We start from the raw sequence: 288,358 nt of genomic DNA on the forward strand, positions 1-288,358 counted from the left end.
TTTTTTCTTTGGTTGAACCTTAACGAGAGAAATTGTCTACTCGTTGAAACCGTTCTGACAACTGTTAAGTATAATTTCAAATAGTTTACGTGTGCTAAATTTTTGGGTATCTACTAACGCCTGATGTTCAAGGTTGCAGAATTGAGTCGTCCGAGGAATATGATAAATAACGTCAAATAATTAAATGAGGGTTTTGGCGTGATGACACCCCGTTAAGCATACAGACGCAAGGCATACGGACGCGAGGCATAGTACGCTAGGCATAATGGACGGCAGGCATACGGACACGAGGCATATGGACACGAGGCATATGGACGCGAGGCCGAATGGACGCGAGACCGAATGGACGCGAGGCCGCATGGACGCGAGGCCGAATGGATGCAAGGCCGAATGGACGCGAGGCCGAATGGACGCGAGGCCGAATGGTCGCAAGGCCGAATGGATACAAGGCCGAAAGGACACAAGGCCAAAGGGAAGTGATGCGGAATATGTTATTATCGTCATCATTATCACAGCCCTCTTTCAATAACAACATGTATTTCGCTTCAAAGTGTCATTTGGAAAGCAATACACTCGCGGCCTTCGGCCGACTCGCTGTTCGAGCGAATGCTGTTCTTATTCGCTACCGCTCGTTCGGACTTAACTAAGGGAAGAAAACTCTGTTTGAGTAGACCTAGCAAATCAGTAGATCAGTCGTTTGGGTGCGACAGGCCGCCGCTTCCGACGGCGGGTCGGCGGCCGGCTCGGACTGAGGAAATCACGGCGGCCGCCTCGTTTCCTTGCCCTCGATTATGCGTCTTCGCCGCATGATTTCAAGAAAAGTATTATACTCAATTTAAACTTTTTAGGCATATATTAACACCTGAACTACATAATTGGATCTCATGCGATCGTACAACATCGCATTCGGCCTCGCGTCCATTCGGCCTTGCGTCCATTCGGCCTTGCGTCCATTCGGCCTTGCATCCATTCGGCCTCGCGTCCATTCGGCCTCGCGTCCATTCGGCCTCGTGTCCGTTATGCCTTATGGCAGTGTGCCTCGCATCCATTATGCCTCACATCCATTATGCCTCGCGTCTGTATGCCTAGCATACTATGTCTAACATCCATATGCCTAGCGTCCATATGCCTCGTGTCCCGTCCCCTTTTGGCGTATGGTGTAATGCAAATCTCAGATTACGTGTTTTATTTATTGATATCTCAAGCTAAGATCAAATTTGTGCCGGAAAAAAAGTTGTCCTGATTTTTAACTTCGACCAAATGGTAACCCTAGTTTCACTAGGTCTTTTATGACGTTATTAAAATGACCATAACAAACGGGACATATGTTTCACAGAGCACGAGTTTTGACAATAAATTTCTACGATTTAGAAACTTTCGTTCGTAAAGCTTACCATAACAAAATGGCATTTTATAACAAATATTTTTGACATTTGGATGCCATAACATACCAATTAGGTATATACAGGTGGGGAAGAAAAAGACATTGTCTGTAATAGTAGCAAAAAAGAAGCAAAAAGAACATGCTTTTGGGTTGTGACGTAGATCTCGGTCTAGGAGCAAATTGTTCAATGGCACAGAGGGGCATTTTCAATTTAAAACTTTCAAAACTTGTGCAAAAATCTTGATAAACTCTATCGAACAGTGTTTTTTTCCACAATGTTCTTGGAGTTCTACGTCATCACTGTTAAGAACAAAGAGCCCTTTAAACCTGAGATTCAAACCATTTAGTACTTTTGCATACTCCATTGGTTACATACCCAGTGCTGCAACATGAAAAAAGGTCGTAAATATCACCTTCTATTTTACATCAATTTACATTCAGGAATAAGGCGACTCATTATTAACGGTAAATGTTCACTGTTGAACATTGAGCCAAACATCTCAATTGAAACAATATTGAAGACCCTAACTTTTTTATATGATTATTCTGCGGTTCAACCATAAGTTCTTAAAAAAAGTCGGAAGCTTATTCGAGGTTATGAGTGGTAAAATTATTTTCCAAAATTTTGATTAGAACAATTCGATTACAATGACAATACTAAGGCGACATCCATAAAGTACGTCACGCATATAGGGGGGAGAGGGGGTTAAAAAAATCGTGACGATTTGTGACATAGGGGAGAGGGGGGCATAACGTTGTGTGACGTCACATCAAAAATATTTTAAAATAAAAAAAAACTGGAAATTTGTTTAGTTTACCTCCTTTTTATTCACAACCTATTGATTATTAATTAATATCAAAACTAATTAGACAAAAACAATAACAGCAAAAAAAATTCTCCCGAAACTGGTTACTTCAAGGCATCAACAGAGAGTTATCTGTTTCATAAATTCACAGATCATCGTTTATTAATCAGGTAGTTGGTGCATTTTTGTATAGAAAACTCCAAAAACATACATACTAGGGTGGGGAATCGTTATATGGAAAAAACGGAACTTGATAGCAGAAAGCCAGAACCAAGTTTTTTGTTCTATTTGGGGCCCCAAACAATCCTGAATTTATTGGAAGTCGATTGGTTGCAAAACAGTAGGTTTTCCCATATAAATTTTCATACAAATTTGAAATGCAATGCGCCAAGCGGAGACAAAACCAATCGACTTCAGGTAAGTTTGGGCTTGTTTGGGACCCCAAAAGGAACCAAAAAAACTTGGTTCTGGAAAATCGATCATTTTTTCCCACCCTAATACATACATAAAACATTACTCTACTCATTAATTTATGGATTGTCAAGTATCAAAGTTTAACTAGCCTATAGTACAAGGTCTAAGCTTTAAAAAAGTATTTGATAACTCTAACTTAGTATAGAACGATTGTAGCAACATGCTGTCTTTGAAAGAAACCTGTATTTTATTGTTGGTCATATTATTTTGTCTATAACATTATGTTCATAAAAAAATTATTTCAAAAGTTATGCTAGAAAAACTAAATTTGAGGGGGTTGACAGAGAAAATGCTTCGTATCTCAATAAATAGACGTCATAGATATTTAATATCTTCTGCAAAGTTTCGTATTTTGAAAAGTTCTACAACTATGCTGAAGAAACTATTCATGTATTTTCGCTGTATCAAAAGTTAAATTTTTGCCTTTCTCCTAGAAAGGTATAGCAATCACTTGCAAAACCGAAAGTATATATATCACTCGACTCAGCTCGACAAGCTGAGCATTTTCTGTATGTATGTGTGTGTGTATATGTGTGTGTGTGTGTATGTGCAGATTTTTATCCTCACTCACTTTTCCCAGAGATGGCTGGACCGATTTTCATGCAATTGAAAATGAATTCTATTGTAATCGGATTTTTAGTTTAGAGGCTATGTATCAAAATGTAAAAATCATGAAACATCATTATCTCGAAAACTACACAACCGATTTGAACTAAATTGATTTCAAATAAACTGGCCACCTTAAAAACCCTTAACTTTTGAATTTTATAAAGATTGAACTTCGGGTTCAGAAGTTATGAAAAGAAACGTGTTCTGAAGACTGTTTAATCTCACTCATGTTGACCCGATTTTCATAAAATCAGTGTCAAATGGAAGGTCTAGTTGCCCCATAAGTCCCTATTGATTTGTTTTGCAATCGGACCCTTAGTTTGCCTGTTATGTTTAAAAATGTAAAATCCAGCTATGAAAAGTAACATATTCCGAAGACTACTTGGACTCACCCACTTTTCTCAGAGATGGCTGTCCCGATTTCCACAAAATTAGTGTCAATTAATAAGTCTAGCTACCTCATAACACCCTATTGAATTTTACTGTAATCGAACTGTAACTTCGTCTGTAATGTACCGAAATGTGAAAATCACGAAACTTCATTATCTCAGAAACTACACAACCAATTTGATCAATATTATTAAAGGGTGAGTGGGCTAGTTAAGGGCTAACTGATGAATTATGATTAAACACGTGGTTTCAAAGTTTGCCTGCCCTATACGTTCCCATTTCATTTGATTATAATCGAACTTAAGCAACCGTTATGTATTAAATTGTTAATAAAACAACGGAAGTCTATTATCTCAAAGATTACATGACTTATTTGAACATAGCCAGGGTCATACGAACGAGTCATATCTCAAACTTACAAATAACAAACTTCATAACAATTTGATATGTGGCTCAAAAGTTATGGAAAAAAATAAATTCAAAGACTATTTAAAACTATACTTGCTTTGATCGATATATGTGGCCTTAACATAATTTAAATGTGGTATCGTACTATTTGAACGTTCCAAACTCATTGATTCCTTGCGATGTGTTTAAAGTCTGCAAATGCACGACGAATCGGCCAAAGGATATGATCAAAGTCAAATAACAAATCGTTTAAAATGATTGGTTTTATCGAAATGACAACATCCTCGACTTTTGGCTTCTGTACATCGCCTTAATTCTGAATATATTTATATTGGGTGGTATTCGGCCATTTTCAGCAGATTTTCTGGCATCAATCTCGGAAATACCCATATTGGGAGTTATTTAGTTATTTTGGTTGTTTTCCAGAAACTAAAAGTGATCGTCTTTAAATTCAAAATGGTGTCCAGGGTCAATGTTATTATTATTGTTATTATTATATTGGGTGAAAATCGGCCATTTTTGGCTGTTTTCCAGAAACCGGAAGTTGCCATCTTACAATCCAAAATGTTGCCTGAGGTCGATTATGGAACATATTTGTTACCACTAAAAACAATCACCTGCCAAATATGGTTCCATTTAGTTGATAAGTTCGTAAGATGTGTTGAAATTCGTGTAGAAACATGTGCTTCCAGAAGAGGGAGGGGCGTCGAACCATTATGGACATATTTGTTACCTCTAAAAACATTCACATACCAAATTTGGTTGTATTTTCTTGATTGGTTCATGAGCTGTGCTAAATTTGTGTTTCATTTGTATGGGACCCCTCCCTTTCAAAAGAGAGAGGGGTGTTTAAACATTATGGACATATTTTTTACCACTAAAACCATTCCCCTGCCAAATTTGATTCCATTTGTATGGAACCCCTCCTTTTCAGAAAAGGGAGGGGCGTCCAACTATAAGGGACATATTAGTTACCCCTTAGAACATCCACATGCCAAATTCGGTTTCATTTACTTGGCTTGTTCTTGAGTTGTGCAAAAATTTATGTTTCATTTGTATGGGACCCCTCTCTTCCAGAAGAGAGAGGGGTCTCAAACTATCATACGAACCTTTATCGACACCAAAAACCCCTACATTTTTCACGTCGATCGGTTCGGTAGTTTTCGAGCCTATATGGATCAGACAGACAGAGCGGAATCAATTTTTATATGTATAGATTACAACATCAATGTTTAGAACCTAAAGAGTGAATATACATTTATTGGATTGAAGCATTCATGTAAATCTATTTTTACAAATAAAATAGTGAATGAGAAAGGCTGGGTCTGACCGCTAGTTGGATTAATTTAGGTTTTTATTTTTATGATAGCAGGCCATGCTAAAAAAATTTCTTATCAACATTTCCGTAATATTTTTGTGAACAATTCTTTTTAACATGGTCTTTGGCATACATCAACCGTTTACGCACAAATGAATTTAGTTCGTCAAATTTCCTTTTCCGACCACTGTGTACTGGCACTAACAGTTTCTCTCGAGCCGGGATTCCAACTTACAATGACTGACTTGTTAGGTCGGTATCGAACCTTGAGACCTACCGGCAGGCACTATGGGCAGGACATCCACGGTTCAATTTTTTAAATAGGGGAGGGTAGTTGCTGTGACGTGACGTACTCCTCCGGGGGGGTTATCAATGTGTGACAAAATATGACAAGGGGGGATGGGGAGTAAAATTTGATCAAAATTTGATCAAAATTTGCGAAACGTACTTAATGGATGTCGCCTAATCAGAATATGAAATATGGAAAAAAATGTCTAGTTTTATTTTATCTATGTTTTAATTTTTTTTGTTAGGTAAGCTAGTATGAACAAAAGTATCCTTGTGGTTGAAAATATATTCAAAAATGTCAACGAAATCAAAATAGACTTTAGTTATGAGGATAATAGTTTGTTTAGAATTAAAACCCTGAGACACAGACGATTTGACACAGAATTTTTAAATTGCGCATGTCTGTTACTTGACTGGTCAATGAAACTATTGATTAAATACAATTAAATCCTAACAGTACTGTTTGAAACTAAAGATGAACTCCGGTTGTTATAGGTGAGCAAGGAGAAACAGAAAACCGAAAGCGAATTAGAATGTTAATTGCAAAAGAGAATTGAAAACCGAAAGCTTACCTTCAACATGACTCGAATTATTTCATTATATGCTCTATTTTTAGCTGAGCATGCACTCCAATGTCGCAATTGAAGTGCGATGCTCATCACATTACGATTCGCTCGAATAGTTCTCGTGAATCTGCAAATAACGTGCGGTCCTGCCATTGAAAACCTTGTCCAACGGAACGATCATTACGTTTTGGAAGCCAATGAGCAACGCTGGAAATGAACCTTACAAGGTCTAACTTACCATTCAGCATTCACTTGAAAGGAAGAAATTGAAGAAAGTTACCTAATAATGTGGTATTGAAATATAAGCGAACATACTTTTACATATTTTTAAGATATATTTTAAATCATTTTACAATTTTTTTATCATTTTTATTTTTTGAGTTCAAATTTGATCTCCTTACCGAAGAACAATAAACAGCAACACATGTTAGCAGATCAATAGTTGGGTAACGGCAAACAATTGCAATCTTTTTTGACGTAGGACTACGTCTTTGTTTTCAATACTAGATTACACTTTGTGAAAATGAAAATGAAACTGGCAAATGTTGCGTCAGATTTCAAACGGTTATAGCAAGCGAACGACTTAATGCATCTTAGTCATTTATATGTCGGTGGATAGATAAAATGTGTAACAATTTTTTAATATTATGTTCAACATTGTTGCTTTACTGCTTAATGGTGGAAAAAGGTGAAAAGTTCCAAGGTCAAGCTTTCCCATACATTTCCTTTGTTCTTGGCTTGCTTCTCAAGCACAGATAACAATAACATGGACGAAATAAATTCCACTGCCTACATATTTTGACTCAACAAAGTGTTTTGGTTTGTTTGTCTTTGTCTAAGCTGCGTGGCCACGCCTTAATGGTAAAAATCTACGCTGAACTCGATACAAAAGACTGCGTGTGGAAAATTCAGCTTCAGTTTAGTTTGTTCCACAATAGCGAGTGCGGTGCAGCTGTTAAAGCTTTGCGACATTGAGAAACGAGAGCTGCATACGAGTCAACTTCCAGGCACCGCGGAGCATGTTACCTGTATTCTGCACACGGCAGCAACAGTTACCATCGTACGCTGCAGAATATTTTGCTAGCACAGCTGCTGGAGGGCACAGCGGAGAGTAAATTTTATACGCGGCCAACAAAATAATCGATGCTACCGGTGGTGGTGTGATTATCAGCATTCTGTAGCATACATTTCGAGCTGAAGATTATCGAATCGGTTCTTTTTAGAACTATAAATGCTTGAAGATAGAGTTACGAGAATTTTCACAACTACTCCTAGTGTGAAACGCCATCTATTTCTCAATGATCATTTTTACAATAACGACCAGGGCGCACCAAAGATAAACGGTAGTGTTGCCTATGAATAGTTTATCACAACAAGACACAACCCTCATTTCAAGAATTTTCACTGCTAAAGTGATTTTCCGGTTCAATTGTTTGTTTGTGTTCACTCGAACACCGTTATCAGTCAAATATCAGCAACGAAAATTAGTTAATCTAAGAACCAGAGTGATTTTCGCATCGGGAAAGCAAAAACTTTCTTTTGATGCTTATGAAAATCACTCAGTAGTATTGAAGATGTATTGGTTTGTTTCTCTTTCTTTCTATAAGCTACGTAGCCACGCCTTAATGGTAAAATCTACGCTTAACTCGATACAAAAGACTGCGTGTGGAAAATTCAGCTTCAGTTTAGTTTGTTCCACAATAGCGAGTGCGGTGCAGCTGTTAAAGCTTTGCGACATTGAGAAACGAGAGCTGCATACGAGTCAACTTCCAGGCACCGTGGAACCATCGTACGATGCAGGATATTTTGCTAGCACAGCTACTGGAGGGCACAGCGGAGAGCAAATTTTATGCGCGGCCAACAAAATATTCATGGTGCGATTATCAGCGTTCTGTAGCACGAGTTTCTAACTGAATATTATGGAATCGGTTCTTTTCAGAACTATAAATGCTTGAAGATAAGAGTTATGAGAATTTTCGCAACTACTACTAGTGTAAAATTTTCATGTATTCATGCATCGTTAGTTTTAAAATAACGACTATCAAAAATAAACGGTAGTGTTACCTATGAACAGTTTAGCGCAGCATATAATAATATTTAGTTTAGCATATATTATATATTTAGTCCTACGTCACCATTTCATACAACCCCTAGGGCTGTATACCTTGTAGTATTTTTCTTCCTCTGTTACTTCTCGATCTGCTCGTTTAGATGATAAAGCCATGCTAAGAGCAAGCGCACCGGTGAGTTGCCATTTGAGTTGCTATTTTCACAACGCTGGCCGTTGCTATTTTGGATAGCAACCGATTTTCGCACCGGTCGTTGCTAATGGGGATTACCAATTCCACTATTTCTTTTTCAAACCGGCAGTTGCCAGATTCTGGAGACCATCACTAGCCAGCGTTGGCAAAATGTTTGTTTGTGATGTATTTCGCATATTTTTTTCGAATTTAGTAATAACCAACTTATCCGTCAGTCAATCGTTTCCGGAATGAGCTACGTTCTTCCTACTTCATAAAATGTTCCCTCCATTTCACGAAGCTTTGTTTTAACTTTGTTTCCGTTTTCCCAAGTTATCGATAACATAATTCTTTTGCAGGTTTTGTTTACTTGTGCGTACATGGATTTTTTTCATCCTTATATGTTTATTTATTTGTAATTCCGTAAAACTGGGCACGTCCCGCAAGGAGAAAATGGTTTTTTATAAAACGACCGAATGAAACGAGAAAATAGTTGGTAATACTCCCGAGCAGATTTGCTCAAACCTTCCAGGTTTATTGAATAATATTGGCCAATCTTGTGAGAATTTGAGCTTTCCGCATCGTGTAGGTTGCAGACCAAAATGCCAACCAAAATGGTCATCTCAATAAAAAACCTATACAAAATGTTTACCTGCCCGAAAAAACAACCTGTCCAAAATTTCAGGTCAATCGGAAATAAAATTGAGTAGTGGTTCCACATCCCTGTCACGAACGTCATCCCCATACATTTCGCTTGAAGCCGTTTTTCTCTGGCTCTCTGGCTCGATTATACGTCAAAAGGCTGTCAGTGCTTGCGAAACAGCCGATTAAGCACCGTTCATACGAGATCAACTGTTGCTGCAAGTGTAGTAAAGAAATGCAGAAAGCTAAAAACGATTGTTTTGTTTTGAACGCTTCATGGATTTTGTGCAGGACATAAATGGTCACGTTCAAACATGTTTTAACACGTTCCGGATAGCCCTACATTCAATATAGTTAGAAGCACGCAAAAAATCCGTACAGTAACACATGCGGCACAATGAACGGAGCTTATGACCATATTTCCAAAAGTAGCGCGATCATCATCGGCGGCGGCTTCAGGAAACTGTTGCCATGACAACGGTCCGAGTGGTTCACGCCGACACTTGCGTCCTACGACGTGTTTAACAAGCGAGGCAAAACGCTTCGTCTTCCGAGGCCGACCAATTGAGTCCGCATTCGAAACACTCATCATCTTCGTAATATTATTACGAACATTCACTATCGAGCACAAAAAAAAACAACAGTTTGACATTTCATCAAAAAGCAACGATTCGGCTCGTTGCTATCGCGTTGCCAAATTTAATACCTCGCTACTATCCGAGGTGAGGATTGTTATTTCCCAAACCAACATAGCAACGCCCGGTGCGGTTGCCGCGTTATGGTGGGAGTTGCCAAACTAGCTTTAGAAACTTCAATTTAGTCACTGGTGGGCTTGCTCTAAATAATGGTTTGACTCATTTGGTTTTGCTCTCTTTGGAAGTGAAAGTATCGTAATGCTTTTGAATTAACACTTGAATTTATAAATTTAAAAATTAGAACTTTTATCCTGTTATCACATTCACAACCATTTGAGCACTTTCCGACCAAAGTTATTGACCTGCTTAGGTTATTAGCAAAAGCGAAAATGTCTTTGATGTTCGATGACATTTTTAATGAACTATGTAAACTATGGGGACTTTGAAAAGTTCAGTGTTAATGTACACGATCGTAATCTGCAGCTCATACTTTTGTTAGTTTTTCTAACGATTAATGTACACGACAAAACCTGTCATTCATTTTCAAGGTTTAGCATAAGGTTTTTTAAAAGTAATGGATAAAAATTATTCCAAATACAGTTAAAATAAGGTTTGTGGGTTGTTCACGTCAAATATCAAATTACAGTAAATAAGCGCTAGCTCTTAAACTACATGGCAGCAAGACTCCCATCACTGCTATCAAAGTCTAAATAGCAAATTAGTTTACAGTCTGATGTTATGGTGGTTTTCTGAATATCATGACATTCAAAGGATCATTTCAGATGGTCTAGTTCGATCGAAAACTAGCCCGGCTAACTAATGTTGCAGTAGCATCTGTTTCATATTACACAAAAATTAACAGTTTCATTTCACACCCGTAACTTCGCAAGTACTCAAATTTACTATAGTTTCAGTAAGTGTTACGAGATCTTTCGATTGATTGTTTATATTAAAATCTAAACATATGAAAATGGAGTACTATTTGTCTGATCCTTATAGAGATGGAAATTACGAATTACTGAATCGATCGAAGTGAAAATTTGTTTGTAGAGGTTTTATGGACCGGGAGAGTCGATTATGATAATTCAAGACTCCTCCCGTTCCAGGAAGGGAGGACCATCATACAAATGAAATACATTGTTCCGCATAACTCGAAAACTAATCAAGCAAATGGGACCAAATTTGGCATATCGATATTTTTGAGGGCAAGAAATGGTTTTATGGTTGGTTCAAAACTCATTTCTTCTCTGAAAAGGAAAGCAGATACGCCGGTTCCCCGGCTATATGTACTTCTCAGGTCCTGGTCTGAGATGCCAAACATTTTAGCAGATTTCGTTTAGGCATAACTATCTGCATACACATAAGTATATTACGAGAACAATAATCTGACGTGACGTTATGTCACTACCATGTTACTTATTACTCACACACACACACACACACACACACACACACACACACACACACACACACACACACAAACACACGGTCTGTTTGAGTATACCTCGTATTGATTTTGAAGACTTAATTAACACTTGCGTACCCGATCCCTCCGGAGCCGAAAAAATGAAACTTTCTTTACCTGCCATCCCGCAAGATCTGAACCGATTTTAATCGAACCTTTTTCAAAAGATCACAAATTTATCATAGTTTTTGGGACAGTAGGGAACATTTTCGAAATAATTCCGTGGTTCCGGATTTATCGAGGGGAACCGTGGGGTAAGTACCCTTCCAGAGACACAGGCTAGATTAAATACTACAAGGTATACAGCCCTAGGGTTGTATGAAATGGTGACGTGGGACTAAACACTGTAATTAGGGGATTTTTTGTTACAAAATTACAATTTTTTTTTAACAACAAAAACAGAGTCTGCAGACGGAATCAATGTGTTTGTTTAGCGACTGTACGTATTTTTGTTTTCAGCCTTCCCTGGAAATCATTTTTTGAAATATATTCAACAACACTCGAAAGAATATTGTTTATATCAGACGATATTATGCCTGCAGTATTTTTTTGTGCATACAACATGTATTTGACAGGGCATAAGCATATCGTGTTTGTTCAAGAAGCACCAAGAATTTCTCGTTATGCGTCAAAGTCAGAATTAACTCTATATCCTCAAAAACCAAATCCAATAATACTTACGTTATCATAATGAATGGTTTTGTCTCATTTAACTCTGATTAAATCAATCTTACTTTCAAAATAAAATGAAAGCCCTTACAATTACAATTAATTGGCAAACATAAGAAGATATTTTAAACAAAATTATTAACAAGTTCCAGTAAAAAATCGTAGCAATCCAAAATTACCTTTTTGTTTTTTTGCTTGACAATTATTTCATTTGCCTACAACTACATTCGCTGTATTACGAAAATATACGTTTATTATGATATACGTTTATTATGATAAATAAATGTTAAAGGAGATTCTGAATGAATCTTAGTATATAAACCAAAAATTAACAAACGCTCGCAGGCTCTTACTTTTCTTCAAATGTGTATATGTGGAATTTACTCTTTTGATACTATTTGGTCACGATTATTTACTGGATATCAAAGATAAAATAAAATAAGTACCCGTTGCAAAAATTCACAATTCCTGTTGAGTAATTTATGGTTATCATATTTATGACATAAACTTTCAATCACCATCAACAGCAGCATTGCAGTTATTCTTCGATTGCACACGAATAGAAATGTACGAACAAAAGTGTACAACTACAATACGAATATTACCGCTGCAGTACGAATAGAAGTGTACCGCTGCACTGCCGTGATATAACATTATGACGTACATCTATTTGATCAGTTTTGCAATACAGTCCAAAAACGAACGGGTTATTTGTCACTTTTGAATTGAAATGGTGCATACGTCATTTTGTTTTCTTGATTTTATGCAACGTACGAATAAGTAACAACTAAAAGAATGATACCAAAAGATGGGTCTTTGAATGACGAACAAATTGGCATAAGAACCCCATATTTGAAAAAAGGCGCTTACGTCAGTCTACGAGATTACGGCAGTGCAGTCATAGACGACGGGAGACCTGTGGTTCTTTACTCCACTGGTACTGTTGCTTTTAACGGCATGTTTTCTTTCAAGACTTCAGTTTTTTTAGGTTCTTAAAGCAGGTTTAGAAATTGTTCAAGAATTGGGATTCTTTCAAACTTTTTGGAATACTTTTACCTTCGAGACATCAAATTGGTCTAAGCTCATGGAAGCAAATAGGGTTGTCGATATTAAAAATATAATATCGATATCTGCTTTATCGATATTAAAAGCGGCATCGATATTAAAATCGATATTGCGTGCCGTTATCGATATTTTTCTTTATGCACTAAGGTCGCTTTTTACGCGGATTCCGGAATTTACGCGTTTTTTACGCGGATTCCGGAATTTACGCGGCTTTTTACGCGGATTCCGGAATTCACGCGGTTTTCTTTACGCGGATTCCGGAATTTACGCGGATTCCGGAATTTACGCGGTTTTTTTACGTGGCACGTAACCCCCGCGTAAAAAGCGACTTTAGTGTATATTTTTTGTTTGGCTTTCAGCATCGGCCTTGTTTCTGCCGTGAAAGACAGTGACGCTTATCTCATTTATGTTTTTGAAGGTTGTTCACACAGCAGTGTTGCACAGAGTTATGCGCTTGAATCAATTTAATTATTTAAAAAAAGCTTAGCTTAGCTTTGTAAATGTTTAAAAGTGGCGCTGATATGCTATCTAATTTACACGTACGTTGAAATGTTATTCCTTAAATCATCGCGCGATGTCAGCTGCCTGCAAGAAACACCGCCGTTCGCAATCGGCAAGAATAAACGTTGTGTGCATTCTAAAATAATGGAACGCATTTTTTTGTTTCATCAAGCGGAGCACTCGACGTTTCGTGCAATAAATACATCACCCGAAAACAATACAAAAGCACACTGCCACTGAACACCGATACTGTATGAACACTGCTTTTTTTCGTGTTTCGATGAATCAGCTGTGAAATTACATGTAAAACTTATCCAGTGATCCAGCTAATGCTGGCTTCACTCATGTTGAACGTAAACGTCAGTGATGCCACCGGGTTGGCTTTCTGTTAGGCCTGAAACAAGCTGAACGCCAACGTGAGCGATCGGGCGAGATTCTTGCCGAAGGTTAATAAACAGCCGTGAGTAGAGTTGTTCATTCACCTACGGCAAGAATCTCACCCGATCGGTCGCGTTGGCGTTCAACATGTTTCATGCAGACCGATGTCATGGCAACTGTTTCCTGAAGCCGCCGCCGATGATGATCGCGCTACTTTTGGAAATATGATCATAAGCTCCGTTCATTGTGCCGCATGTGTTACTGTACAGATTTTTTTCGTGCTTCTAACTATATTGAATTTAGGGCTATCCAGAACGTGTTGAAACATGTTTGAACATCACCATTTGTTTTCCGCACAAAATCCATAGAACGTTCAAAGCAAAACAGTCGTTCTTCGCTTTTTGCATTCCTACACACCACTTGCAGCAACAGTTGATCTCGCATGGACGGAGCTTATTCGGCTGTTTCGCAAGCACTGACAGCCTTTTGACGGATAATCGAGCCAGAGAGCCAGAGAAAAACGGCTTTAAGCAAAATGTATGGGGATGACGTTCGTGACAGGGATGTGGTTTCATGCCTTAGTATTGAATATTCCGGTGAAGTGTTTGATATTTCATCTCGTCCGTTACGACAGCGGGCCGATTGCTGATCGCTTTACGCAAGGTGCATTTTCCAATCTGATTAAACCGACGTTTCGTGAGCCGCGTCTCCTAATCGTCACTGATCCATTGACTAATCACCAGCCAGTTACTGAAGCATCCTACCTGAACATTCATGTTATCGCTTATGTAACACCGATTCTTTACTGAAATTCATCGATTCTGCCATCCCAATGCAACACCAAGGCATCGCATTTGATCGGTTTAATGTGATGGTTATTGCCCCGAGAAGTTCCACACCCAAATTTCTGGAAATTCGCTCTAAGCATGCTGTCAATGAAAATAGAGATATGGCAACCATATTTCTGTCGAACTGCTTACATTTTCCATCTATCACTTATTGATTCTAGTACCAACAATTCTGGTACCTATACTTTTCAGTTGATTTGCCCTAAAATAGCTGAAATAGAGTAAACGTCCTTTTTTGTAGTGGAACTAGACTACTGCGTCCATTATTTAGAACTATTGTAGTATATCCCCATTACTATACGTACCATGTAGAAAACCAGACACCCACCATTGATCGAGTGAATGGCCGGTTGCCTCGGCGCGCTCCCAGTCAGGTAGAATGTGCTTAATAAAGCCAACTACTTTACCAGGATTGGCAGACCAGATCTCACCCGGTTGCAAGCAGCCCTTGCTAAGAAATTTGATTCTGCTAATGTATAATGCACCGCAGCTGCATAGTAGATGTTCCGAGGTTTCGCTTTCCATATTACAGAAGCGACAAGTGTCATCCTGAACTAGACCAATGTTCTTTAAATGATACTTACTCGGGCAGTGCCCAGTTTTTAGTCCTGTGTAGGTAGAAAGAGCCCACTTGTTGAGCTCTAGGAGCTTTTTAGTAATTTTCCCGTTTGGCGTAATTACCCTTTTCGACTGGTGACACCCTCTGACAGCCCTCCAGTTGCCTGTCACCCGTTGCTCTTCCCAGTATTTAAGTTCCATTTTTATAGTGCAATTTGAGATACCGCGAAAAGGTTCCGGACCAACAAATTGCGAGTTGGAGCCCTGTTTGGCCAGTTCGTCTGCTTTTTCATTGCCGTCTATGCCGCTGTGCCCGGGAACCCAGTACAAATTGACAGAGTTCATACGACACAGCCTCCGCAGTGAGAGAACGCACTCCCACACTATTTTTGACGTACACTTGTGTGCACAAAGAGCCTTTAGTGCCGCTCGACTATCAGAGAAAATGAGAATATTCGCATGTTTGTAGTTTCTCTTCAGACAAACGTTGACACATTCGATTATAGCGTAAATCTCCGCTTGGAATTCAGTATGCCAGTTGCCCATTGCCACTGATATCTGTACACCAGGACCGAAGATTCCCGCTCCAGTTTTCGAACCGATTTTTGAGCCGTCCGTGAAGAATATCGTTGACCCCTGACGGACCATGTTAACTCCGCACTCTCAGTCGGAGCGCGATGTTTCACGCACCTTGTAGGGAATGTCGTAGTTGTCCAAAGGTTTCATCCAGTCTCCGCACATACTCAACAAAGGCCCTCTTTTAAAGTGTTGCAAAATACTTAGATGACCAACCAGATCACCAGGTAAGATCTCTTTAAGACGTTTGAGCCGCAAGGCGCACCTTTCCGCTTCTAACTGCACAAATTCATGCAGAGGCAGAAGGTGAAGAAATGCATCCAGCGCTTTCGATGGAGTGCTGCGCATTGCTCCAGTTATGGCAATACAGGCCAGTCTCCGAAGCTTTGCTAGCTTTGTTCTTTCAGTAGCCTCTTTTTTTTTAGGCCACCACACTAAAGAAGCGTATGTTATTTTCGGTAGTATGATGAATGTGTAGATCCATCTGACAATTTTTGGTCTTAGGCCCCATTTCTTACCAACCGTTTTTGAACATAACCAGAACGCACTGGCCGCTTTGCTTACTGCAATGTCGAGATGGGCGTTCCAGGCAAGTTTCGCATCTAGAGTTAATCCTAAAAATTCAACCCTTTCGCTAAACTGGATAGAACTTTCCTCAAGCTTAAGAGGCATTAGGTTAAGTTTCCTCTTTTTAGTGAAAGGTACTATTGTTACTTTTGCCGGGTTGATGTTCAGACCCTCTTTTTTACACCAGAGATAAGTTACGTTTAAAGCAAGTTGCATTCTTTCCTAGACAACATTGTCAAACTTTCCTCACACCATAATGACAATGTCGTCTGCGAAGCCTTCAACTTCAAAACCTTTATCTTCTAAGCTGCAGAGAAGGTCATCCACAACTAGAGACCACAGGAGTGGTGAAAGTACTCCACCTGAGGGCATCCTTTCGTGGCTCTTACAGTTATAGATGTCCCCCCAGCTCCGAAGAGATTATTCTTTGTGCAAGCATGGTATGATCCTATCCTCTACTTCATCGCTTTTGCCATGGAAGAGTAGGTCGTTGCATGTTTGTTGCATATAGATATTCCTTTAGTACTTTTTCCATTGTCTTCAGCAGGATCGAAGACAAGCTTATGGGTCTAAAAGATTTGGGGTTATTTCTATCTCTATTTCCCGTTTTTGGTATAAAGATAACCCGTACTGCCCTCCATTTCGATGGAATGTAGTTAAATCTTAAACTGGCTTTAAAAATCTTGGTTAATAACGGTATCAGAGTTGCCTCACCTTTTTGAAGTAACGCTGGAAACACTCCGTCAACACCTGCAGATTTAAAAGGCTGGAAAGATCTAACAGCATTTTCCACACTGGTCGACGAGAAAATTTCGTCAAGTAAGTTAGAAGTTGAGACATTTCCTCTTTCAGATTCCGACAGAGTAAGCATTTTAAATTTAATTTTGATGCCATGATGAATTTATGATTGGTAGGCAAAATTTCCACGGCAGCACTCCCCTGATGGCAACCGAGAATATCGGACAGCAATATCGAGCCCCAATATCGAAATATCGATAATATCAAATGCTCCAATATCGTTCAAAAATATCAATATCGTGAAAGGCAAATATCGGTAATATCAAATATCGATAAAATATCAGCAACCCTAGAAGCAAAAACAAATTGACCAATTGGGACGGGGAGACTCTGTCAATTTTTATTTCGATATTGATACAGAGAATATCACAGGGAACGGGTGGTGTCCATTCACTTCGTCTGTGCTAGGAATGCTCGCATGTAATTGGTTCATTTTTCGCGTAAATTTGTTATTGCAAATTTTTATCAATTTTACCGCTTAGCAATGAAATTAGAGTGATAACTAGCATATTACAAAATTGTTATACATTTTATCCAACAACATATTGGTTATTGTTATCCATCATGTGGTTATGTTGTTATTAACGTTTGAAATCTGACGCAACATTTGCCAGTTTCGTTCCAATTTTACAGAATGCATCCCAGTATAGTAAACAAAGACGTAGTCCCACGTCAAAAATGGTATCGAAACCTTGCTTGCGACATATCAAACTTTGAATTTTGCAAAACAACACCATTGGCGATCGGTATTTGGCCACTTTTCCGAAGTAAAATACTGTCAACAGTGCTTCACGTAGTTTTGAAATTTAGGAATTTCTGCTACTCTAATGTATTACAATAAATGCTACTAAAACCATTACTTGCAACTTTCACCTCGGGAGAGACTGTTAGTGTCAGTAGGATCGTAGCGCTAACCCCGCAATCGTCCTGTACACCAAACAGTTGGCTGTGAAGTCTATGTATAAATAAACAGAAGGTCGAGTTCCAAATCGGAATGTAGCACCAAGGCTTTGCTTTGTAGCTACATCACTGCGTGCGTTTGTCCGAGAGGTCGGTGCAACCGGCTAAATAGTTAAAAAATACCCGATGAACATGGACATACATGTCAGGAAGCAGCAGTCCCGTCCACTAGTCTCAGGACTGCAGGCAATGACGCAGCGACAGCGCCTGATTAAGATGGTCAAGTCGATTTTCCCGGCGAGTTACGACGTGGCGGTGGTGAAGGTGATGAAACCTATCGCACGCAGGGTACTTCGTTCCCACGAAGGAAGTGAGCACCGAGGTGAAGTTTATTTCACTAACCAAGTTCCCCAAGAAGGAGCTGCTGTGGCTGACAAACAGCGAGAAGAGGATGTCAAACCAAAGCTGCTCTTTCGCACCGGACTCCGGGTATATTCATATTGGGTGGTATTCGGCCATTTTCATCAGATTTTCTGGCATCAATATGACACCGGAAATACCCATATTGGGAGGTATTTAGTTATTTTGGTTGTTTTCCAGAAACAAAAAGTGGTCGTCTTTAAATTCAAAATAGCGTCCAGGGTCAATGTTTGGTTTCTGTGCATCATCTCGATAACGGAAAAATCCATATTAAGTATTATTCGGTCATTTCCGACTATTTCCTGAGAGTTGCCATTTAGCAATTCAAAATGGTGCCTGAGGTCAATTGTTTGCTCATTGCATCATTCTGGTTCCAGAGATACTCATATTGGATGGTATTTGGTTATTTTAAGGCTGTTTTTCACAAACCGGAAGTCACCATCTTGGATTTCAAAATGGTATTTAAGATAATTTCTGGCCTCTGAGCGTCATTCTGGTTGAAGAAACACCCATATTGGGTGTTATTCGATCATTTTCGGCTGTTTCCCAGGAACCGGAAGTCGCCAACCTAGAATCTAAAATGGGGTCTGTGGTCGATTGCAGCTGCTGTGTATCATTCTAGATCCGGAGGTACTCATGTTAGACGGATATCGGCCATTTTTGGCTGTTTTCCAGAAACCGGATGTTGCCATCTTACAATCCAAAATGTTGCCTGAGGTCGATTATGGAACATATTTGTTACCACTAAAAACATTCACCTGCCAAATATGGTTCCATTTAGTTGATTAGTTCGCGAGATGTGCAGAAATTTGTGCAGAAACATGTGCTTACAGAGGAGGGAGGGATGTCAAACCATTATGGACATATTTGTTACCTCTATAAACATTCACCTGCCAAATTTGGTTCCATTTAGTTGGTTAGCTCTCGAGATGTGCAGAAATTTGTGTTTCATTTGTTTGACACTCCTCTCTTCCAGAAAAGGAGGGGTGTCGAACCATTATGGACATATTTGTTACCCCTAAAAACATTCACCTGCCAAATTCGGTTTCATTTTCTTGGATTGTTCTTGAGTTGTGCAGAAATTTATGTTTCATTTGTATGGCACCAATCCCTTCCATAAGAGGGAGGGGTTTCAAACTATCATAGGAACCTTTATCGGCACCAAACCCCTACATACAAATTTTCACGTCGATCAGTTCGGTAGTTTTCGGACATTTATGCATCAGACAGACAGGCAGACAGACCGGACTGCAATTTTATATGTATAGATTACAACATCAATATTTTAGAACCTAAAGAGTGAATATACATTTATTGGATTGGAGCGTTCATGTAAATCTATTGTTACAAATAAAAATTTGAATGAGAAGGGCTTGGTCTGACCGCTAGGTGGATTAATTCAGGTTTTCAGATCAATTTTTAATATCATGGGCCTTTGAGGGTTCAACGAATGCGAATCAAGCGCTCCATTGCAGCAGATTTTCATCAAATAATACATTGATAAATACCCGTGCAGTTGTGAGATAAAATACATGTAACATAAAATTTAGTCTATTTATCACATCATCTTACGATTTCTTTATAAAAGTGCCTATACCTGATTTATAACAAAAAAATTAAGTAGAATGCCACTCGCAACCATTTCAATAAACGTTTGAAGCTAATGAAGAAAGAAGTTATTTCCCATCATTTGCAGTTATACTTTTTTACAAAAAATTAAATTTATTGATCCGAAACATAAAATTAAATTTTTTCAACATTAAGCGCCTTCAATGCATTTCGCGGTGTATGCACATCGCACAAAAGACCCATTTCAGACTGGAAAAAAGGACATACCTACGTCGTTTTTTTTTTGATAATGTTGGATGAGTCGTAAAGTTAAACATGTCGGAAATTCCATAATTTCTGACGAGTTGCGAATTGGGTCGGAGTCTTCTACGACCGTTAACTGGTAAAAAACTTGAGCGACATAAATTATAATAATAACACGATTCTCATCCGATCAAAATTAAAAAGACCACGGTACCCTCAGCAGATATTGCGCAAGCCATTTTTCCGGGTTACCTTGCCCGATAGCTTCACATTGCTTAATATTTGATTTCCTCGCACAGATTCTCACAAAACAGCTCATAAATTTTCATGATAACTTATTAACCACCAAAAGTTGAGAGATGCAATGCAAGAGGAAAATAGGGGGCATAAAAAGAGCATTGATTGCACTATGTTGAACGAGGGAAATACAGTAAGCTCTCCTATTTTGACAAAAGCTGGATTTCGGTTTAACTGTTTGTGTATTTTTACCATTCCGATTTTTGTTGTACAACAAAATTCACACTTTTAAAAATGTTATATTTTTAAATACTTAATTCGAGCAATCCGGCGTGTTGGGGTTAAATGGGTGCCTGTACCATGGTTTGTTCTGAAGACTTTACGTGGCTTATTCCGCTTGTAGCTATACGATAGATTAAAGTAGCGCTTTCGAGCAAGATCTTTTTTGGTAGCAGATTTCAAGTAGTGAGCAACAACAATCACGAACTGTACCTAGCCATTACTTATTTTAGATCTGCAGTGTTATCGTTGGTTATGCAAGGTTTTAATTTTTATTTCAAACACGTAAGCAACAAACTGCAAATAAAGATGATTTGAGTTTGATTTCGTGGGTCCTAATCTAAATCTTTTGTGTTTTATTCTGTCGTGAATTTTCACTGATTTACGGTATAATGTGTACAACTTGCAGGTCGTTACACGGAAAAGGAAAGTGTCCACGTGGACACAATTTTTTCTTCAATAAAAAAATGGATTTCTGCCAAAAAATACACTAGCTTATAAAAGAAATTCTACAGTTATTCTGGTTGTTTGGATCGTTATTAGCTATATTTAAGATAAATTCGGAATAGTTTCATTGTGGCTTCTTCGTTTTTTGGAAAGGACCCTTAAGGACCAAGGGAAGCGGGCTTCCCAAATTACTTCAATGTTTTGTGTAATTTTTATATAAAATGTCAAAATACAACGTGTGTCGAACACAATTGAGTCATAAGGAAAGATGACAAAACATAATTGAACTGTCTGATAATTGTGAAAAAAGGACGCCCAATAAATGTGCTATATACAACGTACATTTTTGCTGTATACTGCCTATAATCGCATACCAGTCCCATATGGATTTTCATCGTTTTTGAGTTAAATATCAGATTCTATCTATTTCTTGCTCTACTATCGATTAAGGAAACAAAAAAGTATGTTTTATTTGGAAAAGTTAGAAAAAAATGTAAGGTCAATTTGACCCATCTTAATAATAATCGCATATCAGTCCCACTAAATGTTTATCCTGAGTATGGCCATATTTTTTTCTTCAACCTATATAATAAATACTTGGTGGTGTTTTTCAAGTTTTTTACTGTTAAAAAATCATCAAATAAATAATAAATGCAAAGGTTATATCGAATAAATTCCACACAAAAGTTAATTTTCAGTAGACACTGAAACTGCAACTTTTTCTGAAAGTTCGTTCCCGAAATGATACTGGTTTCGTCAATCAGAGGAATAAGAGCCTTGAGCAAAGCTGCTTTCTGTAAGGGGTAATTTCCTGTGGATGATCTCACTTCAAATGATCATTCAAGTTGAAATTGTCAGAACTCAGAAGAAATCGTTTTTAGTTGCTTAGCTAAAAACAGTTTGTACCTCTTTTCATCGCCGTCGTCTCCCGTCAAGTCACTGTTGTGATGATTGGAAACTTCCCTTTATCAATACCACTTTTCCAATATGCTAAATGCACGGGCTAATGTGGAATAATTTTATTAGCACGTATTGCGAAACACTGAAGACGTAAGAAAGGAAACTATTCAGTAGCATATCCAAGACTTCAACCTTTTTTTTTGATTTCTCAACGACGACCTTAAGGTCGGGGTAAGTAATGGGTGGACGTCTCCGACATTCTCCATGCAGCATATTTAGAAGCTGTCTGCGGCCATAAACGTCTGCCCATATTCAAAATACTTGAGAAAAATATGACTACTCCTAAACCGAGCGGTTGAAAGTGAGACTGGTATGCGATTATTTTGCTACTCGATGGCCTAAATAATCGCATATCAGTCTTTTCCTTATTTTTCATCGTAATTTTCATGAAAAAGGCAATTCTTTAATGAAGAAGTTATGATTGAGGTCTATTTCATTACGTTATGACGAAATAATTAAAATAACTCACCTCAAACAGGTGAAATACACAAAACTAGAAAAATATATTCAAGCGCTGTTTTCTCAACTCGATGATTTTCCAGATGGGACTGATATGCTATTATAGGCAGTATAGCCAGTAGAAATGGCTCCACAAAATAACTTAATATTTTTTTGTTTATTCGTTTGTTTGTTAACATTAGGGTCTCCCAAAAAAATCTATGTTGAAAAAGTCAAGGTGCTCAACCCTAAATTGAAATGTTATTTATAGTATTTTTGCAGTACATTTCGACTTTGTAATAAATCGTTTTTAGGTTGCCCAAACGTGACTTATGAAAAAATGACTTTTTTATTTTTGCAGGTTATTTTTGAATTTTTCAAATGGTTTGGTTCAGCATCGCATTCAGTTATTCGACTCACAGTGCCAATTAAGCATCGCAAAAAAGTGAATATTTCCCATAATTTTTAGATGAAACTCTTTAAAATGCATACGAATGAAATTTTCAGTCTCAAACAGAAATTTTTACTGCAAAGCGGGAGGCTGAGATATTGCCATTTTTATATGTGATGGAAATCTAAGCAATTTTACAAATATTTCAAATAACTTCGTCATTTTGGGACATAAAAATTAGCAATTTTCAGAAAGCATGCATTTTTGGGTGGCTAAATTCGGAAATTTGGATTTTTTTTTGTTTAGAAGAGGATCGAGGAAAATTTTCAGTTCCTTTGATTTGGCGATTTTTCTTACCTTCGATGCGTTTTTAGCTTGTTTGTTTTTTTTCCCTGACGTGTTTTTAGTCACCTATAGTTATATTCATGTTGACTTCTTCTGGATTTTGGGGATGTTTTGCCGCAAAATCTTTCGTGTGCTTTCTTTCTACCTTTAAGAGACGTTAAAAATTTTTTGATACATTTTTGATAGTAATTCTCGGCCTTTTCCTTAAGCTCTATTTTTGGGATTTTCTTGTTTTTCTGAGAACATATTGAACTGCAACTGAAACATTTGGGCTAAGTATCTATTATACTTTTACTGACTTTTTTATGTTTAATCACTAAATAAACCATAGAAACAAAGGTTTTCATTTTTTTGCAAGAAAATATTAACGTGAACAAAAAATGGGGGAGCGGTTTTGTCAATGTCCCTAGTTGTCCACAAGGTAGATGGGGGAGTCAAAAACGACGATTTTCCTGTCCACGTGAAATATGGACGACCCCTGAGCAGTATAGGACTGGATGTTGGTTATCACGGTGCCCAACTTCACAACTTGGTCGCCACATCAAGAACCGATATCCTTTTTTGCTTCGGGAAAGCGTTTTTGATGTTGGCATCCGATTAGGACTCACGTCCACTTCGCTGCATATTCTAGGCTGAAAATAAAAATACGTACAGTCGCTGAGCAAACACATTGATTCTGTCAGCAAACTCTTAATATTTTGTAACAAAAAATCCTCAATTACAGTGTTTAGTCCCACGTCACCATTCCATACAACCCTAGGGCTGTATACCTTGTAGTATTATTAAAAATTGTTTGTCGCTAACATAAAGGTAACGGATGTTTAAAGGTTTAAAGGGCTTTTTCCTAAATTCAATCTTTTAATACTGTGCTAACAAAGGTTGAGGTTTTAAAAGCTTGTTTGCCTTTTGAGTGCTTTTAATGAACTGTCATAAATGGTTGATAGATTTTGTGCTTCTTCAGTGGTTTCTGCATCAAAGCACCAGGATCAATCCGGGATTTTCTGATTATGTTAATGATAAGTTTATCCGAGAAAACTCAATCCGCACTCAAAACTCTTTTCATGTTTATTTTTCAATAGAAACATAAACTACCGAATAATCGGTTAGATAAGCAAGACTTAGTCAGTTTTTCCTGGTTAGTTGAAACACGAAATACTCGATGATTACCGGTTTGGAGAAACGATGATCGCTAGTCTGGAACCGTCGCTTTTCCAATACCTATCCCAATGGAAAATATTCATTTCCGTAACTATGCGCAAACGACTATCGTCCGTATGTTTATCTAGCTAGCGATCATACCATATAGAAAACTCATCTTATAACTCGTTTTCCCGCGTCTTTGCCTCTCGTTGACATTTGCTCAAGTTTAAAAAGAGAAAAAAAACTATTGCGTTGGAAGGCTGGATGACCTCGCGATGCCCTCCTCCACCAAACATTCAGCGGTTACAGAGGTACATTCGGCAGCCTCACACTATTCGCAACAACGTTAAATATGGTGATTCTCTTCTATGTGGTATTCATCGTTGTTTTTGCCATTTCCTTCGGTAACAATCCATGAGCTGCAGTAAGAGGTAGCAGGGTTTATTCATCTGTTTCCCATGAGGCCCATCTGCGCTATTCGACGGATCTTCGGGCGCATGGTGATTGTACTATTAGTTGCAGCATCACCACCAGGCCGCTCGTAATTGTAAGAGCGGTTCGTGTTGGTCTACTTGGGCTTCTTTCGCTTTTGTTGCGATTTTGTTGGATAGTCGTCTAGTTGGATGGATTTTGGACACATAACTATCTTTCTTTACTGTAATCCGTTAATTAAGTATGATTGACTTGCTGAACATTTCATCAGCAAAAAAAAATCGAATAAAATTATTCTCAGAATCGGTTTTGGCAATTAAAGTGATAAGGTTATATAGTGAATTGAAAGACTTCATATCTGTTTCATACTTCAAAGGTTTTGAGCTATTGATGTGTGAACCAAATGATTGTAAAAACTATTTATTATTTATTTTTGTCGGTAAGCTGATATATCCACCACATACTATTTCGAACTATTTAGACGTATATTGCAGTCATTTTTCATTGAATTTGAATGGTCTTAATCAGAATCAGATATTTATAAGATAAAATAAATGCCAATTTTCGTAAAATTGAAATGTTTGAAATTGAATCAGAATGGTGTTATTGCTCCAAGTTATGCCAATCTAACTTTCGTTTGATATTCAAAGTTTCGTTTTGCTGTGGAATGATTTCTGTTCCTGTCAAATGAAGATTTTATATTTATTGGCTCAAGTGTAGGTTTCCAAACTTCAGCAGATCCGGATGCACGAATCATTTACCAACAATCTAATTGAATGTATTTTGAGATCCAACAAAATAATTGCAAATAACTTAGTATTGCGGCATATTCTAATATTCAAGGTTCTGATTCGAAAACTCTACAAACGTGGTCTTATGTTAACCATGCGGACGCGCCTTCGCAAATAATAATAGCACATTGAAAAATATATTTTTTCCTTCCAAGAATTTTGATCTATTTTGGCATAAAATCTACCATCTTCTATTATGAATTTATTTAGCGAAGTGTTTAAGAAGCACACCGAAACGAAATTTAAGAATTGACGAAGATTTCTTTAAGAAAAATAGACAGAATGAAGAGGAAAACTTATATTTTCGCGAAAATAACAATTTCATGCAGAAGAAAAGAGTCTAAATTAAGTAATGTTATCTGAAATGCACTTCAGCTTAGAGAAAACCATTATTTTACTAAAAACTAAATACTAAATTTTACTAAATATAAACTGAAAGCGAAAAAATCGTGAACTAGGATTCGCAGAAACCTTTAAAGTTACAACAAAAAACCCAAATTTAAGAAATCTGTACTTTGAATACAATCGTAAATAGGTATAACGGAAATTCGTAACTTTTGACCACCACAAAATAGTAAGCAGCAAAGTTTTTTTTGAATCGGCCAGCAAATTTTTTTTGTCTGCAAAAAATTTCATGTTCAAAGATTTTGCGTGACGTAACCACTTTTTTATAATGAACGTTATAACACTGTCTTTCTAAATTTTGGGTTACAGATTTTCTACAAGGGTGTTTTCTCTAATAAAACCTTTTGAATAGTTGAATCTCTACAAATCTCAAATAAAACTAATACTTTTAATTAGGAAGAAAAAACAGAACACTTGAGTTCAAGAATATGAAATATAATAATAATATAACACTCCGAAAACATTGTACATCTTATTTGTTTTCATACCCTTTTGCTCATTGTGCTGATCTTCATTTCACCCTGTATCATTGCGTGTAGAAAAATTTCAGCGAAGCCGCATTTCAATAGATGAGTATATACTGGCAAAGTTTTGCGCCTTTTCCCATTTTAAAACGGTGTCTGTCACAAGTTCTTTACGTTCCTAACAAACTTGTCGGAGCAAGCGCGAAACTGTGGCTCACTAGTAGTAAATGGAAAACAGCATTACATGGAGCTCTGATGCATCTTTTGCATTCGCTCTGTAGGTCTTGGAGCTGCTTTACAACATCCTCAACAATATCTAGAAGCGGCCGTACTTGTGAAAGGTGAATGAATGGAGCGAATGAATGAATAGCCCAATCCATGGCTATACTGAGAGCGAAAAACTGAGAGAATCATAGATGAGAAACATAATTTGTCTGGCTAAAACTTTATAGTTTACGATGCACGGGGCAGTTGTTTTGAAACAGCTATCCAGTGTAATTTTTCAAACGAAACATTCTGATGTTGGTTGCGACAGTGTGCAGACGTTCCTCTCCATCGTTTTATCCGTATCTTTTCGAATGTGTAGAATTGTTCGTTGGCCGCCAAGATTTGCTGGTGATTTTCTTTAGTTGGTGCTATAAGGGGATACAGTGGAGAAAAGTGAATTCCAACTTGCACGGATTATTCAATAATTTTCTACTCCATTGAAAAAGTAGCTGGAAAATCTGTTACAGTGAATATAGCATTTAATGTGATACACATGTAAAGCAAAAAGTAACGCATGATCTTTACAGTAACCACAGAGTGAAAAGTGTTTTCTACGTGAAAATCTGTCATCGCAATATTTCAACCGCTCCTTCGATATATCCGATATATATTGAGTACTGCTTCTGTTAGAATTTTTGGATGCAGTAAAAGTTTTTAAGTTCAACAGGAAGTAGTTGATTCCCTGCATTTGGAAACAAACATCTGGATTGTAAAAAAATAACATATGGTATAGCGGATTATTGCAGTGTCCACTGATTGGGTAGGTTAAATTTATTTATTTTTTACTTTATCTATTTTTTATGCCCTGTACTCGAATATCAATTATTGATTCTTCTCACATAAAAATAGTGTCACATCCTAGTCACTGAATGTAAGAAACCTTCGAACAATTAGATCCATTCGTTTTTCATAGATTGTAGAAATATAATACACTGAAACCATTTGTTACGCAGTTTTTTTATGTGGCTTTTCCGAGCCGATTTTGAAATTTACGCGGTTTTTATGATTAAAACGTGACTCCAGTGAAATATTATTATATCTTTCTAGCATACGTTTATTTAGCACAAAATGATATAAAAATAACTTTATTATGAAAAATGTTGCGAATTTTTTTTATGCTAACCCTTTTGATAAATTGATAGAAACTGGATCTATAGAACAATCAAACGTATAGATAAAAAAGACGTGGTATTGCACACTACTGGTCTAAAGAATACTACTAATCTAGTGAACAAATTGATACATTTTCAAACTTTTCGGTTGAGGTCGCGGTATAAGTAATAATCAGGCCGGATTTTTTTTATTTTACTGCATCGTTCCAGGTTAATATTTTTGCAAATGAATAATTAAAAGAATAAGTAATTTTTTGGTGCGATATTAAGTTGGCTCGATTTTAGTGGTCTTGATTTGTTTTTTTTATGTATTTTGAAAATGTTTTTGTTTTGCCATATTCAGTCTGTTTCAATGACATTAGAAAATGGGGTTAGAACTAAGATTTTTATAGCTTTAGTTAAAGAAACTCTGTTTTTTATATACAATATCAGTTTGGTTTTCCATAGCAAAAAGTATTTTAACAGTTAACGAGCAAAATCGCCCCAAATGACTTGGAAATACGCAAAAATTTCACCGACCATTTTTTATTTGAATGGAGCTATGCTTAGCAAACTGAGCATTTTTCATAAATAGAGATGTTTTCACACCCATGAGTTAGTTTCTAAAAGAGTGTATGCATTTTGGCATATTTTTTGTTCAAAGCATTGAAGCTCAGAAACCGTTGGCTGCATAGAAAAACTGTCTGAGAATGAGTTTAACAAAAATAAAAAAGATCACTAAATTTCAATTTAAAAAAGAGTTGATTCTTTTTATTTTTTTTAAGGAAACTTGAAGTTATTACAGGACTTTGAAAATAAGTCCAGGGTGGAGAAATCAAAATCAAATTTAATTTATTATCAAAGATTAATTTTTCGAAACAAATGCAACATTTTTCAAATTATTTGTCTTCTAATGATTTTTAAAGATTTAGACTAAGATTTAAGTATTTTTTTAGACTGTAGATCATCAATTCAGTTTCTTATAATAATAAAACCCGAAAATTATTATTTGATTATTATATGAAGATATCATTTAAAACATTTTAACCCTTTTCTTGAGAACCGTTCGTCCAACCGTCTTGTTGTTAAAAAATGAATTGCATAATAATGATCATACATTGCAATGAACTTATGGTTTTTTCTTGAGAACCAAGGGCAAATTAAGGAAAACGTTCATTTTTCTAATAGTAAAAAAATTTCGAACTAAATTTCAAAATAACAAAAACCGATACATTTATGTAGAATGTTAACTACCAAGACCTTTTAGATTTAAAATGACTGTCTAATTTTTTTTTTAAATCATTAGATTACAAATATTTTGAAAAATGTTGAAATTATAATTTATTTAAAAAATTATCTTCCATAAACAATTTGATTTTATCTCTCCGTCCTGGACTTCTTTTAAAAGTTCCTTTACAAAAATTCAACTCTTTTTTATAGTGTTTTTTTCAATTTTGGTTTTAGTCAGAATAATTTTTTTTGTTGTGTATTTTTTTATGAGGCATTATTAATTCCCTACAACTCATTCTCAGGCAGTTTTTCTGAACAACTAACGCACAGTGGTTTGAAAGCAGAAACTCGTGAACTTAATTATTTTCCGACGTTGAAATACATTGAAACCTTTTTTTTTATTTTTATTTTTCATCTTCTGGAATATTCGCCATTTTGTTTTTAAGATAAAAGTGTATTTCATAAAAATAACTTTTTCATTTCAACCGATTGAGAAAGTATGTGTTCTACAATATTGTAGTACTTGAAATTTCAATTAAGTATGCCTAAGACCTCAAGTTACCATGACTTCAATTTACTGAGATATGAGATGTCCTTTGACAGCAGTACTTTAAAATTATTAATTTGTATTCGAGCTGTTGATAGAATCTTTACACTTTACATTACAGTTTTAATCTATTTCACTTTCTAATTCTATCACTTTTCTATCAGTGATAGAAATAAAAAGTGAAGTAGATTGAAAGTGTAATGTAAAAACCTTAAATTAGTTTTTTGGACTTTTCTATACTTTACCCACATTATATTACTAGGGTATGTTCAGCAATGTTTGAAAAAATAGTAAAACAAACAGTGCTATAGACCCTAAAGCGCGTACATTTCATCTATAGGAGATACAATGATTGTTAAGTTGAATCAACCCCTTTTTCAGAATGTTATTACTAAGCAATCTACAAACCTCTGCACTTGCAACAAATTCCATCTGGAAGCCGAAAGTTTGCTCTTTAATAATTTGTGGAGATTCAGAGTATCCGTTAGTAGCCCGAAATTTGCGGTGGATTTTAGTATCTTTCGATTGTTGATTCCTTAAATTAGTTTCTTAAATTTATCTATATTTTATCCATCTTATATGACTTAGGCATGCTTAGCAAAGTTTTAGATAGCAGTGAAATGAACAACCTTTGTTGAATATACCAAAATGCATGGTGCAATACAACGTGAGATATTATCAGCGAACTCTCCTGATCTGTTAATATAGTACGCTGTATAAGCATCTTGGCTCATTTTATTGACCTTATTTGAGTTATATATGTAAATACGTATGAAAAGTTTCATTTAAATAAGAAATGGTCGATATTCGACCAGAAGTCAGTTGATGCGATTTTACTCTAATAATCGTTTTAAGCAGATCGACAACATTTTATTTTCTAATAAGACTTGCAGATAGTAATCGAATACGTATCTGTAAAAAGAGAATAAAATTTTTAAGGTAGAATTGACTGCATTTTTTATCGCAAACGCTAAGTCAAGTAGTGGTCGAATAAAGCTAATTAATAATTGAAACGCTCTGGTGTTCAAATTCGCTAGAAGCATTAGTCATTAGATTATTTCACCATTTTGATCACGTTATTTATTGAACCTCTAGAATGCTTTTTAAACTAACTTTTTCAATAAGTTACATGATGCTCGTTAAAACTTGGTTGAAAGTTAAGCGGTCTTACTTTATATAAATTATAGCCATTTGTTGTTCATCTGTTCAAAAACCTTTCACACTGCTAGTGTTAGTTGCAATTCGTTTGCTCTATTTTCTTTTCCAGTAGAAAACACTAAACTATTGTTTTGGGTATTCGCGTTTCTAAGTTTAATAGCATTCTGTGTCAGTGGCATATTTGGCCTTAAGTTTGCACAAACTAGCAGAGTTCCTTTGATTTTTCTATTGGTGGACCATCGGTATGTTTTCATTTTAAAACCGAAAATTTGCAAAAAATGTTTCAGACTTAAAAAAAAAGTTAAAATAAACAGTCCAACAGACAAAATGAGAGTGCGCTATAATTTTTTTTTCCTTTGTTTTCTACACAGTAAGAAAACTTTATGTCGAATCGCATGTAAAAGATTGCCTCCATCGCCTCGGATGAAAAATTTCTCAACATTCTACGTAAATTTAAATGATATTGCACGTAACTTTCAAACAAATAATGTCCATGGTCCATACAAAATATTTAAAATTTATATGGGCAGTTGTCCACGGAGGGGGGGGGTCAAAATCGTCAAAAATCTGTGGAACGTGGATGGCCCCTAAACTACAAAAGGTTACGTAGTTTTCAACAACAAAAAAAAGAATTACTGAATTTGAGCTTTTCTAGATAATTATTTATTTTTTCTTTTAACTTTCACCTTCAAAAAAAAATTTTTTTTTCTAGTGTATATTATTTTCAGACTTCCAATTCATTTAATATATTTATATAAAAAAATTTGACCCGTATTTAATAGCATGTTATATTTATTGACTGAAGGAGTGCCATATAGAGTTCTCCAAGTGAAAACACACGAACACTACGACACGGCCTGCTTTAAACTGTATATTGAAATTTGTGAGAGTGTGAATCAAACTCGGTAATTTTTTATTTTCTCTTTTAGATGACAGTTCTCACAGGTGACAAAAAATTCTTACAGCTAACAAATAAAAATCGAATACATCGCACTAATACAAACGCGCCTGGAGAACTCTATATTAAAATGAATAATACTTACCATGTATACGTACTAAAATATAACCTATGTGTGTACCAAAATATTACCTTAAATTCGATGACAAATTGATAAACTTGTAATAAATAATGTGTCAACCGATAACCTCCGCAATTGGGCCTAGTGTGGTTGGTAACGTCTCCGCCAACCACGCTCGACGCCTGGGTTCGAATCCCACCGCCGACATAGGTGTCGATGGTTGTGAGGTGGCGTGATCCACTCACAACCAACCCAGCTGGTCTAGATTCAATCCTAGCCGACACCGGGAGATTTTCTGAGGCGAAAAATCTCTGGGATCACGCCTTCCATCGCATGAGGAAGTAAAGCCGTTGGCGCCGGTCCGTTAATAAACGGGTCCGCCAACCACGCTCGACGCCTGGGTTCGAATCCCACCGCCGACATAGGTGTCAATGGTTGTGAGGTGGCGTGATCCACTCACAACCAACCCAGCTGGTCTAGATTCAATCCTAGCCGACACCGGGAGATTTTCTGAGGCGAAAAATCTCTGGGATCACGCCTTCCATCGCATGAGGAAGTAAAGCCGTTGGCGCCGGTCCGTTAATAAACGGGTCGTGAGTTAGGGTCCTGGGTGTGGAGTCGCCTCCCTGGGCGTCGGTGATTGGCCACAACAGTGGCGGAACTAGACCGACGGAAAATAAGCGAGAATAAAAATAAAAAAAACCTCCGCAATTGTAACACTTGGAAAATAAACTAAAAATATTAACGATAAACTAAAAAATGAGCCGTTGCGGAACAGAGTGGTCTAAAGACCATTTTTTCAAAAATGAGTTTTTTACTTAAACCGCAACACTCAAGAAGCTGAAGTTTGGAAACTAGAAAAATTTCGAATTACCGAACTTCAAAGCTGATTTATACCATGTTGAAATTTCATCTGGAACAGAATGGCCATTCTGTTTAGGAACAGAGTGGTCTATGTACATAAATCGAGGTAATACCATCATGTAACATGTGACATGTAACATATTATATGTGATATGTAACTTGTCACTTGGCCTGTAACATGTTACACGTGATTTGTAGCATGTTACACGTAATGTAACACGAAAAATGTGACATGTCAAATATCATGTAATATGTAACATGTTGTGTTACATGCAATGTTACACGTCACATGTTACATGTGGCATGCCATGTACATCATATAACATGTGATACTAGCCATTTTGTACGAGTTAAGGTCATTTTTATTTATGTTTTTGTACATAGACCACTCTGTTCCGAAAGATTCCAGGAAATATATATTAAGTCAGAGTGGTATATGTACATTGGTATCACTCTATTTCGCCAAAAAAAAGGTAATTTTATGTATTCACGTGTTAAACCACTTCAAAACTTTTATATTAGAACATTTTGTTTGAAAGAATCCGTTGAACAGAATTTTATTCAGAGATTTTTCGAAAATTGCTTCTCCTGACAAATTTGCTCGATGGCACATAGACCACTCTGTCCCGCAACGGCTCAAATATAAGCAAAAAAGAAAACAGTCATTTATTTGTAAAGGATTTGCTCCATTTACGGTGGAAATAGCAGCACTATCTGTCCACTCGGACATGTACACAAGCTTTCATGCAAGCCTTCATGTGGGAAGCAAATGACGCTCCTTTTGATTGTTACTTTCTATGCATTAAATGCAATTTTGGAAATAACAAAAAGATCACTTCAAACTTCCTCCCGCTTGTGTACTATACTTATCATTGGCAGCATCGTTTTAGTGTTCACTTTAACTATCACACTTGATTCTGTAGTCCCGATTACACCACTAAAATTAGTTTTTTTTTAAGAGCCGATGCAGGATTGACTCTGCTCTTATAAATCAGTGTTGCCCCCCACCAATCAAATAAACTGTTTTGGCTCTAAAAATATTTGTAATCATCAATCCTTCCCAACATACCATTTTTGAAAAGCTTCTTGAAAATGAATCGTACTTCAAAAAGTAAAACCAAAATGGCATTTTTGCCCATAGAAACGTCTATGCAAAGTTTCTGTCATTTCAAAAATGGTTCGTTTTTCTGTGAAATTCCACAACTGGTAGTCGAATATAAAAATTAAAATTCTCAAATAAAATCAATGCTTTACAAACTATCGTTTAACAATAATAATAAAAGCGGGGGCCTAGTGTGGTTGGTAACGTCTCCGCCAACCACGCTTGACGCCTGGGTTCGAATCCCACCGCCGACATAGGTGTCGATGGTTGTGAGGTGGCGTGATCCACTCACAACCAACCCAACTGGTCTAGATTCAATCCTAGCCGACACCGGGAGATTTTCTGAGGCGAAAAATCTCTGGGATCACGCCTTCCATCGCATGAGGAAGTAAAGCCGTTGGCGCCGGTCCGTTAATAAACGGGTCGTGAGTTAGGGTCCTGGGTGTGGAGTCGCCTCCCTGGGCGTCGGTAATTGGCCACAACAGTGGCGGAACTAGACCGACGGAAAATAAGCGAGAATAAAAAAAAAAAAATAATAATAAAAAACCTAAATTAATCCACCTTGCAGTCAGACCCGGCCTTTCTCATTCACACATTTATTTGTAAAAATAGATTTATATGAACGCTTCAATCCAATAAATGTATATTCACCCTTAAGGTTCTAAAATATTGATATTGTAATCTATATATATCAAAATGCAGTCCGGTCTGTCTGTCCGTCTGTCTGATCCAGGTAGGCTCGAAAACTACCGAACCAATCGACGTGAAAATTTGTATGTAGGGGTTTTTGGTGCCGATAAAGGTTTCTATAATAGTTTGAGATCCTCCCTCTTCTGAAGGGAGGGGTGCCATACAAATGAAACATAAATTTCTGCACATCTCGAGAACTAATCAACTAAATGGAACCAAATCTGGCAGGTAAATATCTTTAGTGGTAAAAATATGTCCATATTGTTTTGACAATCTTCCTTCTTATGGAAGGGAGGGGTTCCATACAAATGAAATACAAATTTCGCACAGCTCAAGAACCAATCAAGAAAATACAACCAAATTTGGTATGTGAATGTTTCTAGAGGTAACAAATATGTCCATAATGGTTCGACGCCCTTCCCTCTTCTGGAAGCACATGGTTCTGCACAAATTTCTGCACATCTCGCGAACTAATCAACTAAATGGAACCATATTTGGTAGGTGAATGTTTTGGTGGTAACAAATATGTTCCATGAAATCCAACATGGCGGCTTCCGATTAAGGAAAAACAGCGGCAAATGACCAAATACCACCCAATATGGGTATTTCCGGAACCATAATGATGCACTGGAGCCACAAATCGCCTTCCGACAACATTTTGAATCGTACGATGGCAACTTACGGTTTCTGGAAAACAGTCTGAAGTGGACGATTCCCATTAAATATCAGTATCTCCGGAACCAGAAAGATGCACAGAAGCTAACAATCAATAACAATAACAAAACAATGTGATCAGACACAATCTTAAATTTTAAGATGGTGATTTCCGGTGTCTCCCAAACAGCCGGAAATGACCAAATACCAATCAATATTAATGTTTTCGAAACCAGAATTACGCCCAGATGACAAAAAGTGACCAAATACCACCCAACATGAGTATCTCCGGAGCCAGGATGTTGCAAGAAGCTAAAAATTGACCTCAGACACCATTATGAATTGAAGGATGGCAAATTCTGGTTTCTGGAAAACAGCCAAAAATGGCCGATTTCCGTCTAACATGAGTATTTCCGGATCTAGAATGATACACAGCAGCTGAAATCGACCACAGACCTCATTTTAGATTCTGCGATGAGCTAACAAGAGTCCTCAGGCACCATTTTGAATTGCTAAATGGCAACTTCTAAGAAACAGTCGAAAATGACCGAATAATACTCAATATGGATATATATGGATTTTCTGTTATCGAGATGATGCACAGAAACCAAACATTGACCCTGGACACCGTTTCGAATTTAAAGACGACCCCTTTTAGTTTCTGGAAAACAACCAAAATAACTGAATACCTCCCAATATGGGTATTTCCGGTGTCAGTTTGATGCAAGAAAATCTGCTGAAAATGACCGAATACCACCCAATTTGAATGTATTCAGAATTAAGACGATGTACAGAAGCCAAAAGTCGAGGATGTTGTCATTTCGATAAAACCAATCATTTTAAACGATGTTATTTGACTTTGATCATATCCTATGGCCGATTCGTCCTGCATTTGCAGACTTCAAACACATCGCAAAGAATCAATGAATTTGGAACCAATTTTAAAACCAATTTTGTTCAAATCGGTTGTGTAGTTTCTGAGATAATGATGTTTCATGATAATTTCGTTTTGATTCATAACCTCCAAACTAGAAAATCGATTACAATAAAATTGAATAGGGTCTTCTGGGACAGACCTTTTATTTGCGATTAATTTCATGAAAACCGGTCCAGCCATCTCTGAGAAAAGTGAGTGAGAATAAAAATCTGAACATACACACACACACACATACAGAAAGTTTTCAGCTCGTCGAGCTGAGTCGAGTGATATATGCCATTAGGCCTTTTGGAGCACTTTTATACTTTCGTTTTTGTAAGTGATTGCTATTCCTTTCTAGGAGAAATGCAAAAATAAATAAATAAATCATTTACACTGTTACGAATATACGAATATACGTCATTTACCCGTAGACCTGCATTGGGATTTCCAACCCAATTTTTTGTGGGGATCGTTATTTTCAGAACCGGTTATGATATTTGCCTGAAACTTCTTTGATTGAACATTAACGCAACTAAAAAAACTCTCTTCAGATAGTTTGTACTGGATGGTAGTAGTAATATTTGTACTTGAGGCTTTTCGGTTAGACTGGGTCGTTTCCTACCCGTCATATTGCAGTGCGATTTTCATGAATATGACATTCCATAGTTCATTGTAATTTTGCTGTTTACACTTGTAGAATGATTATTAATTAAATTATTTCGAACGAGGAAAAAAATATTTCCTTGAAATGTCGAGTCGGTTGAAAAACAAATATCCAATGAAGAAATTAGTCGTATCTCAGAAAAATTGAGTGATGAAGACTTTTTAGCTGGTAGTAATAACGAATGTGTTTCCGAAGTCGCAATAGAAAATAAAGAATCTGTGAAGTTTGCAGGAGAAAACGATTCGAAAAATATGTATTTCCGATATTGCATCAATTCCTCCATGGGTTACCATTCAAAATACTCTTGGGTCGAAAACGACCCGCCAACGTAGGACTAACTGTTTTTTTTAGCGCAGGTCTACGGTTCAATTTGAACTCATTTTGGAGAAGAGAGACAACTTATTCCGCACAATTTATTGCTCTCTTTAGAGCAATTTCATAAGATAAACACAAATGTTTTTAAAGCCAGAACGATTTGTTCGATCGGTGTAATATCTTCGAATAAGTTGTGGATAATAATTTTGTTTTTTCTAAACAAATATGCACGATAGAAAAATATTAAAAAAATAATGTATTTTTTTTGAAAATTCTCAACTTTTCAATTTTTTATTTCTCTAAGTTGAAACAACTTTTTAAAGAAAAAAAGAACTAACAATTAACTCATTTTACCACCTTACCGAAGACGTCAAACCGATCAAACAAACCGTTCTGACGTTGTGTAACCATCAATCTACATAAGGGGCCGTCCACATTTCACGTGGACACGAAAATTATCATTAAAGAACTCCCGTCCCCCCTTGTGGACAAGTGTGGACATTTACCAATCCCCCCCCCCTCTTTGTCCATGCAAACCTTTGTTTGCACCGGAAAGTCGAGAAAAGTTAATTTGTGTGATTTAATTTAGTGATTAAACATAAAAATGTTAGCAAAAGAACAATAAAAATAATTTCAAAAATCTGCCCAAAACCACCATTAAAGCCATAAATGAAAAGCATCCCGTCAAAATTCAGCCAGAGAGCGGCGAGATATGCACTCAATAAACAGAGAGGGGCTAAGCAAACAGCTCCATAATTCAGAAGAAACAAAAAAAATATAATCACAAATTATGCCCCCATCACAGAAGACGAAGCGAGCGGCGAGTTGCTTGTCTGACAACTTTTGGTATTGCAGATGGTGAGTCGACCAGGGGGGATCTATCTGTCAAACATCGTGTAACCAACATGTTCGGCAACATGGCGTTTGTTTTGGTTTTTGTTCCTTTTGGTCATGAAAATGATCGATGTGAAATATTATAGAATTGAAACGTTTTTTTATCAAAACTCGAGAAACCGCAGAAAACTTTCATGAATGTGTTGTGTAGTGATTTTTCCCCCATTATTGTTCATAGTTACAAACATCACGGACCAACAAACGTCATGGACCAGAGTTGATCTGCGATAACGCACACGTATATGAAATTTGACAGCAGTGAATCCCCTCTGGAGTCGACTGCATTTTGGACGAGTAGCTCGTATGTCACTCAGCTGTCACCAGCCAAGTTTTGATCGCGTTCCCCAATACAACATTTTGCCAGCCTTGTTTTTGCAATAGGGCCCTGTTGTTTGAATGATTGAAAACACTTTTTAACGCCAAAAAACTATACGATAGATTTAAAAAGGAAGGTTTTTGGAAAAATTTGAAACAACATTTGTATTTAATTCACAATTATAGAAGGAAGCAAAAGAGTCTAGACGAGGGCTTCAGATTATGCTTCACTTGTGCAAATGCTCCGAGGCGATGGCAAAACTAATCTAGAATAAGAAGGTTTTCTCATTGACTCGGAAAAGTGCTCCGCCGTGCAAAAGAATTTGATTCTGTTTGTTCGAAGGTTCCGGATCGCGGTGTAACGACATGAAATAACAGAACATATATAACATAATGATAAAAGCATCTACTACGTATATGTTTCCAGTTTGCATTGGCGTAACTATAGGGGGGCTATAGCCCCCTTCTGTAGCCCTTCCTAGAGTTGATCATACCATTACTAATTTTGCTGCTCAAAACTGTACAGTTGGCACTAGAGGACTTCTTTCATTAATAATTTCAATTTCTAAATAATAATAATTGCTTTCATCGACGACACCAAAACAGTTGGGAATCTAATTCAACAAGGCAATAATTTAATAGAAATAATAACGTGATTGAATACGCATTTACTCATTTTGCCCTACCTCTTTATTTCTTTCTCTGCCTTCATTGACGCGCGTTTCGATTCCATCAACAAACAGCTGTCAAAATCCAAAAGCGGACATTTTCCCGAATCGTTTACAATTTTGTTCTCCTGATTGCAATTAAAGAAATCGTCGATTCCGGTGAGTGATTTCAACTATGGACTTCGGTTCATATCACCACAAATCAAATATTTCCCAGAAACGAAACAGAATGAAAACAGAATGAGAATGAGTCGGCTTCTTCCAGCTACTGCAGCAGTGCCGAAATCGGATCCCACAAGAAAGCATCACTATGCAACAGCGAGTAACTTTTTCGTGTTTGTTGATATATCCTCACTAACTTGGTAATTGAATACTAAAAATTCAGGTATTTTAAGTTGAGAATTGTTTCTTAAATTAATGAATATTGGTAGCAAGGTATGTATCATTGCCATATTTATAATTTAAATGCATCCAAACGATATCTTATGAGATGCGATAATTTTTATGCCCTAGTTGCTTATAAACAAACCTACTCGCTGGCAATTTTTTTCCAATATGGCCGATTGTGCTTTTGACATATCGTTACACCATGTCTTTATACATCATGGTTACGCCAATGCCAGTTTGAACAATCTGAAAATTCTTGTAATATGTGATTGTCATTCAGATCATAATTAGACACAATCTCGCCTGACGGTCTTCTACGTTTTTTTATTGGGTAAAAAATGAACAAATTGGTCGAATAGTACACTCAAATACTTGTTTATTTGATTTTCAATCGAGGTTCACAAAACCTGACGGAACAACGCTAGCTATTTTAAAAAGGGGTTTTTGCTCACGTTGTCCAGACACGAAATTAAATAATTGTAAAATATGTTTTCAAATTTATTTAATGGTCAAAAATTATCATGTTTTGGTTATTTTACATACTATTGAGGATTTTAGAAAAACATGTTACGTTCCGCAAGCAGAAATAATAATCACTTTTCAATAAAGAAATGTCGATAATTACTACAAAACTCGTGTATATGCACACCAAAAACCGATTTATTGTACCTCTAAAATGAAAAATGTATTTAAACATAGAAGTTTGGTAAATTATTCCGACACAGACGCAACATTTAGGATTAAATAAACGATAAAAGAATTGATTGTTTTCATGATAGAAAGTTAACGCATTTGCAATTGTGGTGCAGTACTGGATTGTATATAGCGATATTAGCTAGCGATTGTAACTAGCGTAAAAGTAAAAGAAAAGGATATGAATCGTCTGTATTGCCTTTCTTACTAAAACTAAACTCACTCTCAGATGCGTTTTTTTCTCGTTTGTTCACGTTTGTGATATGGATTACAAAATGGAATTTACATGTGTTTTATAAGGTAGACCTTTTCTGTCGAAAGAGACAATTTGAATCAAAGCTTAACACATGGGATAGAACAACTCAAAGAGCATGGTGTGCATTTAGTCAGGTGCACGCGCAGACACATACATACATACACTCAAACACGCAAATATGTAATCATAATCAAAATGTGCTTGTGACATGTGTTCCAATAATTCTCCGTGCCAAAAAAAATAGTTGAAGACTTTTAAATATTGTTTGTATATATTTTAGGCAGCGTCTATTGATTACGTAACGCAAATTTATGAGTTTTCAAACTAACCATTCTTTGTAGGTTTTAGCGTATTTTTTAGGGCGGTAAGTTTTGTTATATCGCCAAGGCATACTTCGTCTTTCTCCTAGGAACTTAGCGTAATTTGCCTGTTTTCAATCAATAAAAAATACCAACATTTTCGTGACGGGAAAACGCAAATTTTACCTCGTAACTTTGATCCTACTAAACCAAACGACTTCATTCAAAGTGTTTTGAATACGTATTTTGAATACCAAGAAAATCCAAAGTTTCGCTTTTTCGGTTTGTTAGTTTTTTGTTGAACTGAAAAAATATGCCTTTTTCGTGAAGAGACACTTGATTTTGATGAAAGTTAACCCCCTAGATTTGGTGACAAAATTTCAAAAAATCGTTGAGTAATCATAAATCTGCATTATATCCCACTAAAAACTAGTGTAAAGGTTTTGAATATTCATTCACTTATGTCATGTAGGCAATGTCGGAAATATATAGTTTTAATAAACAACTTTTTCCATTTATTTTTGATATTAACTCAAAACCGTCAGTCACACTTCTATTTATTGGTTACAGAAATGGCTTTATCATTCTTTGATAGTTCCTGGTGTAAAGTATTATAAAAAAATAAATATACAATTGAAAAAACAACTTTATAAAACGACCTCATAGTGTAGAACCACTGAGAATGTGTCATTAACTTTTATACCCATATGTTAGTTGATCTGACGAAAATGGACATTAGGGTTTTGAATTGACTCAACTAAAAATGATATTCAATTGAGCATGTTCGAGATACAGCACCTGGTTTGAACCATTTGACGATAATTGATTTAAAATTAATTTCATGCGAAATGTCTTCACACTAGACATAAATTTTAATAGACGTCAACACAAACGAGTGAACGGAAATATCGAGAAACTCAAACCACAATAATAATTTGAATGTTCGGCAGTTTTAGTTGGTTATCTTTTTTAGACTGATATCTCATATAAGGCCGATTCAAATATTATTTTTTTTTGTATCTCGAGTATGAATAAATAACATTGAGTATAAAAACGGACATTTTCAATGAAAATATGTATGTATGCAAATGGATGTTGGAATATAACACGACAAGTGCATTGTGAAACGAGCAAAAATGTACACTTTATGCAGCATGTGTTGCTAAATTGAGCATATAAATTGTCGAAAAACTAGTAATAATAGCGGCTTGAAATGTTCTTTCTTCCCTTTCAATTTCCAACATTTCTGAAGGTGGCAATGACATAAAATAAAAATAGAATTTTTGACGGCCTTATTATTTATATCAACTATCAATAAAAAGGATCTTAAAGTTAACTGGAAAATTAAGGAAGGGCCAAATGACCAAATTAGTCTTCATCTGCAACTCAAATCGCTCTTCGTCTGATACTAGTCTTTCTTATAGATTCCATCAAGAATTTTCAAAAGCTGGTTAATACTTAAAACTCATGGTGTACTTTTGATTGCAATAAGGCAATCCACGAGACAGCTGCGATCTCTTTTTTCAACTTTTGACAGCTTTATGTACCTATGTACGATCGGTCGCAACTTGGATGCAATTTGGATCCAGAAGCGTGAAAAACAATAATGATATCCGATCGGTAGCTCTAGTATCGCGAGAGCCAATCCTAAATACAACAATAACAAATCACTTTTGATATTATTGTCGACATAGAAAGATTTCGGTTTTGGTCGTGCAACAATAACGAACGTACAAGCGAAGAAACGTCACCCGTGAATTGCCTTATTCAACGCCCCTTTAGGTAGGTATATTTTTTTATCGGGTACTACTCTTCGGAAGTGTCAATTTTACTCGTGAAATATAGTTTTTGCTCAATGTAATTTGCAAGATACACTATTTCAATAGTTCCGTGTACGAATCGTTCAGTATTTAGCGGGCCCATTGTAAAGTATAAGTTTTTTTTTAGCGCTAAACTTGAGTTTGTTGCAAGATGTGCTATAGATGATGTGAAATGGGGTGGGAAAAACTATGCATGTAACACGTAATAATTCATAGGTCTCTCTGCCGCTGTTTTTCTCATGCTTTGTGCTGCGAACGCGTAGACTTTTGCTTGGCTTGGTTTTGAAGAAATCTCTTGATGAACTAAATGCTAATAGCTCTTTAACAGCCCAATCATTGAATAAGTTTCAATTTCGTTAAGATTGGCGAGTCACTTCTGCATTGATGCATTAACTTGATTTTAAGCATCTATTCAACAAAGTTACACAACGCTTGCTTCACATGTCACATAGCAACGTATCATCAAATTTAATTGCAAAATCTTCACAGATTGCTTATAAAATGTAAGTACTTCTTTCTATACAATCATGCTATTCGCATTTGACTATTTATAAGAACACAACAGGGATATATTTATGACTTGTTATTGAGCGTTTTAGTAGAATAGAACTAAATACTGAAAATAGTCAAGGTTTCCCTTCAGTCTACTATAAAAAAGTGGTAGAATGAAGGGGAAATCTTGCCTTTTTCAATATTTGATGAAAATATGCCTTGCAAATTCCAAGATATACCGGCCAACACTTTACCGGTTGATTGTTGCGTTTTTGGGTTCTTAAAACTACTTTCATTAGGCACACGTAACTCTGCCGACTACTAATTAGACTGAGGTAGATACATATTTTGTTTCATTCTATTCTAAATTTCATTCTATTGCGGGTAAATAATGCAAGATTTCCCTCGTTGACACGTTAGTCTTTTGGGTTATTAAGAATCGCGCAAATAGCTCTTCATGTGTAAACATTAACGAAAAATATAACCAACGCGTTCCTTTGAGATGCCCAAGGTCTTAACTAGTTCGCTCGATTTCGCTTTGAAGTTATTTAGCAGGATTTTACGATTTTGTTTATATTTTCCGGAGTAACTGCCTCTTTTGGCGTACCTTGAGCAAATCAATACATTACAGTTGAATTAGCTGTTTGTTTGCTTTAACAGTACTTTCTCTTAAAAAAAATCATGCTTAATACAAACTCGGAATTAATATTTTCTATGGTAATCAAAAGCGAAGAAATAGCGTCACTTTAAGAATAATAAATTCATAACGAGTTGATAACATGTCATGTAATGTTGACAGCATTCTAGTTACTGCTGGTACAATCGGAATTGCATTGTGTTTTTTTTTTCAAGTGAAAATGGGTATTTTTTTTAAGATGAAACTGATTGAAATGACTATCAAGAATGAAAGCCTGTTAAACTTTGCAATTTTAAGTTGCGAATACGATATACTGAACGAAAGGATGTTGATTTTTGATTATATATTTGATAAGGCGTCGTACACAAATAACGTAACGCATAAAGAGGAGGAGGGGGTTACGTCTGCGTTACTTATTGTTACATCGGTGAGAAGGAGGAGGGGAAGTGTCGTGAAGACAGTTACGTAACTGGGATGTTTGCTAAAATTTGAAAATTTGGAGGGCACGGGTTGTTCACCGTTACATTCGAGACCAGCTGGGAGATAACAAAAACACGTATGGCAGATAAGGGACCATTCATTAATAATGTCACGCTTTTATGGGGGGGAGGGGGTTTTAATTATTGTGACATTTTGTGACATATGGGGAAGGGGGGGTTAGCTTGAGTGTGACATCACATTTAAACTCAAAAAAAAAATAATAAATAAAAAAGTCACATACCTAACCACAGAGTTCAACTCAGAACTATTTATGATATTTGCATCATTCATTTATAGTTCTACGGTCCCTTTTTTTGCTTAAGATTTGCTTGAGATAAAATAAATGACAATTTTTTTCTCGCTAAAAAGCATAATGTTCGTTAATTCTGTTTTACCGTGCATGTTCATTTATGATGGACAGCGCAATTTCATTAATTTTTAGTGTCTCTCAATCTAATCAATACAAAAATTGTGACAAAATGTAAATAAAAATGCTTGGCTATTGTAACATGTGGAGAAGATTTGGATTGCGAATTGATTGAAGAAGAGGAACTAAATATTGATGGTCTTTCAAAAATTATCCATGATGCTGGAGTTACTGTCTCGAATTTCTATGTCGTCGATATGCGACTCCATCAGCAGCATCCTTGGACTAAGAATTAAATGCCTTTTATAGTTATCTTCTATAATCTTCTTTTCCTTTTAGTTTCAGTTTTTCTTTCAGTAAAATCGTTCTTATTAGGAAAAAAAGCATTCCTAACAAATTTCTCGATTTTCAATCAGTTATTACCAAAGAAGAGGGAGGGGATATAAAAACGTGACGTAATTAAGGGGGGGTCAAGGAAGTTGTGACAGTTTGTGACAAGGGGGAGGGGGGGAGTTATTTTTTCCAAATTTTGCGTGACATCATTAATGGGTCGTCCCTAAATAATGCAACCCGACCTTAAGAACTCTCTTCAATCGACGCTAAACTAAAAGTCGTTGTAACGTAAAGGGTTAGATACACATTAGCGTAGGTCAAGGTACTCGATTTTCCAGAACCAAAATACATCACAATTATACCAGAAGTCGACTGCTTTTGTCTCCGCTTGGTGCATTGTATTTCAAATTAGCATGAAGATTTGTATGGAAAGCCCTACCATATGATCTGGTTCAAATTCTAAGAATAGCACACGGTATTATGTAAAAAAATGATTTTTATTCACTTAACCTTCTAGTGCCGCCTTTAGATACACTTTAGTTGAACCTCTTAAAAGCTTCAATAAATACAGTGATCACCCGATTATATCTCACCCTGATGATTTTTGGCGTGATAAAATAGGGAAAGTGATAAAATCGGGAAATTTTTACAATTTTATTATTTTTATTGAAGATGTTTAATCAATAATTAAATACGTAAAATCAGCGATTTCAATTTTTTTTTGAAAATTTATCTATACAAACATATGAAAAAAAGCTGAATGAATTTGAGAAAACTTTTATAAAACTTTTATGAAAAATATTTAAAAAATTCGATTTGAGATCCTGTACTGAAAAAAAAAATCAAAACAAAAAGTGACTATAAAAAATCGATCATCACTATTTTTTTAAAACATTTTTTTAGATAGATAATTCAGTTGCCTAAAACTTTTCTGAACAAACCTAAAAAAATAAAACAACAAAAAAATCGATATAAAGTTGCAAATTACAATTATGTTTTTTATTCGTTCATGGTTTTGTTTGAATTGGTAGAAAGAATTACTTGCTTTTTTGTAGCGCAGTGCCATAAGCAAAATATTAGATGTTCTCACAACACTAAACTTTGCCGAAGACAGCATGCTGATATCTCTCACATATTGCAACCAGAATAATCTTAAAATGTAAATAACGATTTTTAATGCCTTCTCATAGAAAACTTTATGTTGCTTGCAATATGTAAGAGATAGAAACATGATGTCTTTTGTAAAGTTTCTTGTTTTGGGATCACCTGATACTTTGCCTAAGACACCAAGCGTCTATCTTTATCTAATGAAAAAGTAAATATTCCATCTCACTTTTAGGAGGATTGATCACCCAGCTTTCTACATCAAAAGATGCGTTTTCAAATATTTTGAAACATCTCCGAACATATTATACGGTTATAATAAACATTTGCATCACTATTCAGCTCATTTCAAGATGGCTTGACAAAGTATTTTTTTTTAATTCTTTTAGCACCAATATTTAGTGGTTAATTTGTGGTTTCGAAATCCAATTTGTGGTAATTTGTGGTTGAGTAATTTCTGCAAAATTTTCAGAAAACTGAGTCAAGCCATCTCTGAAAATGATTTCGCTTCAAATGAATCGGACAACGATGATATATACATCAATCGAAAGCTCTTAATTTGTGGTTCACGAAAATGTAGTTTTTGTAGGCATACTTCATATTAAAATAATTAAAAAACTATTATTTTTATTTTTGAACATTGTTTACCTCTTGTTGTCAACACCGACCGTACGCGGCGTTGGATGAGTATAGTACTGGCACCTGCCGATGTTAGTGCTAGTGGGTTATCTAGAACATATCGACAGTCGTTCATATATACGACATACAGTTGTCGCTGCCGTTGAAAGCTTTTTTGTTTTATTATTCAGGGGGTAATTGTAGTAACATATTTATGAGACGAGAAAATATCGAATTTTAATTCTAGTCAGGACTCACACCTTTGGGCATTTACCATGCATTTCAACCATTCCCGGCAGTTCTAAGGCCCATTCCCGACCTTCAGGCATCATTCCGGTTTCTAAAATACCCAACAGTCGAATACAGTTGCGTAGTTGGTTACCAAAATATTATTATATTTATCGAAACAAAAAATTGTTCTTTATTATTATCAGGCTGTAATTTATTCCAGAGTTAAAACGTATGTGCTAATAGATTTTAACATATAATAGATTTTGTATGAGAAAGACCAGATCACACCCCTAGGTGTAATAATCTAGGTTTTTTTTTTTTTTCAAACAATCGGTAAACGGCAAAACTACATTTCCGGAAATGATTCGACCGAAGATCGAGAAAATTACGCTCGCATGTCTACGTAAAACTTCACTTATTTGAGGAAATTTACGTAAAACACACGAAGGCTTGTCAACTACAAATATCTGCTAATTGATCAACATTTGCATTTCGCAGCAAATCTGCACATATAGTATCCCTGCTGTTTACATACTGTTTCACCTAGTAATACTCAGAGGAAGAGATTCGCGGTGAAAAAAATCGCCAATTCGGCAACTGGGTTTCATATGTCAGAGGTGCCAGATCTCTTCTCAAAGCGCAATGTCGACTAACATTCGACTTGTATAATCGGTGGTGATGGTGAAAGTCCTTAAGAATAGTGAAATGCTTCGCAAAAACTGTTAAGGTGATATATTTTATGGTTATGTTTAATTTTATACACCTTCACTTATTTTGTTTGTTGAACTCCGGGTAAAAATCACTCACAGCATTCTTAATTCATTCATTGGCAATAGAACAAAAAATCGTATAGGAATAAACACGTTCTTTTTTGTACCTGATTGCAATACCTCTCAATGTGGTGTTACCTTTCTTGTTTGTTTGGCTCCAATTTTGACGGTTCGTTTGGCTCACCGCATATCTCTCCCTCTGAGTATCTCTAGTTTCACCACACTCAACGCTACACGAAAGCTTTCTGAGAAAAAATCATCTGTTTTACGTTACTCCAACAATACGCACTACACTGTGGACTGTCCACATAAGCACTGATGATGGTTGCATGTAGCAGCCGAAATACGTATCTGCGGACGGTATTCGATTAGAGGGTATTCGATTTTTTGTAGTAGAATTAAATGGAAACATAACCTATTCTCAATATTCAATTCCATTCTACTAAGACGCTCAAAAAGAAATTTATTTGATTACAATAGCTAATTGTATTTCGGACGTCTTCGTAGTCGAAACTCTTTTATTTTTAGGTTGGAGTTTGCTCGAAACTATAAATTTTTTAATTTATTGATTTTAAAGGGGGGAAAAGGTATGATTGCATATGACTTACAATTTTAGTCCACTTTAGTTTTGTAATAGATCCGAATATGTAAATAATTTTATAAATGTTCAAGTAATTTTAGAAATTATTAAAGACTCCATTAATCCACGCGCTGCTCGCTGCTTAGTTTTAATTCGTCGTCTTACTTGTGATCGTCTTCATCTTCAACAGGATGTTGGTACTGTCAGATCAGTAAGCAAAGGATAAGCCCGATATGGATTGTCAAATGATAAGGCAGTTTCGGACAGGGACAGTTCGATTTTGTCACTCTTGCACTATGGGAACACAAAGCTTTACCGGTTTTCTATATGCTCTAGATCTCTTAGCTCTTGATGGTCTACCAGCGCCGCGTACGGTCGGTGTTGACAACAAGAGGTAAACAATGTTCAAAAATTTAAATAATAGTTTTTTAGTTATTTTATTATGAACTATGCCTACAAAAACTACATTTTCGTGAACCACAAATTAAGAGCTTTCGATTGATGTATATATCATCGTTGTCCGATTCATTTGAAGCGAAATCATTTTCAGAGATTGCTTGACTCAGTTTTTTGAAAATTTCTCAGAAATTACTCAACCACAAATTACCACAAATTGGATTTCGAAACCACAAATTAACCACTAAATATTGGTGCTAAAAGAATTTAAAAAAAATACTTTGTCAAGCCATCTTGAAATGAGCCACTATTCAATTATTCGCATGATAACAGCAAAATGTAACATTGTGCATCGGTTGAACTTTTCATGTAAAATGCATCCAGATTGATACACAAAATTATGAAAAATATCTTAAATATTGATTATAATATTTTTTAATGAAATGTTTTATGATGATAAAATCGGGTGAAAAATGTGATAAAATCGGGGGCAGATAAAATCGGATACAGATATAATCGGGTGATTACTGTACTATTAATAAATATTCATAGTGATTTTATCGAGGTCCGTCCGAAAAATAACTCGGTCACTAGAGGGTTAAACAATATTATATCGAGAACCACAACGTTTATAAATCAGCTGTTGATAACTATTTAAAACAATATGTTGAAGAATAATGTTCTGGGGCGCTGAAAAATTTGAGCAAAAAATCATAGATATTCTTTTCTGAAAGAGCTTCTACAAGGTATGTTAACTTAGTTTGATAGAAATTATTTGTAACCGCAGAGTGGTCAGAATATGCTCAGTTTGTTACCGAACTTGTTGATGAAGACTATTCTTTATGCCAACAACAGCTGGCAAGTCTACCTACACACTTTACTGAAACACACTACTATGAAAAATTTAGTTAGGGAACAAATACACAGAACGCACTTCAAGGTTAAGTTTCAAAGATTTTTTTCAATTGCAACATTTTTGAGAATAATAAGCTCTTGACAACTGACTTTGTACATGCATTTGCTTTGAGATATTTCAATGGAAAGTTTGAAAAATTCTATTTTTCATAAAAATACGCTTTATTGTGTTATTAATATAACACAAAGCATTCTTTGACATCAAAGAGATTGGAACAGAAATCCAAAATTTATGGTTATGTTCACATTCACGGAGATTGATTTCCATGGGTTGATGTACTGTACTGACTTTGTACATGCATTTGCTTTGAGATATTTTAATGGAAAGTTTGAAAAATTCTATTTTTCATAAAAATACGCTTTATTGAGTTATTTTTGGTTTATATTATTAATATAACACAAAGCATTCTTTGACATCAAAGAGATTGGAACAGAAATCCAAAATTTATGGTTATGTTCACATTCACGGAGATTGATTTCCATGGGTTGAATAATTCAAAGGATGAAAATACCTTCTAAATTGAATCAAACGCTCGATCTCTCCAACATATAATTTTTTATATTCGGGAAAGTAATTACGATTCGAATCACGAAATTATATCATAAAATGAAATCTTTATCAAAACAAAATAAAACAACTGTTGCAGTTTTCTTCATTTCGCTTTTCTGCGTCGGTTGAATGCCGCCACTTTTGTGTGTCAATTCCAAGGCCATGCTATAAACGTTAAATCCTATACAGTCAGGTTTTTTTACGCGGGTTTTTTACACGCGGTTTTTTTTACGAGTTTTATTTACGCGGATTTTTGAATTAACGCGGTTTTTTTACGTGGATTTTTGGAATCACGCGGTTTTTTTTACGCGGATTTTTGAATTTACGCGGTTTTTTTTACGGGATACCGCGCTAATTAAAAAAAATTTTCACGAATTTCCGAATTAACGTGGGTTGCAACCAGAAACGTTTAAGTGTTTATCTAGTAAAAGACTTAGTCCAAAAAATACTCTCCGCCCACCGAAAGATCCGGAATAACCGTCAAAGAGGACAATTTTAAATACTGGTTCTAGAGCGTCTAGGGTTTTTTCTAAAGCCCTTCTTGCTGGACTACTTTACGCGGATTTTAAAAAAAAACGTGTTTTTTTTACGCGGATTTTTGAATTAACGCGGTTTTTTTTACGCAGATTTTTGAATAAACGCGGTTTTTTTTACGCGGATTTTTGAATTAACGCGGTTTTTTTTATGAGGTGCGTATCCCCCGCGTAAAAAAAAACCTGACTGTAGAACAGTCGCGTTACCAAATTTTATAGCGATACCACCAGCATCGTGGTACCACTGACACTGCAAGTCACGACGAGCAGTGCCAGTAATGACCATTATAATTGTAATAATTTTGGTAATACTATTTACACGGTAACACATCTTCATGTAAGTACTGCACTGTTAGTCAAGTGGTCGCGAAAAATAACGGTTTTAAATTGTTTAGTGAACAAATGACGCCATATTGCATTAAAATATTGGATATCGGATATTGAATCAACGTCATACCCCTGGTCAATTCACCAACGCGGGGATGACGACTTTTGCTTATCTGAACGACCCGTTGACTACAGGCCGGCACTACCGTTCTTTGCTTTCTCCAGTGATGAAATCTCTCGGCCTTGGCAAAATTAAACCACTCCACAACAACCATCGTCATCGGTTCTAACTCAGACCACCTATAAGTTGGCAGAAACGTTATCAACTACATTAAGGTGATGCCTTGACAGTATCTGTGTTGAGAAGTTGTAACTTTGCTATTGTTGTTTCAATGTTCACAAATCTTATCGAGCTAAGTTATTGCTCGTTATAAACTCCCAGGCTTTTTATTGTTTTTTTTTTTTGAAGGACATCCGCCGTATAAAAGTTTTTAACTTTGAAGCTTACTTTGGTGACACTAACAAAACAATTAGGTTTAAAACATGAAGCAAAAGTATGAAAAGGGGGTCATAAACAAATACCTAATTGTATATATTCATGATGAACCGCGCGTAGGATTTGTTGATTAATTGCAACAGGAAACAAGAGGTCTGTCCATAATTGTTAGAATATAGTTGACTAAACCATTGTATGGTTTATTCTACACTGACCCGATTTAATTCTCACAGTACACTGTGTGACACAGTGGAGGATTCACCATTTATCTCAAACGGTATCAGGGTGATATCAATTTTCCAAGAGCAGATGATTGAAAAGAGCCGGTTAGTCCTCGGAATTCTCTTAAATTATGCCTTCGAACTTATACTCGCTGTATGCTTCGACGCTAAACGTATCGATAGTGCTACGTGGGTTTATTTACTTTTAATAAGAGTAAAACACAAGAGCTAGAATTTGTGCTTGGAATATATTTCAAGATAGGGGTTTCAGTTGATTACATGTGTATTATTTTGTGAGTTATTACTAAAGCTAACGATAAATTCATAAATGGTCCGAAAAAATACTTAGTAACAATAAAATATCACATGATTGTGCATATTATAACTTAAACATTAAAAATTAAAATGGAAGAAACAGTTATTCAACAGTCATGAGTTAAACATAAAAGTCAATTGATAAATTTCATATTTCCTAATTATTGTTGCTTTCTTTCTCAACTATCACGATTCTTCAAAATCAAGACTCTAAATCTAGACTTGATTCAAGAGTAATGTAGTTTCAGTTGGAAACAGTATTCCACAGGGCGGCGAGTAATTGATTCCGCACGCGGTGCGGGGTGAAAAGCGTCAAGAGAAACAATAGTTTCCGGTGCTTCAGAAACGCCATTTATTATATAGAATCATGAAATGATGATTTTCGTAGAATATTATCCATTTCTACACTGTAAAAAAATCACGTCGAAATGAAGTGATTTGCTGTTGAATTCGCACTACTTGCCTACCATTTTAAAGTGAAAAGAAAATCCTTCGAAACACATTGATGCGAGGAACGATGAAATCAACAGCAAATCACTTGATTTTCTGTTGTTATGTTCATCTTTTTTGATATGCTTATGTTTAAGATACGGTCATTTGGATATAATCAGCTAATTACAATAAATTAAAAAGATTTCTGTTATTTAAGACTTTTCAATTTTATTTCATTTTAGATTTTCAATTTGATTACAAAATGATCTCTGTCACAGTGTCGGTGCATTCGATTTCAGGATCTGAAAAGAGTTGTTTTATTGTTATTTTGATATCAAAAATTCAATAACTTATTTACAAACAAATTGTTAATCTCTGGAGAAAATGTGCTGCTTGCGCCTTTCGCCACCTTCACTATTGTTGTTTCGTTTTATGTTTTTGACGTTTGTCATTGGAATTGCAGCTGAAATTCAATTGATTTATACAGTGGTGCAAATACAAGAGATATTAATTATAACTTGATGGTGATTTCCATTAAACAGTTTCCAACGCAAGATCATTTCATTGGAAAGTGTTAATCATTTTGAAATCAACACTAAATCACTTCAATTTGCAGTACGATGTGACGAATTGAGTCAAGTGCAAAAACACTTCAAGTAATCGTGCCATTTATATATAGTGTAGATTAAGGGTTGAAAAGCATGTTTGAATACACTGGGGTCGCTTTTTACGCGGGTTGTTTTTATGCGTTTTTTTGAACGTGATATTTTTAGAATAACGCGGATTGTTTCTACTCGATTCGGAAGATTGTTTGTACGCGGTATCAAATAAGTTTAGTATGAATATTTTTTTTTCTAAGGGGGGGATTTGTTAGTAGCTTAAGAATTTATGATAAATAGCAGTAAGTAATGAGTATGTGTGTCCAATCACAAATGGTGACTTCTCAACACTGTTAGAAATTTGTAATTTTAACTGTTAGGATTTGCTTGCTTTCGCAATTAGGACTTATCATTCGTAGGGATTTAAACCTACTTGTCAGAAAAGGGGAAGTAAACTTACAACCAACTTAATTGCTAACTTATTGGCTATAAAGAGAGCTTATCGTAGCAATTGAGGATTGCAACGATTTTTGTCGAAAATTGTTAATAATTTTATTTGACATAGCTTCTAATGGTTCAACACCAGTAATTCTATGTAATTCGAGTGTACCAAACCAAGGCGAACGCTTCAAAATCATTTTCAGAATTTCATTCTGAATCCTTTGGAGCGTTTTCTTCCTTGTTGAACAGCAACTTGACCAGATCGGTACAGCATGAAGCATAGCTGGTCTAGAAAATTTGTTTGTAAATCAAAAGTTTGTTCTTTAAACAAAGTTTAGAATTCCTGTTAATGAGAGGATATAAACATCTCGTATATTTGATGCACTTGGCTTGTATACTCTCAATGTGCTCTTTGAAAATAAGTTTTTTATCATAAATTAGTCCCAAGTACTTAACCTTGTCAGACCAACTTAAAATAGCCCCATTCATCTTGACAACGTGATTATTGTTTGGCTTGAGGAAAGAAGCCCTAGGCGTATGCGGAAAAATTATCATTTGAGTTTTAGAAGCACTGGGAGAGATTTTCCACTTTTGCAAGTAGGAAGAAAAAATATCTAAACTTTTTTGCAATCGACTGCATATGACACGAAGGCTTTTTCCTTTTACGGAAATGCTTGTGTCATCGCAGAACAATGACTTTGTGCATCCTGGAGGCAAATCAGGAAGATCTGGAGTGAATATGTTGTACAGGACTGGACCCAAGACTGAACCTTGAGGTACACCTGCTCTGACAGGAAATCTATCAGATTTTGAATTCTGATAGACAACCTGCAGAGTTCGATCAGTAAGATAATTTTTTAAAATTTTGATTAGGAAAATTGGAAAATTAAAAGTTTGCAATTTCGCAATCAAACCTTCATGCCAAACACTGTCGAATGCTTTTTCTATGTCTAAAAGAGCAGCTCCAGTGGAATAACCTTCAGATTTGTTAGCTCGTATCATATTAGTAACTCTGAGCAATTGATGAGTTGTGGAACGCCCATGGCGAAATCCAAACTGTTCATTTGCAAAAATTGAATTTTCGTTGATGTGTGACATCATTCTGTTAAGAATAATTCTCTCAAACAGTTTACTTATTGAAGAAAGCAAACTGATTGGTCGCTAACTTGAAACTTCAGCTGGGTTCTTATCCGGTTTTAAGATTGGAGTAATTTTTGCATTTTTCCATAATTTCGGAATATATGCAATTTTGAAGCAGCAATTGAAAATTTTCACTAAAAATTCCATTGTGCTCTCAGGGAGATGTTTGATTAGTATATTAAAGATTCCATCGTCACCAGGTGCTTTCATATTTTTGAAATTTTTAATAATTGATTTAATCTCATTCAAGTTAGTTTCAATTATTTCTGCAGGTAAAAAATTCTGGGAAGAAATTAAATCAAATTGACGTGTGACTTCATTTTCAATGGACTCACAAAATTCAAATTTGAGTTATGAACACTCTCAAACTGCTGAGCAAGTCTTTGAGCCTTTTGTTCATTGGATACAAAAAAACGTTCACCATCTTTTAAAACTGGAACAGGCTTTGAAGGTTTCTTAAGAATCTTCGACAGCTTCCAAAAAGGTTTTGAATATGGTTTCGATTTTTCAACTTTAGTCTCAAAATTTTGATTTCTCAGAAGAGTAAATCTATGTTTAATCTCTTTCTGTAAATCTTTATAAATAGTTTTGAAAACAGGGTCACGAGAACGTTGATATTGACGTCTGCGGACATTTTTCAAACGAATTAGAAGTTGAAGATTTTCGTCAATTATTGGTGAATCAAATTTCACTTGAGCCTTTGGAACAGAATAATTCCTGGCATCAACAATTGCACATTTTAATGTTTCCAAAGCGGAATCAATTTTCCCTTCGTTTTGTAAATCAAGCTCATTATTGAAATTTCTCTCAATATGTGTTTTGTATCTTTCCCAATTAGCCTTGTTATAATTAAAAACAGAGCTCACAGGGTTTAAAACTGATTCATGTGATAAAGAAAAAGTTATTGGAAGATGGTCAGAATCAAAGTCAACATGTGTGATCAAATCACTACATACATGACTTTGATCTGTTAGCACCAAATCAATTGTTGAAGAGTTTCTTACAGAAGAAAAGCATGTAGGACTATTCGGAGACAAAATAGAATAGTATCCTGAACAACAATCATTGAATAAAATTTTGCCATTGGAATTACTTTGATAATTATTCCATGAACGATGTTTAGCGTTAAAATCGCCGATTATTGAAAATTTCGAACGATTTCTGGTGAGTATATGTAAATCACCTTTAAAATAATTTTTGTGCTCGCGTGTACATTGAAATATATATGAATATTTATAATCTAATCTTTTAAATGCGGTACAACCAACCGCGTGAAAAGCGACCCCAGTGTAATTTCAAGGCGACGAATAAGTTACCTAAACGCCATCCCAATGAGTTTTCTATTTTATTTTTATTTAATTCCCCATAAATTATGTTTATATACGGTTTACTATTACACAACATCTAGATATCATTTATCCGGGAATCTTTTATGTGTTTTACACATTAATTTCGTGTTATACATAAAAATAAGAGACAGATGTAGATTAGGATGGGGAATCGTTGTATGGGGAAACCGAAACTTGATAGCAGAAAGCCAGAACCAAGTTTTTTTGTTCTATTTGGAGCCCCAAACAATCCTTAATTTATCGGAAGTCGATTGGTTTAGTCTCCGCTTGGCGCATTGCAGTTCAAATTTATATGGAGATTTGTATGGAAAAACCAACGTTTTTGCATTTTCCATTCTAAAGAGCTCAAAGTGGCTCAAATCATATGTTTCATGACTTCAAATGGTAGGTTTTTTGATGCCTGACAACTTGACCGAAGACATCAAAGAGCTAGGGTGTCTTAAAAATACTAGAGCTGTTTTAAGTTGAGTATGTCGAAATTTATGTTAGAAATCATTTTTTCTGCCAACACTGCCGGTGTACCGGCGTTAGTCAGATTCCCATCAGAAGTAACCTCTGAAACACGTTGTAGATTCCACCTACGCCTAGAATGTTGACCTGAATTTGTTTGTTTGATCCAACTGAGTGGATAAACTCGTTACGACAGGTTATTTCTGATGGAAGTCCTACTGGCGCCGGTACATTGGTAATGTTGACAGAAAAAAAGATTTTCTGCATTCAAATTGACATACTAAACTTTGAACAGCTCCAGTTTTTTTTGGGACATCCTAGCTCTTCAGTGTCTTCTGCAAAGTTGTTAGGCATCTAAAATACTATACTTTTACATAATGTAGTGCATTATTAGATCATTATTGGGTTCTCACATGCCCACATGTGCACGCCGTGTAAAAATCCTACGTTTTTGTTGAACGAGCGCGCGATTTCCATCGCAGTTCACCGTTTCCTACTAACATGCCCGAATATGAGATATACATAAACATGTTGAGATGACATGCGTTCTGAACACGATGTTCGAAAATTTGTGCACATAGGTTTTAAAATTTGTTAAACAGAACGGTGCCTGTCGGTGCTAAATTGGCAGGTGCTTTTTTCGTTGCATCGTACTTCTCGCCTGGTATGAAGCCATCGGACTGTAAGGAAATCACAGTGTACTATGTCTTCACTGTTTTGACACACGTGATACGTTGCATCGACAAAAACCGCCAAAAATATCCTTTGCGTTGAAGACAAAGAACGATGGTTGGTGATTTTGAGATGATCGGCGTGCGACCAGACCGAACCAAGCGCCATTTTTATCACATATCCATATGTAGTAGTATTCGGTTTTTTTAAAGGGGGAGGGATTTGTTAGTAGCTTAAGTATTTATGATAAATATTACTAAATAATGAGTATGTGTGTCCAATAGGGTGGGGAATCGTTATATGGAAAAAACGAAACTTGATAGCAGAAAGCCAGAACCAAGTTTTTTTGTTCTTTTTGGAGCCCCAAACAATCCTTAATTTATCGGAAGTCGATTGGTTTAGTCTCCGCTTGGCGCATTGCAGTTCAAATTTATATGGAGATTTGTATGGAAAAACCAACGTTTTTGCATTTTCCATTCTAAAGAGCTCAAAGTGGTTCAAACCATAGGTTTCATGACTTCAAATGGTAGGTTTTTCGATGCCTAACAACTTGGCCGAAGACATCAAAGAGCTAGGGAGTCTAGGGTGTTGAGTATGTCGAAATTTATGTCGCAAATCATTTTTTCTGCCAACACTGCCAGTGTATTTCCATCAGAAGTAACCTCTGAAACACGTTGTAGATTCTACCTACGTCTAGAATATTGACCTAAATTTGTTTGCATGGTCCAGCTGAGTGTATAAAGTCGTTAGGGGCCATCCACATACCACGTGGACAGCTTGGGGGGGGGGGGGGGGGTTGTGTAATGTCCACGGTCCCTACAAAAAAAAAAAAGAATTTGTATGGACAGTTGTCCACGGAGGGGAAGGGGGGGGGTCAAAATCGTTTAAAATCTGTCCACGTGGTATGTGGATGGCCCCTTACGATAGGTTACTTCTGATGGGAATCCTACTGACGCCGGTACATTGGTAATGTTGGCAGAAAACAAGATTTTCTACATTTAAACAAACTCAACTTTGAATAGCTATAGCTCTTCTTAGGGACATGCAAGCTCTTCAGTGCTTTTTGCAAAGTTGTTAGGCATCTAAAATACTATACTTTTACATAATGTAGTGCATTATTAGATCATTATTGAGCTCTCTAGAAAGGTAAATACAAAAAAGTAGGTTTTCCAATATAAATTTTCATCCAAGTTTATAGTGCAATGCGCCAAGCGGAGACAAAACCAATCGACTTCCGTTGAGTTTAGGTTGTTTGGGGCCCAAAAAGGAACGAAAAAAACTTGGTTTTGGAAAATTGATCACATTTCCCCACCCTAGTGTCCAATCACAAATGGTGACTTCTCAACACTGTTAGAAATTTGTAATTTCAATTATTAGGATTTGATTGCTTTCGCAATTAGAATTTATCATTCGTAGGGATTTAAACCAACCTGTCAAAAAAGGGGAAGTAAACTTACAACTAACTTAATTGCTAACTTATTGGCTATGAAGAGAGTTTATCGTAGCAATTGAGGATTGCAACGATTTTTGTCGAAAATTGGTAATAATTTTATTCGACATAGCTTCTAATGTTTCAACACCAGTAAGTCTATGTAATTTGAGTGTACCAAACCAAGGAGGACGCTTCAAAATCATTTTCAGAATATTGTTCTAAATTCTTTGGAGCGTTTTATTCCTTGTTGAGCAGCAACTTGACCAGATCGGTACAGCATAAAGAATTGCTGGTCTTAGTAGTATTCGGTTATTTTCGGCTGTTTCCCAAAAGTTGCCATTTTATAATTCAAAATGTTGTTTTCGGTCAATTTATAGCTCCTTGCAACATTCTGGTTCCGGAGATACTCATATTGGGTGGTATTTGGTCACTTTAGGCTATTTTTCAGAAACCGTAAATCTTAGATTTTAAAATGGCATTTGTAGACAAATTCTGGCGCCTGAGCGTCGTTCTGGTTTAAGAATCATCCATATTGGGTGTAATTTGGTCATTTTCGGCTGTTTTCCAGAAACCTTATGTCACCATCTTAGAATTCAAAAAGGGTGTCTGTGGTCGATTCTAGTTCCTGTGTATGATTCTGGTTCTGAAGATACTCATATTGTATGGAAATCGGCCTTTTTTGGCCGTTTTTTAGAAACCGGAAGTTGCCATCTTACAATTCGTAATGGTTTCTGAGACAATTTTCAGCTCCTTACATCATTCTGGTTCCGGAGATACTCATACTGGGTGGTATTTGGTCACATTAAGCTGTTTTTCAGAAACCGAAAGTCGTCATCTTGGATCTCAAAATGGCATGCGAAATTAATTTATGACCTACGGGTGTCATTCTGGCTCCGGAAACATTCATATTAAAGGGTATTTGGTCATTTTCGGCTGTTTGCCAGCCACCGGAAGTCGCCTTCTTTGAATTCAAAACAGTGTCAGTGATCGATTTTTAGCTTCTGTGCATCATTCTGGTTGCGGAGATACTCATATTGGATGGAAATCGGTCGTTTTTGGCTGTTTTCCAGACACCGGAAGTTGCCATCTTACAATTCAAAATGTTGTCTGAGGTCGATTTGTGACTTCAGTGCATCATAACGATTTCGAAAATGTACATATTGGGTGGTATTCGGTCATTTTCCGCTGTTCTTCAGAAACCGGAAGTCGCCGAAGCGAAGCATTTTCCATCAAAATCTCTTTTAACCAATCTAACTACATCAGGCTCATCGCACAAACATTCTTTAGCCATCGAACGAACACTTTCAACGGTAACGTCAGGATGAAATCTGGATAAGTAAATCTAAAAGTTTTTTCCGCGTTCCAGTTAGGACTGGGCTGGTCTTCTCGGTGACGTTTCTGAAATGGACGGTAAATTGGCTAGTTGTTACCGAAATTCGAGAGGGGTGATCTCATTCTGTTTGTTGAGTGTAGCTTCTTTGCGTAGTTTTCCATCCCATATAAAAGTGGAAATATCTCAACCCGCCGATAAGATATCAAGAATCTTTTTTTTTGAAATTTTTCGTCATGAATCTCGCTTTCCAGTAAAAATTTCAGTTTCTGACTGAAAATTTATTTAGTTTGTGTTTTAAAGGGTTCTTTTTTAAGTAGAATACTTCTCTCAGGAAGTTCGGTTACATACACACTTAGATTTTATTGCCGAGAACTCAACAGCTGATAAATTCAGCGAACTGTTTTACAAATTTTTGGTAGAATTTTCATAAACTTCGGCAGGCGAGATGTCATTACTTGCTGGTTCACGGTAAATCGATATATTTGCTGAATGTTCGTCGAAATATATTGCTGATATTTGTTGAAAAGTTCGCCGAGCTCGATCAGCTGTTGGGAAGTTTGCCGAGATGAATTAAGTGTGTAGGGATGTGAAATGAAAATCTAAAACCGAAGAAAGTGAAAAATATGTCCAATTTCAAGTGCAAATAAATCGTTTAGTATTCGATGGATTTCCTTCGTTCTTGCAGCAATAGATTGGTAAATCTTCTAAGATTCTTCCCAAAAGAAGATAATTGTAATTTTATTATTCACACTATTGTACTATTGAAAATAGTCAAGCCTTGTCAAAACGAAAAAATCCACCTCTGATTGGTCGTTATATGATTGCTTCCCAAGTCGACAGAATCATATACCTTGCAATTTAAAACATGCTATTTGGCCTATATGAGAGCCTGTTTCAGCCTAAGCCGCTCATAATAGTTCTAGACAGCGACAACAGCAGTCGTCCTCCCTTAGCAGCAGCACTAGCAGTGCAGTGGATACCAGCGATGGCGGAAAGCGGCCACAGCTGTGGCGTAGCAATGGATAGCGCACTAGTTGCAGCGGATTCCAGCAACGATAGCAGCTGGGCCAGCTGATGCAGGGACAGTCGATACCAATGGCAGCGTATAGCGGCCATAACTGTGGCATGGCTACGGATAGCGAACGAGTTGCAGCGAATCTCAGCATCGATAGCGGATGATGCAGTGAGGCACTTTAGTGAAATGCAGTCTCTGTGCGATAGTGGGCACTAGTAAATGCATTCAATAAAAAGTTGACTCATTTTGACAACACGTGAGCCGTCTAGTTTTGAGTGTTATATCAGCATTTCATTGTTTACTTTATCACAAGGAATACTTTATTCGCCCTGTCAGTGATAACGCAAAGATGTGATCGGCATCTTATCCGATACTAAAATGAACAACAAATTGTCCTTTTCAGGATAAAATAAAAACTTGATTGAAGAGTTAATATTTTCTAATGAGTTCACATTTTTAAATTTGTAAAAGTTATAAATTTTACTTCATCTCCGTGTCTCAAAACGTACTGAATTATCTTTTCCTTCAGTCATGAGCACGACATCCGAAAAAATTTCATCTCAAAATTTAAAAATTGTAAAGCCCCAACCATGACAAGCAATTTACTATATTATTGAAAATGGTCAATCCTTGTTGAAGCGCAAAATTCGATTGTTCTGATTAGTCAACGTTTATTTACTAGAAAAAATGACTGACACGCAAGCAACCGGGTTATCTTTCTTGTAAAAGTACTCTACTTTAACCTTGCGGTCGCGGCTTTGCACACAACCCTCCTGTTTTTTTTTTGACGTAAAACTACGTCTCTCAGGAAGATCGACTACATAGGGATGTAAAATGAAAATCTAAAACCGGAAAAAGTGAAAAATATGTCAAATTTTAAATGCTAATAAATCGTTTAATTTGCGATAGATTTCCTTCGATCTTGCAGCAATCGATTGAAAAATCTCCTGAGGAACCCCACAAATGCAGAATTAATTAATGTAATTTTATTGTTCGAAATAATTCAAAATTGTCAAGCCTTGCCAAAACGCAAAATTCGACCTCTGATTGGTCGTTATATGACTGCTTTCCCTAACATGGCCGACAGAATTCTAGACCTAGTAATTCGGAATGTACTATTTGAGCCTGTTTCAGCCGGAACTGCTCATATTAGTCCTACACGCAAAAGTTGGACTGTGCGTAACCACATCAATATCGCGTCTTTCTAAAGCAGTTTTTGCACTGTTTCGGAACCAGTACAACGAATGTGTGTTGTTAATAATGCATTTGGTGCTCTAGCGAATGTTCAATGTATTGGACGGCTCAAAATCAAAACACTTTTGAAGTATTAACCGGTGCTAGTATTGCCATGATGATTCGTACTGGTATTGACAAAAACATCATCGAATCAATAACAATTAAAAAGACATTGGATTTGCTTAAAACATTTTGCATTTAACGACGTGTCCCTCGATTGGTAACTTTAATTGATTATTGAAGTCTCCCGAAACATCACGATTTTGTGTATATTATGCATAGGGTAAGGAACGGCTTAAGGAGTAGCGCCTATTTTAATCAGTCGAAGAAAACAGGCCTCAAACTCCTGAATTTTGATCAATATCGACAATTTCAATGATGGAAACGAAAACTTTGATTTTCTAGCTGTCTTACGAATATAAGAAATACCGTTAATCACAAAGCAATCTGAGAACAATCACCATTTGAAACAAGTCTACCTATATCGCAGCCATTCAGGAGCCACTTCGGGTGCTGAAATAAATCGTCTGCAAAACATATGGAAACTGCTGAAAATAGGTTCGGGGTGATTGGAATAGTGTCCCTCGATTGGTAACTTTAATTGATTATTGAAGTCTCCCGAAGCATCACGATTTTGTGTATATTATGCATAGGGTAAGGAACGGCTTAAGGAGTAGCGCCTATTTTAATCAGTCGAAGAAAACAGACCTCAAACTCCTGAATTTTGATCAATATCGACAATTTCAATGATTGAAACGAAAACTTTGATTTTCTAGCTGTCTTACGAATATAAGAAATACCGTTAATCACAAAGCAATCTGAGAACAATCACCATTTGAAACAAGTCTACCTATATTGCAGCCATTCAGGAGCCACTTCGGGTGCTAAAATAAAACGTCTGCAAAACATATGTAAACTGCTAAAAATAGGTTCGGGGTGATTGTAATAGTGTCCCTCGATTGGTAACTTTAATTGATGAAAACAAGTTTTAACAGAGAAAAAGATAGAGAACAGATTGACATACTTCTGTTTGAATTTCACCCAACATATTTAGAGTATTTCGTTTCAATACACAGGCGGTTCCTAAAGCTGCTTAGAATATGTTCCCTACCCTATTCTGATTTCAAACTCTGTCAATGTATTTATTACGCAACTGTTGCGTTATCCTTTTGACACATATGTTGTGCCAAACCAGAGCATTTAATGTGAGTTTCGAGAGGACACATCGGATGCTGTAAGTTGGAACTTTTGCGTGTAGACAGTGACAACAATAATCCTTACTTAACAGCAGCGGTAGCAGCTGTGGCAGCGGATAGCATCCGCAGCAACAATGGTATCATCAGCGATATCGGCAGGACCAGCCGTTGCAGTGGCAGTTCAGTGATGTATGTGCAAACTGAAATTCGGTAGCACTTTAACTCATATTTCGCACAACATTTTATACATATTCAATACAAGTAATGTTACAAACCACCTTATGTAGATCTATGTCAACTTGCGGTCGTGGCTTTGCATATAACCTTTGTGATTTTGTTTCTAAAAATTAGTCGAAAAATCATTTTTTTGCGATGTTTTATGGGCTCTGTGAGTCAAATAACTGAATGCGATGCTGAACCAAACCATGTAAAATATTCGAAACAGCCCTGCAAAAATAAAAAATATATGGAAAAATGTATCGATTCCCATAGAATTGCAAAAAGTGCAAAGAGTGTCTTTGTAGCTTAAAAAAGTCATCTTTCCATAAATCACGTTTGGGAAAGCTGAAAGTATTTTTTAGAAAGTAGAAATGTTTTACAGAAATACTAAAAATAACATTCTCTTTCAATTTAGGGTTGAGCACCTTGACTTTTGCAACACTGCGTCTAACACCCTAGTACATAACCTATTTCAAGCAGCTCGTGCAGCCTCCTGTGTATTGAAACGAAATTCTCGTAATGTGTAAGATGAAATGCAAACATAAATATAACAATTTGTTAGCTATCATTTTCTCTGTCAGCACTTGTTTTCAGATTGTGAACCTGATTTAGCAAGCTTTATAAACAAATTAAAGATCCAAATCGAGGGACACTATTTCAATTACCCCGAACCTATTTAAGGCGGTTCTGTTTTGTAGGGGGTATTTTCAGCACTCGAAGGGCGCTTGAATGGCTACAATTTTGGTTACTCTTTTGATAGATGTTTATTCAAAGATTTTTCTGTGTTGAACGGTATTTTTTATATATTCGTAAGACAGCTAGTTTTTCGACTGATTAAAATAGGTGCTATGGAAAAAAAGTTAAAAACATGAGCTTCTTGAGATTGCTTTTAAAGGGCTAGGAGGATTAGGGGCGACCATTAGGACATAATGAGCACCCATAATAATGTGATTTTTATTCTGAAGTTTTCGAGTTTGAGTCAAAACGGTATTTAATATATTAAAAAGATTTTCTTGTATAAAAAACAATCGTTCAACGACCGGGGAAATGAATAACGAACATTTAAAAAAAGATGAAGGTACGCGTTTGAAGAAAAAGAAAAAGGAATAGTACGGACTATATTCAAGCATTTATATATTTTAACACATGAATTTGAGAGACGTACTCATAAAATTTCACACTTTAACGGTTTTTACAAAATTTTCACTGTATTTTTCCTCTGGTTTTCATCGGTATTCCTTGACATTCCTGCAATCTTCTGAAAGCTTTGTTAGCACATAAACAATCAATTGCATTTCCAAACGCACAATCCGTTTTTAAAAACAAAAATCGTTATTCCCGCGTGCTTTTTAGTAAAGAAAATTTATTTTTAAAGAAAACTATTGGATAGTCGTTTGTTTTCAAAGCTGGTATGCGTAATGATTTTTTTGGCGGATTCGTGAATAAATCTGTGTTTTCTACAGACGTCATCGTACCAGAAGACAAATCCAGTAAAGCAGAAGATATCATTTCAGTGCGAGTGATGCTTTAACAATTGAATGGGTGATAAATGAATTGAATTTGCCGCGGTTTTATAAAAGTTAAAGCTTGTATTTTTTTTCTTAGTAGGGCGGGGAAAGGGGAGTAAATCTAATACTACGTTTTTTAGGGAGGGGAGTTGAGATTTTGTGACCAAATGCTACAAGGGGACAGGGAGATCATTCAAGTATGCTCCCTTACAGAAGGTACGAAGAATCTCGTTTTCGTTATTGGAAATACCAAATCAAAAACTGATTGCAGAAGAATATACTCGCCAATTTCACCACTAGAAAAAACTATGTGTAAAACAAAGCAATTATCAATTAAAATAGCTACAATTGTCATTTCTCAATTGTTGGAGTATCAATAGCATAACGCGGCTGGTAGGTATAAAATACAACTTTTCGCTAGGTTTATACCGACCATGGTCGAGGATGAACACGAAAAATCGATAGAAAGAACGGCACGAATGGACGCCGTCGGGAATCGTTTTCCGTTACAACAGACGTAGAGTTTGTAACGAGTTTGTTGAGCCAATTCTACTGCGATCAAGATTTCAGGTCATCGATGTAAAAGAATAGGCAATCTTGAGCGTAGTTTCAAGGCAGACAATTGTATAGCTAGCATTGATAGCATTAGGCAACGAAAAAAAAAACAGTTCCCATCGTTCAGTGGCAATAGTGAATTCTATTGCACTATGTCCCCATTTATATTGCTTTCAGTCTGAAGCTGGCAATTAAGGTAGTAGTGCGCATTTTGATAAAATAAGTTTGTATATACCTGTTAAATAGGTATATGAATAGTTTTATTTTATTCACTTTTTTCATGGTTAGACATAATCATAATTTGTAAGCCCGATGTTTATACTATTTTTTGCAAGTGAAATAAATTATACTAGCAATACCAAAACACCAATTCTGGATTTGAATCAATAAAAAAGTTATTGTGCTTCGGATGCCAAACAGTATATCGGTTAGACGCAACTATTTTGAATTTGAATAACATTTCGTTGGGCACTATGTAATGTTGCATTTTGCAATGAAAACTATAAAACTATAAAACAAGATTTTTTTCCGGTTTTGATGTTACTTTCAAGAGAGGTTATTTCCAAAATATGGTGTGCTATTCCAGCACTGAGCCCAGATAAGAACACGGACATTATGAGTTAGTCCGTGTTTTTTTTTATTTTTTAAACTCTAATATTTATTTAGGCCCAACCGCGAGGTATAACGGGGCCGAATGTCCTTTTGGAGTTAGGAAAAGCCAGCTTGAGTAGAGCCTGTATCCCGACGATTCCTTCTCAAACAGGCACAAAAACCCTCTAATCTTTTCACTTTAAAAATAAAATTTGCGTTTGTTTGCTGTATTCCGCATAATATTTGCTGTGTGCCTTCTTTATTCGCAATAGCGCTATCAATATAGGATGGCATACTACTTTTTTATCCATGTGATTTTCATCTGTCTTTGTAAAATACTGTTATACTCTGTTGCGTTCCTCTAACTAATGATTTGGAGGTAAATAATTTTGTTCATAGATTTTTTTAACACTAATAATAATAATTCAAATGAAAGGTGTACACATAATTCACATTCACATAATTGGTAAAAATTCACAATCACATAATTGACACATACCTAATTGATTGGTTGAAACTATAGAAAAGTTGTAGCAATATCGCACGCTTAGCCTTGGGGCTAATAGCGGTCTTGATCAACTAGATTAGTTGAGAGAATTCGTTATCGATATTGTTTTTGGGACATTTTGCATGTGTAGGATAAGTACAACGTTACACCGTGGCCCAGTGCTGAGTCGAAAAAACTTCCAGCTCGAAAAGAGTTTATCGTATATTTGTCCCCATTTGCTTATTAGTTTATTAGGTATGAAAAATATTTAAATAGTTCAATCATCCAAAATACAATTTTTACTACTTTACTCGTTATAGTCAACATCAAAATGATAAATTTGGGTAAATTTTCCATTTTCAAACTTTCGGTTGATAATCTCTAAGCTCATACTTTCAGTACATATTGCGCTGACCTTTTTAATTCAAACAGCAGACATGAAACTATGACGCAGGGACACCAGGTTATTGTCTTTCTTCTAGAAAGGTATAGCAATCACTTGCAAAACCGAAAGTATAAAAGTGCTCCAAAGGGCCGAATGGTATATATCACTCGACTTAGCTCGACGAGCTGAGCATCTTCTGTATGTGTGTGTGTGTATGTGTGTGTGTGTGTGTGTGTGTATGTGCAGATTTTTTTTCTCACTCACTTTTCTCAAAGAAGGCTGGACCGATTTTCATGAAATTAATTGCAAATGAAAGGTCTTGTGGTCCCATAAGACCCTATTTAATTTTATTGTAATCGGATTTTTAGTTTAGAGGTTATGTATCAAAATGTAAAAATCATGAAACATCATTATCTCAAAAACTACACAACCAATTTGAACAAAATTAATTTCAAATGAACGGGCTACGTGAAATACCCTTAACGTTTGAATTTTATGAAGATTGAACTTGTGGTTCAAAAGTTATGAAAAGAAACGTGTTCTGAAGACTGTTTAATCTCACTCATGTTTCTCAGAGATGGCTGACCCGATTTTCATAAAATCAGTGTCAAATGGAAGGTCTAGTTGCTCCATAAGACCCTATTGATTTGTTTTGCAATCGGACTATTACTTTGCCTGTTATCTTTAAAAATGTGAAATCCAGCTATGAAGAGGAACGTATTCCGAAGACTACTTGGACTCACTCACTTTTCTCAGAGATGGCTGACCCGATTTCCACTAAATTAGTGTCAAATGAGAGGTCTAGCTGCCTCATAACACCCTATTGAATTTAACTATAATCGGACTGTAACTTTGTCTGTAATGTGTCGAAATGTGAAAATCACGAAACATCATTATCTCAGAAACTACACAACCGATTTGATCAATATTATCAATATTATTATCAGATGAGCAGGCTTAGGGTTAACTGATGAAATATGATTGAACACGTGGTTTCAAAGTTTGGCTGCCCTATACGTTCCCAATTCATTTGATTATAATCGAACTTAAGCAACCGTTATGTATTAAATTGTTAATAAAACAACTAAAGTTTATTATCTCAGAGACTACATGACTTATTTGAACATAACTAGTGTCATATGAACGAGTCATCTTTCGAACTTACAAATAACAAACTTCATAACAATTTGATATGTGGCTCAAAAGTCATGGAAAGAAAAGAATTTCAAAGACTATTTAAAACTAAACCTGCTTTGATCGATATATGTGGCCTCAACATAATTTTAATGTGGTATCGTACTATTTGAATGTTCCAAATTTATTGATTCCTTGCGATGTGTTAAAAGTCTGCAAATGCACGACGAATCGGCCATAGGATATGATCAAAGTCAAACAACAAATCGTTTGAAATGATTGAGTTTATCGAAATGACAATATCCTCAACTTTTGGCTTCTGTACATTGCCTTAATTCTAAATATATTCATATTGGGTGGTATTCGGTCATTTTCAACAGACTTTCTGGCATCAATCTGACGCTAGAAATACCCATATTGGGAGGTATTTAGTTATTTTGGTTGTTTTCCAGAAACTAAAAGTGGTCGTCTTTAAATTCAAAATGGTTTCCAGGGTCAATGTTTGGTTTCTATGCATCATCTCGATCACGGAAATATTCATATTGAGTATTATTCGGTCATTTTCGACTGTTTCCTAAAAGTTGCCATTTAGCAATTCAAAACGGTGCCTGGGGTCAATTGTTAGCTCATTGCATCATTCTAGTTCCAGAGTTACTCATATTGGATGGTATTTGGTTATTTAGGCTATTTTTCACAAACCGGAAGTCGCCATCTTGGATTTCAAAATGGCATTTGGGAACGATTTCTGGCCTCCGTGCGTCAATCTGGTCAAAGAAACGCTCATATTGGGTGGTATTTGGTCATTTTCGGCTGTTTTCCAGACACCAGAAGTTGCCATCTTACAATTAAAAATGTTGTCTGAGGTCGATTTGTGGCTTCAGTACGTCATAACAATTCCTGAAATACCCATATTGGATGGTATCTGGTTATCTTAGGCTGTTTTTCACAAACCGGAAGTCGCCATCTTGGATTTCAAAATGGTATTTAAGATAATTTCTAGCCTCTGAGCGTCATTCTGGTTGAAGAAACACCCATATTGGGCGTTATTCGATCATTTTCGGCTGTTTCCCAGGAACCGGAAGTCGCCAACATAGAATCCAAAATGGGGTCTGTGGTCGATTTCAGCTGCTGTGTATCATTCTAGATCCGGAGATACTCATGTCAGACGAAAATCGGCCAATTTGGCTGTTTCCCAGAAACCAGAAGTTGCCATCCTATAATTCATAGTGGTGTTCTTGCAACATTCTGGCTCCGGACATACTCATATTGGGTGGTATTTGGTCACTTTGGGCTGTTTTTCAGAAACCGAAAGTCGTCATTTTTAACTTTAAAATTGCCTGTGAAATCAATTTCTGTCATCTGGGCGTAATTCTGGTTCCGAAAACATTCATATTGAATGGTACTTGGTCATTTCCGGCTGTTTGCCAGACACCGGAAGTCAGCATCTTAAAATTCAAGGTTGTGTCTGTGATCAATTTTTAGCTTCTGTGCATCTTTCTGGTTCCGGAGCTACTCATATTTAATGGGAATCGTCCATTTCAGGCTGATTTCCAGAAACCGGAAGTTGCCATCTTACAATCCAAAATGTTGCCTGAGGTCGATTATGGAACATATTTGTTACCACTAAAACATTCACCTGCCAAATTTGGTTCCATTTAGTTGGTTAGCTCTCGAGATGTGCAGAAATTTGTGTTTAATTTGTATGGCATCCCTCCCTTCTAAAAGAAGGAGGGGTGTCAAAATATTATGGACATAATTTTTATCCCTTAAAACATCTACATGCCAAATTCGGTTTCATTTGCTTGGTTTGTTCTTGAGTTGTGCAGAAATTTATGTTTAATTTGTATGAGACCCCTCCCTTCCAGAAGAGGGAGGGGTCTCAAACTATCATAAGAACCTTTATAGGTACCAAAAACCCCTACATACAAATTTTCACGCCGATCGGTTCGGTAATTTTCGAGCCTATATGGATCAGACAGACAGACAGACCGGATTGCATTTTTACATGTATAGATTACAACATCAATATTTTTTAAGAGTGAATATACATTTATTGGATTGAAGCGTTCATGTAAATCTATATTTTTACAAATAAAAGTTTGAATGAGAAAGGCTGGGTCTAGGTGGATTAATTTAGATCTTTTTAAAATATCTTCACACTCCACGAAAAAATGTCTTCACACATAATAAATCTGTAAGCCCGTCTTTATTCCCAGTAAACACAGTAAATCGGAAGCGGTTCATCAACCAATTATGAGGCTTTCACGTCTTCACACGTGTTCTAATGTGTTCGAAATGAAGACATGTCTTCACATCTAACATCCCTATCATGACACATGAATCTGGATTATGTTTCCTACAGGTCAGTAAGCTTTCATTCTAGAGAAATGCCTTTTGTGCAAATTTATAAATCAGAGAAAAATCGTAGAGATCTTAGTATAAGAAAAAGCGTTTATTTTTAAAATTCAAAACTCCTATAGGGTAATGAATGTTTTCTTAGGAATTTTGTTTTTTTTTTTTTCAATAATTTAATAAATTCGTGAAAGTCGAACGAAAAATAGAGAACACTAGTTGGCTAGATATTCTATGGATAAAAGATGCTTTTTTGTGCCATTGTTGTTGTTTTTTTTTTAAATCAAAACTCATTTTTGAGGAGACAAATAAATATGCTAAATTAAAAGTTAATTATCTGAAAACCCTCATTTAAAAAAATCTTACTTTTTTTTCATGAGAACTGCAGAAGATTAGCTAAACATTGGTTGCCGAATCATGGAGAAATGCGAAACCAGAAAAAAATTAAAGCCAGAACGATTAGTTTGATTGATATGTGTTCATTCGATTTTCGTGGTGGTTCGACATCCCACCCTCTTCTGGAAAGGAGGAGTACCATACAAATGAAACACAAGTTTAGCACAACTCGAGAACTAATCAAGCAAACGAAATTAAATTTGGCTTGTGAAGATTTGTGGATGCATGAAACCTTTCCATGGTGATTCGATACCCTTTCATCCTCAGGAGAAGAGGACTTCCATACAAATGAAACACAAATATCTGTAGAACTCAAGAATTGATCAAGCAAATGAAATCAAATTCGGCATGTGGACGTTTTTGGCAACAAGAAATGTGTTCATGGTGGTTCGACACACCTTCCCCTTTTGGAAGGTAGGGCTCCGACACAAAAGAATAACAAATGTCTTTACAACTAAAGCGCCACCTAAACAAGTAGAACCAAATTTGGCGGGCGGTTTTTGCGGGCAAGAAATGTTTCAATAATGGTTTGACACCGACATGATTTTATTATGAAGGTTTAATAGATAATCGGCGCGGTAGACAATCCCAGAACTGGGACATCAAGTTTGATTTTGGATTTGGTGCTAACATGAATAAAAACCTAAATTAATCCACCTAGCGATCAGACCCAGCATTTCTCATTCAAACTTTTATTTGTAAAAATAGATTTACATGAACGTTTCAATCCAAACACCTAAATTAATCCTCCCAGCGGTCAGACAAAGTCTTTCTCATTCAAAACTTTATTTGTGAAAATAGATTTACATGAACGCTTGAATCTAATAAAAGTAAATTCACTCTTTTAGGTTCTAAAATATTGCAGTTTTTATCTATACATATAAAATTGCCGTCCGGTATGTCTGATCCATATAGGCTCGAAAACTACCGAACCGATCGACGTGAAAATTTGTATGTAGGGGTTTTTACTGCCGATAAAGGTTCCTATGATAGTTTGAGACCCCTCCCTCTTCTTGAAGGGAGGGTCCCATACAAATGAAACATAAATTTCTGCACAACTCAAGAACAAACCAAGCAAATGAAACCGAATTTGGCATGTGGATGTTTTAAGGAATAACAAATATGTTCATAATAGTTGGACGCCCCTCCCTTTTCTGGAAAGAAGGGGTTCCATACAAATGAAACACAAATTTCTGAACATCTCGAGAACTAATCAACTAAATGGAACCAAATTTGGCTGGTAAATGTTTTTAGTGGTAAAAAATATGTCCATAATGTTTTGACAACCCTCCTTCTTGCTGAAGCACATCTCGAGAACGAACCGAGTAAATGGAACCAAATTTGGCAGGTGAATGTTTTTTTTTTTTGAGTTAACAAATATGTTCCATAATCGACCTCAGGCAACATTTTGGATTGTAAGATGGCAACTTCCGGTTTCTGGAAAACAGCCAAAAATGGCCGATTTCCACCCAATATAATAATATCCGGATCTAGAATGATACACAGGAGCTATAATCGACCACAGATACCATTTTGAATTCTAAGATGGCAACTTCTGGTATTGGGTGTTATTCGATTATTTTCGGCAGTTTCCCAGGAACATGTGCTTCCAGAAGAGAGAGGGGCGTTGAACCATTATAGACTTTTTTGTAACCTCTAAAACATTCAACCAGAATGACGCTCAGAGGCCAGAAATTATTTTAAATACCATTTTGAAATCCAAGATGGCGACTTCCGGTTTGTGAAAAACAGCCCAAAATAACCAAATACCATCTAATATGAGTATCTCTGAAACCAGAATGATGCAATGAGCTAAATATGACCTCAGGCACCATTTTGAATTGCTAAATGGCAACTTCTAGGAAACAGTCGAAAATGACCGAACAATGATTCAATATGGATATTTCCGTAATCGAGATGATGCATAGAAACCAAATATTGACCCTGGACACCATTTTGAATTTAAAGACGACCACTTTTAGTTTCTGGAAAACAACCCGAATAACTAAATATTCCCCAATATGGGTATTTCCGGTGTCAGATTGATGCCAGAAAATCTGACCGAATACCACCCAATATGAATGTATTCAGAATTAAGGCGATGTACAAAAGCCAAGAGTCGAGGATATTGTCATTTCGATAAAACCTATCATTTCAAACGATTTGTTAGTTGACCTTGATCTTATCCTATGGCCGGTTCGTCGTGCATTTGCAGACTTTAAACACATCGCAAGGAATCAATGAATTTGGAAAGTTCAAAAAGTACGATACCACATTTAAATTATGTTAAGGCCACATATATCGATCAAAGCAGGTATAGTTTTAAATAGTCTTTGAATTTCTTTTCTTTCCATAATTCTGAGCCACATATCAAATTGTTATGAAGTTTGTTATTTGTAAGTTCGAGAGATGATTCGTTCGTATGACATTAGTTATGTTTCAATAAGTCATGTAATCTTTGAGATAATAAACTTTCGTCGTTTTATTAACAATTTAGTACATAACTGTTGCATAAGTTCGATTATAATCAAATAAAATGGGAACGTATAAGGCAACCACACTTTGAAACCACGTGTTCAATCATAATTCGTCAGTTATTCCTTAACTAACCCACTCATCTGATAATAATATTGATCAAATCGGTTTTGTAGTTTCTGAGATAATGAAGTTTCGTGATTTTCACATTTCGGTACATTACAGACGAAGTTACAGTTCGATTACAGTAAAATTCAATAGGGTGTTATGAGGCAGCTAGACTTATTAATTGACATTAATTTAGTGGAAATCGGGTCAGCCATCTCTGAGAAAAGTGAGTGAGTTTAAGTAGTCTTCAGAATATGTTTTTTTTCATAGCTGGATTTCAGATTTTTGAACATAACAGGTAAACTAAGAGTCCGATTGCAAAACAAATCAATAGGGTCTTATGGGACAACTAGACCTTCCATTTGACACTAATTTTATGAAAATCGGTCCAGCCATCTCTGAGAAACATGAGTGAGATTAAACAGTCTTCAGAACACGTTTCTTTTCATAACTTTTGAACCACAAGTTTAATCTTTATAAAATCCATAGGTAAGGGTTTTTAAGGTAGCCAGTTCATTTGAAACCAAATTTGTTCAAATAGGTTGTGTGGTTTTCGAGATAATGATGTTTCATGATTTTTACATTTTGATACATACCCTCTAAACTAAAAATGCGATCACAATGAAATTTAATAGGGTTCTATGGGACAACAAGACCTTTCATTTGCAATTAATTTCATGAAAATCGGTCCAGCCATCTCTGAGAAAAGCGAGTGAGAATAAAAATATGCACATACACACACACACACACGCACACACACACACACACACACACACACACACACACATACAGAAAATGCTCAGCTCGTCGTGCTGAGTCGAGTGATATATGCCATTCGGCCCTTTGGAGCACTTTTATACTTTCGGTTTTGCAAGTGATTGCTATACCTTTCTAGGAGAAAGGCAAAAATGTATATCCACTAGGGTGTCCCAAAGAAATCGATGTTGAAAAAGTCAAGGTGCTCAGCCCTAAATTGAAAGATAATGTTATTCAAAGCATTTTTGTAGAACATTTCGACTTTCTAAAAAATTGTTTTCAGGTTTCTCAAACGTGATTAATGAAAAAATGCCTTTTGTAAGCTAAAAACCCACTCTTTTGCACTTTTTTCAATTCTGTTCGATTCCTACATTTTTCCATATATTTTTTTTTATTTTTGTGGGGTTGTTTTTGAATATTTTGCATGGTTTGGTTCAGCATTGCATTTAGTTTTTTGACTCCCAGAGCCCATTAAACATCACAGAAAAATCAATTTACTAATAATTTTTAGATAAAACACAAATAAAAAAAAATTTTGATCAAAAACTAAAATTTTCATTTTAGAGCGGGATTTACGACAAAAATTTACATGGAAAAAGATACTCGATATCTTATCGGGGAGCTGAGATATTGGCATTTTTATATATGATGGAAAACTATGCATTTCAACAAATATGTTTAATAACTGTTTTATTTTGGGAGATAAAAAATAACAATGTTCAGAAAACAAATGTGTTTTAGGATGGCTGATAACTTAGTAGAAGGTTTGAAAATTCGGAAAAATTTGCAAAAAAAGTTAGAACGAAAATTATGATTTTTCGTGCCTTCTAATAGAAAACTCAATGTTGCTCGTAATATGTAAGAGATAGAAACATGATGTCTTCGGTAAAGTTTCTTGTTTTGAGATAACCTAAAACTTTGTCGTGGACACCTTGCGTCTATCTCATTCTGGTTAAAAAGTAAATTTTTTATCTCACTCATAGGTGGATTGATCACCCATCTTTCTACATTCATAGATGCATTTTTGAATATCCTGAAACTTCTCCGAACATATCTTATGGCTATAATCAACATTTGAGTCACGATTCAGGAAGTTATACGCAAATACGGTAAAATAAAACACTGTGCAATGGAGATATTGAGCTTTAGTGACATTTTTAACAAAATGCATAGTTCTCCATCACAAGTATAAACGCCAATATCTCAGTCCCCCGATAAGATATCAAGGATCTTTTTTCATGTAAATTTTCGTCTTGAATCCCGCTTAGCAGTAAAATCTTGATAAAAAAATTGTTTATATATGTTTTGAAGGGTTTTATCTAAAAATTATGAGAAAACAATCACTTTTTTGAGATGTTCAATGGGCTCTGTGAGTCAAATAATTGAATGCGATGCTGAACCAAACCATGCAAAATATTCAAAAACAACCCCACAAAAATAAAAAAATATATGGAAAAATGTAGGAATCGAACAGATTTGGAAATAGTGCAAAGGGTGGATTTGTAGCTCGAAAATGTCATTTTTTCATAAATCACGTTTGGGCAACCTGAAAACGATTTTTTAGAATATCGAAATGTTCTACAAAAATGCTATGAATAACATTATCTTCCAATTTAGGGCTGAGCACCTTGACTTTTTCAACATCGATTTTTTGGGACACCCTAATATTCACTCTTTAGGTTCTAAAATATTGATGTTGTAATCTGTACATATGAAAATGCGGGGACGGGACACGTGGCATGAGGACGCTAGGCATACGGATGTTAGGCATAGTATGCTAGGCATATAGACGCGAGGCATAATAGATGTGAGGCATAATGGATACGAGGCATACTGCCACAAGGCATTACGGACGGGAGGCCGAATGGATGCGAGGCCGAATGAACGCCAGGCCGAATGGACGCGAGGCCGAATGGACGCAAGGCCGAATGACCGCGAGGCCGAATACGATGATGTATGATCCCATAAGATCCAATTATCGTGACTATGTGTTCTGGATTTGCAATATCCATATGGCATCAGAATGTCTATTGGAAAATATGTTGCACGTTTGCTAATTGACAAAAAGGGGTTTTCAATGTACACGCAAAAGTTGGACTGTGCGTAACCACATCAGTATTGCTTCTTCCTAGAGCATTTTTTGTACTGTTTCGGAACCAGTACAACGAATGTGTGATGTTCATAACGCATTTGGTGCTCTAGCGAATGTTCAATGTATTAGGCGGTTCAAAATCAAACCACTTTTGAAGTATCAACCGATGCTAGTATTGGCATGAGGATTCGTACTGGTATTGGTAATATTTTCCAGAATGCTGCTATCGTTAAAGCAGTGCAAGCAGTAATCAATACTGATGATTTTGGTACTAACTAGTTTAACGCAAATATGAACTGATCGATTCACTATCATGAATCCGGTCATTCAAAAATATTATCGAATCAATACCAATTAAAAGACATTGGATGTGTTTAAAACATTTTGCATTTGACGACGAATCTGGTTTTATTCATATGCATTCGGTTCCGCGTTACTGTCACCAGTGTCAGTACAACAAGGCTCGCTATTGACTGTTTCGGTTGCTGACGGTGATTAAGGATGCACGAGCTTTTGATACGTAACGACTCGCGAAAGTAACCAGCGGTTTTTTGAGCGCCCCAAAACTGATCGTTTGCCCAAAACCGAAGTCTACCGAAATACCAAGATTTTGTGTATATTATACATAATCTGATTTCGATCTCTGTAAATGTATTCATTACGCAACTGTTGCGTTATCCTTTTGATACATTTTTTGTGCATAGCCAGAGCATTTAATGTGCGTTTTGAGAGCACACATCGGATGATGTGAGCTTGAACTTTTGCGTGTTTTAATATACAGATTTTTTTTACTCTACGTATGTAGTAGTTCAAATGTAAATATATTGCCATAATATTTTTTATAATATTTTTTATTAAATCATTCGGCGCAGACGCATAATCGAGGATAAGGAAACGAGGCGGCACTAGATTGTTTTCCAATTGACACTCTGAAGCAACATACATGTTATTGAAAGAGTGCTGTGATGATGATGACGATAGTACCGTATTCCGCCTCACTTCCCCTTGGCCTTGTGTCCATTCGGCCTCGCGTCCATTCGGCCTCGCGTCCATTCGGCCTCGCGTCCATTCGGCCTTCTGTACCAATGTCTGCACCAATTCTGCACCAATGTCAACAACCACGGGGGGGGGGGAAAGCTTCGTCTCTTACTCCATGAGAAACACGCTCGGAGACAAATGAGAGTATGTATTAGGGTGGGGAAAAATAATCGGTTTTCCAGAACCAAGTTTTTTTGGTTCCTTTTGGGGCCCCACACAACCCTAAACTAACCGGGAGTCGATTGGTTTTGTCTCCGCTTGGCGCATTGCATTTCAAATTTGTATGAAAATTTATATGGGGAAACCCACTTTTTAGCATTTACCTTTCTAGAAAGCTCAGTAATGCTCTAATAATGCACTGCATTATGTAAAAGTATAGTATTTTAGATGCCGAACAACTTTGCAGAAGACACTGGAGAGCTAGAATGTCCCTAAAAAGAGCTATAGCTGTTCAAAGTTGAGTATGTCGATTTGAATGCAGAAAATCTTGTTTTCTGCCAACATTACCAATGCACCGGTGTCAGTAGGATTCCCATCGGAAGTAACCTGTCGTAACGAGTTTATACGCTCAGCTGGACCAAGCAAACATATTAAGGTCAATATTCTAGGCGTAAATAGAATCTACAACGTGTTTCAGAGGTTACTTCAGATGGAAATCTGACTGACTCCGGTACACTGGCAGTGTTGGCAGAAAAAAGGATTTGCAAGATAAATTTCGACATAATCAACTTTGAACAGCTCTAGTATTTTTTTGGGACACCCTAGCTCTTTAGTGTCTTCGGCCAAGTCAAGTTTGGGTCATTTTGAGCTCTTTAGAATGGAAAATGCAAAAAAGTTTGTTTTTCCATACAAATCTCCATATAAATTTGAAATGCAATGCGCCAAGCGAAGACAAAACCAATCGACTTCCGATAAATTTAGGATTGTTTGGGGCCCCGAATAGAACAAAAAAAAAACTTGGTTCTGGCTTTCTGCTATTAAGTTTCGTTTTTTTCATATAACGATTCCCCACCCTAGTATGTATATTTAAGCTCTCCCTTTTTTCTTTACACCAGTTTTTTTGTTTTGTTTAATGCATGCCCAGTTCTGTTTTAAATGACGTCGAAACAAAAAGCAATCTGCAAGCGCGCTGTACAGTTCTAACTGAACTGTACAACTATTTTGGCAAAAATATAACGGTAAACCATTTCGAAAGCTGAAATCTTTTAGTTTCGACTGTGTATAATTTCCTGCAAACCTAAACAATAATCCGCCAGAAAAGGAGTGGAAGACCGGCCAGAGTAGTGAACAGAAAAGGACTTTTTCCTTCTCATCTGGATCATATAAGATGTATATCAGATGTATATCAGAAAATTTAATTCCATTTCCTCCAAAACACTATACCGATGACGGGTATGTGTTTTTGCAAGCTCAAATATCATCACATTACGTCAAAAAACGCAAACGTTTTTTAATAACCACGCGACTTCATTTGTACCCCAAACACGCAACCCAAGGAATGTACGTCAGTGTCGTCCAATCGAATATTTCTTTGTGATTTTAAGTTTCTTCGGTGCAAAAATAACTGGAGTCAATGAACAAACAAAAGCAAGAGTTGCATTCGAAAAGGCGACGTAAAGGCCATACAACGCTCATAAGAAAGCTTCGTCGAAAGGCTGGTAAAGGACCCTTTTCAAATGTTCAGCTGTTTTCATTCATAATGAATGTATCTTCATGCGAAATAAGTCAATTCTTCTTTAAATTCATCAGCTTTTTTTTACAGTAGTAGGAAAAAATTCCAAATTAGTAGTTGTTACCCGTTATACCTTTCTACATGAAAAAAATGAGTAAAGTTGGAAATTATGGCTTTTTACACGATTTTTGAAGTAGAATACTTCTCTCAGGAAGTTCGGCTACATAGGGATGTGAAATGAAAATCTAAAACAAAAAAAATTAAAAATATGTCCAATTTCAAATGCTAATAAATCGGTTAGCATTCGATGGATTTTCTTCGTTCTTGCAGCAATAGATTGGAAAATCTTCTAAGATTCTTCCCAAAAGAAGATAATTGTAATTTTATTATTCACACTATTGTACTATTGAAAATAGTCAAGCCTTGTCAAAACGAAAAATTCGACCTCTGATTGGTCGTTATATGATTGCTTCCCAAGCACGGTCGACAGAATCATATACCTTGCAATTGAAAACATGCTGTGTGGCCTATATAAGAGCCTGTTTCAGCCGAAGCCGCTCAAAATAGTTCTAGACAGCGACAACAGCACTGCCCATAATCGCATATTTGTAACATTTGCAAAATTGGTTGTTCGAGCAATTCGCACTTTTATATTTTGACCTTAAATGCATTGTTACTAATATATTCTCGCAAATAGACACTTTAACTAAACTCAGTATCATGAAGAAAGCACTACTTCACACTATGTATACATTGAATATTACTTTTGAAGTCAAATTGGTTGACATTTTTGCAATGATACATTTATGCCGTCACTTTCAAGATACTTTTGGAATATATCACATGGAAAAAGAAGTTTTTCATGTATTCAACAAGCATGAGCTGAGCATCAGAAACGGATCACCGGTGGTTGGTTACCGGACCAGAATAACTTCCGAGTTCCAAAGGATGCAGATGTGGATTTGGATGGAAACTTTTTTGACAAAAAAAGTTGAAAAAGTTAAGTAGTGTGACAATTATGCGGTTATTTACGCTATGTGACAAAACAACTTGGTATTTTTTACGACTTTTTTCACACAAACATAAGCATATTTTTCCAGATGTAAAAAGTACATACTATTCTGAGCATTTCCCAATAAAAAGCACGAAATCCATAAAATGTCGAATGTTACAATTATGCGATCACAGGCAGAGCAGTCGTCCTTCCTTAGCAGCAGCACTAGCCCTGTGGTTAGTCACCACGTCTCAGGAGCAGCGCGGTTCTTCTTAGCATGTGTCGCCAGACTGCCATTATTCCCCCCGTGTTGGGGCAACATGAAGATTGCCATTAGGAAATCAAATTTTGAACATCAAAATGCCTTTTTCAAGGCAAATAAACAAGTAATTGAAGGTTAATAATTTTCTGGCATCAACAAAAGCAGACATTCAGGAGAATATTACTGTCGGTAATATTACAGAGATGCGATTGCATTATATCCGATATGAAATTGAACAAATGTTCTTTTGAGGACAAATAAAACACCTAATTTGAAGAGTTAATAGCTTTGGGTACCAGTAGCATATGGTAACAGCCTCAGCGGTAGGTGCAGCCGTATATTACAAAAGTTCACATCAATGGACAACGTAATTCTAATTCCCTAACAAAAAAAAAAAAAAATAAAGGTGCAGCCGTACAGAGAAGGTGCAGAAGTACCTTCCATGAGGCCGATGTTATAAGGAAGTAAATGGAAGCGGCACTGCGAAACAGTTCGGGTGGGCTTAAACGCGCGTCAGTTTTCGTTGTTGATATTATTCCCCACATGAAACGACGCGCTTTCGTACGATAGCGGCGGTATTAGCGGTGTATGCATTTGCCAATACTTGCTCCAGTAAAGCCGTGTCTAGTTTTCAATGTGAAAACACCTTTCTATTGTGTTGGCCTTGCGCATTAGGCCTCTGCCAGGCTAAACGCGAAAAGCGGCGCGAACCGATTCGCCCGGCCGTACGTTAATTAACAGCCGTAAGTGGAGCTGTACATTAACCTACGGCCGGGTGAATAGAATAGAATCCCTAACTACGATGCCGTTCCTGAATGCGAAACCACTATTTTCCTGCTATCGGAGCATCCTTGCCGGTTGAGGGTTTCGGCCTTCCTCCGGTGAAGCTCTGCCTTATTTTGGCAACTACACAAGCATTCTGGATTTTAGCAATCAAAACTTCTGCTGGCTGTCTGATTTTCAGTGTGAAAACAGCCTTTAACTTTGTTATCAGAGTGCCTGACTACGATTTGGTAATATTGTTTGAATTAAATGTTTATAAAATTTTACAACATTCCTCTTTCTCTCATTCAATAAAACAAGTAATACGATGCCTTCGTCATACGCAAGTTCACCATAACTCCCGCTATCGGCGTAACACAAAGATGCAATCAGCGTCATATCCGATTTTTTTTTTCAACAACAAACTCCCCTTTTTAGGACAACCAAACAAATGAATTGAAGATTTAAAATTTTCTCGTTATGAGCTTTAACCAAAAGTTAATTATCCTAATTTGAATTCGCATGTACATATACTCTGACTGTTGAAACTTGTTTGCGCCGCAAAGAGTTTATACTTTTCCTGTTCAGTGAGGTCGTATTTATATGTGCAAACTGAAATTGAGTAGTACTTCAACTTCATTTGCACAGAATTTCCAATACTGCCAATGAGCGGTCAACATTTATTTACTAGGAAAAATGACTGACACGCAAGCAGCCGGGTTAACTCTCTTGTAAAAGTATGCTACTTCAATCTTGCAGTCGTGGCTTTGCACACAACCCTCCTGTGATTTTTTGCAGACACTTGCGGTGTTAACGATAGAGACAACAGAAATTACGTCCTTTGAAATGATGTGATGATCCTGCTTGTGCGTTTGGATTGCATTCGCGTCGCCAGTACACACACTAGCATGCTTCAGTTCCTTCTTTATTCAGAAGACTGCGCTGCCAAAACTGTTGCTCGATTTCAGGCAGAGTTCCCTGTATCCTTGATATGATGTTTTTGCTAACAGTCTATCTACCGACCCGTTACCGTTACTCCCAAGGGAATGGCACGGTAGCTTTCTGGCTTAACGAACATCTATTTCTGTACCATTCATCAGAAAACCATTTTATCTGTCGCCAAAATTTGCTTCACTTCATTTTGGAATAAATTGAATGTACTAACTGTCGCGAAGAACATCAAATAATACACATAACATTGTGGAAATTGCTTAAAATTAACAAAATTGCAAGCAATAATTACAGACAAAATTTTGTTGTTTTGTCCGATTCAAAACAAGAAAAGGGTAAACCGTTCATTTTCGGGTACCAGTGCCAGTGATGTTGGTAACGCGCAGCGATGCCAGATTGGAAGACATGTCTTCGAATTGAAGACATTTATCCTGCGGTGAAGACATCCTTGTTTGTGAAGCCAAATGGAAGGCATTGAAAAATACGTGAAGACATTGGGAAATATATGATACTTCTGAGTGTATTTATAGACTGAAAATCATTGGTTAATACGTCATTTTGTTTACGCCTTTTAATATCTTTGAAAATCAGTATCGAGTAGCATAGCATATTTCTTCAAAATTCACTTACATCGAGTACGAAATGATTTAAGCGAATGTGGAGCAATTTATTCTCTGTACCACCCTTAACAATGTGATGAAAGCATTTCTGAGATGTATAAATTTCGTGACTTACACCGATTTGTAAAATTAAGCGAGATTTGCTAAAAAGCAAATTGTAGTAATAAATTAAAATTGTTATTGTACCGTAAACAATTTGGTAAACAGTAAAGGCCTAGAGTTAAAGTTCCATCACAAGCCATCGAGAAATTCAGTTTCATGTTCTGACACTGAATCAAATCAGACAACAGCTTTTGATTTTTGCATATTTTCGCACAAAGTGTTTTCGCGATACATCCTATTTGACGTTGTCAAGTTCACGTAGATAGTACGTGATAAACCTTGGCATACGTATGATTTTCAGGTAGATGGTATGTTTGTCACATAAATCATGTAAAATAACAGAAAATGAAAAAGTATAATAACTTTCACGTAACAATAACGTGAACAATATTTTGAGTGTACTCATGAAGTCTGGGTCAGACCCGTTCGCATGTGATTGGTACATTATTCGTGGAAATTCGACCTTTAAACTTTTCATCAATTTTCACTATTTAACAATGAGGTGATAATGATAACTGAAGCATCACTAAATTGTCCATTATTTTATCAATCCAACGACATATTGATTATTTTAATCCATCATGTGGTTACATCAGCATTATCGTTTGAAATTTTTCATTCTAACGTTACACCTTGGTTTTTGGTTTACATAGAAAGTATCACGATATAGATATAGTCGTATGTCAAAAAAATCTTTGGGATCTTTCTTAAGGCCAAACTTCAATTGCATTAAGCAGAAATTTTGCACAGAATGTTTTTTCGGGCATGTGAACATTTTGTAAAGGATTTCTTAAAATTTCTAATCTTCACATAAAGGCTACGTCCATGTTAAATTATATTTCAATGTTTCCAAATTATATAGTTGCATAGATTGACTTAAAATTTATGTTATGTTTACTTCACTAGTTGACAGCATAACCAAAATAGCTTGAGCTCAGTAGTTGAAAAGATATCGTAACGAAATGCTCATCGTAATAATTAAAAACAAAAGTGCAACAAATTCCTGAGTAGCGTTCAACCCACCGTTCTCACGGTTACTGCATCACTAACGCTATTCATGGTATTGTGCGTCGGTTCACACCAAGAGCTAATTAAGTACACCGCTGATTATGTAAAAAATCATGATAATTTACAGAGCTGAATATTTAAGATTTGAACTCTTCTCTGTACTCATTTCTGTTGCATTAAGCAGTTTAGCTGCTGTATGTTGTTTGTTTAATTCGTTTTGGATATCACAAATCATTGCAAACAATGGAATGATTCATCGCCTACAACCTTCATTATTTGACGACAATGAATGTGAATTTCATGTTTATTAACCATGTTTTTGACAAAACTGATCCAGTAAAATCATAGAGAGTTGTCTGCTGCATTGCAATCGAAACATTTTACCGTTACTTAAAGTCGAGAAATTAAAGCTAGCTCAATGTTTCTTTGCCATACTAGTAATCACGCTGCTGGTTATTCGAACTATTATATATTTTTCACATACACATTGATTTGACATGACACAAAACTATCATACTATTTTAGCATGCTGCGATATTATACCATGATATATTTTTCAAGCTTAGTAATCAGCCTTTATCAATTTTCTCTTTAACCCTGAAAAGTTGATCATATTTTGATATGCGTGAAAGGGGGACGGGACACGAGGCATATGGACGCTAGGCATATGGATGTTAGGCATAGTATGCTAGGCATACAGACGCGAGGCATAATGGATGTGAGGCATAATGGATACGAGGCATACTGCCACAAGGCATAACGGACGCGAGGCCGAATGGACGCGAGGCCGAATGAACGCCAGGCCGATTGGACGCGAGGCCGAATGGACGCGAGGCCGAATGGACGCGAGGCCGAATGGACGCGAGGCCGAATGGACGCGAGGCCAAATGGACGCAAGGCCGAATGGACGCGAGGCCGATTGCGATGTTGTACGATCGCATGAGATCCAATTATGTAGTTCAGGTGTTATTATATTCCTAAAGAGTTTAAGTTGGGTATAATACCTTTCTTGAAATCATGCGGCGAAGACGCATAATCGAGGGCAAGGAAACGAGGCGGCACTAAGCCGCCGTGGTTTCCGCAGTCCGAGCCGGCCGCCGACCCGCCGTCGGAAGCGGCGGCCTCTCGCACCCAAACGACTGATCTACTGGTTTGCTAGGTCTACTCAAACAGAGTTTTCTTCCCTTAGTTAAGTCCGAACGAGCGGTAGCGAGTAAGGACAGCATTCGCTTGGACAGCGAGTCGGCCGAAGGCCGCGAGTGTATTGCTTTTCAAATGACACTTTGAAGCGAAATACATGTTATCGAATGCTGTGTTGATGATGACGATAATAACACATTCCATATCACTTCCCCTTGGCCTTGTGTCCTTTCGGCCTCGCGTCCATTCGGCCTCGCGTCCATTCGGCCTCGCGTCCATTCGGCCTCGCGTCCATTCGGCCTCGCGTCCATTCGGCCTCGCGTCCATATGCCTCGTGTCCGTATGCCTGCCGTCCATTATGCCTAGCGTACTATGCCTCGCGTCCGTATGCCTCGCGTCTGTATGCTTAACGGGGTGTCATCCGTGAAAGGATGATCATGCGTCAAAATAACTCCCGGCTTTACGGTGTTAACACATCCTTAAATAACAAAAACCAGAATTTAGGTTTTAATAATTCTTAAAGAAAAAACTAGAAAAAACTGACGCACTGTTAAACTAAAAGAGCGCAACGTTGCTAAAAGCGAGGAGTCGAATTGACGCAGACTATCTTTCCAGGGTTAAATATCTCTAATATGCATGAGGTTCTCAGAAGGCGTTGCTGAAGAAATTTGTATAATTTAAACGAAACCCAAACCCAAAATAGATACAAATTTCATATTTTCAAAACAATGTTTTTTTTCTGGTTTTCGTAGTAATGCTGCTTGGATATGCTATTGTATTGGGAATCTTCGTTTTCAGTTTTCATGCATAACTAGAACTACATATTTTTGCTACGCATGGTGTACCTATCACTCAAAATTTATACAGTTGTAAGAAATACATTTTTTTAAAAACGATATTTTATTAGCGTAAGGTGATGCGTAATACGATGTAGCATCATCGCGCAAACGATAGAGATCGGTGTGTGAGGTCCTGGTATACGTGTTGTTTGAAGTATAGTGCTGCTACAAAATCAAATTGAAGTTACATATAGTCAATACGCCAAATAATCGCGCTAAAGGTAAATACAAAAGTTCAATCACTCCTATATCGTTCTAGGAACTGGAGATGTAAAGGTTAGTGACAATCGCAATTCAAGGATAACTTGATCTGTTGCTATTTTTGCGGTTATATTCCAGTGGCATTTAGCATTCACCTTAACCTTTAAAACGATATACGTAAACTGGATCGCAAACAAGGCCAATTATATCAAAAGGCTGCATTAAGCGCAGTGTTTTCTTCAGTACGACAAAGCGTGCGTGGAAGGCATATGGGTATATCACATCGGCTGCTCTGATTTGGTGATGTTTACTTGGAGCACGGTTAGTATAGCTCGAAGCTCGCAGTTCGTGTGTTCAAATTAATCCTTTAATCTTCGACACACGAGCGATTTAGAAGTAACAGAGCCAATTATCATTTTTTATTTTGGGTTATATTTTCGATTACGTGACAAGTCGAGGCAACAGCGAGCAAAGAAACAATAAGAAATAACTTTGCAGTAATATTTTATAGAAAATGTTATTCTCGAGCGAATTGTAGTTAAAATAGAATGTAAATAATTTTCAATAAACAATTTGATTCCATGATTTCTACAATGTCTTTCATAAAAATTATTGTTAAAATGCATAGTTTTCTATCACATGTAAAAATTCCAATATCTCAGCCCCAGATACGATATCAAGGATCTTTTTTCATGTAAATTTTCGTCAGAAATCCCGCTTTGTAATAGAAATTTCAGGTCTTGATCGAATTTTTTTTTTATATGCGCTTTGAAGGGTTTTATCTAAAAACTAGGGGAAAAAATATTTTTTCTGTGATGTTTAATCAAATCAAATAACTGAATGCAATGTTGTACTGAACCATGCAAAATATTCAAAAACAACCCCACAAAAATAAAATAATATGTGGAAAAATTTAGGAATCGAACAAAATTGGAAAAAGTGCAAAACAGTGGGTTTGTAGCCCAAAAAAGTCATTTTTTCATACATTACGTTTGGGCAACCTGAGAACATTTTTTAGAAAGTCGAAATGTTCTACAGGAATAACATTATCTTTCAATTTAGGACTGAGCACCTTGACTTTTTCAATATCGATTTTTTTTGGGACATCCTCTGCAGTAATAGTTTATAGAAAATATTATTGCCGAGTAAATTGTAGTTAAAATAAAATGTGAATAATTTTAGTAAACAATTTGATTCCACGATTTCTATTATTTATATATATATATATATATATATATATATATATATATATATATATATATATATATATATATATATATATATATATATATATATATATATATATATATATATATATATATATATATATATATATATATATATATATATATATATATATATATATATATATATATATATATATATATATATATATATATATATATATATATATATATATATATATAGAGAGAGAGAGAGAGAGAGAGAGAGAGAGAGAGAGAAAGAGAGATTTATATATAGAGAATAAAATAAACATGTTGTATTCTAAACGAAATTAACACAGAAACAAGCGTGAAATAATCAGAAAGATTACTATTTTTTTAATCGCCTTGTAGAAATTTTAAAACAATACAGCTTAAAATAAAAATTTTCGACGCTCACTCTTATCGATATTAAGGATATACACGGTTCCGAAGGTTACCGAAAAACATCCCGATCAAACGTTTATAACAAACGGGTTGGCTCCGTAAAACATCAATTTGTATTGTGCCGTGTCAAATAAATGTTGTGTGAACAAAAAAAAATAGCAAACGGGTAACACAAATATATCTGAATTTGATAGAAATAATATTCTTGATATGCCAATTCTAATATTCTTGATATGCCATAATGATAAAAAGTACAGAATTATATCCAATTCTGTTATCATACACTTGAATGTTCAAAAGTGAGTTTTTTTTACGTAGAACTACGTTTTACTTTAGCATACCACACAGGGATGCAAACTGAAAAACTGGGACGAAATTTGTCCCTTTTCAAATGCTTATAGGTCGGTTGGTTTTCAACCGATTTTCTTCATTCTTGCAGCAATCGATTGGAAAATTATACACGCATCTGCTCAAATGCAGAAAAATGTTGTTTAAATCTAAGAACTATTGCACTATTGAAAATTGTCGATATTGAAATAAAAATAACGTCCTCTGATTGGTCGCTTGCTTGCTGTGTGTGTATGATATGGTATGATGTGTGTATGATATGGTGTGATGTGTGTATGATACGGTATGATGTTTGTATGGTATGATGATATGGTATGATGTGTGTGTGTCTATGATATGGTATGATTTGTGTGTGTGTGTGGGTGCTGTGTATGGTTTTTATCTCGGCACGATCTGCTAACTGCTGAATCCGGTTCACGAAATTCACAACGCTTCATTAGTAGACATTATAACTCATTAACCAAGTAAAAATATTGGTTTTATCAAAGTTTTATAGCGCTCAATACAGCCAAAAAAGCACTATAAAACTTTGATAAAACCAGTTGTGTTACTAGGGTAATGAAACACTCAATGCATTTGTTAATTGTGTACGTAGTTCTACGTCATTTATGCGGTCGTGTCTTGGATACAAGCTCCTACTTTTTTATTTTAATTTATAATAAAATTTGTTATTCAACTGACAAAATATTGTACATTCTAACTAATTCTGATCTTTTTCTGCCAAAAACCTTTCAAAACTTGCCATAATTTATAATAATCAGTGAGTAATTTTGGTAGGAATTTTGATATTTTAACTATTAACGAGACCAACTTTAGAACACAAGTGGATACAGAAAGTTCGTAACAAAATATCATGATTTGTTATATATTTGTTATCCTGATATTTTTGACTGATCGGGATGTTTGTACAATAATGTTTAGCCAAACAGAACAGATTGAGCTTATAGTTCAATAACAGGTTTGTATTTTTTTAACTTGATCGTGAAGTTAACATAAATTTCAAGCGATGCTTATCAAAACATGTCACTAGGTTTTTTGATCCCTTGTAGAAATCTTAAAACAATACAATTTAAAATGAAAATTTTTGACGTTTACTCTATTCGATATTTAGGATATACACTGTTTCGAAAGTTACCGATAAAACATGTGTATACAATAGTGTCCAGCCAAACAAAACAGATTGATATTATGGTTTAATAGCAGGTTTGTATTTTTTTAACTTGATCGTGAAGTTAACATAAATTTCAGGCGATGCTTATGAGAACATGTCATTAAACACTTACATTACAAATATATTCGGGAGAGGAACTGCACACTTAAAACTTATTGCCGGGTCTCGGTAATTTGTTGCCGAGAACGGCACCACTGAGTGCTCGGTTGAAAAAATAATGACAGCTGTCACATTTTTTCATCGCGGTTCACCAAATTGAAATTTCGGCACAAATTATCAAAAATCCGAGATTTCAGTTTAGTTGAACCGAAATGAAATAACTAGAAAAACTAATGACAAAATACAGTAGAGGTTTATTTAGGATGTATAATAAATACAGGTTGGTGCCAAATTGACAATCAATTCTACTCGGTTTTCAAGTTGAAGCTTTTTGCCTAAACAACGCTAGCCGAATTGGAATAAACCAAGTTCAATGCATAATAAAAGTCCTTTTTGTTAATTTTAGGTTGTGTAAAGCAAATTTTTACCATAATATAGTTTTCATATATTTGAAGTAATTATCATATTTAATACATGAGGGGCTAGTTGGTCACATACTAGCGAGGCTGGCTGGTCCTATACACATCATCAATAAATTCAAGTAACCAAGTATATGCAATTCCACGTGCGGGACATTTCGTGATGCAAACTAAAACCAAGCGAAAACAGCATGTCCTCTGCTTAGCAAACCCATTCATTTTAAACGATAAACAATTTGGTAAAAGTTATCTCCATTTCATCGTCATTGTTATGAGTGTTTTGTTAGGAATGCATTTTTTCTTAATAAGAACGATTTCACAGAAAGAAAAACTGAAAAAAAGGAAAAGAAGATCATAGAATATAACTAGATAAGGCGTTTACTTCTTAGTCCAAGGATGCTGTTGATGGAGTCGCATATCGACGACATAGAAAGCCGAGACAGTAACTGCAGCATCATTGCTGATTTTTGAAAGATCATCAATATTTAGTTCCACTTCTTCAATCATTTCGCAATCCGAATCTTCTCCACATGTTACAATAGTCAAGCATTCTTATTTACGTTTTGTCACAATTTTTGTATTGATTGGATTGAGAGACACTTAACATTAATGAAATTGCGCTGTCATTCATAAACGAACATGCACGGTAAAACAGAATTAGCGAACATTATGCGTTTTTAACGAGAAAAGAAAATGTCATTTATTTTATCTCAAGCAAAAAAGGGATCGTAGAGCTGTATCGGAAAATAACGACACTTTTTATAGCGAAAAATCTCGCTATAGCGACATTCTCAGCAGTCCCTTCTGTTTTATACTAAAATTCTTCGTTTTATTGCGACATTTCGCTATAACGACCTTCCTCTATAACGGCATACCAAAACTAATACTTGTCATTCTTTATTGCGACAATAGTACAGTCGAATCTCTCTATAACGACATTGCTAAATCTATAACGACATTCTCAACGGTACCTTCTGTTTTACATATGCAATAATTCTTCGTATTATTGCGACATTTCGCTATAACAACAGTCCCTTGCGATGTCGTTATAAAGGGATTCGACTGTATCATAAATAGTTCTGAGTTGAACTCTGTAGTTAGGTATGTGACTTTTTTATTTATTTTTGTTTTTTTGAGTTGAAATGTGAAATGTGTCACACTCAAGCTAACTCCCCCCACCCCCATATGTCACAAAATGTCACAATAATCCAAACCCCCTCCCCTTCTAAACGCGTGACATAATACGATTTTTTTCATGCAATTATAAGTTACTCTTTCCATGGTTTAGGATTTCGGAAAGCAAACTATTATGAGTAGTTCATATTTTTTCTAGAAACTTCAAACTTAACGCAAGATTTTCATATAATGAGTTTTTGCAATAATATTCCCTACAAATAGTTATTATAATATTTTGACCAAAAATGACCAACTAGCCCCGCTCTACCCTACCAATAATATAGTAATTTTTTATACGATTTTTTTTTTTTGCTTTAACAACTGCTATTTTCACAGAAAATAGCAAGAGCATATTTGTAGTAGGATTGGTTATGCTTTGTATATTCTGCCTTGTTTCTTTTCAAGGACGTGCGACGTAAAAAAAGTTTTTAACTTGATCTAAGTTTATTTGTATATAGCAATTTACGTTCAAATATTTACGTTCGTATTTTTGCAGTTTTGCCTGAAACAAAAAGCATATACTCATATTTTTCAATGAAAAAAAAGTTTTTCTAAATAACAAATATACTTTGTGCATACAATAATATTTTTTCTATAATTCTTCTTCTTAGATCGCCAATCGAAGATGTATTTTGGATATATTGTGATAATTCAATCATGTAAGTATATACTTATCGCCACTTATTACTAACCTTTCATGTTAATTTCACACTGTTTTTTTGACTGTTGGTGAAAATGTGCTGTTCATCATTCTATTTATACTCTGAACCATGTTTCAATTAAATATTGTTGTTGAAGTCAGGTTAACAATCGTGAACACAGACGGAACACGACGAGTGATCAGACAAGACACTTATTGCTCTTACAGATATAAAAGCATAATTTAACAATTACCTTTCGTCTGCCGGTTCCGGGCTACATATTGCCAATCGACAGAACAAGATCCCATGTCCAACTGGTTGAAATACTCGTACGTTGTCGCACGAGTCGAAGAGAGTGAGCTGGAGATTACTTTCTCCCCGTTGTCATGTTGAAGAGAATTAAGTTGATCGGCGCATCGTCATCGTTCATCAATGGTTGTTTTGACGTCGCAATGTACATTGGCTCCCAAGCATTGAGGAGACCAATTTTACTGATGCTTTTGATCAGACACACCTCATCCCAATCGATCTCGTGTTGTTTACTCACTGTATGTGTTGCTACACTGGATTCACAAGTTTTGTTCATTTCTACTGCTCTTTTATGCTCTTTGAGCCGCACTTTAACTTTTCTTCGTTTTTGCCCGATACATACCGCGTCGCAGTCTTTGCACGGTATTTTATAAATTCTACAGATGGTGTTATAAACAGATACGCAAAGAGTGAGGTCGAAAACTCCAAGTGAACCGTTAAATCGAGGCGCCAAGTGTGCAAATTAAACAAACTCAGGAGTGTTACTTTTCGTACAGAATGTGTGTTGCAATCAGTATAAATGTTGTGAATCAGGTTCAATTATGGTTTGAACGGAAAATGTGTTCGTTATGCTCGTACTATGAGTGATGCATTGAAAATTAAAAAAATGTATAAACAAGCTTTGAGACTCAGTAATATATCCTTACAATGTTTAGGAATTTCATTACACTTTCTAGTGCGTATGAAAAGTCATGTGAAACTAAATGTGGGTGCAAGAATTGTTTGGAATAGAATATTTGCAAATAGATGCCATATTTACTGCTATTCTCTTTGCGTATCTGTTTATAACACAGTTTTTATTTTTCTTATTTTTAATGACTATAATGCAAGTCAAGCTATTTTTATTTCTATTTCAAGCAGTAAATGTGGAGCTGACGATTGAAAAATTTACTAACTGGAGAAATAGTTAATTAGAAATTTACGAAAAATATAGTACAGCAGGTGGGACTCGAACCCACAACTTCTAATCTCCGGTCAGATGCGTTTCCGATTACACCATCGCAGAATGTATAAGTCGGCCTCGCTAAATAGCTATTTTGTATCTATATGTACGAAATGTGATTTGGTGGGCAGTAGAGGGGTGCTACTTTAGGATTCGGAACATGTAGTTTTCTATCTAACTTCTCCTCTCCCATCAGGTGTGCTACTTTTCGCATTATAATGTTTGCCTGTTCTACCATAGTGTTTAGTGGATCTCTTGGTTTTCCGTTTTATACTTACATTCCTCGTACGGACCCGAATTTATCATGTTATGAAGACACGTGAATCGTAGTCTGTGTTGTCCATGATTGTTTTGGCCTTCAGCGCGAAATGCATTTTTCTACGTCAAGGCGAACCGCGGATTGTATCGAGTGATCCTGGTACTGAATGGCACTCTCAATATTGTTCACTACATCGGCTATTGGCGCACTAACGGGTAGTGTTCGACATCGGAACGAAAACGTTGGGTCCGCGTTCCGGTCTGGTCCGGCAAAAAATCGGAACCAGCTCGTTCCGGTCCGATTTGGGTCCGGTCCGATTGGCTTCGTTACGGTTCCGGTCCGGAGTCCGGTCCGAAGCCCGGGAACAAAAGTTGCCAGTTTTTTCGAGAGCGTTATTTTAGTTAAAAATTTATCATGAAGACTTTTATGCGTGTTGGAAAGTGTTTGACTAAATCAGAACAATACAAACTAAATTTTGCAATTTGCTTTTAAATTTTTTTATTATATTTTTTTTTCTAATTGAAAAATTTGGAGTGTAGTAACAAAAAAGGCTGGTTCTACAATTTTCCTAGTTTTGTAACATTTGAACCAGTTGATCGATTTTAAATCCTTTTAGATCAAATTAAAGGTAGTTCTAGTTATAAGAAAATATACCAAAAAAAATAAATCTGCGTGATTTTGCGAGGCATAAATATATAGAATTATTGACACTTTTGGCAGGTTTATACATTTTAACATTGTAGAACAAGTTTTTCTTCTATCTACAAAGATGAAAAAGTTAGATACTTGATTGCATCGAAAATTTTGGTCACCCTAATTTTTGATAATTTTTCAGCAAGTGCTTTATCATATGTAACATTTTTGTAGAAAAAATTTTTCTCTAAAATATTGCCATAGAGCTCTGAACCCAATTTTCCCTCTAAATTTGGTTTCTGGATCATTGTGCACCAGGGTGTCAATCATCGTATGAAGAAATAGTGACCAGTAAATTAAAAAAAAACTATACAAAATGTTCACCTGCCCGAAAAAACACCCTGTGCAAAATTTCAGCTCAATCGAACTCTAAATGGGTGGCGCAAAGCATTTGAAGTTTGGTCATTTTAAAATCCAAATTTTAAAATTTTTTATCTTTTGAAATTGATCGCTAGTCTCTCGAAACAACCTGTAGAATGATATACACTATGACTTACTACGAATACATTATGTTTCATTAGGGTGGTTCATTTTTTCAACATAGGGTGGTTCATAATATTGTGAGTCATATATGAAAAAAAAAATATTGTGAGAACATGAGGAATAAATGAAAAAATCACTTTTCACTGAATACAACCAGGAAAGTTCCTGAAAATGTAATATTTGTTATAACATTGTCTTTGGCAATATATGGCAATATATTCCAAAACAAAATTTTTATTATTATTATTATTATTATTTATTGAATTTCGTCATCCGACTACACGTCTTAATGATATTTGATATTTGGACTGGGAAAAGCCACCTTGAGCAAACTTGTGTCTTCACTCAAAGCGGCATAAAAACCCAGTATCTTTTAGTACAACACAATCACAAGATAAAACTATTAGATTATAACAATACAGAATACTTAACAAGTGAACAAATACAGTTAAAAGACTAAACTAATATCACGTCGGTTATATTCTAAAGCCATCTGCTGAATTGGCTCATGCAGTCCGTAGTTGGTGCGATGTGACCTAACCCGTAGTAGCTGATTGTTCCGTTGCGGTCGGAGTGGGCAATGTAACTGAAGAAGCGACAGAACGGTAGGGCAGTCATAAACGCCCAATAGTATTCTATGGGCGGTGTTTGCTAAAATATCCTTGCGACGTTGTTCGAGCGGCGCTAAGCCAATCAGTAGACACAGTTGTTCATAGGGCGGTCGAGCGTCAGGGTTTCTCCATGGTAGCATACAACAAATTTTCCGAATAAAACATTTTTGTATTCGCTCCAAACGGTTAGTCCAGAACTCATAGTGTGGATTCCAAACTACACAGCTAGCTTCGAGGATAGAGCGTACTAAAGAGCAATAGAGAGCACGTTTTAATTTTTTGAAACACGACTCATATTGAGAAGCTGTTGTAAAATGCTAATTTGGGAAAGTATTGATGATTACAAATATTGTTAAAGCCAAAAAGGTTTGTTTGATCGGTGTGACGTCTTCGGCGTAGTTGTAGATAATAATTTTGTCTTTCAAAAAAAAAACAGTCTTTAAAAATTATTCATTTGTTGAAAATAAAAAAATATTTATTTAAAAAAAGCTAGAAATAATTTAGAAATATTATTTAAAAAAGTTCATTTTTTCAAATCTGATTTTTTTTTTATAAAAACTACAAATAATTTCCTCAACAATGAAGCCGGGGAGATCATAGAGAACATATTTTTTAATTTTAAATTTTTATGAAAGGACAAAATTATTATCTACAACTTCCTGTCCAGTCCCTTCCAGTTTGAGTGCTGAAGTATGTTTTTTTCTGGAAAGTGACGTCATTAACTAGAAATTTTAAGTTTTTTTCTCTTCCAAGTATTTTTCAACAAAACAGATATCTTCCATCTTTAGCTGAAAAACCATTTGAAAAATGAATTTCTATGAAATACGAGACAGAATTCTTTATTGCAACGACGAAATTTCATTTGTGAAGCAATTCCACAAAAAATGGGTAACCAATTGAATCGACAATTTTTGATATGGCTGAAACTTTGCATAGACGTTAAGTCATTTGGCATCAAAAAAATAATTGTCGAAAACCAAAATTTCACGTACTCCCCCCGTGGGTGATTTTTCGGATTTCAAAAAGGCCAAACTTTAATCGCGTTGCGCCACCCCATTTCAAGTCCGATTGAGCTGAAATTTTGCACAAAGTGTTTTTTCGGGCAGTTGAACATTTTGTATAGGGTTTTTTGAAATTCTAGATGATCATTTTTGCTGGCACCCTATTGTGCACTGATAGCAGAGATTACAAACGCCGAACTGAAGACTGCCGCCCTGATATCAGAAAAACGTCGATCGTCAGGCATCGGTGGTCTGCCGAGTGCCGATAGAGTTCTATCGAAAAAAATTCGATGCTATCTACCGGTAACTCTATTTCTCAATGTGTAATTCTCAAGCTGATTGAGCATGTATGCCGATGGCATTTAATTAAGCACAAACTCAGAAGAAGTTGTGCGATTCTATCAGTTGTTCGCTAGTGCCGAAGTGATATATAGTAGGAGCAAAATTGAAATAGCAACAAATATGTAACAATCAATGTCTTTCTAATTTTTTAAGAACCATGTGATCAATTAAAGCATATATTACAGGTTAAAAGGCGAGCTAGGCTATATGCGTTGACTTTTAATAAAAGCAGCGAAGAAAATCTAAAAGAACAACTTGCTGCGTTCTATGACCTAATTGAATAATTTTTTTTTTCACCGAAAATGTCCGGGGTCCGGAAAGCATTACCCGGTCCGTTCCGAAGTCCGGATGGCTCCGTTCCGGTCCGGTCCGGAAAATAATCGGACTTTGAAAGTTCCGGTCCGATCGGACTTCGGACCGGACCGGACCGGACTTTTACTGGACCCTACCCGGTCCGATGTCGAACACTACTAACGGGTAATATTGCGAAATTATCCTTGTAAAGTGAAGGCAGGTTTTTTGAGATATATAATTTATAATGAACTTTTTGAAATTTTTTCTTATTTTTCAATGTCTTTTATTTCTCGTTTCTCTATGAATGGACAGCGATCATTGTTTAGCTAACGTTTCCTAATTTTCTTTAAAAAAAGTTTTCAGATAATAAATTGATAACATTCGTTTTCATCGTGTACCTTGGAACGGGGTGAAATTGATCAATTTTTATATAATTTTCCAATTAATTAGCTTCATGTACATTTTTCCCGAAATAGTATATATTTAAAAAAAAGTACTTGTATGTGCTCTAGAAAACCACTATGGCTATTAACGAAATTTCTATCGTCTACTTCATGAAATAATTTCGAGAATTCTATAAGGTGTTATGAGATAAATCGGGGTGAAATTGGTCAACCTTGAAATCCATACATTATGTGCTTTATTTCGACAAGTTCATGATAAATGATGATTTCTGAACTGAAAAATATCAATCACAGCTGGTTTGGAAACGAAAATATCGATATTTCAGGTTAAAATCTATTCACTTGGTTCACGAACTGCAGTTTGCTAAATCTCATTTGATCATCGTTAGATCGATTTCAATTCGGTTTGTTGCAAAAGCTCAAAAACTAGCTCTGAAATTAAAATCTTTGTGGTTTCCTGCAAATTCATCAGTATTACTTTAATGGTATGGAATAATCATTGTTGAAAATTATATTTTTTAAGCTTTTATCAAACTTTACTCACTTCTCCAAATTTAACGTAATTAACCCCTAGTTAAGATTATTTTAAGTTAATTCAATAGTTTTTTTTGTTATTTGGAAACTTGTTTAATCAAATTTGATTGAGTCTTGACTGAGTTAGAAGAATTTTTCGAAAATATGTAAAATTGCACCGGGCGTGCAAGGGTTAACTTTGACAAGTATGTGAATCTTGCCAAAGTTGCCTTTTAGTACACGTAAACTTTTCCTAGTGTTGTAAGATCAATATCTTTTGATAACTATTTTTTATCACGAATTTTCAGGTGATCAACTCACCCCATTCCACGGTACATGTGTTTTGAATAGACAAAATTATTATCTACAACGAAAATTTCACACCGATCAAACAAACCATCCTGGTTCAAAAAAAACGATGTGTGGACTGGTCGAAAAAATTAATCTTATTAATATCGCTCTTACGGTAGCACGTCTCTAAAGGTTTGACTATTGAGATTTACTAAGAATGGTTTTTTGGTATTTAGTACATTTAAAAAACCGTTTGGCTTTTATTGATAACTAGATATCGTGAATTGACGGATTTGACACGCAAAATAACGTCTTTTTTATTTTTCGTGAGCGGTTCCAAGTGTCATTATAGTGCTAAATTTTATTATATTAAAATTTTATTTTAATGAAAAAGTGGTAGTGAGCACCGCTAACTGAAAATTTAACAATGCTTATCGCTAGTCTGCTAACTGGAGAATTTAGCTCGATATTCGGAAAATGCTAACCGCTATTTATATAATAAGAGGTTCAATATTCACAAAACGGTGGTCTTACTTGAGGATATTTTAAAAACAAAAAGTCTTTATTTTACTTGTATGTGAAATTAATACTCTTAGAAATATTTTTATAAATTATCTTAGATTAGCTTGGCTGATGGCACATATTGATGGTTGCTACACCGTGATTGATCCGAATCAGTACAATTACACAGTCAACTAAATGCGGCTGGGAGTGACCGATCATACTTATTGTACAAGTTCTAGTGCCTCAATACTTTCAATGATCAATACCGCCGCGGCACTGTGGTCCAGAAATGAAAAAAGGTGGTCAAATGCTATTTTCTTGTAAACGTGACATTTTAGAGTAATACTCTTCGAGTCTTCGAAAAAGTTTAGAAGTAAAAAAAGACCCTTCTTTGGACACTAACAGATCCGTGATGAATCCTCCTACAAGTGAGATAAAAAAAATATTTTCTCTAAAGATCAATATTTTTAATCGCCGTTTTTGGCAAAGTTTTCCAAAATAACATAACAAAAAAGTTTGCTGAAGACACTAGGTGGCTATTTCTCAATCTTACTGAGCTATCTGAAAATGTTCAATTATGTTAAAAAAAGGTTTTTTCCGTTAAAATTCTTATTTTATACCGCTATACCCTCCGATATTCTCACTGAACTTTTAAAACAACATCAGACCTTTATTTTTTATATGTTACAGCAGACTTTATGTTATGATAATTAGGTTTCTATCAATTTTCCCTAACTCTTGACAAGTAGGTCTGGATTTTCTGCCGTTTCCCAACACATCCCACGGCAAGATTGCCACCAATTGCATAGTACATATGCTCTGCACACACGGCAGTTAAAATTTTTCGCAGAAATTTGAAGAAACTTATAAAATCATGGTAAAAAACCAACTTTATTGTAAGTTCATTTATGTCACGTTAATCAATATCTTGTTGGGTTGCCATCTTTGTTGGGAAAAAACATAGCAAGCTTTGCATTTTTACGTTTTGATGCATCTCCTAGAATCAAAATATACATCGCCCAAGTACAGATCTAAACTCAAAGTTCGTTTTAATCAATTTTTACCGAACAACTTTTATGCTCCAAAATCACATTTTTCGTTTAATTGGCGATGCTCGGCTTTGTAAACTAGTAGAAGTTACTTATGATCGATATCGTGTTTCAAATTTGAAGTATAGACAGCCAATTTCCCTCGGTCTAGTCGATCAGCCGTTCATAACATAACGTACATAACGTTCTCTGTTTGAGTTTTTCTATACTTTTACACTGTGAGTCATATTCAGAAGTACTTGAATATGAGTGACAGGGTGTACAGTGGCCTCAAAGGCAGTTAAAGAAAAAGTACCAGATTAACCCGGAGTAAAATTAGTAACCGACACCATCCTAACCGCCATGCGTTCAAAGGCGATTCGGAGTACGTTAGTACCTCGGCGAAAAAATTTAAAACTTCTGATTTGCACCTTGATCGCGATGTTGATAGGGATTTCGGCGACTGATTCATACATTTTCCGCTTTATTCACTGTCCTTTTCGAATCAGGAGTGTGTAAAAAATGAATGCAATAGCGATATACGGTTTCCACAGTCGAGCAGACGTGGACTACCCGATCAGAAAGAAAAAACAAAAATGTAACAGAAGCTGTTAGTTTGTTATGGAGCAAAATCATTTCAAATCGCCTGGAAATACGCGAAAATTTAATCGACCATTTTTGATTTGAATGAAACTCTGCACACGTATTTGGCTTGGCAAACTGAGCATTTTTCACAGGTGGAGAGATTTTTTACACCCATGAGTTACATTCTAAAAGGGCGTATGCCTTTTGGCATAGGTTTTATTCAAAGCATTGTAGCCCAGAAACCGTTGATTGCATAGAAAAACTGTCTGAGAATGAGTTGTAGCAAATCGAAAATGCATCATAAAAAAAATATACACTGTACAAAAAAAATTTTTTTTGACCAAAAAAAATTAAAAATAAACATTAAATTTAAATTTAAAAAAAAAAAGAGTTGAATTTTTTTTATTTATTTTTAAAGAAACTTGACGTTAATACGTAACTTTTAAAAAAAAGTCCAGGATGGAGAAATGAAAAATATTTTTTTTATGGTAGATTAATTTTTTTATAAAAATATTAATTCAAACATTTTTCAAAATATTTGTATTCTGATGATTTTAAAAGATGCAGAGAGTCATTTTGAATCAAAAAGCACGACTTCTACTGCTCGCCGCGGACCAATTTAAAAAAAGTGGTTCACGGCAATCGCTGCACAGCCACCATTTTGTAACAAAAATAGCAATAAAAATATTTTTTCTATCCTGCAAGAGTTGCTTAATCTAATGATAAATTATTTATATACCTTACATCTCAAATGTTCTATAAAAAAAATCACGAAAAAAGCCTTGTTTTTTTTTGAGCATTTGGTGGATATTACCCCTTAAAGATAAATTATATGAGCGGTTCACCTATTCGAGAACATTTGAGCTGAAATTTGAATTAGACGGTCTTCAGTTAAAGCTTAAAAAGGTTCATTCAATACTTGAAACATGCTTATAAAGTTTCAAAGTGATTTTTACGAAGCCCGTCTGAAAATTAACTTGGGCACTAGAGGGTTAAGTTATTGTTCTTCAGAATGCTCGACATAATTTAAAAAAAAGTACATTACTTTCAAATACTCCACAGCTTCAATGATAGCTTGGATTTTTTGGTGTCAAAAGAAAAGTTGTTCGAAATACTGTGCGAAACAAATCTTCTTCATTAGATATTGTAAAATTTGATCAGCCCTGACACTAAAAAAATTAATATAAAAAAAGATTTTTTGTAGAAAAGCAGCTTAAAAGTTTTGTTGCAGCAGTTTGCCACGGTTGCGACTACATCCAAAATTTAGGTAAAAACATAAGCTTTCAAACGCATACTGTCCGCTGTAGATTTTTTTATTGTAATTTTCAAAACTTGAAATTTTATGTAGAATTCACTTTACTGAAAACTTTAATACTTCATTATTGAAAATTAGTGATATCGACATTAATCCGTAAAGGATAACAGTAACATATAAATTTGGGCAAAAATAAAAAATAAATTGATTAAAATAATCTTTAAAATTTATAATAATACGTGTTGTCATTGCCTCATTCTTATTATTGATTGATGATTAATGAAATTGAATGATGAATATGCGTCAATTCATTAAAAATGCAACTTCTGCTCAACGCCTTTTACTTTCAAAGTAGGGTTTGCAATCCCGGGAACGATTGCCCGCGAAATACCTTTTCTCGGGATTCCCGGATCCCGGGAACACAAATATTGATCCCCGAGATCCCGGGAACACAAATATTGATTCCCGGGATTCTCGAGTTCCTTGAAAAATTTCACAAGATTTACTATATTTTTCTATGTAACAGTGCAATAAACTACATACCCTATCAAACACGAAACTGACGTCGTCAAACTGTATAACAGCTCTAAAGTGGGCATTACACAAAGCAAATATTTGCCTGAAATGTAATGAAATATGAAATATTGACCATATTTGTTCGCCTTGTAATTACAAAAAGTTTGCTTCAATTATTTGTCAAAAATATCTGCTTTTTTTAAGTAAACGAAAAATCAGGCAATTATTTGGTTTATCTAATGTCGTTGAATTTTTAAATTGATAAAATTTTCGATACCTGTAAATTGATTAAAAAAAATTGAAGTCCGTAAATCAATGCGACCTTTTTTAAACAATAAAATAAAACTCAAAGTCAGAGTCTTGGCTGCGATTTAATCGTTAAAATCGTCTTTGCAGAATAACGTAGGCATGCGAATGCTTTAAAACTGACCTTTTTTGAGTCGTATTAACCTGATTATTCAGTATTCTTTTGTTTCCTTCCGGTTTGGTTCAGTCTTTCACAGAAAATCGGCAAATTGCGAAATAACGTCCCAGTCAATTAATCCAAATTCTTACACGGAATCGCAATTATTTACTATGGTGCAATAGGATAGCATATCGTCGGTTTCGTGCAACACTGGTACAACTCAAAAATCAGAAAAACGCGTTTCGAGAAAAACGCGATTGATAGTTAGCGTCAAAAATTTAGTTTTTATTTTCAAGAAAACTTTAAAGTTTAATATTTCCAATACTCATTCAACAGTTTTGGGTCTATTATGCACTTTTTATGAGTACGTTGTACAAGATTTGTATTACAAGAAGTGCCTGCTCATAACTGTAGATTTTTTGTGAGTTTTGAAACAGGATTTCGTGGGGGAAAATTTTACAGTATTTGGCATCGTTTATCATCAAGAATTCAAAGATGCAAAATTTTGAGTTGCAAGTTTCACGAAACCGACGATATATATTATCCCTGATAACTATTTTGCCCAAAAAGGCCGCGAGTTCCCGGGAAATGAAATTTTTTATTCCCGTTTCCCGGGAAATCAATTCTCGAAAATATTGCAAACCCTATTTCAAAGTTAGAATATTGAAGTTTAACAACATTGAAAAGATGCAGATTTTGAACGTAAACGAAGATTGCTTGGATTACGGACTATCTTCGCTTCAGGGTTGGATACGATGTTTTGAGTGCATAATTTATAATACATATCGGCTGGAATTCAAGCGCTGAAGAAAACCTGGATTCAAAACACAGTATAAAACCACCAAGAAAAAAAATCGGGTTAGACCAAATCGATGTTTCAGGTCAGCAATATCAATCAAACCGCAGTACTATCTACAGGTATGAGGACCGAAGAGGCTCAAGAGAAAAGTAACTAAATAGCTAAAGATGCCAGAGAGCATTTCACACGCAAAAATAGTCGAAAAAATACTACTCATGATAAAATCAATCATTTCCAGTAGTTAGCACTCATTTAAAAAAAAAAAAGTGGAAAGTAATTATAAAAACCCAAATTAATCCACCTAGCAGTGAGACCCGGCCTTTCTCATTCGAACTTATTTATTGTATATATAGATTTAGACGAACACTTCAATTTTCAGAAATAATCCACGTGGTATTTTGATCGTGGTATAATCGAAACGTCACTGTACTTATATTTAGGTTGCACTCTATTATATATCATTCGATAAAATATCATTTTTGATTCGATTATTTATAATAGGATTTTTTTTTCTATTTCAAATATGACTTTCTTTTCACAAGTTTTGAACCACGTGCTCAATCATAATAATTTATCAGTCAACCCTTGACTAGCCCATTCATCAGTATTGTTCAAATCGATTGTGTAGTTTCTGAGATAATGAGTTTCGTGATTTTCACATTTTGATATATTACAGACGTAGTTACAGTCCGATTGCAGTGAAATTCAATAGGGTGTTATGAGCAGGGCTGTCATTCGCACATTCATTGCGCTCAGTGTGTTAATTTTACGTCAAGGCACAACGAGAACGGTATCTACACATTTTGATAACCAACAGGCACAAAGAGAAAGAGCGAAAACGAAATGACTATGAAATATATCACCAAGTGAGAAATATTTCAACAGAGGGAAAACGGAACAACACTTTGTGCTACTTTTTGTGACACATTGCGTGAGAACAAAGAGCTTCAGTTTGAGCAGTTTGCGTTGCGTTGCTGGTAGAAAAAATAGCAGAGAAACGGAAGCAAGAAAGGACCATATACATTCCCAGATAACCAGAAATCGTTTTAAAATGGCAATACAAAATCGTATAAACATCCAGTTTCAATCGAAACTGTATAAAGTTCATATTATAACCAGTTCAAGTTATCTTTCATCATATATGGGTCGTACAGTCCGTGATATATGACTGCATATTGTTCCTCGTATAAATTCACACAAAAAATCAGGTTTCATCGCAGTAGACTTGTCTACAGTGCTAAACTTAATTGCAGTGCAAAATTGTAGGATTTCTAATTTATGTGATCCACGTTGATATTCATATTCCTTGAAAACTCCTATAACAGTTGTAAGAGGATTGCATAATGAATTTTATGCAATTTACTATCTCATGACAGTTAAAATCGTCTATTATGAAACACGAAATCGTTGAATGGTATAAAATGCTACCATTTTTATGTCAAACTTAATTTAAATTAAAATGTCCCTTTCAGCAATTCTGGTTTTAAAAATCTAGTTCCCAAAAGATTTGAAGAACAGGGTATAAATCATGAACGCAGTTTTGACTAAAAGAAAAATCACCCAAAAAAAATGGCACATACAGTCGGGTTTCACATAAACATGGGCAACGCCTTGAAAGATTTTTAATTTTTGTTGAATGCATTTGCTTGAATCGCCTAACAGTTGAAAAGAAGGTCAATGCAGATCGCATGTTATTATTCCTTCGTATATGAGGCAATATTGAGTTACATATTGACATCAGAGTCTATAAATAGATTTGGGTCAACATTGAAGACAATAAGTGACATACTATACGATTTACAGGTTCATACGATTTGAAGCATACAACAGTACTAGATAAAATACTAGATAAAATTCAATGACATGCAGCATCGTAAAATGACTCTGAGCATATGGAATAAGAGCATTGATCGGAATGTTGTTGGGGGTTCGAGGCTGAACACAGCCTTGTAAAATATAATAAAGAAAAATGCCGCATCCAACCTCAATAATTAATACATACCAAAGAATGTAATGGTACGCGCACTTCTCATTAAAAAATATATAAATGAAATTGTTGCTACTCAATTTTATGTTTTTTTATTATTTGGAAAATTTAGGTGTATATAATGCAAAATTTATTCGCAGTACAGGTTACAAACTGCTGCGTTTAAGTTCGTAGAGCATCGTGGTAGAATCATAATACAGGTGAAACGGAATTGTATGTATGCTTGAATTATAGCAATAGAAATGGAATAAAAAGTTGTATATCTTTAACTGCGCGAACCATTTTGGTACGTATATTGCCTCCACTTTGGTACTTATAAGCTCATATAGAACGTTATATACAACTTTATCAGATTGTACAAGGGTGCTTATATCTCAACAACAACTGAAATATACGGACCAAATTGTTGGCTGGGTTTTTGAGAATTCATTTAAACACGATTCTCAATAGCGTGGACGTGTTTCTTAAGGCCCAAGCACAATTGATACGTTTGCGTTGCGTTGACGTTTATTTGACAGAAAATGTATGGGCTAACTGTCAGATTGCCGCAAACGCAGCCGCAACGTATCAATTGTGTTTAAACCTTTAGGACATATTACACACTTAGATAATATCACCGAGTACGGTAAAATGAATTACCGAGATTTCAACAGCTGAGATCTCGGTAAAAATCTCGGTAATACATCAAAATACCGAGATTCTGTAAAATCAACAATTGACAACTTGTCAAACTTCAACGAGATTCTCGGTAATATTTTACCGGGACTCAGAAATTTCGACTGTCGAATTATTACGAAAATTTCGGTAAAAATTACTCAAGTACGCATTTTGCGATTTCTAAGATAAATTCAGGAAATGATGAAAACGATCAATTATCCGTATAATTTTATTAATTATTATGTCAAATTATTCAACTTATTACAGCATTGGTAGAAACAGGAGAGTTGTGTTGCTTCCTGGAAATAAAACCACATCCATCACTGCAACTTCCATCCTGCGAAGCGAATCATTAACCTACAAAATTGAGTAAGGAAAGAATTAATCGTTTTCTTTTAGTATTATGTTTGCAATAAACACAAACAAGATCTGAGACATAATATTGTATACTTACTCAACATTTTAGGTTAGTCTGAATATTACAGATTTCTCCAGAATGATGATTAACCTGTTCCTTTTACATCCAAACCGAAACACGAACAAAACTGATAGTGAAGCTTTCGTTATTTTGACAGTTCTATTTTTCGGAATCTCGGTGAGAGCTTTTTTGCTTCAACGAAATCTCAGTTAAATGATGTCAAGCTTCCGAGATTCGGTATTTTAGTTTACTGAACTCGGAAATTTGCTGTTTTACGGATTTTTTCGGCAAACAAATTTGCGGTATTTCGGTAAACACATTCGGTTTCCGATTTCTTAGTAATTTTGTTACGGAACAACGGTAAACGAAAATGTTTTCAAGTAGTTCGGTATTTTACTTTACCGAGAAAACATTATGCAGTTAAGTGTGTACGCACGTCGACATGTTTCTGTCTCGGTATTCATATACAATCGCTACATGCATTCACTACTGATACCGTTCATTAGGGTGGTAATGACTCGTATGGAAAAAAATTGTCCTTTGTCGCATTTAGAAGTTCATTCAGTCGAAAAGTGAAACTTTAACCGATCGATTTTTTTAATTTTTTGTTTTTGGATAACACCAGATCTCGACGTTTCGTGCAGTTTTAAGACATTTGGCATCAGAATTTTTTGATATTCAGAAATTTATGAACTACCTGTGCATTTTTTTTATTGGTCACAAAATATTGCTTTAGTGTTCCCGAAGTCAGATTAAGCTGAAATTTAGTATGGGAACTTTATTCGAAGACTATTGAGCCCTATTTCTAAATAAAATTCGAAAAGTCGATTTCTATTGCCACCCTACTGTTCATATACGAGACTTATTGCGGCTATCTCCGTCAAGAAACCATTTTTAGTTTTGAAACAAAACCCATTGAGCAGCACTGAAAATTAGCTCCTAAATGATTTCAGTAGAAGTCAAATAAAGTGCAAAAACCAAAAAAAAATGGAATTCTATAATCCGTCGTTTGTCAAATTTGATAATCATTGCCCCAAGCAACACACAAAGTAAGACATAATGTGTGGTGTCGCACATTTTGGCAAATGCACAAAGAGTACTGAGTCGCTTTTTTTCGGTGCGAAAGAAATACAAAAGAGCGAATGGGGAGAAAAGGACACAAACGGAGTGGCACGCACGGTTTGATGGCAAATGTGTTGTGTACAAATTTGTGTGGTTCTGTCTGCACTGAGGTGAATTCCAGGTGGTTATGAGGCATCTAGACCTTCCATTTGACACTAGTTTCGTGGAAATCGGCTCAGCCATCTCTGAGAAAAGTGAGTGAGTTTAAGTAATCTTCGGAATATGTTTCTTTTCATTGCTGGATTTCACATTTTCAAACATAACAGGCAAAGTAATAGTCTGATTGCAAAACAAATCAATAGGGTCTTATGGGGCAACTATACCTTCCATTTGACACTGATTTCATGAAAATCGGTTCAGCCATCTCTGAAAAACATGAGTGAGATTAAGTAGTCTTCAAAACACGTATCTTGTCATAACTTTTGAACCACAAGTTCAATCTTAATGAAATTCAAAATTTAAGGGTATTTCAGGTAGCCCGTTTATTTGAAATCAATTTTATTCAAATCGCTTGTGTAGTTTTTGAGATAATGATGTTTCATGATTTTTATATTTTGATACATAACCTCTAAACTAAAAATCCGATTCTTATGGGGTCTTATGGGACAACGAGACCTTTCATTTCAAATTAATTTCATGAAAATCGGTCCAGCCATCTCTGAGAAAAATGAGTGAGAGTAAAAATCTGACATACACACACACATACAGAAAAGAATCGAGTGATATATACCATTCGGCCCTTTGGAGCACTTTTATACTTTCGGTTTTGCAAGTGATTGCTATACCTTTCTAGGAGAAAGGGAAAAAAGATCTTTTTCGAGCTAAAACTAATTTCTCTTTGCAACGAATGGTTTAAAAACCCAGAATAATCCACCGAGTGGTGAGACCCAGCCTTTCTCATTCGAACTTATTATTTGTTCAAATAGAATTACACAACACTCCCATTTGAAAAAATTTACCTTGAAAATTTCTGTTGGATTTATTTTCCACTTTAAATAATGAATTTCTGGTAGCCAACAGCACAATTATATCGACCATTCAAAACCTAACATTCACACACATATGAGCGTACATTAACACTTACACATGCAAATACCATGAAACAAATATGTTTCATATACATCACACTTCATAAAATGGCCAAATTCTGCCTAATCAGGTTATAGTACAACATCAAATTTGAAAAATGTTGAGGTCACATATTTTGATCGTTGCTATAGTTTAAACAGTCTCCGAGCCACTTTTCTTTCCATAGCTTTTAAACCACAAGCTTAAACATTATGATGGTTTTAAAGACAAGTTTGTTTGGTCCATTGAATCCAACTATGTTCAGATCGGTTGTGTAGTTTCTGTGGTACCTAATTAAGTTTTGTGATTTTTACAATTTGATACATAACGGACAAAGTTAAAATCCGTTAACAGCGTAATTAAATAGGATATTATTGCGAAACTAGATCTTTTATTTGAGATTAATTTAATAAAAATCGGTCCAACCATTCTGAAAAACTTGAGTGAGCTTAAGCAGTCTTTGGAATATGTTTCTTTTCAAAACGTGATTTCCTTCTTTTATACATATCTTTTATACATAATTTTGAACCACATGTTTAATCAATAGTTAATGATTTTCAAGACAGGCCGTTCATTTGGCACCAGTTTTGTTTAAATTGGTTGTTTAGTTTCTGAAATGATGAAATTTCGTGATTTTCACATTTTGATACATGGTGCCTAAAATAAAAATCCGATTACAATGAAGTTCGATAGGGTGTTATGAGGCCACCAGACCTTTCACTTTCAACTAATTTCGTGAAAACCGGTCTAGCCATTTCTGAGAAAAGTAAGTGAGTTTAAGCAGTCTTTGGTATATGCTTTGCTTTTATAACGCGATTTGACATTTTTATAAATTACGGACAAAGTTACAAACCGATTGCAATGAAATTCAACAGCAACCTATGGGACAGCTAGGCCTTCCATCCGAAACTAATTTTGCGAAAATCGGTCCAGCCATCTCTGAGAAAAGTGAGTGAGTTTTAACAGCTTCTGGAAAACATTTCTTTACATAACTTTTGAACCATATGTTTAATCTTTATGAAAATTTATAAGGTAAGAGTTCTGAAGATAGCCCGTTCATTTGACATCAGTTTTGTTGAAATCGGTTGTGTAGTTTCTGAGATATTGATGTTTCGTGATTTTTACATTTTGATACATAACCTCTAAACCAAAAATCCGATTACAATGAAATTCAATAGCAACCTATTAGGTGACTACACCTTTCATTTGCAATTAATTTCACGGTCCGGCCATCTCTGAGAAAAGTGAGTGAGAAAAAAAAGTTGCACATACACACACACACATACACACACACACACACATACACACACATACACACATACATACATACAGAAAATGCTCAGCTCGTCGAACTAAGTCGAGTGTTATACGAGATTTGACCCTTTGGAGTACTTTCATACCATTAGTTTTTTCAGTGATTGCTATACCTTTCTAGGAGAAAGGCAAAAATGTTTTCGGTAGAAATATAGCTTAACAAATTTATTCTTATTTTCCATCGTTTTTATGGTCATTTTCGAACCACCTACATTAGTCGACATAGTGTTCGAACTTCTTGTAACCTGTGCATAGGAAAGTCGGTTTTATAAAGAAGTAGAGAAATTGGGCGGTACAACTGGTACACTTGAAGAATTACCTTGCCTTAGCAATGGCTAAACGGACAAGGCGTTGGTAGAAATTTAACATATGGTTGCCGTTACAATTGGCACAGTGAAAATTTAAAAGCAAAATCTCTTTCACAGGACATGTGTCTTTTTTGTGAGAAGAGTGTCCACAATAAAGGCATTTTTTTCCATGTTACAGAAATTAGATCCATGGCATTGGCCATATCGTTGATAAATACGGCATTGGGTGAATTTGCTTCTCAACTCCGCCAAACTTCCTCTACATTTCCCAATTTACCCGCATATTAGCATTAGCATGTGCTTTTTTAAAAAAAATAAATTGTTAACCTCAGTGCGATTAAAAAGAATTAAGAATTACTTGGGTAGGGGCTATGCGAAGTAATTCTGTCAAAGTAATTTGGATCTCATCAACGGTTTGATCGTTGATGAGACCATTCAAGACACCCTGAATGACTTGGCGTTATTGGTGTCGTAGATAAAAAATTGTACATCTTGTCAGTTGAATACTGAACAAGACGATTACGACCCTTTATTGACTAGGCTAAAAGGCGGCATTCACTTCTACGGCCAATTTGATAGGTAACTTTAACGTCAGAAACAAAAGTTGATTGTTCCTTTTTAAAAGTAATAAATTCAAAAGAAGTAGTAACCACTATACTGCCGTTCCAATCATAGTAGTCCCATGTTCTACACAAACCTTATGCACGCTGGGACAACTATGCTTGGAACGGCAGTATAGGTGAAACTTTCTCCGTTTTTAAAAGAATTTCGATTTTGTATAGATTCACTAGTAATAACATCCATTTCGCCGGATTCTTGCTCAGGCAAAACAACAAATACTTTTTCGCTGCAGACATTCTAATTGTCCGAGGAAAAATGCTCCCTCTTTCTTTCCGTAGTGACGCGCGGTTAGTTTTTTCACCCTGTCATTTGAGGTGATACGAAAAAAGTTAAAAACAAGTATTAAATTTAAAAATAGGTAGTCTTGATAAACACTGATGAGAATTATTCTTCAGGTAGTCTTTAAAGACGCACTGACAAAACACAAACTTTGAAGCTATAAGCAGTCAAAACCCAGTCCACAAGCAATCGAAAACACGGCTGACATTTATTATCATCAAGCTTGCCTAGCCTTTTTCAGATGACACTTGCTAGGACAGTGCCTTGTGATTAGACCTGTGAACATCCCCAGGTTTTGGCACGTCTTTAGTCCAGTAGGCATCATAAAAAACATTAAATTTGGACGTGTTGCCAAAATCGAACGAGGCCTGTAGTGCTAATGCTTGGAAATAAAATATATTTCTACAGCCAAAACGGTTTGTTTGATTGGCATAGTTTCTTCGGCAAAGTTGTAGATAACAATTTTGTCTTTCCAAAAAAAATATGCCCCTCGAAAAAAAATTCAAAAAATTTTTTTTTAAATAATTTTTTTCTTGATTTTTCCATAACCGGACCGGCTTCATTGTTTAGGTAATCTTTTGTATTTTTCAGAGAAAAAATTAGATTAAAAAATATGAACTTTTTTAGATAAATAATTTTTAATTTTTCTTTGGTCTTTTTTTTTAAAAGTTGGTGTATATTTTTCGCAGAAAAAATTGACAAAAAAAATTATTATCAATCAACGTAAGTAAATCTTCGTGAATCTGAGCATGATTAATACTTCTGAATTATTCCTCTAATTTCTTTGATGTTGAAATACGAATTGTTTTTTGTCTATCAGAAATTTCAATAAAACTATGTTTGTTGCTGGAGAATCGCAATTATAATGATGATGATGATGGTCCCACCTCATACCCCTACATCGGTTTGAGCTGGACGATTTATCTATATGAGATATTTTTAAAAACATGCAATGTAACCAGATGGCAAACAAATAACGGACTGGTTATTAATTTCAGACATAGTAACCCTTCAAATGAATACCAATAATTAAAAAAAAAAAAATTTGACGGATTTCCAATCCAAGGCTCATTCAGAACGTTTCCAACCCGAAAATTATCTGGACTTGATTAGGAATTGAACCTAATGTTTAAGAGCGTGCACTAATCAGAATTGGTTCTAGATAACGATCTAGAACTACGAGAGAGATCCAATGATACTATAGTTCTCGATAACGAGCTCTACAGATCACAGGCAAACTCAAGCCTTTTCAGTTTTCGCTCCAAACCCTATTTAAAATTGTGAAAACAGATGAATTGTTAAAAAGAAAGTGAAATAATTTAGAAAATATTACAAGCCAAAAAGCAATTTGTCAACCCGATATGCTTTTTGTTTCCATTTCAGGGGTTTAAACCTGATGTACTCATATCAAGATTGTCTATGTCAGTCTCCGCGCGCGTGACTCAAACATGTGTAGCCGGCTCTTTTTTTTTTTTACTCTACTATTTAATATTGTATAACTATATTCAAACAAAAAATCCATCATCATCAATGAACATAATAACTTAATGTACCAAATAAATTAAAAAATTACAATCTTCTTTATAAATTTACAAAAAATCTATGCTGTCTACAAAACAGACTTTATGTGTGAAATACAAAGCCGTTTAAACTCTGCCATTGTTGCTGCACGTTTTACTTGCCTGGGCATCGAATTCAAAAAGTTTATTCCTTTGTACAACAGAGAGTTCTGTGATCTTCCAAAAAGAAAATTTGGTGTTCTGGCATCTTCCGCGTTTCTAGTGTTGTACCTGTGCAAATCTCTTCCTCTATCAATCCGGTCACACAAATATCGAGGCAGCATATTATTAAAAATTTTATATAGAAACACCATTGTCAAAAAATATACTCTTTGCTTCACAGAAAGCCATCGCAATGCGTCCAGCATAAAACTCGAGGAAGTGTATCTATTACATTTTAATATTAATCGCATAATTCTATTTTGTAAACGTTGCAATCTCAATATTTGCGTATTGTTTGCCAGGAATAAAATGGATGAGCAGAAATCTATATGTGGTGAAATAATTGACTTGTACAACTGAATTTTACTTCTAATAGTCAATTCATCCTTTAACCGGCACAAGACACCGTATTTTCTGGCCATTTTTTTGATGACATTATCAATGTGAGACTTAAAAGTTAATCTGTCATCAATAATTACTCCAAGATACTTTATATTATTTACGCGATCAATCGTCTCACCATCAATTTCAATATTTACGTCTAGTCTGGAGTTGGCTGAAGAAATTATCAAGTACTTTGTCTTACTAATGTTTAACTTTAGTTGCTTAAATTTTAACCAATTCGCTAGATAATGTAAATCTTGGTTTAGAAGTGCTAGAACATCAAGCGGGTGCTTCGCTGCAATGAACAGAACAGTGTCATCAGCGAATAAATTAACATCACAGAACCGTAAAACTCGCTTCATGTCATTAATGTAAATAATGAATAAAATGGGCCCTAGAACACTTCCTTGCGGTACACCAAGTGTATTAGCAATGGAATCCGAATCAAAATCGTTAAAACGAGGCTTCTGAGTTCTAGCACACAAATAGTTTTCAAACCATTTGTATGCTGTCCCTACGATACCAAAGCGCTCCAATGTTTGTAACAATAAGGACCTAGCAATTGTTTCAAAAGCGCGTTTTAGATCCAAAAACACCGCAAAAATAGTTTCTTTAGCCTCAATTTTTTCTTTCCATTTTGCTAACACCAGATTCAAAGCAGACTCACAAGAGTGACCCTCTCGATAACCTGATTGCTCTGGGATTAGCAAGTTATTACTATTTAAATAATTCATCAGCTGGCCTTTTACAACAAGTTCTAATATTTTCTCTAATGTGTGCAACATGTTAATGGGACGGAACTCTTCGGCTTTATTCGTCCCAGTAATCTTGGGGATAGGAACCACAAGAGATTCCTTCCAAACTTCAGGCACGTGCCCCGTTTGTAATGATTCATTACCGAGGTCCAGCAGGTCGTGTCCAATAACATAAAAGCAATCTTGTATTACTTTTGCGTTAACATTGTCGATACCAGCCGATCTTTCCAAAGAAAAACAAATATCTTTCAACTCTGCAAAAGTAATAGGATGAAAACCATCAAAGCTACAGTTATTATTGATCGGCTGTATTATCTCGTCCGGTTCATTGACCAAATCAATGCTTTGATTGATCGATTGAACACTATCAACGAAATAATTGTTGAATTTCTCTGCTATTACTCGCGCTGATTGTTCTCTCAAACCGTCAAATGTTATGGATTGCGGAAAACGATCTTTATTTTTCATTAATGTTCTTAATATTTTCCATAACTCTTTGCTGTTATTTTGATGTTGATCGATCTTCCTCTGTATATATTCACAACGGGCCTTTTTCAAGGCGCGTGAATATAAATTACGCGCGACAGTGTACCTATTCCAATCATTGTTATCGTTACTTCGGCGAAATTGTTTGTACTTTTTATCTCTTTTACGTTTTAAACGTAAAAGATCCAAAGAGTACCAGCTGTTCGATTTATCCGATTCAATGTATTTTTCAAAAACTAGACTACTGGTACACTCTTTCAGCGTATTGGTGAGAACAGCTGCTTTATTATTCAAATCACCAGTTATTGGGAGAAAATCCAAGCTTCTCAAAACAAGCTGAGACAATGCCTGCTTTGAATATCTATTCCAGCACTTAATTTTTACCTTTTCATCACGGTTTCGATCCTTCTTTATCAAAATACAAATTGTCTCATGGTCTGAAATTTTACAATCGGCCTCTGTAACAGAATGAACGTTGTCAAAATTGGCAAACACGTGATCAATTAATGTACGCGAATGTCTGGAAATTCTCGTAAATTCTGAAACCGTTTGTGTTAAATTGTAAAAGTTAGCTAACTGCTTCAATTGATTCGAATTTGGATCATTTAACCAATCAATATTGAAATAACCAGCAATGACATTTAATTTGTTTAAATCAACGAAGTTATCCCACCAGTTATCTAATATTTCTAAAAAACGCTGGTTACTTGAACTAGGGGAGTGATATAAAAGTCCGAAGTTTCCAATCGTCATGCCTCCTTCAACTGAAATTCCAAGGAACCAATTGTTTTCAACAGATTCGTTTGATAGAATGTTGAATGTTACTGATTCCTTGGCGTAAATAGCAACCCCACCAGTATGTCTGGAATGCGAAAGGCAAAAAGCAACTTTGTATCCCGGAAAACTATACTGATCAAATGCATCAGCATCTACTATATGAGTTTCGGTTATAAATACTAACATTGGACGTTTTGTTTCCACAAGATGCCGCAAAGCAACATAATTTGTAGATAAACCAGCAATATTCAGATATAATATTTCTAACTTCCTCTCACATTGCGATTCTTTTAGCTGCTATTTACTAAAAAACATGTTGCTTTTTCTTTTTTCGAACAGTCTCCGATAAACCGGACACTGTGAACTAGAAGCTGGATGTTTAACGTCCAAATTCATTTTCAATTCTTTATTTGACTTTAAACAATTCACGCAGTTAAATTCAGTTGAAGAGCAATCAGATGTCTTGTGTTGCCCGCTACATTTGGAACATGTTTCAGGATTAACACACTCCGTGCTTTTATGGCCAAATTCTCCACATTTAAAACAACGCAAAACATTAATGGCCTCTTGTACAGGACACTTATCCCACCCAATGCTTACTTTTCCAGCACTCATCAAGGCGTTATAAGTATCCTTGTCAACTTCAACAATTACATTATATTTATTATATTTGAAGCGAGTATTTTCGTACTCCGCAATAACTTTTACTCCATTGACGTTGATGTCATTTTGACTTTTCAAAAGGTCAATGAAGTCTTCAGAGGAATACCGATCACTCATTCTCACAATTTTCAACTTTGGTTTCGGAATTGTGGGAATAACAGCACTATACTTTTCACCTAGATTGCTCTCTATATCTTTTTTCACAACCTCAACATTATCCCCTGTTGCACACTCAGCAATAATCGAGCCATTCTTTCCGTTCCTAAAATTACTAATTTTGTGTATTTTTGGATCCAATTTTTCTTTCAAAAATAATCTAGTGTTTTCACTAGATTGAGAAGACTCGACTGGTTTGATCACAATGACCGGCCGAGCCTTACGGTTCTCTTTTCTTTGATTTTTTTTAAAAACGGCCCCAGTTGACCCCGCTAAAACGTTCGCGTAGGTTTGTTTATTGCAACAAAAAAACTCGTCATCGCGTCTCGAATCGTCCACAATCAGTTCATCGCGTGCTAAAAACATTTTCTTACTGGGATTTGAGTCCGATTCAGAGTGAACCGTTCTCTCATTACGTGCTCTCTTTCTGTTCATTGAGGCTGCATTATTTTCCCGATCTTTTATTTCAAGATATTTTTTGAAATCATTCAGCTTACTGGCAACACTGGTTTCAATGCATACCATACTCTCACGCAGAGAGTCACTGACCGATTTCAAAATCATCTCGATACCACTTGAAATTGCCGTGTTTATCTTTGATTCGATTTTGCTTTGGTTATCGGTAAGCGACTGAGACATAGATGACAATACACCCATAATCTTGGTCAGCTCACCACTCAAAGCATCAATGTTTCCGCCGTCATCTTGGGCTGATAGACATGATACACATTTAAACACAATATTATCATTATCATTTACGACTTTCGCTGCTATTTTTGTCAGTGGTGTGCAAACTCTATGGAATTGAGACTTGCATTTACCAACGCAAATAACAGGATCATCGCTAATGCGAATGGTATTGCCACATTTCGCACAATCCATTATCCCGATACAAACAAGCAGACGCCGCTGCAGACAAATACGCTGGTATCGTCCAGCAGCAACGGCAGCGGCTATAGGCAGCGAACAATGAAAAAAACAACAATGAAATTTCAATCAGCAGCCGTAGCGTCTATGTGATATAGACGCGGTGGTCGGCGCTGGCACAAATTAAATCAATAAAAAACAGAATAAATCAAAAGCATGCAAAGACACTTCTACTTATCCGTTAAGATATCCAATTTGGCCGTCGGATCACTAGCACTAGATCACCTATAGCACTTTATTTCACACAAAAAAAAGCTTTTTGATTTAGACACTAGTGGTACACAAGCTACCATGTTCACCGTATCACGTAGAGCAATTAAATCATAGAAAAGCGTGTGTTTATAAAAAACTGAAATTTCTCAAAGTTAGTATTAAATCATCTCAAAACGGATGCATGTAAAAAGTTAGTTGCCAACCAAGAGCTTTATATTTTGAAATTACTATGAAAATCATATTGCATCTTTGGAATATGATCATTCCCAAGAGTGTGGAAATTAAAAAAACCTTCGAAATTCAACTTTTAAGTAAATTTTTCTTAAACTTTTCCTTCTAGAACTTTCTTTTTAAAGATTTAGAATAATGTCAAGACTCAATTAAAAATTAATAGAGGGAAAAGTTTAACCCTTTTTTGATTTGTTAAATAAACTGGAAAAGCAAAACAAAAACAGGCTGTTAGAAGGCTGTTGCGTTATAAGTTCAAATTAAAAAAAAAATTAAAAACAAAATCAACTCATGAAGTATCATGAAAAGGCTTGATTCGTTCACTTACTGCTTAATGAATCCATACATCACTTCTTATACGGATCCACTGCTCAGAATAAAACTTTTTCCTATTATTTCATTATTTTCAAAAAATAATTATTCTCAATATTTGTAAATTTACTTTTTAATTTAAATACGAGTATTAATAAATCGAGCGGGGGCCTAGTGTGGTTGGTAACGTCTCCGCCAACCACGCTCGACGCCTGGGTTCGAATCCCACCGCCGACATAGGTGTCGATGGTTGTGAGGTGGCGTGATCCACTCACAACCAACCCAACTGGTCTAGATTCAATCCTAGCCGACACCGGGAGATTTTCTGAGTCGAAAAATCTCTGGGATCACGCCTTCCATCGCATGAGGAAGTAAAGCCGTTGGCGCCGGTCCGTTAATAAACGGGTCGTGAGTTAGGGACCTGGGTGTGGAGTCGCCTCCCTGGGCGTCGGTAATTGGCCACAACAGTGGCGGAAATAGACCGACGGAAAATAAGCGAGAATAAAAAAAAAAAAAAATTAATAAATGAAGTAATGGTCAAAATACCGTTTTTTGAACTTCAGCGCATAAAATTTATTTGAACTCAACCGATTTTGAATGTTTTAGCAGTTTTGGAACGAGGAAAGATAGAGTTTTCAAAATCTTTACAGCTTCGCACCAACTATGTTGAATTATTTGAGCTTAAATCTAATTATACGTTTCTAACTAACTTGAAAATTTCCAGTTATTTTTGTAAGAAAGTACTGCAAATATACTAGCATTTTGAAAGTATGTTCAATTACGAATAAAATATAAGATGTTTTATTTAGAGACGAACCAGCCAAAAGCTGAAAGTCTCTCTATTAAAGAAAAAAAGTTGTTTTCTGAACGGCTGATATTTCGCTGAGTTATATATTTTTTTTTAAAGAAAATCATAATTTTTCGTCAAGGTTCTAAACTAAAGTGACCAGATAGTTAAAGTTAAGCGCGAGACACTAATTTAATTTTTAGACGAGGGGGAGGGAGTTGTGCGGTTTGGTTTTATTACTTTTCTTCGAAATGATCAAAAATTACACGTCCAAAGTAGGGTGGCAATGACTTGACTTGTATGAGGAAAAAATTGACGCTTGAATTTCGTTTTGTAGTAAGTTTCAAACGTTTCGTATTCTTGCACAATGTTTTCATACAAAAGTTCAACTCAATTGGACTACGAAAAGTTATGCCTTGAAGCGGTTCAAATTTCCCTATTTTGACTGATGAAGTTCATGAAATGTTAATTTCGATATCGAACTGGAGCTGGGACAGTTGTCGGTACCAATTTTTTTAATGTCTAATGTTTTAAAAATGCATAAAACGTCAAGATCTGTTGTTATCTAAGAAATTTAAAAAAAACGACTTTTGGGCCGACATTTCATGCTTTTTTAAGACATTTGGCATTAAAAAATTCGATACCGACAACCGTTCCAGTGGAAATGGCATCTGGTGGTCCAAATTTTTTGAATCCACCGTACTTTGCAAAGGCGCGTTTTACACTTTAAATGAACGTGGGACATTTCACGGGAGGTTTTTCTACGCGGGACATTTTGTTAAAACGCGAGACTGTCCCGCGAAAAGCGGTACGTCTCACTGTGGTCCAGAAATGAAAAAAGGTGGTCAATAGTCATTTTCTCATAAACGTTACATTTTAGAGCAATACTGTCTTCGGGAAAGTTTTAGAGTAAAAAAAGATCCTTCTTTGGACATCAACAGATCCGTGATTAATCCCCCTACAAGTGAGATAAAAAAAATATTTTCTCTAAAAATCAATATTTTTCATCGCCGTCTTTGGCAAAGTTTTCCAAAATGACATAACAAAAAACTTTGCTGAAGACACTAGGTAGCTATTTCTCAATCTTACTGAGCTAACTGATTATGTTCAATGATGTTTAAAAAAAAAGGTTTTTGCCGTTAAACTTCATATTTTATACCACTATACCTCTGATATTCCTACTTAACTTGTAAAACAACATCAGACCTTTATTTTTTATATGTCACAGCAGACTTTATTTGATGATAATTAGGTTTCTTTCAATTTTTCCTGCCAAAAAATTTACTTTTGACAAGTAATTTTCGATTTTCTGCCGTTTCCCAACACATCCCACGGCAATATTACCACTACTTGAATTGTCCATGTGCTCTGCACACACGGCAGTTAAAATTTCTCGCAGAAATTTGCAGAAACTTATAAAATCATGAAACAAAACAACTTCAACGTGAGTTCATTTAAGTCATGTTGATCAATATCGGATCTTTGTTGCGAAAAACATAGCAAGCTTTGCATTTTTACCTTTTGATGCAAAGATCCGCTATTGATCAACATGACTTAAATGAACTCACGTTAAAGTTGTTTTGTTTTCATGATTTTATAAGTTTCTGCAAATTTCTGCAAGAAATTTTAACTGCCGTGTGTGCAGAGCACATGAACAATTCAATTGGTGGTAATCTTGCCGTGGGATGTGTTGGGAAACGGCAGAAAATCGAAAATTACTTGTCAAAAGTAAATTTTTTGGCAGGAAAAATTGAAAGAAACCTAATTATCATCAAATAAAGTCTGCTGTACCATATGAAAAATAAAGGTCTGATGTTGTTTTAAAAGTTCAGTAGGAATATCAGAGGTATAGTGGTATAAAATATGAATTTTAACGTCAAAAACCTTTTTTTTTCAAACATCATTGAACATAATCAGATAGCTCAGTAAGTTTGAGAAATAGCTACCTAGTGTCTTCAGCAAAATTTTTTTTTATGTTATTTTAGAAAACTTTGCCAGAGACGGCGATCAAAAATATTGATTTTTAGAGAAAATATTTTTTTATCTCACTTGTAGGGAGATTAATCACGGATCTGTTAATGTCCAAAGAAGGATCTTTTTTTACTCTAAAACTTTCCCGAAGACAGTATTGCTCTAAAATGTAACGTTTATGAGAAAATGACTTTTGACCACCTTTTTTCATTTCTGGACCACAGTGCGTCTGGTTCTTTTATCCTAAACCTACAACCTTCCCTACGTCACTTCAAAAGTTCGTCCACTCGGTAGTTGGACGCTTTGCTGTCATACTACTTTTTAGAGAAAAAAAAGTTGTTGAGATTTTCCTGAGGGATCTAAATGAATGGTAAAGGGCGAAGATTTCAGTGATGCCCTTTTTTGAATGAAGTTGGTCTACTATACACACCGCTAAGTAGGAATGAGTACACTAAGATCGCTTTTTACGCGTTTTTTTTGCGCGGGTTTTTTTTACGCGGTTTTTTTACGCGGATTCCGGAATTTACGCGGGGTTTTTTTACGCGGATTCCGGAATTTACGTGGTTTTTTTTACGCGGATTCCGGAATTTACGCGGTATTTTTTTTGCCCGGATTTCGGTTTCCCTTCACTCGGAATGCAAAATGAACGATGGTTTTTTACGAGGATTCCGGAATTTACGCGTTTTTTTTACGCGGATTCCGGAATTTATGCGGTTTTTTTACGCGTTTTTTTTCTACGCGGTTTTTTTTACGCGGCACGTATCCCCCGCGTAAAAAGCGACTTTAGTGTATTTTGAATCCTTTGGAGCAAAGCTGATTCTTAGGATTCACACGATCCTTTCATCATAGGCGTCTTTACTAGGGTTCAAGGTTCGTAACAACTAATTTTGTAGAAAAGCGACAAAAAACTATTTTCAAAAATTGTATGTCGCTGATAGCGTACATGAATTGCTTAGAATGATGAACATGCCTTACTGCGAAAGTTTTTTTTTAAACATATAGGGAACATATTTGAGGCAGCTCCAGGAGCCGTCTATGTATTGAGACGAAATACTCGAAATGTGTAAGGTAAACATGAATATATCTATTTGTTCGTAATCTTTTTCTCTGTCAATACTTATTTTCAGATTGTAAAAGTGATTTATTAAACTTTAACAATAATCAGGTGTTCGTTCTAGTCATTGAAATGGTCGATAATGATCAAAATCCAGATGTTTGAGGGCCGTTTTCTTCGACTGGTTAAAATAGGCGCCACTGCTTAAGGCGTTTGTTACCCTATGTTCCATTCAAACAACGTCCAATTGTTTTAATTGTTTAGAATTCCTCGCTTTACACAAGTGCACACCAAAATGTATAACGTTAATGCAAAATTATACAGCTCGCCCGTTTTGATGTTGACAGTTATCTTAACGGTGAGTGTCTCGGCGTCTCTCTGGTGTATAGGCTAAATCTTTATTGATAATCTTTAAATCTAAAGTAGTTGGAAATGGGATTTGAAAGTAATGCCATAAATTTTCGCCTTTTATGTTCACATGTCTAAATTAGTCTACCAATACACAGAACAAAAATTTTCGCACGTGCTTAAACCAATCTACCAATATACGAAAGTTTATTTATATCTACTATTTTTTCATTACAGGCATCCTAATAACGTGTCATTTTCAGAGGTGCTTGTGTTCAAAAGTAAGTATCTGTCAACTAAACCTAACTTTTAGTTTAGTGCTTAAGTTTAATAATGATGAAATATTTTACAGCGAACTGCCACATCAGCTCGTATTTTGGCGGCACGAACGGGAGCTACCCAGTTCCAGGAAAACACTGATAAGGATAAAAATGATGAGCATATTGAGCAACAGAGAAGATTTCAAAAACGATTAATACTTGACAGTGCTAATGTTGATTTCGAAAATTATCAGGGCGTTGTTGGGCGCCCAGGAATCGATTTTCCAATATTAACTGGGATTCCAAACACAAACTTCAATTGTCGACAATATGGCAATGGTTATTTCGCAGATCTGGACACTAAATGTCAGGTACAGTACATGTAATGAACAAATTTGGAAAATTGCTTCTATTTTTTCTGAACCGATTTTTAGGCTTTCCATATATGTGATGAAGGCAAAAAAATATCATTTTTGTGTCCAAATGGTACCATATTTCGCCAGCTAGATCTAATCTGTGATTGGTGGTTCAAAGTGGATTGTGCAGCAGCACCTAATCATTACGCGGAAAGTTCAGAGATGCTTACCCAAGCCCAACGTGCTAGAATTCAAAGCAAACACCCAATTCCGCAGCCTATCAAATCCCCAGAGCAATTTTCTTTGAATGTACAACGTAAACACACACTTTTAAATAATCCGTTTGAGCCTAACTATGATGCAATTACCTTTAATCGTCGAATGGATACCAGTGTAGAGCAATCAGATGAAAGTATAGACTTTGTAGATATATCATTGAAACGAAGCAATGGTCAAAAAACAAATAAAAACTTCAAATCTGAAAACACAGATTCAGGGGAATCTCAAGCTACAGCTGAAACTGCATCATTTCTTCGCAATGGAAAAAGGCTAGATGGCTACAGTTATCCATTACCCATGAGAATAGTTGGTTCTGATGGAACCGACAACGATGGCTATAATTATGATAAACCACTTAAGTTGATTGACAAATCTGACAAACGAGAGGAATTATCCCGAACTGCAAAAATTCTTAACAACCATGGAGAAACATTTAGTGCTAAGAATTCTTTCAATTTTAATGCCAAACCATTTATTGCCAGAACAACTGATCCTACTCCCACATCTACAACCACCAGACAACAACCTATAAAAGCGACGACTGCTACCTCAGGAAGTCGTGGAAGTACGACCCATCAGACTAGCACCTTAAATCAAAAAACAGCTGAACGTAAGCAATCAATGTCAATAGAAATAAAAAACATAAAAACACCTCAAACTCCCGTTCAAGACAACCTCAATTTCCCAGCTTATACAACGGCAAGAAAACCAAATACAAAGATCAAGGATAAACCATTTTATACACCTACCATTCCTACTATACTAAATAGAGCTTCACCTGAAAACACAACACCCGCAATTCCAACAACACCTTCGCAATCAGGTGCCGCAGAACACGCTATGGAAATGATGAAAACTCTTCAGAAACTCGAGATGTCAGAAACGGCACTGGAGAGTCGACCGGGAGTAGAAGTGCCACCATCCTCCGGACCGAACGCACTGCATTCATTAGCCCTTTACTTTGCCAACGATTCTGAAAATAATACAGCAGCAACTGTTACTCCTGTTATTACACACCTTCAAACAGAGCAGCCAGAAATGGAGAATAGCCGGATTTCCGTTAGTGCAAAATTATTTAGCCAAAAAACGATTGATAAATATCAACAATTATTTGATGTAAAAAATCCTAGCACTACTACTGAAAGTTTAGATTTTGAGACACGAATTGCTGATGATAGTAGTAATGATCTAGAAGGACAATTTTCAAGACATCCAATATTTGGTGCTTCTGGTTCACCTCAAATTCGAGAACTGGCACAAGTTTTCACACATGCGCTATCCGCATATCTACAGGATCCAGAATCATTTCGTCGTATTTTGTCAGAAATAAGACCAAAAGAACCAGCGTACTTCCGATTTTCCAATCAGATCGATAATAGAATCAACCGAAACGATGATATATCTACTGATGAAGCAGCCTACATCTCTTTGCGGCAGCAAGCAACACAATCGCCACGAAGTATTGTTACGGAAGACCTGGAGGTTCTGGATTTTTCTGATTTTGTTCCATCAACTACCGTTAAAACGGAAATACATACCTCCAACATTGAAACAACTACAGAGTTTCCTTTTACAACAACTTCTACGAATGTGAAACAGGCTGCAGTTTTACCTAAAATTAATGACGGAAAAAAGAAAGCTTCAGTATCAAACCTGATATCCGATAGTTTGGAGAAGAGTGCAGTCAGTTACAAAGAACGTCAACCAAAAGCGTTGGAAACATCTCTCAAAGCAGACAGTAAAAATGAATTGGCCGATGAAGTCAATGAAGAATTAGGCACTTTAAAGCCTCCAGCATTTCAAGCCGTCGAAAGTATCGAGGAAACAGATGACAAAATTGACAATTCCAGCTATTTTCCATTACAAAAACAATTTCTAAAAAAAAATACACCAGATCCATATGGTAAAGATGTCAAACCAGCCAACAGTACACCAATTATTGATACATATCCCACCGCACTCTCCGATACTCAAGCGGTTCCACTACGCTGGGGACAAGATCTTAGTGTTATCACAACAACAACTGATTCTACACCAACAGTATATTTCGATTTACTTCCTCCACATAACCAAAAGCTCAGACGACCTAGCTCAATTTTTCAACCACCAGAGCAAGATTTGTTAGAGGACGATGAACAATTACAACGAGCTCAAAGTCAATCCATAGTTGCAAATCGTAATCAGATTGATATGAGCAAACAAACCAAAACGATATACAGTTTTTTGAACTTAGATAAAGAATTGCAGGCAAATATAAAGAACTTTTCTGCAGTTTCTAATGTCACAAAAGTCACTACGCCAAGCACTCTAAAGGGTCATTACATTACCAAAACGTTTGCCAAGGAAAATCACGTTGCAGCTACGACAGTCTCTCTAAATCATGTTACACAATCTATTCCAGATGTAGGTAAAATAACTCCCAATTCAAGAACGACTCTCTCGTATACAGTATTTCTCGATCCACTTACTATCAATGATGGACTTATGCATTCCCAAGAGGAAGAGAAGACAACCATATTGAATGCCCATACCTATCTTCCAAGAAGCCAAAAAACATCAACAAGATCGATAACCGCTTTCACTACACCGTCTACTATCAGCATAACTGGTCCTTCCACGCGACGCGGAAAAAACGTTCGTACTAGACTAAGTAATGAAGAATCAAATGAATTACTTGAAACTATGCAGAGGAAGGCGAACCAAATGTTCGGTGATCTGAACGATTCTGAAGCAGATCATTTGATGAATGTAATGAAAACAGCGGATACAAACAAATCTGTTCGAAGACTTATTCTTCTTCTGATTCAAACCTGTGACGATGACTACAATAAAACTGTTGAGGATTCCAGGAAAGCTTTACTCAACGCGCTAATTAACATGGACAGTTCTGAAAATGATAGTAGTGAGATTAGAATTGTGACATCTGCGTCACATAAAAGAAGAGATTTGAATAAAACGTCCACCAGAACTACCACAGTAACCCCATTAACTACGTATCAGGATACACAGTTTGATAAATTCATCGGTACAACGACAGGCACGGATTTGAAACATTTAGAAAATCTTGAAACCACTACACAACCGTTTGAAGATACAAAGTCAACAAATCTTGATTTATCTTTTGAGGCGTCCACAAAATTTGTAGAACAAAGATTCAACAGTGGGGAATCAGAGTCCAGCACATCAACTAGTTTCTTTTCAGACCAGTACACTACAACCAGCCTCCCGACGACAACAATCGATTATGAAACTACAACAGCGGCACTGACTACGACAGAGTTACCAACATCAACCGAACTCTCGACTTTTGTGACAAATAGATTACCGGTTGAACAAACGACACCTGTGATTAAAGGCGGTTCGCGATTGAGACCTCACTCCAGTAACCGAGTACAAAAGAGTTTGGGGACAGCAGATGAATATGTTGCAGAATCGAACAACAGTTACTCAAATCACCACTCGGATACCAGAGCCCTAGAGTTGCTTAGATCGTTATATTCTTTGGCATCACGATGGGGTTAAAAATAACATAGAACATTGAAACGAAAAAACGGCAATTAAAGTCTATCAGACGTTTTTTCTTGACAAAAATGATTTTTGGACCCATAGTAAGCATCCGTTTCGGGTCGGAAAAGTCAGGAATTATAATGTAAAAAGCGTCGTTTATGATTTTTTGACTCCTCGTTATCTATTCGAATAATCATTTTAAATGCTATAAACTAGTAGATTTTTTGAAATATATTAAGCCACTACTAGTATTGGCTAGTTGTTACTTCCTCGGGGAACATTCGTATATTACGTAACGTGTTTATAAGAGGGGGTATTCAGCCAAGCCCACAAGCCAGCCCCAAGTTAGTATTGAAATTGCCGAATTTTGTGTTCCATAATATACGAATGTTCCCTCAAATTGGAAAACATGTGCTTTGTTGTTTTTCGCTCATAAATAATGCGAATTTTTTTCTGCAAATAAATATCGAAAGAAAAGTTATTTATTCCGAATGTGTTGAGCTTAACAGTTGATCGCAGTATTTATGCAGTGTTTAAATATGAACGAATGAACGTAAACCTGAAATCCTAATAGATGATCATAAAGCCCAACATAATTTTGAGCAGAACACAACAGTCTTCGAAATTCAGATGCGTCAAGCGTCAACTTAAATCATCATCAAACATCTTATTTACATTTTCGTTAATAATTCAAAACTTGCAAAAAATATTGGTCTTTTTCGAGATCCTTTAACATGATGGAACATTTTTTATAAACTTTCACATCCGTAGAAAACCTTTTGTGTAAAACGTTTTATTTACATGTTATTATTCTGTAAAGATTTTTGTCATTCTGCCAAGCGAACGAATTGATGACGACCGATGAGGAGATATAATCAGCTCCGAGAAAAATTCAATCTAAAAGAAACATATTAGAAACACACTACATTCCTTATGTTACCATCCAGAGCTCCTGTCATATTTTTGTGTTGAAAAACTGACGCGAGCACTGGGTGTCTTAAAGTATCTTGTTAAAATTGGTGCTGCAAAATATTGCAGCTGCATATTTTGAAACAAAAAATGTTTTGCTTTTTTGTACTGTCAAATCTTGAATTTCTGTTACAAGTAAAAGGTCAAATTTTGTGTTGTTAATAACTTCTTAGAAAAAGACAAACGGCCAACAACGTTTTGCAAGATTGATTTGATACTTGATATGGAAATTTAAAACCTGTTGTAAGTGTTAGCGAATAAGCAAGTCGAATTTAATGTATATATACTACTAAAACGGATTTTTACGATGATTCATGTTCAAATTTGTATTGATATATAAACTACGTATATATCATTATCACTGCCTGAGCCATATTTATTATATTATTGTTAAGAATATACTGAATAAGTGTTGCGTATTGTTGAAATGGGGTTCGTTACCATGCAATAAAAATGTGTCATTATTTGTGGATATCGTTATAATTATTACCTACGCTTTATTTCAAAATATCAAGCCCAACCAAAATTTAAAATAGAGCTTGTATACACGTACCTGGTCGTAGACATTACTTGTCAATAGAGGTTAGATTTTTAACTGCTGGATATTTGTATACGAGCTCTACACTGCCGTGAGATGACAAAGTGACGTAAGTGCCACTTTCTCGAATATGGGTTTTTCATGCCAATTTGTTCATTATTCGAAGACATATCTTTTGGTATCTTCCTTTTCGTTGTTACTTATTCGTACGTTGTATAAAATCAAAAAAAAAAAACAAAGTGACGTTGGCACCCATTTCCATACAAAAGTGACGAAGAATTCTTTCGTTTTTGGGCCGTACTGAAAAACTGTTCACTTGGATCTACGTCACAATGTCATCTCACGGCAGTACACGAATCCCCTTATTATTTTAGTTTTACAACAGAGTACTACGAGCTATTTGGACATACATTGTTTACTAAACTATTCACTCTACATACTACCAACATTTTGGAACTAAGATACAACCAACCAGTAACAGATAGCATAGCTGATATAAAGAGAATGAGGTAATTCATATAGGTACTTTTTCCTCTTATGGAAGATATAATTTAAAGGCGATAATACGCTAGTTTGTCATATACGCTATACGGACAACACTGGGACAACTCAGAGTTGCTTTTTTGAGTTTTTGATGGTATGGTCAAGTGCTCTTAAATTTCATTCCACGCCTTTGCAAAGTTTTCAAAATCAAAAAAACTGATAGATTTTTACCGAATTTTTTATAGCATGTACAAAATAGATCCAAAGCTCGCTAGCCCCACACGTGTACCTCAAACAGCTGGCCACAAAGTCGGTGTATAATATACAGAAGATCAAGCTTCGAATCGAAATGTAGTAAAAAGACTTTGCTTAGCTTGAGGTTTTCTAAACGGTATTTTTTATACACGTTTTTCTCGTAACTGTAAATTCTGATTTGTACCAGTGTTACATAAAATCCTAGTATTTTCTAGGGATTATCCTAGTATGATAATCTCAGACAGTAAGACAACGGTTTAACCAACTCAAAAAAGTGTATATTTCATTTATGTTGTTCCGTTTACCGTAGCAGTTGAGTAGTTCATAGTGCTACTGTTTAAAAATCATCCATTTGAGACAAAGTTGTAAACATAAACTATTTTAGAAAATAGAAGTAAATTTGGTAACCTTTTCTAGATTTCTAAGAACGTTAGCCTTTTTTATATAAAATGATGACTTCCCAATATATGCATTAATAAATACAACAGTACGTCATACAAATTTGAGTCCAATTAATAGTGGTTCAAAATAGCAACGATAAAAAGAAATAGACAGCAAAACTCATCAAACACAAGCAAAACCCAAGAAAGCTGTCATAGCATAAATTATTTACCAAATATCACAAGTAACCAGTAATTTAGATATTTGATCCTGAACACAAATCACACATACACCCATATATTCATATTAAACCGCAGCCTAACAGACGTATCACCGTTATTTCACATTGAAATGGTTGTAAGTATGTACGGATTATGAAATGCATAGAGCTAATTTATTATAAGTTTTGAATTTTTACTTATTCAGTATCCAACGAATTGAGGTGCTGAATATAAAGCCCTCTACAGAAGTCGAACAGTCTCGATTCGCCCATGTTTTTCAAATGAGATGAGTTGCTCGTATTTCTGTAATATGCCCATAACTTTGATTTTTTTACTTCTGTTCAATCAGCAAAATGGGATAGTACAATTGATATAAGACAAAGAAATTGAACTAGTTACATATTTATACGCACAACACTGATAAATAAAAGATACGAACAGCTTTTAAAATAAACTTTCACATTGGCAGTTCATAGACAGTTTGTTCGTATCTATTCTGCAATGACCACTCCAACGAGAGATTCGAGAATTTTTTATTGTAACCATAAAAAACACGGTATTTTTACTGTAATCTTGTAAACGATTGCTGTCATTACCATGTTTTAACAACGTTTTTTGTTGTTGAATCTACCACCGACAATAATTTTACCATGAAAAACATTGTCAGCAGGGTTGATAAAAAGCATCCATAAACGTTATTTTTTTACAATCCTTTCAGAGTTCTCCCTTCCCGCTTTTTGCATGGAAAAGAACTGTCAAAACACCTCATTATATTTCATGCGATGGAAGCAAGACAACAGAATCAGTTTATCAGTTAACGAAGATTGTCAAGGCATCGGTCAGTGTCAGTGAAAAAGTGTTTCGGTGAGGTTTATTTGGTTGAGTGGACTGTTTGTTTTTTTTTTCGCTTTGGAGTGAAGATCATTTGGTTGGATTTGTCGTCAAATGTTATTTCGTAACCGTTAACGATGCGCGCGATCTATTACATCTGAGTATAACAGCACGTAACTAGGACGAAAATCTAGTGTATCTGAAAGAGTGCTGCGATCATTGGAAGTGGAAATTGAAAATGATTGACTGTAATTTTCTAAGAATTTTGCTGGGGAAAATGACTTTTATCAGCACTGATTGTCAGTGACTTCTAAATGTATGGGAAAAATGCTGTTAAGATACATAACGACCCCCCTTTTTCATGGTAAACATGGCAAAAACGATGTTTTTTTATTGTTCTGGACAATGATATTTAACCCTCTTGTGCCCAAATTAATTTCTAAACAGACTTCGATTAAATCACTATAAACCATTATAAACACTTTTTAAGTATTTATTGGAGCTTTTCGGAACTTCGACTGAAGCCCGCCAAATGGCGGCATTGGGCACTAGAGGGTTAATGTAAAATTTATGTATCTACAATGAAAAACATAGTTAAATTATGGTATAGCTATGTACAATTACAGCAATTTTTAAGGTTTATTTTAATGTTTTTTAAATGTTATTTTTTTCAGGTATTCAAGCGTGCACATTCATTACCAAAGACAAGAGCTGTCAGTTATATCACTGATGTCGCTATAAGCTAAGACAAAAACCGTTTTTACGAAAATTAGTTAAATTATATGGTGGCGCTTAAGTGTAACCGCAGACAGACGTCCAAGCTGAGTTCCAAACTTGTGTAAAATTTTTTGTAGTAGCAATTCGTAACCAGATAGCGCTACCAGTGACGCCAGCCTCGTACACCAGCGAAAAAAATGTATTGTAGCGATTAGGTCACCAGGCGGCGCTAGTGTACAAGTAATTTATAACGGAATTCTCTTTGAAAATTTACACAGAATTGTCGATCAATTTTGTTCTTTCAGGATTAGATTTTTCAGGATTATTCTTCGAAGAAGCACGACTGTTTGTTTGTGATTATAAATTGAATATCCCACAGAGACAATGTTTATAAGATTTGAATTTTATTTCACAAAAACTACACATTGTTAGTACATTTATAACATCGGACTGAGAGAGTTAGATTTTTTATCATCTCAAGGAATTTTTTTTTCTCTCGATTCCTAAATGTACGAGTGAAGCGATAACGTTTCGTAGCTTTACATCAGGGATGTTACGGATGTGATTTTTCAGACATCTGCAGATGCGGATATGTGATTACGGATGCAGATGTTAATGTAAATTTTCATGCGGATGCGGATGCGGATGTTCCGCATTTGCGGATGTAGATGCGGATATCCGTTACATCCCTACTTTACATAGCATCACATGGGACTGTTATGCGTTTTAAGGTAGTGCTAGTATACGTTTATGAGATACGAAGCTCTATGAAAAATATTCATTGTCCATCAGCTGGAATGTAAGATTTTCAATCATTAAATGATTATAAAAAGCATAAGATGCTGTTGGCAGTTTTCGGAAAAATAAATGCAGCATAGAATTCAAGATTCAGTAATGTCGATGTTATAGAATAATGAGTTTATTATAAGCTAGTTTGGTGAAACGTACGTTCGACACCAATAGTGAACGCGACAATAGAGGCATGATCAAGCTTGCCAGGTAAAGAAGAGAATGTAATACCTTCTATCATACGTTTACGTGCTATCTTCTGTTGTTGTTTTGTAAATTCTACCTCTTTCCGGCTACCATCCCTGTCAGTAACTACTTTATAATATAGTTCACGCTGTTCCAACAATTTCCTTTTAGCTGCGGTTATACAGGTTACAAAATCGATCAATAGCTGGCACAGTTGTTTGGCAGAACTGCATGGCCTCAGAGAGCCATTAATACCATACATCAACAAATCAGCCATTCGAAGCAATGTTAGTTGATGTCTTTGCACTCCAGTTACTTGCGGTAATTTGGATTTATTGTTCTCCTGAAGGTTCGAACGCAATCTGGGTTCAATAAAAGTTTTCGAACGCATATAAATCGGACCACTTCTTTCTGTTGATGTGGCTACCGAGTTCGGACGCCTGGCTGGTTGTTGCTGAACGTATCCTGTAGGAGGCTTCGATAACCCTGGTTTCACATTGGGATCTATAGATTCTCGTCTTTTTGTAATAATACTGCTTGAACTTTTGTTTTGTCTCTTAGGAGCTAAACGAGATTGACCTGGATGATTAGGCGTAGGGTTCACAGGATTTAGTGGTTGAACTTTATTAGATGACAATGGTTCAGCAAACTTTCCAACAACTGGGTCAAAGTTATCACTAACACCATCGGAGGTAAGGAACACTATATCACCTTTTTCAGCCACGGTTAAAGAAAGTGTTAGATTAGACAGTTCTGGTTTATCATTATTCACCGGTCCCAACGCACCTAGTGCGTCTCGCATGTCGCGCATAGTTGTCACATCGTGGGATGCTGAAATAAAGAACAATCATAGCAGAAAACATGTTTGTTAGAACTAAGAATTGGTATGGTGATAAACTAGATTCACTATTAAAATTTAGAGAGCAATGTTTTGTTTTCTCGCACTTAAATCTTAACACATTTCATTCGTCAAAGTCTCAAAAGTTTTAAAGTATTATAAACTCACTCCGGTTAACTAAAATGTGAAACTAGGTAAATCTTGCTAAAAAACATTTTAAAATTGCATGTTACATTTCCACGGTGAATAATTTGCCGATGTAATAGCTGTGACGCTCTTAATTAAAGATTTTATTATTAATCACTTTTTCTTAACCCTTTAGGGTAGATGAGCCAGTAATAGTGGGTGTACCAGTAATGGTGGTGTACCAGCATTTAGCGTTATTAAGGCATTTTCCGGGATAATATATTATCAGATAATTTTTATTGATTCTGTGGAAATATGTCTACAATTTGGTAAACTATATTGGTTTGAAATCTTATTTAAACACTTTGTATTTATTAATTCATTCAAGAGTGAAAAAAACAACAAGTTTCTTACGAAATTTGTAACGCAACAGTGAAATTTCGTACCTTGAAATATGAATGTGAACCCGGTTTCTGTGGTAACAGTCTTCGCAGAACTGTTCTTAACTATTTTTCTTACTATAATGATTCGAAAAAATCACAAATAACCATCAAAATACTGAATAAATTGAAACTCCACTATAGGAACAATTTTAGTACCCCTGTTCCAGTAATAGTGGTAGTGCTCCTGCTAACATTTGAGGTTAGGTTTTAACTCAGCAGATATGAACAAACTGTGAGGCGCGAACTACTTTCGTGCGTAATCTGACTCTGCTTCACACAATACAGTGCAGTTGCCGTTATTCTTACATTTTGATATTATAGGTAAGTTTTTATTTCACCTAACACCAGTGGTAGTTACCGCCGAAACGCAAGGATATATAACAGAGAGATGAAAGAACAGCTAAAGGCTGATGAGATGCAGAAGGACAAACTTGAGCTTCTTCAAGCTTCAAAGCTTTCCAAGCGCTAATGTGATACAGTACAATGATTATTTACTGCTGATTTTCTCTGATTTGGACTATTTAAACAATTGTTACATGACCTGTTTGTTTTTCTTTTATATTTTCATTATAACATTCGAATTTTTTGATGCATACAAGCGCTCGTAAAGTGTCCCTTGATTTGAAGAACAAAATTGAGCAGACACAAAGATCAAAAGTAGAGTGGGGTAAAATAACCGGAAAAGATCCTTCTAGCATTGCGAAGCATCATCTTGAGCAAAAGAAGTAGTTTGTTTTTTGTCTCACAACTTTTTCACCATTGAATTCAAAACGAATATTTATCACAGCTCATGCAATCGTCTGCCCACGGTGGAAGAAGAGGTTTGGAATGCTACATTAGAGCATAGAAACAACTAAATCGTAATTTATTTGCTGCAGCCTATGAAAAAATCAACTACCACCATTACTGGCAAAGTTTCCACCATTATAGGAACATTGTCTCCATAACTGGAACATAAGATTGGTGTACAATTATTCATATTTCATACTTAATTTGTTAAAAACATATACAAACTGTAATTGTACATGACAGTTCATGATATTTTCTTTAACACTAAAGAAAAATGGGTTTGATATATGCGATATGAATATTGATATTCTCATTTTTAAAAAACACTAGTGCTTAGACCCTCCATCACTGGATCATCTACTATAAGGCAGTGGCAACTATATTGCCACCAACAAAATTTATTTTTTTCGCTGCACTCAGAATATTATTTTCGAATTTGACTTAACCAAAGACTTCTACAGGTGTCTTAGAACACTTCAGTTTTTTTCTAGGACTGCTAGAAGTGTACAATATTGATTTTGGGATCATTTTTATGTGAACAAACCGCAATTTTAGACCGTCTTCAGGAAATTCATTTTTATTTTGGTGAAAATCCAACAAATTGGTAAGTTTTTCACCAGGAACTTTCTAGCCATGACCTACTGTGTTAGACTATGCAGTTTTTTCGTTAAAAAACATGGTGTATTGGACGACAAATTCAAAAATTTTTCCCAAAATTTTTTTCTGGATACCACTCAAAAAACCGTTTACTTTGATCTTTTCCCTGCAAAATAAATGAAGTCCTACTGTTACATCCGAATTACTATGATTTTTCATTTTTCATAATTACAAAAAATCAAGCTTACAATGCAGATGCAAAAAAAATGCTTCCATCGTTTTTGGGGTTAACGGGCAGTGGCAACAATATTGCCACCAACATCGTGGCGTTAACGGGCAGTGGCAACAATGTTGCCACTAACATCGTGGCGTTAACGGGCAGTGGCAACTATATTGCCACCAATGTTTTTGGGGTTAACGGGCAGTGGCAACTATATTGCCACCAATTTTTTCAATTGATTCAATAGTTAATTTTTTAACAAAGGTACATTTGTGTTGTTCCTTCTGTAAGGAATACGTTTCATTGAAGTTTATGTAGATTCCTTGCGTAGTTTTCACGGCCTTATAAAGGGTTAAGAACAAGCAAGAATCTAGACAAATACCTGGGATATTGGTTCTATTTTCGTCAGGATTTACCGATTATCGTCTGGGGGGTAAATTATGTCCTAGAGCGTTAGTTTCTTGCATGATGGTTCTTCTTTTTTTTTTGAAAAATAAAAACATCCAAACTACTAATCATTTTATTCCATCAGTAGTAATGTGATGAACAGCTTCACATTAGTGACATTAACAACACCAGCGTAGACGTAACAATCAACGCAAACAAAATTGTGCGACTTGCAAACTTACCTTTGCATTTCCCACGAACAAATTACTTCAAATTACTGTTATTTTTCTTGCTTGATCGCGAAACAAAACAAGCTCTGTTGTCGCGGACGACTTGTAAATACAAGCTTCGTAACACAGCGATTACAAGAACGAATGATACCCTCAATTGCAAGCGTCAAAAGTGATTAGCTCTGCTTGGATTTCGAAAATACAAGCAGTGGCCTATGATGACATAGGTTACGTTTCAATACTATTTCAGCAATTGCAATTTAAATCCTTCATATCTGATTCAATTCACTCTCCCTACTCAAAAAGTCCAAGGCGATTGTTTTTTTTTATAAGATTTTATTTTTAGATAACCTTAAGATAGATTTTAACGTTTTATGTAGGACAAAGAGGGGCAGTTTCCGACAGAGCTTAAAAAAAACAAATGGTGCAATTTTCAACCAAACTAAAAATATTAGTAAGTTGGCAGTCCTTCCACCAACATATACCATATAGTTTGAAAGCTCTTGGTTGTTTATTACTTACGGAAACAACACAGTGCCATTTTTCATTCATGTTTTCAACCGTCTGAGCTCAAAGTAAGTATTTCTCTTATTTCTTTGTGAATAATTTAAAAATTTAAGTACACCACCTCAGTTTGTAACTAATATGCAATAAAAAAAACGTGATAACATCGGGGAAACAAACATCTTATTCAAGAGATAAAATTAAGATTTATCTTCGAGCTGCAGTGACCGAACCGAAGGATGGTTGCTTTACCGGCAGAACGAAGTTAGGGCACAGGTAGAGAAAAACGAGAAGTCGAACCGCAGTGCGTCTTGAACTGTCCTACAGATCAGACGTTTTTTCGGTTGCTTGTGGACTGGTCTTTGACTGCCTATAGCTTCAAAGTTTGTGTTTTGTCAGTGTGTCTTTTAAAGACTACCTGAAAGTTATTTCCCATCAGTCTTTCTCAAGACTACCTACTTTTGAATTTAACATTTGTTTAAACTTTTTTCGTATCACCTGAAATGGCTGGACGGAAAAAGAAACCTCGCATCGCTGCGGGGAGGAAAAGAGAGGCATCTCTTTCTGACACTTCGAGTGTCTGTAGTGACAATCATTTTGATATTTTGCTTGAGCATGAAGCTGGTGAAATGGAAGTTACCAATAATGAAACTATACAAAATATAAAATCTTTAAAAAAGGAGAAAGTTCCACCTATTGTGGTAACTATTTCTTCTGAATTTAATATATTCAAAAAGGAACTTTCAACGTTTGTTTCTGACGTTAAAGTTACCTATCAAATTGGCCGTAGAGGTGAATGTCGCTTATTAGCCGACTCAGTAAAGGGTCGTGATCGTCTTGTTCAGTATTTAACTGACAAGATGTACAAATTTTTTACATATGACACCAAGAACGCCAAGCCGTTCAAGGTTGTCTTGAAAGGTCTCACCAACGATCAAACCGTTGATGAGATCAAACTTACTTTAACAGAATTACTTGGCATAGCCCCTACCCAAGTAATTCTAATGAAACAAAAATCACGAGGCGAAAACAGTCAGAGAACTGGAATTTCCCTTGTTAATTATTTAATTCATTTTAACCGCAATGAGGTTAACAACTTAAATTTTTTTGAAAAAGCACATGCTTTGTATAATGTGCGTGTAAAGTGGGAAATTTATAGGAAGTATGGCGGAGGTGAAAAGCATATCACCCAATGCCGTACTTGCCAACGTTATGGCCATGGTTCCAAATTCTGTAACATGGACCAAAAATGTCTTAATTGTGGAGACTCTTCTCACAAAAAGGACACATGTCCTGTGAAAGAGAGTAAAAATTTTCGCTGTGCGAATTGTAACGGCAACCATATGTCAATTTTTTATCAAAGCCCAGTCCGTTTAGCAATTGTTAAGGCAAGGCAAGGTAAACAAAATTTAATTTCTCAATTAAAACCAACTTCAAAACAAAATTCTCCAAGCGTACCAGTGACGCATAGTTTACCTACTCCTTTGCATACCCGTTTAACTTATGCACAGGTTACAGGTAGTTCGAACATTATACCACCTAGTGTTGGTAGTTCGAAAATGACCGTTAATATGAGTAAGCAAAACACGCTAGAAAATAATTGTACACCTATTACTCCAGCTAATATTGCTGCCGAAAATATTTTTTCTAATGTCAACTGCCTGGGGCCTATTACGGCAGGTAAACTTTCTTTTTTGCAACAGGCAATGTTCGATCTTATGAACGCCATGTTGCAGGCAAAATCAATGTTTGAAGCCATTCAAATAGGCACAAATTTTACTATTAAAATTGTTTCTAATTTAAAATTTAGCAATGATTTTAAATAAAACAATTAAAATATTAAATTGGAATGCTCGCTCATTGAAGGCCAATGAGAATGAGCTTTTTAATTTTTTAACAGTAAATAATGTGCATATTGCAATTATTACTGAAACATTTTTGAAACCTAACATAAAATTAAAATAAGATCCCAATTACGTGGTTCATAGATATGATAGGATTCAGGGTTCCGGCGGTGGAGTTGCAATTGTTATTCATCGCCGAATCAAACATCGTGCTCTTCCCCATCTTGAGACGAAAGTTATTGAAACTTTGGGAATTGAAGTTCAAACTGAACTTGGGATTTTATTTATTGCCGCAGCATATTTACAATTTCAATGCACACGCGAGCTCAAAAATTATTTTAAAGGTGATCTACAAAAACTCACCAGAAATCGTTCGAAATTTTTCATAATCGGCGATTTTAACGCTAAACATCGTTCATGGAATAATTCTCAAAGTAATTCCAATGGCAAAATTTTAATCAATGATTGTTTTTCAGGATACTATTCTATTTTGTCTCCGAATAGTCCTACATGCTTTTCATCTGTAAGAAACCCTTCAACAATTGATTTGGTGCTAACAGATCAAAGTCATGTATGTAGTGATTTGATCACACATGCTGACTTTGATTCTGACCATCTTCCAATAACTTTTTCTTTATCACATGAATCAGTTTTAAACCCTATGAGCTCTGTTTTTAATTATAACAAGGCTAATTGGGAAAGATACAAAACTCATATTGAGAGAAATTTCAATAATGAGCTTGATTTGCAAAACGAATATTGATTCCGCTTTGGAAGCATTAAAATGTGCAATTGTTGATGCCAGGAATTATTCTGTTCCAAAGGCTCAAGTGAAATTTGATTCATCAATAATTGACGAAAATCTTCAACTTCTAATTCGTTTGAAAAATGTCCGCAGACGTCAATATCAACGTTCTCGTGACCCTGTTTTTAAAACTATTTATAAAGATTTACAGAAAGAGATTAAACATAGATTTACTCTTCTGAGAAATCAAAATTTTGAGACTAAAGTTGAAAAATTGAAACCATATTCAAAACCATTTTGGAAGCTGTCGAAGATTCTTAAGAAACCTTCAAAGCCTATTCCAGTTTTAAAAGATGGTGAACGTTTTCTTGTATCCAATGAACAAAAGGCTCAAAGACTTGCTCAGCAGTTTGAGAGTGTTCATAACTCAAATTTGAATTTTGTGAGTCCAATTGAAAATGAAGTCACACGTCAATTTGATTTAATTTCTTCCCAGATTTTTTTTACCTTTAGAAATAATTGAAACTAACTTGAATGAGATTAAATCAATTATTAAAAATTTCAAAAATATGAAAGCACCTGGTGACGATGGAATCTTTAATATACTAATCAAACATCTGCCTGAGAGCACAATGGAATTTTAAGTGAAAATTTTCAATTGCTGCTTCAAAATTGCATATTTTCCCAAATTATGGAAAAATGCAAAAATTACTCCCATTTTAAAACCGGATAAGAACCCAGCTGAAGTTTCAAGTTATCGACCAATCAGTTTGCTTTCTTCAATAAGTAAACTGTTTGAGAGAATTATTCTTAACAGAATGATGTCACACATCAACGAAAATTCAATTTTCGCAAATGAACAGTTTGGATTTCGCCATGGGCATTCCACAACTCATCAATTGCTCAGAGTTACTAATATGATACGAGCTAACAAATCTGAAGGTTATTCCACTGGAGCTGCTCTTTTAGACATAGAAAAAGCATTCGACAGTGTTTGGCATAAAGGTTTGATTGCGAAATTGCAAACTTTTAATTTTCCAATTTTCCTAATCAAAATTTTAAAAAATTATCTTACTGATCGAACTCTGCAGGTTGTCTATCAGAATTTAAAATCTGATAGATTTCCTGTCAGAGCAGGTGTACCTCAAGGTTCAGTCTTGGGTCCAGTCCTGTACAACATATTCACTTCAGATCTTCCTGATTTGCCTCCAGGATGCACAAAGTCATTGTTCTGCGATGACACAAGCATTTCCGTAAAAGGAAAAAGTCTTCGTGTCATATGCAGTCGATTGCAGAAAAGTTTAGATATTTTTTCTTCCTACTTGCAAAAGTGGAAAATCTCTCCCAATGCTTCTAAAACTCAAATGATAATTTTTCCGCATAAGCCTAGGGCTTCTTTCCTCAAGCCAAACAATAATCACGTTGTCAAGATGAATGGGGTTATTTTAAGTTGGTCCGACAAGGTTAAGTACTTGGGACTAATTTATGATAATAAACTTATTTTCAAAGAGCACATTGAGAGTATACAAGCCAAGTGCATCAAATATACGAGATGTTTATATCCTCTCATTAACAGGAATTCTAAACTTTGTTTAAAGAACAAACTTTTGATTTACAAACAAATTTTTAGACCAGCAATGCTTTATGCTGTACCGATCTGGTCAAGTTGCTGTTCAACAAGGAAGAAAACGCTCCAAAGGATTCAGAATAAAATTCTGAAAATGATTTTGAAGCGTCCTCCTTGGTTTGGTACACTCGAATTACATAGACTTACTGGTGTTGAACCATTAGAAGCTATGTCAAATAAAATTATTAACAATTTTCGACAAAAATCGTTGCAATCCTCAATTGCTACGATAAGCTCTCTTTATAGCCAATAAGTTAGCAATTAAGTTAGTTGTAAGTTTACTTCCCCATTTCTGACAAGTAGGTTTAAATCCCTACGAATGATAAGTCCTAATTGCGAAAGCAAACAATCCTAACAATTAAAATTACAAATTTCTAACAGTGTTGAGAAGTCACCATTTGTGATTGGACACACATACTCATTATTTACTAATATTTATCATAAATACTTAAGCTACTAACAAATCCCCCCTTAAAAAAAAAAATAAAAAAAAAATAAAAAAAGATTTATCTTCGGATGGTGGTGGGGCATATTCGGACACTTACCAAATTTGTGTTTGATTGTTGTTTTTTTGAAAAATATCGATTTAGACTGATTTTAAGTCCTAAAAATGGTTCGGAACTACAAACGGAAAACCGATAGAGCAAGCATCAACAAAGATAAGCTGAGAAGAGTTTCTAACGGAACAATGTCTTTGAGACACGCTTCTGATACCTGCGGAATTAAAAGAAGTACCTTGGTCTGTCGTCTAAAGCACCAAAGAAACGAAAAACCGGAAAAATCAGAAAGCTTCTCGTCCAAAAACTCAGATCAACAGGTATTAACGAACGTGGAAGAAACGTTTCTAGAGAAATATTTGATCGAAAGTTCCCATATGAATTATGGATTGACGTACCGTATGCCAAGGCGATTGGAAAATTGTTTCTCAATGTTCTAGAACATTTGAATGAGGTTCCAGAAAGCAGCGTAAGCGAACCAATTTTGCTGTTGCTTTACAATCACGAATGTCATTGTACTTTGAACCAATCAAATATTGCCGAGAAAATGGCATAGTTCTTGTATCCTTTCCCCCTCATAGCCAGTTTGCTCGATTTTTATTATATGTAATAAATTTGAAATAAAAGGATGAGTTTCGAATTCTGATTGCTGCAGCTCGTATCAAAAACATTCAGTTTTGTTGGATCCCGAGCCAAGCGGAAGTATCGGGTAACGAAGCGGCAGATCGAATTGCAAATGATGCGAGGAGACAATCACCAAAAAATATACCGATTCCAGCATCAGACGCACTGAGAACCGTCAAAAGAGAACTGCGAGAACATTGGGCAAGACGGTGGTTCAATGAACGTGACGTGAAACTGCGTGAAGTTAAACCCGATACATATCGATGGACCGACCGAGACAACGCTGCAGATCAACGAGTTCTTACCAGACTTCGAATTGGGCATACACGACTAACTCACACCTTCTTGATGAAAAAAGAACCCCCACCCACTTGTGAAACTTGTGGAATAGTACTCGACGTCCGTCACATTCTGCTGCACTGTAGAATATACGAATCTCCAACCAATTTTTCAAAACATCGACGAAAACGAGACAAAATTATTAAATTATTTAAAAGAAACAGATTTGTACAAACTACTGTAAACGAAAATTGTTAACACTTTTAAAAAAGACACGAATGCATCAAAATACTTGGTGTAAAATGTCCCAAATAAACAAACAAACAAACAAAAACATGAGTTTCGAAGTTTGGTAGAATTTACCTTTTGTATTGGTTTCTGTCAAATCTTCAAGTGCCTAATAACTAATATTAATGCTCTGAACAATTAGCATAACCAAACTGAAAATTTGGACTCAATTCTTCTAAAAAAAGTTGAAGTGGTTGTGTATGAGACACGACTGCCAGGTTAACGAACGACAAATTACGACAATACTCATGTTAGGTGGTATTCGGTCATTTTGGGCTGTTGTCTAGAAACTGGAAGTCACCATCTTGAAGTATCAAAATGGCGTCTGGGGTCGATTTCTGGCCGCTGGATATCATTTTGATGGACGCTTGGCTAATTTTTCAATCGATTGCTGCCAAAAGGAGAGAGACCCGTCAAACACTGACTGAGTCATTAGCATTTGAAATTGGACAATTTTCGTGACGCTCTCTGTTTTCTGCACCTTTATTCTAGAATGTTGCCGTAAGACGTAATTCTACGTCAAGCATATTGGAGTGGTGCCCAAATTCTTTTAAACGTCAATTACTTCAAAAATGCATATCCAGCACAATTAAAATTGTAAGCAGTGTATAATCGCAGTTTATTCACGAACTTACGTGTGAAATATCGGAATATACATAGTTTGCTTGTCTTTCAGTCACGCGCACAACAAACAAAATTTACTCAAATTGTTTTTTTCTCAAGCAAACTCTGAACCTGAGGTATACAAAAGTTTTTTTTTTTTTGTATAGCAACGCACACTCCTGTTCTGACAACAAGTTACCTTCGCCTTTAGTGCTCCACTCACCTCCTCAGGCCTGGTATGAAGCCAGACGTAAGAAAATCTATGCTAACTGCGTCTTAATTTTCATTCGGCACACGTGTTAAATTAGCACATGGCTTAAGGTTCTGATGCTGGTGCATCGTAAAAACCGCCAAAAACGTAATAAAGGGCGGAAGGCAATTTTGAGATGTAAGAAAGACATAGTCTCAAAGATATCAAGCATGTAAACCAAATTTAAAATTAGTCAAACCACTGTCCGTTGATTGTCCAATAAGCTCTGTAATGTCATGGTATTGCCATCAAAATTAGGTTGTAAACTGATAGAACAAGACACTACCCGTTGTAATTCATTGAGAACATGATGGGGATTATAAACCTTTTTGATAAAAAAATAAGCAGTTTGGATTTTTGTTAAGTGTGTAACAATTTTTATATGCATTGGATTTGTAATTTTCTAAAAGTACAGTTATTCGATAGCAAAAAATTATTTGTTTATTTAAAACATCAATTACATTTTATGCAAAACACCATATCGAGTTTCAGGTTGAGCTTATGGCACCGTGACGAGCCGCACTTGAAATCTATCCAACTTTCTCCCTATTGCTCAAAGCTCTAGGAAAATTTGCAAAAATGTTCTCAAGAAGTTGTACTTCAATATAATTTCAATTGTACTTCAATATAATTTCAGATCAATATAATTTTTTTTTTCGATATTTTGAAAAATAAAAAAGACCTACACAAGACATGCTGCACATATTGTATCCCAAATAAATCCTTTAAGTATACTACGACGTTTAAAAAGTTGTTAAAAAAAACAGTATAAGATTGAGTCATTCCCGACGGGTGACATTCAAACTTTGATTAGAGTTCAACACTTAAATACTTAAAAACTTTTACGATGAAACTATTCAATAAGGTTAGAGAACAGATCAATCTTTTTAATCAACTAATATTTGTTTGTTTATTTAACAGAAGACGAAAAAGAAGGAGTAGACAAAGGTGGTATATATTACGCAACACTGAAAAAGGTTTCTGTTATGGAACGCAGATGACAGATGTTTCATGCGCGTCATTTATCATGTGTGAAGTTATATCGGAGTATTAGAGAGAGATTTGAACTATGTACCCATCAATAATTAAAAGAGGTCGTTACTCAGTTATTCCAAGCTTTGCTATGACTATTAACAAATTGCAGAGACAAACTTTTGCATGTGTGAATATTTTTTTGAACAATCCAGTATTTTTTCATGAGCAATTGATTTTGTAAATTGTTTTTTTTATCAATCACATTCAATTCTGTTTATTTTGTATGTTTAGTTTAGATATAACATGAAACAATTGAGAAATTCAACTATTATTCAAGTTATGAAATTAAAAAAAAATTAAATCGTTAGAATACAGTTTTGCAAAAATAATCGAATAATGGAGAAAAAGTCTTTAGATATTGGAGAAAAAGCTGCGCAGTGGATCCGTATAAGAAGCAATCAATCTAAGCGTTTTCATGATCTTTTGAACGGAGGATTTATCGCAGTTCAGATAATTAATTAAGTTTTCAACCAGCGATGGCCATCTGCATCGAATTGCCGATTGTGTCATAGTTACATCTTGAACTTCAACTCGATATTTCAAAAAATAATTTATCATTTTAGAATAAACACCAACTTTTAATAGTCCAAAATGCATTTGAAAGTGGCTAGCCACTACCGGCAAACTAGTTTTAATATAATCTAATAATTTTGTTTCGTTAAGTTTTTGGACAACTGCTTTTCGCTTTTTCGCAATCTAATTTACATTTTATCAGAGTGTCAAAGTTATTATTTCGTGATTTTTACGTGCGCATAGTGATGTTTACAAATCAGAATATCAGAGCGTTGTGAAATACCGTGGAATCACTAGTTTGCTGCTGCCAACGAATTAAATTTATTCTGTGGATTCTACAGCTGAGTTCTGCAAGCTACCATTGTTTTGTTTTGATAGTGAAGCACTTCTTTCGTTAAATATAACCACTACTTGCAGCTTCGACTGAACTAAACAGAATGGAGAAGAAACAGTGTGGGGAATGTAAACAAGACGTCAACGATAATGAACCGATCCGATGTGGCTTCTGTGAGAACTGTTACCAACAGTAACAGTAGAGGGTGCTACGATCTTTTTGCACTTGGCAAAATCATGTTTATTTGCCCGATATACAGAGAGTTGCTGAACGGCCGTTCTAGTCGATCTTACATAGCAGATATACAGCTGCCACTCTCGGAGCAACCCACACAGACCTCACAACTCACTGAGCTGCCCGCTCAGGTTCAAAAACTATTCGAGGTTGTTGACGGTTTGAGCAAAAATATCGACTTTTCTTGTATATCAGTGAATGATAATCCTGCTCTAGGCACCCCATCTACCTCGTTTACCACAGCTGTGTGGCCCAACAAAGTTTAAAGCGTCACCGAACAGAGCGGGTTCCTATTTCGATTCAACCTGATCGTGGTGAAAACAACATCGAATTAAGCGATCTCTCGCTTCTACCGCTGCACACAAACGGTTCTGGTTATATCTGTCGGGTTTAAACCCACAACTTACAGACAATGACATACTACAAATCATCTCTCGCTGTTTAAATACCACTGAGCCTGCTGTCGTTGTTAGGCTCGTTCGGAAGGGAACGGATACGTCCAGCTCACGGCTTACAAAAACCAGGCTAGTTCTTTAGAGTATAAACAGAAACAGCGATGACGTTATCCGAATCGTTCAAGTAAATAGTGTAGTAGGCTTAGGTGTATGCAACAACTGACAACACTTGATAGATTTTGATTGTGCCACAGGATTTATAGAAATAAAAGTGGTAAAGTGCAGTGCCCGCAGAAGTAATAGTTATGAGGATGACAGGATAGGAATTTATTTATTTATTTATTTCGTCAAGCAAATGTAGACTACAGTTATAATAATACAATGTTTTCTTATATTCTATACATTATTTCCAGTAGTTAGTCGTTTTTTTATTTGAATTCTGCCCATGGCGATGTCGATATTTTCGCAGTGCTGATTATAGTGACGCATCATGCGATTTATTGGGCCATTGTTTGAGTAGTTTGTTCTGTGAGAATTTTCCGAAAATATTTTACGATTTCTTAATTGACGACTGGGTGCATAAAAATTTAGTTGTGATAATAATTGAGTAGATTGCACGCGTTGAGAAATAATGTCATTGATAAAATAAAGCATTGAAAGATCGCGGCGTTCTTTAAGTGCTTGTATGTCTATAAGCATGCAGCGTGCTTCATATGATGGTATGATGGTAAGGGAAATGATGTCCAATTTAGCTTACGAAGCGCGTACAAAAGAAATTGTTTTTGGACAGATTCAATGCGTTCTTCATGTGTGGCAATATAGGGATTCCATACAATGCTACAGTATTCCAGAATTGATCGGACGTATGTAATATATAATAGTTTGATTGTATATGGGTCTTGAAAATTGTGGCCGAAGCGTTTTATAAAGCCCAGCATACTATTTGCTTTGTTGATAATTGTATTATAATGTTCTATGAATGTAAGTTTGGAGTCTAAGATTACGCCTAGGTCCCTAACGATTTTGCATTTTTCTACTGGTTGGTTTCCTAAGGAAATGTTTGTAGGTGGTGTTACTGTTTTTCTGCTAAAGGCTATTGAATTACATTTTTTAATGTTGAGTTGTAATAGGCTTTTGTTGCACCAAGTGTAGAATACATTAATTTCATTCTGGAATATTTCGAAGTCTTCTGCATTGGTTATTTCTATAAAGAGCTTCATGTCATCAGCATATACAAGCACATGTATTGACTTAAGAAGAAAGGAAATGTCATTTACGTATAATATAAAAAGAAGAGGGCCCAGGTGGGAACCTTGAGGAACCCCAGAAGTTACTTCTATTGGGTTTGAAAAGGAATTTTGAAAGCGGACTATTTATGTTCGTTTCGTTGTTTTTATGACTGCAGCCATTCCAAAAATTTTGTTTCCGTTCCGTATTTTTCGAGCTTGAAGAGCTACTCATCAATAATGCATCAATTGTTCAACTTGCCGAAACATTGGAAGCAACATACGCTTAATACTATATTCTAACAAGCTGACTGCAGAGGAGCGCTTTTAGAGGCGGATTATACGATAACCCAACAGCAATGGAATGCACGTATCGGTTGAGATTGTGTTTTCTAGGTAATATTTTGTTTATATGTTCATTTCGAAAAGCACAAAAAATATTTTTTGTCTTATTGCCCCATTCAGGCCGTTCTGATTGCTTCCAACAAGTGAGTGATATGAGCAACGTAGGAGAAGGGAATGACCGGAAGGACGATCCTATACTAACGACTACCATGCTAATTCATGTTGTGGATGCAGAGACCTCAGAGCGTATTGAATGAACGAGTTTAACAATAGATGGTTTGGAGTTGGATTATACTTTAAGTTTGGCTGTGTTAGAGGAAGATGTCATAGAATAAGTAGGAGAATACCTTATCAGAAACTTACATTTTTTGACAGACCAAGTTGCAAACAATTTGACGGGCGTCACATAGGTAGATCTGTTATCGGAATGTGAGCAATTCTATGAAAAACGTCCCAATTTTAAAATTTTTTATTGTCATTTTTGATTTGGCTGAAACTTTGCATAGATATTCCTCTTAATTGTGCTATTAGTATTTTTTGCACCACGATTATTATTGAATATAGTTTATGTAAAACACTGATTGGAGTTTCAGTCAGATAAAAAAGTCGATTAAAATTGTTAGCAGTTTTTTATGGAATAGCACAGGTGGTCTTATAAAACCCAGTCAAGAATTCAAAAAGTAACTTCTATGCTTGGAACATTGCTATGTAACACTTCAATCATCTGCGTCGTATATCACTTAACAATACGTAGGTGCATTACATTGAATATAATCGTTACTCAAGCATATGGGATTTCTGAAAAAAAAAATTTCACCGCAGTAGCTGATTTGTTTATTTCAACGATTCGGATGACGTCACTAAAAAACAACAGTTTCGGAGTAGCTAGCCTTGTTTTTGTAAGCCGGGCGTCCAGCTATTAATATGTGTCCTATAAAATTTGTTTGGATTCGGACATGAAAAACGTCGCCCTGAACCTAGCTTCGTGGCTTACTGGATTGATGTTTCGCGAATTTGTTGACATACCAAAAAACTTACTTGTGACGCCGAGTACGCTGCGACTAACATGCAACTGCCTGCTACTGATTTATTACAATCTACTGTGGATGGTGGGAACCTTCGGATTTCCACCAGAGGCGAGTATTTTGATGTTTTTTCCCGGCAACCCGTACTCTGTAGTAATGCAGTTCAGCACACCTGTCAACATTCGAATGCTGTATGGCTATTCTACCAGAACGTCCGCGGGCTAGGTACTAAAATCGACGAGTTTTATCTGGCAACCAAGGACTGCAATTTCGACGTGATCGTGTTGACTGAAACTGGACTGGATGACCGCATCAACTCGTAGCAACTGTTTGGCGACTTATTTAATGTTTTCCGGTGTGACAGAAGCATTCCGAACAGTAGCAAACCTTCTTTTGGCGGAGTTTTGATCGTCGTTAATAAACGGTACCCGAGCGCATTGTTTAATACTTCACACGGCAACCATCTGGAGCAAATATACGTGAGTACCACTATTTGTGGTTTGAAAATATTCCTCTGTGCCGTAAATATCCCTCCTGAGAAAAGTAACGATCCAGCCATAATTGACACCCATATTGTCTCGATCACTAAGCTGTGCAGTAAGAGATCGACTAATGATATCAAAATGGAAACAAACTTGAATGAGGTGCGAACTATTCTCAAAAAAATCAAAAATATGGAAGCACCAGGAGATGGTGGGATTTTCTATATCCTCATCAAGACTTCCCGAAAACTCTTTAAATTTCTTGGTAAACATTTTTGACAGACGCTTTGCACTAGCACATTTCCCCACGAAATGGAAAAATGTCAAAGTTACTCCAATTTTAAAACCCGAAAAGAATCCAGCTGAGGCATCAAGTTATCGACCAATTAGTTTACTTTTCTCTATTACCAAACTTTTTGAAAGAATAATTCTTAATAGAATGATAACACATATTAATGAGAACTCAGCTTTTGCAAATGAGGAGTTTGGTTTTCGCCATGGGCATTCAACTACTCATCAGTTACTTAGAGTAACAAATATGGTTCGAACTAATAAATCTGAAGGCTATTCGACTGGAGCTGCTCTTCTAGATAAAGAAAAGGCATTCGACAGTGTTTGGCATAAAGGTTTAATAGCTAAAATGTCAAATTTCAGTTTTCCGCTTTACCGCACAAAAATGATACAAAGTTATTTAACTGACCGCACTCTTCAGGTTGACTATCTAATAAAAAATCTAATGTAAATCTAATAGATTGCCTGTTAGAGCTAGTGTGCCTCAGGGGAATATCTTGGGCCCAATCTTATATAACATTTTTACTTCTGATCTTCCTGATTTACCGCCAGGTTGTGAGAAATCTGTTTTGTGACGATACAAGCATTTCCGCAAAAGGAAAAAGCCTTCGTGTTATATGCAGTCGGCTTCAAAAAAGTTAAGATATATTTTCTTCATACTTGCAGAAATGGAAGATTTCCCCTAATGCTTCTAAAACACAGTTAATTATTTTTCCTCATAAGCCAAGAGTTTCATTTCTCAAACTCACCAATAACCACGTTATTAAGATGAACGGTGTGGTCTTAAATTGGTCGGATCAAGTTAAATACTTAGGGCTAATTTATGCAAACAATCTTACTTTTAAGGAGCACATTGAAAATATCCAGTCAAAGTGCAATAAGTATATCAAATGTTTATATCCTGTTATCAACAGGAATTCTAGAGTTTGTCTCAAAAATAAACTGTTAATTTACAAACAAAATTTTAGGCCAGCAATGTTATATGCAGTTCCCATCTGGACAATTTGTTGTGCAATCAGGAAGAAGACACTTCAATGGATTCAGAATAAACTTTTGAAAATGATTTTGAAGCGTCCTCCCTGGTTTAGCACGAACGAGCTACATAGGCTCACTAATGTAGAAGCATTAGAAAATATGTCAAGCCAAATTATCAACAAATTCTGACAAAAATCGTTGCAATCCTCAATTGCAATTAGATTTACCACGAAAATTTACATGAAAAAAGATACTTGGTATCTTATCGAGGAGCTGAGATATTGGCATTTTTCTATGTGATGGAAAACTATGCATTTTAACAAATATGTTAAATAACTGTTTTATTTTGGGAGATAAAAAATAACAATGTTTAGAGAACAAATGCATTTTTGGATGGCTGATAACTTAGTAGAAGGTTTCAAAATTTGGAAAAATCTGCGAAAAAAGTTAGAACGAAAATTATGATTTTTCGTGCCTTCTAATAGAAAACTCAATGTTGCCCGTAATATGTAAGAGATAGAAACATGATGTCTTCGGTAAAGTTTCTTGTTTTAAGATAACCTAAAACTTTGTCGGAGACACTTTGCGTCTATCTTATACTGGAGGACTGGCAACAAGGCCCGCTAAGTGTTGTGCGTGTTTTATCTCTACGTGAAATTTAGCTAATTTAAGCTGTTTCCCCCCAAATAATATTCAGTGAATTTCACAAATTAAGTTCTGCTGGTTACCGGAACAGTGGAAAAAGGAGTCACCAGGACATTCTAAGCAAGCTAAGTAACATTTTATTTTAAAAATATGTTGTTTGTTTTCGAGTCGGTTATTCGAGACGCACAAAAAACACCGACGAATAAAGTACGCTCACAGCGAGCGCCGTCTGTTAGCGAATAGAAAAGCGCGAGGTGTACATGAAAAAGTTGCGACCTGCATATTTTTTACTCATATTATTGCGTGCGCGTTAGGCAATTCCATTTTACCATTTTACGAACTGCTAGTAGGATACACGGTATTTGCTGTCCCATGTTTTCTGTGAAAATATTATTCAGGAATTGAGTTCTGAAACGTCTCGTAAAATAGTCTATAGCCGTGTAAGGTCGTTTCTGTTTTGCTCAAACTGTGATTCGTTGCATCACGGTACTCCAATTTTTTCACCTCTTGCCGATAACGTTCGTGGTTGTGATAAATGCGTGAACGTGTGGATGATTTGTTTAGATGATTTTACGTGATGAATAGTCGTAGAAAAGAGCGAGACGTCTGTGCAAGCGCGGCAGTGTTTTTGTAATAACCTATTTCAATTCATGTTTTCAGCCACTGAAAGGAGCACAACAACAACTATTGTTATGTCATGAAAAAGTCAAAAAAGTCCATCGCTCTTTTTGGAAACACAATATAACGGACCCTTTTCATATGTTTTTCGAATCCGTTTTAATTATTTTTCCGCGTTTTCCACTTTAAAAATTTGAAAATTTCAGCTATGGAAGGCAGTCAACCGAGATTTTCTTCACATGCCATGTTGTATTTATGTTGTATTTTATAATTTATTTTTAAGAATCTCACATTATACATGATCATATCTACAATGTTTAGATGACTTTATACGGTGAATAGTTGCGATGCAATGTTGTTGTAAAAATTTATTTCAATTAATATTTTCAGCCGCCGAAAGCAGCACAATAACTACTATAGAATTGTCATGAATTAGTCTAATATAAGTTCATCTATTTTATTTTAGCACAACATGACGGATCATTTTCATATGTTTTTCGAATCTCTTTTTATTATTTCTTTTGCGTTTTCTGCGTTAAAAATTTGGATATTTCAGCTATGCAAGGCAGCCAACCGAGATCTTCTTTACATGCCATATTACTGCTTATTGTATTTTACAATTCATCTTCATTAATCTCACACTATATGTATATGATCATATCTATATTGTTACATTAATCCAATTAAATCATGGTCATATCACTTATCAAAGTGAATCCTGATCAAAAACCCACCCCACTAACAAAAACTCCCGTCCGTGGTCTTTGTAGGGATGCAGAGGTATACTCGGTCTCTAAGAAAGCAAAGACTACATTCTAACATTCCTTCCTTATTGAAGGCTTCGTGCGGTACTGGCATAACGCGACGTTCAGAGCTCCAAGAGAAACGGGATTGAAAAGTTGGCGTTTAAAATTACCTTTATCGTCTCCAAGAAATCTATGAGCAAGTTAAAAACTTTCAAAGACACATCGACTTATAACTCAGTTTTTTTGTGGATTTTGAAACAAGTCTTTGTGAAATAAAAGTTTATCATATTTGGTATCATTTGACTGCTACATGGAAAACTTTTAAGTTGTGCCGGTGTTGCACGAAACCGACGATATCCCCACCTGACTGTAAGGACGTGGCCGGCGCCGTCATTGGTCTATAAAAAATCGGGTCATTGAATGATGCACAGTGAGAAGGAATTACCACTCCCAGTCGTTCTTTCAGTTGATTCATTGTGCATTTTGAGTGGCTCGGACCCATCACGGAGTAGCAACCATTGATATGTACTGTCAGAACTAAGCTAAGCTAGACACTTTGCGTCTATCTTATTCTGATTAAAAAGTAAATTTTTTATCTCACTTATTGGTGGATTGAATACCCTTCTTTCTACATTAAAAGATGCATTTTTGAATATCATGAAACTTCTCCGAACATACCTCATGGCTATAATCAACATTTGAATCACTATTTAGGAAATTATTCGCACAAACGGCAAAACAAAACACTGGGCAACGGAGATATTGAGCTTTAGTGGCATTTTTGACAAAATGCATAGTTTTCCATCACTTGTAAAAACGCCGATATCTCAGCCCCCCGATAAGATACCAAGGAACTTTTTTTATGTAAATTTTAGTCTTGAATTACACTTTGCAGTAAAAATTTCAGTTCTTAATCAAAAAAATTTTTATTTGAATTTTTATGTGTTTTGAAGGCTTTTATCTAAAAATTATTGGAAAAATTAATTTTTTGTGATGTTTAATCGGCTCTGGAAGTCAAAAAACTGAATACAATGCTGGACCAGACCAGGCAAAATTTTCAAAAACAACCCCACAAAAATAAAAAAAATATATTGAAAAATTTCGGAATCGAACAGAATTGAAAAAAGTGCAAAAAAGTGGGTTTGTAGCTAAAAAAGTCATTTTTTCATAAATCACGTTTTGGGCAACCTGAAAACGACCTTTTAGAAAGTCGAAATGTTCTACAAAAATGCTATAAATAACATTATCTTTCGCTTTCAATTTAGGGCTGAGCACCTGGACTTTTTCAACATCGTTTTTTCTTGGGACACCCTAATATATATATATATATATATATATATATATATATATATATATATATATATATATATATATATATATATATATATATATATATATATATATATATATATATATATATATATATATATATATATATATATATATATATATATATATATATATATATATATATATATATATATATATATATATATATATATATATATATATATATATATATATATATATATATATATATATATATATATATATATATATATATATATATATATATATATATATATATATATATATATATATATATATATATATATATATATATATATATATATATATATATATATATATATATATATATATATATATATATATATATATATATATTCTGTGGGGCCTGATGGAATTCCTGCAGTGGTTTATACCCGCTGTGCGGCCGTTTTAGCTGAACCTTTGTGTCGCATATTTAATCGATCATTCGAACAAGGAAGATTCCCGATGATTTGGAAGCAGTCTTACATGTTTCCTGTGTTTAAAAATGGGGATCGACGAAACATAAGAAATTATCGGGGCATAACCAGTCTTTCTGCTTCGTCCAATTTGTTTGAAATTGTAGTAAGCTCAAGAATCGTCTCGTGTACGAAAAACTACATTTTTAGTGATCAACACGGATTTATGCCTGGGGGTTCTGCCGCCACAAACCTTTTGGATTTTACTTCGATTTGTATATCGCATATGGAGCAGAAAGCACAGGTTGACGTCATCTATACGGATCTAAAGGCAGCTTTTGATCGGATTGATCACCGAATACTTTTACGGAATCTCTCTCGACTTGGTGCGTCACAACAATTTATTGACTGGCTACGATCCTACTTATGTGGTCGAACACTACGAGTAAAGATTAGTTCCTGTTTATCCTCAAAATTTTCTAACACTTCCGGAGTACCAAAGGCAGTAATATGCTGCCGTAATTTCGCAGACTGACGTAAGCGCCATTTTTTCAAATATGGGGTTCTTGGAATGGAAAAATTGATCAAATGGATGTACGTTATAATGTTGTATCACGGCAGTATGGGGCCGCTTCTTTTCTGCTTTATTTCAACGACGTGGCATTGCTATACTGTTCCGAAAATTCTAAATACATCTTCTTTCTTGAATAAAACAAAAAATACAGGATTTTTCGGGTCATTTTATTCTGAAATATAGATATTAAGTGTTTTCTTTCCAGTTTCAAGTTGGAATTATTTTTCGTAGGATAACTTTTCTCTTAACACTACTTATAACATTTTGCACAGTGTGTTCTCCGACCATTTTTACCACTTTAAGCCAATCTTTTTTAAATTTTTCAACATTGTCCGCTGGTTTGACATATTTCCTCAGCTTTGCCTTGGTCAAAGCCCAAAAAGTTTCAATAGGGCGAATTTCAGGGCAGTTTGGAGGATTCATCTCCTTTGGGACACATGTGACATTATTTGTTTTACACCACCCTAGTGCATCCTTAGAGTAATGGCAGGAAGCAAGATCGGGCCAAAAGATTGGAGTATTGTTATGCTGCCTAACCATGGGTAACAACCTTTTCTGCAAACACTCTTTCACGTGAATTTTACCATTCATTGTGTCATTCGTAATGAATGGACGAGATATTTTCCACAAATTTCCATTCACAAATGGCCTGCCAAACCCTTGCCTTCTTGCCGAATTTTTCGGTGTAAATGGCTTTCACTGGTCCAGGGACATCCTTTCCCTTCGGTGGTGTATAAAATTGCGGTCCTGGCAGAGTCTTATAGTCCAGTTTTATGTAGGTTTCGTCATCCATGATAAAACCCCCCTTTTTTTTGGTCAGAAGTTTGTCATAAAGCTTCGGAGCTCTCGGTTTCACAGATTCAGCTTGTTTTGGATTTCGTTTTGGCTGCTTCTGCTTCCGACGGGTCTGCAGACCCATTCTTCCCTTGGCACGCATAACGTTACTCGCCGAGGTTCCAAGCTTTCTCGCCACATCTCGTACTGATACTGAAGGATGCCGCTTGTAGTATTCCTTAACCTTTTTGTCCATTGTGGGATCAACAGGCCCGGGTTTTCTACCACGTCTTGGGGCATCAGAAAATGTGCACTCTACACAATACTTCCGCAATGCGGTTTGAACTGCTCCGGCACTTATACCTTCTTCTCTGGCTAATTTTCTTACAGAAAGACCACTCACGGTGCCCCATTTGTGCACAATTCGCTTTCTTTGCTCGGGAGAAAGGCCACGCATTTTCAAAATTTCGCACTAAATGTGAGAAAAAATGACAGCATCTGTTTCTTTTGGATGTAAACAACAGGACGCAGCCAACGTTTGGTTGAATACTGCACGTTATTTGAAATGACGGCTGATCGTAAGTGTATTTATAATTATCGAAACGGTCTATATTAGGAGCTGGATGCAAGCTGGTTTACGCCGATGACTTAAAATTGTATTTGGCTGTGCGGTCCGTTGATGATTGTCGTCAATTACAGAGACTGCTGGATGTTTTTATTCATTGGTGTCGCAGAAACTGGCTCATAGTAAGTATCGCAAAATGCCAGATCATGACTTTCCATCGCACTGCGAAACCTATTTAGTTCGATTATGAGATTGATGGACATGTACTCAAAAGAGTTGATTACGTAAAGGACCTCGGTGTCTTACTCGACGCTAAACTAAATTTAAACCTGAACCGCTCATCTATTATTTCCAAGGCAACTCGACAGCTCGGTTTTTTTCAGTAAAATAGGACGTGAATTTAAGGATTTGTATTGTTTATACTGCTCACTTGTTACACCATTATTGAAAAATGCGTGTTTGATTTGGTCTCCTTATCAACTTGCTTGAACTGTAAGGATCGAACGAGTACAAAAAAGGTTTATCCGGTTGGCATTGAGAAATCTTCACTGGCGTGATCCTGCTAGTCTCCCTTCGTATTCCGAGCGGTGTCGCTTTATTGATTATGATACGCTAGAACGACGCAGGAAAACTCAACAAGCCGTGTTTGTAGCCAAGGTTTTAATAAGCAAAGTCGAGAATCCTCTCTTTGCTGAACTTTCGTGCACCGCAACGGTCACTTCGATCTGATGGTTAACTTCAACCCAGGGGTGACTCGTCCATAGGTGCAACCTGTGCAATGCACATGGGGACGTCAGGTAAAAAATGAATCTAAAATCCAAATTCATGCTCTTATTTTCTTGTTTTTTAGTTTTATTTTTAAATAGTAACAAAGGGAATTACTTGCTTTTATTCGCGGATAAAATTGTAATTACTTCCCCAAACTCTGATTTTCAGAATTTCTAGTTGAACAGGTAGTTTCAACAGCTACGAGTCGCCCCTGCTTCAACCCAATGTATATCGTACTTTGATCGCTGCATGTGCATGTGCTGCATGTATTCGAGCTTTCGCTTCAGTAGAGGAGATCTTGGAGTTCGGCGAACCGTCACGTAAATTCCTTCAGAAAGTGTCTATGTCAAATATTTTTTAATTGACCATATTGTTTAATAATAGGATCAATGTTTTATGTAATGATTAAGTTGGACCCAATGTATTATTTATTGAATTCGATGTCAGATTTGAACAGTTTGTCGTTTTGCTATTGACGTATTGTAACATAAAATTTCATGTATGAAGTAAGGAAATGTGAGTTGCCGGGAAAAAGAACGTAGAAAATACTTTAATAAATTCTGAGTCTTCATCCAGTTCACGAACTTCGTAGCGATCGTTGGGTAGAACGTTCACTACCTCATATGGCCCAAAGAACTTCGGCTTCACTTTTTGGCCCACACCGTTTTCGGTACGTGTTTTCGGTATAGCCACAATGTCACCCTTCTTAAACGATTGAGCTGGCTTCCTGCGGAGATTGCAGGTCTTCCGGTTCTCTTCCTGCATTTTCTAAATGTTGCTATGTGCTGCCTTCCGTAATTCATCTCGGCCATGCTCGAAGTCCTTTTGAATCTCCCTCTGCAGCATCTCGTGAAGTATTTCGTCCTCCTTCGTTCGCATTTTCACTCCAATCAACAGTTGAAAAGGCGTCGTTTGAATTGCTCTTTGCCAACTGTTGTTTAGACACCGTTGTACTTGTGGGACAAATTTGAACCATTCCTCCGGTTTCTCCAACGACAGCTTGGTCAACATCGGTATAATTATACGATGGACACGCTCTACTTGCCCATTCCCACGAGGAACGCCGGTCACGATCAAATGCAGACCGATATCTTCATCTTCGCAATACTTCGTGAAAAGGTTTGAAGTGAACGCTGCACCTCGGTCGCTTATTATTCGTCTGGGATTACCAAAAGTGCCACTAATGATCCGGATCTTCTTTACTGTTTCATCAGCAGTCGTCGTCTTAACCGGAAATAAGCCACACGAATTTGGTGAATGCGTCGATGACTGTCAGAATATAGTTATATGATCGTATCAAGCGGAACGTCTCCTTTCGGTATCGGATGTAGTTCACCTTCGGGTTTGCCTCGCTTTCCTTCGCCAACAATACAGGGAACACAGGTAGCGATACACCGTTTTATCTTGTCCTCTACAGCTGGTATGAAGTATTCACTCTCGATCCGACCCATCGTCTTCTTCACACCAAAGTGACCTTTTTCGTGAGCGTTACGAATAATGGTCATCTCAATGGACTCTGGCACGTACAACCTACGAGGTTCGTCTTCTCCCTAGTAGAGCATTCCGTTAGAAATGGAAAATTCCTTGGACGAATCGGTTTGTGTCAACTCAGCAATATTCGCCTTCACCCTATCATCATCGGCCTGTGCAGAGCGAACTTGAGCAGTGACGGAAGCAGAAACGACTAGTACATCCCACCTAGCGACTCTTGCGTTCATCTTACGTTTCATCATCGTATCTTTAAAGGCTCTACAGTCCGTCACAATCTTGAACCTGTAGCCCAACAAGTAACATCGAAACTTTTTCAAAGACTCTACCACTGCCAACGTCTCCAATTCATACGAATGGTAGATCTTCCCAGCTCCAGAAGTCAAGCGACTGTAATAATAACAGGGATGAAACTTCCCGTCGTCTTTCGCTCGCTGCATAAGAATGCCAGCTAACGCAACTTTACTCGCGTCCGTGTGGACTTCAGTCTCCGCTCCAGGACAGAAAGAACGCAAGACAGGATAACTCGTCAGTATTTCCTTAATGCGGTTGAACGCAGCTACCGCATCAGCATCAAAATCAAAACAACTTTCTTTTCTTAACATACCGGAAAGTGGGCGGGCAATGCTAGCAAATGTGGGAATGAACTTCCGGAAATAACTTGCCAGACCGTAGAAGCGCTGTAATTCTTTCACTGTCGTCGGTTGTGGAAATTGCTTCAGCTTCTCGACCTTGGCCGGTGCCGGCTCGATGCAGCCATCGTAGATGGTGTATCCCAAATATTCAACTCGTCGTTGCAGAAAAGCACACTTTTTCCAGTTAAAATACAACCCTGCTTCTTCTGCCACTTTCAGCACCGTCTTCAGCACTTCAATTCCTTCTTGTTCGTTCTTAGACGATATAACATCGTCCACAAACGCTATCACTTTTCCGTCTTCCACCAAGTCTTCCAACACTGCACTTATAAAGCGACCAAACGCATTTCCACTCGTGCATAAACCGAATGGAGCACGTAGGAACTCGTACTGGCCATCGTTGGTAACGAATGATGTATATTTCCTGCTACTTTTTTCAATCGCCACGTGAAAATACGAGTTCTTAAGATCCAGCGTCGTGTATACTCGTGCTTCAGATAACTGGTCTATTTGCTCTTCCACATTCGGGGTCGGAAATTTGTCGCGCACTACTTTTTTGTTAATTTGCCGGTAGTCAACACACACTCGACGTGTTCCGTCTTTCTTCGGGACCACAACGATAGGACTGGCATATTCACTGGTTTATGGCTGGATTATTCCCTCGTTAAGCCATTCGTCGATCTGCTTCTTCACAACCTCTTTTTCCAAACCAGCCAATCTTCGTGGATTTTCACATACGATTTCGTTGATTCGAAGTTCGTTCACGGGTCGCACTGAGGTTTCTGGCTTATAGTTCTCAATCAGCTCTAACACCTGCTCACGGTATTTCGGTGGTACCGTTATATCGTCATCACTGGTACAGTCCCCGATTCGACAAACCCATTTAGTATCACTGTGATTTAATTCACTCTCTTTCGTGGCAAACTTTTTCGCACGAACACCTTCCGAAGTGATTGCATAGTCCACTTTTCCGAGAAAATCCATGCCAATCAGCATTGGAATATCAATAGCTTCACACGGCACTACATAGAAGCAAATCATATGCTCTTCGTTCTCTACAAACACTTTCAACACTGTTTCACCAATGACAACACCACCACCGTAGCCGCGCACTTTCATGTTTGATTTTTGCAAACGCGAACTGTTTACAGCCAACCTCGACCAGAAGTCCTTGCGAATCAAAGACACCTCACTGCCGGTGTCGATTATACCGGAAATCTCGATGTCATTCACTTTTACTTGCAAACTCGGTTTGCGACTGTTTACACTTTTTAAAACATTCACTTTTGCAGGCTTCTTCTCCTTCTTCTTTGTGCACTCCTTCGAAACATGCCCGAACGCGTTGCAGTTGAAACATTTTGGCCCGTCGTTTTTCTGCGGGCAATCGGTGGCTACATGCGACGGTTCCCCACAGTTGTAGCAGTGTCGTTTCGTGTCTGTTTTTTCGCTATCTTTCCTTGGTTCCGGTTTCCGATGTTCCTTTCGCTTCGGACCAAAATCATCGGCTCGGGGTTTCTTCGTCGATTTCATTTGCACCTTCTCGAAGTTTAGAAGTTTCTCCTTCAACTGGCTGATGCTGTAGGCTTCGTAGAGGAGAGATCGGTGGAAATCATCGTCGGTGATTCCATCGACCACGTACTCGCAGATGCTTGCTTCGTCAAGGTCAATTGCCAGAGCGATGCGTTGTATTTCGTATATGTAGTCTCTCGTGCTTTCCGTCGGCTTTTTCTTCCGCGCAGCCAGCTTGCGATGGACGTCGCTCGCTCGGACAAATGGCGCAAATTCCTTAATCAGAGCGTTCTTCAGTTTCGTAAATGACGTCAGGTCACGCTGCGCAAAAACAAATCGTCTGGCAGTGCCCGTCATTTTTTCCTGCACATAATCATCTTTTGCTCGTCACTCCAATTCGCCGTTTTCGACATGGTTTCAAATTGCAGCATCCAGTCCTTTATGTCCTGGCCATCTTCAGCGCCGAATGATTCGATGCTGTCTTCGACGTCACGGAATGAATACGGTCGTTGTTCCACCGGCTTAGCTCGTGTATTCCTCGGTGTTGATGTGGGTGCGTCGTTCATAGCAGTACGGAAACGCAACGAGCTCCCGTCACTACTACTAGTATCATCGTTGTTGCCATCGTCGTTATGGCGGCTGTCGTCGTTGTTTTGTTTATCATCGCCGTCGTCCTTCTCGTTTTCTCCGTCGTCGGTGATAAAATCACCGTCGTGTTCATCGCCGAAATCCTCCTCTCCATGACGGCTGTCTTGCTCGTCGGTTTCGGCCATCGTCGTTGCATCATGGGCGAGTATTCTCTTCGCCATCGTTTCTTTGTTTCCCGATGAGTCGATTTGACGCCTCTCACATTCTCGTGCCAACCCGATCTTAGTGAAATTTTCACACAGCTCGACGATTCGGTCGGCCATCTTAAATTTTACTGAACTACTTTTCTGCGTTAATTTTTTCACTCAAATCGTAGCTTTCTACGTCTCAAACGGATTTCCAACAACTCCACATCTCGGTTGAGCCCCCATGAAGAAAGGAAATGTGAGTTACCGGGAAAAAGAACCAGGGTGGCCACTCATTTTACATTTTCGAGTTCCCGCATTTTTCCCGACTTTGTCCCGCATGATTCCAAGAAATTGCCGATTGTCAGAAATGGTAACTAGGTTATGTTCTATCGACGGCATATCATTTCTACCGAACTTGCTCGGGACATTCTACACAAACAGTTGATAAGTTACATAAAATGCAACTTTAGCCTTTTCATAGTAGACAGGTTAAATATAATTTTTGCGATTTTCTCAAATTTGCAAATCTTCCATTAGGCAGTCAATAATCGTGTTAGCTATTTTGTGCATTCATTATGTTTGTCTATCTGTCTTTTCGAAATATGATATAAGCACCGTTCAACGCATAACAACCTATTAGGGCAACAACAACAAACAAAACAGCACTTTGCGTACAATTTTTTTTCCGTTGTTAAAATCATCGGAAAAAGTCATGGGAAGTTTAATGTGAACAAAAAACTACTTAACCTAAGAGTAAAAAATATTTTGATTGAATTGATTATTTGGGGAACAAAACTTGTGACATGGATTCGCGTTTTTTTTCTTAAATTAAAGATAATGATATTTTACGTTCAGTTACATAGATTCAAAACTTTTCAGAAGTGAATTCACAACTGTTTCAGCATTTTGGTTTGTTAGTCCATCAAAGTTGCATCTCTATGGTCATCTGCAAACATCTTCAACTTGTTTGCATTCAGCGCTCAAAATGGTCAAGCTGATAGAAAAAATGATATTGGGGACCAACATTTCAAAATAAGTGATTTCGAAACTTAAAAGATAACCTGGAAATCAGAAAAAAGATCTTAAATTATTATTTTTCAAATTAAAAGTCCTTTACTGCACGAACATGTCTAGCAGAAACCGGTGAAAAGGAAACAAATTTATTTTTAATTTCTTTTGAACTTTTCAAGAAAAAAAATTTTTCCTGAAACTTTCCTAAATCCTTTTTATTAGGATTTTTTCTGAAGAATTTTTAGTTTTTATTTCTCTATGATCATTATGCAGTTTTTAAAAAAATACAATAAGATTTTTCAAAAATCAGCTCTTTAAAATGTTTAATTTAGAATATTTTTGATATTCAACTACTCGTTTTCAAATCGTTTTGGTTTCGAAAAAAAAAATCTTCAGAAATTTTAATTTCTTCGGTGTTCAAACAATCAACGTTGTAACATTTGGCAACTTAGAATTCAGAAAATAAGCTTTTTGAGATATTCAATCAATTTTTTAAATAGAACTACTATCTACAGCTTTGCCGGAAACATCACAACAATCAAGCTAATTATTTTGGCTTTTAGAATATTTAAAGTATTTTTGTTTATTGGTCACAGATTGAGCAGCCTACTGTTTAGTGCACGGGGCGATTGCAGGGCTAGCGCTACGATCCTGCAGACACTAACAGTCTCTCTCGAACCGAGACACGAACCTACGACGACTGACTAGTTAGGCCAGCATCGTACCCTAAGATCAGTTGCAAAACAAAAAGCATGTAAAAAGTCGTATGCAACAACAAATGAAATAAATAAAATGTTTTCTTGAAAAACCTCCCAAACGATTATGCTGTTTTCTAAGAACATTTTTGATTGTATTTACATCGAAAATAGTTTTTTTTAAAATTGTATAATTTACAGAAAAAAAATACGAATTTGAAATATGTACAAAAATTAGTTTTTCAAAAAATTCCAAAATAATGTTTGCTCTATTTTGTGTCAAGTTTGTAATGTTTTTTCAATTAACTGCTCCGCATAGTAAGTTCGTCCCAAACCCAAATTTACACCAGCATTCAGTTTCTAAGCGGAAATGGTAGGTAGTTCCGCTAGAGTTCGCCAAATATTCTTCAAAAAGACAAGCTGAAATAAAAATCTATTTAGAAAACTGGAGAATCAGAACTGTGTGTCACTAATTTAACTCTCAATTTGTTTATTCAAATAACTACTAGTAACTAGTAATGTTAGTAAGATTGTACAGTGAATCTTATTTTGCATTGCTCTTAGAAATTGAAACAGTTTCTATTGTACATATGAGAATTTATGATTGATTCTCTCACTAAAAACGTTTTCTCGATAAACTGGCAACTTCCATTCCCAGACTCCGGACCGGTTTTCGACCCTGGTTTCAATTCGCTTTACCGTCTTGAGAAGTCCCACAGAGTCCATTCAATTTTTATAGATAACACGATTTATGCTGTTCTAAGACATTTGGTGTCAACATTTATTTCATTTGAAAAGCAGGACTGATAAGCCGGTCAGCGGGTAAAAAATAAGTAAGTTTAGTGACTTTTTGGTTAAAAAATTGACTGCTGAAGAAAAATGTGACTTTTAAGGGGCCAACTTGCAGTCCTGCACTTCCAACTTCTCCATCATTTGTAATTGCATCATACATAATACTTTGAAAAAATCTTGGTTAAAAAAATCCCGATTAAATAAAAAATTTCCCGCATTTTTCCCGATGTAATTCAATTCCCGACTTTTTCCCGCATTTCCCGTTTTCCCGATTGAGTGGCCACCCTGAAGAACGTAGAAAATACTTTCATTAACCAAATTTATTTAAGGAATCAAATGCGCGATGTGCCTCATATGGCGGATTGAACAGAACTGATTTTTTCTTTCGATCTTGCCGGGTGGTCTACCGATTCTCCCACATGTATGTGTAACAAAAGATGATGGGGTTTTTATGCAGTGCGTCTTGAACTGTCCTACAGATCAGACGTTTTTTCGGTTGCTTGTGGACTGGTCTTTGACTGCCTATAGCTTCAAAGTTTGTGTTTTGTCAGTGTGTCTTTTAAAGACTACCTGAAAGTTATTTCCCATCAGTCTTTCTCAAGACTACCTACTTTTGAATTTAACATTTGTTTTAACTTTTTTCGTATCACCTGAAATGGCTGGACGGAAAAAGAAACCTCGCATCGCTGCGGGGAGGAAAAGAGAGGCATCTCTTTCTGACACTTCGAGTGTCTGTAGTGACAATCCTTTTGATATTTTGCCTGAGCAAGAAGCTGGTGAAATGGAAGTTATTAATAATGAAACTATACAAAATATAAAATCTTTAAAAAAGGAGAAAGTTCCACCTATTGTGGTAACTATTTCTTCTGAATTTAATATATTCAAAAAGGAACTTTCAGCGTTTGTTTCTGACGTTAAAGTTACCTATCAAATTGGCCGTAGATGTGAATGCCGCTTATTAGCCGACTCAGTAAAGGGTCGTGATCGTCTTGTTCAGTATTTAACTGACAAGATGTACAAATTTTTTACATATGACACCAAGAACGCCAAGCCGTTCAAGGTTGTCTTGAAAGGTCTCACCAACGATCAAACCGTTGATGAGATCAAACTTACTTTAACAGAATTACTTGGCATAGCCCCTACCCAAGTAATTCTAATGAAACAAAAATCACGAGGCGAAAACAGTCAGAGAACTGGAATTTCCCTTGTTAATTATTTAATTCATTTTAACCGCAATGAGGTTAACAACTTAAAATTTTTTGAAAAAGCACATGCTTTGTATAATGTGCGTGTAAAGTGGGAAATTTATAGGAAGTATGGCGGAGGTGAAAAGCATATCACCCAATGCCGTACTTGCCAACGTTATGGCCATGGTTCCAAATTCTGTAACATGGACCAAAAATGTCTTAATTGTGGAGACTCTTCTCACAAAAAGGACACATGTCCTGTGAAAGAGAGTAAAAATTTTCGCTGTGCGAATTGTAACGGCAACCATATGTCAAATTTTTATCAATGCCCAGTCCGTTTAGCAATTGTTAAGGCAAGGCAAGGTAAACAAAATTCAATTTCTCAATTAAAACCAACTTCAAAACAAAATTCTCCAAGCGTACCAGTGACGCATAGTTTACCTACTCCTTTGCATACCCGTTTAACTTATGCACAGGTTACAGGTAGTTCGAACATTATACCGCCTAGTGTTGGTAGTTCGAAAATGACCGTTAATATGGGTGAGCAAAACACGCTAGAAAATAATTGTACACCTATCACTCCAGCTAATATTGCTACCGAAAATATTTTTTCTAATGTCAACTGCCTGGGGCCTATTACGGCAGGTAAACTTTCTTTTTTGCAACAGGCAATGTTCGATCTTATGAACGCCATGTTGCAGGCAAAATCAATGTTTGAAGCCATTCAAATAGGCACAAATTTTACTATTAAAATTGTTTCTAATTTAAAATTTAGCAATGATTTTAAATAAAACAATTAAAATATTAAATTGGAATGCTCGCTCATTGAAGGCCAATAAGAATGAGCTTTTTAATTTTTTAACAGTAAATAATGTGCATATTGCAATTATTACTGAAACATTTTTGAAACCTAACATAAAATTAAAATATGATCCCAATTACGTGGTTCATAGATATGATAGGATTCAGGGTTCCGGCGGTGGAGTTGCAATTGTTATTCATCGCCGAATCAAACATCGTGCTCTTCCCCATCTTGAGACGAAAGTTATTGAAACTTTGGGAATTGAAGTTCAAACTGAACTTGGGATTTTATTTATTGCCGCAGCATATTTACCATTTCAATGCACACGCGAGCTCAAAAATTATTTTAAAGGTGATTTACAAAAACTCACCAGAAATCGTTCGAAATTTTTCATAATCGGCGATTTTAACGCTAAACATCGTTCATGGAATAATTCTCAAAGTAATTCCAATGGCAAAATTTTATTCGAAGATTGTTCTTCAGGATACTATTCTATTTTGTCTTCGAATACTCCTACATGCTTTTCTTCTGTAAGGGACCCTTCAACAATTGATTTGGTGCTAACAGATCAAAGTCATGTATGTAGTGATTTGATCACACATGCTGACTTTGATTCTGACCATCTTCCAATAACTTTTTCTTTATCACATGAATCAGTTTTAAACCCTATGAGCTCTGTTTTTAATTATAACAAGGCTAATTGGGAAAGATACAAAACTCATATTGAGAGAAATTTCAATAATGAGCTTGATTTGCAAAACGAATATTGATTCCGCTTTGGAAGCATTAAAATGTGCAATTGTTGATGCCAGGAATTATTCTGTTCCAAAGGCTCAAGTGAAATTTGATTCATCAATAATTGACGAAAATCTTCAACTTCTAATTCGTTTGAAAAATGTCCGCAGACGTCAATATCAACGTTCTCGTGACCCTGTTTTTAAAACTATTTATAAAGATTTACAGATTAAGAGATTAAGCATAGATTTACTCTTCTGAGAAATCAAAATTTTGAGACTAAAGTTGAAAAATTGAAACCATATTCAAAACCATTTTGGAAGCTGTCGAAGATTCTTAAGAAACCTTCAAAGCCTATTCCAGTTTTAAAAGATGGTGAACGTTTTCTTTTATCCAATGAACAAAAGGCTCAAAGACTTGCTCATCAGTTTGAGAGTGTTCATAACTCAAATTTGAATTTTGTGAGTCCAATTGAAAATGAAGTCACACGTCAATTTGATTTAATTTCTTCCCAGAATTTTTTACCTGCAGAAATAATTGAAACTAACTTGAATGAGATTAAATCAATTATTAAAAATTTCAAAAATATGAAAGCACCTGGTGACGATGGAATCTTTAATATACTATTTTTTTTTTTTTTTTTATTCTCGCTTATTTTCCGTCGGTCTAGTTCCGCCACTGTTGTGGCCAATCACCGACGCCCAGGGAGGCGACTCCACACCCAGGACCCTAACTCACGACCCGTTTATTAACGGACCGGCGCCAACGGCTTTACTTCCTCATGCGATGGAAGGCGTGATCCCAGAGATTTTTCGCTTCAGAAAATCTCCCGGTGTCGGCTAGGATTGAATCTAGACCAGTTGGGTTGGTTGTGAGTGGATCACGCCATCTCATAACCATCGACACCTATGTCGGCGGTGGGATTCGAACCCAGGCGTCGAGCGTGGTTGGCGGAGACGTTACCAACCACACTAGGCCCCCGCTATCTTTAATATACTAATCAAACATCTCCCTGAGAGCACAATGGAATTTTTAGTGAAAATTTTCAATTGCTGCTTCAAAATTGCATATTTTCCCAAATTATGGAAAAATGCAAAAATTACTCCTATTTTAAAACCGGATAAGAACCCAGCTGAAGTTTCAAGTTATCGACCAATCAGTTTGCTTTCTTCAATAAGTAAACTGTTTGAGAGAATTATTCTTAACAGAATGATGTTACACATCAACGAAAATTCAATTTTTGCAAATGAACAGTTTGGATTTCGCCATGGGCATTCCACAACTCATCAATTGCTCAGAGTTACTAATATGATACGAGCTAACAAATCTGAAGGTTATTCCACTGGAGCTGCTCTTTTAGACATAGAAAAAGCATTCGACAGTGTTTAGCATAAAAGTTTGATTGCGAAATTGCAAACTTTTAATTTTCCAATTTTCCTAATCAAAATTTTAAAAAATTATCTCACTGATCGAACTCTGCAGGTTGTCTATCAGAATTCAAAATCTGATAGATTTCCTGTCAGAGCAGGTGTACCTCAAGGTTCAGTCTTGGGTCCAGTCCAACATATTCACTTCAGATCTTCCTGATTTGCCTCCAGGATGCACAAAGTCATTGTTCTGCGATGACACAAGCATTTCCGTAAAAGGAAAAAGTCTTCGTGTCATATGCAGTCGATTGCAGAAAAGTTTAGATATTTTTTCTTCCTATTTGCAAAAGTGGAAAATCTCTCCCAATGCTTCTAAAACTCAAATGATAATTTTTCCGCATAAGCCTAGGGCTTCTTTCCTCAAGCCAAACAATAATCACGTTGTCAAGATGAATGGGGTTATTTTAAGTTGGTCCGACAAGGTTAAGTACTTGGGACTAATTCATGATAAAAAACTTATTTTCAAAGAGCACATTGAGAGTATACAAGCCAAGTGCATCAAATATACGAGATGTTTATATCCTCTCATTAACAGGAATTCTAAACTTTGTTTAAAGAACAAACTTTTGATTTACAAACAAATTTTTAGACCAGCAATGCTTTATGCTGTACCGATCTGGTCAAGTTGCTGTTCAACAAGGAAGAAAACGCTCCAAAGGATTCAGAATAAAATTCTGAAAATGATTTTGAAGCGTCCTCCTTGGTTTGGTACACTTGAATTACATAGACTTACTGATGTTGAACCATTAGAAGCTATGTCAAAAAAAATTATTAACAATTTTCGACAAAAATCGTTGCAATCCTCAATTGCTACGATAAGCTCTCTTTATAGCCAATAAGTTAGCAATCAGGTTAGTTGTAAGTTTACTTCCCCTTTCCTGACAAGTAGGTTTAAATCCCTACGAATGATAAGTCCTAATTGCGAAAGCAAACAAATCCTAACAATTAAAATTACAAATTTCTAACAGTGTTGAGAAGTCACCATTTGTGATTGGACACACATACTCATTATTTACTAATATTTATCATAAATAAAAAAAAAGAAAAAAAAAATGGGGTTTTTATGCCTGCATCAGGACGGCCTCAAATAGGCTTTTTCCCATCCACTAATTTTAATGGAGACCGATAAGGTCAGATGGAAATAGAACAATAAATAAGTAAATAAATAAATAAATAAATAACCAAATAAATAATGTCTTTTCAAAACTTTACTTTTACATTTTCGAAATGAGAATCAGTAAAGGTTATTTATCTATTTAATCAACATTTATGTGCCAAAACAAATACGTAAAAAATTTGGTACAGAGTACACGATATGTGATTAGTTTTTTTTTAACTTTTCTTGGTTACTCGAAAACCAAAACTAAATACAAGTTTCGAATTGCTGAAGATACTTAACTGCAAATAAACATGCTAACTTCTATTATGTACAGTTGATAAATCTCGAATGTTCGAAGTAAATAAATATTCTACATAAATCACAGCTTGGACGACCGCATATTTCAAAGTTGCTGAGGATCTGAGGAGTTGCTGAGGATGGGTCTGAGCTAGCCCAAGGAACCACCGTGAAATGGCTTATTTGGGATTAATTCGCTATTTTCAATGTACAGCACAGTAGCTTCAGTTTTGTATCTATACATTAAATAGAGGTTAGAGAAGACAGGAAGCATTACCTACAATTTGTGGCCAGAGATCGAGTTTACCTCTACGACTCTAACTACTGTCACGAAAACGAAGGTACTTTGTCATCGTAGTAGGTAACAGATTATGCTTTTACCTTTCCCCATACGCCTAACTTTTTCACTGAGTCTGGTTGTTATTCCTGCCAAGTACAGGTCGGATATAGGTTAAGAAAAAAAAAGTACAGGTCGGAGTCGATTATTCGGAACATCAAAATAATTTTCATTCCGGATAATCGAGTTTCCCGGATAATCGAAAGACAGAAAAAATATTCAAATTTGCTATTAACGAACATAACATAAATATTTCCTTTTTTATTTTACTCGTATGATACAGTGGCGTAACCAGAAATTATTTCTGAGGCGAAAAAGGGTGAAATATTGAGAATCAAAAAAAAATAAGTTGGACATTGACTATTTTCACTGAATTCGAACATGTCCCTAACATGCCGGGAGTGACATAAATAGTCATAAATATGCCAACGTTAAAATTTCGGAATAAAAATTAAAAACGAAAACCAAAAAATAAAATTCCGGATAATCGAGTCTAAAATTCCGGATAATCGAGTTTCCGGATAGTCGAGTCTCCGGATAGTCGAGTCTCTGGATAGTCGAGTCTCCGGATAATCGAGTCCGACCTGTATCGACAATTATGATTGCCTGGATATTCATTCATTCAACTCAGCTTTGTCGGTGATTCTTTTTAATTTTTTACCGCAACGGAAGGGTGAAAGTGGAGTGATGGTAACCTGAGAACAAGCCCATGCGTAAAATTCCCTGTGGTTCAAAATCGTTGAAAATCTGTTCACGTGGTATGTGGATGGCCCCTAAGCATATGTTTCATTTAAATAATACTGTGCTGTTATGTACTGGGATTTCATATAATTACATTGTCTTTTTACAATCTTTCGAAGTAATGTTAGTTACAGCATATTTAATGTATATCTGGAAAATCGACATTTGTCTGCCCATCTAGGGCTAAAAATGTTTTATGAAAACCAATAATCATAAAGAAACAACATGAACATTATTTAAAATTTTGTCCTATGCAATGACCACGTTAACCTTCTGTACACTACGATAAAAAATCACAAAAATAGAACCAAAGGTTCAGATGAGTGTATAAAATTTTAAAACTTTTTTGGTAAAATTAAATTATACGATTTATAAATATACACAACATACCTTCTGTTATCTCTCTTACTCCATGAACCTGTGAATATACATAACCAAGAGAATCGCCGACATTGCAGCAACAAACTAGGTATTTATTCGATTCATCTGCTGAAGGTAGCACCACAAGCACTGTAAGAGTCGTCAGAGCCCCACCAGCTTCCAAAATATACGAGTGCGCCTCCCAAAAACTTCGAACTAGACTGACGAAAATGTCCTTCGTGGAAGAAGCTGAATATGAAATGAAGAGAAAATTGTTTCAGTTCAGTTTTAAAATCAACTATATTCTGGCAAAAAAAAAACCAACGATCAGAGCAGTGGTACAAAATAAAATGAAAACGTGATTTCTTCGACTTACAGAATCATGTAATAGGGCGGACTTACCATAGTTGGTCGGAGTGCAGCCAAACCGAACCAAGTGCAAAAAACACTTTTTTTTAGTAATCACCCTTCAAAGTTTAACCACCCCGTATGTTTTCTGCAAGCTGCTTCAGAGAATTTTTGTTATAATATCATTAGACTCTTTTTTCATGAAACGTAGATTATTAATTTTTACATCCACATCCACACAATTTTAGAAAAAATGGCGCTTGGTTCGACCTGGTCGTACGCCGACCAGTTTTGGAATAAGAAAGAAACCGAAGTTGTTTTAGTCGTGATCATGGCTCTAGTTTTTTTAAGAGCATGAGCATGAACATTTAGCATTATCGAGCACACACATTGTAGTTGCAACTCCGTGATTGCCAATGAAGTTGCGAAGGAAACCACATGGATAGTTGAAATACCACATGTAACATCACTTTCAAAATGAAACAATTCAATAAGTCTTGCTCAAAGATGGTGAAGCAAACATAAAATAGTGTTTTCACAGGAAACGCATTACATATTTCCGAGTCTTGTGCTTTTGAAAATTCGAAGTGGTGGCAATTGGTGGCTTCAAACACAGTTTCATCATTTTCAGCATGTTCTTCAGAATGCTCCTATGGCCTGTACAATAACCAAACCTTATTTTAGAGTAAAAAGACAAACTTGCACTTGTCGCGAACTCTAGACAATTTATATAATTGACCGTTGTTTGAATGAAACATAGCTTCTGAAAGCAACCTTCACAGTGAAGCATGTTCATCATTCGAAGCAATTTGGTGTTGGTAGTATTTGTAAGTTTTGGAATTTTCGACATGCCCGAGATTTTCGACCGTAGAAAACAGTTTTCGACGTAAATATTACTTACCAGTTCCAAAATCGTGTAGATTACCATTTTGGGTCACAGGAGAGTTAGCGTGATTTATGGCGTTGATGACATTTTAGGGGTAAATAGAACAATTTACATATTTGAGAATAGATCCAAATGAATAACACGATTCTGCAAAATGACGTGATAAAAATCTGATATGGTATGTTGCATTCCATTCCAAAAACTATTAAAGCGAGCAGCAAATACATTTTGTTTTGAATATCCGCGTAATATTGCGTGCTGCATGATGCGGATGCGGATACGTTTTCATGCGAATGTTTTGCATTTACATCCCTAATTAATAACATCCCTAATTCGTATACGAGCACTAGGTGCATACTTTTATTCTTGATTCATTTTATCAGGGTTTATTCATTATATTATTATATATTACATTATGTATTTAACTTCAGTAGGAAAATAAGCAAAATTTCACACATCTATACGTTTTGATGTTATACTTACTAAGATGTATTCCAAAAATAGCAGAATTTAGATAATCTATTGATCCCTGAATCGCACATCGTGCTGCGAGACGGGCTCCTTCCCCCCAGTTTACACCATCTGCCATAGCCATAATGCAACAATTATCTCGTGCAATAATTCCAAAACAGTCTGCCACCGGATTTCCAATCATATCGCCACTAATAACATTTTTTTCATATAATGATATCGAAATACCATAAGCGTGATCATTTGGTTGATTCCAGTTTCTTACATTCGCTATCGGATCTGGCAGGGCGTCATCTGGTGTACCTCGTATGATTGTGTTATCATTGAAATTATCTATTGTTTGATTATTTAGTACAAGCTCTTTTTTCTTATGGGTAATGCAATTTTCACTCTTACTTTCTTGTTCGATATTCTGTAATTTCAATGCTTCTTTGCGATTACTTGACCGTTTGTTGGCATTTGGGTCTATCTTAAATGTAGTTCTAACAGCAATGCTGTTTTTTTTGCTCATGGTCGTTTCACTTTGGATGTCATGTTCGTGGAGGTTGTCAATGAAATCGATTTCTGGTCCAGCGCTCAGGTGTACCCGCATTCTTCGAACTCCTGTTAATCCCTCATTAGGTCCAGTGTAAGATGCCGTGACAGTATCGGGACCAGTTTTATATTTTCCTATGTTGTGCTCAGGCACATCAAGTGGATCTTTTCCACACAATATTTTTGGTATTGAATCTGGGGGTTTCCATGTTCTAAAATAACAACAAAATTTGTAAGTGATTTTTACGGTTTTATTCGAATTATAAAGAAAGTTTATACAACTGTAAGTGTGTTGATCGTTCAAACCTTACTATTTTAAAAAAACGCTTTGACGAGAATACAGAACTGTTGGAGTTGTAAAGGAAATCGCTTGGTATTAGACGAGACACGGCTACTTTGCGACCATTTTTGTTGCACAACTCGTACCCTGTTAGTGTCCACAGAATTACTCACGCACACATGAATATTGGAGGTGTTTTCACAGTCTTTTATTTTTCTAGTTTTGGTTGAAATGGTCTTAATGGGAATGTTATTCGAACGAATTATCAGAGTGACCTCAAATAAAATTTAATGGAAGTTTAATAAGTTGTCATTAGGTAAAATATTATTGATTGTCTCTACTCGATTTGAGCTTTGAATTTTTTGCGACGATTCGTGACACTGGATGGGGCATATATACAGCACTACGCCAGTCGGCAAAGTGGTATTTTCCTGATGAGCGTCTGACACACCCAAAACGCAACAATCAGCGAAAATAACTAATTTCGACCCCTTTTCCTTTTGTATCCAGCTTTCCACGAGCGGTTATGAAAGATGGATTTGACACACAGTGGAGGTTGTCGATCTCTCAGCTGGTCTCGAGGTACGATGCTGGTCTAACAAGTTAGTCGTAGTATGTTCGAGGAAAATTCGTTAGTGTCAATCTAAGGGGAGACATCTGGCTTTGCCTCGATGATCCCTGTTGTATTTTTCGTAAGTGATGCCATTCACTCGGGAAATACTTGAATGTTTCTAATGCTTTTTATCAGCATTATGCACAATTCCTCCTGCAGGCGACAGTTTTACCGTGTGAGGGTTACCGGAGAATCTGCATCTTTAATATCCGTAAAATCAAACGTGTCATCCATCCATGATCATGATTCATTCATTGACCCATCTGAATTGTACTCTCCGCGCAAGCAATATGTCTCAACAGGCATGTTCCAAACTTAATCCAGAACGGATTCAAAAGTAGAAATAAGCTCACACTACACTATTTATTACTTCCGACATTGAGCAGTGGTATGCTGTTCTAATGCTTCACGCAAAACCGTATTACTCCTTGCGCATTTTTAGATCTTTTGGTAATTGATATAAGTGATGATCCTCTTACTACGCCCGTATTTGTACGCTTTGTACTTTATTTTGGATGTTCACTTAAAAATATTTTAGATTATAACATATGACATCATAAAAAAAAAATCAAAACAACGAAACATGTTGTTCAGCAACACTGCCAGCAAGCCTGATGATAAATTTTAACGCACTCGGGGTTTTCAATTCCAACCAATCAGCGAGTGGTTCCCTAAGTGGATGCAAATCTATACCCAGTTGTCTCCCCTTAGGTGTCAATAGGATCGTAGCGTATAGCCCCGCAATTGTCTTATACACTATAACACTTGGCTACGAAGTATGTGCCAAATAAACAGAACAGCACCAGCCTCTAGTTTTAGTTCAATCGAAATATCCATTGAACTAGTAGTTTGATAACCTCCTCTATATGTCAAATCTATCCACCTTTACCGCTCGTGGAAAGCTGGATAGATCTTCAAAATTTTCCGTATGCGTTGCAACGCTTTGGATCCAGTGCAAAAAAACCAGCTCATGACGATCAAGGAAGACCCACGTGAATAACAAAGCAACTGCCAAGTGTTTCTGGTAGCAAGCTTATCAGTGGCGTCTCGTGGATTTGGATATTGACTGTGCACTCAAGGTTGTCCCATACAAACATCTACCCTCTCCCATCCCCCTTCCCCAGTGGCCATCTATTGTCTGATAGCACCCGCGAATGTATGAACAAGCTCAGAAGTTCTAGTATGTAACAATTCAGTGAACGATTCGAGGCGAATGCTATTTTGTCTTCGTCCCGATTTGATTCGCCATGATGAATCTATCAATGCCACGGTGAACTGATACAAATATTTACTGTTGCATCGATTTGATTTTGAACTGTATCCAATCGGCAAATAATGATCGTTTCAGTTCATCCGAACACATGTACGCCTCCGATGAAGTATGTGTTCGTGTTACATTGACATCAGTCCACAGCGAACGGTTCACGAAGCGAATGAAGATTCAATGCAGGAATCAGGACGCTTGACAAGAATTTCCGTAAAAGGAAAAAGGCTTCGTGTCATATGCAGTCGATTGCAGAAAAGTTTAGATATTTTTTCTTCCTACTTGCAAAAGTGGAAAATTTCTCCCAATGCTTCTAAAATTCAAATGATAATTTTTCCCCATAAGACTAGCGTTCCCCAATCCAAACAATAAACACTTTATCAAGATGAATGGGGTTATTTCAAGTTGGTCTGACAAGGTTAAGTACTTGGGACTAATTTACGATAAAAGAACTTATTTTCAAAGAGCACATTGAAAGTATATAAGCAATACATATTTATATCCTATCATTAATAGAAATTCCATACTTTGTTTAAAGAATAAACTTTTGATTTACAAACAAATTTTTAGACCACAATGCTTTATGCTGTACCGATCTGGTCAAGTTGTTGTTTAACAAGGAAGAAAACGCTCAAAGGATTCAGAGCAAAATTCTGGAAATGGTTTTGAAGCGTCCTCCGTGGTTTGGTACACTCAAATTACATAGACTTACTGGTGTTGAAACATTAGAAGCTATGTCGATTAAAATTATTAACAATTTTCGACAAAAATCGTTGCAATCCTCAATTGCTACGAAAAGCTCTCTTTATAGCCAATAAGTTAACAATTAAGTTAGTTGTAAGTTTACTTCCCTTTCTTGACAAGTAGGTTTAAATCCCTACGAATGATGAGTCCTAATTGCGAAAGCGAACAAATCCTAACAATTAAAATTACATTTTTCTAATAGTGTTGAGAAGTCACCATTTGTGATTGGACACACATACTCATTATTTACTAATATTTATCATAAATACTTGAACTACTAACAAGCCCCCTTTAAAAATGAAAAATCAAGAGATTCTGAATGATGCGATGGTTGTTTTCAAAACCGTGTACGAAAATTAAATCTTAGTTATATCACTAGTGTGTGGCGTAAACTAATCAAGGCGCATCAGGTATGTTATCAAACTGAGATGAATATAGCATGAGCAGGAAAAAATCATGACGTTACAACGCCAACCTAACCCGATTGCAACTTAAGTTGTATTCAACCTAACTTAGCTCATTTAGTGTCAATATAAATGTATTTGGGAGTATGAAGAATAAACGAAATAATACAGTAAGGTATTTTGACGTGGGACTACGTCTTTTTTTACTATACTGGGATGCATTCTGTAAAATTGGAAATGAAACTGGCAAATGTTGCGTCAGATTTCAAACGGTAATAACAGCATAACCAGAAAAAATGTGTAACAATTTTATTACACTGCTCAACGGTGAAAATTGATGAAAAGTTACAGGGAAACTTACGCGAACAATGAACCAATTACATACGAGCATTCCTAGGACAGACGACGTGAATGGACACCATCCGTTTCCCGTGTTATTCTCTGTATCAATATCGATATAATATAGACTTACTGGTGTTGAACCATTAGAAGCTATGCTGCCGTTCAACGCATAGTTGTCCCATGTTACTTTTGGTCGATTTTCGTTTTTTATCACCAATGAGTCTATTTTCACGCATATTTTTGGAAAAATTTTTAAAAATAACATTGTTTGTTCCGAAAATCTTGAAAAACTATACCAAGTCTGTTTGTCCCATCGATGATTTTCTACACATATTTGTCCCACTAGATTTTTTCTATTCTAATTCATCCCACTAACCACTAATTCCCACATTTATAACTTGGGAAGGGCTACAGAGCACTAAAGACTTCTCCTAACAACGTTTGGTACATTACAGGTTTCAGAAATTCGGTACCGAAAATCACTTTGCTTGATTATTTAAATTAGGGTTTGCAATATTCCCGAGAATAGATTTCCCGGGAAACGGGAATGAAAAATCTCATTTCCCGGGAATTCCCGGGATCCGGGAAAGGAAAAAATCCTTAGCAAAAATGAGATTTCAAATAAAGTTAATTAATAAAAAGTTTCAAACAACCGTTTACAATTTAATTATCAATTGAAGAACCAAATTTATTCAAGTTCACTCCAGAAATTCATGAACAATCGTCTATCAATCGCCTTAAGTTCCGCTGACAATTTTTCGTTAGGCCCAAATAACATAGTTCCCTTCTGTAAAACTTTTGCTTAAGATCGCTGAATCACCGCTGGTGTCTGATTTCTAAAATACTTTTAACCGATTTTAGCTCTTGCTACATTTCATTAGAAACTGAAGAGTCCAATACGTTTAGTTTGTTGAAAATAAAGTTGAGTGTTTGGTAGCCAGATTTAAGAGCATTTGAATGCCTTCGTGATTAATGTGAAATCGCGGCCACGACCCAAGTTACACTGACTTAGTTTTATTAATTTATTCATTTCTGGTCGCAACGATTTACAGGTTTCAAAATTTTTGTCAATAAACAAAGAAAAAATCAAGCAACTATCCGCTTAGTAGTAAACTCACTAGCAAAAAAAGATATGAGACGAAGAAAATATTTCTTAATTTATCGTTTACTGAATAAGACAGCATATATTTTTGACGAATAAATTAAGTAAATAATTTGATATTACACGGCAAGCAAATATTGATCGTCGTTTCAAGCAAATATTTGCTTCGTATAATGCACACTATGAAGCTGCTCTACACTGCTACGACGTAAAGCAGGTATTAGACGAAGCAAATATTTGCTATTTTTCAATACAGATTTAATTTTGTGCAAATAAAAATCGTACCAAAAATAGCAAATATTTGCTTCGTCTAATACCTGCTTAAGTTTCGTGTTTTGATACCATATTTAGTTTTATTGCAATATTGTATGGAAAATTTTCCGAGGAGCTCGGGAAACCCGGGATCCCGGGAATCAATATTCCTATTCCCGGGATCCGGGAATCCCGGGAAAAGGCAATTCCCGGGAAATCGTTCCCGGGATTGCAAACCCTAATTTAAATGCGGTACGTTCATATCTTTGTTAGGGATAACTAAGCCATGTTTGCTGGTTTGTAATCAGAATACTCTTCCTTTTCGAGCATAAAAAAAGATAAATGTATGAGATTCATACTAATTGGAAGTTGTAAGAACTGTCTTTTGTGTGTAGCCAAAATGGTGAAAGCCCAACAACGTTCAAATATGATAGGAATGGGCAATCTAAAAAACAATTCCCCTTTGTAATGGTAAGTCATCTGATCAAAGGCGACGCGTGACCAAGTGGGCTACCTGTTCAATTAACATTTGCAACACTGAAACAACAGTATCGTGATAACAGTTTAGAAAACTTTTATCTCTCTACATTTATCTATATGGCAAACAAATTCTACGGTATATTATGACCGCGAGTTTTCCGATAATTTTCTCGTAGAATAATGATATCTGCATCATTTCATAGAGGAAATCTTTATCCACATTTATCACACCATGATTCTCAATGATCGGTTTTAGTCGTAAATAACTTTGGATCCGTCGAAGAACTAGAAAAGTTCGATCGACGGATGGCGTTGTGATATGCAATGTCAGTATCATTCAGGTTTTGTCCAACGATAATTAAAATTATGTTTATGATCTATTTGCCATGAGTAAAAAACCTATCTTTGTTCAGTGCTAAAGCGTTTCCTTTGACGATGTTAAAATTTTAAACTAAAAAGAAAGCAGCGCGTAAGAAGACAAACGTATACTATGCGGACTATGCGAGGTTCAAGTTTTCGAATGAACAAAATGGGTGTAGAGGTTTGAATGAAACTATACATTGACGGAAGAACTCCACCACATTGACAGAAATAATGAATGAATTTGCTCGTTTTTCATTTGCACTCAAAAGCTCTGAAAATGGATCTGCGAACTCTCGCGGCCACGTGGTCTCTCTCAAATTTTAATGACGTCGAGAGAAGAAACAGAAAGGCATAACGAAACAGATTATAGACACTAAAGAGAGGTGGTGTGTAATGAATGTTTTCTCTCGCTGACATCGGTTTTGTTCAGCAGAAAGTTTGAATCAAAAATGTCATTTTTACGCGAGGCGTCGCATTAGTAGTGGTGAGCATAAATGACTGCGTCTACCCTGCCGCATTTGAAGGTGCAGAGAAGTGTTGAACGACGGTTAGTTCAGGTGAAAGGTCTGAACAAACGGTAGTCATTATTGCGTGTGGGTTGCGTTGCGTGTGAGTTGTATGGCGTAGTCTGAAATGTAGCCCATCAGGTTACATTCTTCACGGTGCATACATTTCCACTATGTGGAAAAAAATAAGGATGTTCGGGATAACATTGAAATTACAAATAAATTACTCCGATGATTTTTCATCCACTCTACAAATGTGAAAAAATCACTTTTTTCTGAGATTGTCTACCTGTCCTATGAAAAGGTTGAACAGGTGGACGAGACGCCTCTGCATCTGATACTTATTCAATTAACTAAACTTTCATCTCGACTATCATCACTTGCGTATAAAGACAACAAGATTAGCGTGATCATTTTCGTGAAAGGTTAAACAGCCTTGTATCCCCAGTACGAACTTTTTATTGGGAAACATCGAATGCACGTGGTAGGACTGATATGCGTAGAAATTACATATTGGAAGACAAATTTCTCGGCATAACTGTCCCAGTGGGTATTTTTATGGAAAAGAGTGTTAAATCGAAAAACCTTCAACTAGATTTATTGAAAACAGTCTATTGCAAGGTAAAACTGGTTAGAAGCCCATAGTTGCATTTGTCACATTGACGCAATGCGTAAAAGTATTGTAAAACTTTAACATCGTTTTTCTCGTTTGCATGATTTGGAACATGGGACAAATATGCGTAGAACGGCACACGCAAAAGTTCAAGTCTTGTACAAGCATTGTGTCTTCCCGATTCGCACAAATTTTGCACTAAAATCGCACAATAAATGTGTGAAAAGGATAACGCAATAGTTGTACTGCGAATACATTGACACAGATTGAAATCAGAACATGTATCATATATCGACACTATATTTCTCACGTCAAGTGTATTAGTGACTGCTACTCATGGAGCAGTGCAAGCAGCGAACAACAACTTGTGAACTCACTAGATTTATATAGCTATAATGCTCGATCCATTTATCTCGATGGATTTGGTCATTTGAAAGTACCATTGAATGATTTGCAAAAAATAACGAAACAAAATTCTTTTCACAACATTTTGTAATCAACGGTAGCTTTACCGAAAACCCTCTATTCCACAAAGCCACAAAAGCGTTGCTGATTTTTCATGGCAACACTTGTAAATTGTGAATGATTATTATTTCTCATCCTGTGCAGCTTTTTTCTCAAGCGACGAGAGAAATTTCTCTCTCGCTCGTAGAATTCCCATGTACGTACGGGTGCGACAAGACTAGACACGTCATATACAATTTGCTGGTTGCTCTTTCGCTTTTCTTTCGGTTCGTATTGCGACGCGCAAGGTCTCGTGTCTCGTCGCTTTACGAAATGAGCAAGATACCCGTGCTGTACATACTTGATACTAGTGTTGTTAGTGTCATTCATACTGGGGGTGCGTGCTTGCTGCGGGGAATGCATGAAGAAGAAAGAGTATCTCGAAAGCGTGTGTGCAAAAGACTTGAGAAGCGTAGCATATGTCTCGTTCTCAAGCAGAAAGGAGGAGAAAGGTTTTGCTTCTCGCTCGCTTTGCAATGCTGCTTGATATCAGTTGAAACTGTTTAAGTGTAGTAGTTAGGAGCTGCAAAATACATTGAAAAAACGCTAGAGCAGTAATTGCGTTATGTCCAACACGCAATCATTGTACTGGTTCCAAATTACATCAACTTTTGCGCTGAAAACGCACAATTTTGTACTGGTTTCGCACCATTCAACTTTTGCGTGCAGTATGTCAAATAAAATTATTAACAATTTTCGACAAAAATCGTTGCAATCCTCAATTGCTACGATAAGCTCTTTTTATAGCCAATAAGTTAGCAATTAAGTTAGTTATAAGTTTACTTCCCCTATTCTGACAAGTAGGTTTAAATCCCTACGAACGATAAGTCCTAATTGCGAAAGCAAACAAATCCTAACAATTAAAATTACAAATTTTTTAACAATGTTGAGAAGTCACCATTTGTGATTGGACACACATACTCATTACTTACTTATATTTATCATAAATACTTAAGCTACTAACAAATCCCCCCATAAAAAAAATATCGATATAAAAACTGACAGAGTCTCCCCGTTCCAATAGGTCAGTTTATTTTTGCTTCCATGAGCTTAGACTAAAATGATGCCTCGAAGGTAAAAGTTTTCCGAAAAGTTTGAAACAATCCCCATTCTTGAACAATTTCTAATCCTGCTTTCAGAACCTAATAAAAACTGATGTCTTGAAAGAAAACATGCCGGTAAAAGCAGTACCAGTACCAGTGGAGTAAAGAACCGTCTATGATTGCAGCGGTACTCTTCTATTCGTACATTTCAGCGGTACACTTCTATTCATACTGCAGCGGTACTATTCGTATTGCAGTGATACACTTTTGTTCGTACATTTCTATTCGTGTGCGGTCGAGGAAAAACTGCAATGCTGCTGCTGATGGTGATTGAAAGTTTAAGCCATAAACTATTCAACAAGAATTGTAAATTTTTGCAACGGATATTTATGCAATTTTATCTTCGATATTCACTAAATAATCATGACCGGATAGTATAGAAAGAGTAAATTCCACATATACACATTTATAGAAGAGTAAGAGCCTGCGAATGCTTGTGAATTTTTGGTTTATTTACAAAGATTCATCAGAATCTCTTTTTACATTTCAAAATTGTTAGATGATATATTATTATTCAAAGCTTTACCATAATAAACGTATGTATTTGGGCAGTCTTCGTAATACAGCGAATGTAGTTGTAGGTAAATGAAAAAAATTGTCAAGCAAAACAAAATGGAATTGCTGATTGTTACGGTTTTTTGCTGGAACTTGTTAATAATTTTGTTAGACATATCTTCTTATGTTTGCCAATTAATGAACCTTTGTAAGGGCTTCTATATTATTTTGAAAGTAAGAACCATATTATAGATTTGATTTATTCAGAGTTAAATAAGACAAAACCATTTATTATAATAACGTAAGCTTTATTGGATGTGGTTTTCGAGAATATAGAGTTAATTCTGACTTCGACGCATTACGAGAAATTCTTGGTGCTTTTTCAACAAGAATGATATGCTTGTGCCTTGTCAAATACATGTTTTTTGCACAAAAAATACTACAAGCTAATACTAATATTGCCAAATATATACGATATTCTTTCGAGTGTTGTTGAATATATTTCAAAAAATTGATTTCCAATGGAGGCTGAAAATAAAAATACGTACAGTCGCTGAGCAAACACCTTGATTCAGTCTGCAAGCTCTGTATATTTTGTAACAAAAAATCCCCTGATTACAGTGTTTAGTCCCACGTCACCATTTCATACAACCCTAGGGCTGCATACCTTGTGGCATTTTTACACGATGGATGTGCAAAAAACCGCGTTATTTTGAAAACTGTAGTAAAAAAATCGTGAAAAAAGTGTAAAAATGTAACTATGCAAAAAACGCGCTGCTATAGTCTCACGGTGCTCCAACAGACCGTTATAATTTAAAAAAATGCACCAAAGAATCTGAGTACGCCATTCGATTCGTTATGACGCACAGTGCGTTGAGCCATAGACAAAAATCGTTTTTCTTTCTTTTTTATTTGGATGCACCAAGTACCCAGAAGTGTTCACAGATATCTCCTAGGTTGTGAACAAGTATTGGTGAGCTTTGGGAAGCATCACAAATACTAATACAAGCATAGCAAGCGTCAGCGTCCAATGCAATCATTAGTTTCACATTTTGTGCTAAATTGTTGCGCGTTTTCTAAACGTTGGTAAAACTTAATTACTTCGTGTATTCCAATAAAATGAAATGGAAAATAACAATCAAGGTTAGTGCGATATATTTCATTGGTAGAGAGACTTGGTTTCGATTGCGTGTATGATTAGTCGGTATGATGAGTTGGTGAAGGTATTAATCCTTGAAAAAACGCAAACTCAAACTTTCGTTAGCGTTTTAAAAAAAAGTTCCACAGAGTTCCTCTCTGAAACATATATCAAAAGTTTGTTTGAAGTGTCCTCTACAAAATATAAAAAAATTAGCTGCAACTTCCTGCAACTCTGCGAGATTTTTTGTTTTTCGTATGTCAATGCCGATCGCTCGTGAACCGGCAGATTTTTGAGAAGTGGTTTAACTGCAATGTAAGCAAAAGAACATCATGTGTATTCCGATATTTGACATCGTCTCTACCAGAAAACACAGTTGAGCATATTAAAAATAAATGCACAAGTTTGCTGCTGTATATTATTCGAAATTGAACTTGAAATGGGAGAAATGTAATAGAATAAAAAAGTATTTCATGGAAAAGCATGAAATTTGGTTGGAGTCACCACTTGCTCTTCCTCGATTCGGTGAGAATAATAATTATGAATAAAACCACATTTCTTCTCGTGGGCATCCTCAAAAACTTTTTTGAAAGCTGCTCACCAGAATTAAAGATCCCCGAGTTGCAGAGCTCGTTGAAAATAACTCCCCAGAAGAACTAGTATTTGCTGCTACCGTTTCGAACAGCTATTCCAATTCGTCTGAAGATGACCTAAAACTTGACTTGATAATATAATATGCATCATGAAGAATTTTAGAATTGTTTATACTATATTAAAAATATAAAAAATAACAAAAATGGTACATAAAAGAATATCTAAAATAATACCTAAAATAACTTTTTTTTGTTATAACTGCACTTAAGTCACTTTTGCAATTATGTAAAAGTAAGTAAAACATAGAAACCACAGTTTCCGTTACAATGTACAACTTTTACAAAGAGATTAACGGTTTTTGGTATTCGATGAGTGCGTTGGCGTTTGGGACAGCTTTGTGATTTAGTGAATCACCTAAGACCTATATGCATTCAGTAGCTCTGATGGTAACTAACAACTTTCCTTGTTACATCAACATGTTTTATCGACAAAATAGTGTAGTTTTGATTTTTGTCCCGTCTTACCCTACATTCAACGCACTGTGTGACGTCCAGAATCTCTGGTCAAAATTTCAAAATAATCGTACGGTACATTTTTGAGTAATGCCCTTTTGAAGGTCGTAAAGTACAAAAAAGTGATATTAAAACGACGAAATACTCAATGTAAAGCACGATTTTCAGCCATAATTTTATGAAACAACTTCCAAAATAGTTTCTACACATTCCAAGTATTATATTTCAAGACATTTACAATTGGTGGAAAGATTTATTTGAAAATCCCACAGTGCACAGTGGGATAAATTCGGAAAATCGTGATCGTTCTAGATTTGACTACGAAAAATTGATTTCATGTACTCAATGTTTTCAGCAAAATTGTTGCATAGGACAAGGCCTTACTTTTGGCGTTTTTGGTTTTTCGATCAATCCACCTAACAGTAAGATAAAAAAATATTTTTTCTGATTTTCAATATACCGGATTGCTTTTTTCAGTAAAGTTGTGGAAAATTTTAAAAGAAAAACAATTGCTGAATACTGCGATGTCCTATCTGTACGTTGAACACGACTAAATTGAGTTTTTTGTGGAACACCCCTCCTTAAAACCAGTTTTTTCTCTATAATTTTTCTGTGATTGTCAAAACAATAAATTTTACAAAGTCTTGAGGAAAACTTAGGTGAATGCATAAATTCTTAGAACATTTTGCATTGTTTTGACCTCTACAGACGAAATTATAGACAAAAAAATGATTTTAAGGAGGGGTGTTCCACAAAAAAACTCTATTTTGCCGTGTTCAACATACAGATAGGACGTCGCAGTATTCAGCAATTGTTTTCTTTTAAAATTTTCCACAACTTCGCTGAAGAAAGCAATCCGGTATATTGAAAATTAGAAAAAATATTTTTTTTATCTAACTGTTAGGTGGATTGATCGAAAAACCAAAAACGCCAAAAGTAAGGCCTTGTTCTATGAAACAATTTTGCTGGAGACATTGAGTACATAAAATCAATTTTTCATAGTCAAAGCTAGAACGATCACGGTTTTTCGAATTTAGACCACTGTGCACTGTGGGATTTTCAAATAAATCTTTGCACCAATTGTAAATGTCTTGAAATATAATACTTGGAATATAGAGAAACTATTTTGGAAGTTGTTTCATAAAATTATGGCTGAAAACGTGCTTTACATTGAGTATTTCGTCGTTTTAATATCACTTTTTGTACTGTACGACTTTCAAAAGGGTATTACTCAAAAATGTACCGTACGATGATTTTGAAATTTTGACCAGAGATTCTGGACATCATAACGAGTCGAATGGCGTACTCAGATTCTTTGGTGCATTTTTTTATAATAACGGTCTGTGGGAGCACCGTGGTCTGTTATCGTTACCGTTACTTACTGTAACTGTTAAACGCGAGAACGAAAGACCGTGCAAAAAAAAAAACATGTAAAACAAGTAAAAACTAGGTAAATTGAAAAAAAAAGAAAACAACGTACAAAAACCACGTTATTTGGAAAATCGTGTAAAAACACCGGGTAATAAAATACCATGTAAGGGATTTCCATGAAGTAAATGAAGTAAAAAATTGCCAGTTTTTCGTGGCGTTACAACGGTCAAATACCGCTGTTATCCATTAAACTTAAAATCAACATATTCGAAAATTTACACTAATACCACTCAGGCATCGAATAGAGCTTACTTTTCCATCAAATATTGGCGGAAAAAATGTTTGGCACTTCTGGGTATCCTCTAGAAAAAAAAGTTTCAGAAAGCACTAAATTTTTGTTAATTTTACTTAAACTGTGCAATAAGTTTTATGTAGTACCTTGAACACTAGACACACTTGACTGCTACGTTTCTCGAAGGATACTGGAATATGGATTTCAAAAATTGGTTTGCTTGTGTACCTTTGCGGAAAATTTATCAAATGATAGTGTCGTGAATCCTCCTCACACTGTTGGGATCAAAACAGGCAAGACTACAACATAGATATCTGACATTTAACACCTTATTTGGCTACTATCCGCTACCCGGGGCTGACAAAGCTGATACAACTTTGAGGCTCCATCTTGAAGGATTCCGTAAAGCTTTAAGAATCCAGGATTACAGGTGAACCACCACGCCCAGCGTGCAAGCTATTCGCCAAAAAGTTTCTACGGGATTGACATACATAGGTGTACATTTTGGATTCTGAATGACTCAAAGCAAGTATTTCTGGCATTTTGTTTTTGCTTTAACTTAAATATGTGAATTCTTTATATAATGTTGATCTAGAGAACAAGATTGATGTTTCGAAATGATATCGCACTGTTTAGTAGAATATTTGTCTGATAAAAAATTATTGTACCTAGTTTTAATTAAATTATTATGATGTGTAGGTAATTAAACAAATACTTACCCATCGAGGTACCGTGTTATAAAAGACCCATCAGAAACCTTTGTTGATTGAATTCGATCGTCACGCTCCGCTATGAAACTTAATTGCCTAAAATATGTTGTCACCTGCAAGTAAATACGCTGTATTATTGTACACACGATCCCTTAAATACTTAATTTCAATAGTAATTTTGTTATACATCGTCGATATACACCGTCTTTTGATGTACGGTGATTTGTGAAAAGTTCAATTAATATTAAATGGTATTCCTGGTTAGAACATTCGAACGATTGAAAAACATTGTTTGTTCGAAGAAATATTCTTCAACTAGAATATTAGCAATTAACTTCATGAATATTTTAACTGAAAGAAACAGTAAACTACAAGTCTGTTTTTAAAACTTAATTTACGCATGGTATTGGATCACAATTTTCTTTTATATTTGATAAATTTAGCGAATCATAAAGCTAAATTGTAAGATGTATGCAAATTTTATCACAAACTTCTTCAGAAATCGTTGTTATGTTCATGGTTTCACATCAATTGAATACTAAATACCTTCTGTCTTAATGTAGGCATTGTTTCGAGGAAATAAGATCAATTTTCGAGTGTTTTCAACATGTTAAACATATTACTCAAATCACCAAAAGCCAAGCAAAACTAATTTTCATGGACAATCAAAACATACATGCAAACGTACATGCTAATACACAATTAACTACATTACAGTACAAAATACTCCATTACGTTGTCAGTGCTGCCAAAAAGTTCGTAGCACACCAAAACAGGGCTGTCCAACATACCTGAGCTGGCCACATCCGGCCTTCTGCTCCATTTCTCGCGGCCCGCGTTGAGTTTTGAAACACGTGTCACATTTGGCCCACGTGTTGATGTTCCAGATTGGAATTTGTTGTGATACAAAACATTTTTGTATAATTTAAGCTTATTCTTATCTAGGGACGTTGCGATACCATTAAACATCGATACTTAGGATCGATTGCTGTATCGAGAGCAAGTACTGATATTCCGATAGTATCGAGCCTAACGTATCGATACCTAAATGTATCGTTGTGCGATACCATTTCATTCAAAATATAAGTCATGATTCTTTTTTATTAGTTATTCATCAAGAGAGAACGTTTAATTAAATTAAACTATTTCTATAGACCATTTTACGAGACATTTCTGAACTCAATTTATGAATAAAATTTTGACAGAAAGCTCGGAACCGCTGACATAACGCACGTAAAAGCAACATCAACAGCAAAATACGTGTAGGGATACCTTCCGTCCTGATTTAGCAGGACATGTCATGATTTTGAATTTCTATTTGGACGTCCTGATTTATTTTATATATTTTAGAATTTGTCCTGGTTTTCTTAAGATATTTAATTTTGTTGTGTGGTAACGAGCAGAATTTTTGAAAATTGCTCAATAAGTGTTTTCGATTCCAGGTCGCAACGCTCACTGCGATCGATTTTTTTTTTTCATTTGAATCTCAGTAGAGTAATAAGAAGAATTTTTCACGCGTTGACCGTTACCATTAAGCATCAGGTATTTGTTAAGTTTAAGTTGAAACAGTTTACGTGTGTTGAATTTTTTAAATATCTACTAATGCGTAACAATTTAAAGTGGTTTGAAAGTGACTCGTCAGAGATACACTCAGCTTTTTTACTATGTGTTTTTCTACACGGATTTTCGAATTAACAGTTTTTTCACGAGGATTTTTAAATCGAAGGTTATTTTATTACCGCGCTTGCTACGAAACTAAATAAAAATGTACAGTATGTACAGTAAATAAAAAAGTTTTATATTGTATTTTAGAGGGTAAATCACATATTACGTGTTATATTTGCTCATACATCGAAGAATAGAACGGCTAAGTCAACTTTGTGCCGAGAAAAGGTGTCCTGATTCCTACTTCGACCAGATGGTATCCCTAAATACGTGACACCTGTCAGTTCGTAAAATGATCCATAAATTTACTGAATCTAGAAACACCAGCTTCTGCAGAAACTTAGTCGAAAGCCGATTACGCTTTTCCTTAATAATTGATCCTGTTTTCGAAAAGAGCCGCTTGCATAGCTTTGGATCTGCATGACCGTAGAAAAGGATCGTTCCCGTAGGTTAATCTACAGAAATTTCTGTTAAATTGGCATTGCCGATGAGATGGCATCAGAGATGCCAGATATACAGACAAATCTGTATTATACAGACTTTCTGTGTTGCGATACAGACACGCATAAGCCTACAGATTTTATACAGACATTTAGTATAATACAGATATTACACAGATAGCTGATATTCTACATAATGGTTTTACCAGTATACACAAAAAAACGAACACAAAAACCAAAAGTCACTGTAGCCGTTGCTGGAAAAAGTGAACTAGGAACTGAACACTTTGCTGAACATATTAATCTTGCGTTTTTGAGAGTGAAATCATGACAACGGGAATCGAGTCAGGCTATCGGGGTTTTTATCGGCCTCGTGGGCACTGATCTGCCTGTTTCGCCCCCAGTAACAAACAGCTGATTGTCTCGATCGATTGCCATGCAGGTTATATTGGTGAAAAGACCGTTTGTTCTATTCGGAGCAATATCCAACGTTGAAGAATTGCTTAAAATGTCCCAAACCTTGAAGGTACTATTTTTATAACCGCGAGACTTCTGCCATCATGTATCAGTTTAGCTACATTACGACGAACGACGATTTTTATCACGGGAAAGACTCTTACTTCTATGTGTTACTTAGATTTAAAAGATAAATTAGTTATCGATTAATCGACCAACTATGATAGACTCGAAAAAGAACAATCAAAACGAGCAATAAAACAAAACAATCTGACAGGTCGACAAATAATTAGGTATCAATGTATCGGTAACTTTTTTTCGCAGCGGTATACAGACTTATACAAACATTTTTATGGATTATACAGACTTGCCAAAACAAAGTCTGGCATCTCTGGATGGCATGCATGCATACGATGCATCAAAATGGCACAGGAAACAGCAAGTTTTCTGCTTCTTTCGTTCTTCTTTACAGGGTTGTTTTGAGTCTTTTCGATACTGGTAAAACATCGATACCAAATATCCGAGTATCGGAAGTAGAAGGATCGATTCTGTATAAGTATCGGTGGTATCGCAACGTCCCTATTCTTATCAACGAGCAGGGATGCCACATGTACAGATTAATCTGTATTTTACAGATTTTTGGCCGAAGTAACGGTACAGAATCTATTTATACAGATATACAGATTTTCGTCGAAAAGTACAGATATACAAATTTTTCGAAATTGACATTCCTTTTTTTTCCCTTGTAGAAGACTGAACCACTGCGACCATTGTTTGATCTATTGTGGTATGCTTCACCTTACTCTAAGTGCGTACGAGCAGGTACATCACTATTTGGCGAGTTGATATCCTTGCTACATTGCACATTTATCCCAGTTGGGCAACGCACTTCGTATGAAGTTTATTATCTCACCAGGACTTTCCCTCCAAATTTCGGTAGGTTCTATGTGTCCCTTACCGAAGATACGCAATCTGCGTTGTATTAATACTCGGCATTCGCAGAGTAGATGTTCTGAAGTTTCGCTTTCGATGCCACACAGGCGACATTTATCATCATCAAGTTTGCCTATCTTCTTGAGATGATACTTACTCGGACAGTGCCCTGTAATAAGACCTGTGAATGTCCTCAAGTCTTTCTTATTTAATCTGAGCAGCACGAGGCTTTTCTCGCGATTTGGCTCTATGAATCTTTTCGATTGTCGTAATCCACTTATGACATCCCAGTTTGCTTTGATGGTCGCTTTTTCCCATTCACCGAGTTCAGCTTTTAGAGCGCTCGGGGAGATTCCACAGAAAGGTTCTGGGCCAACAAAGTTAGTAGATGACCCTTGTCTGGCTACTAAGTCGGCCTTCTCGTTTCCTTCGATTCCACAATGACCAGGAACCCAGTATAAGTTCACCTGGTTTTTCATAGCTAACTTTCGGAGCGACAGGATGCATTCCCACACTAGTTTAGAGTGGCAGAAAGGAGAATTCAGGGCTTTAAGTGCTGCCTGACTATCACAGAAAATGCATATATTTGCGTGTCGATAATTTCTTTCCAGACACGTATTCGTGCATTCTATTATCGCGTATATTTCCGCCTGGAATACTGTTGGCCAGTGTCCCATGGGGAAAAATTTATTAATTCCTGGTCCTGTGAATCCCGCACCTGCAGAACCATTCATTTTAGAACCGTCTGTGTAGAAGCAAAGTGAACCATCCCGAATTGTGGGTCCACCTTGTTGCCAACTTTCTCGTTCTATCTCTACTGTTCTGTAAGGAATTCCGAAATTTGGTTTCCTCTCCAGCCAATCCTCCTTACTTTTTATTAGATTATTTATTTGGAAATCTTTCAGTATCCTCAGGTGTCCTGTTAGATCTCCATCTTTTAGGTTGCACTGTCGATTTAGCCTTAGAGCACTTTTTTCCGCTTCTAGTTGAACCACCTGATGAAGTGGAAGAAGGTGAAGTATTGCATCTAGGGCTTTTGATGGAGTAGTACAGATATACAGATTTTTCGAAATTGACATTCATTTTTAAAAACAATCCAAATTTTATTTCATTAAATATTAAGCAAATTGAACATATTTTCAACTCCTCACACGTTTTAAGCTAAAAATTTTGTTTATGTACCATAAAAACTTAAAAAATACAAACTTCGTTATGTTTAAACAATACAGATTTTGTTTACAGATATTTTTGTTCCAGATACAGATGCTCAGATTTTTTCAAGGGAAAACACAGATTTAAATGTGGCAACCCTGTCAACGAGTAATGGCATCCAGTTATTAGTGTGTTTCAAACTTTCAACCCATATCGACATTTCAAAAATGAAGAACGACTTCAAAAGAATGAAGGCAGTAAAAAATAGTTGTCGTTCATCTTTATCTGACGAGAATTTAGAATCATGTTTGTGGATTTCGGTGTCAGATTTTGATATCAATATGTTCTGAAAAAAGCCAATAGTTTAAACTTTCTCATCAATTTCCCAAACTCATGTAATTTTAAAATCTTATAACAATAAATACAAAACATGTTTCACCATTTCAAAATTTCTCCATATTTGTTATGACTGTGGCTTGTAAGATTACTTATATTATGGTAAGCTTAAACTGCTATCATCCTTGGTTTTTTAATCTAAAATGGACTGCTTTTATATCAAAACCAAAGTTATCCAGCATGATATTTAAACATATATTCGCACACACACAAAAAAATAATAGCTGAAATTCGAAAGTTTTCAAAATTTTGGCCCGACAGCTGGTGTGGATTGTGAAATTTTGCCCCCGCGTCATAAAGGTTGGACAGGCCTGCACTAAAAAATAGTTCTTTCTCACACTCACATACCCTAGAGTGCCTGTAAATATATATAGAGTGGCGACACTTTCAAAATTGGAGTGAAAATTATCAGTGTTATTCCAATCGAGCAAACAACCTATAAAACTCTATTCTCGCACCAAACCTCGTTGCAGTGGCATCGGGAAGTATCAAGCCAGTCTTCAGAACGCGCTAAAACGTGGTTTTTCTTCATTTTGAAAAGAATCGAATTAATTTCACGATTCAGTAGATGGAAAGTGTTTAGCATTGAATAGTTCGATAAAGATTTTATTCAATAATAATTGCATCATTTATCTCATTGTTCTCTTTAAGGGGGGACCCTACTCTAGAAGGTCGAAAAATTAGAATTTTCATATTTTTTTTGGCTGTCTAGAGTAAAGTGAAGTGTTTGGCTATTTTGGCTATTGATTAAGGTATATTTGAAGATGTATTTTCCATGTCGTGAATGTAAATATAGTGAGTATTACACTGTTGGCAGCTGGGAACGTGGCTACTCTCTCTAAATCAGTACCTAACTGGTGGCAAGTTTTTCTCAGTTTCTAGTAGACCGATCGGGCTGAATTTTTTTTTCAGTTTATAGAAACATATTATCTATCTTGTTACGTAGCCGTTTTTTAAAATTCCAAAAATTGCCAAAATGGCGGCCATTTTAGTAAAATTGTTTTTTTTTCATGAAAAATCACTATTAAAAAAATCATAAAACATTGAAAAACTCAGATATCAAAAAACGGCTACGTAACAAGTTAGATAATCCATTTTTACATGTTAAAAAAAATTCAGCAAAATCGGTTCAGTAGATGCTGAGAAAAATTTACCACCAGTTGAAAAACATGGTTTCGAGAGAAATGCTGCTTACAACGTAATCCTCACTATATTTGTATCCAGAACGTGCAAAATATATCTTCAAATATACCTTAATCAATAGCCACAATATCCGAACACATCACTCTACTCTAAGCATTTTGGTGGCTGGAGGCGCTTGTTTTTGTTGTTGTTGTTGTTAATGTTTAGCGATTATGGAAAAGTAAGGTGTTGAAGCTGTTTGATTAATTCTTCATACATCTCTCAAAGCATCCATGGAAATCAAAGCATCGCGTTTGGACATGAGTAGTGTAGTTACATCTGCCAACGCGGCTAGCACTTTATGTTGCGCAGCTCGCGTCGCGGCGGTGCACAGTGGGGCGGCTCCATACAAATGCTGGCCAAGCGAAAAATTATCTTCAAATCATGGAAAATACATGGTTTTTATATAATTTTGGGACGCTGAGTACGAATTTGATATTATTTTTGCATGAAAATGCGTATTTTTGACGCCAGGGAAAATTTCATGTTTTTTATACAGGTCGGACTCGATTATATACAGACTCGATTATATATTGACTCGATTATATATGATTCGATTATATACAAAATTGTATATAATCGAATCATGAAAAAAATTTTTTTTTTTTCAATTTTAAATATAACTTACCTGAAGCAGCAATGTCGTATAGGGATCGTCCAAAAATTCGTAACGCTTGGGGGAGGTATAGAACTGACGAAACGTCGCAATCAAAACTAAAAATTTTGAAGATCTATACAAAGAGCGTTACCTAGAGGAAAGAGGGGGTCGAAAATAGTTTTCATTTACGGTACGTAAATAATGGACGTTCTCTTCAGTCCAATATGACGTAACGCAACATTTTTTGACCCAAAACGTCGGTTTTTGAGCCATAATGTTTCAAGTGAAGTAAAGCTGATCTAAAACAGAAATATCGCGAGGGAACGTTTACAAATTATGTAACACTCAGGAAACGGGAAAGAGTGTTGGGTTGGCGAAGTGTTGCAACCCATATGGAAAATTTAAACAAAAAGCACGGCAAAGGGGGAAAGGAGATCAACAATAATTATTCTTGCGTTACGTTATAAATCAGCGCTCCCTTATTGATTCATAAAAGTCCGTTCAAATGTTACATAACACAAGCAGGGCTGAGGAAATTTTTTATGCCTGGTATGCTGAGTATTGGAAATTTTACGAAGCTAAATCCCTCAGCTTGTGTGTAGGCCGAAGCTTCATGCACGAGGTAGGGGATTGGCATTGCACACGCGCACCGGTGAATTTGCTTACACATCACGCAGTGCAAGTTGCAATACACGCCGTGTAGTGTTTCTATGCAAAAGTGGCACCCGTGCAGCATGGTGTAGTGTTCTTGCCATGGCTGACTGCAATAACATAAAGAATAACTACGAAATATATACATACATATATTTTTGTAAGAGAGGTTTTTTGCGATTTTAAGGGGGTTAGTCAAAAAAATTCTACTTATTTATTTAAAAAAAAAACAACAAAAGATGTATGCAATATAAACAAAAAAAATTTTTTTCTGATTCGATTATATACACATATATTTTTGTAAGAAAGGTTTTTTGAGACTTTAAGGGGGTTAGTCAAAAAAATTCCACTTATTTATTTGAAAACAACAAAAGATGTATGCAAATAAACAAGAAATTTTTTTTCTGTTTCGATTATATATACATATATTTTTGTAAGAAAGGTTTTTCGCGACTTCAAGGGGGTTAGTCACAAAAATCCTACTTATTTATTCAAAAACAACAATATATTTATGCAAAATAAACAAAAAAAATTTTTTTTCTGATTCGATTATATACAGGATTCGATTATATACAGTGAAAATTTTTCGGAGACTGTATATAATCGAGTCCGACCTGTATATATTATATGAGGAAAATTTTACGTCGGCTTCAATCTTTTGGAAAATAAAATGCATGATGCTTGAAAGACTTTCATATGCCATAAAAAACATTAAATATTAATCAGTTATCAAGAAAAAGAAAAAAAAAATGAAAAATATGCTTCGTGTTTTAAAATTACTTAAGGCTTGTTTTTTTTTTTTTTTCAAAGTGACTATTGATTCTTTTTATCGCATTCGCATTTTTTTCCATTTGCATTTTTTTCCATTCACTTTCACCTTCATCTTTATTTTTGTGTTCATTTTCAATACAGTTTTAATATCTTCAAGAAGGGTTTTCAAAATGCAGTTTCTAACGTCAAAATAACTATTCACTATTTGCTCTGTAGAAATTAGCAGGTGATGTATTATGTCATGGTTTATGTTTACACGATTGTTTTTACATGTGACTGGTATGATATAAACTTAAAACATGATTTTGGTAGTCAGTGCTGGTGATCCAAAACATAAACAATGACTAGTTTTTGATACTTCGTAAATTATCGAAATATAGATCAGTTAAACTTGTAAATATGCAAATAGTGTGATTAATTATACTGAAACTTGTTCGAAAACGTTGTTATTATCAGACTTATATGAGCCATTTGTTATTATGTAGACGGTTTGCAGTGTACAATTCAAATTTACATTTTTGAAATCCGACATGTGCCGAACACTCGTTGTTTCTCTTCGAAAGAAAGGTACTCTGCGCAACTCTGCGCAAGATCGGATTAGATGCATTTTAAGGCATTTTTTCCAAGCTATCTTTTAAAACTAGTGCCAATAGTGCCAAACCCTGCCGTTCAAACTTTAAACGCTGTTTAAAAAAAAAACGTAATTTTTTGATTCCGTCAATTTATACTCATATACATTATCCAATGATGAGGATTATACATTATCCAATGATTAGGATTTATTCTCCACTATTTTATAGAGAACTTTTACTTAGACGTCATCAAGATTCAAGTTACTCTTGGGGCTCCAGCAAATTTCGCAACATTACATTTTTTTTTTTCAAGAAAAACGCTAAAAAACGCTGACTTTGAAAAATCATAGAAAATTCAAATTTTGTCGTAATGCTCTAAAAATTTGGATCCTGTCACTTCAATAGTATACAACTATAGGAAGAATATAATTGAAATGAAATTCACATTTTCAATTTTGGGTCGATGGCCAGCGATTCCCCACTGTGCGGTGGTGTACTTTGTCCGAAGCTAATTTAGATTTTCGCATCGCTAAGTACAGGTCACACTCGATTATATATAGTCTCTGATTTTTTTCCACTATATATAATCGAATTTTATATATAATCTAATCAGAGAAAAAATGTATTTTATTCATTTTACATGAATGTTTTATTATTTTTGAATAAATAGGAAGAATTTTATTTTTGACTCATCCCCCTAAAAGTCAGCAAACACAGTTCTTATGAAAATTATACATATATCTTGTAGTTATTCTTGTAGTTATTCCTGGTGTCAAATGGAAAGAAAAAGTTAGATCAGTATATATTGATTTGTCAACTCGTTCGTTTTTAATTTCTCAAATTTTTGAAAATTTCAAATTATTCGTTTGTTCTTAAATTTTTTTAATTTCTTTTTTTTATTTTTGAAATTTTTTTTATTAAGGTAATTTTATTTAGGGTTTTTCAATTTCTTTTAATTTTTAAATTCCAAAAACCAAAAAACCAAAATTTTTCATTGTTTTTAATTATTTTTTATTTTTTTCCCTTTCTATCAAGCGTAACGTATTTTCTGGATGTTCTCTTACGAAATGTTCGCTCTAGATCACGTTTGAAATTTAAAAAAAAAATTTTTGCTACTATATATACTGCCGTTCTTATGCACGCTGGGACAACTATGCTTGGAACGGCAGTATAATCGAGTTTGAAATTATATATATTAGAATCATATACATATAATCGAGTCAATATAAAATCGAGTCTCTATATAATCGAATCCGACCTTTATATCATCGGCCTAACAGATAGATACTTTTGAATTCGATAGTTATCAGGAGGCTAATTTTTCAAGTCAATTTGTATGCGGGAAATTCTTTTTCGTTATACATTAATAGTGTTCTCCATACATTGTTGATGATCCTATTCATGCATCAAACATCAATTTTGAAATCCGCCTGCTTCGCCTTCGCCTTAATCCGCTCCTGGGTACCAGAAACAACTAACAACTCACAACTAAAATTGAGCTAGTTTCAACAATTCAATTTAGGTGGCCTCTAATGTTTCTGCTGATTTGCAATCTACCTTTAATTTTTTGCATCTAAAAAAACACAGTTTGTAAGACGGTTATCAACCAATACATCACAAAACTATCAACTCAATTGTAGAACGTGATTTGTCAGGGCATAAGGATTGTCTTTTTCCACTATTTATGCATAACGAATCAGAAAAAAAAAATTGACTGAAAAATTAGCCTACTGATAACGATGGATATAAAAAGAATAGCGTATATATCGGCTTATCTGTTGGGCCAATGATATAAGCGAAGCAAGAATCTGAATAAGCTTCGGAAAAATATAAATTACAGCCGCGCGCAACGCAACATATGGTATAATGCTAGCCGCGTAGGCAGAAGTAAAAACACTACTTGTGCCTGTCGGCGCTTTGCGACGCATAACAACGACGGACTTCAGCATTTCGCATGAAGAAATATTCAAACTATATCTCCACCTCATTTGTCCTCGAGCAATTATCGCTAAACATCAACAACAACAACAACAAACTTCTCCACCAAAAAATAACGTGCATCTGTAAGCAGTGCCCCAATCCCATCCGATGCAGCGAAAAAGCATTCATCGACCGTTTTTTGACCGTTCAGACAGCCAGTCAAGAACCAGTCGAGAACAAGAGAAACGAAAATAAAACACGCCACATGCTGCCGATCATACTCTAGTTTGCTCCGTTCAACATAAATTCAAATGATCGAGCGAGAGAGTTTTAAAATCGACTTCTCCGAAACTGCGGTCGCTATCGTTAGAAAAAAAAATCGTCACACGAGAGAAAGAGAAAAACTTTTTTTCGTTCGCCCGATCGTTTCTGCCGTTCAATTCAAACGAAAAAAGCATGTGTATTCATCGCAGTCACAATCAAATTTCGATCCCTTCTCAAGCACTGCAGTGTATGCGAAGTGACGACAGTGATTTTGAAGGATTTGAGGAATGTATGAAGTCATCAAACTTCAAATCCTTGAATTATTGTAGAAAGTTGAAGAAGAAGCCTAAGACGTAAAATCGATACAAGCGAAGAGGAAGATAACGAAGGTAATGTGACTATAAAAAACAAAAATATGACCACATCAAATCAAGAAAACATGGAAAATACAGAAACTAATTCAAACAAAGAGTACCAAGATACATGTATCAAAAAGTCAGTTAATACTACATTTTTCATTGAAAAGCCAGAACCCGCATAAACAAAAACTATAAACGGATTATAGGCCAGATGGTTTTACGATAACCCACATGGTCCTGACTATACCCCGAACTAGTTGTTAGGCACATTTCATGGTTATTGACTATGCGGGAATGCAGAACCCAAGCACAAACTAATGACACTAACAATAAGAAAACAGGACATATAACAATACATCTGATGGAAATTGCAAAAATACTGCACAATGCAGGAATTAAAAAATATAAATAATTTAAAACAGCAGGACCTGTTGAAATACCTGAAAATAAACAGTGATTAACATTAATTTATATTCGCGCCAACGCCATACTTGTGAGGTTATCACAACCTAAGACAAGACGTGACAGCTGGTCACCGTTACATTCAACCAATTTGAACCGACTGCTGATTGGCTGAGTTCGATAACGCAATCGTCACGTAGAAAATACAACGAGGTTACTTTTCACTGTAAAGCAGTGATGCTGGAGAGTCATAATTTAGCTATTATAATTGTTCATAAATAATGTTGCAAAAGGATGCAAGGTACCTACATGATATTACCGAGTAATGTATTTCACTGTTATAACTTTAAAAATGCATTGATTAATCGTTTATTACTATTTCGGTTGAAGTCCAAGAAACTAAGGAAGAAAAATTTGGGTACCAAGAAACTTAGGAAGAAAAAATTTGATAATAGAAGTATGCTTCATTGAACATAAAATAATAAATAAGAATTGAGTATTATTCGCCTATATATTGCAATTTTAATTTGTTTTATTTTCATTGACCTGCAGAAGTTGTTAAAAATAATCATTCTGGCATCAACGGTATGGAACGTTCAAAAAAATTTCGACGGGGATGACGGCCGTTACGAAAAGAAAAATAAGAAGCCAGCTGTCGCGTCTTGTCTTAGATCACAACAAGACTGTTTTGGTTAGTGATAAAAAAGTTATCGATATTTTTCGTTAATATCGATAATTGCTTCATATCGATAATATCGCCGATATCAGCGCCAGCGATAATTATCGATAAGTCGCAAGTGGCAGTTCAAGTGGCACAAAGCATGCGAATTATTTCTTGCACTTGCAAAATATCATATAGTAGTTATCCAAAATAGCCAATTATTGTTCCCAATTCTCTACTGGCCGAATCGACTTTGGTAGAATTTACAAGTGAACAGACATTATCCTTGCTTTTGCGACCTCGCACCCCCAGAGTGAATAGATAGAGTGACGCAGAGTCAAACGCTGTACCTAACGAGCAAAGTAAACAAACATTGCTGTTCGCTAGATTTGTTGGAAAAAGTATTGTAATCATTAAAAAAAAGGTTTTTCATAAGTTGAATTTTTTTTCTCATTTTGTTAATTTGATTGAATCGTTTCTTGGTAACAATTAGACAAAAGTACGAAAAAAATAACAGTTTATTTGCCTCAATTTCAATTTTTTATGTTTTATACGCAAGAAACTACGACATAAGCTATACTGCCATGGGACTGCTGTCAAACTTAATAGCTCCCGCTTATTAGTCCCAGCAACAGCAGAAGTCTCAGCAGCAGCAACAGTTTCAACGTCGCAAGAAGGCTACAATATAGGATTAACTTTAGTTAAAAAAAAAAACACACAAAGTAAAACAAACCTCTTCCATGCAATCGTCCTGGTTTGTTTCACTGAAATCCGGCACAATTTGGAAAACCGGGAGCACACCCGGCATAGCTCTTAGCCTCCCGCCGGCTGTGGCCACGTACAGGTCTTGCTCGTAATTGAAGTGAAGCTGTTCAGAATGACAAAAAGTAAGAGGTTGTATCCAAGACACGACCGCATAAAAGGCGTAGAACTACGTACACTACTAACAAATGCATGGAGTGTTTTATTACCCTAGTAACTACTGTTTTATAGTTTTGTAGTAACAACTGTTTTTATCAAAGTTTTATAGCGCTTTTTTGGCTGTATTGAGCGCTTTAAAACTTTGATAAAACCAATATTTTTACTTGTTTAATGAGTTATAATGTCTACTAATGAAGGGTTGTGAATTTCGTGAACCGGATTCAGCAGTTAGCAAAACGTGCCGAGTTAAAAACCATACACAGCACACACACACACACAAATCATACCATATCATAGACACACACACATCATACCATATCATCATACCATACACACATACACACATCATACCATATCATACACACACAGCAAGCAAGCGACCAATCAGAGGACGTTATTTTTATTTCAACAAGGCTTGACCATTTTCAATAATGCAATAGTTCGTAGATTCAAACAACATTTTTCTGCATTTGGGCAGATGCGTGTATAATTTTCCAATCGATTGCTGCAAGAATGAAGAAAATCGGTTGAAAACCAACCGACCTATGAGCATTTGAAAAGGGACAAATTTCGTCCCAGTTTTTCAGTTTGCATCCCTGTGTGGTATGCTAAAGTAAAACGTAGTTCTACGTCAAAAAAAAAACTATTTATTCATCACTTGTAATTATTTTCTAATTTACTTACACTGCACAGTCGGGTATTTTCGTCAATGAAATAGTCTGCTGGGAGACAACAAAAATCCATCCACTGTTTCCTCCCAATCGGATTCTTCGGGAACCGAAAAAAAACTCACATTCTTTACTGTTTTTTGTTATTACACAAAACGCACTTCATTTTATCTATCTCTATCAAACTTTATCAAACGAACTTGTTTTAAATTTAAATACAATAACTATCTATGGGGCCGTTCCTAAACCACGTGGTCATGTTTTGATCCCTTTTTATACCCCCCTACCCCCCCGTGGTCTTTCGTGGTCTTTTGGCCAACCCCCCTCCCCCCTTGCGACTTTAACCACGTGGTCTTTTCATTTGTCTAGTGCCAGAAATTCGCTTAAATTTTTTAAATTTTTATTTTTAAACATTCGGTATATTCTATATTTCTAAAATGCAAAAGCTTTTGCTCTTGACTTGGTGGCAACAATAAATTATAAGTCAGAAAAAAAGACCACGTGGTCATTTCGTTAACCCCCATGCGTGGGCTTTCGTGGTCTTTTGACAAACCCCTCCGTCCCCCTCTTTATGACCACGTGGTTTAGGAACGGTCCCTATTCACTCTGACAATAACAACACACCGTTGAAGTCAACTGAAACTTGCGCAGAAAGGGGCTGCCAGAAAAATATTTTGGTGGATACATAAAAAAACCGTGTTGCTGTTTTGACTGAATTTCTCTCTGCGCCACTCTATCTATTCACTCCGCGCACCCCTTGCTAAAATTATTAATAATTCATTGATAATATCGATAAGAGATTGGAAACTATCGATGTTATCGTTAACGATTTTGCTCGATATTTCCTATCCCTCGCTGTACATTTGACAGAGTAAAACATCGAAGGTACGAAAACGTCAAACCTGATACGAAAACGTCAAACCTGATACCTGAAAACGTTGATATCGGTCGGATTTTTTTCATTATTTTGCTGTTTCGGTTGGGGCTAAGCCCTAGCGCTTCTTAAGTAGACACCGTAGACCTGGTTATTATCCAAAAAAGTGATAAAACTCTATGAAAAAAAAACTCTTTATAACTTATATATGAGCTTTCCGTTCGAAAATAAAGGAGCGACAAGATTTTTGTATCTCTAGCAAACACAAGCAAGAAAACAGAAAAGAGCAAAAACATCAGATTTGACGTTTCTATGTTGTACTCGATGTTATAACCCATAGCACATTCCCTCGGATATTTCCCATCACTAGTTTTGGTAAATAATTCTCTTTCCTGTCGTTCCACCAATAGCAAGCAATAGAGTAGAATCAACTGTCACAGAACAACAAAATTTTTTTTGCTAACTCGAATATTTATTAAGGCCCAACCGCGAAGCATAACGGGGCCGAAAGTCTTTTGGAGTAGGGAAAAGCCAGCTTGAGTAGAGCCTGTATCCCGACTGCTCCTTCTCAAACTGGCAGAAAAACCCTCTCATCTTTTCTCTTTAACAAATACAATTCAAAAATACAAAATTAATTCTACCTGAAAACTAATATGTACATCTATCTATTGCTATCTATATGAGAAACGATCTATTTATATGAACATGTAATTAAAACTAAGGGATGATGAGTCCTTGTCACTTGGGAGTCACAACCTAAGATGAAAAATAGAGAGAAAAACAAAGATTAGTATTATCCTTGTAGATCTGCATAGAGAAACAGAGAAAGTAAGAGGATTCAGATACGATAATTTATAACTTTAATAAATTGGTAAACATGGGTGAGAAAACTAATATCATTGCTGGCAAGTGCATCCCGAACTTGCATTGCAGATGATGCATTCCGTTCCCGGAGGGAATCGAAAAGTTTTGAAGTAGAATACTTCTCTCAGGAAGTTCGGCTACATAGGGATGTGAAATGAAAATCTAAAACCGAAAAAAGTGAAAAATATGTCCAATTTCAAATGCTAACAAATCGGTTAGTACTCAATGGATTTCCTTCGTTCTTGCAGCAATAGATTGGAAAATCTTATAAGATTCTTCCCAAATGAAGATAATTGTAATTTTATTATTCAAACTATTGTACTATTGAAAAAAGTCAAGCCTTGTCAAAATGACAAATTCGACCTCTGATTGGTCGTTATATGATTGCTTCCCAAGCACGGTCGACAGAATCATATACCTTGCAATTTAAAATATGCTATTTGGCCTATATAAGAACTTGTTTTAGCCGAAGCCGCTCATAATAGTTCTAGATAGCGACAACAGCAGTCCTCCCTTAGCAGCAGCAGTAGCAGTGCAGTGGATACCAGCGATGGCGGATAGCGGCCACAGCTGTGGCATAGCAATGGATAGCGCACTAGGTGCAGCGGATCTCAGCATCGATAGCAGCTGGACCAGCTGATGCAGGGACAGCGGATACCAATGGTAGCGTATAGCGGCCACAACTGTGGCATGGCTACGGATAGCGTAGCAGTTGCAGCGGGTATCAGCATCGATAGCAGCTGATGCAGTGAGGTACTTTAGTAAAATACAGACTCTGTGTGATAGCGGACACTAGTAAATGCATTCAATGGAGAGTTGACTCATTTTGACAACACGTGAGCCGTCTAATTTTGAGTGTTAAATCAGCTTTTCACTGTTTATTTTATCACAAGAAATACTTAGTTCGCACTGTCAGTGATAACACCAAGATGTGATCGGTATCTTATCCGACATTGAATTGAACAACAAATTGTCCTTTTCAGGATGAGAAAAAGCTGATGATTGAAGAGGTAATATTTTCTCTTGAGTTAATTTACATTTTTAAATTTGTAATAGCTATAAATTTTACTTTATCTCCGTGTCTCAGGACGTACTGAATTATTTTTTCCCTCAGTCATGAGCACGACATCCGAAAAATTTTCATTATCTGCATAAAAATTAATTTTTCGCATGACAAAAATTTAAAAATTGTCAAGCCCCAATCATGACAAGCAACTTACTATTATATTGAAAACGGTCAATCCTTGTTGAAGCGCAAAATTCGATTGATATGATTAGCCAACATTTATTTACTAGAAAAAAAAATGACTGACACGCAAGCAGCCGGAGTACCTTTCTTGGAAAAGTATTCTACTTCAACCTTGCGGTCGTGGCTTTGCACACAACCCTCCTGTGATTTTTTTCCTTGCTCTGTGGTATTTAGGGCTTACGAAGACTACGTGTTCGATATCTTCGTACCCTCCACATTCGCAAAAGTTGCTATCGACTATTCCTATTCGATAGAGGTGGGCATTTGCAATGTAATGGTTTGACATTAGGCATGAAATAACTCGTAAAAAATCTCGAGTTAAATCGAGGCCTTTAAACCATGATTTCGTAGACACTTTGGGCGGGATGGAATGCATCCATCGCCCCAAATCGCCAGAATCCCATTTTTCCTGCCAGTTTGCCAGAGCCAGTTGTCGGGGCAGATACAAATACTCGGTATAGGTAGGGATACCATCCGTCCTGATTTGGCAGGACATGTCCTGATTTTGAGATATGTTTGGAGCGTCCTGATTTATTTTTCATATTTTAGCATTTGTTCTGATTTTTCTGGATGTTGCCGGATGTTCAGAAATGTTGAAGATTGTTCAGTACTTTTACTTTAACTCCGGAACGGAACGCACTCATTTTGAACGATTTTTTTTCTTGGGTTGAATTTTGTCGAAAGAAATTGTCTAGTTCATGCAACCCTCAACTCTCTAACTTTTGGGTCCTAAAGCTATCCAGCTTTGTTCGCACCATAATGGCGGTCGCTATGAAGCGTGTTCGTAATATGCGAACCTCTCTGCTTACGTCAGTTTTGGGGATTTCTGAGGAATTGGTAACACAAATGTTGCCAGATTTATTTCTCTTTTGTTAAAATACGTGAAGACTTCAAATTGACATGAGCAGAGTTGTCAAAAGGGCGGATGATTCAATACGAACTTCGCATTTTAGCTTCCGCCATTATGGCGCGTAAAAAGCTGAATATCAGTTTTTATATATCATTTGAAAAAGCCGCGTTTTCTGAGCAAAACGTGATTTAAAAAAAAAAAATGTTTATCGTTTCCCTTCGATTTTAAAATGAAGAATAAAAAACTGCTTGAAATGTCTTAAATGACATTTCGCAAACGTACGGTATATGGGAGAATTTGTTATTCTTAAAAAATCGAAGGACAACGATTGATTTTAAAAATCACGTTTTGTTCAGAAAAGTGTGCTCTTTCAACTGATATATATAAATAAAAAAACCGTGTAAAACTTCAGGACCCAATTTTGAACAGTTTAAGTTACTGCATTTTTTAGGTATCTACTAACGCCTAATGAATCAAAGTTGCAAAATAATATCGTCCGAGAAATACTTTGGATAAATAAATGAGTGGCATATTTTGAAGTGTAAATCTCGAATTATGTGTTTTATTTAATGATACCTCAAAAAAAGTAAACTCCTCATATCAATTTTGTATCGGAAAAAGTTGTCCTGATTTTTAACCTCGAGCAAATGGTAACCCTAGGTATAGGTGATCGGTCTTTCGAATATATCTCCTTCTATGGCACCCCTCTTTGCTAATAAATCAGCTTCTTCATTGCCTGGGATTGAACAATGAGAGGGGACCCACACAAAGCAGATAATGAAAGACCGATCGACCAGCACTTTCAATATCCGTCTTATTTCCGGAAGGAAATAGGACGGGTGCTTGACCGGTTTAATCGATCGGAGAGCTTCGATAGAACTGAGGCTGTCCGGAAAGATGAAATAATTACCTGGTGTCTTGAGCTCGATGATTCGCAGCGAATTGTGTATGGCAGCTAATTCAGCTACGTATATGGAGCAAGGCTGTGCCAGTTTGCGGGATACGCGATGGTCCGTGTTGAAAATGCCATATCCGGAATGTCCATCCATTACAGATCCGTCCGTGAAAAAGGAATTCTGTTCTGGAAGGTGCCCGAATTTTGCCGAAAATATTGATGGCACAACTGTTGGTTTAAGGTGTTCGGGAATTCCATGGATTTCTTGCTTCATCGTCAAATCAAATGCAACAAAACGAGGAAACGAAAAGCCAACTCAAACAGCCTCTCTTTGAGTGGTAGTATTCCAGCTATGACCTCTAGGGACATGGTATGTGTCGACTGCATGCAGCCTAGAGCGATACGCAAACAACAGTATTGTATCCTCTCTAGCTTCAGCATGTGTGAAGCTGCACCACCTGGTTGGCATCTTTGCTTCAGGTAATTGACATGATTTTCCCATGTGCACTTAGAGTCATACCATACTCCGAGATATTTAAAGCTAGGTGACTGAGTGATGGGTCTTCCGGACAGTACTAGCTCCAAACGGGGTGGTGGTCTCTTTTTCGAAAAGACCACCATCTCCGTTTTTTCAAGCGAGAACTCAATTCCAAGACAACTGGCCCAACTAGTCAGATTATCTAGCGTATTTTGCAGGCTGTTTTTCATATCTACAGCCAGAGACGCCGTGACTGATACTACGCAGTCGTCAGCTAACTGGCGCATGGTGCAGCCGTCCGTCAAGCATGTGTCGATGTCACTAAAGTAGAAGTTGTACAACAGCGGACTCAGACAAGAGCCTTGGGGGAGACCCATGTAGCTTGTTCGTGTTATTGTTGAAGAACCGTGTTTTCAATCACGGTTATGCTTTAAAGTAAATGCTTTTCAGACAGCAGGTTGATCAAAAAGTTTGTCAGTATAGGGGAAAATCCTCTTTGATGCAGTTTCTCGGGAAGAATTTCGATTGAAACTGAATCAAATGCGCCTGTGATATCCAGGAAAACCCAAGTCATGTTTGCTGCCAAGAGCCATTTCCGCTTCTGTGGCTAGCAATGCCAGGCAATCGTTAGGGCCATTGCCCCTACGAAAGCCGAACTGGGTCTCTGATAGTTGGTTAGTTGTTTCTGCCCAGTTGTCAAGTCTACGCAAGATAATTTTTTCAAGTAATTTGTGTATGCATGAGAGCATGGCAATCGGCCTGTACGAGCCGTGATCTGCGGCAGGTTTGTCTTGTTTTTTGATTGCGATAATCTTAACCTGTCTCCAAGCTTCCGGAACCATATTGTTCCTGATAAGTTTATTAAACAGTTTAAGAAATCGTATCTTGGCCGAGTCCGGCAGGTTCTTCATCAGATTAAATTTGATCCTGTCCGGTCCTGGAGCCTTGTTCTTGCAAGACGCGAGGGCAATTGAAAACTCCAGCATTGAAAATTCTGGTTCTTCAATCGCCGTTGTGTCGCTGAATTTCTGCTGTGGTGGGACAGCATCTGGGCATACCTTTTTCGCGAAATCATAGATCCAACGTTCAGAGTATTCATTAGCCTCATTGTTGTCGGACCTATTGCGCATTTTCTGGCCGTATTCCAGAGATAGCTCATAGAAGCATCTCTGGGTAAGGTGCTTATGAAATTTTGCCAGTACGATCTTTTTTTCAGTTTGTACAGTTTAGTCTGTTTCAGTTCCAGCTCTCTAAACTGATCAAAAAGTTGAATGGAATTATCTTTCCTGAATGCTAGGTATGCTGCTTTTAGAGTTTTTTTCATCTCGGTGCATTCTTTGTCCCACCATTGTTTGTTAGGACGAATTTTCAACTTGTTCTCAGGGGCGGGCCTCGTCTGAGATTGCAACGCGCTATCTAAAACTAATGTCGCAAGAAAGTTGTATTCGTCGGATGGAGGAAGCTCATCGGTTGTTTCGAGCTCCTGGGATATCATGTTCGAGGATTTCCAATCAATATTCCGGGTGAGATCACACTCTACTTCGACTGTGGTAACAGACTGGAGCCTGCTCATAATCGAAATACTTATTGGCAAGTGATCACTACCATGGGGATCTTGAATAATCTCCCATTTACAATCCAAAGCTATTGAGGAGGAACACATAGATAAATCTAAAGTGCTCTCTTGTACTGGAGGCCTTGCTATTCTTGTAGCTAACCCAGGTATATTCAATAGGGTCATATCGAACTCGTCTAGTAAGCTTTCAATAAGAATAGCCCGGTTATCATCTCCAGGTGCTCCCACGCCATACCGTGAGAATTGAAATCTCCCAGGATAAGGCGTGGAATCGGCAGCAGTTCCGTTATTTGTGTCAGCTGCAACCGGTTAATAATAACTCTAGGTGGAATGTAGACTGATGCGACCGTAAGGTTCTCACCAGCAATTGTTATATGGCAAGCAACAATTTTTATGCCATCAATAGCTGGGAGAGAAATTCGGATGAATGGGTAGCATTTATTTATACCAAGGAGCACTCCGCCATAAGAGTTTCCTCGGTCTAAACGAATTATATTGAAATCATGAACGGCTGCTGTCTTATCAGTTGACAACCATGTTTCAGATAGCGCGAAAATATCGCATTTGCTGTCGTGAATCAGGAGTTTAAATTTATCTAGTTTGGGAATCAAGCTTCGACAGTTCCATTAAATGATCCTTGTTGTCGATTCGTCACTTCTGTTGTCTGATTTAGACATCAAAGGATACGAACGCGAGGAGGGGCCATTTGGTGCTTAGTTGATTACCCAATATGCAAATTGTTGGAAGCCAAGCCGAAATCATACTTTTAAGAGCAACGGATAAACCAAAAGTGGTGAATATCCATTCAACGATCATTTTGAATGAAATACGCCCATCAATAGATGGTATTTCAGACTCCGATGACAGTTTAGGGGTGGGAGCAGATTGTTTCCCCGGAAGTTTAGGAAACTCCTGATCGTAGTTAACTCTGAAACCGGGTGGAGTCGCTTTAGCATTTTGCTTTGGAGCGGGACCTTGTGGAGTATCAGTTAGCGTCTTCTTCTGCTCCTTTCTGGGGAGTTTAGGAGAAGATACACTTGGCCGTTTTCGCACATCTCCGGTTGACGGGAGTGGTTGATAATCCTCCTCGTCATCATTCGAATCATCGTTCTTCAAACTGGAGTAACGATTTTCTTCCTGCTGTAGGGCAGTCTTTAGCATCTGTGCGAAAGACTGCTTACTACGTTGTTTTGTCGATTTTTTCAGTGCGTCAAAGCGTAGCTTATATTTTTCACACGTCTCGGCTTTGTGTGAGCTACCACCACATAGGGAGCATTTTGCTTCCTGTTCACTACAAGCAAGGTAACTCTCCATGATTTCACCACACTTGCAGCATTTGGTTTTATTGCTGCAGTAGGTTTTCGTGTGCCCTAACTGCAGACAATTTATACACGACATGACTTTTGGGATAGAAAGTCGTACCGGTAGTCTGGGCTTGTACAGCTCGAAGAAATCTGGGAGCACTTTCCCTTCGAAGGTGACTCGAAACGAATCGTTCGGAGAGTAGTTACCCATGTTGTCCTTACAGTACATTCTCCGGCACTCAAAGACTGTAATTTTTGGGAGGTTTGGGTTTTTAAAACGACCCGCTCCTTCCATAACGTCTTTTTCTGTGAGATCGGGTTCTGCTATGACGCCCTCGATTTCAGTTGCTCGAGCCGGAATATACACCCGGTACTCGATCGTAAAGTTTTGATCTTCAACAACTGCATTTGCATGTTGGAGATCAGAAAATGTAGCTTTTAGTTTATCGGCTTTAACTTTATAAACCTCTGCCAAGCTGGTATATCTTTTTCGCAGAAGTTTACAAATCTGAACGACCTTTAGGGGTTTGTTCCTGGGCCAGGAAAAAACTAACCAACGAAGTCCAGGTTGTTTTTTTTTTATATTTCTTCACTCGAACTGTTACGTCATTAGTGGGTGGAACAGGCGAGACAGTTTTGCGCGCTCTTTTTCGTTTTTTTTATAACGTCGAAGAAGCCATCTACATCGTTTTTCGGGATGTCAGAGAAACCCATTCCGGATTCTTCACCCCCTGAACTGGATGAGAGGTCCGGAGGGATAGACAATCCACCCGCCACCATGGAGCGGCTGTGAACTATCTGTCGTTAAGAGCTATTAGGTATATGCAGTTAAATACTTATATTCTTAAATGTAAAAAAAAACGACTATATATAAGAAAGAAATGACTAAGCGAATCCAAAACCGAAATATGTATGTATATATACAAACCGCCACCGTACAATACTCATAAGTAATGAACGAGGAACAAAGAAATTCGGACTGGAACAATCGGCACAGACCCATGCGACGAAAACGAACTAACGATTGGAAATTCGGGTCGTGGAACTGCCGGTCTCTCAATTTCCAAGGGAGCACACGAGTGCTTTCCGAAGTATTGAAATCCCACAGATTCGACGTCGTAACGCTGCAGGAGGTGTGCTGGAAGGGCTCAATGGTACGTACGCTCCCGGATGGTCAGGCCATCTACCAGAGCTGCGGCAACACACATGAGCTGGGGACGGCTTTTATAGTGATGGGCGACATGCGGAAACGGGTGATTAGGTGCTGGCCAATCAGCCCTCGATTGTGCAGGTTGCGAATCAAGGGCCGATTCTTCAACATCAGCATCATAAACGTGCACAGCCCTCACCTCGGAAGTACCGAAGACGACAAGGATGAATTGTACGCGCAGTTGACGCGTGAGTACGACCGCTGCCCAAAACATGATATCAAGATCATCATCGGGAATTTCAACGCTCAGGTCGGCCAGGAGGAGGAATATAAACCAGTGATTGGAAGGTTCAGCGCGCACCAGCTGACCAACGAAATGGGCCTAAGACTCATCGACTTTGCCGCCTCCAAGAACATGGCCGTGCGTAGTACCTGCTTCCATCACAACCTCCTACACAAGTACACCTGGAGGTAATCAAATCAGACAGAAACACAGATCGACCACGTTCTGATTGACTGTCGGCACTTCTCAGACATCATCGACGTGAGATCCTATAGGAGCGCTAACGTCGACTCAGACCACTACCTGGTGATGGTTAAGATGCGCCCAAAACTCTCCGTTGTTAACAACGTTCGGTAACGACGCCCGCCTCGGTTAGATCTCACGCGACTGAAGCATCCTAACGTCGCCGAAAACTACGCGCATTCGCTCGAAGCTGCGCTGCCGGAAGAGGACCAGCTGGAGAAGGCTCCTCTCGAGGACTGTTGGAACACCATCAGAACAGCCATCAATAGCGTAGTGGAGAACGTCATCGGGCATGTGGGACGAACCATACGAAAAGAGTGGTTCGACGATGAATGTAGGAGGGTCATGGATGAGGAGAACGCTGCGCGGGCGGCGAAGATGCTCAGTGGCGAAGATGCGCACTCGTCAGAACGTGGAAAGACATAGACAGAAGAAGATGCATCGAACCCAAATCTTCCGGGAGAAAAAGCATCGTCTGGAGGAGGAGGAGTTTGCAGAGCTTGAACAGCTGCATCATTCTCAGGAAACGCGAAAGTTTTATCTGAAGCTCAACGCATCCCGCAGAGGCTTTGTGCCGCGAGCCGAAATGTGCCGGGATAAAGATGGTAGTATTCTGACGGATGATCGTGAGGTGACCGAAAGGTGGAAGCAGCACTTCGACGAACGCCTGAACGGCGCCCAGGCAGGAGACCATGGCGGCGGAGGAAGCGATCCCGCCGGTGCGACAAATGCAGAAGACGTGCCAGCCCCAACGGTAGGCGAAGTTAAGGATGCCATCAAGCAACTAAAAAACAATAAATCGGCTGGCAAGGATGGCTGCGGAGCGGAGCTTATAAAGATGGGCCCGGAAAAGCTGGCCATTTGTTTGCACCGGCTGATTGCAACAGATTTGTGGGAAGTTAGCCGGCTTCGTGGAAGGACGGACCAGATCTTCACCATACGGCAAATCTTCTAGAAATGCTGTGAATACAGAACTCCACGCACCACCTATTTATTGACTTTAAAGGTCGATAGTGTCATATATCGATCGAAAAGAGCTATGGAAGGTCATGGACGAAAACGGCTTTCCGGGGAGCTGTATAGACTAATAAAGACTACGGTGGATTGGACGCAGTGCTGTGTGCGGATTTCAGGTAGATTGTCGGGTCCATTTGAATCCCGCAGGGGCCTTCGACAGAGTGATGGTCACTCTTGCCTGCTATTGCACTACAGGGTGTAATGAATCGAGCGGACATCAACACGCGGGGTACGATTTTCAACAAATCCAGTCAATTCGTTTGCTTTGCTGATGACATGGACATTGTCGGCAGAACAACCGCGGCGGTGGCAGAATACACCAGACTAAAACGCGAAGCAGCGAGGATTGGGTTGCAGATAAATGCGTCTAAAACGAAGTTAATGCTAGCTGGCGGAACCGAAGTCGACGAATTTGTCTATCTTGGCTCACTGGTAATGAGGACAATGAAACCAGCCGTGAGATCCGGAGGCGTATTATCAGCGGAAGTCGTGCCTACTAAGGGCTCCACAAGCAATTGCGGTCGAACAGACTACGCCCCCGTACGAAGTCATCAGACCGGTTGTTCTCTACGGGCATTAAACGTGGACAATGCTCAAGGAGGACCAGTGAGTGCGTGCAGGAGAACGGAATAAGGAGGTGAAGGATGAACCATGAGCTCGCGCAACTCTACGGCGAACCCAGTATTCAAAAGGTGGCCAAAGCTGGACAGATACGCTGGGCAAGGCACGTTGCAAGAATACCGGATAACTACCCTGCGAAGATTATTTTGATCTTTTGTGGTATACCTCTGCTTTAGTCTAGGTACTCGTGGCGTCACTATTGATGGAAGTGATCGTCGTTGTCATATCGCACCCTTTCTCCCAATTAGGCACTGAATTTCGTATGAAATGTATTACCTCATTAGGATTCGCAGACCAGACCACAAAAAGCTCCGAAGTTCCTTTTCCAAAGGCTCTTATTCTGCGCTGCATTGGTGCACTGCAGTGACAGAGCAAATGTTCTGCGGTTTCACATTCGAACCCGCAGAGACGACAAATTTCGTCATCTGACTGACCAATTTGTTTCAGGTGATGCATACTTGGACAGTGTCCTGTAAACAGTCCAGTAATTGTCTTTAGTCCCTTTTTGTTTAAACTAAGCAATTGCTGGATTTTCTTCACGCTTGGTTTTATAAAGCGTTTAGACTGGCGTAGCCCTACTGAGCATATCCAGTTCTATTGTGTTGTCCTATGTTCCCAGGTTTTCAAATCTGCTTTCAAGGCGCTTGATGACACCCCACAGAACGGTTCTGGGCCAAAGAAATCGGTACATGACCCCTGTTTAGCTAACGTATCGGCTTTTTCATTGCCTTCCACTTCGCAGTGACCAGGAACCCAGTATAACCATATTTGGTTCCTTTCTGCCAGCTGTTTCAGTAAAAGGATGTATTCCCATACTAGCTAAGAGGTACATGTGAAGGTTTTTAGTGCGTTAAGTGTTGCTTGGCTATCAGAAAAAAATGTATATGTTAGCACGCCTGTATTTCCTAGCCAAACAGACTTGTGCACATTCATAAATTGCAAAAATTTCGGCCTGGAACAATGTAGGCCAGCGGCCCATTGGTATCGAGATACTTATCCCAGGACCATTTATACCTGCTCCGGTTGAATCATTCATTTTTGAGCCATCTGTGTAAAAGACGACAGAGCCTTGTCGGATACTCGGGCCACCCAAACTTTCCGTTCGGTTTCTATGATTTTGAAAGGTATTTCGAAGTTTGCTTCTGTATTCATCCAGTCTTCGATACCTGGTATATGTTTGCTCAGTTGGATCAGGTACTTTTTAAGGCAAGTTAGTTTCAATGTACTTTTTTCCGCCTCTAGTTGTACTACCTGGTGGAGTGGTAATAGATGCAGAATTGCATCTAAAGCTTTCGACGGAGCACTTTTCATTACTCCTGTAATTGCAATACAAATTAGCCTTTGCAACTTGCCAAGCTGGTTCTGCGTTGACCTTTCTTTTGTTTTAGGCCTCCACACTAGCGAGGCATACGTTATTCTTGGTTTTATTATTGCCTGGTACAACCAATAAATCATACTTGGCCTTAGACCCCATGTTCTGCCAATAACTTTGCTACATGCCCAGAGGGCACTCGTAGCTTTACCGATGACATATTCAATATATGCATTCCAGCTGAGTTTCTGATCTAAAACTACTCCAAGATGTTTAGTCTCAGTGGAAAGCTGCAGTGTAGTCTCGCCCAGCTTCAGGCACTTCAAGTTGTACCTTCTTTTCCGAGTGAAGGGAATAATGGTTGTTTTAGAGGGGTTAATGGTCAGCCCCTCTTGTCTTTTTTTTTAAAGGTTGCGGGGAAATCTGCAAACAGACACCTGAGAAGAGAACTCAGGGTGTGGGGATGAGACTAGGGGAGAGATTCTGGGGTAGTTACACTTCCCCAGAGACCTACTGATCCCTGTCCCGACCCACTAAAACCCCTCCAGTCTCCAGCCCTGGTCTTCTCGGAACGACGGTTAAGTAGTACGTCGGAAAGTGGCTTTTGTGCGTGATGCATCCTCTTTACACTTATAACCTAACTACCTAGCGACTGGTAATTAGCTACCGCTGGCGTGTTGGTGGTTGACCCGCCACACACGTTGCAGCTCCAGGACAATCTGAGAGGCAGCCGTACAGACCGCGTTCCAGATGTCCGGGTCGTCGCACATCATCCGGACTAAATTGTCCGGAGAAGTGCCAGGCCCGCTCACAGCCATCATGTCGCTCCTCGCTCTTACGAAACGGGGGCATACGAAGAAGAGATGCTCAGCAGTCTCCTCCTCCTCCACGCACTCGGGACACATGAGGGACCCCGCGTGTCCGAACCTGTGCAGATATTGCCTGAAACAACCTTGGCCTGACAGGATTTGTGTCAGGTGGAAGCACTCGCAACTCTCAGGCACATGAGCCTGTAGGTACTTTCCAGTTTACCACGGTAACTGTTAGCACCTAGCGCTCTGGACCACACTGGCCCACCATACCTAAGTATGGACGAAACCACGCTGGCAAGAAGTCTTCGCTTGCTGCCATAAACCGCTGAGCTATTGGACATCATACGAGATAATGCTGCAATAGCCGATGAAGCCCTCTTACAGGCATAGTCGACGTGACTCCCGAACGTGAGCTTGTCGTCCACCATAACCCCCAAGAGCTTCAGGGATCGCTTCGAGGTGATGGTGCAGTTCTCGACTCTGACCACCTCCTGTTGCTCCGATTTACGGTTGTTCACAACCGTGACCTCCGTCTTATGATGCGCGAGCTCCAGTTTCCTGGAGCGCATCCAGTCCTCGACCTTGCGTATACAGTGCGCGGCCGTCAACTCGACCTCCTCGAAAGACTCGCCGTAAACTTCCAGCGTTATGTCGTCTGCAAATCCGACGATCACAACCCCTACAGGGAACTTGAGTTTCAACACTCCGTCATACATGACATTCCACAACACCGTCACGTCGTGCGTGACGATTGCGCAGTAGCGTATTCCCCTTTTCTTGCGCTAGATTGCTACCTCCGCCGTCTTTATGACGGAAGAGATTGCATCCAGCGTGGACCTGCCCTTCCGGAAGCCTAACTGGTTACTTGCCAGACCATGTACTAGGGTGGGGAATCGTTATATGGAAACAACGAAACTTGATAGCAGAAAGCCAGAACCAAGTTTTTTTTTGTTCTATTTGGAGCCCCAAACAATCCTAATTTTATCGGGAGTCGATTGGTTTAGTCTCCGCTTGGCGCATTGCATTTCAAATTTATATGGAGATTTGTATGGAAAAACCAACGTTTTTGCATTTTCCTTTCTAAAGAGCTCAAACTGGCTTAAACCATAGGTTCAATGACTTCAAATGGTAGGTTTTTTGATGCTTAACAACTTGGCCAAAGACATCAAAGAGCTAGAGTGTCTCAAAAAAATACTGAAGCTGTTTAATGTTGAGTATGTTGAAATTTATGTTGCAAATCATTTTTTCTGCCAACACTGCCAGTGTACCGGCGTTAGTCAGATTTCCATCAGAAGTAACCTTTGAAATACGTTGTACTGTACCGTTGTATTCTACCTACACCTAGAATATTGACCTGAATTTGTTTGTTTGATCCAGCTGAGTGTATAAACTCGTTACGGCAGGTTATTTCTGATGGGAATCCTACTGGCGCCGGTACATTGGTAATGTTGGCAGAAGACAAGATTTTCTGCATTTAAATCGACATACTCAACTTTGAACAGCTATAGCTCTTCTTAGGGACATCCTAGCTCTTCAGTGCCTTCTGCAAAGTTGTTAGGCATCTAAAATACTATACTTTTACATAATGTAGTGCATTATTAGATCATTATTGTGCTCTCTAGAAAATAGTAGGAGGGTGGTGACCAAGACACTACCGCATAGTTGACGTAGGACTACAATAATTTTATAATTTTATTTTGAAACTATGTTTGATTTAAGCTCGTTTTACTTTTGTAGTTTGCTTGATTTATTTTAACCAATTTAAGCTCAACATCTTCCAAAAGGAAGATGTTTTGGTTCCGGTGGTTATATCAAGTATCTAGGTCGTCAGCCCAAATTCATCAAGCGACACCTCCAACGACTTGGAACTAAAACTAGTTCATTAGTGGCCATTTCTACTGTTAAGGTCGTCTTTGACCATTTAAAAAGTCAAAAAAGTCATGAAAAAAACCATTCATTATTGGCATGGTTCGATTTTGGCAACAGAAAAAATTCTGAGGTGTTGCCAAAATCGAACGGGGTCTGTATTTTGATTATTTCTTTGCAGCACTCTATCTTAGAAGAAAAAATATTCTCTTTAACATTCACAATGGTCCAGAAACCAAATTTAGGAGAAAATTTGGGTCTAGAGCTCTATAGCATTGTTTTAGAAAAAAACTTTATTTTACAAAGTTACTTAAAATTACTGGAGCTATAAAATTGTAAAACAAGGTTTTCTATCTACAAAAATAAAAAAGTTAGATACTTGATTTTCCCCTAAATTTGGTTTCTGGACCATTGATGAATACCTTTCATTCTAATACAGCGAATTTTCTTTAATGCGCGAAAAGGCAACCTTCTATAAAATATTTAATTGAGTACGATTTAGTAGAAATTAAACTTTCTCCTATACCTATTTGTCTTGTTGAAGTTGGCTCACTCACCGATCACAAAGCGGCAAAGATGTCACATAAATTTTTTTCCTGTAATTACAAGCTCGTGGAAAAAAATATCGATAACGAATTACAGTTTAAGTAGAAAATGTATATTCACAGAAAATTTGAAATTGACATAGAATTTTATGAACATGTTAACATTCAATTCAGGTCAATTTAAACATTTTATCAGTATACAGAATCAATCAGAAAAAAATTTGATCAGTTTCAAGATACCAAAGAACAACGAAGATACCATATTTGAAAGTTATATGTCCGTTATCTTCGAAAATAAACTGGGCTAGAGTGATGCACAACAGTAGCCTCAGCAATTAATGTTTGCATAGCGTTGTTCAATTACAAGTAAGGTTATGAAAAGTAATATTTTCTTGCAATTGCTAATTCAAAAAAATTTCAATTGAAAAATACAAACACTAACGTCGGAACTCTAATATCAAGATGAAATGAATTTGGTTTTTCTCTAAACCGCCACCGCGTGATGCAACTAGTATTGTCATATTGGACTAAATTCATTTAGCTAGTAAAATATAATCATCAGTACAGCTCGTTTAACTACCTATTCAAAGATCTGTACGGAGCAGTTTGGTTTTCTATTGTCTTTTAAATACCCTATATTCAGTTATTTAAATAAATCTAAAAAAAGGCAGAGTGTAGAGTTCAAAAATAAACAACGCATTTTGTTGTCCCCGGCGGCGCAGCCTATTTTGCGACATCCGAAAAACCATATTGAATTCTGATATTTGCTGCTATACGAAACAAGAAGTAGAAGAAGACAATTCAAATGGCAATTCGATTGTGTTCCACGCCCCACTGTGCGTCAACAGTGGCAATGTAGTTTTCACTTGGCTTGACTGCACAAAAATTAATATCAAGTTTTCCTGCACTGATAGACGACGAGGAACCAGCGCTCTGTTCATACATTACTTGGTGCAGTACTGTTGCCTGTGCCATCATATTCTCCTTCAAGACATCAGTTTTATTAACATTAACATATTTGTTAACAGCAGAACGTAAAACTGTCTGGTAGTGGAGGTGGTTACGAACTTTCCGAAAAAGCTTTACCTTCAAGACATCAATTTAGTCTAGGCTGATGGAAGCTAACATTAGTTGACCTATTGGGACGGGGAGATTCTGTCAAATTTTTTTTTGCCACTGCTGTACAGGATATCACTGCAGGCAGTTGGTGTCTATTCATGAAGTCTGTGCTAGGTGTGCTCGCATATGATTGGTACATTGTTGGTGAAAATTCGACCTTGAAACTTTTATTCAATTTTCACTGTTTAACAATGAAGTGATAATGAAAATTGAAGAATCACAAAATTGTCCATCATTTTATCAATCCAACGACATATCGATTATTGTGGTCCATCATGTGGTTACATCAGTATAACCGTTTGAAATCTTTAATTCCGTCGTTACATCTTGGTTTTAGTTTTCGCGGAATGTATCTCGGTATAGTGCGGTTAGACGTAGTCCTACGTCAAAAGGTAAATGCAATAAAGTAGATTTTCCCATATAAATTTTCATACAAATTTGAAATGCAATGCGCCAAGCTCCCTCTATGTCTAATAACGCAGCGAGTGCAATTTCTTTTGTATTTATAGATTTCGCTATTTTTGTCGTCAGCATATGTATTGCATCCACTGTTGGCATGTTTCTTCGATATGCAAACTGATACCTACTCAGCGGAGAGGTTTTTAGGTACGTTGATTTGACGTGATAGTCAATTAGTTTTTCCATAATTTCGAACATAATGGAGGTTAGACTAATTGGTCTGAAGGCTTTCGGAAGTGTTTTGTCGCGCTTCCCAGCCTTTGGTATGAAGATCACTCTCGTTTTTCTCCAGTTGGTGGGTATGTAATTAAGTGTCAGGCTTGCCCTAAATATCTCGATTATGAATGGAATTATTACCCTTCCACCATTGAAGCATTATTGGTAATAATCCATCCAGTCCCGGGGACTTATAGGGCTCGAATGAGTTGATTGCCCATTCCACTTTCGATTCTGTGAAGATATCGCAGGCTATGTAATGCGAGTTTAACACTTGGGTGTTGTTCGGAGTTTTTAAAAAAGCTACCGACACATTTCACTGCTCAATTAAGACTAACTTTATTAATTCTAACGATTACATTTGTGCCCCCCGTTCGATTCACGTTGGTCCGAATATGAACCGCTGACTCCGCATCGCTCGGTGGTGGCTCCGATCGTTCGATTGTCGTCAACCTGCTCGTCGATGGCATTGTCTGAATTGTCAGCAAATTCCTTTGGTAGCTCGGTTGTTAACTCCTCCCGGCTGAGTGATGAGACTCCAGGGAAATCACATCCGCAATGGTCAATCTTCTAATTGGTTTTGCATCTGAGATCGTTGGAATGTCCTTTAATGGATCGTCATGTTGAATTTTGATTTATGTGGATCTGCTTGATATGAAATTACTGACAGAGAACAATGCTGATGATTATGGTTAGAGGGAAAGTAATTCCTCCGAAAATGGTTAACTTTGGCCAGTGAAAGCTGTTTGTTTGCAATTTGATATTTTCCAGTTCTTTTCTAGTCTCGAGATGTAGTTCATGGAGATGTTCGAGGCTCAAGTTAACGATGAGATGTCCTTGCTCCACAGAGATACCTTCTAGTGGTATCTGTAAGGGTGATTCTTCGAGATTATGAATATTGCTGCTAAAAGTGTTGTTGTCAATCGAAACATTACAGTTTTCGAACGAGATGAAGAATGGACCGAATAGGTTCCTTTTAAAAATTCCACAGTTGCTTGTAAGTGAAAAATTTCTATCATAGTTGATGATCAGATTTTTGTCGTTAACGGTGATGATTTCTTCTTGTATGAGGTTGAGGGTAAAATTACAACTGGCTGGTTTTCCATTTAAGAGTTCCGAAATACATGTTGAGTTTTCGGGTATTAGGTCTTCTATGTTGAATATCGTTGGATTCAAAGAAGGTACGGCATAGATCTCTTTGTGGTGTTTCAAATAATTTTGTCTCTCAAGATAAATTTGTCTTTGTTTATGACGAATCGGATAAATGTGAATTTTCCTGAATATTCTTTTGTCTAGTTTAGGAATTTTGATAAGCAGAGCTACCTCCTTGCTGTTGGTTGCCACTGATGATTCTGCATATGATAGTGCTTCGCTGATAGAGTTGGTTGTCACGTTCTCGTCGTGTAGTCTTCTTACTAATACTTGTATTTCTCCTGTACTTAGAATTTTGCTGTTTAAGATTCCTATCTTTGCTAAACTTATACTGTCTACAATTTGCTCTAATTTTTCATGTAAATACTTTAGGTTCAAAAATATATTAATGGAATGATTTTCTATGGATTTTGTATTGAACAATGATATGGCTTGAGTAGTTTTACGTACGAATTCCTTCATCTGTAGGTTTAATTCCCGGTTAATTTTTACCTGAGCATTATTATTCTGAATTAGATTATTGATAGAGGAGTTAATTATTTTTAAATCGTTAGCAACTGGACTACCTGCTATAAATTTCCATCCTAGGCTATCCCAGCGTTTTGATCTTTTAATTGAAATAAGGTTGTTCAGTATTTGATCGATTTGTTTAAATTCTTCTATAATTAATATGGAAAACTGATTGGTCGCTATTTCGTCAAACATGTCTCTAAGGTTTCGTACATGGTATTGATATGAACTTATGTTAAAATGATGGATATAAAAATATGAGTCAATTCTTACTCTGCTAGTTCCATGGTCGAATGCTAGGATTGGCTGGTTAGTTAGGTTCCGGAGTGATATAGTTTGTTCTGATGACCATCCTGAATGTAGGATTAAAAGTCCTAGTCTGTAATTGAAGTGCATTGAGTTAGATCTCTCGAATTTTAATGTCGTTTTTATGAATTTTTACTTCCATCATCGGTGGTTATTGTACTGTTATTAACTTTTGCTATTTTAACTTTTTTATATCTTGCTTTGTGTTTCAGCCTTTGTCGGGTTTTTTCAAATGCTTCGCTATTTTCTTTAGGATTTCTTATTTTCTTTGATATATTATGATGGTCAAGATCTTGTTTTTGCTTCCTTTTTAAATTTTCAAATACTTTTTCGATGATTTCGGGTGTTTGGGGAGATGGAAGGATAATTTCGTAAGGAGTAAATTTTGTTGCGGTATGTATGGATGAATTGTATTTATGAAGGACCATGTGCATGAGTTCAATAAGAGGTTTAGTGGGATTCTCAGTTTTGGTTATTCGGTATAATTCTAAGAGAGTTGAATGGAGCCGTTCAACCGTTCCATTCATCTCACTTCTTCCTGTTGCCGTAATGTAGGGGGTGATTCCAGTACCATTGTAATAATTAACCAGGTCTCCGGTCATAAATGATTTTTCACCATCCATGACTAAAATATCTGGTGGTTTGTATTTGGACAGGAGTTCCTTGAGGGCTGGGACAATATCAATTGCTGCTCGGGATTGGACATGCATCACTTGAGCGAATTTAGAAAATTTATCTATGTAGGTGAGAAAATGATTGCTCTCGAGGAATAATATGTCTACATGAGCGATTTGGAAAGGAGCATTCGGTATCGGGGTTTTCTGAAGAGGGGATTTCTGTCGTATTTGTTTTCGTTACAGATACGACAGTTCACAATGAAATCTCTGAGTTTTTGATGCAGCTTTGGAAAGTAGAATTTCCGCATGATTTGAAGCTTATTTTCTTGAACACATCTATGGGCTCTCATGTGTTCGTTCCTTACGACGTTCCATTGCTCGTTTTCGTCTTGAACGTCTTCGAGTTGCTTCTGAGTAAATCGGATTTTTAACAGTCTTTGTTGGCCAAAATATTTTCTATATGTTTCTTGAATTTTTCCCATGGTGTCTTCGTCTGTTAATAATCCATTTACCAAACCTATGTTAAAGTGAGTTTTTAGGATCTGCAAAATAGAATTTTCATTAATATCAACAATCGTTATAGTAATTCTTGTATATGATTCAAAAGGGTGTTCAACTATTACTGAGTTCGGACCGTTTTTAATGATAACTTGATGACGGAAAGCGTTAATTGGTACCTCTGTTGATATGATGTAGAAATCGTCGCTAGTATCGGCAGAATGTTGGGTTCCTGTCATGGAACATACCATTCTACTTAGAGCATCCGCAACAACGTTTGTTTTTCCTGGTTTATATATTATCTCATAATCGTGCTCTTCTAAGTACGATTTCCATCTTTTCAATTTGGCATTCGTATTCTTTGGCGAGAGTGCGAATGTGAGGGGTCTGTGAGAATTTTAAACTTGGTTCCATATAAATAATTCCGAAATGTTTGTGAAGCCCAATAAATCGCTAACATTTCCTTCTCAGGAACAGAAAATTTTTCTTCTGTCACAGACAAGGTCCTTGAAGCGAAATGTATTGGTTTATCTCGACCCATTTCTCCTTGAGACAGTACCGCTCCGATAGCAAAGTCTGAAGCGTCTGTAGTTAATAAAAATGGTTTTTCATAGTCAGGGTATATCAACACATCAGAGGAAGAAAGTATGTTTTTCATTTTATTAAAACATTGTTTTTCAGTATCACAAAGGTAATTTTTTTTGCTCGACATCGGATTTCTCTCCCCTCGTAGAAGATTTGTCAAAGGTTTTGCGATTTTTGCAAAGTTCTTTACAAATCGACGGTAATAGCTCATCATTCCGAGGAATGATTTCAAGTCTTTTATTGTTTTGGGTTCTGGGAAATTTTGAATTACTTCAATTTTTTTGTGATTCGGTTTGATACCTTCTGAGCTTATGATGTATCCTAAGAATTCTACATCAGAATGTAAAAACTCGGATTTGTCCAGTAGAATCTTGAAATTCGCTCTATTCAACGTGTTCAAAATAATATTCAAATTCACCAAATGTTCTTCGAGAGTCTTTCCAAAGACTATGACGTCGTCAATGTACACATAACATATTTTTCCAATATGTTCTCTTAAAACGTCGTCTATTGCTCTTTGGAAAGTTGCAGGGGCGTTTTTTAAGCCAAATGGCATTCGAGTAAACTCGTACTTGCCATTGTTTATAGAAAATGCTGTTTTTTGTATATCATCGTCTTTCATCTTGATCTGATGGAAGCTGGAAGCTAGATCGAGAGTGGAGAAGTATTTCTGGCCTTTGAGTTGATCAATTACATAGCTGATTTCTGGCATGGGATATCGATCTGAAGTTGTTTTTTCATTGATTTTTCTATAATCAATGACCATTCTGAATTTTTTTTCGCCAGAGGCATCTGTTTTATTAGGGACCACCCAAACTGGGGCTGTCCAGGCTGAACGAGAAGGTCGAATAATACCATCTTCTAAAAGCTTTTTAATTTGTTTGTTGACTTTTTCTGTATAGGCTGCAGGGTATGGATAAACTCTCTGGTGTACTGGAATATCATCAGTTGTGTTGATGGTGCACTCAATTTTTGTCGTTTCGAATTTGGCTCATGGAATGCCGTTTTGTTGGCATTCAAAACTTCTTCCAATTTTTTCTTTTCTGAGGAGGTTAGATGACAAGTTCTAAACTGCTCTCTGGTGACTATTGCTATCGTATGCATAAAAATCATGATAATCTTCGTACTCTTCAAACTGGTGTTCGGGATATTGTTTAGCATCTGTTTCGTCATTGGCTTCTACTTCGTTAAATGTTGATGTTCCTTCTATGGGGTGAGCTAGTCTTTTAAAATTTTGTATTTTAGATGATGGGGGATGTTGGCGTTTGATAGGAAAGGTAGGTCGGTTTCCATAATCCAATAACCGAGATCGGACACTTTGATCTACCTCCATTGGTTCGGGTCTCGGGAGAGGCTTCGGTGGAGGATTGAAGGAGTTTGGATTGTGTTGGAATCTATTTTGAGGTTGCAAAAATGGATTGAAGTTTGGTTGGAAACGGGGTTGAGGTTGTACAAATGGATTCGTGTTATTTCTCTGATTTGATATGAAGGGGTTTCGGTACTGTTGGGGTAAACAAGAATTTTGAAAGTTTCTAGGTGGTGGAGGAGGAAAGTTTTGGTTACGTGGTGGAAGATCCGGTATTTTACCTAGTTCGTAGAACTGTTGGTTTGATAATGAGTTCACCGACGTGGGTATAGGTGGATTCATTATTCTTGCAAAATAAAAAATTAATCTACTTTTCTTCAGATTTTTTTGAATTTAACCCTTATTATTTTTTTTGCTTTCTTTGAGGCTCAATTAAACACACTTTTTTATTTCACTATGCCAGCTAGTCTGGACTTTTGTCAGTTGCACTAAAACACTATCACTATTTATTAAAACTATCACTTACATGAATGCCAGCATATCTGGACTTTCTTTTCCTGGGTTGACGGGAATCCCTTTATCGTCGGGGGATCGGCAGGCAGATGCTACGAGTTGCTCCTTTTTCCTAGCGGTACTCGGGACTCTCACATCGATCGGGTGATTACCTCAGTGTCCTGCAGATCGCTTGGTTTCTGGTGTGTGGCTCTTTCCACCGTTGTGATCCGGCTGCTTTAACCGAATCTGAAGATTTTCACACTTTAAAACACTTATACTTTTCCCGACTTCTGGGTCCCTATTCGGGCGCCAGTTGAACACTTGGGTATTGTTCGGAGTTTTTAAAAAAGCTACTGACACATTTCACTGCCCAATTAAGACTAACTTTATTAATTCTAACGATTACATTTGTGCCCGCCGTTCGATTCACGTTGGTCAGAATATGAACGGCTGACTCCGCATCGCTCGGTGGTGGCTCCGATCGTTCGATTGTCGTCAACCTGCTCGTCGATGGCATTGTCTGAATTGTCAGCAAATTCCTTTGGTAGCTCGGTTGTTAACTTGCGCATTTGTCTTAGCGATAGTCGAACCAGCACATGGCGTATTAGGGTCCTGCGATTTTTCTTCTACCTTCTAGTTAACTTCCTCAGTTTTTCTAGATTTTTGTTCCACCAAGGCGCGTCTTTGTTGGATACTCGCGTCTTGGTTGGACAGCTTTGGTTATAAAGGGCTATGATTTTATTCGTAAATTTTTGTGATGAATCCTCCAGTTCTTTTATTGCCTTCCAAAAAAGTTGGTACAAAATGAACTACTTGAATGGTACCCTCTGAATAAAATTACTGTTTGAGTTGTTTTTTAAGGCAGTGTACCTGCGCAGCCCTGCATTTGTCTCGTTCCTACTCGAAAAATGCTGCATTGATTTTGTAAATAACTTTTTGACAGTTCCTTATGGGATTTTCTTTGGGGCTCGATAAGGCCGAGAAAATAAATTCATTTTGTTCATTATTTGTCGAGCAGTTGGACAGGACGAGGTACGGAGTACTATGGGGCAACGTGTACCAGAAAAAAACGCCAGTGTTAAGTATGTCTCATGTATGTGGTGGTACCATTCGAGTAGTTCATTTTGTATCAACTTTTTTGGATGATTTCTTCCTGAGTGTTACGTATGTCTTATGTATGTGATATCACCGCCACTTTTCATACGTATAACATAGCATGTGTCAGTGGGGCCCGCAAAGCAAATAAGATAGAGATGCCAGTGCACAGTGGGGAATCGCTGGCCATCAGCCAAAAAATTTTTTTTTCGTTAGCTGTTTCATAATATTTTTCCTTTATTGCTATAACATTCAAGTGTCTAAATCCAAAATTTGGGCCCAATATCATGAAATCTGAATTTTTTATGACTTTTCAAAGCTTGGCGAACTGACGTTTTTTGTCTCTTTTTTGAAAAAAGGTACATTACTTTGAAACGCTCTGAAAGCTTGGATTTTTTTGACGTCAAAGGAAAAGTTGTTGTAAATATTGTGCAAAATAAACCCTTTTCATTAGATATTGTAAAATTTTGTTATAGTTGGCCTGACACTAAAAAAAATTAAAAAAACGTGATTTTTTGTAGAAAAGTAGCTAAAAAGTTTAGTTGCCGCAGTTTGCCACGGTTGTGACTACATTCAAATTTAGGTAAAAACGTAAGCTTTCAAATGCATACTGTCCGCTGTAGCGCAAAACTGCGCAAATTATCACTTTTGTGAAAAAAGCGATAGCAGATTTTTTTAGTTTTTATTTTTGAAGTTTAAATTTTATCCAAGATTAATTTTAATCATAACCATGATACCCCATTGATGCAAATTTATGATATCGTACTCAAAACAAAGAACAGTCGTCGCCTTCCGCATCTTTTCGTATTCATTTAGAACGTTGTGTCATTCCAGTGTCTTGGTTTTCAAGTTCATAAATTCGTTAAATTTTATTATGGAGCCTTCAACTTCAGCGGCAATGTTCAATGGCTAGTAAGTTGTCAATTCATGGTGTTATACATGTATTTAAATGTCCTCTTTCAACCATAGAAACCGGATTAGGAAGATAACATATATATATGAAACAATGAAACATCGAAAATCACTAGAAGAAATGAAAATTGCAGCGAGACATTTTTCCTGCTGATAAGTATAATGAACCTCAAATTTTCTGGAAACAATTCAACACAAGATTTAAGCGATCACAGCGGAAGATGATGATGACTTTTTCAATTTGTAATTAGTTTGTATTACTTATGTTTTTAGTTTTTTTTAAGTTTTTTAATAGTTTATTTGACACGGCACGATACAATTTATGTTTAACTGAGCCAAGTACATTTTTTTTAAATTCTAAATTAGCAGGGAAAAGAGGGAGGCCTTTTTTTATTCTCGCGGCCGACTACGAGCTAGTGGGGATTTAAGGTGAGAGGAGGGGTGTTGCAATTTTGTTTTTAACTATACAGAATGTATTCATTTGTACGTGGCTAACTAGTGATGTTCTATTTGAGCAGTTTTGGTCTGAGGTGTCTGCGTAAACATAGAGATGCCGAGTCTTCGTTTTAGTGTCTCCAGCCGGGTGTATCATTCTCTTTCAGTTTGTGACAAAAATTGTATTCTAGCAAATAGATAAAAGAAATCAAATTTTAATGCCAGCATTTTTAATAAACCCGTATAGCTGTGTCATGTACTGGAGATCACCGCTTCCCAGAATGTCTCTAACGGGTACGTTCGGTTGTTTTCCTCGGGCCCGAAGGGAATCTATAAGCTCAGACCTAACACCACAGTATTCGGTACACGACCAAACAACATGCTCGATGTCATGGTAGCCATCGCCACAAACGCAGTGATTACTGTCTACAAGCCCTATACGAAAGAGATGCGTGTTTAACGTATAGTGATTGGATATAAGTCTGGACATCACGCGAATGAAGTCCCGACCTACATCCAACCCCTTGAACCATGCTTTCGTCGATACCTTAGGAAAAATGGAATGTAGCCACCGTCCCAGTTCATCTGAGTTCCATGATGATTGCCAACTGTTGAGTGTTCTCTGACGCAAAATGCTATAAAATTCATCATAAGCAATTGGTCTTACATAAATATCGCCATCAATAGCACCCACCTTAGCTGAAGCGTCAGCCTTTTCATTGCCCGGAATGGAACAATGAGAAGGGACCCACGCTAAGGTAACCCGGTAATTTTTATCTGTTAAAGCACCTAAAAACCGCCGTATTTTCCCCAGGCAATACGGAGTGTGCTTCACAGTCTTCATCGATCGCAGAGCCTCAATGGCACTGAGACTGTCTGTGAAGATGAAGTAGTGGTCTATGGGCAGGGTTTCGATGATCCCAAGAGAGTACTGAATGGCAGCAAGCTCTGCGACGTACACGGAAGCAGGAGCATCGAGTTTGTAGGAGGCGGTAAAATTTTCGTGGAAAACACCGAAGCCAGTGGACTCATCTAGATTAGATCCGTCAGTGTATAACCTTTTATCATAACTAACATGTTTAAACTTATTGGAAAAAATCTTAGGGATCTCTTGGGGTCGCAATTGATCCGGGATACCAGAAATGTCTTGTTTCATGGTGGTGTCGAAGAATATAGCATTATTAGAAGCATCTAAAAGTGCGACATTGGAGGAATCGTATGAAGAAGGATTAATATCTTGAGCCATATAGTCAAAATATAAAGTCATAAATCTGGATTGAGATTGAAGGTCGACCAACCTCTCGAAATTTTCAATTACTAATGGGTTCATAACTGTGCATCGAACTAGCAACCGGTAAGAGAGATTCCAAAAACGATGTTTCAACGGAAGAATACCCGCTAGCACTTCAAGACTCATCGTATGGGTCGACTGCATGCAACCTAAGGCAATACGCAAACAACGACACTGTATTCGTTCCAGTTTGATCAAATGTGTGTTTGCTGCGGAGCGGAAGCAGAAACACCCGTATTCAATTACAGACAACATCGTTGTTTGGTAAAGCCTTAGAAGGTCTCCTGGGTGGGCTCCCCACCAGGTTCCGGTAATCGTACAAAGAAAATTAATCCTCTGTTGGCATTTTTGTGCCAGATACCTAATATGACAAGCCCAGGTGCATTAAGAGTCGAACCAGACCCCGAGAAATTTAGCGACTAAAACCTGAGAGATCGTTTTACCCGTTAGTAGGAGCTGCAGCTGAGCTGGATTATGCTTCCTGGAAAAAACGACCAGCTCAGTTTTCTCCGGAGAGAATTCGATACCCAGCTTAAGAGCCCATTCAGACAAATTGTCTAAGGTATCTTGCAATGGTCCTTGCAGATCGCTAGCCTCGCTACCAGTAATGAATACAACGCTATCGTCTGCAAGTTGCCTTAGCGTGCATGAATTTGCAAGACATTCATCGATGTCATTGACGTAAAAATTATATAAGAGAGGACTTAAACATGAACCCTGGGGAAGGCCCATGTAACTAATTCGGGAAGTTGTCGAATCGCCATGTGAGAAATACATATGCTTTTCTGACAACAAATTGAGCAAAAAGTTATTCAAATTTGGTGAAAGTCCCTGCGAATGAAGTTTCGCGCTTAAAACTTCTACAGAGACAGAGTCAAAAGCCCCCTTAATATCCATGAACGCAGAAGCCATTTGCTCTTTTCGAGCAAAGGCTAGTTGAATTTCAGTAGAAAGCAACGCTAGGCAATCGTTCGTCCCTTTGCCCCGGCGAAAGCCAAATTGAGTATCTGAAAGTAACCCGTTTGTTTCGACCCATTTGTCTAACCGTAAGAGGATCATTTTCTCCATTAATTTCCGGAGGCAAGAGAGCATCGCAATCGGCCTATATGAATTGTGATCAGAGGCAGGTTTCCCGGGTTTCCGAATAGCAATGACTTTTACCTAACTCCAGTCATGCGGAACAATATTTAGCTCAAGAAACTTGTTGAACAAATTCAACAAGCTTCTTTTTGCAGAGTCGGGTAGATTCTTCAACAGGTTGAATTTTATTCTATTTAACCCTGGAGCAACATCGAAAATGGAGGCTCTTCCGTAGTTACTAATAACGCGTCGCGAAAGGTTTTCTGTTCCGGTACAGAGTCCGGACAGACCTTTTTGGCAAAATCGAGTATCCAGCGATCTGAATACTCCTCGCTTTCATTCGAAACGTCACGGTTCCGCATGCGCCTGGCGGTATCCCAAAGAGTGCTCATCGCTGTTTCCCTCAACAACGCGTTTACGAACCGCCGCCAGTACCCGCGTTTTTTCGCCTTTACTAAGCTCTTCATCTGCCTGCCCAGTGCCTCGTACTTTCGTAGCAGGTTGACAGTGCCGTACTCCCGGTAGTCCTTATACGCCGCGGACCTTCGCACGTACAGCTCAGAGCACTCTTTGTCCCACCATTTGTTGGGAGGGCGCTGTCTAATCGTTACCCCGGGTATCGGTTTCGTCTGAGCTTGAGTCGCGGCGTCGATTATCAAGCCAGCCAAGAACGCGTATTCTTCCTCCGGAGGAAGTTCCTCGTGAGTCTCGATAGATTGCGCTATAATAGACTCATAACACTTCCAATCAATATTACGTGTAAGGTCGTAGGAAATATTGATTGGGTTCGGGGGAGTTGAACCATTAGCAATTGATATAACGATTGGAAGATGATCACTACCGTGGGGATCGTTGATTACTTTCCACTGGCAATCTAACGCTAGTGATGTCGAGCAGAGGGATAGGTCAAGCACGCTTTCACGTGCTGGAGGATTAGGTACGCGTGTCGCTTCCCCAGTATTCAAAACTGTCATATTGAAGTCGTCGATCAAGTTACAAATTAAAGAAGATCGGTTGTCGTCGTACAGCGACCCCCATAGCGAACAGTGAGAGTTAAAATCTCCCAAAATCATAAAAGGTGCGGGAAGCAATTCTGCTATATCAAGGAGTTGCTTCTGTTCAATCCGCGCGGATGGGGGAATATATAACGAAACAAGGCAAAGGTCTTTTCCATTCAAATTCGTTTGAATGGCAACAACTTCAATATTCGAGATCGAGGGAAGGTCGATTCTGAAAAAAGAATAGCTCTTTTTGATCCCTAAAAGTACCCCTCCACCGTGTGAGTCTCGATCTCGACGAATGATGTTGAAATCGTGGAAATTAAGTTGGTCATTTGAATTGAGAAAAGTTTCACAGAGCGCGAACGCATCACAATTGTATGTGTTTATCAAATGTGAAAATAGATCGAATTTGGGGATGATACTTCTGCAGTTCCACTGTAACACAGTGACAAAATTCCTAACCTCTTTCGACGTATTAGTTATCGAAAGATACGATAGCTGAAATGAGGGGCCAAGTTACTGTGAGTTGCTTCAAATAGGTTTTCACTGTAGGGAGAAGGGCAACAAGAATGTTTTGAAGGGGATCTGGTATGTTGAATGTTTTAAATATCCAGTCCACAATATCAGAGAATTTTATGAACCCTGTTTCTTTTATGTCTTCTGATCGAGAAATGGGTGCATGAGGGGTTTTTGGTGCCCCAGGAAGCGGTGGGTACTCCTGGTTTGATTTGAAATTAAAACCGGGGGGTACTTGCTTCGGTTTTTCTTCACCCCCTCCTTTCTGTGTTGTCTTATTGGTCATTCCGCTAGGGGTTATCTTACGACCTTTGCGAGAAAGATTAGGAGAGTTGAGCATTCTCCTCTTCCTAGATCCCTCTGGCAAGGCATAAGAACACCCTTCGTCGGGATCGTCAGATGTACCCTCATCGGTTGGCAAAAAGGAAAAGATGTTTCCTGTCGAGGGTGGCTCAGCCCTCTTAAGCATTTCTGCAAAAGAGCGCTTTGATCGTTCCTTAAGGGAACGCTTAATTTTTTCCTCGCGCTGTTTGTACGCGTGACACGCCGAAAGGTCATGCCGAGTTCCCTCGCAGTGAAGACACTTTTCAGTATCCTCACTGCAAGTGGTCTCAGCATGATTGCCTCCGCACTTGCTGCAGCGTGCCTTGTTGCAGCAGTAGGTGGCTGTATGACCTAACTGAACCCTGTCCAAAGAGATGTAGTTCGGCAGTGCGGATCCGGCGAATGTTACACGGAAGGAATCCGAAGGGAGGAATTTCTTCTTCCCTTCTTCGATGGATACTGAATGTAATTGCTTGACATCCAGTATCTTTACATCTTGAATCAGGGGGTTTTTGAAGCAGCCAACTCCGTGACGCAAAATGTCATCGACCGTGAGGCTTCCTTCGGTAACCACACCGTCGATCTCCACGTCCTTGGCAGGGATGTAAACGCGGTACTCCCTTGTAAAGAGCTCGTAGCTAGCAATTTCGTTTGCTTGCTTCAAGCTACTCACGACAACTCGCAGTTTGTTCGGCCTCACCTTCGTAATCTCGGTTACGGCCAAAAACTGTTTTGCCAGGTCCTTGCCTATTTGTATAATGTTAAGAGGCTTCTTTATGGGCCTAAAGTAAACTACGAACGGACCTTTCGAAGCATCTGGGTAAGCTTTCACCCGTATTGCCGGTACCCTTGGTACGGGGCTAGGTAGCGGGGATGGTAGAGGGGAATTGATGGGGGAGATCTCAATCTCTTCCCCATTTGTTTCCACATCCAGGAATAGTTGCACCTGCATGTCGTCCATTTTGCGGGTGCGTTACGCTCTACCGCACACAAACGATAAATATTCGAATGTGGGGGGGTGAGGGGATCAAGTAATTGATATTAAATTTTAAAAACAATTTTTCAAACTACAATGGATCAAAATAAAAAAAAAAGACAGTAATACTAATACTTATAACAATAGCAATAATAGTAATAATAATAATAATAATTATAACAATAATAATAATAATAACAATAATAATAATGATAATAATTATAATAATAACAATAATAATAATAATATTAATAATAATGATAAAAATTCTAAAGTGAATACTTCACCGAACGTCTAAGTCACGACCTCACGGCTGATAGTTGGATTAATCGAGTGTCTCCGCAGAACAAACAATGACGATCCAGCTTCGTGTAGTCACACAGTGGCCGTATCTTACACTCGACCTTGTAGATGCCACTTGTAGTTGACTTCCACTCGCTCGATCGTATGATGGTCCGTGCTGCTAGCGGGGTAACAGCGGTGCGGGAGAATTATTCTTGCTGATATATCAGCTGCGTATCAGATCACTGGCGGGGTAGCCTGCCCCTACCAGTGTGCAGAAGATGTTTCTGCCGATATATTGCAGGCTATTGTTATCGCACACAAGAACTAATCGAAAAAAAAAACACCCGTACGATAACTCGTGTATTGTTATTTTGCGAATTAAACGGAGATAAACTATTTGCGTCTATTCAAGACGAAAGCAAAACAACGAATGGTTACTTATGTTGTTTTAGTTTATTTAAAAACATGTATATATTTAGGCAAAATTTGTTCAGTTCGAGGGGTCGTCCTTAAATTACGTATTTTTTCAATGGGAAGGACGCCCGGTGGCACTACTTGTGGTCAAAGATCATATAATTCTATAAAAAAGGAAAAAAAGTGCCAAACAAATATTAAAAATTGAATTTCGTGCTTTATGGACGGCCCCAAACAAAAAATGGATGCCAAATTCGTGTTCAGCGCCCCAAAATTATGTAAATACCAAGTTTTTGTCGCATTTATCGACACTTTTTTTGCTTGGCCAGCCTTTGTATGGAGTCGCCCCACTGTGCAGTGGTGTGAACACCCGAACTGATATCCGATATCATCTGGCGATATCAGGTGATATTCGGTGCTGAACAAGTCATAAAGTCGCAGCAAAAAGTCGCGATTTCAATTTTATGCTGCGACGTTAATATATGGTTCAGAAAATTAGTGGACTAGTTTTTTCGCGTTCCACTTTTGCTATCCATTCGTGTGTGGTGGACTGTGGCAAGCTTCTTGCACGCGACGCACCTCTAGACCTAGGACAGGACGTGACAAGAGAAACCAAAAATCACCCAAAGTTCTGTCAAAGTGAAAGCCCCCTATGATTGGTCGATTTTATTTAAGGCACTGTTAAATTTTCTATTATTAGTCGGTACGGTTGATCGTGTTGCGAAAACTATCGATATTTTTTGTTTACACTGTTTCTGCTTACCAAGTGAATGAACAGCGTTTGGTTCAACAATTTTTCGAAACTTTTTCATACACTAGACAGTGTAATATCTATAAAAATCAATATTCGAAATAATATTCATGCTTTTGAAACTTCGTATGATGAACAATAGCAGATTCATTTAATGAAAAGCAAGAGGAATCCTAAATGAGTTGAAATTATGACTAGTTAAGTAAATTTGAAATATTTTTTAAATCAATTGAAGATTCGATTGAAGATTAAAATTCAGAACTTGGAAAACCCTAGATATTTAGATTTCTTGAATTAAATATTTTTGGAAACACTGGCAAGCGTCGTGCCGAAAAATCAAAATGTTTCATGAGGGCAGTTTTGAACGAAAAGAAGAATAACTAGAAGCTTAGATTATTGAAACATAGATATCCAACTCAACCAACAATACGGGCAACAAAAATGTGGCGCCCCTCCGAGAATGATGGCGGTTGGGTGAACTACATTTCATGCGCACACACAGAAAAATATTAAGGTAGTTGCTATTTTTTTAGGCTCGGTCAGATTTGTGCGGTGTTTTTAACAGACTAATCTATATGGTCTAGGTAATAATAATACACTAAGGTCGCTTTTTACGCGGTTTTTTTACGCGGACTCCGGAATTTACGCGGGTTTTTTACGCGGATTCCGGAATTTACGCGGTTTTTTTTACGCGGATTCCGGAATTTACGCGGTTTTTTTTTACGCGGATTCCGGAATTCACGCGGTTTTTTTCGCGGTTTCTTTTTACGCGGCACGTATCCCCCGCGTAAAAAGCGACTTTAGTGTAATTTATTACAACGAGTGAATGACAAAATTGTCAAGGTATGAGATGACCATGATATGAATTAATTATTTTGAGAATAATATGACTAGTCGTTTATAGTCGTTTCAACAATATGTTTTAAGCATTACCAAAGATGACTAATCACACTTATTTTCGTTGTAATTGTTCGGTAATTTTCATTACGGTCACGTTCGGTTAATTTGAAATTTAACTGGCCATTCTGTAATTTCATGGAAGAATGCTGATGTTGGTTTACTTTTTTGCCGAAGTACAGTTGAACAACGTTCACTAGACGAGCTCAGGAAAAAACATTGCTGACCTCTTCTGTGAACTTAAATATTTTCTGCACTTTTTTATAGTTCAGTAAATAAAAAGAATGTGAAGCTTTTTTTCTCTTCGTCACCTTCGCCAGTTTGATTAGAGTATGTATGAGATGTTTACATTTTGTAACTCACGCTAATTTAAAAAATTACGCGAGATTTACTTTTTAGTATTGTTTTTTTTTTGTTCACACAACATTTATTTGACACGGCACAATACCAATTAATGTTTTACGGAGCCAACTATATTTTTTTTAGTACTGTTGTAATAAATTGAAATTGCAAATCATCTAGACCATATACGATAGTCGACTGAAAACCGCCGTACAAATTCGATTGAAAGTGACATATATTTTACTGGGTGTGCGAATCTGGTCAAACTCACCACTGACATGACAGGAAGTAGGGTAGGGAACATATTCTAAGCAGCTTAAGGAACCGCCTGTGTATTCAGACGAAATACTCGAAATGTGTTGGGTGAAACTCAAACAGTAGTGTATCAATCTGTTCTCTATCTTTTTCTCTGTCAGAACTCGTTTTCAGATTGTTAAACTAAGTTAGCAAACTTTAACAATCATCAATCAAAGTTACGAATCGAGGGACACTATTTCAATCACCCCGCACCTATTTTAAGCAGTTTCCATCTTTTTTGCAGGCGACTTTTTTCAGCACCCGAAGTGGCTCCTGAATGGCTGCAATATAGGTCGATTTGTTTCAATTGCAATTGTTCACAGATTTCTTTGTGATTAACGGTATTTCTTATATTCGTAAGACAGCTAGGCAATCAAAGTTTTCGTTTGCATCATTGAAATTGTCGATATTGATCAAAATGCAGGAGTTTGAGGCCTGTTTTCTTCGATTGATTAAAATAGGCGCTACTGCTTGAGCCGTTCCCTACCCTACCATGATATTTTTCCGTGTGGATATGCTTTAGTTCACCCATCGGCCTACAGATGGTAAGTTCATAGTGTTGCCTTGAGATTATATGCAGCGAATTCCAACTTGGATCTATGTTTCTTCAGTCTATGCTAGAAGCCACCTGTCACGCCCTGTCCTAGCTCTAGACAAAGCGTACCGGTTGATTTGACAACTAAGAAGCAACTCTGGCGTGCAAGGAGCTTATATCCAAGCAGTTATGCAATGCCTGTTCATCATTTATTAGACCAGAACCGCAGACAAACGTCCAAGCTGAGTTCCAAACTTGTGTAAAGATTTTTGTAGTAGCAATTCGTAACCAGATTGCGCTACCAGTGACGCCAGTCTCATACACCAGCGAAAAAAATGTATTGTAGCGATAAGGTCACCAGGCAGCGCTAGTATACAAGTGATTTATAACGCAATTCTCTTTGAAAATTTACACGGAATTTTCGATCAATTTTGTTCTTGCTTGGACGTCTGTCTGTGCCAGAACGTGTGAAAGCAGATTCACTTTAAACACAGCACACGTCGTATTACAGATTAACTCACGTGCATTCATCGATGACTACCAAGCAACGGATCGCAAGTTTAAATCTCAACAGAAGCCCAACAAAAGAGGATGGGTTAAAAGGATGGTATTATCTTCTGATTTAAAATTATAATTTACCCATATCATTTCCACAAGTAAAAAACTAATGAAGCTAATAATCATTATAATACAAAAAAATTCGAACTTAATTTTTGTATTTTGTTTGTGCTGAAAGAGCTGAGTTATTGTCGCTTAAACTTTGTTTCACGCTACTATTCAGCATGAGCTGCATAAGTATGTTCTAATGCGCGGAATAAACGTACGCAAATATTATTATCAAACACGCGTTTAACAATAGCGTTCAAACAATCGAGCAACGGTTTAAAAGATGTTTAATAAATATTTTATTCGACAGATCGAACACATACATGACAGTGGCAAAATTAATGTTTCTCGGCGCATGTGTTCAACGCTAGTTTAATAAGTGTTGAATGAAATATTCTACTGTTGTTGTTTAGAACCCTCGTCGTTCCTAAGCAACTAAGTGTAGGATATTTTTTTCAAATTCAACTCAACAACCATTGAACAGAAGTTTTTATTTTCCATTTTGGTTGTTGTGCGAGTTTGAACACATTTCATCTTAAGGGGCAACAGTGGCGCCATTTTGAACTTTTGAGAAATCGGGTATTTTCGATGTTTTTTCGACGTCATTTTGTTTTGAAGCCAAATATCAAAGTTCTATGATTTTGTCCACATATTAGCATTTTCTTACCCACCTTAAAAAACAGATCTTAAATCGGACAAAAACTGAGCTCAAAACGGTGTTTCCACGAAAACAAGTTTCGCATGGTTTAGTATATTTCACAGAGCGAAATAACATCGAGTATTATTGAACATTCATAATAATGCGCCAATATCCAAACGTGATAGTCCCTTTCCTAGGTTGAGGGCCAAGCAATTAGTGATATCTGGTTAAAATTCGCGATTTAACATACTCTTTTTGTTTATGTATTATACAAGATATAAAAGCAAAGCAAAGCCTTGGTGCTACTTTCCGTATCGGAACTCGACCTTCTGTTTATTGTACACAGACTTCGCAGCCAACTGTTGAGTGTACAGGACAATTGCGGAGCTAGAGCTACGATCATACTGACAATAACAGTCTCTCCCCAGCCGAGACTCGAACCTATGACGACTTACATATACAAGATATACCCAGTCTAATAAGGTCAGATGCTAGTTCAAACGTTCTTTGAAAATACTTTGATGGGCTTTTCGGTTGTAATCAAAATAAGAAAAGTCTATAAAGCTCATTAGATTTTTTCATTGCAACGGCCGTAATAAGACGAATGTTGAATGTTAATAACAATGATTGGCTGGAATGTTTGAGTCATTTAACACTCTGATGAAAGGTTAGATTGACTGATATCGTCTTTTACGGATTAAGCAGTTTTAATTGACTATTGTGACAACTAAGACATGCATTATACTGAGGTGCCGAGAGGGCTCAGTAAAGGAGTTTGGTATAGTAATCAAAAAATTGCGTTACCAACTTTCTCAAAGGCAACGCTCAACCAGTAATTAGATATATGCGCGGACAGACTTATTTACATTTATTTTCATTGTTCAAATCAAATTATGAATCCAATTTTCTTTTCTTTTTAAATGCGAGAAAAATCAAGAATTAGAACAAACGAAGAACTAAGCAATTACCCTGAGGAATACAATCAAACAAAGATCAATGAAAAAATGATTAAAGGTAACAAACATAAAACAGGGTAAGTAAAAGATTGAAACACAGCAGGTATGCAAAGCAAATAAGGTTATTATTGTTATTACTATTAATCAAATGTTTCATCTGACAAGAGTATTAATGAATAAAAATATATAAATACGTGTGCGGTTGGGAGGTGCTGCCTTGAGAGGCCCTGGACGCAGACCGGCATACGTGACAAACATTACATAGCTAACATATATTACAAATGGACAAAATTTATTAACATCAACCACAGATACATCTATTCTTATTTTTTCTTTTCATGCACCTTTCTGCAACTACTATCACTGTTCCCTTCGACTATCCCCTATATTCAACCTTGTCTTACTATACGGCATTCCAACGCACGATTTATTTGAGCTCTCGGGTTACTATGCTGCGATGCCAAATCTAAATCTCTCCTTTTCTGGTACAGCATGGAAAGTGTTTAAGCACTGGAGACTTGGCCCTAAGGCCCTCTTCTGTACCCAAAAATGAAAATGAAAATGAAATATCTAAAAGAGTTGGTTGAAATCTGTCTTTTATATTGAGAAAAAAAGTTTTAGGAATCGATTGGTTGGTGTCTGATTCACGTAAAATGTCAGCAACATGTCAATTTTGCCCTAATTCTCCTACAATATTAAAATAGGTTTATCTCGACGTTAGATTAATTTATTTGAAATCTGTTTAAGATACACACTTAATTTATCTCGGCGAACTTCCCAACAACCCCAGCTCGGCGAATTTTTTAACAAATGTCAGCAATATATTTCGACGAACATTCAGCAAATATATCGATCTACCGTAAACCAGCAGGTATTAAATTTCGTTTGCCGAAGTTCTTGAAAATTCTGCCGAAAACTTGTAGAACATTTCGCTGAATTTATCAGCTGTTGAGTTCTCGGCAATAAAATCTAAGTGTGTAGTATCAATTATGTAAGCGATACTCAAAGATACAATAACAATTTATCTTTACGTGATCCTTCCCCTTTTGCGGGGAGGGGGTCGCATTTAATTTTATCGAAGACGCGACGATTCTGTTTTAAATACTACAAGGTATACAGCCCTAGGGTTGTATGAAATGGTGACGGACTAAACACTGTAATTAGAAGGATTTTTAGTTACAAATGGTACCGAATCTGCAGACAGCAACAGTTCGTTTGTTTTGCGATTTAGTATTTTTTTTATATGCAGACTCCCCATAACTTTTCTTTTTAGAAATATATTGAACAATACTCGAAAAACTTCGATTACACTTAACGATATTGTGTAGTGTTTCTTTGTGCGAACAACATTTCTTTACCAAGGCACAAGCGTTTCGTTGTTATTGAAGAAGAACCAAGAATTTCTCGCAATGCGTCTGAATCAGAATTAACTCTATTTCCTCATAAACCAGATCCAACAATATTTACGTTATCATAACACATGATTTTGTCTCATTAAACTCTGATCAAATTAAATTTATTATATAAATCTCATTATGAAAATAATTTCGAAGCCGTTACATAAAATTCACTCATAGGGAAACATAAGAAGATAAGTTGAACAAAATTATCAACAAGTTCCAGCGAAAAATCGTAACAATCAACAATTACAAGTAAGTTAAAGTTCGAAATGATTAATGTCTTTGATTGTCTGTTTTTTGTTTGACAAGTTTTTTTCATTTGCCAACAATTACATTCACTGTATTACGAAGACAGCTAATATACGTAAGAATATTATTTGTTAAGCTGAAAACAAAAATAGATCATCTAACAATGTTGAAATGTGAAAAAAGATTCTGAATAGATCATAGTGAATCGACAAACTATTCAGAAGCATTCGCTGGCGCTTAAGCTTATATAAATTTGTATTTTCAAAAATCTACTCTTTTGATCATGATCATTTAGTGAATATCGAAGATAAAATGCAAAAAAATCTTATGACCGTTGCAAACATGCTCAATTCTTGTTGAGTAGTTTATGTTTTTTAAGGTAACCATATTCATGAGATAAAATTTTAATCACTATCAATGCAGCAGCATTGCAGTTTTTCCTTGATTTCACGGAAATAGAAGTCGTGTACCACTACAATGATAGACGACGAGAGACTAGCGGCGCTCTGCTCCTCATAACATGTATATTATACTGTACGGTATTGTTGCTTTTACCAGCATGTCTTCTCTCAAGACATCAGTTTTTATTATGCTTTGACAGCAGGTTTAGAAATTGTTCGAGTAAAAGGCTTGTTTCATAATCTTAAGAAAGATCTTTACATTCGAGACTTCAAATTAGTCTAAGTTCATGGAAGCAAACTTAAATCGACCTGTTGGGACGGGGGAACTCTGTTCATTTTTTTTATATTGATGCAGAGAATATCACAGGGAATGGTTGGTGTCCATTCACATCGTCTGTGCTAGGAATGCTAGCGTGTGATTGGTCAATTGTTCGCGTAAATTTCCTTGTAACTTTTTATCAATTTTCACCGTTAAGCAGTGAAATAATAATGATGACTAGCGTATTATAAAAATGTTACACATTTTATCTATGCAACAATATATTGGTTATTGTTATCCATCATGTGGTTATGCTGTTATTATCGTTTGAAATCTGACGTAACATTTGCCAGTTGCGTTTCCTATTTTACAGAATGCATCCCAGTATTGAAAACAAAGACGTAGTCCGACGTCAAAACTAGTAGAAGGGTGGTATCCAAGACACGACCGCATATTTAACGTAGGACTACATCAGTTTTATATTTCTTTTGAAGCTATTTGATTTGACTGGACTGGAATATGTTCTGGTAATATAATGATCATGATCAAAGCAGTACTATGCCTAAAATTACTCGGGTGGTCATATCAAGTATCTAGGTCGTCAGCCTAAATTTATCAAGTGACACCTCAAACAACTTGTAACTAAAACTAGTTCATTGGTGGCCATTTCTACTGTTGAGGTAGTCTTTGACCACTTAAAATGTACGATCTGTCATGAAAATAGAACCGTTCATTTTTGGCATGGTTCGAATTTGGCTACAGTAAAAATTCGGGTGTGTTGTCAAAATCGAACGGGTCTGTATTTTGATTATTTTTTTTGCAGCACTCTAGTTTAGAATAAAAAATATTCTCTTTAACATTGATGAATACCTTTCATTCTAATACAGTCAGTTTTCTTTAATACGCGAAAAGGCAACCTTCCGTATAATGATAAATTGAGTACGATTTAGTAGAAATTAAACTTCCTTTTATATCTATTTGTCTTGTGGAATTACTGTACTAGAAATAATTTTTTAAGATGAGTGCGCGGAAAAATGTACTGCGCGGAATTATTCGCAGTCACGGTATCTTAAAAAATAAATCGGGCTAGAGTGATGCACATAAGTCCCAGTAATTGATGTTTGCATAGTGTTGTTCAATTACAAGTAAGGTTATGGAAAGTAATATTTTCTTGTCGATAATGTAGATAATGCAAAAAAAAATTAATTGAAATATACAAATACAAATTTCGGAACTTTAATATCCAGATGAAATGAATTAAGTTTTCCTCTATACCGCCAGCGTCATATTGAATTCATTTAGCTATCAAAATATAATCATCAGCACAGCTCGTTTAACTACCCATTCAAAGATCTTTACGGAGCATTTTGGATTTCTATTGTCTTTTAAATATCCTATATTTAGTTATTTTAATAAATCTGAGAAAAACAGAGTGTAGAGTTCAAAAATAAACAACGCATTTTATATGTACAATGCACCATTTTTTTTTATATTTTGTGATCCCCGGCGGCGTAGTTCTTCTGCACTGATAGACGACGAGTGGCCAGCGCTCTAATCATACATTGCTCGGGACAGTATTGTTGTCTGTGTCAGCATGTTTTCCTTCAAGACATCAGTTTTAATAACATTCTAACACCAGATCGTTAGAATGTCCGACAGAAGAGGTTGTTACGAACTTTTGCGAAAAAGCTTCACCTTCAAGACATCAAAATAGTCTAGGCTCAAGGAAGCAAACATTAGTTGACCTATTGAAACGGGGAGATTCTGTCAATTTTTTGCCACTGCTATACAGTATATCACAGCAGGCAGTTGGTGTCTACTCATGAAGTCTGTGCCAGGCGTGCTCGCATGTGATTGGTACATTGTTCGGGAAAATTCGACCTTGAAACTTTTATGAAATTTTCACTGTTTAAAAATGAAATGATAATGATAACTGAAGAATCACAAAATTGTCCATCATTTTATCAATCCAACGACATATTGATTATTGTGATCCATCAAGTGGTTACATCAGTATTAACATTTGAAATCTTTCATTCCGACGTTACATCTTGGTTTTAGTTTTCGCAGAATGTATCTCGATATAGTGCGGTTAGACGTAGTCCTACGCCAAAAAGAAACTAATTTTTTTTGTGTTAAGAGATAGAGGAAAGTTGTAAAAAAATCAAAAATATGAAACTTCGTTGAACAAATGAAAATCTTATCTTCATTAGGTACAAAGTTATAAAGTTTATTACATGGAACTAGGGTGGTCGGTATTACCGACTTTTCGAAAAACCGGTATTTCGGTATTCATAAAAATAAAAACCGGTAAAACCGGTAAAAAACCGGTATTTTTATTTTTTTCTGACTAATACAAACCAGGGGCGACTCGTGGTCTTTAAACCTACTTGTTCAACTACAAAATTCTGAAAATCATAGTTTGGGGAAATAATGACAATCATGCCCGTGGAAAAACGCAAGTCATTCTCTCTTTTCTATTTGAAAATAAAACTGAAAAATAATAAAATATATACAGAAATTTGGATTTAAAATTTATTTTTTGCCTAGCATTTCAGGTCGCATCTATGTTACTGCATAATTATGTTTTTGCATTTATGAGTACCTTTGCTTCATTACGACCCAGTTTTTTTTCTGTAAGATTTGGACCACTTGTTTTGATCTCTTGTGTATACGATCCAGATACAACACTGGATAAATTTAACAGTGTTTGGAATACTTTAATGAATGAATTCAGTGATATGAATACGAAGAACATAATTTCGAAACTTATATTAATAAAAAAACATGCAGATTTTTCTTTCAAATTTCCTTCACATTGCGAAAATTAGTTTTAAATTAATGTATAGATTGAAAATTCTTAGAGGAACAATTATTGAAACTGTTGAGAAGAGGAAATGAATGAAGAAGAAAATGAAATGACGATCAGACAAGAATATACATTCTACGAATCCGAAGGAATCGAAGGTAAATGCTTCTCTATTCTGTTTGAAGCTCTTTAAACAGTTCTTCCAAATTCAGTTGATCCTAGCAATGGGCGATCTTTGAACAAAAATCGATTCTCCTGCATCGATTAACCAAAATCAATAAAATCGGTTCATAAGAAAATCGAGCCTGAAAAATCGATTTAACAAAAAATCGATTTTTGTTCGGTATAAGCTTTTTACGACTTTTTTGGCTATATTTATGGAGATTTTGTTTTGTTTGCGTTTTCTGGTTTATTAACCATGTTCAACGAGTTTTCGTACACAACATCTACTAACGATACGGCTTTTTTAGTTTATTGCCATCTTCTTTTACCGCGTGTACTCTTAGCGTTTTTTTTCTACTAAAAGTTTTCGTTGTCGCTCATCCCATAGACCATTTCACGAGACGTTTGGGAACTTGATTCATGAACGAAATTTTGACAGAAAGTTTGGAACCGCTGACATAATGCACGTGAAAGCATCAAGAACATCAGCAGGATCCGTTACACCTGTCAGTTCGTGAAATGGTCTATTGTTTCGGATGCACTAAGAGCAATCCAAACCTGTATACAGTCAGTTTTTTTTTACGCGGGGGATACGTACCTCGTACAAAAACGCATAAAAAACCGCGGTAATTCGAAAATCTGCGTAAAAAACCGCGCTAATTCAAAAATCCGCGTAAAAAAACCTCGCTAATTTAAAAATCCGCGTAAAAAACACGTTTTTTTTAAATCCGCGTAAAGTAGTCCAGCAAGAAGAACTTTAGAACAAACCCGAGACGCTCTAGAACCAGTATTTAAAATTGTCCTCTTTGACGGTCATTCCGGATCTTTCGGTGGGCGGAGGGTATTTTTTGGACTAAGTCTTTTACTAGATAAACACTTGAACGATTCTGGTTCCAAACCCACGTTAATTCGGAAATTCGCGAAAATTGTTTTGAATTAGCGCGGTGTCGCGTAAAAAAAACGAGTTAATTCAAAAATCCACGTGAAAAAACCGCGTTAACTCAAAAATTCGCGTAAAAAACTCGTAAAAAAATCCGCGTATAAAAAAACCGCTTACAAAAAAAACCTGACTCTAATTGGGTTGTTTAGCTATTCACGGATTTCCGATTTTTATATATCATCCAAAAGAGTGTAATTTTCTAAGCAAAACGTGATTTTTTAAAACTTTATATCATTTTCCTTCGGATTTTAAATGAAAAATAAAAATTCGCTCTAAATCGTTACAATGACAGTTGGTAGATGGGCGAACTGTCATTGTAGCGGTTTCGAGCAGATTTCAAGAAGTTTAAAATCGTGATTTAAAAAGCGAAGGACAATGATAGAATTTTTTTAAATCACGTTTTACTTGGAAAATTAAGATCTTTCAGATGATATGAAAAACTGATATAGCTGGACAACCCAATTCATAAAAAAAACGTAACATCCGCAGAACGAACTCAGATAAACAAAAATGGCGAGCGCGACACCATACAGAACAGAATACAGCACGGCATATACACGACCATTCAATTCAACTTTTGCAATATTTGAGTTAACAAGTACCCCGCTACTCATAGTTGAAAAATAAGCGCATATGCCTTTTCTACCTAAATAAAAAAATTGGTGCTTGATAGTAAACACCCACAACGATAGTAAACAACGTCCCTACGGAAGCCAATTTTCAAAAAGTGCACTTGCAGAGGTAGCACATATGAAATAATGTTGGCCAATATCCGAAATGGTAAATTCAATATCCAATGCAATGCAAAATTTCAGCAAATCGGAATTCAGGAGTATTTGGTCTAAATTTCACTTTCTCGACTTATGAAGAAAAGCACAGTTTGTAATAGTTTTTGCCTTTCTCCTAGAAAGTTATAGCAATCACTGGAAAAACCGAAGGTATAAAAGTGGTCCCAATGGCCGAATGTCATATACCACTCGACTACTTTCGACGAACTGAGCATTTTCTGTATGTATGTATGTATATATATATATATATGTGTGTGTGTGTGTGTGTGTGTGTGTGTGTGTGTGTGTGTGTATGTATGTGCAACTTTTTTTTCTCACTCACTTTTCTCAGAGATGGCTGGACCGATTTTCATAAAATTAAATGCAAATGAAAGGTCTAGTTGCGCCATAGGTTGCTATTGAATTTCATTGTAATCGGATTTTTAGTTTAGAGGTTATGTATCAAAATGTAAAAATCACGAAACATCAATATCTCAGAAACCGCACAACCGATTTGAACAAAATTGGTTTCAAATGAACGGGCTACCTAAAAACCCTCAACTTTTGAATTTTATGAAGATTGAACATATGGTTCAGAAGTTATGGAAAGAAACGTGTTCTGGAGACTGTTTAATCTCATCAGTGTCATATGGAAAGTCTTGTTGCCCCATAAGACCCTAATGATTTTTTTGCGAACGGATTATTACTTTTCCTGTTATGTTTAAAAATGTGAAATCCAGCTATGAAATGGAACATATTCCGAAGACTACATAAACTCACTCACTTTTCTCAGAGATGGTTGGACCGATTTCTACAAAATTAGTGTCAAATGATAGGTCTAGCTGCCTCATAACACCCTATTGAATTTTGCTGTAATCGGACTGTAACTTCGTCTGTAATGCATTGAAATGTGAAAATCACGGAACTTCATTATCTTAGAAACTACACAACCGATCTGAACAATATTGATATCAGATGAACGGGCTAGTGAGGGATATACTAATGAATTATGATTGAACACGTGGTTTCAAAGTTTGGCTCCCCCATACGTTCCCTTTTCATTTGATTGTAATCAAACTTAAGCAACCGTTATGTTTTAATTTGTAAAAGAACGAAAGTCTATTATCTCAAGTATTACACGACTTATTTGAACATAACTAGTGTCATACAAACGAGTCATCTCTCAAACTTACAAATAACAAACTTCATAAAAATTTGATACACTGTTCAAAAGTTTTGTAAAGAAAAGAAATTCAAAGACTATTCAACACTATAGCTGCTTTGATCAATATATATGGCCTCAACATGATTTAAATGTGGTATCGTACTATTTGAACGTTCCCGATATCGCTCGTGATTAAATTGTTCAAAATTAAGAGTCATTTCTTATATTTCGCTATTTATGAAGCACTAACATTACGTCAAATTTCATATTTTATACTTTAATTACAACATCAATATTTTAGAACCCAAAGAGTGAATATACCTTTTTGGATTTAAGCATTCATGTGAATCTATTTTTACAAATAATAAGTTTGAATGAGAAAGGCTGAGTCTGACCGCTAGGTGGATTAATTTAGGTTTTTTTGTGCCAAATGTCTTATGCCTTGTTCACACTATAGCAGATATCATGTGATATATCGTATCTTGAAACATATATACATCTAGTTTTCACGGAAAATTTGGGGTATGGGATTTGAAATCAAGATGGGCGATATTACATCATGTGAACTGGTTATTAGAAATGCATAAAACGTCGAGGTCGGGTGTTATCCAAAAAATCGAAATTTGGCTAACTGTTCGTGAAGGCGAAATTTTGAACACTACTTCTAAATAAAACTGTCAAAGTCAATTTCCATTGCCACCCCAATGTACACCAATCAGATAGTAATGATTGTATACAATATATGTCAAACTTTCGAGACGGTCTTGTGGTCTGGTAATTTATATTCAGTTCGAGGTGCAAACTTGTCTCGTCGTTCTTTTCATCCTCGCTAGGGATGGGCGAACGGCTCACGAGCCGTTCATATGAACAGGTTCTTAGGAAAGAGTGAAAGAACGAACGGCTCACGAAAAAGAACCACGGTTCTTTGGGCGCACCAGAACTGTTTGGTTCGCGCGAACCCGAAGTTTACCGAGACAACACGAACTCTCAACGCTCGTGAATCATTGTGAACCATGAGTCGATTTAGAGCCGTTCTTGCAAAAGAGCCGTTTCACCCACCCCTAATCCTTGATATATTTCACAACGCATTCGTATTAGCCAAATTTCATACGGGTTTGTCCATTGATGTCGCGTTTACAAAGGCAAAAAATGGTTACTGCGTTAAAAATACTGGAGGGACTAAATTTGGCTGCGGATTGCTCTTTTTCAACTCGACGACAAGGTTATCCAGCTTCCCTGACCTACAGAAAACGTCAAAATGGGCTGCGTGCACTATCCGCCATTACTGTTCGTGAAAAGCTGGATATGCTGGATATGGGGGTGGTGACATACTCATGAAAAAAGTTGTCATGGACGTAGACAATTGTTTGAACCAACAAAAACATTTGAAATGCATTTTTCTCGGTTTCATGTCTATTGAATTTTAGCTCATTCTTCAACTATGGACATCTCGATAAAAAATTGACACATTTTTCAGATCAGTGTCCGAATTCCGAGCACACACTTCTTCAGAGAGAAGAAAAAAATTTCGTATACTATCAATAAAGAAATTTTCTTCTCTTCAAAGAAAAGTGTTCTCGGAATTCGGCCGCCGATTACCTTAGCAACAAAAAATGCAATCATTTTTGTTTTCAATCCGTTTTGCACACATTTCTTTTTCAGGCGGAAAAAAACGATCTTGCCACCCAAAGGATCGATTCAGCAGAGGATCGCGCGTAGAGAAATCGATTAAAAAAATCGATGAATCGACCAGAAAAGATCGATTTTGCAAAAATCGGATCGATCTTGCCCATTGCTAGTTGATCCTGAGGAAGCATTTTTCTCAGCTAGAATTATTATAAAATTCGCTACGGTTTGGGCAACAAAGCTTTGACCATGCTACAGCTATTTAAATTTCACTTTCTCAAGAATAAGGAGCAGTAATTTTTAGGACGAAATTCTTTATTGATTGATTATTTCATTCTGTAAACGCTTTGCATCAGGAACAACCTGTTCATAACTAGTCGCAACCTGTGCAATGCACACGGAGACGCCAAACAAAAAATTAATCTCTAACCCAAATTTATATTTATATATATATTTTTTAGTTTTACCTTTAAATAGCACAAAACGAATAACGACTTACGTTTGTTCGCGGACAAGATTGTGATTTTGTAGTTGAACTGGTAGGTTCAATATTCACGGGTTGCCTCTGTAAGTATGAGTGTGTAAAGAGATTAGCTGTTCTACCTAAAGAATAAATGTCTTGCTTTATTGATATGAAGTTTTTTGACATATTATCGATACACACAAATACATCATCTGAATCCAAGCAAAACAAACAAGAAGGAAACAAAAATTGACAAATAGGTTAGAGTAATTTAATATTCAATGTTGCTTTTGTCTAAATATATTTATTATATACACCGTCATGTGTTTTGTAACGCCTACCTAAGATGGTAGCATTCATTAACCTTGCAATGATTTATGAATATTGTGACAATCAATTTTTTTAATTTTAAGAAAAATACCGGCAAAAAATTATATTTTCAGGAATGGTGACCCACTTAGTATACCAACATTCGCTCATACTCACAATTTTCCGCTAGGCCGGCCGTTCTGAGAAAATTCAAGTTTTCTTCGATCTTGTGATATCTCAGTCGCTGTTATTTTCTCCAATAATATATAGCTTCATGTTTTTATGGTCGCTGCTAGATATTACTACTAAATGAAAGTAAAAATGTTTTTTATTATCAGTTTTTGGACGTTTCGAGATATATTTTTGTTTCAGGAAAATATATTTTGCAAGCTGACTTGCATGCAAGATCATGCGCATTAACCAGGGTGTGGTTCCAGAGCGGACCACGTCGGATTTATGACTTGAGTGTGCAGAGCTATTTTTTTTTTCTTGCATCTACCATTTAGCGCAATTTTCATCGTGTTGAAAATTTTAACACTGAAAAATGAATAGTTTTCAAACAAAAAGTCGTCGAAATATTTCAAATGCTATAACTAATAATATAGACCATTTTACGAACTGACGTAACGCGGAGTTTGGCTATTTTTGATTTCATCTTTCCACATATTGGCCCTGACACAAGTACAAGATATTTTTAAAGCTTTTCGCACTTACGCGAGTTGTCTTATAAGATGCAATTGTCAATTTATGTGTGAAAACAAAATAAAACAAAATAACAGAAATATTTCCTTCCTTCTTTTTCGCAAGCAAAAACCAAACAAATATCAGCCAGGGCCAATAGATGATTAGGCCGGTACAAATTATAAATTGATTTTACGTCTTAGATTCTCAAAGTGGGTGTGTTGAAAATATGCACCATACAACACCAAGAAGAAACAAATGGATATATTTAATAAAATATTATAAACAAGTTACGACGCTTGTAACTTGCATGCAAAACCAAAGCCTTGGTCACAGACAGACGTTCAAGCAAGAACAACTTTGATGGAAAGTTTCGTGTAAATTTTGAATCAGGAATGCGTTAAGAATCACTTTAACGCTAGCGCCGCATGGACCCTATTGTCAGTAGCGCTATAGATCATTGCACACGAAAAATAACCTCACTTTTCTGACACTTCCCACGGGTTTGTTTAAAAGGTGTTAGAATTTTTTCCATTCACTGTTAAGTGATAGGAGTAAAAACGAATAATACGAGTACGAAAGAGATGGGAAAACTCTCCACCTATGCGAATTCGTTACTGTAATCTTTTGGTTTATTCTTGGAAACGCAATTTTTAACAAGACACTTCCGCATTTTTATTCGAGCCGAATATTTTACTATGTAAATAAACCCGCGACAACTGTCAAATCTCTTTCTTCTTCTTTTTTGTGACGCCATCGTTCAATAGAGCTCTCTGACAGCTCATTCACTAAACTCGGATTGTTTGCCTCTTAAATGACCCTTGTTTAACTCTACCGGAATTTAGCAAATGGAAAAATATAGTCTTTTTTGAATTGTGGTGTACTGCAAATCAAATATTCATTTTGTAAGATGGGAATAATTTAAGTTTCAAGTCAGTGAAAGAAAATGAAAATTTCGCAATCAATGCAGGCATTTTGACAACACATTGTTGGCCTCATTTTCCTTCCTACTTAGGGGTCGTTCCTAAACCACGTGGTCATGTTTTGATCACTTTTTATACCCCCCGTACCCCCCCGTGGTCTTTCGTGGTCTTTTGGCTAACCCCCCCCTTGCGACTTCAACCACGTGATCTTTTCATTTTTTAAGTGCCAAAAAACTCTATAGAGTTCTCCAGCGCGTTTGTATTAGTGCGATGTATTCGATTTTTCTTTGTTAGCTGTAAGAATTTTTTGTCACTTGTGAGAACTGTCAACTAAAAAAGAGAATAAAAAATTATACCGAGTTTGATTCACACTCTCACAAATTTTAATATACGCCAAAAATATTTAATAAAGGAAATTTCAATACCTAAGATTTTTCAAGTTCTGGGTTACAATTATAATTAGTTACTTGATAAAGGTTACTCCATGAATCTTGAATTGATTTGAAGATATATTTTGGATTTATTTGACCTAGTCATAATTTCAACTTATTCCTCTTGCTTTTCTTGAATTAAATCTGCAATCGTTCATCATAACTAGTTTAAAAAACATGATTCGAATACTAATTTTCACAGATCCGGTGTATGAAAATGTTTCGAAAAGTTGTTGAACGAAACACAGTTCATCCACTTGGTATGCAGAAACAGTGTAAACCAAAAATATCGAAAGTTTTTGCAGCACGGCCAACCATACTTCACTATACTTTACTTTTTTGGCTAACGGACCGTTCACCGGTCTAGGGCCGAACGAATTAGAGATGTCCAGCTTCTTCTGTCTTGGGCAGCCGTTATCCAGTCTCCCCGTACACCAGCAGATCGTGCATTTTCTTCCACCGCGCACATCCACCGCGTGCGAGGCCTACCACGGAGTCGGGGCTCTCTCGTCAGGCATCCTGGCTACGTGTCCAGCCCACTGAAGCCTGCCCCGCTGTATTACCTTCACTATATCAGCATATTTGTATACCTGGTACAACTCGTGATTCATGCGTCTGCGCCACACTCCACCTTCCAATTTACCGCCAAGTATCGATCGCAGAACTTTACGCTCAAAAACTCCGAGCACTCGTCGATCAGCTTCCTTCAGCGTCCATGCTTCATGTCCGTAAAGGGCCACCGGGAGTATCAGCGTCCTATACAGCGCTAGTTTTGTGCGAGTTTGCAAACTACGGGACCTTAGCTGGTTACGCAGTCCGTATAAAGCCCTGTTCGCAGCTGCAACTCGTCGTTTCATTTCACGGCTCATATCGTTGTCACATGTCACAAGCGTACCAAGATAAACGAATTCGTGAACCACTTCAAATCGTTCCCCATCTATCTCCACCTCAGCACCAACACCACGGGGACTCCCACGCTCTCTGCCAGCTACCATGTACTTCGTTTTGGCAGAGTTAATGACAAGTCCCAATCTCGCTGCTTCTTTCTTAAAAGGTACGAAAGCCTCCTCCACGGCCTTACGGTTGATACCGATGATATCGACGTCGTCCGCAAAACCAAGAAGCATGTGAGATTTCGTGATGATCGTACCGTTTCTTTCGACGTTTGCTCTTCGTACTGCACCCTCAAGAGCGATGTTAAACAGTAGGTTGGAGAGCGCATCCCCCTGCTTCAGTCCATCCAACGTTACGAACGCGGCTGATGTCTCGCCAGCTATCCGCACGCACGATTTGGATCCCTCCAGTGTCATACGACTCAGCTTTATTAGTTTCGTAGGGAAACCGTGTTCCAGCATGATCTGCCACAGCTCATTCCTTTTCACTGAGTCGTATGCCGCCCTGAAGTCCACAAACAGATGGTGAGTCGATAAGTTGTACTCCCGGAACTTATCGAGGATCTGTCGCAGGGTGAAAATTTGATCCGTCGTGGAACGCCCTTGTCGAAAACCAGCCTGGTATTCGCCAACAAAGGATTCCTTTAGCGGTCTCAATCTGAAGAACAGGATACGGGAGAGCACTTTATATGCGGAGTTGTGCAACGTTATCCCTCGATAGTTGCCATAATCCAATCGATGGCCCTTCTTATAGATAGGGCATATGAGGCCTTCCAACCAGTCGTTCGGCATTTGTTCGTCCGCCCAGATTTTTAGTATTATCTGGTGGATCGCATAGTACAGCCGCTCGCTTCCCGCTTTTAGAAGTTCGGCCAACCATACCGACTAATAATAAAACTCAACAACAATAATGCGTTCAATAGAATCGACCAATCAGAGAGGGCTTTTACTTTGACAGAACTTTGGGTGATTTTTGGTTCCTCTTGTCAAATTCTGTCCTAGGTTTTGATGACCAAATTTTAAAATTAATTTGACCGTTATATTTCTTACTCACAGTAAGCACCAAAAAAGCACTTTATACTAACCGAATATTGAACATTTCATATTCCTAGCTAAACGTTTCAACAGGTCCTATCTGCTTTCATCGTTTTTCCGGATCGTCTATTCATTTTGGTAATGGTGCAGCTTTAGTAACTCGCCCAAGCGTGGTTTTCGTTCAAAAGGCTAGAGTAATCCCTCCGCTATCAACCTGTGCAAATAACGGGTCATAAAACGTGTTTAATAAGTTGTGGTGATTGGATGAAAGTGATCAATCAAAAAATCGATCAAACCAGATAGGACCTCTTGAAATGTTTCTCTAGATTTATTGACATGTTTTCCAAGTCCGTTATTAAATTTTCTCAATCAACTAGAAGCTAGAGCTGGCCTATTGATACTTCCGTTGTTGGAAAGGCCTTGCAGACTTACCGGCCAACTGTACAGGACCATAGAGATGAGTGATGTTTTACCTTCGCAGTAAACCAACAGTAAACGCATATAGCCATGTAAAATTGTTTTTGTTTCCTCTAAACCAGTGGTTTCCAACCAGGGGTTCGCGGCTGGCAAGGGGACCGTAATGCTCATCTAGGGGGGCCGCGAAGGTCTTGATAAATTTGACGTTATTATTATTTCATTCTAGATACCTCTGTGAGAGTGGATTTTCAACTTTTCTGCATATTAGGACCACGACGTGACATAAATTAGACTTGCAGGACGATATGAGACTAACACAATTTCGTTTTACAAAACATGTCTCTGAAATTGTTTTGATGTACCGCGAAGCTCTTTGTGATTCGTAGAGTAAGCCGCGAAGCTCTTTGTGTTGAGCAAAAGGGGCCGCGAAACCAAAAAGGTTGGAAACCACTGCTCTGAACCTCTTGTTGTTCTAACTTTTAAAAAAACTTAAAATAAAAATGAAATTTATAACACTGTGTTACAGCGATTTAGAACTTCTGAAGTGACCTAGTGTAGGGTGTAGGTCTTGTTGAGTGTAACATTCGCTCATCCTAGAAATTTTCCAAACACCCTCAAAATCTGAAGTTATGGTCAAAATACGTTTTGTTTTTTGACCTCAGCGCGTATAATTTTTTTAACTCAGTCATTTATCAACCGATTTTCAATATTTTAGCAGGTTTAGAAAAGGAACAAATGGAGCTTTCAAACTATATACAGGTTTGTACTAATATCAATAAAACATGTTGAGTTATTTGAGTTTAAATCTATTTTTTTAGACTTTTTCACGCATTTTTTCAACTTAATTTGAAATTTTTCGTTTATTTTTGTAAGAAAAATATTACAAATACACTAGAATTTTAAAACTATATTTAATAACGAATCAAATGAAAGTAGTTTTGTGGAAATCGGTTGATATTTGGCTGAGATAAATATTTTTTACGAAAACCAAAATTTTTAGTTTCTGTGGCATACACGGGTAAAATTATTTTCCCGTTTTCATGACCTTTCAGGTCATGAAATCATGAATGCTGTTTTCCGACAGAATCATGACCTATGACTCATGATATCATGATGTCAACCCCGAATATCATGAGCTATGAAAAGCGTTTTCAAGAACGTGACTCATGGCTATTATAAGCGTAACACATCGCTGTCGCATGGACTCATAGAATCATGAGTTATGACTCATGATACCATGGGGAACTAGCGTATTTCATGTGCAAAACAAGGTTTTCGCGAGTGAACGTGTTGATAAAACATAAGACGAGTGTCCGGTTGCATAAATTTACTCAACACAGTATAATCAAGTGCGGTTGAAACTGAAACAACTGTGGCAGAGAACAAACGATTGCTGCTAGAATTGATGGATAAGAAGCTGTGCGGCGAGTGTCATCTGCCTATTAATGATTTGAAACCAGTGCCCCGCGGTTTCTGCGATGCCTTTTGTCACATCGGCTAGCAATGTTGTGAAATTAACGGTCGTGCCCACAAGGATTTGTTCGCACAAGGGAAGGCAATGCTCATTTGTCCCACCTGTAAAGATAAATTAGGCGGTAGAAGAATTCGTGCCTATTTTGCCGAAAAACTAAATAATGTGCCGGCTAACTCGATCGATTTGAATGATCTTTCGGTTGCATCTGTCACCCCCGCACCCCAATCAGTTAGGTGGTGGTTGTATTCGCTTCGCATGAACTGTAAACTGCAGATTGGTGAAATACCTGTGTCTTCTCCAACCAGGTTTTCTGGCAGATTTCGCTAGCGGAAATTTGGAACTGTAAACTATCTTGACACATCACTGAAGTTGAGCATAATAAAGACTTGTTTTTTTTTACGTAGAACTACATTTCTCAGGAAGATCGGAAGATCGGCTACATTGGGGTGAAAATGAAAATATAAAAATGGAAAAGGGGACAAAATTTGTGTTTTTTAATGCTTATAAGCCGCTTAGTTTCCAACGCATTCCCGTCGTTTTTGTAGCAATCAATTGAAAATTATTCACGCATGAGCCCCCAAATACAGACAATTGTAATTTGATTATTTGAACTATTGTAGGTAGCGAACGGCTTCGGCAGTGGTTAAGATTGGTGCAGAAAACCTGCCGAAGCCTTTCGCTACCCTACTATTGAAAATTGTTATTGAAAAGTGTTAAAATAACAAGAAATAAAACAAAATTTATTAAAAAGTCTTGAAAAGCAATCAGTTTACTAGGGAAGGATGGGTGCTAACTATGTAGCAGCGGGCAGCTGCGATAGCGAGTACCAGTAGCGGTTGGCAATCAAAATCTGTTTGTCGTCAAATTTTTAGTCCGAAAACAGCTTTTAATGTCAGGAATAGCACAGAGATGGGATCAGCATCATATCCTAAATTGAATTAAAAAACTAATTGTCCTTTTAAGGATGAACTAAATAGTCAATTGAAGAGTTAAAATTTTGTCGTTCATACATTACACCTTAATCAAAATGTTGGTGTGCCTTGATATAGACGATTGTAAATTCGATATGATCTTAATGTCTCAGTACGAGTTCGAAATTTAAATGTGCACCAAGGAACAAATAACTGAGTGACCATCTTTTTCATAAGTAGACCCTGTTGATGTTTTCCACAATAATGCGAAGGAGCCCAGTTTAAAGCAACCATCAACGTCAAACATAAGTTCTACTATTCAGGATGTCCGTGATGTTCAACATATCGCTTTCTGAGAGAATTTGAGGCGACATTTTGACGACAACTTATAAACATTTAAGCATCTGATAGGAACAGCTTTTTCTACATTTACACAGTTTACCTAACTATAATCGATCCGCTGCATCACGCCACGCCATTCCGATGCGTCTTGAAACAATTATTTTTGGCTGATCGTGCTCGCGAGTAGGGGAGTGCACGCGAATAAGACCGTAAATAGGAGTGTGTGTCCATGGTTTCGGGAGCGAAGAAAACATGCAAGCGTCAACACTCGGTGGTGTGAAATGAAGGAAGTGTGAAAGAACGAGAGACAGTTCGAATGGTGGAGGTACTCCATTGTGTGTGTGATTTCGGTAGCGGTGAGACACTACTTGGAGTATCGCATGCTTGTTTAGAGCGAGTTTAGCAACACTGGAGCATACAACCATAAACCATTTGTAGATAAAAAACTTTAAAACAAGTTGTTTTCCTTGTTTTGTGTTGCAAAATAATTTTTTTGTGTATACACTTATCGGTAAGATAAAACTGTTATCTGCAACTTTTCTGAAGAAGTCACACCGATTAAACAAACCGTTCTGTCTCTAAAAATATTTTTTTACCATCCATAAGGCAATCCACGGGTGACGTTTCACTGGTTGTACGTTTGTAATTGTTTCTCCAAGTTGCAAAACCAAAACACAACCAAACACAAAATCTTTTAATGCCGGAAAAAGAAATCTAAAGTGATATTTTATTATTGGGTAAAGGATTGTCACTAACCATACTGGAGCAACCGATCGTTTGTTTTTCGTGCTTTTCGATCCGGGTTGCATCCAAGTTGCGACCGTTCGAACATACCTAAGGCTGTCAAAAGTTGGAAACTAACTGAAATTAGCTGACCGCACCTGTCTCGTCAATTGCCTTAGCAACATCCATAAATTACGTAACGCTAAAAACCCAATTTTAGGACCCCCACCCTCCCATATGTAACGAAAAGTAACGCCAAAACCTACCACCTATAAAATTACGTAACGCTGTAGGAGAATACGCCAAATAAAAATGCTCATATTTGGAAAGTCTCCCCATGGATTTTTTGTTACGTAACGCTGATCTTACCTCCCCCTCCCCTATATAACAAATCGTAATGCCAAAAAATATATCCCCCTCCCTCCTATAGGTATTACGTAATTTATGGATGCCGCCAAATTATTCGTGACCAAAAACAAAAAATAATAATAGCACAAAATGACATCTTCAGCCCATAAGAACATCTATGCAAAGTGCAAATGCAATGCTATGCAAATGACATTTAAAAAAAATAGATGAGAAACATTTTGTGTTCTCTAATGTCATCGATAAAGATTGACAGTACTTTTTTCAGAAAAAATAAAATCCGTTAGGAAAAACGATCAAAAATGGTTGAAATGTTATTATAAATTGATTAGGGTATCGAACGTCTTTGGCAGGTTTTTGCATAATACTGCTGCAGAAAAGCTGCCAAAGAAAACTTATTAATTTATGTTTTACTTTGTTTTGCCGTGCAAATCATAAATAATACTGACTGTCAAACTTGTTACTACAAACGCAAATCCTCAAACCCGTAACGGTTTGGCATCTAAGACCGTGAACAAAATTTGATCTTTTACGATTTTTAGTTTTAAGTTGAAAAATTATAATTTCAATGATTCATAATCATGAATCAAATTCCAACTTATCAGAGTGATGAATCCAATTCAAAGTTTATGAACTTTATCCTAAGTTTAATGAATTTTTATTGTAGTTTCATGAAATAAATTACTGACTTCATAAACCAAAACACGAATTCAAATATAATGTCTAATTTCATTCGTGGAACGCTAGATCACATGAATTATATTTTCAGTTTCGTGATCGATAAATCATGACATTAGGATTTAATGAACCAAAGTGAAGTTTCATAAATTAAATGTACACCCAGTGCGCACAAATGACATGTTGGTGACTTTTGAGAGAAGATTAATATTCGTATTAGAAATATGTTCTGTAAATGGTCAGGAATGCTTAAAAATTGTCGAAATGGCGGGGCTTACAGCCTTATACAATTTTTTGCATTTACATGTTTTCAACTGTGTGATATTTATAGGAGAAAGCAGAAACGTTTCTAATTTTGTTTTAAGTTGTCATCGCGAGTCGTATTTTTATCAACACATTCATGAATATTTTTCGTGACAAAGTACTAAAATAAAATATACTGTTCGTGACCAACTCCCGAACATTACCTTTCAATTTTTTTTTATTTCGCCGATAAAATTTAGAAATGATTGAACGTGTACATATTAGCAATAACATAGAACAAGTTGAATTTGCGATGAATGCCAAAAGCTATTTTCAAATGCAATCCCATTTTCATGGAGAAAGGTTGTCGCCTACCCCTTAAAATTTTCGCGCGCCTTCCCAAAAATTAGGTTTTAGAAAGTATTCGTAAAATTATAAATATTTTAGAAACACTAAAAATGAAATTTATTGTTTTTTCAAGCGTCTGTCTGTTAATGGATAACTCTTGTTGTAATTTTGTTACAAAATATATGAAAATTATCAAGGAAAACTTCTAAATCATATTATGGTTTAATTTTATAATATATGTACTACTTTCGTCAAGCATTGCCTCCATTTTAGAGAGCCAACAAACTTTAGGTGCTCGTCACCAATTCTTGGTGACTTTCGTAAAAAAGATGCATTCCTCTTAATAACGGTTATGGATCATTTCTTTATTCTTCAATAAACATCAATTAATACGGGGACTCTTCTGAGACTAATCGAACGTTAGTTTCAAGAAATATGTGACCTTATCAATTTCAACTAATCTTTTCGAAGCTACTTGATTAAAAAGTATAGTTACTAAAATTCCGCGAAATTTTTGAAAAGATCACATATTCATAACAACATTTGACATATTCTTTACAAAAGTCACGGTGACTAATAAGTAACATTTGTTGATTGAAGCCCGATGTTCACTTTTTCTGATATTTATTTAAACTAGAAGAGATGATTACCCAAATCACTGCGACAATGTTAATAACATATAAGTTTTTTTCAAAAGGTCACAAATTCTATTGAACAAAACTTTTGACAAATATTCTCTCACAGAAGTCACAGTGACTAACAGGGGAAACTATTCCTATGAAGGTCTCCATGAAGTTCAGAAAAATTTAAATGTACCTTTTAATGACTTAGTGACTATTCTAAGACAACATAACATTTGTGCTTCAAATTATCACCGTGACTACTTAATGGAAAAAATAGTTCCGTTTCACAAGTGGAAGAATTTCGCCTGTGACCCTTCAGAGAAGAATAAATAAATTTTAGTTCAATTATCACAGAGACAAAATAAAAGAAAAAAATGTTTTATAATCATAGCGCTAGTGTCTTTTATAAGAAAACTAACACAAGTTTTTCTATAAAAAGTAATGGTTACTCGCGTACAAAAACTATTTCCATATTATTTTTAAAACTTTCGGGGGACAATTGTAAGAAAAAGTCTTATTTTATTTGTGACTTTCGTGTGGATTGGGTAATTTCGTGAATCGGATCGCACAAATCATGATTTCATGAAACTAGCCCAATCAATCATGAGTTCAATTCATGGTTTCCTAAATCAAAGCAAGGTTTTATAAATCGAACACCCGATTTCATAAGTCAAATGCTATATGTCCCGACTCGCAACTCATGATTTCATAAATCAAATTCATGGTTCCAGTAGCCAAAGCAAGAATTCATAAATCGAACACCCGATTCCTCGTAGCCAAAGCAAGAATTCATAAATCGAACGCTCGATTCCATGAGTCAAATGCTATATGTCCTGACTCGAGACTCATGATTTCATAAATCAAAATCATGGTTCCAGTAGCCAAAGCAAGAATTCATAAATCGAACACCCGATTCCTGGAGTCAAATGCTAAATTGCATGACTCGTGACTCATGATTTCACGAGTTCAGCTCATAATTTCATGGGTTAGAATAAGCCAAAGCAAAAATTCATAAATCAAACACTCGATTCCCGGAGCCAAATGCTATATTTTATGACTCGCATTTCATGATTTCATAAATCACAATCATGGTTCCTTGAGTCAAAGGGAGATTTCATAAATTGAGTTGAGTTGAGTTGATTTTATGAGTCAAATGAGTCAAATTTCATGACCCGTAAATCATGGTTTCAATCCAAATTGCTCATGATGTCAGCAAAACGGTAACGCACGGGGTGCGTTACGAACAATTGGCTCATGATTCCATGAGTCTTTACTCATGGTGTATATTCATACCATGAAAATACATCTAAATCATGAAATCATGAGTCATTTTGCCCGTTTTCGAGATTTTATTTCTACCCGTGTAATTGTTTACTTGGATATATTTTGAAAGCTCTATTTGTCCTCTTTCAGAAACTGCCAAAATATTGAAAATCGGTTGATAAATGACTGAGTCAAAAAAAAAAATATAAGCGCTGAGGTCTAAAAAAATGTATTATGACCCTAACTTCAGATTTTGGTGGTGTTTGGAAAATTTCTAGTATGAGCGAATGTTACACTCAACAATTTACACTAGGTCACTTCAGAAGTTCTTGATTTTTTTTTTTTCATTTGTAGCACAGTGTAATTGCCTTACTACTTCTTTATGAACTTAAACACCGTTTGAAATCGTGTTGACGGTTTATTTTTACTTTGACAAAATGTACCGCAGTATAGAAGACGTAGAACTATATCTAAACTGCGTGCAATCAAGCTCAGAGGGAATAGCCCTGGCAGCTCATAGTTCGCTTATGTGATGAATATTAATTAGTAACGAACTTTTAACGAAGCGCTTTTTATTGAACACTCATAAATCAAATATTTATAAAGTAAAGCTTATAAGTACTTACACGGGAAATTTTCATATATAAATAAAACTATCACAAGAGCCGAACATTCTTTAATTTTGTTTTTAAATAATAGCTTGTTCTAAATAATTTTCACGATTTTGGCGCACTAGACTCCAACGCATTTTTTTCTTTACAACTAAATTAATAACAATTTGCTTTTACAACGCCATTGTTTTCTGAAATTGATTTGAAAACTATATATTTATCCAATGCTTCATATGGTTTAACGAACTATTTGAGCTAATATTTCCAATTTAACCTACATACATTTGCTATCGATCGATATTTAGGTGATGACAGAAAAAGGAAATTCTGTAGACTGTTTTTGTAAGTATAGATATTATTTTAGAAGTTTCCATCACATCTCAATCCAATGCACTTACTTCATAGATGCATTTTTTTTTTCAATTCTAAGATCATTGGCAGCAATAAACATACACGTAAAAAAGCAACGATCGAAGGAAGCAACATTAATATGATCAGCCGAAAATCAATACATATTTATTCTAGATACTAATAGCGAATTCCTTTATTCCACTGGGCTAGTGCCAACCTACTGGAATAAGAAAGCAATATAAATTTACGATCTCGATCTCAACCAATTGGTGTGTATGATCTCACAGAAGTTACTGTGCCCAAATTTCCATTCTCGAGGCGCCACCTCTGCGATACTGAGTCGAACTCAAGCGAATAAAGGAATGTTCTAATAGCATTTTTTTATTTGTCGCAACTAGGTTGACACTGGGAACAAAGAATATCGCTATAAGATTTTAATTCAATACCTGCTGCAAAAGACAAACACATAGATTGTTGCAAGAGTTTTTGTATATAATGTCATTCTGTAATTCAATAAGTTAACCGCGTTAGCAGGGTCACAGAGAATTGGCAAACATAGAAAGGTCAAGGATGAAGTGACCAGACATTCCGCGTTTCGGTAAAATGTCCTGCTTTATAATAGATTCCATGTTCACGTAAAATGTTAAGTTGATATTTTCCACAGGGGATATGTTGGCCGTTGAAAAGGCATAAACAACCAAATTTGCGTAAATTCCAAAATGTATAAAAATATGTAAAATATGAAATTTGCGAAAAAACAAACTCGCCAAATGTTTTGAATGATCTCTGCAGAATACCTTTTGCGAAGTAAATATTCGATACTTTGAATTTGGAAATTTAACTTAAACTTCACCAAAACCATGTTTTCGCATAAATTCCCAAAGCCAAACATAAAATTGGTAAATTTCGAAACCCACCTACAAGAACCGTTATTTTTTTAAATCCGCGTAAAAGATGCGTTACAAACGCCAAAACAAAGCGTAAAAAGTGACTTTAGTGTATGTCTTACATCATATGTTCGTTTCGCACTCCGTAAACTTTCTTGGACAGACATGATAAATCTTTCTTCATATAAATATTGTAATCGTTTGGGAATCGCTTTTCTGAAACGTAGAAGGAAAATTTAGCAGGCAATGGTTGTTGCTAATGTGATTCTTCGAGAAATCGACTACTCGGCTCTTCTAAACAAGCTTTCTTTCAATGCGAATTCAACGCAACTCACTGGATGAAACATTTTTAACGCTGTTCCATCGCTAGATTTTTTAATTTCTATTTAATTTAGGTCATTTAAATTTTTATTCATTAAGGTGATAACTTTTCAGATGAATTGATAATAATAAAACAATTACGCAGCACTAATCAGAATCCAAAACGCCCCCTCCGCCCCCAGAATACTTCTTCCAATTGATGTTCCGCGCCGGAGCTTCGACCTGCTGGTTACTTTAGTCTGCATGGAGAATCGACTGTAAAGCATAGACCATTTTACGAGACGTTTCTGAACTCAATTCATTAATGAATTTTAACAGAAAGCTCGGAACCGCTGACATTACGCATGTAAAAGCAGCATCAATATCAGCAGGATCCGTGACACCTGTCAGTTCGTAAAATGATCTATAGCAAATGATGATAACTAATTTTCATTTGTGAAACACTGGCCGATGATAGAGAATTCATCAACCCAGAAATTACTTTAAAATTAACGATTACTGGAAATCATAACTAATTTTCATTTGTGAAACACTGGCCGATGATAGAGAATTCATCAACCCAGAAATTACTTTAAAATTAACGATTACTGGAAATCATAGAGTTTAAAGTGAACATCTACTTTAAAAGCGTAGCAGAGAATTTTTTTACTGGTGACAACACTCGAAGTTCAGAGATTAAAGTTGATGTATTGATCTTATTTTTGAAAATATCTCTCCTATTATCAATACAATAAATATGTATTTCAAATCATCCCTGAATACATTAGGTTGAAAGCTATATGTATAGAAATGGAGCACCACTATCTTTTAAGTTGAATGACAAATATCAAAATCGGTTGAACAATCTTCAGCAAAATGAAAAAATTGTAAACTCGTTCATACGTACACACATACATCTACACAAACACTCGCATGGTTAATCAATCTGTGTCTAATTGTATACGGCGCTTGTTTTACGGGCCTCGTTTTAAACGCCGGTTCTCATAGAGATTCCGAAACCTTTTCCATAAAAAGGTTAAATTTTACATTATCGAAAATGCAACGGTTCGTAACTATTCGGATTCGATAAAGAGAAATGTTATCGAAAATCTCCATTATTCATGATTATGCGTGATATCAATAAAATAATCGTTAGGGTTTTTGTTCACCACCCGCTGGGCTAACTTCATCCGTTTCCTTCTTAAGTGAAGTATGAAGAGAGTCATCATCCCTGCAAGTAAACAGAAAACATGCAAAATATATTAATACAAAACTTTGTATTATAGTGTTTAAGCTTTGAGTGTATGCATTGATGTTTCAAAGAAAAATTAGTACTTTACGCTTGAGATGACAACCGAAAACGTCTTAGGTCGGATTCTTTTTTGCGACGCATCTGCTTTGTCCCTAACTACGCTTCGCAACTTAAAAAACACCCAGAGTCTACAAACTAAAATTTTATTGCTGGAACCCAGCTAAATTTTGCTGATTTTTAGTGTGCTGTTTTTCAGCAATCTGTTCAGCGAAATAAAATTTGTCGATCATTCAGCAATGGTCAAATACATAAAAGTGACAGATCGTTCGCTGCATGTTTAGTAAAATAAAATACTACTTGCATGTTAATCAGCAATGAAATTTTACTGTACATACAGCAAAGCAGAGTATATACTGCTGGTTAGGCGGTTAATAATATTTTTTGAACGTTCTGCAAAACATGAATCAACTTGCTGGTTGACCAATTAGTGTAAGGGACCCATGTTTCGCTCAGACACCAGCTTTTATCTACCAACAGGATTATCGTTAAACTACTGTCGAACTAGAGATGTATGTTTATCATATACATATCTTATTCGCTGATTTCCCGGAAACATTCATCAACTATTTTGTGTTCAGCAAATAGTTTTGCTGTCTCTTCTTGAATTACTGAATCGATTACAGGTTTTCAGTAAACTTCAATTCAGAAAATCGGAATATTTTGAAAATAATGCTGTGAACCAGTAAATAAGTGGTTTGCTGATATGCTTTCAGGAATGTACTTTGCTGAACTATGAAGAGAAATTTTAACATCAAATTTTAATAGCAGGAAATCAGCAAAATTTTGCTTATTTTTGGTGTGCTGTATTTCCAGCAATCTGTCCAGCAAAATAAAATTTGTTGATGATTAAGCAATGCTCAATTGCATAAAAGTGACAGATCGTTTGCTGCATGTTCTGTAAAACAAAATACAACTTGCTGGTTATCAGCAATGACCTTTTGCTGTACATTCAGCAAAACATAAAACAATCCGCTGGGCTGCTGGTTAACCAGTGTAAGGGAACCATGTTTCCCTTAGGCTTCAGCTTTTACCCACCCACCGGATCATAGCCAAATTACTATTGAACTAGAGATGAATGTTCATCATATCAACTTTTGAGTTCATCTAGCCTAACACTATCTTAGCTATGATCCCATATCAGTTATCAGTGGGGTTCAGGGATACCAAATGTGCAGATTTGTCTGCAAAACGCAGATTTTTGGAGTCCGTGTGCAGATAGTTATTGATTTGCAGATATTTGCAGTTTTTCCACGGTTTCTGCAGATTTTTGTCAGAGTCTCCTTATATTTGCGCAGGTTTTCTTAAAATGTGTGCAGATTTTTACAGACTTTTGCCTGCGCGAGCGAAATTTTTTCGGATCACGGATAGATTTTTTTCAGATTTCGAGCACATTTTTCCGGTTTTTCGAGCAGTTGCAGACATTTTTTAAAAACATCTGGCATCTCTGGTAGGGTTACCTTTTTTTTCTTCACCTAATATTTATTTGACACGGCACAAATACAAATTAATGTTTGACGGCGTCAATTACATCTGATTTCTTACTCTCTAAAGTATCTTAATAACAAAAGCAAATTTTTTATCCTCGCTGCCGAATACGTGCTAAAATTAAATCCAACTTAAGCTAGAATGGTTTGTTATTTGATGGTTTTCCATTGCCGTAGGTAAGCAGCATATACAATATGTTCCGCTGCTGGGCCGAGAAATTACGGACTGGCATATAGAGTTGTCTCCATCGGGCCCTGAGAGTATCGTGCGGGTCTGGTTGTTGGTTTCGGATCCGGGGTCTTAACGTGCTCTTGTCGTTTGGTTGGATGTAGGCGGAAGAGAATGGGACTAGACTGGGGCATGGATGGATTTCAGAAAACGTATATAAGGGACATGTAGGGTAGGGTTTGCAAAATTCCCGAGAATAGTTTTCCCGGGAAACGGGAATGAAAAATCTCATTTCCCGGGAACCGGGAAAGGAAAAAATCCTTAGCAAAAATGAGATTTCAAATAAAGTTTACTAATAAAAAGGTTCAAACAACCGTTTACAATTTAATTATCAATTGAAGAACAAAATTTATTCAAGTTTACTCCAGAAATTCATGAACAATCGTCTATCAATCGCCTCAGTTCCGCTGACAAGTTTTCGTTAGGCCCAAATAATGTAGTTGCCTTCTGTAAAACTTTGCTTAAGATCGCTGAATCACCGCTGGTGTTTGATTTCTAAAATACTTCTAAATCACCGATTCCAGCTCTTGCTACATTTCATTAGAAACTGAAGAGTCCAATACTTTTAGTTTGTTGAAGATAAAGCTGAGTGTTTGGCAACCAAATTTTAGAGCATTTGAATGCCTTCGTAATTAATGTGAAATCGCGGCCAAAACCCAAGTTACACAGACTGAATTTTATTATTTATTTATTTCTGGTCGCATTGATTTACGGGCTTCAATTTTTTTTATTAATTTACAGGTTTCAATTGTTTTCTGTCAATAAACAAAGAAAAAATCAAGCAAAAACCGCTTAGTAGTGAACTCACTAGCAAAAAAAGACATGAGACGAAGAAAATATTTCTTAATTTATCGTTTACTGAATAAGACAGCATATATTTTTGACAAATAAATTAAGCAAATAATTTGATATTACACGCAAATATTGATCGTCGTTTCAAGCAAATATTTGCTTCGTATAATGCACACTATGGATCTGCTCTAAACTTCTACGACGTAAGTTTCGTGTTTTGTCAGGGTTGATATATGTTGACACTCTTGAGGGAAAGTGAAAAAAAAGCATCCAAAAACGTTATTTTTTTACAATCCTTTCAGAGTTCTCCTTTCCCGCTTTTTGCATGGAAGTGAACTGTCAAAACACCTCATTTCATGCGATGAAAGCAAGACAACAAAATCAGTTTATCAGTTAACAAGGATTGTCAAGGCATCGGTCAGTGTCAGTGAAAAAGTATTTCGGTGAGGTTTATTTTGGTTGAGTGGACTGTTTGTTTTTCTTTTTCGCTTTGAAGTGAAAATCATTTGGTTGGATTTGTCGTCAAATTTTATTCTGTAATCGTGAACGATGCGCGCGATCTATTTCATCTGAGTATAACAGCACGTTACTAGGACCAGTTGTAAGTTTACGCTTACCACCCCAGCATTCACGGGGTCGATTTACCCGGCGGGCGGCGATTCACGGGGGTACTTCTACACAACGTAGATTTACTTGGGTGGAAATAAATTTAGCTAAAACAAATAAATAACAAGGATACAATGAATAAAATAAATAAATAAAAAAAACGAAATAAAAAAAACTGACCTTCCGCTCTCCTCGCTGACACGTCGAAATGGCGGGTCCTTGGCTTTTAGCTAAGGGGGCGAGCAGGGCTACTTTGGCGGAACCCCCTCTGCGACGGTGGTGAAATATCACCGGACAAACCTACTCACCGTAGACTGTCCCGGTAGCCACCACGATGAACTACCCAGGTGAACGCGCCTTCAGTTACACCTGCTTCACTCTCCTTGACGCTTAGCTACAAAGGGGAGACTTGGCTCGATCGGCTTACCCTTTGTAGCGACAGTGGCGAGCGTATCAGGGATCCTTATCACTTAGCCGGGGAAATACCAAAATTTCCCATAAACCGGCGATCCCACACTCTACTGTGTCACTCACTCACGGGTCGGGGTTTTTCTGTGCACTCAGTTCACCCCCGTCGAACGGTTTTTTTCCTTCACACGCGCGCTACGATAACGGCACTTTCGCTTCGTCTCAAAAATTTTCTCCGCCAAAAACGCGTCCACCCGTCCCGTCGTTTGACACTTTCTCCCTCTAAAAGCTTCCATGTTCACCCAAAACCACCACACACAAAATTCGCATCCTGCCACCACGCTCGACCGTTTTACTGTTTATGTTGTCGCCTTTTTTCCCGCGGGAGGAGCAACGGACCCTACTTTCATTGCACACGCGATACAACATCAAACGATAATTTATAATCTAACTCCTAATACTTCTAACATAAAAATTTAAATTAAAAACTACGAATTAAAATTAAATTAACAACATGCAGCGGCGAGTATGTTGCTTGTCACAACAACCAAAATCAAAACAAAAACAACTCCTACACACAACTGACAAGCAACATATATTTACACGCTCGGCGTTTTTTACACAAATTTGGGTTAATTTCAACCTCGAGGGTTGCACAGTGTGTGTATCTGAAAGAGTGCTGCGATCATTGGAAGTGAAAATTGAAAATGATTGGCTGTAATTTTTGAAGAATTTTGCTGGGGAAAATGACTTTTATCAGCGATATTTAGTTTTATTGCAATATTGGATGGAAAATTTTCCGAGGAGCTCGGGAATCCCGGCATCCCGGGAATCAATATTCCTATTCCCAGGATCCGGGAATCTCGGGAAAAGGCAATTCCCGGGAAATTGTGTTAATTTAGACCTGGCGTCACGGTGTACAGGGCATGACCAAACAACGTGCTCTATGTCATGATAACCTTTAACACAGACACAGATACCACTTTCGTCGAGCCCAACACGACGGTAATGCGCGTCAAATCTATAGTGATTGGACATAAGTCGGGACGTCACGCAAATGAAATCCCGACCTACATCCAACCCCTTGAACCACGGGTTCGTCAATACCTTGGGGGTTATGGAATGTAACCACCTTCCCAGTTCCCCTTTAGTCCATGAATTTTGCCAACTGATGATCGTATTCTGACGTACAAATGCGAAAAATTCATTAAAGGCAATTGGTCTTACATAAATTCCCCCGTTTGTTGCGCCCACCTTAGCCAAAAAGTCTGCTTTCTCATTGCCCGGTATCGAGCAGTGAGAAGGGACGACGATTTTTCGGATAAAGCACTCAGATGTTTTCGTATTTTCCCCAGGAAATACAGAGAGCGCTTAACATCTTTCATCGATCGGAGAGTCTCAGTGGAGCTGAGACTGCCTGTAAAGATGAAATATTGGTCCGTGGGCATTTTTTCGATAATCCCTAGGGTGTACTGAATTGCAGCTAATTCTGCGACGTAAATAGAAGCAGGATTATCGAGCTTATGGGAGACGGTTAAATTGTTGTTGAATATACCGAAGCCAGTGGACCCATCGAGAAGTGATTCGTCAGTGTAGAACATATTTTCGCAGTTGATGTTTCGATAGTTGTTGGAAAAAATTTTGGGAATCTGCTGCACGCGTAAATGATCCGGGATTCCACGAGTTTCTTCTATCATGGATGTATCGAAAAACACAGTAGAATCAGAAGTATTTGATAAGTTGACACGATTTGGAAAATTCGAAGAAGGGTTAATATTTTGTGACATGTGATTAAAATACAATATCATAAAACGGGTTTGAGAAATAAGTTCGATTAACCTTTCAAAATTTTCAATCACAGGACGGTTCAAGACTTCACATTTGATAAGAATACGAGAAGACAGGCTCCAGAAGCGGGTTTTCAATGGTAGAACTCCAGCTGAGACCTCCAGACTCATCGTATGGGTCGACTGCATGCAACCCAAGGCAATACGCAAACAACGATATTGTATTCGCTCCTGTTTGATCAAATGTGTATTTGCTGCGGAGCGGAAGCAGAAACACCTCTACTCAATAACAGACAATGTCGTTGTTTGGTAAAGCCTTATAAGGTCTCCTGGATGGGCTCCCCACCATTGTCCGGTTATTGTACGAAGAAAATTCACTCTTTGTTGACATTTTTTCATCAGATACCTCACGTAACAACCCCAGGTGCCTTTAGAGTCGAACCAGACATCTAGAAATTTGTGTACCAAAACCTGAGAAATCGTTTTACCCATCAATTGTGGTTGGAGCTGAGCAAGTTCATGCTTCCTAGAAAAAACTACTATCTCAGTCTCCTCCGGAGAGAATTCGATACCTAGCTGTAGAGCCCAAGCAAACAAATTGTCCAAGGTATCTTGCAATGGTCCTTGCAAATCGGCAGCTTTGGCTCCTGTTACAGAGACCGTCTGCAAGTTGTCTTATCGTGCATGAATTTGCCAGACATTCGTCGATGTCATTCACATAAAAGTTGTAAGTAAGTTGAAGGGGGCTTAAACATGAGCCCTGGGGAAGACCCATGTAGCTCATGCGAAAATCTGCCAAATCGCCATGCGTAAAATGCATGTGCTTTTCGGACAACAAATTGTGCAAAAAATTGTTCAAAATTGCAGAAAATCCTTGTCGGTGAAGTTTACCAGAAAGAATGTCAATAGAAACGGAATCAAAAGCCCCCTTAATATCCAAGAACGCAGACGCCATTTGTTCTTTGCGAGCATACGCCAGCTGAAAATCTGTTGAAAGCAACGCAAGACAATCATTCGTCCCTTTGGCACGGCGGAAGCCAAATTGAGTATCTGATAATAGACCGTTTGATTCGACCCAATGGTCTAAGGGGTTACCATTTGATCGGGGTTAAAAATCAGGACAACTTTTTCCAGTACACATTTAATGTTTTCTTTTTTGAGGTTTCAATAAATACAACAAGTAATTTGAGATTTGCTCTTAAAAATTCATCAAAACACTCATTTATATATTTGAAGTATTTCTCGGACGATCCTATTTTGCAACTTTGATTAATAAGGCGTTAGTAGATACCTAAAAATGCAGCACACGTAAACTGTTCAAAATTATGTCCTGAAGTTTTACACGGTTTTCTGATTTTTTTATAACAGTTGAACGAGCGCAATTTTCTGAGCATAAATTTTTAAAAAATGTTTATCGTTGTCCTTCGATTTTCAAACGAAGAATGACAAACTGCTCGAAATACCTTAAATGACAGTCCTCTCATATACCGTACATGTGCGGAATGTCATTCAAAACATTTCGAGCAGTTTTTTATTCTTCATTTTAAAAACGAAGGAAAACGATAAACATTTTCTAAAAATCACGTTTTGCTCAGAAAACCCAGCTTTTTTAAATGATATATAAAACTGGTACTCAGCATTTTACGCGCCATAATGGCGGACGCGTAATGCAAAGTTCGTAATAAATCACCCACCCTGTGCTATCAGCAAACAAGTGGTTTGTTGATATGCTGTCAGCAATGTACTTTGCTGAACCATGAAGAGAAATTTTGGTGTGTTGGTTTGATGGTGTGTACACACTTAAATTTTTCATTATAATTGCATCCACGACATGCAAAATACATCTTCCAATAAATCCTAATCAATTGCCAGAATACCCGAACCCGAACCTCACTTTTACTTTGAACGTCCGCAAAAAAGCCTATCGGACGCTTCATGTGCCCATAGATAAGGCGCCATAAAAGAGATATTTATCTATACAGATTTACCTGAAAAATAAAGATTTCTGAATGTTTTTTCTATACAGATATACAGGCGGTCACCCTAAGGAAATCATTCATTATTCTGCTCAACACACAATATTTCAACCAGTGATATTTATAGAATTTGACATTGATCAATACTTTTCATAAAATAGTGCAAACCATTTTTCTATAGTGATTTTATAATAGTTTTCACTAAAATAAAAACAGTCTCAAAAACCGGACCGGTCACAACATGCATATGCGCGAGACCACGCACTGTGCAAAAAAAGTACGTGTTTAAAATTTACCGTCCGCTGCGCAGATGGAATCATTCACATGATTTATGTGTAGTAAATTTAAAGATTTTATCAGCGTTTCTCTATTGATTCCGTTTTGGTAATATGGCGCCCATACGACGGCTGAGTACTCGAGCGTTGACCGTACTAAAGCACAATATAGAGCCTTCAAGCAGAACGCAGAAAGTATTTGCCAAATCGGAAGATGAATCCTAACTGAGATGATGCTTTCGAAACAACGTATGACACTTGATTTTTGAACGTTAGTGAAGAATCAAGAAGTACTCCCAGGTTTTTCACTGTGCTTTCGCGTTTTATAACAGTGCTGCTAAAGAGTCGGTGAAGGCTAGCTGTCGCTTACGTCCAAAGGATATCACAGAGCATTTGGAAGCATTGAGAACGATTCGATTCGTCTTGCACCATGCCGAAAAGACGTTTGGTTCATTTTGGAGAAAGAGGGCATCACTTGGTTTTTCAATAACATAGTAAAGTTTCAGATCATCAGCGTAAGATTTCTTCTGGTATATCAGGACGTGGTTTACATCGTTCATGTACAACAGAAACAAGAATGGTCCGAGATGACTACCTTGAGGAACGCCGGATTTCACTTGGAATGGGAACGAAACATAATCACCTATTTTAACGGAAGTGTTCCGGTTAGTCAGGTACGAGCGCAGTCAAGAAAGAAGACTACCGCCAACGCCTAATCTTTCAAATTTAGCCAAAGCAATTTCATGATCCATTTTGTCGAATGCAGCAGAAAGATCTGTGTAAATTTCATTTACCTGCGACCCTTTTTCTATATGCCGTACGATGAAAGAAGTGAATGATGCAAGGTTAGTGGTAGTGGAGCGTTTCGGAACGAAGCCATGCTGGTCTGACGAAATATACTGTGAGCTTTTCTGTGTCAAAAAACTCAGAACAATCAGCTCGAAAAGCTTCGACGAAGCACACAAGGCGGCAATTCCTCGATAGTTGGAAACGTTACGCTTACATCCTTTTTTGTGAACCGGGAAGACGAAAGAGTTTTTCCAGCAGCTAGGGGAGACACCATGAGTATGCGAAGTAATAATAACATCCCTAGTTATCGAGTGGTGAGGACCAATATCTGGTAAAACAGGAACATTCGCAGTAGCGCTGATGATACCTTTGGAACTGGCTGGTACATTCAGGAAAACGCTGCTTAATTGTTCGTGAAAAAAAGGCTATTTCATCCATGGTAGGAGCCTCGCGATTGCCATTTCGCATACATGTAGGAAGACCAGTTACCTTCCTCTGAATACTAACATAGCGCCAGAATCCCTTCGGCTTCCGTCTCAGATCACGTTTCAAACGATTAAGGTGTGCATGGAACAACTGTTTGTTGATACTTCTGTACTGAGTATTAGATATAATATAGCGCGCAATCAATGGCATACAGTAGCACGTTACAGAGAGTAGAAGCGGCTAGGTTGACGTCCAGATCTCGAATAAACTCGTCCCAGGCAACTCCCATGAGAAAGGAGTTCATCTCTTCATAATCGGCTTTGTTAAAGTCATAATAAACTGCTTTCGCGCTAGCTTCATCGGAAACACTCTCACTGTCGCGCTGCATTGATAATAGTAATGGTGGGTGATGCCTTCAATCTTTTACTAACGAATATGGCGCCCGCATTACGCTACACTTTGTACCCAGTTCGTCGTTCACGAAGCAGAGGTCCAACAAACGACCGTTTTCATTGAGAACCCGGTTCAGCTGTCTAAGGCAAGCTGTGCAGAGGGCATCCAACAAACATCCGGATGTAAAGCTATTTCCAGAGCGGGTAACGTCGGGATAGAAAAAGCCTTCTGGATTTTACTGCCATGTAATACTGCGACGTTTGAAGTCGCCGATAACGATAATGTTGTCCGTTGCATTCATCTGAGAAATGATCCAATCAAGTGAGTTTATATAGCTCATTGACACGGTTGGGCGGAAGATATATAACGCCGATGAAGGTGTTTACGCTTGACAAGGTTTCCGAAACCCAGAGTTGTTCAATTTCAGAGTAACCTGGCGGGAACACTTGACGCGGTTTGATGCAAGAGCGGATGGCCGGTCCTCTCTGCATAAAGCATACGACTCATCTAACAGTTGATTCGACACCGTATTCGTATTCAACCAGGTTTCCGTGAAGGCGTAGATGTCGTAGCAGGTATCAGGGCACGCAAGCTTGTATTCGGTTAGAGACCAATTAATTCCTCCAACGTTCTGGCAATACATCAGCGAGTCAGACGAGATGGATGAGCGAGTTCGAGTGTCAGATCCCATGGAGTGGTTCCGTAACTCCAGTTGTGTAACATTGCTGGAAGCCGCAGATATGTTATGTGGCGGATTGTGAAAAGAAATATTAGGCAGATACTCGCCGTGGTTGGAAATTTGGAAGATTGGGAGCTTCCATAATGCTGTATACAATATCTTCCGACTTCCGGGTATAAGTAGGAAATGCTCTGCTGGTACCGGCAGCGATGTCATGGTTTCGGAAACTCGGTAGGGTGGTTTGATGATGCAACAGAATAACGTTCGGGAATGAAGGAATATTATCGAGCTCGGGAAAATTTGTAGTCACCTGAGTGCGGGAAACTTCATCACACAGAGATAAACCTGAGTCAAAGTAGTACTTGCCTGAGTATGCAAGTTGGAAGACCCCGTTCTCACCACTAGCCGAGACGACTTTGACTAACGAACGCTGCAGTGGGCGCGACTGGGTTAGGGGAGTCAGAGGCTTCCAAAATGCTTTTCACGGTGCGGCTCAGCTTAACTGGAAAATCGGTTGTCAAACCTCGTCTGTTACAGGTGTCTGAGCTGAATCGGAACCAGCAAAGGGCTGATGTAGTGGGGGCAGGTGGAGTGTCGGTTATAGACCCAACAGCTTCATCATTGTTTTGTCATACTATGGGCGTAAGATACTGAGCGTGTGTGGTGGGGGGTAACCATACTGTGGTCTTAGTTTGGGATTTATTAAATTCTCTAAATAGTATTCCTTGAGGCCAAATATCGGGGCCAGGGCTACATCTTTGAATTCCAGCGGAATACCGACTTTAAATATAATAAAGTTGAGCGTCTCCAGACCATCGCGTGCAAGTTTTTCAACAACATCAACACTCACAGTTAGGTGGAAATGGGAAAGATACATCAAAAATAAATCAGGCTTGGGATCGGCCAGGAGCGGCTCGATGTCTTATTCGGAGTCTCAAATTCCCCGCGGTGGCGTTTCGAGGGACGATCACGAAATTTTGCTGGCAACGGAGTTGCAGTGTTAACTCTGTCAGCAAGCTGGGTAACTTGTTTGTTGTTTTTCACTATTCCGTCTTTCAGTTCTGAAATCCTGCTAATTTGATTCCCGCGACCGCGCTCCTGAAACGCGTAAACTTCATCAGCTTAACACACTCGTCACACATCCAGCACAAGTTGTTTTTCTCACGAAGAATTTTGACCAGTGGTGGGCACCATTTTGCTAATTCGCTAATCGCTAATTAGCGACGCTAATATTCAATTAGTGGTTTAGCGATTTCGCTAGTTTTTGAGCTGGTTAGCGAAACTGTTAGCGTGAAAATGTTGGCCTTCGAAACACTAATCGCTAATTCGCTAAATTTTGTAAAGAAGCGTCAATAGAACTATTTAGAAAAACTGTGATTTGTTGACGGCATACGTAAATTGCTTCGAAAGATAAACATTACAGTGCCAATCAAAATCAATTTTTCGAATATCGTTAGCGGTAGGGCTCAAAAGTTTCGTCTTCTCGAAAAAAGTCCCCATCCAAAATTTCAGCTCGATCGGACATCGGGAACACGTGCCGGTCAAGTTTCACGAAAAATATCAACGAAAAAAAGCACAGGTAGTGATACATAAAATAGGGTGTTTTAGGGGTATGTATATTATTTTTTCTTTTGATAAGAAATTTCAAAAGAAATACATATTCTAACTTTTCTTAATTTAAACAGCAAAACTATTGAAAAAATCGATTTCGAATTTTAACAACTGTAAGTGGTTTTAAGACATACCCTACCGTCAAGAAATCATGACACAGGAAGGCCAGGTCAGTTTTCAAATATCTTCACACTCCACAAAACAATGTCTTTGTACATAATAAATCTGTAAACACGGTCCCCGTTGAAAGTTTACAAAAGTTCCAGTGACACATTAAATCGAGTGCGGTTAATCAACCGACTAGGCTTCCACTTATTCACACGCGCTCAAATATTTTCAATATTAAGACATGTCTTCACATCTGGCATCCCTGTCATGACACGTATACCAGGGTTATATTTTCCACAAGCCAGCAGCGGAAATGTCACTTTGCTTACTATCAGGGTTATATTCCCCAAAAGCCAGCAACAGTAATGTCACTCTGTGCACTACTTGCCAGTTAGTGAAAATTTAAAACAAATATAATTTTCAAATTTTAAAATCAAAGGAAACTCGTAGAGATCATAGACAAATTACGTAATGCCTACTGAAATATCGGTTATCGATAAGTATAAGAAAAAGCAGGTGTTTTTTCAAATTAAAACCCTCTATTGTCGAAATCGAAGATTTTTTTCGTAAAACTTTGAAGCACCTGTTCCCGATGTCCGATCGAGCTGAAATTTTGCATGGGGACTTTTTTCGAGAAGACGAAACTTTTGAGCCCTACCGCTAAACGATATTCGAAGATCAATTTTTTTTCATACATCTCATTGGCACTCGATGAACATACTTTACTGGGAAAGTTACTTTTGGAACGTATGTTCCTCTCTTTACGACACAATTGAGGGTCAGTCTTTTTACCCCAGAATGGAGTTCCAGTTATCGTACAAGCCAGTGGAGCAGTTTGAAGAACAAACTCAAGGTCTAGATTGAATTTTTGGCACACCAAGAACTTTTGTAAATTGCTAGGCGCTTGAAATTATGACAACTTTGGTTCTACTTTTTCGATTCAGATAATAATTGAAATTTTATGAAAACATTCCCAAAAATTTTTTTTTCAATTATTCCTTGTTTTTACAAATTCAAGTATAAACACCGTTTTGTGAACCTCTTATTGTAAATAGCTCTAAAAAGTAATTGTTTTCGTTTGTTTTACCACAAAAGATCAAAGTGGTCCAAATCTTACAAAACACGAGTAATAAATAATAGCGATATGACTATATACATATTATTAGGTTAGCGATTAGCGAAGGTTCCGCTTATGTGGGTTTAGCGTTTAGCAATTATCGAGCTAAATTAACCGGTTAGCGGCTTAGCGATTAGCGTCGCTAAATTTTCGTTTAGCGGTGCCCTGATTTTGACGAATGGACCATTCAGATTAGCGCATCGTGCGAGACAAACTTGGTCGCAGCATCCCATGCACTCAATAAAATCGTCACTTTTTTCCACTGTTTTAGCACAGCGATCACAAGCGGTAGAATAAGTCATTTTGCAGAATATTTCTATGCGTTTTAATTTAACGAGATTCAGAACGACGGTTGCTCTTAATTTCGTGCAATGACAACTGGCAGGCAAATATATCAGAACGAAAAAGAAATCTGATGGCTACAAAACAAGAACTTCACTATTCCCGAACTGCAAACTTTTATCTATATAACTCGGCGTATTACAGAATGATCTTAAGTATCGTTGAGAGCAGCGTTGCCACTAAGTTTTGAATAAAATCTGGCAAAAAGAAAATAAAAAGTCTGGCAAAAATCTGTCACTCATTTTTGGATAAAATTCCTGGCAGAATTGAAAGTGATGACCTTTTTTCTGCTCTCGCCGGGTGCAGATAGGTAAAGGCCAGGCACGGTCCATCTCGCATAATGACCTTTTTGCGAAACGACGCGGATGAAATCTGGCAAATATCTGGCTCATTTACAAATATCTGGCAGATTCTGAGGTTTATCTGTTTGTCTGGCGCGCAAACAGAAATCTTGCCAAATTTAGATTTGTCTGGCACAATGGCAACGCTGCACACTGTTTCCAAAGCTGCAAAAACGTGATCGAAATTATTTTGAACAAGAAAACTTGATTTTAGAGCCATAGTGTCTCCAGTAAAGTTGTTCCATTAATTATTCTCCATATAATAGAAGTTACAGTTTTGTGATCAATCCCTTAACAGTGAAAAGCGAATTTTACTTTTTTAATTTTTGCATATAAAAATTCATCGTGTTCGGCAAAGTTGTAGCACATTTCATAAGAAACAACTTTGTCAGAGACACCATACTTCTATCTGCCTATTTTAATGGACTTATGTGGAGTTTTATACAGATTGCAACTAAAAATCAGTTCTTTCGATATAACTTTTAGTAGCGATTTTCTACAATTTTTAAATGTTCTACAATGCCAAAATGCCGCTCGGTGGGATGGTTTCCATAGAAATAAAATTATTACGTGGTGTCTTGGTTTAGTATTTTGAAATTTGACTTGGTTAAATCAATAATTGAGTGAAAACAAGTTATTTTGTTATGAATGAAACTACTCAGCAGAAGGTCGTGGACTAGCAAAACCACCACAGTTTGAAAGTTCTATTGTTATACTTTCAGATGTCTACTACCGAATTTGTATCTACCTGCCCCTAAGAAAGATACAAAGGTCAGAAATATGACAAAAAAATGAAAAATGTTATATAACTCGTAGCCTGTGAACGATACGTGTATAGTATCTTCTAGATAATTGTGCGTATTGGTGCTACTCATAATTTTGTAGAACATAGTGAAGGCCTAAAAAATGAAAAAAAAATGCTTCATCGAAAAATGCGTTTTGACAGGTCTATTTTCAATCAATACTTTCTAAGTCAATTTGAGTAAGAGATACGAATTTCATGTCTTCTGCAAAGTTTCTTGTATTAATTTCATCTACAACTTTACTAAAGACACCAACCATGTATCTCGATTAGGCAACAAAATAAATTTTGCATCTCACTTTTAGGGAAATTAATCACAAATCTTATTACACCAAAAGGAGCAGGGGGTCATACCTATCAACTTCACTGAAGACTTCATAATTTTATATCCAACGTACGAGGAGCTATCAATTTAGCGCGTCAAAATCGACTTTTAAACCACTGTGCACCGATTTGAACAATACTGATATCAGATGAACAGCCTAGTTAAAGGTTTATCTGATGAATTATTATGATTGGTTCAAAAAGTTGTGAAAAGAAAGTCATATTTGAAATAGAAAAATATCTTACCATAAATAATCGAATCTAAAATGATATTTTATCGAACAATATATAATCGAGTCTATATATGACACATTCTACTGTGACGTTACAACGTTTTGACTATTCTGTTGACATAATTTTCACTCTAACTTGGATTTTTTTTTTTTTCGATATTATTTCATATTTGGAAAGTATACAAAATTTTCTATAAGAATGATGTATGAGACATTTGTTTACTTTGTTTATATTACTTTGGGGAGTTCAAATGTTACAACGCGCGAGAAATTGAGGTATCCGGACTTTTCTTACAAAAGTCAAAAACTCTGCCCTGTTTGGAATTTTATAACGATTTCTTCTTCCATGATTTGATAACAAATAATAATCGAACATTTTGCCGTGTTTATAGTGCCGATAACTGGTAACATCTATTTTTGAGAAGTTTTTATTTTTCGTGACGTTACAACGCTCATTTTTCAGCAAGGGGTATTCTCACTCCGTTGTAATGTTACGAAAATATGAATCAGTCTATACCCATTATTTATCAAATATTTCTTACACATTTTCATAAGAAATAGTTCAATCACTGGTTTTATATATTCATACTGCTAGTTTATGTACTTGGTTTAGGGGTTATCCATAAAGTACGTAAAAAAATTACTTTGGCGTTAAATATTTGGGAATGTAGAACCAAACTCAAATTTGAGAATTTTCAGTGAAGGAATGTGATTTATGATTATGGCAACTCTTTTCATTAGTGACGTATGTAGTATGAATAATCTCAAAAGTGCCTTATATGACAAGATATGCAACACATAAGGTGCCGCCACACGGAGCATTTTTTTCATCATAACGCGAGATTGTACTGTCAAAAGCTATAACATAGAGACCCTGAACTACTCCGTCATGCCCGAATAGTTCAAAGCCTACTATTCAGTGATGAAAAATGCTTTTTACAATCAACTAAGACTTAGAAACTAAGGGAATTAGCGTCCGTGTGGCGGCACCTATACTATATTTATTTTTCTTTTAGTTGTTTCACAGTGACTGAATACATTATCAGTTTATTCAGTATATGTTTAAAACAAGTTTACAAATGTGTCACGTTATATAATTTCGATAACCTTTACATTCGGCAGATTGACTTGAACAATGCGGACGAAGTCTCTAGCATTATTAATTTCATCAATACAGTCACCTTGCACCTCTCTTTTTCTCTTAGGGAACATTCGCATGTTACGTTGGCAAGTTTCAATACCCCCCATCCTCACGTCACGCAATTTTGCATGGTGGCCTCACGTAGAGTAACACTTCTCTGAATACCCGCCATCCCCTGAACGTCTTTTGTAATATACGAATGTTTCCTCATAATCATTTTTGCTTTTCCACCAATTGCATTGCACTTACCCTTTCCGTGAGAAGTGCAAAATAATTTTCTTGAGATTTTTTTAATGTACTTCTTGGCTAGGTGTACGAGCATTCGCAGCATAAATTGGTTTTCAAACTTGTTGGTTGCTCCATCACTCTAAGTTTAGATTTTAGACGAAAAGTTACCTAAATATTAGTATGCATTCATTAAAATAATTCCCGCTTAATTTTAATAATGGTCATTGTAAAATATGAAAAACAAAAATCTCAGCATTTCGAAACATTATCTCATTTAAAGAACCCGAAAAAGAAACTTATTTCGTAAAGAAGAAAAAATCAAAGAAAATGTCTTATTCTTCCTGGGAAACGAGTTAGACCTGAACTGCCGGTAACCGCAAATCAGTCCCATCTGTAACAATATGAAAGCGAGAAAACAGCTTCGAAAGATATTTTATTCACGATCAGTTATCACTTATTCAACATGAATTATATTGACAATATTCATGTTAAAATATAGTTTACATACTAACCTACACTAATTACGTTGTAAAAACCACTGAAATCATTGAATTAATGATAAAAACCTTGAGTGTGACTGACTTGCCGTTACATTCTACACCAATGAGCATAAAAGAGAGGTGAGGAGGAGAGTGAATTTTTCTAGTATTAGTAAATGCTTCAAATGTAAACAACAAGACGAACTCAATAGGATACCCAAATAGCTACGTCACTATTTGGCATCAACTATGGGCGGAGAGGGGCGAGCAGAGGGACGCGTGCAAGTGTTAGTAAATTTCCTCCTCACCTCTCTTTTATACTCATTGATTCTACACCAAGGAGAAAAGTAACCGCAAGTTAGTCACATTGCCATGTTGATGCTATAGTGCGTGTTGACGTATTGTTATTCGTTGCCATGAAAAGCCGTCAATTCTTCGTAGTTCGGAAGTGTATGTCCATGAGAACAGTTTAAAAAATGCCGGCGTTGGTAAATCTCATTATGCACGGAACCGATGAAAGCTCATCCGGTGAGGATTCGGATGAAGAAACTGCAACCGGGACTGCAGTTGTATCATCCGACAACAAATGTCAAGATGATCAAAATCCGTTTGAGGTTCGAGCACCACCTTTGACCACCGTCGATACTGAAGATTTTCCGGGTAGATCCACGAAGAAGCGAACCCAGAAAAAATGGACTTGAACTCGTATTAGCAGAAAATTGCTGCACATAAATTCAGCACAAATTCAAACTAAAAAAATAATCCCAATAATTGATAATTGTTACTAGATAACTTTTTTCTTTTCATGTAAACGTTTATATTGAACTTCTCTTCTCCACTCCCCATCCATTTTATTGTATTATACATGTTTTTTTTTAAATTGCGACTGACTTATTTTTCCTGTGGGACTGACTTGCGGTTACTTTTCATAATGGGACAATTCGACTTGGTATTGATTTCCTCTTTTGTTGAACAAACCGCTATTTTTTATCGGTATATCTGAGAATACACTCAAAGATAGGCCAGAATCCGATACTAACTCAAAATTGACAAAATTACAGATGGGACTGACTTGCGGTTACCGCAAGTGAAGGTTGAGTAAGAAAATCGAATTTGTATAATGGCTGTGTAAGAAATTGTGGATGACTCGTAATCACTGAATGATACTGATATTTTCAACACAGGTCAGACTGTTTTCTATAAATATAATAATATTAAATTTTTTTAGATTGTAACGTTACTCATGGATGACCCACAGTTTAATGATTAAAAACATTAACTCATTTTCACAAAATTTATTCTTAGTTATGACTTAGTGTGACGTGAACTAATTAAGATGCATCAAGTATGTTATCAGGCATAGATGAATACCATATGGGGATAAAAAAATCGTGACGTTACATCGCCCGGTTGTAACTTAAGTTGTATTCAACCTTTAGTCTTTCAGTGTCAAATTAATGGTATTTTTGAGTATGAAGAGAAAACAAAATATTGGTTGGATTAAATATAAGAAGTTCACATGAAGTATAAAACTATACTTTTTTCGTGACGTTACAACGCTAAAATACCCCTGTGTATTGGCTCAAAATCAGCATATTTGAAATTTCACACCAAAAGCCTTTGGGCATTCAATAAAGCATTCATTTTACAGTCATGTAACCTAAAAAAATATAATAAATATATACTCCTGATCATTTGGAGCCATTTAAAAAATTTGTAACAAAAAAGCTTGTTTTTTGTTAATTTTACTTGAACTTTGCAATTAGTTCTCTACAGTTTCTCAAACACTATAAATTTGACTTTTACGTTTTTGGAAGGTTCAAGTACTATAGAATCTAGGCAAAATATTTACATTGCTGGAATATGCATTTCAAAAACTGGTTTGTTTGGTACCTTTGCACAGTGGGGCAAATTGGTTCGTTGGTGCGACAAAACATCATAACTCCTTAACCGTTGTTTCCAAAGTGTTCATGTCTTCGGCAATGTTGTTCACCTTAAAAACATCTTTTCGAAAAATGTATTCAGGCAGCTTTTTTTCTACAGATGGCGCTGACATCTATCTTCTGAATAAATGGTGCTAGCCTAGAGTTGTTTATATCATCAATTGACATAAAGTTGTCGAACATATTACAACTGTAGGACTGACCGTCAACGAGATAAAATTATTTTCATTATTCATAAACCCAAAATTTCAGTAATTAATTATTATTGGGACTTAAGTACAAAAAAAAGGAAAGCCTTGTTACTACATTCCGATTCGGAATTCGACCTTCTGTTTATTATACACAGACTTCGCAGTCAACTGTTAAGTGTACAGGACAATTGCGGGGCCAGCGCTACGATCCTACTAACACTAACAGTCTCTCCCGAGCCGAGACTCCAACCTATGACAACTGGCTTGTTAGGCCAGCATCGTACCTCGAGACCAGCTGGGAGGGTCTTAAGTACATATGTTTCTATGGGACTTAAGTCCATATGTTTCAATTTTAGATATATTCGAACGTTCTAGTCATCATGAAATGAATTATTGACAGTTTGTAGTTGACTTTGTATAATCACAGACAAACAGACGTGCCTCTCGATGGCGATTTCATCGACCAGAAAAATAACGATTATTTTGGAATTTTACTTAGTGGGCTGTAATGCCGCTAGTGTCGCTATAAGCAAGCGCGCACATTCATTAACAAAGACAAAAACCGTCAGTGATGCCGCTGGTGTTGATTTAAGCAAGCGCGCACACCCATTAGCAAAGACAAAAACCGTTTTACGAAAATAGGTTAGTAGGCAATAAGCTCACATGGTGGCGTATGAGTGTAACGTTTCGAATAAGGACGGAGATTTTCCAGGATTTTTCTTCGAAAAGGCACGTCTGTTTGTTTGTGGTATAGTTTTTTTGTCAACCTATGATGTGTCATCTTTTTTGAGAAAGAATATAAAATATAATTTCAATGTTATTGTTTATGAAAAAATATTTCAAATATGAATATTGTTCAATTGAAGATTGGTTGGTCATGTTCCCTTTCTAAGAGCTCCTCTTGTTTAATTTTATTCCATTTAACATGGATACTAAACGCTTACTCTCGTTTAAAACACTGTTCACCCAATAACAAACTGTTTTCTAGTACCAATCAATATTTCCGAGGGGTCTTCATACTACTGGACTTCAGTTTTGAAAGACCCCCAAACACAATTATGGTCGTGTTGCATACACCGGCATTCAGCAAAGCAAAGAGCACTGCTGTTTAACGATTTTCAACATGAATTGACATGAAAACAATCCTTGCGAAAACTCGAATTACTCGGTAAGTCGCAACTAGTAGCAGCTGATATTTAGTACTAGCCAATACCTTTTATTTTAGTTCAATAATAGTGTCATAGCAGAACAACGTAGAACTTTTGTTTTTTATATTGCCGAAAATCAGGAAAAATTATAGAAAAACTTATTTTACATGTTATGCCTCCTACGAACCTATTTTCAACAAAACTGTCTCACATTCCCTCTTACGTAATACTTTATTTTATGAGGATCATATGAGTTAGCTAATTAATTCCTAAGTATTTGCATGCCCTACTGGAGAATATCTGTGAAATTTGTTTTCTTCCATTTCACAAGCCTTGTAAATCCTCACTTTAACAATATTCTAACACATTTTCTGAATTATTTTTCTAAGTAAATTATCATGATTCCCAGTCGACAATATGTCTACTGCAGGTAGAAAATAAAACATGGAAACTAAATTTTGTTTATTTTGAGTTTTGTCGCGACTCTTGTGGGTTCCACAGTGTGAACGTCGACAAGCTCATATCAACATGATATTAACTGTAATCAATTTTGAACATCAATAGAACTTAACATGGCCGGTTGCCAATTGGCGTTTTCCCAAAGCATTATTGCGTAAAACTTATATTCAAAATCGTCACACTCTCTACTCGCTAAATCAGTTCAGCAGTTAAAAACTAATTTAAAAATATGAATTAGTTGAATTAAGAACAAATTTAGTTGACACAAAGAAACTTGACGAAGGAGTTTCCAGTTCAGTTGATGAAGGCTAAATTTCGTGAAGCTCTAATGATCAGGAGATCATCGATTTTAAAAATTATGACTACGTGAGATTAAAAAAATAGCAGACTCAATTAATTATTGACATGGTGTTTATTCTGAAAAGGAGCATGTTTGGCAAATTTACGACGATTTTGCGAGTTTTTTGATTTCTACAAAGTGCACTGGTTTCAGTAAATGCACTCTATAAAATATTCAATGAATAAATATATTTATTTTTCGCAGCTAAGTACAGGTCGGCCTCGGTTCCGGAGATTCGATTATCCGGTGTTTTGTTTTTTTTTTTTTTTTGTTCGTTTTTAATTTTTATTTCGAAATCTAACCTTCACCATCCCTTCTGGAATATTTGTTACCAATAATTTCACTTCTATTTATTTTTTTGCTCCTCAAAATTTTACCCCTTTTCGCCTTAGAAATGATGAAGAAAATATTTATTTTCGAACATACGTTAATCGCAAATTCGAAAATTTTTTCTGTGATTCGATTATCTGGAATGAATTTGTTTCTAACATTTCGGATAATCGAGTCCGACCTGTATTATACAAAAAGTAGGAGGTTGTATCCAAGACACGACCGCATAAATGACGTAGAACTACGTACACTATTAACAAATGCATTGAGTGTTTCATTACCCTAGTAACACAACTGTTTTTATCAAAGTTTTATAGCGCTTTTTTTGGGCTGTATTGAGCGCTATAAAACTTTGATAAAACCAATATTTCTACTTGGGTAATGAGTTATAATGTCTACTAATGAAGGGTTGTGAATTTCGTGAACCGGATTCAGCAGTTAGCAGATCGTGCCGAGTTAAAAACCATACACAGCACACACACAAATCATACCATATCATAGACACACACACACATCATACCATATCATTATACCATACACACATCATACCATATCATACACACATACACACATACACACATGATACCATATCATACACACACAGCAAGCAAGCGACCAATCAAAGGACGTTATTTTTATTTCAACAAGGCTTGACAATTTTCAATAGTGCAATAGTTCGTAGATTCAAACAACATTTTTCTGCATTTGGGCAGATGCGTGTATAATTTTCCAATCGATTGCTGCTGTTTCTAACATGCATACCCAAGTAACCAGCAAGCACTAAATCATTGCCCTACAACAATACTACATTTGATTACAGAATTTTGGGTAAGAACTTATTCTGACCTAAATGCTTGTATATATCTGATATAATGTTAAACAGGCGAAATAGCGGGCTGATAAAGTGCTGCAGGTGGCAATCATTGAAGAGCATCACTAATGTTGATTTTGAGCACCCATGAGATTTTTCTTTTCTGACATGTGAGTTAAGAAAACAAACGAAAAAAAAAATTAAAACCTTAATAATTTGGTGTCTGGAACAGGGGAAAATCTATCTGTCAAATATCGTGTAACCGTGACCAGCATATTTGACAACAAGGCGTCCGGTTGTTTTGGTTTTTGTCGTTTTGATTGAAGTAAAATTTAGTAGAATTTTAACGTTCTTTTTTAACAATACTCTATAAATCGCGGAAATTTTTTATTCATACTGCGTTGCGTAGTGAAATTTGGTGGCAGCAGCCTGCAATTAGCTGAAAATCATGAAGTTTCCTCGCCACACAGGAAATCTTTTAAACGCCATGGACCAACAAACTTCATGGACCAGAATTGATCTGCGATAACGTACACATATATGAATTTGACAGCAGTAAATCCCCCCTGGTCAGGAACGAATGCAAAAAAATATTCAGAATAATACATATGGTTTATTTTGTGCATGTGTTCTTCCTTAACATCGTTTGGAATTCAACAGGGACTTTTTTCATCTTCTGATATTGACGGGTCAGAAACCCCGAGCCCAGGAGATGTAGATCCTGGATCCAACTCACTAGTTTGCAATTGTTTTGTATTGGGTATTTCGGAAAGTTTCATGCTTTTATATACCCGAGCTTTGCGTCGCAAATTCCCCCTCCTTAAAGTTTTTTTACATTCACGTGGAGTATCCATTAGACTGGGACACGGTTATATGGGAAAAAAGCGATGGTGTTATTTTTTCGCTCCCCTTTTCGTGTTCGTTATGGGTTCTATAACAACTGTGTAACTTTCCAGTTCGATCGGTGAAACGCCCGATTTTTAAAGCTTCCATACGATTTTATATGGGAAAAACCACTTTTTCAAAACTTTTTGTATAGAGATGTCCAGCTGGCTCCTAAAAATATATCAATACATGATATTTATAGGAAATTTTCCTGGGAAAAACTCTACTGAAAACCGCAAGGTGCTACTTTGCTTGTGAAAAAAGATATTCACCCCAGACTGATTGAATTGAACGGCTCACCATTGAATTTTACTAGCAATACTGCTGCAGCATGCTGCTGTTGCAAATTCAACCATGTGATAAGAAAAGATATCGCTTAAATTTATCTTGGAGGCTTCCCCGAAGATACTATGTGCAAAAATCACACTTTGAAAATTAATTCCACACGAAATTATTTCTCATACTTAAGCAAGTTTGCAATAGCAGCATGCTGTAGCAGTGTAGCTGGAAAATTTCAATGGTGAGCCGTCCGTCAGACATTCAATCAGTTTGGGGTGAATAGCTGTTTCTACAAGCATTGTAGCGCCTTACGGTCATTAGAAGAGTTTTTCTCAGGAAAATTTCCTACAAATATCATGTATTGCTGTATTTTTAATAGCCAATTGGACATCTCTAGAGAAAAAGTATTGAAAAAGTGGATTTTCCTATATAAAATCGTATGGAAACTTTAAAATCGGGCGCAAATCAGGCGTTTCACCGATCGATCTGAAAAGTTACACAGTTGTTATGGGACCCATATTTATTTATTTATTTCTGTCAATCATAGTAGACTACATCTTAAAAACTATTGCTAACATCACAAATAAAGTTATGTAATTCTAGTGTTCAATATTTTTCTAAGAGCATTTCGTGACATCGTTAAATCAATAACTTCACAATATTTATTGAAAAGACTCATCATACTATTAACTAGCCCGGCCATGGCATATTCTGTTCTATAAGAATTTGATACAAAAATTTTTCGCGTTCTTAATGAGCGTGTAGGAGCATAAAAGTTGAGTTTTCCAAGCAAATTTCCCGAACTTATGCGCTATGAAACTAAATCGTTGACAAGAGTTACCGTAGCAATTTCTCTTCTTTTTTTCAAGTGTTTCTATATTATTAAGCATGCAACGCGATTCATAACAAGGGAGAGGAAATGAATTTCAACCTAGTTTTCTTAGTGCATATAACAAAAACTGTTTTTTGTACGGATTCGATTCTATTGGAATGGACGTCTTGATAAGGCGACCAAACAACACTACAGTATTCTAAAATAGATCTAACATATGTAACAAAAAGAGTTTTTATAGTGTACGGGTCTACGAAATGATAACTGAACCTTTTTATAAAACTTAGCATACTGTTGGCTCTATTGATAATCGTATTGTAGTGATCAATGAATGTTAACTTAGAATCCATAATTACTCCTCCAAGAGTGCCACTGGCATGTTCAGGATTTCTTTTCCTTGTGTAGAATATAATATTACATTTTTTTACGTAGAGATCAAGAAGACTTTTTTTACACCAAATGTAGAAAATGTCAACCTCTTGTTGGAATTGTTGGATGTCTGATTTGTGTTTTATTTCCATGTACAATTTCATGTCATCGGCATATATCAATACTTTGAGACGATTCAACACAAGGGTAACGTCATTAACAAATAAAATGAAGAGCAAAGGGCCTAAATGGGAGCCTTGTGAAACTCTAGATGTCACTTTTACTGGTACAGAAAGGTGTCCCTTAAACCTGACCGTTTGTGTCCTATTTGTCAGATAAGATTCAATCCATCTAAGTAGGCCTGACTCAAATCCCAGTTTTTTTTTACATTAGCATGGAAATATCTACTCTGTCAAAAGCTTTACTAAAATTCGTGTATAGAGTTTCCACGAAGTTGCCTCTGTCCATAGACGCAAGAGAGAAATTAACAAATTCAAGTAAGTTGGTAGCCGTAGACCTTCCTTTGTAAAAACTATGTTGGTTACACGTTATGCGGTTCTTTACCTGATTAAATATTTTTTGGTTTACGATAGCTTCAAAAAGTTTGGGGATACACGATATTATTGCAATGCCACGATAATTTCTGATGTCAGATCTCTTACCTGACTTGAAAATCGGTATAAGAAAAGATTTTTTCCAGGCTGATGGAAATTGTCCGGACGTAAGGGATAAGTTGAAAAGCCAAAACAAGGGTTTTACGAAGGCAGGAGCAAGATTTTTCATAGGTGAGGGTGGAATTCCATCTGGACCTGGACCTTTTGAGGCGTCCAGTTCTTTTAGTGTTGCGAGGATTTCTTGAACAGTTATTTGCTTAATAGATACGTTATTGATTTGTTCATGCAAGTGCGAGAAATACTCAAAGTCCCTGACTTCGTCGCTATTTTTATAAACGGTTTGAAAAAAACTCGCAAACTTGTTGCAGATTTGCTTTGAGTCAGTACTGGCAAAGTCTTCATATTGCATGCGAGATGGGAAGTTGACTTCATTTTATCGTTTGCAAATTCAAAAAAAAACTGTTTTGGGTCTGATTTAATGTTATTTTCCACCCTTGTGTTGTAGTTCTCATACGCAATAGATATTTTAGTATTCAGTTCAACACATACGCTCAAATATTTGTCCAAATTTCCTTGGTCTTTAAGTTTTTTGTAAGTTTTATGAGCTTCTTGTTTCCTATTCTTTAAATTTTTGATTTCTCTGGTGAACCAAATGGGATCTTTTGAGCTAACCGTTTTCTTTTTTGATTTTAGTACAGTTGAGTCTAAAACACCATACAGTGATGATAAAAAATTATCAACCGCTTTGTTCATATCTATTTCATTTTTTAGAAGTGATTGCCAGTCGATGTCAGTTAATTTACAATTGAGTAGTTCAAAATTTGTTTAGTGAAGTCATATATATATATATATATATATATATATATATATATATATATATATATATATATATATATATATATATATATATATATATATATATATATATATATATATATATATATATATATATATATTTATATATATATATATATATATATATATATATATATATATATATATATATATATATATATATATATATATATATATATATATATATATATATATATATATATATATATATATATATATATATATATATATATATATATATATATATATATATATATATATATATATATATATATATATATATGTCAGGTCATGGTTGCTTCAGGCAGTATCTACACAGATTCGGGCATGCGGGGTCCCCCATGTGTCCCGAGTGCGCGGATGCGGAAGAAACTGCTGAGCATGTCTTCTTCGTGTGCCCTCGTTTTGTGCATGCGCGGAGCGACATGATGGTAGTGAGCGGGCCAGACACCACTCCGGACAACCTAGTTCGGAGGATGTGTAAAGACCCAAACATTTGGAGGGCGGTTTGTACAGCCGCCTCTCAAATAGTTTTAGAATTGCAAAACAGGCGACAGGTTGACCACCGACACGCCAGTGTTAGCTAACGGCCAGTCTCCAGCTCCCATGCACTTTTCGTGTTCCTTAACGTCGTCAATCGTCAACCAAGTTGGACTAAAGGCCTAGAGTTAAAGTTTGGCCAACTGAATTTCCATCGATCTGGCAGCCATTCTAGAATTTCAAAGAACTAGCAACATTGCAAAAATAAAAGTCATTACATGACTACTCGTATTTTCAGTTTCATAGTTTTTTGTTTCAATTTGTTTTGCTATACATAGTAATGAGAAAATGAAGTGTTATTTTCTTTTTGATCAAATCAAATCAGGAAATTTTAAAAACATAAGCTTTTGCCGGTTCCCCCCGATAAAAATCATCGTCGAAAATGGTTTGAGTTTTGTGAATTACCAGAGGATTTTTTAATAACAGAGACGACACGTCTTTGTAGCCTAAGTTTAGCGTTTTGAAAATATCAATCCAAATAAAAAGTTTTGCAGTTTCACTTTAATGACGTTGATCTATACTTCGGGTCGGCACTAAAAGTTACCGGGACCTGTGTATAAGTTTGTGGCTCAAGCGGCAAGTGAGACACCTCATCTAGTTGTTAACAGTAAGGAAAAACAAAATTCAAAATTCATCAGAAGCAAAAGACCAAAGACAATAGAAAGGAAGTCAATGGCGTTATGATTTTTGTACCCATTTAAAAAAAAATTCGTGAAGATTTTCAGAATTTAATGTTTTTTTTTGTTACAATAGAGTTCGATCTCTAGAATTTTCGCATTTCACTAATGCTAAATCACAATACTTCCCATCTACTAAGACAAACTTGACATGTCAAACATTCTTATGTTCGATTGGAACGAGTTTTGACAGTTCGATTGGAACTTTTCAGTGACAGTCGTCCAAACTTTAACTCTAGGGCTTTAAGTTTGACGTGTTTGTTGTTAGCTCCTATCCACGCGCGAATTTAAATCAAATTATTGTTTTTCGCTTAGTTTTCATTTTGCTTGTTGTGTTTTTGTGTCGGTAAAAATGAATCAAATTTGCGAAGTCTGCGCGAAAGACTCCTGTGCCGAAGTGTTTTGGTCGTGTGTTGGAGGGTGTAGTTGAAAATTCCATGCCTCCTGTGTGGGAGTATCGTGCCCCCCCCCCCGAAGTAGTTGCTAAAAGCAGAAGTTCTCTGCGTATCGTTAAAAAAGACAAACAAGATAAACCAGCCGTAGATCCAACTGCATTTCTGCTACCGTGCTGCGATTCCTGCCAACTTTTAGTAACCGCATCGTTTGAATTCAACACGTTGACCAAACAGCAGAACAAGCTGACGAAATTGATTGATGAAAACACAGAGGTGATTCATCGACTTGTGACCCAACTCTAACAACCGAGCACAATTCCAAAAGCTCTAGAGGGTATCGACAAATCACTTATACAAATAAAC

The 288,358-nt window shown here is 36.6% G+C and overlaps 5 protein-coding genes across 11 annotated transcripts in view; 1 reads left to right on the plus strand and 4 right to left on the minus strand.

Annotated features, from left to right (window-relative positions):
* Window positions 1-14,959: 14,959 nt before the first annotated feature.
* LOC129720181 (uncharacterized) lies at window positions 14,960-15,892 on the minus strand. The gene has a single exon (XM_055671619.1). The coding sequence runs from the start codon at window positions 15,890-15,892 to the stop codon at window positions 14,960-14,962; it is 933 nt and encodes a 310-aa protein (XP_055527594.1).
* An 11,260-nt stretch (window positions 15,893-27,152) lies between these two features.
* On the plus strand, window positions 27,153-128,108 carry LOC129723993 (uncharacterized). 2 transcript variants are annotated; one of them, XM_055678548.1, is made up of 6 exons: window positions 27,153-27,673; window positions 91,240-91,287; window positions 121,299-121,342; window positions 121,414-121,692; window positions 121,756-122,566; window positions 122,627-128,108. In XM_055678548.1, the coding sequence occupies exons 2-6, from the start codon at window positions 91,254-91,256 to the stop codon at window positions 125,476-125,478; spliced, it is 4,020 nt and encodes a 1,339-aa protein (XP_055534523.1). In that variant the 5' UTR covers window positions 27,153-27,673; window positions 91,240-91,253; the 3' UTR covers window positions 125,479-128,108. The 2 variants fall into 2 exon arrangements, with proteins under 2 accessions (XP_055534523.1, XP_055534522.1); XM_055678547.1 differs by having other exon boundaries at window positions 27,154-27,379; window positions 27,441-27,673; window positions 121,756-128,108.
* A 2,630-nt stretch (window positions 128,109-130,738) lies between these two features.
* On the minus strand, window positions 130,739-185,533 carry LOC129721511 (PP2C-like domain-containing protein CG9801). Its single transcript, XM_055674167.1, has 5 exons — window positions 185,376-185,533; window positions 184,839-184,942; window positions 170,626-171,359; window positions 168,939-169,157; window positions 130,739-131,664 (listed from the first exon to the last, which is right to left on the minus strand). Exons 1-5 carry the CDS (start codon window positions 185,394-185,396, stop codon window positions 130,781-130,783), a joined length of 1,962 nt encoding a protein of 653 aa, XP_055530142.1. The 5' UTR covers window positions 185,397-185,533; the 3' UTR covers window positions 130,739-130,780.
* A 31,446-nt stretch (window positions 185,534-216,979) lies between these two features.
* Window positions 216,980-222,272, minus strand: LOC129721024 (uncharacterized). Its single transcript, XM_055673065.1, has 2 exons — window positions 222,074-222,272; window positions 216,980-218,614 (listed from the first exon to the last, which is right to left on the minus strand). The coding sequence occupies exons 1-2, from the start codon at window positions 222,085-222,087 to the stop codon at window positions 217,234-217,236; spliced, it is 1,395 nt and encodes a 464-aa protein (XP_055529040.1). The 5' UTR covers window positions 222,088-222,272; the 3' UTR covers window positions 216,980-217,233.
* A 35,579-nt stretch (window positions 222,273-257,851) lies between these two features.
* Window positions 257,852-288,358, minus strand: part of LOC129721023 (uncharacterized) — a 106,406-nt gene continuing 75,899 nt past the window's right edge. For all 6 annotated transcript variants that reach the window (XM_055673064.1, XM_055673061.1, XM_055673062.1 and 3 more), the window contains one exon: window positions 257,852-260,676. In XM_055673064.1, the coding sequence (XP_055529039.1) occupies window positions 260,598-260,676 (79 nt within the window). In that variant the 3' untranslated portion in view covers window positions 257,852-260,597. The remainder of the gene's footprint in view (window positions 260,677-288,358) is intronic.

Source organism: Wyeomyia smithii, chromosome 2 (assembly GCF_029784165.1).
Source record: "Wyeomyia smithii strain HCP4-BCI-WySm-NY-G18 chromosome 2, ASM2978416v1, whole genome shotgun sequence".
NCBI lineage: Eukaryota > Metazoa > Arthropoda > Insecta > Diptera > Culicidae > Wyeomyia > Wyeomyia smithii.

Bases quoted from the DNA above. Each gene is read 5' to 3' on its own strand.
- LOC129720181 (XM_055671619.1), bottom strand. From the start codon at position 15,892: ATGGTCCGTCAGGGGTCAACGATATTCTTCACGGACGGCTCAAAAATC.
- LOC129723993 (XM_055678547.1), top strand. From the start codon at position 91,254: ATGTATTTTGGATATATTGTGATAATTCAATCAT. The intron at 91,288-121,298 runs GTAAGTATATAC...TTTTCATTACAG, and splicing joins TATTGTGATAATTCAATCAT to GCATCCTAATAACGTGTCAT. The intron at 121,693-121,755 runs GTACAGTACATG...ACCGATTTTTAG, and splicing joins ATCTGGACACTAAATGTCAG to GCTTTCCATATATGTGATGA.
- LOC129721511 (XM_055674167.1), bottom strand. From the start codon at position 185,396: ATGCCTACATTAAGACAGAAG. The intron at 169,158-170,625 runs GTAAGTATAACA...TTTCATATTCAG, and splicing joins TATTTTTGGAATACATCTTA to CTTCTTCCACGAAGGACATT. The intron at 131,665-168,938 runs GTATGTTGTGTA...TCTTTATTTCAG, and splicing joins AGTAAGAGAGATAACAGAAG to CATCCCACGATGTGACAACT.